At 44.5% G+C, this 266859-nt stretch overlaps 1 protein-coding gene and 2 pseudogenes across 1 annotated transcript; 1 reads left to right on the top strand and 2 right to left on the bottom strand.

Annotated features, from left to right (window-relative positions):
• Window positions 1-85661: 85661 nt before the first annotated feature.
• Window positions 85662-242238, top strand: LOC144376373 (xyloside xylosyltransferase 1-like). Its single transcript, XM_078043912.1, is given in 5 exon segments — window positions 85662-86160; window positions 86163-86245; window positions 111026-111173; window positions 164550-164682; window positions 240718-242238. Coding segments are annotated over 5 exon segments (1185 nt in total). The 5' UTR covers window positions 85662-85736; the 3' UTR covers window positions 241115-242238.
• Window positions 157605-159501, bottom strand: LOC144375594 (SUMO-conjugating enzyme UBC9 pseudogene; annotated as a pseudogene).
• On the bottom strand, window positions 231951-240687 carry LOC144375593 (uncharacterized; annotated as a pseudogene).
• Window positions 242239-266859: the final 24621 nt, after the last annotated feature.

Genomic DNA, 266859 nt, shown 5'->3' with positions numbered 1-266859 from the left:
CCCTGCTCGGGTTCACAAGTGCAGGCGGCTGGTTGGGCAAGGGTGTTTTTTTCATCCTCATCCAGTATCTGAGAAAACAGAGGCCCAGAGTTTTTATGTCCTGCTCCAAGTGACACCAGACAGGTCTTGTCTCTAAAAACCTCGCTCAGAACAGATGACCTGATGTGCTATGGGGCTATGTGCCCTAACCATGGAAACGCCAGGTTGTCCTTGAGATGAGAACCTGTGTGTAGGGCCAAGAGCAGGCAGCCTAGAGGGCTGAGTTGGGGAAGACCTGAGCATTTGGGGGTGATGGAAGTCAGGTCAGATAGACCCTCAACGTCTGTCTCCTCTCCCCTAGGAGTTGGACCACCACTGTGGGTAGGTGAGCAACAGCTTGGGGTATCTGAACATCTGGCTGTTCCTGCTGCTACTTATGTCCCTTTGCCTGTACCTGGGTGCCTTGCTGCTGATGTGCGTCGTCTTCCTTGTGGCCACCGCAGTGATGTCATTATCCTTGGACAAAGCCATGGCTAGCCACACAGTCCCAAGGGCCCACACTGGGAATGGCATTCCTACAGAGTATTTATACATTCACCAATTGAAGGATTGTTCATTGTATCTAGTTTTTCCACAGTGTTTTAGTTTTGTTTTGTTTGTACCAGGGATTGAACCCAGAGGTGCTTAACCACTGAGCTGCATCTCTGATCCATCTTCCCCCTTTATTTTTCTTAAAGGTTTTTTTTTTTTTTTCCTTTTGAGTCAGGGTCTCATTGAATTGCTTAGAACCTTGCTAATTTGCTGAGGCTGGCTTTGAACTTGCAATCCTCCAGTCTTAGCTCCCAAGTGGCTAGAACTTAGGCACGGGCCACTGTGCCTAGCTAGTTTTTCACAGCTATAAAGAAAGCTGCTACAAACATTGGTGTACAGGCATGAGAACCTAAGTTCTCATTTCTGTTGGGTCAATTCTTAGGGGTGGCATTGCTGAGTCATAATGTAACTGTAGGTGGAACTCTGTAGAAAATTGCCAAATTTGTCTTTCAAAATCACTACGCCATTCCTAATTTCTACGAGCAAAGTATGAAAATTCCAGTTGCTACACATCCTCACCAACATTTCACGCTGTCATTTGTTGTTGTTTTGTTTTCTCTTTTTATGGAAGCCTTTCTAATAAATGAGTAGTGGCATCTCATTTAAACTCCAGGTCATGTTTTCCTAATGAGCAATGATGTTGAGCTTATTTTTATGTCTTCTTGCCCATTGGTAGGTCTCTGGCAAAGTGTTGTCTCCAATCTACTTCTCTTTAAAAAAATTTTGTTTTCTTTTTTTAGTAAGTTATAAGAGTTGTGTACACTGGGTTGAGATCTATGTTTTCCAAATATTTTCTTGCAATCTGTGGCTTTTCATTCAATTTTCTTCATAGCATCTTTCGAAGAACAGAAGTTTTTAGTGGTGTTGTTTTTCCAGTTCTGGAGATTGAATTGAGGTGTTCTGCCACTGAGTGTTGTTATTTATTCTACTTGGAAAATCATGTCCTCTGTGAGGAACAGTTTTATTTCCTTCTTTCCAAAATGTATGTTTTTATTTCTTTTTCTTCTTAGTGTTGACTAGGAATGATAGGAGTGGGCATCTCTGCCGTGAGATTCCTTTAGTATGGCATTCGCTTGACTAAAGGCTCTTTCAGGAAGACTGGTGGGCAGCATCAGTGGGGGAGGTGAAGCTGCAGACCCTGAGTCAACTGAAAAGACAGAAGAGCCTGTCTGCTCATCACCTCCCATCCTTTTATTCAGCACCCCACCACTGCCATATGTGGTTCCCTCCCTCCTGTGACTCCTGTGCTTGGCCCTTATTCCTCAGCCCTGTGGTCTGCCTGTCTTCTCCTCTCTCCAGCTTCTAGTATCCTCATTGAGTTTTCCTGGCAGCCTGTTCCCTTCCTCTATCCTGTGGTTCTTCCAGCCCCAGGTCAGACCATAGGCCATAGGCCCTTCCTCCTCTGCTCAGAATGAGGCCCTCCATGTCCAGGATCACTATTCTCAAGGGACCTAAATGTGGTCTGCCCTCTGGGGTTCCCCAGTCAGGGCTCCTTTCCATTATTGGCAGCACGATCTCAGGCAGTGATCCCATGCTCCACCTTCACTCTCTTTCTACTCTGCCCCCTGACTGCAACTCCTCCTGGAGTCCCTTGCTTGGTGGTTGGTGGCAAGGACTCTGGAGCCAGACCTCATAAGTCCAAATCACAGCTCTAGAACTAAGCAGCAGGGAGACCTTGGGTAGCTACTTAGCCCCTGGTCACTCAACTTCCCTATCTGTAAAACAGGGATTGTGGGATAATTCATGTAAACCACATAGAACAGTGGCTGTACCAGAAAGTGCCCTGTGTGTTGAATGTAGACCACAATAAACGTTGATGAGGATGTGGGGGGAAAGGTACACTCATACACTGCTGGTGGGACTGCAAATTGGTGTAACCAATCTGGAAAGCAGTATGGAGATTCCTTAGAAAACTTTGAATGGAACCAGCATTTGACCCAACTATCCCTCTCCAATGACTTAAAATCAGCATATTACAGAGACACAGCCACATCCATGTTTATAGAAGCTCAATTCACAATAACTAAACTGTGGAAACAGCCTGGATGCCCGTGAATAGACGAATGGATAGAGAAACTGTGGTATATATACCTAATGGAATATTACTACTCAGCATTAAAGAAAATAAAATTACGTGCAGGTAAATGAATGGAGTTAGAGAATATCATGCTATGTGAAGTAAGCCAATCCTCAAAAACCAAAGGCTGAATGTTCTCTCTGATAAGGAAAAATGAAGGAACTTTGATGAGGCAAAGGGGAGGCAGAGGTGAGGAGGGTGCATGGGGATAGGAAAGATGGTGGAATGAGATGGACATCATTACTCTAAGTACATGTATGAATGCACATATGGTGTGATGCTACATCGGGTACAAACATCGAAATGTAAAGTTGTGCTACAGTTGTGTACAATGAATTAAAATGTATTGTGCTTTCATATATACCTAATTAAAAACAAAAGAAAACAAAAAAAGAAAACCTAAGGCTAGCATGGTCTGCTCCAAAGCTCAATAGACCCCGTAGTTATGATTCTAGTACCACTCGTGACCTTTTTCCATGACCCAATGCATGTCATACTTTCTTCTTCTGCTAAAACAGAAATCGACATAAAATTTGAAGGTAGACTGTGACTCCAACATCATTGCATTCTCAGTAGAAACACAATTGACCAAGAGAAATCTGAAAAAAATGTTCAACATTACTAATCCTTAGAGAAATGCAAATTAGAATCATAATGAGATACTCTCCCACACCTATTAGAATGGCTATTATCAAAAAGACCAAAGAACCAGTGGCACATGCCTTCATCCCAGTAACTCAGGAGGCTGAGGTGGGAGGATTATAAATTCAAGGTAAACCTCAGCAACTTAGTGAGACCAGATCTCAGAATAAAACTTAAAAAGGTCTGCAGTTGTGTATCGGGGTAATGTACTTCTGGGTTCAACTCGAGTATAAATAAAAGACAAAGAAAGACAAAAGATATTAAGTACTGGTCTGGATGTGGAGAAACTACAATTCTTGTACAATGTTTGGTGGAATTAAAATTAGTCTAGTCATTAGGGAAATCAATATGGGAAGTTTCTTTAAAAATTGAAAATAGAGCTCAGTTGGTAGAGTGCTTGCCATGCATGGACAAGGCCCTGGGTTCAATCCCCAGCACCAAAAAAAAAAAAAAAAAAAAAAAAAAAAAAATTTCCCTACAGTCCAGACATCCAACTACTTGGTATATATCCAAAGGAAATGGCATCAGTGTATTAATAGATATCTGCACCCCATGTTCATTGCAGTAATATTCTCAGAACGTAGAAATGGGAAAAGCTGTGTCTATCAGTGGGTGAGTTGTTACGGAAAATGTAGTTTAGAAATATAAGGGGACACCATTTAGTCTTAAAATAAAATTAGGAAGTCCTGTCATTTGTGGCATTGAATGAGGCCAAACAACATTTTACTGGGGGAAATAAGCCAGGCATAGGACAACTATCACATGATCTCACCTACATGTGGAATCTATAAAAGTTGAACTCATAGAAACAGAGAGCAGAATGGTGACTGCCAGGGGCCCAGGAGTGGCTGGGCTGTGGATGGGGGAGATGCTGGTCCCAGGAGGCCAAATAGCACATAGATGACGGGGATGAGTTTAAGGGATCTATTGTACAATAAGATGACTACAGTTAATAATAACATACAACAGAATGAGTACAGTTGATAATGTTATATACACTGGAAAATGACTCAGAGAGTAGATTTTAAGGGTTCTCAACACAAAAAAGAATATGAAATAATGTATATGTATACATGTTTCAAAATATGTTTTATGCCATAAATATGTACAAATTATTATCATTATGTTATCATCATCATCATCATCAGGGATTGTACTGAGGGTTGCTTAACCATTGAGTCACATCTCCAGCCCATGTTATGTTTTATGTTGAGACAGAAGTATGTCATAAAGCCCACCCTGGAAGTGAGGGAAACTGGGAAGATATTTAGTTGGTAGATTGCTACCTCCTCCCCAAACTGGAGCTCTGTTACAACAAAAAGGAAGAAGTGGAGCTAGGATAAGTGAGGAGCACTGCCTACTTCCATTAGCACTGGGCCTGAAAGGGGGATAACTAACCATCATCAAACTTCTCCCCATAAGCTATATGACATGGTCTCTGTATTAGCTGCTTTCTGTTGCTCTAAAAAAATACACAAGAATTGGTACTTTACAAAGAGATGAGGTTTATTTAGCACAGAATCCAACATTTGGCAGCCCCTGAGACTGACCTTTGGTGAGAGTGATCACAACATGGTGAATGGCATCATGGTGGGAAGACATGCAAGGGGTAGAGACTGAATGGCAAGAAACTGGGGAGGATGAGTCTTGTTCTCTTTATGACACTCCCTCTCACAGGAACTAACAGGGACCCATGAGAAGTTCATTACTCCCTTCCAAGGGCCTCATCCCCAGTGGCCAAATTACCTCCCACTAGGCCCCACCTCTTGCAGGTTCTACCCCCTCAACTGTGCCGCACCCAGGACCTAGCCTCCAGCCTATGTACCTTTGGGGGATAAACTACATCCATCCTCACAAGCTCCAACAAAGCCACATTGTAAGAGCAGGATGTCCCCATCCAGAAGTGTGTATGTGAGGCCAGGGGAAGGTTGATATCAGTGGGGACAGGAAGCAGCCAGAGCCCCCATTCCAGAACTCTCTGATGTCACACTTGTAGTCATGGTACTCTGAGTTCCAAGCCAGGAGAAGGAGCGGTTGGCTCTCATTTGTTTGAGAGCAGGCATCGCAGCAGCATGACTGTACCAAACGATTTATTGTCCCCACCCCGACCCCCAGCCAGATCCTGGCTATTCTCAAGCCTCTGGGCTTGTTTCACAGTGGCAGCCCTGGTGTCTCTAAGTGCTGTCTTCTTTACGTTTCCGTGAGTCTTTGGGCCAGCTGTGGGGTCTCACCAAGAGACAGAAGGGAAATAGATAGTGAGAGTGTAGAGGCAGGGAGATGGAGGGAGGCCGGGAGGGGAAGGGGAGGATATTTAGTGAGAAGCACAGAGATGTGGGGAGCCTGAGGATTTGGGGGGACTATGGGAGGCTGGTAATGCTGGTGACATTTGGTGGAGGGAATGGGGTCTGTCTCTAGCCTGGATATTCAGATCTGTCCTTAAGGTGTATGGGTCTGACCTCTGGTGAGCCGGGCCTCATGGGGGCTCTGGGTTGCCCCCGACTAGAACTGAGTCTGGCTCTGATTTCAGAGGCCTAGCACTGGCGCAAGATGGAGAGTGGGCCTACCCAGTGGTCTCCGGACTTCTCTTCCTCCTGAGTTTATACAGCCTCATTGGCATGAACTTTTCGGACCCAGGAATCTTGCATAGAGGTAAGGCCTCAGACTCCTGGGAGAGGGAGGTGGCACCCCAAGGCTGGTGCCTACAGGGGTGATTTGTAAAGGGCTGACCCCACCTGTGGCCTCAGGATCCCTTCTTACCCTGTCATTATTACTTGGGCCCTGGCACTTCATTTCCCAAACCACTGAAGTGTGAAAAACAGAATCCTGGAGGTTTTCCAGTTGCTTTAGAAGGGAGAACGGGGCAAGAGAGGCAGCAGGCTCTTCCAACCACGCAATTCCCCCTTCCTCCTTCCCATTTCACACCTGACTCCAAGCACTGATCTCTATTCCGCACGGGGAGCTCCATGTAGAGCTCGTGTGCTAGACAGCCCTTCTCTCTGACTTCAGCCCATCTGAGTGGTCAGCTTGCTCAACAGGGACTGGGGTTCCCCTGCCCTCCTCCTCCCCACCTTCTTGATGCCCAGTGATGCTATGGGGCTGCCCCAAGCATCACAGTGATGCAAGGGCCTTCTCCCTGCCAGGCGCCTTCGAGCAGTACCCTGAGACTATATACAATGCACGAGTGAATGGCAGGTTGTACCACATGCCGTGGTGTCCCACATGCTGTTTTCACCGCCCGCCCCGAACCTTCCACTGCAAAAGGTGTAACATCTGTGTGGAGGTGAGTGCTCCTCCTGCCTGTCCACTCACCAACCTATCTCCGTGCACCTGGCCAGGACCAGGAACCTCACATCATGAGTGGGCCAGGTGGGGGTATCAGACCATGTTCCCAGAGTGCTTCAAGTGGCTGTCAGCCACTGTTGGTCACTTGTATATGTCATCACCTCTGTGTCTGCACCTGTCCAGGGAGGCTGGCCTTGCTTGCACAGGTGTGACATACAACGGGCATCCCCTCTGTGCGGGGCCTGGTGGAGTCCGGGGAGGAAAGGCAGTTACTGTGCCCTCCCCTGGCTTGCTGATACTAGATCCCCAGCTCTTCAGGCTGACTGCTGCCCTGTCCTGGGAATCTTTTCCCGTCTTGGTCTGGGTGTCCCAGTTGGAGGGTTTCCTGGGTTCTGAGTGCATTTCTCTGATGTGCCCCCTACTCTGGTTCACAAGTGCAGACAGCCGGTAGTGGAAGGGTATTTTTTTCATCCTTTTCTAGTACTTGAGGAAATGGAGGCCCAGAGTTTTCATGTCCTGGTCCACGTGACACCAGGCAGGTCTTGTCTCTAAAGAGCTCACTCAGGACAGGTGACCTGATGAGCCATGGGGTCCTAACTGTGCTCTCACCATGGAAATGCCAGATTCTCGCTGAGATGGGAACCCTTATGTAAGGTCAAGAGCAGGCAGCCTAGAGAGCTGCGTAGGGAAGGCCTCAGGATTAGGGGGTGATGGAGGCCAATCCAGAAGGACCCTCAGACCTGTCTCCTCTCCCCTAGGAGTTCGACCACCATTGCAGGTGGGTGAATAACTGCGTGGGGCACCGAAACATCCGGCTCTACCTGCTACTCCTCATGTCCCTGTGCCTGTATCTGGGTACCGTGCTGGCCACCTGCGTGGTTTTCATCATACACAGGAGGAACATGGCGTTTTTGGACAAAATCATGACGTATCCACACAGTCCCAAGGGCCCACACTGGGAAGAGCTGGTGTGATGGGGAGGGAGGGGCAAACAGCCCAGTAGGATCAGGGTGGCAGGGGAGGGGCTGATGTGGGTGGGGCTAGAGGGAGAAGTCACTTGGCAAGACCTGTGAGGGACAGGTGGAAGGCCAGTGGAGTCAGGGACATGGGCGGGGTAGGATGCCTGTGGAGTTACGAATCTAGGGGCCCACAGAGTAGGGTAATGAAAGTTGAAAAGGGACAGGTGGGAGGACAGTGTGGTGGAGGGAGGTTTCCCTTGGTTGTACTGGACTAACTGTCCAGTCCAGGGAGGGAGAGCCATGAGCGGTGCTATCTGGGGCAGGAGGGTAGGAGGGAGCAGTGGGGTCCAAAGCGGGGCCAGGGAGGAGCTCTTCCGTGGCTTCCCTTCTTAGCCTGTGCACAGCATCGTAGTGGCTGTACCCGCTGGGGCCCTCCTGGTCCCACTCATCCTGCAATTGTTCATCAAGGCAGTGGCAGTGGGCACCGCCAGGCGACCCTATGAGGAGAAGGTAAGTGGTGAGTGCGTGTGCCCTTGGCTGTGTGGAGGCATCTTGCACCTCTTCAATTAGACACTTTGTGCGCTTTCTCAACTGCCCTTGGCCTTGAGGATGCCTCATGAGTCCTTCCAGACCCACCTCTGAAGATGCAGCTCAGATATTTCTATACCCTGGAGCTTGGGTCCATTCTGCCTCCTGGGTGCATTGCATTGAAAGCCTACTGTGTGCTGGGTGTGCTAGGTGGCGGTTATTGGAGGGATGGGTGTAGGGGTGAGTAAGTACATCATGCACTTGTGTTGATAAGCAACCTGCCATCAGAATAACACCCGGAGACACCAGGAACACTCTGAGCAAGGGGTCAGTCCTGAGTGGTGTAGCCGAATGGAAGAGACTGGGACTTTGGCGAAGCCCATGCTGTAGAGGAGAACATGCCACTCTCTGTGTCCTAGGTGTGCTTTTGGAGAGGCAGATAGGAGGGCATTGACTGTGCGAGGTACAATTTTGTAGAAAGGCAGAGAAATCTGAAAGTAGGGTGTTAACAGAATGATGAAGAAATGGATCCTAGTTCAAACACAAGATGACATGGGCAATGAGGTTGACCCCATGGGGGTCAAGATTAGAAAGGCCCAGAAAGCCAAGCATGGAATTTTGTTTGGAAGAACTGGAAACCTGGGAGCCATGAAAAATTCTGTGAAAATGTCATTCATTGAGGGGTAATTAGAAACAGTAAATTCACCCTTTTTCATCTATAGTTAGGGATTTTGACAAATGACGTTGTGTACTCTCCATCAAGATCAAGGTTAACCAGTTTCACTACCCCAGAAAATCCTTTCATCTCCTGTTGTCATTTTCTCTTCCTGAGTCCTTGTGGTTTTTCTCTTTCCAGAATCATGCATAAATGGTGTTGTGGGCTTTCTAGTCTGGCTTCCTTCACTGAGCAGGATGCATTTGAGATTCGTCTATGTAGTTGCTCACATCAGTAGTTTATTGTCTTTTGTTTCTGTGTAGTATTGTATTTCCCTACAGACTATTTGTACATTCACCAATTGAAGGATTTTTACTTTGCATCTAGGTTTTGGCAGAATTTTTGTTTTCTGTTTGTACCAAAGATTGAACCCAGAGGTGATTAACCACTGAGCGACAATCCCAGCCTCAGCAACTCCAACCCCCAGCACCCTTATGTTTTCTTTTTGAAAAATTTTTAAAATTTTGAGAAAGGGTCTTACTAAGTTGCTTAAGGCTTTCCTAAGTTACTGAGGCTTTGAACTTGTCACCCACTTGCCTTAGCCTCCCAAGCCATTAAAGTCATGGGGAACTGTGCCCAGCCAGTTTTAGGCAGTTATAAATAAAGCTGCTACAACAACCATTGATGCATAGACATGTGGACATAAGTTTTCATTTCTGTTGGGTAAATTGTTAAGGGTGGCATTGCTGAGTCATGAGATAAACATATGGGACGTTTTAGATAACAACTCTACTGTTTTTATTTTGTACCAGCAATGAATGAGAATTCCAGTTGCTCCACATCCTCACTAGCATTTGACACTGTCATTGGTCACTATTCTTTTTTGTTTTCAAATTGTAGCCTGTCTAATAAATGAGTAGTGGTATATCACTAGGGCTCCACTCTGTATTTTCCTAATGACTAATGATGTTGAGCATATTTTCGTGTCTTATAAGCCATGGGTATATTGATGGTGAAGTGTTTGCTCCAAACTTTTCCCCATTTTTAAAAAAAAAACTGTGTTATTTTTTATTGAGTTTTAGGTGTTCTCTATACTGGATTCAGATCAATGTGTTGCAAATCTTTTCTTGCAATTCATGGCTTGATATTTCATTTTCTTCATCGCATCTTCCAAAGAGCAGGAGTCCTTAGTGTTGATGTTTTTCCAGCACTGAGGATTGAACCAGGGGTGCTCGACCACTGAGCTTCTTCCCCAGCATTCGTTGTTGTTCACTCTGAATGGAACTTCATGTCCTGTGGAGCAGTTTCATTGCTTTCTTCCCCATCTATCTTTATTGCTTTTTCTTTGAGCATCCACTAGGAATCATAGGAGTGGGCATCTTTGCCCTGGGATTCCTTTAGTGTGGCAATCACTTGACTAAAGGCTCTTTCAGGAAGATTGGTGGGCAGCATCAGTGGGGGAGGGGAAGCTGCAGACCCAGATAGCAGAACAGACAGAGGAGCCTGTCTGCTCATCACCTCTCATCCTTTTAGTCAGCACCCCACCACTGCCATATGTGGTTCCCTCCCACCTGTGACTCCTGTGCTTGGTCCTTATTCCTCAGCCCTGTGGTCTGCCTGTCTTCTCCTCTCTCCAGCTTCTAGTATCATCATTGAGTTTTCCTGGCAGCCTGTTCCCTTCCTTCATCCTGTGGTTCTTCCATCCCTAGGTCAGGCCATAGTCCATTGCTTTTCTTCCTCTGCTCAGGGTGAGGCCTTCCAAGTCCAGGATCCCCAAGTCTCAAGTGACCTAAATGTGGTCTGCATTCTAAGATTTACCAGACAGGGCTCCTTTCTATTAATGGCAGCACTAATTTCAGGCACTGATCCCATGTTCCAACTTTCACTCCCACCATTCTCCATTCCCTGTCTGAAACTCTTTCTAGACTCACTTGCTTGGTGGTTTGTGGCAAACACTCTGGTGAAGACCACATAAGTTCAAATTGCAGCTCTAGAACTGAGCAGCATGGAGACCTGGGGTATGCTACATAGCCCCTGGTCACTCATTTTCGCTATCTGTAAAACAGGGAATTATGGGTTAATTCATGTAAACCTCATAGAACAGTGGCTGGTACCAGAGAGTGCCATGTGTGCTGCTGTTACATTACTACCATTTCTTCCCATGGTCATCTACACATGTTTGTGCTCAGCTTAAATGTCACACAAGTCCCAGCCTTAACATCCCAGGCCTCCACTCCACCTGTTGTACCTTCTGGGCCTTATTTCCTGAAAGAGTTGACCTTGCTCACTAGCTCCCCCTTCACTTCCTGGCCCAAGTCAGCCCATCCCTTGCTGTCAGGATGATGCTCTCATTAATGGCCAAATTCAGCAGACATCTTCAGACTACTCTTTCTGGTCTAGACACAGCCTCTGAAACCAGAAGTCGCTGTCTCAGCACTTAACTCTCTGGGCTTCTCCTCTGCATGTACCTGGGTGGTGTGAGCTGGGTTGCCTACATGGTTCCCATGATACTCTCTCTGCTCTTCCCTTTCCACTCCCCTTGGTGCACAGGGCCTCAGGTTGCAACAACTGCCCTCACCCACTGAAAGTAGGTTGGCCATGCTGTTTGCAGGGTGCTTTCCATCCCCAGTGCAGTGACGGGGCTTTGTTTCTTTGCTACTCAGTATTGAAGCCAGGGGCACTTTACCACTGAGCTACATTCCCAGTCCCTGCTACTTTTTATTATGAATCAGGGTCTCACTAAGTTGCTGAGGCTGGTCTCAAACCTGCCTTAGTTTCCCAAGTCACTGGGATTACACGTGTGTGCCACCGTGCCTGGTTAGACAGAAGCATTTTTGATGCCCTGAAATATTTCTGATGGGCGTGCATCTCAGTGGTAGAGTGTGTGCTTAGCATGTGCAAGGCCCTGAATTCTTCGATCCCCAGCACACAGAGAAAAGACATCTGAATCAATGAGTGAACCATCAAACAGAAGAATCAACATTTGGGGATAGAAGGAAAGAGGAAAAGAACAGAGAGAAGCCTGGTTCCCTGACCCCCCAGGATAAGGGGAAGAAGTAGAGGCAGCAGGAAGTTGGGCAGAAGATGGGGCAAGAAGAAGATGCCGCTGGATTTTGGTCCTGTGGAGTGTGAGGGTGTTTGAGACACAGAATGGGAGCAGGAGCTCCAAGAGTGGAGCCAGTGAGAGAGGCTGGTCTGGGTGCCTCAGAGCTGTTGGATTCCAGTTGGTGTGTGATAGGGTTGCATGTGGGGGGAGGATGGTATTCACATTTACTGCTCTGTTCTTAGAAATTTACTATCATTCCTTAAACATTTTCTATACTTTATGTACGATATTTTCTACACATGATATATATCTAATCAAATATTCTTTCTCAAAGCTTAAAGATTCTGTAATTTTTTAATGCTCCACTATTAATTAATTTCTTCTAGTACTAGGGATTGAACCCACAGGTGCTTTACCACCAAAGCTGCATCCCTAATCCTTGCTCTATTTTGTTTTGAGATAGGGTGTCACTAAATTGTTGAGGGCCTTGCTAAGTTGTTGAGACTGGCCTTGAACTTGTGATCCTCCAGCCTCAAAATCCCAATTCCCTGGGGTTACAGGTGTGTGCCACTGTACCTGGTGGTATACTCATTTCTTAAGTACTGTGAACACCTTAAAGGAGGCAGAACCTCATAGAGGACATTGATTTGAGTTGCTATTTGGACATATTCCAGAGCTGTTCTGATGTGGAATCGTCTTTCCTTCAGGGGAGGAGAGTGTTGAAGATGAAAGTCTTCATGTGTAGGCCATTGGAGACTTGGGGTGGATAGAGGTGCTGCTGGGCCACTTTCCATTATAACAGAGTATTTGCTACTTAAAGCTCATGAAGTTGGGGTGAAACTCAACCTGTTCTGGAAGGAGGAGTGGTCGAGACTGATGGATGGACTCAGGGGAAAGAGAAAAGTAGATTAAGGGAGAGGAGAAGCCAGTCAGAGTCCTGGGAAGGACATGACCTTTGAGCTTGACTTTTCCTGCTTTGTGTACTGAAGGTCTTCATCTCAGATTTTTTTTGGAAAACCTGATTTTTGACTAGGGAAATATATCTGGGCATCCCCTGCTGCCACTGGTCTCCCAGATAGTGAAACTCAATGAAGGTAGATTTTTAGAAAAATCGAGAGGTAAGACAGTCCAGTGGGAGTGGGGTGGTGACACCATCTTTGGATAGTTGAGCAGAACAGAACGAGACAGACCTTAAAAGGTACCTGGAAGGATGAGGTGAGAGGACAGGTGAGGCCAATGGAGACAGAGCAAGGATCCTGCAAAGGGAAGCACTAGGGAATTAGGAGCCCTGAGAAGGCAGGAGAGGTGGGTGCTGGGTCAGCACTATCTGGGGACAGCTGCTCACAAGTGGGTTGAGGGAGGTCACGCTTCCTGGGAGCCTGGGAAGGCAGGAGGCCCTGGGTCACTCTTGGGCACCCCTGTACCTAGAGCCTGGCCACAGGCCCAGGTTGAGCCCTGGATTGACTGACCAACTTAGCCAGGGTCCCTGGGAGATGGCCGTGCCCAGTCCTGCTGATTCTGAGCTCCTCTTCCCTTCCTCATCTCCCTCCAGTATGACAAGGCATTCAATGTGGGCTGCCCGAGAAATTGTTACATCGCACTCTGTGCACCCTTGGGACCTAAGTAAGTTGGTAAACCAAGGGCTCAAGTGGTGGCGGGAGGGGTGAAGCTGGGTCTAGTTCCCTGGTCCCTGTCCCCAGGTCCCAGCCTTAACACTCTCTGTTCCTTTCCTTTGGGGTTTTCTCCAGGGCACTCTGGGAGTTTCTGGGAATTTCACTCTTCCTTGGTGTTGTAGGTTCTTGCCCCAAGAAATGTGCTCGAGGGGAATGGCAGCCTGGATAAGGCTCCTGGATGAGAGCCCTGGGCTCTGTGCTTTCCCAGCTGAGGGTGAGAGTGGTCAGGGAGACCAGGCCAAGGTGGGTAGTGACTCCTTGCATTTGGCCTGTTGCTTCCCAGGTACATGTCCGAGGCGGTCTGCATTCAGGTGGACCAGGGGACCAACTGGGGGCCAAAAGAACTCCTTAAAGACCTCCTTTGGCCCAGGTGCACCACTCAGGCCCCCCCAAGGAGTGGCAAGGCTGCACCTGTACAGAAGGTAAGGAGTATCGGGTGTGCTTTGAACCATGGGGGTCTGTGGTTGCACATGTGTTGGGAGAAGCCCCGGATGTATGGCTGGCCCTAAAGCTGAAGCACTTGGAGCATAAGGAGTGGGATTATAAACCTGGAGGGTGCAGGGTCCAGGTCACAGGGCTTCAGAGGACACCCAGGTGTCCCTGGATAGAGAAAGAGAAAAGACTGAAACACACTTTCTGGTTGGCTTTGTGCCAGTCCTTACCTTTTTGGTCCCTAGTTTCCTCATCTATTAATGAGGACTGAGACTAGTCCAGTAGTTTATGTTTTAAAGAAAATTCTGTTTCTTTTATATGTGTGTGTGTGTATGTGTGTTGTTTGTGTGTATGTGTGTATGTATGTACATGTATAAATATCAGTTGTAGATGGACACATATATTTATTTTATTTGTTTATTTTTATGTGGTGCCATGGATTGAACCTAGTTCCTCATGCATGCTAGGCAAGCACTCTACCCCAGAGCCACAACCCCAGCACTCCAGATTCTTTATTTATGGAAATTTTTGACATAAATGTGAAACATTTGTGTGGAGCATTAGGTGTACAGTGGGGTGGGTAACCCACAGTGCCCCCCATGGTCCCTTGCTGTGGTGTGGTGCCAGCTCTCTCCCTTGTCCTGCCTCTAGGCATCCAGGGACTTGACTGTGAGCTATGGGTTGGAGGATAGGGAGATCCCTCATGTACTGACTCTGATTTTAGCTTCTCATCAGCCCAATGATGCATTGGGAGGCTTCCAAGGGAGGCTTGGCCTCCTATTCTCCCTTCACACCCAGCAATGCCAGGACAAGCAGCAGAAGTTCATCCCCTTACCCCCATGTGTGGGTCTCTTGTTCTTGAATCCTCACTCCCCTGTTGAGAGTGCCAAGACCCCCATGTCTGTTATATACACATATTTTGTGCTGCTTCCTATGGCAGCTGTGCCTATGTGTCCTAGGTTCAGGGAAGTGTGGGTGGAGGCTCTGAAGGGCTGGGACAGAGCCCTGCTGGAAGGGAAGATCCTTGCTCTCTGGAGACTCAAGTTCATGAACCAAAACTGCCTGACTGTTTGCCCTTGGGCAAGACATTCAGCATGTCTCTCATCCTTAAAATATGGCAAGAGTAATAATCACAGTGACTTACCTGGCTGGCTTCCTGGCAAGGGCTTCAGATGGACAATACCCACCAGCGTGGGTAATACCAAGTGTGCCGGAAAGGACTCCATATAATAGGAAGGGAACTTGTTTATTATGAGTCCTAATAGGGTAGTAGATTACTCAGAAATTACAAAGTTTCAGTTAAACATGAGTAAGTTTTGGGGATATAATGGTCAATAAGGTTGTTCCAGTTAATTTACTGCACACTTGAAAACTGATAATATAGTTGGGTACAGCGGTGCCCATCCATAAGCCCAGCTACTCAAGAAACTGAGGCAGGAGGATCACAAGTCAAGGATCAGTAACTTAAAAGAGAATTATTTTCTGTATCAAAAAAAAAGTTTTGGGGATGTAGGTCAATGGTAACACACCCCTGAATTCAATCCTCAGATGTGGAAAAGGAACGAAAAATTGACCATCAGTTTTGTGGGTTTTCTGTTTGTTTGAGGTGGAGTTCCCAGTATGTTGGCCAGGCTAGTCTTGAACTTCTGAGGTCAAGCAAACCTCCTATGTCAGTGTGCTGAGTCCTGGAAGGCAGGTGTGCACCACTGGACTGGCTAGAAAAGGGATTGTAAACTGGGTTTGGCGGCACATGACTAATTCTAGCAACTCAGGAACTCAGGCACCTTTAGGCCAGCCTCTGCAATTCGCAAGACTGTATCTCAAAATAAGAAGAGCTAGGGAAAAAGCCAAGTGGTAGGATGTTCTTAGGCTCAACCCCCCAGTGCTGGGGGAAAATGTGTGTATACACACACACACACACACACACACACACACACACACACACACAGATATAAAGATATACACACACACACACATATATATATATTTTATTATATAGGAGGATTAGGAGATTTTAGATTTCTGCTTTGGGGCTAGTATGAATAAGCATGAAAACTCATGTCCTTGAGCATGCTAGGCAAGAGCTCTACCATTGAGCCACACCAGAGACCTTACATTTAAATTTGGGTTATTTTCTCACTGTTAGTTATTAGAGTACCCCACTTTTATCTCTTTTTTTCCATTTTTTGGGGGTGAGGGGGCTTCCTCTGATGCTCAGACTGGTCTCAAATTTGTGGGCTGCAGTGACTCTCCTGCTCCTGATTTCTGAGCAGGGGGGATTACAGGTGCATGCCACCATACTTGGCTGTACAATCTCATATTGGTAAGACATTTTACATGGGATAGGAATCCCAGAATAAAAAAGAGCAATTTAAGATGACTGGGCATAGTGACGTCTGCCTATCATCCCAGTAGCTCAGGAGGCTGAGGGAGAAGGATCATAAGTTTGAGACCAGCCTAGGCAGTTTTCGCAAACCCTATCCCAAAGTAAAAAGGGCTGGGAATGTAGCTCAGTGGTATAATGCTCTGGCTTCAATACCTAGTACTTCCAAAAACAATTTAAAGAATAAAAACATTAGGGCTTGGGATGTGGCTCACTGTTACAATGCTTTCCCAGCAGGCATGAAGCCCTGGGTTAGAGCCTTAGCACTATATAAAAATAAATAAAATAAAGGTATTGTGTCCATCTACAACTAATATATTTTTTTAAATAAACATGAAAGCTGGGCTTTGTGGCACATGCCTGTATTTCCAGCTTCTCTGCAGACTGATACATAAAGATCACTTGAGTCCATGAGTTTGAGATAAGCCTGGGGAAAATGGTGAGACTGTAAATCCCGAATAATAATAGTCCTAATGATCATAATAATAATGATAATAACTTGTGTAGCCCTGTATTAATAACTTGTGTACCCCTGTAATCCCAGAGGCTCCACGTAGTGGTAGGATGATCACAGGTTTGATACACATGTTGGGGTCTTAACAAGACTCTTGTCCCAAATTTGCAAAAGGGTAGAGGACTGAGGATGAAGCCCATTGTTAAAGCACCCTTGGATTCAGTCCCCAGTCCAGCAGATGGGGGAGGAAAAAAGCCAATTTGACTCCATAACATTAAGACCTTGGAACTAAAGGTAACTTGTGGTAATGTTTAGCAGGTGCTTACCAGCTTGATGCCCTGGGTTTAATCCCAAATACCAAACAGCAAAAAAAAAAAAAAATTAAATAAAATAAAAGTAAAGTAAATAAAATAGAAACCCTTTATGTGTATATCCCAAATCACAAATGAATATCTTACTTTTTCAAATACATACATTTTGACTCAGAAATGTAATATTTAGCATGTGTGTCCTTGGGGAACCAGAGAGCAGCACATATTATGGGTTTTGTCCCATTATTTAGCTAGCAAAATGTTTTAAAAAATCAACTCAAATATCATTAGTAGTAAATTGGTTAAAAATATGGCATGACCATGTAATGTACTACAAGATTATTTGAAATGAATTTAGGGGAAAAAAACTGTAATGATTTCCTGGGTTCAGTGGAGCATGATTGTAATCCCAGCAGCTTGTGAGACTGATTTAGGAGGTTTGCAAGTCAAAAGCCAGACTCAGCAACTAATCGAGGAACTAAGCAATTTAGTGAGACCCTGTCTCAAAAAATAAAAAGGCTGAGGGTATGGCTGAGTGGTTGAGTATACCTGAATGTAATCCCTGGTACTCTTCCTCCTCCTCACCAAAAAACATCTGAAATAGTAATCACTGTATAAAGTGGGTTCTTGGTTTCAAAACCCTACATTTGTATTCCCTGAATTGCTGAGGTTGGAATGAGCCTGCCATCCTGTGCTCTCTGTCTAAAGCCTAGAGAAGAACCAGACATAAGAAAGGATCCTTCTTTCTGTCTGCTGTCTCCTGACTTTTGCTCTTGGCTTAAGCCTTTTCAATTAGGAGCTACTCTGGTAGGTGAAGAACAAGGGGAAATACAGGTTTGCCACTTCTGTCCCTCTCCCCAAACAAACCCAGCACTCAATTCCCATTCCTCTGTTTGGATCTTTCCTGTTGATTTACAAAATAAACATGGAAAAGTAGAGTATTAGAAAACGAGACCATTTAGATTTTAGTCAAATCTAAAATTATGTTTATGAGTTTGTTTATGTATGGGGATGTTTATCTCTGAAAATGGATAGTATTAGAGCAATTCAAACCACAACTCATGTCTGAATTTCTCTTTGTTAGGGCATGCAAGAGCAGGGGGCTCAGTTGCCACAAACCTTCAGGGTCGTCAAAGGAAGGCCAACGGAGCATCCTCTAGCTGTGCGGGGTGTCAACAAGTATTATAACGCCAGCACCTTGAAGAAGAAAAATGTCAGCTTTCCTCCTACCGGTAAGACCTCAGACAGTGCTAAAAGACTGAATCCCATGGAAACTTGTGAAGCACTGATAGATAAAAAGATCATTTCTGGAAAAATAAAAGGATAAACTTTATTGTTCCTATTTTTCCTACATAAATACCCTTTTTGTCAACTGTCTGGATGGCTCTTGAACATCATCTGGAGATTGAGGATTTCATTGATCTCATAATTTTGTTAGAACTGGAATTGGATCTGTTACATAGTTTTCCATATTTCTTATACATTATAATTCAACATGTTAGTGGGATTCACACTTGTTCCATGTTGTTACATTTACTTGGGTTTCTTTTTCTCCTCACGGGTTTAAATGTTTTTTAGTTGAGAAGGAAAAATTGTTGATTTCTAGACATGTTTATGCTAGAGATATGTTTATTGTCAGTGGCCTAGAAGGAATTTTTGCTTTATAAATGCATAGACCTTGAAATAAAAAGTATTTTCTATTCAAAAATTATAAAAATAAACATCTTACCTCAAAAAATTTATTCTTCAGAATTAGAATCTAAGTGGGTAAGAAGTAAAATATACTGGATTTTTAACAACAGTTTGTGTAAGGCAGCATTGGAATGAAGTCCACGAGGTGCAGTTGGTTGACTGATCCCTGATATGTCTTTGGAGATTTAGTTAGACTCCCCTTCTCCTCGCTGGTTCTGCTGCTTTCTATTCTTTGCACTGAACTTTAAAAGATGCAACATCATTTCTCTCATTTCTCTCTGTGCAGATTTTGCCCATTACAACCCCAAGATATATAATTTTTATTTAATATACTTTCCATCTCTAAAGTCATTATATAGTTTTAAAAATAATCTAAGTATGCAAAAATCATATGTGGTTGGATTAATTGTATTTAATATGTTTACATCATCACAGAGAGAAAGGCTATGTTCAAAATAGAAATAGAATTCTTTGCAACTAATACTGATCTTGACTTTTTCTATAAATAACTTATCTGGTATCCTTAGGAAAAGCTCGTACTTTTACCTAGAACTTCTGAGTCAACTAGTAAGTTGCATTTTACAAAGAAACAAACCATGTCAAAAAGAATTCTTTTCCCAGTTGCCATGTTTGGTGGCTTTATATCCCCTTGCTTCTTGATACTCAAGAATATTTGTCATATCACCTTTAGTGCTTAAGAAAGTATCTTAAACAAGGAATGTATTATTTTAATACAGCTTGGGTGGGTATGGGTTTCATTACACTTTGGTGGCGGCAGGTTACCGGGGGTTGAACCCAGGAGCACTCAACCCCTGAACCACATTCCCAGCTCTATTTTGCATGTTATGTAGAGGCAGGGTCGCATTGAGTTTCTAAGCACCTAGCTAAATTGCTGAGGCTGGCTTTGAACTCAAGATCCTCCTGTCTTTGCCACTTAGGCCGATTGGATTACAGGCATGGAAATACCAGGCCAGGGCTCCATTACATTTTAATAACTTCATTGAAGTATAATTTACATACCATGAAATCCAATCATTTGAAAGATCAATTCAGGTTTTACAAAATGTATTTTTAAGGTTTCCTTGAGATTATAGAGTTAGTAGCTGAGTCTTATTAAATTATTATTTTTGTTATGATTACTGTCATATTTCTAGAGAAGTAATTCTACTTAAAATGAAATCGGTTTTAACACATTTCAGATGCTCCTCATTTATATTATTTATTATATTATAGAAAAGTTTTCTGTGGTACATTGTTAACATTCCTTTCACTTTCACTTTCAGAGAAGGATTCCTTCCCTTCTGGAACACCAACAGTAAGTTGATGATGTATCTCTTATAGTTCTTGCTCTAATTAATGTTTCCAAAAGAAATCTGTTTTTCATTTTTTAAATTTCTAAAATAAGAGGTAGGGCTGGGGTTGTGGCTTAGTGGTAGTGTGCTTGCCTGGCATGCATGAGGCACTGGGTTCCATTCTCAGCACCACATACAAATAAATAAAATAAGGGTTCATCAACACCTTTAAAAAAAATGTTTAAAAAAATAAAATAAGAGGTATAGAAATGTTTAATGTTTCTAAATAGCACTCCAGAATATTTATCATAATGTTTATTTACTTTTCCATATTTCAGAAAATCATCTTTAATTTTAATTGAATATATTGGAACCAGTGAGGATTAATCATTTAAAAATTAGCTATGGAAAAAATAACTTCGTAAAGTTTGTTTAAAAAAAGAGACCTGGTCACCTTTTAATCTTTGACTTTTCCTGGCTTGTCTTCCTTTGCTCCTGAACACAGCTGAACACCAATGGACCAGAAACATCAGCAATACTAATGGAGGCAGATGATGGTGATGGAGAGGTGCAGCCTTTCACTGCCCCACAACATGGCCATACAAGACCAGTGAGTGCCTAATGACCTGGTGTGCACATCTGTACATGTGTGTTTGAAAAACAGCTGTTTGCATTTGACTTTCAGAGATAATTTCAAAAAGGCTTCAACTTTAACATATTTTACTATGAGAAGATTAATTTAAGATTAGAGTTTTTACCTAAAGAGTACTCATCAAAAACCACTTTTTTGAATAATAAAAATCAATGGCTTCTTTTAAAGTTAGAATACTTAACTCACTAGGTTTTTTCTTTCCATGTTTTGCCCCCCTTTCCAGAGAGATCATCTATTGCTATGTTTTTTCTCTGTTTCATAATGTGGGTAACTCTTCTACCTAAAACTTAAATGTTTCTTCTTCCCCATCTTATGTACTGCATTTCTCCTTTTTAGACATTTCTCTCAAAGCATTGATGGCATTCTAAAGACAGTTGAGAGTGAAATTCCTCACCTGCTGAGGAAGAATTTCAGTAGTAATGAGCTCAGGTGGAGCCAGGGACAGAAGTACTAAGGGGGATGGACTGTGATGTGGTGGCTCTGAGGACTGCCATTGGATTCCCATCTCATGACAGATGGCTATGTTTTCTATATTCCTTACACCTGGCTCTTTGAAGTGAAAGGGAGAGTATGCAATATATTTGTGTAAAATGTTATGAGACTGGATTAATGATAAATTATTGTAGTGGAAACTACCACAGTGAAACATAAAGATAGAAATGAAAACAACTTTTAAATGCAATAGCATCAGTGAGCTGTGAGACAGTTTCACGGGTTTTCATGATGTGTAATGAAGTTCTGATAGAATAAACCAACCCAAAAAATCTATCTCCCAAAAGCTCTTATCTGCTTCCTCAAATAAAGTAAAGTCAAAAGCACCTCTACCACCCTGTCTTGTCTCTTATAAAAGTATCTTTAAAAGATAAAACCATTTAACTAAAAATAATAACAGTAAAGGCAGGAGATATGCATATAAAATGACAATAAGAGCTTCCAGGCCAAGAACAAGAACCCTAAGCTTATTGTCCTGTGTGACATGGGGTGTCACATAATGGTGGAGGGTGATCATTCAAAGATGCAAAAATTCAATAATAAGAGGAAGTCTTACCTAATCACTAAGCAGCTTAAGGCCCTGGGTTTAATCCAAAACACCAAACACCAAAAAAAAAAAGAAGAAAGAAAAAAAATTTGTTTAAAAATCCCTTCATGTATCTATCCCAAATCACAAATGAATGTTACTTTCACCTACATACCTTTTGACCCAGAAATGTAATTTTTAGCATGTGTGTCCTAGGGAAACCATAGAACTGCATAGATTATGGATTGTGTCCCATTATTTTGATAGCAAAATGTAGCAAAAAGTCAACTCAAATATCATTAGTAGTAAATTAATTAAAAATCTGGCATGACCATTTAATGTACTACTAGATCATTTCAAATGAATTTAAGGGAAAAAAAAGTGTAATATATTGCTGGGTTCAGTGGAGCATGACTGTAATCGCAGAAGGTAGTGAGGCTGACTTAGGAGGTTTGCAAGTTCAAAGGCAGACTCAGCAATAAGTGAGGAACTAAGCAATTTAGTGAGACCCCTGTCTCAAAAATTAAAAAGGGTGAGGGTATGGCTGAGTGGTTGAGTGCCACCTGAATTCAATCCCTGGTACTCCTCCTCCTCCCCGCCTAAAAAGATCTGAAACAGTAAACGCTGTATAAAGTGGGTTCTTGGTTTCAAATCCCTACTTTTGTATTCCTTGAAGTGCTGAAGTTGGAATGGGCCAGCCGCCCTGTGTTCTCTATCTGTGTAAAGCCTAGAGCAGAACCAGACATAACCAAGCATTCTTCTTCCTGTTTCCTTTCCCTGACTTATGCTCTTGGCTCAATCCTTTTCTATTAGGAGCTACTCTGGTGGATGATAAACAAGTGGAAATACTGGTTTGACACTTCTGTCCCTCTCCCCAAACAAACCCAGCACTCCATTCCCATTCCGCTGTTTGGATCTTTCCTGTTGATTTGCAAAATAAATATGGAAAAGTAGAGTATTAGAAAACGAGACCATTTAGATTTTAGTCATATCTAAAATTATGTGTATGGGTTTGTTTTATGTATGTTGATGTTTATGTCTGAAAATGGATAGTATTAGAGCAATTCAAACCATCAAACCACAACTCATGTCTGAATTTCTCTTTTTTAGGGCATGCCAGAGCAGGGGGCTCAGTTGCCACAAACCTTCAGGGTCCTCAAAGGAAAGCCAACGGAGCATCCTCTAGCTGTGCGAGGTGTCAACAAGTATTATAACGCCAGCACCTTGAAGAAGAAAAATGTCAGATTTCCTCCTACTGGTGAGACCTCATACAGTGGTAAAAGACTGAATCCCATGGAAACTTGTGAAGCACTGATAGATAAAAAGATCATTTCTGGAAAAATAAAAGGATAAACTGTATTATGCCTACTTTCTCCTACATAGATACTGCTTTTTGTCAACTGTCCGGATGGCTCTTGAACATCATCTGGAGATTGAGGATTTCATTGATCTCATAATTTTGTTAGGAATGGAATTGGATCTGTTACATTTTCCCCCATATTTCTTATACATTATAATTCAACATGCTAGTGGGATTCACACTTGTTCCATGTTGTTACATTTACTTGGGTATTTTTTTTCCTCCTCTCGGGTTTAAATGATTTTTAGTTGAGAAGGAAAAATTGTGGATTTCTAGACATGTTTATGCTAGAGATATGTTTATTGTCAGTGGCCTAGAAGGAATTTTTGCTTTATAAATGCATAGACCTTGAAATAAAAAGTATTTTCTATTCAAAAATTACATGCAAATACATAAAAATAAATACCTTACCTCAAAGGATTTATTCCTCAGAATTAGAATCTTAGTGAGTAAGAGTTGAAGTATACTAAATTTTTAAAAACAGTTTGTGTAAAGTAGCATCGGTGGAATGGAGTCCATATGGTGCAGTTGGTTGAGCGATCCCTGGAATGTCTTTGGAGATTTAGTTAGACTCTCCTTCCCCAAGCTGGTTCTCCTGCTTTCTCTTCATTGCACTGTACATTAAAAGATGCAACATCATTTCTCTCATTTCTCTCTGGGTAGATTATGCCCATTACAACCCCAAGATATATAATTTTTATTTAATATGTTTTCCATCTCTAAGTCATATATATAGTTTTTAAAAATAATCTAAGTATGCAAAAATCATATGTGGTTGGATTAATTGTATTTAATATGTTTACATCATCACAGAGAGAAAGGCTATGTTCAAAAAAGAAGTAGAGTTCTTTGCAAGTAATACTGATCTTGACTTTTTGTATAAATAACTTACCTGGTATCCTTAGGAAAAGCTCGTACTTTCACCTAGAACATCTGAGTCAACTAGTAAGTTGCATTTTACAAAGAAACAAACCATGTCAAAAAGAATTCTTTTCCCAGTTGCCATGTTTGGTGGCTTTATATCACCTTGCTCCTTGGTACTCAAGAATATTTGTCATATCACCTTTACTGCTTAAGAAAGTATCTTAAACAAGAAATGTTTTATTTTAATACAGCTTGGGTGGGAATGGTTTTCATTACACTTTGGTGGGGGCAGGCTACCAGGGATTGAACCCAGGAGCACTCAACCTCTGAACCACATCCCCAGCTCTATTTTGTATGTTATGTAGAGGCAGGGTCGAATTGATTTTCTAAGCACCTAGCTAAATTGCTTAGGCTGGCTTTGAACACAATATTCTCCTGTCTCTGCCTCTTGAGCCCTTTGGATTATAGGCATGGAATTACCAGGCTAGTTCTCCATTATATTTTCATAACTTGATTGAAGTATAATTTACATACCATGAAATCCAGTCATTTGAATGATCAATTCAGGTTTTTCAAAATGTATTTTAAGGTTTCATTAAGATTAAAGAGTTAGTAGCTGAGTCTTATACAAATTTTATTTTTAAGTTACTATTACTATCATATATCTAGAGAAGTAATTCTACTTAAAATGAAATCGGTTTTAACACATTTCACTTGCTCTTCTTTTATATTATTTTTCTTTTTGTCATAGAAAAGTTTTCTATGGTAAATTGTTAACATTGCTTTCCCTTTCATTTTCAGAGAAGGATTGCTTCCCTTCTGGAACACCAGCAGTAAGTTGATGATGTATTTCTTATAGTTCTTGTTCTAATTAAGGTTACGAAAACAATTTTTTTTTTTTACATTTCTAAAATATGAGGTAGGGCTGGGGTTGAGGCTCAGTGGTAGTGTGCTTGTCTGGCATGCATGAGGCACTGGGTTCCATTCTCAGCACCACATACAAATAAATAAAATAAGGGTTCATCAACAACTTTTAAAAAATGTTTAAGAAATAAAATAAGAGGTAAAGAAATATTTAATGTTTCTAAATAGCACTCCAGAATATTTATCATATGTTTATTTACCTTTCCATATTTCAGAAAATCATCTTTATTTTTCAATTGAATATATTGTAACCAGTGAGGTTTAATCATTTAAAAATTAGCTATGGAAAAAATAACTTTTTAAAGTTTGTTGAATATAAGGAGACCTGGTCACATTTTAATCTTTGAATTTTCCTGGCTTGTCTTCCTTTGCTCCTGAACACAGCTGAACACCAAGTGGCCGGAAAAATTAGCAATTGTAATGGAGGAAGAGGATGGTGATGGAGAGGAACAACCTTCCACTGCCCCACAACTTGGCCATACAAGACCAGTGAGTGACTAATGGCGTGGTGTGCACATCTGTGCATGTGTGTTCGAAAAACAGCTGTTTGCATTTGACACTCAGAGATAATTTCAAAAAGCTTCAAGTTTAAAATATTTTACTATGAGAAGATTAATTTAAGATTAAATTAAAGTTTTTATCTAAAGAGTACTCAACAAAAACCACTTTTTTGTACAATAAGAATCTATGGCTTCTTTAAAAGTTAGAATACTTAACTCACTGGGTTTTTTTCTTTCCATGTTTTATCCCCTTTTCCAGAGAGATCATCTATTGCTGTGTTTTTTGTCTGTTTCATAATGTGGGTAACTCTTCTTCCTGGAACTTAGATGTTCCTTCTTCCCCAGATTATGTACTTTGTTTCTCCTTTTGACATTTCTCTCAAAGCCTTGATGACATTCTAAAGACAGTTGACGAGCTGGGGATGTGGCTCAAGTGGTAGCATGCTCGCCTGGCATGCATGCGACCTGGGTTCGGTCCTCAGCACCACATACCAACAAAGATGTTTTGTCCGCCGAGAACTAAAAAATAAATATTAAAAATTTTCTCTATTCTCTCTCACTCTCTCTTTAGAAAAAAAAAAAAAAGACAGTTGAGAGTGAAATTCCTCACTAGCTGAGGGAGAATTTCAGCATTAATGAGCTCAGGTGGAGCCAGGGAGAGAAGTACTAAGGGGGCTGGCCTGTGATGTGGTGGCTCTGAGGACCAACATTGATTCCCATCTAATGACAGAAGGCTGTGTTTTCTATATTCCTTACAACTGGCTCTTTGAAGTGAAAGGGAGGATATGCATTATATTTGTATAAAACGTTATGAGGCTGGATTAATGATAGATTATTGTAGTGGAAACTACCACAGTGAAATATAAAGATCCCCGGTTCTTCCCACTGAAAATCCGGTGCCAGGCTGACCTGATCAGATTGCCCATCAGAATGTCGGAGCCCCTTCAGAGTGTGGTGGACCACATGTCCAGCCGTCTCAAGGTTTCCCCAAGCAGGATTTTTTTGCTCTTTGGAGAGACAGAACTGTCTCCTACGGCCACCCCTAGGACTCTGAAGCTTGGAGTGGCTGATATTGACTGTGTGGTGCTAGCAAGTTCTTCAGAGGCCACAGAGACATCCTAGCAGCTCCGTCTCAAGGTGCAGGGCAAAGAGAAACACCAGATTCTGGAGATCTCGTTGTCTCAGGATTTTCCTCTCAAGACCCTCATGTCACACTATGAGGAGGCCATGGGACTCTCTGGACACAAGCTGTCTTTCTTCTTTGATGGGACAAAGCTTTCAGGCAAGGAGCTGCCAGCTGATCTGGGCATGGAATCCGGGGACCTTATTGAGGTCTGGGGCTGAAACCCTATTTGTGTAAAAGGCCCCTCCAGGACTTGGGGACAAAGCTTTTTTGCCCTCTCAGGGTTAGCAGAAGCTAAGTTAGAACCCATCTTTAAGCTGGGCAAAATCAAGGAATGAACTTTGACTCTATCTCCTATTGACCCTGGTCTCCAGCCTAGCTGCTTGGCTAGTTGTGAAGTGGCCGTGGCTGTCCTGGGGGGCCTGTGGCTGCATGACAGGTCCTGCTGAATTGTGCAGCCCCCAGGACATGGAGAAGATGTCTCCCCCCTCATCTCTCACCTTCATCTCCTGTCTCCTCTTCCAAATGTCTGTTCTATGAACTGTTGCTCTTATTCAAAGAGTGACTTGAAGTAAATGAGATAGATCTTTCCTCTTCCCCAGATTATGTACCTTATTTCTCATTTTGACATTTCTCTCACAGCCTTGATGGCATTCTAAAGACAGTTGAGAGTGAAATTCCTCCCCAGCTGAGGAGAATTTCAACAGTAATGGGCTCAGATGGAGCCAGGGAGAGAAGTACTAAGGGGGCTCGACTGTGATGTGGTGGCTCTGAGGACTGCCATTGGATTCTTATCTCATGACAGAAGGCTGTGTTTTCTATATTCCTTACACTTGGCTCTATGAAGTGAAAGGGAGGGTAGGCATTATATTTGTGTAAAATGTTTTGAGACTGGATTAATGATAGATTATTGTAGTGGAAACTATCACAGTGAAATATAAAGAAAGAAATGAAAACAACTTTAAATGCAATAGCATCAGTGAGCTGTGAGACAGTTTCAAGGGTTTTCATGATGTGTAATGAGGTTCTGATATAAAAAATCAACCCAAAAATCTATCTTCCAACAGCTAAATAACACCTTCCTCAAATATAGTAAAGTCAAATATAATTCAAATGCCTGAATAAATAAATTTCTGTCCCTTATAAAAGTATCTTTCAAAGATAAAACCATTTAACTAAAAATAATAACAGTGGAGGCAGGAGATATGCATACATAAAATGACAATGAGAGCATCCAGGCCAAGAACAACCACCCTAAGAATCTTGTCCTGTGTGACATGGTGTGTCATGGGATGGTCGAGTGTGATCATTGAAAGATGCAAACATTCAATAACAAGATGGAGTCTTACCTAATCACTAAGGAAAGAAAGAATAAAACTGTGAAAAATGAGAGATGGAGCAACAGGAATGCTCCTGCATTGCTAGTGGGATGCTCCACTCCAGATTAGGGTTTTTTCAGTTTTCCACAAAGTAAAACATGACCTTACCATCTATGCTAGCAATGTGTTTCCAGGTATTTGCCCCCATGCATTGAGATGTGTCCACACAAAAACCTGTGCAAAATTTTTATAGCGTCTTTATTCATATTTGCTAAATGTATAACAAGATGTGTTTCAAAAAGTGAATGTGAGGACTGTGTGGAGCTCAGTGTTAGAGCACCTGCCTAGCCTGCTGAGACCCTGGGTTCCATTCCCAGCACCACAATATAAACAAAAGAAATCCAATGTATGTGCTACATCCATACAATAGAAATAGGATTCATGGATAAAAAATGAGATATCATAACACCAAAGGGCATGAAAGAATTTTGTGTTATCTATTTATTTATGACAGGAAAATAACTTATATAATTGACTACATGCCTATGGCGTGGGCATATTATTCTCTGAAAGATCTTTTAGAGCATAGTGCTTAGTGGTGCCCTTCCATCTAAAGGGGCTAGATGCTCTTCAATTGCAAGTGTAGCGTGTGGGCTAGAAGTGTTCATCCATGCTAGGGCAGTGTCTAGCATGAATGTTTAGGACATCTCAAGTTTGAGGAGTTTTATAAAATCATTGATTGCAGGGATTCAGAGGTGTGAAGAGGATGAGTAGTAGGTTTTTAGGGCAGTGAATTTATTCAGTATGATATTATAATGATAGATACACAGGACAATATTCATTTTTCAAATCCCATAGAATTATATAATCCAATACAAAGTGTGAACTCTAATGTCTAAAGTGTCAGCTTTGGATTTTTTTTTTATTGATTGTTCAAAACATTACAGAACTCATGATATATCATCTTTCATACATTTGACTCAATTGTGTTTTGAACTCCCATTTTTATTCCAAATACAGATTGCAGAATCACATCTTTTACATACTCACATTTTTACATAATGGCATATTAGTGACTGTTGTATTCTGCTACCTTTCCTATCCCCTACTATCCCCCCTCTCCTCCCCTCTTCTCCCATCTTCCCTCTCTTTCTCCTCTGCTGTTTTTCAATTCTCTCCCTTTTTTTCCCTTTCCCTTGCCCCTCATAACCTCTTATAATTTTGTGTATCATTGAAGGTCTCCTACCATTTCCATATGCTTTCCCTTCTCTCTCCCTTTCTTTCCCCCCATTCGATTTTGTTTACTGTTAGTTTTTTCCTCATGCTCTTCCTTCCTGTTCTGTTCTTAGTTGCTCTCTTTATATCAAAGAAGATATTTGGCATTTGTTTTTTAGGGCTTGGCTAGCTTCACTTAGCATAATCTGCTCTAATGCCATTTATTTCCCTGCAAATTCTATGATTTTGTCATGTCTTCGTGCTGCATAATACTCTATTGTGTCTAGATGCCAAGTTTTTTAATCCATTCATCTATTGAAGGGCATCTAGGTTGGTTCCACAGTCTAGCTATTGTGAATTGTGCCGCTATAATCATTGATGTGGCCGTATCCCTATAGTGCGCTCTTTTAAGGTCCTCAGGGAATAGTCCGAGAAGGGCGATAGCTGGGTCAAATGGTGGATCCATTCCCAGCTTTCCCAGGAATCTCCATACTGCTTTCCAAATTGGCCTCACCATTTTGCAATCCCACCAGCAGTGTACAAGTGTACCCTTTTCCCCACACCCTCGCCAACACTTATTGTTGTTTGACTTCATAATGGCTGCCAATCTTTCTGGAGTGAGATGGTATCTTAGGGTGGTTTTGATTTGCATTTCTCTGATTGCTAGAGATGGTGAGCATTTTTTCATGTAGTTGTTGATTGATTGTATGTCCTCCTCTGAGAAGTGTCTGTTCAGGTCCTTGGCCCATTTGTTGATTGGGTTATTTTTAATCTTATTGTTTAATTTTTTGAGTTCTTTGTACATTCTGGATATTAGGGCTCTATCTGAGGTGTGAGGGGTAAAAATTTGTTCCCAGGATTTAGGCTGTCTATTTACCTCTTTTATTGTTTCTCTTGCTGAGAAAAAACTTTTTAGTTTAAGTAAGTCCCATTTGTTTATTCTTGTTATTAACTCTAGGGTTATGGGCGTCCTATTAAGGAATTTGGGGCCCGACCCCACAATATGTAGATCGTAGCCAACTTTTTCTACTATCAGACGCAGTGTCTCTGATTTGATATCTAGCTCCTTGATCCATTTTGAGTTAAGTTTTGTGGCTGGCGAGAGAAAGGGATTCAATTTCATTTTGTTGCATATGGATTTCCAATTTTCCCAGCACCATTTGTTGAAGATGCTATCTTTCCTCCATTGCATGTTTCTAGCCCCTTTATCAAATATAAGATCATTGTAACTTTGTGGATTAGTCTCTGTGTCCTCTATTCTGTACCATTGGTCCACCTGCCTGTTTTGGTACCTGTACCATGCTGTTTTTGTTACTATTGCTTTGTAGTACAGTTTGAACTCTGGTATCGCTATACCTCTAGATTCACACTTCCTGCTTAGAATTGCTTTTGCTATTGTGGGTCTTTTGTTGTTCCATATGAATTTCAAGATTGCTTTATCTATTTCTACAAAATATGCCGTTGGGATTTTGATTGGCATCGCATTAAACCTGTAGAGAACTTTGGGTAATATCGCCATTTTGATGATGTTAGTTCTGCCTATCCATGAACAGGGTACATTTTTCCATCTTCTGAGATCTTCTTCTATCTCTCTCTTTAGGGTTCTGTAGTTTTCATTGTATAAATCTTTCACCTCTTTTGTTAGGTTGATTCCCAAGTATCTTATTTTCTTTGAGGATATTGTGAATGGAGTGGTTTTCCTTATTTCCATTTCAGAGGTTTTGTTGCTGATATACAGGAATGCCTTTGATTTATGCGTGTTGATTTTATAACCTGCCACTTTGCTGAATTCATTTATTAACTCTAGCAGCTTCTTTGTAGACCCTTTTGGGTCTGTTAAGTATATTATCATGTCATCCGCAAATAGTGATAATTTAATTTCTTCTTTTCCTATTTTTATGCCTTTAATTTCTTTTGTCTGTCTAATTGCTCTGGCTAGTACTTCAAGAACTAAATTGAATAGAAGTGGTGATAGAGGGCATCCCTGTCTTGTTCCAGATTTTAGAGGGAATGCCTTCAGTTTTTCTCCGTTTAGGATGATGCTAGCCTGAGGTTTAGCATATATAGCTTTTAAAACGTTGAGGTAAGTTCCTGTTATCCCTAGTTTTTCTAGTGTTTTGAACATAAAGGGATGCTATACTTTGTCGAATGCTTTTTCTGCATCTATGGAGATGATCATATGGTTCTTGTCTTTAAGTCTATTGATGTGGTGAGTAGCATTTATTGATTTCCGTATATTGAACCAGCCTTGCATCCCAGGGATGAATCCTACTTGATCATGGTGCACAAGTTTTTTGATATTTTTTTGTATTCGATTCGCCAGAATTTTATTGAGAATTTTTGCATGCAAGTTCATTAGAGATATTGGTCTGTAGTTTTCTTTCTTTGAAGTGTCTTTGTCTGGTTTTGGGATCAGAGTGATGTTGGCCTCATAGAATGAATTTGGAAGAGCTCCTTCTTTTTCTATTTCTTGAAATAGCTTGAGAAGTATTGGTATTAATTCTTCTTTGAAGGTTTTGTAGAACTCCGCTGTATACCCATCCAGTCTAGGGCTTTTCTTGGTTGGTAGTCTTTTGATGGCTTCTTCTACTTCTTCCTTTGTTATTGGTCTGTTTAAATTGTGTGTGTCTTCCTGTCTCAATCTGGGCAAGTCATTTGCCTTAAGAAATTTATCGATAACTTCACTATCTTCTATTTTATAGAAATATAGGGTTTCAAAATACTTTCTAATTATCTTCTGTATTTCTGTAGTGTCTGTTGTGATATTGCCTTTTTCATCCCGTATGTTAATAATTTTAGTTCTCTCTCTTTTTCTTTTCGTTACCATGGCTAAGGGCTTGTCTATCTTATTTATTTTTTCAAAGAACCAACTTTTAGTTTTGTCAATTTTTTGAATGGCTTTTTTGTTTCAATTTCGTTGATTTCGGCTCTAATTTTAATGATTTCTTGTCTTCTTCTACATTTGCTGTTGTTTTGCTCTTTCTTTTCTAGGTTTTTGAGGTGTAGTGTGAGTTCATTTATTTGTTGGTTTTTTCTTTTTTTGAGGAAAGAACTCCAAGAAATGAATTTCCCTCTTAAAACTGCTTTCATTGTGTCCCATATATGCCGGTATGTTGTGTCTGTGTTATCATTTGACTCTAAGAAATTTTTCATCTCCTTTTTATGTCTTCTGTAACCCATTGATCATTCAATAATAAATTGTTCATTTTCCAGGTGATGTAGGATTTTTCCTTCCTTCTTTTATCATTGATTTCCAATTTCATTCCATTATGATCAGATATGCTGCATGGTATTATCTCCACGCCTTTATATTTACTACGAGTTGCCTTATGGCATAATATATGGTCTGTCTTTGAGGAGGATCCATGTGCTGCCGAGAAGAACGTGTATCCACTTGATGATGGTTGATATATTCTAAATATGTCGGTTAAGTCTAGGATATTGATTGTGCTGTTGAGTTCTATAGTTTCTTTATTCAGTTTTTGTCTGGAGGATCTGTCTAATGGCGAGAGAGGTGTGTTGAAGTCACCCATAATTATTGTGTTGTGGTCTATTTGACTCTTGAACTTGAGGAGAGTTTGTTTTATGAACGTTGCAGCTCCATTGTTTGGTGCATACAAATTGATAATTGTTATGTCTTGTTGGTAGATGGTTCCTTTTAACAGTATATAGTGTCCTTCTTTATCCTTCTTGATTAACTTAGGTTTGAAGTTGATTTTATTCAATATGAGTTTGGCCACTCCTGCTTGCTTCTGAGGGCCATGTGAGTGGTATGATTTTTCCCAACCTTTTACCTTCAGCCTGTGTATGTCTTTTCCTATCATATGAGTCTCCTGAAGGCAGCATATTGTTGGATTTGTTTTTTTATCCACGTTACTAGCCTATGTCTCTTGATTGGTGAGTTTAGGCCATTAACATTTAAGGTTACAATTGAGATATGATTTGTACTTCCAGTCATGCTTCTTTATTGATTTATTTTAGTTTGGCTGGTTTTACTTTTTGGTTATTTTATTTTCCTCCCCCTTTACTGCGATATCTCCTGCTATTAGTTTTGGGCACTATTTTTCAGTTCTTCTTCTTGTAGTATTTTGCTCAAAATGCTTTGCAGTGCTGGTTTTCTTGATGTGAATTCTTTTAGCTTTTGTTTATCGTGAAAGATTTTAATTTCATTGTCAAATCTGAAGCTCCATTTTTCTGGATACAGTATTCTTGGTCGGAATCCATTATTTTTCAGCGTTCGAAATACATTGTTCCAGGATCTTCTCGCTTTCAAATTCTGTGATGAGAAATCAGTCTTTAACCTAATTGGTTTACCCCTGAATGTAATCTACCTCTTTTCTCTCGTAGCTTTTAATATTCTCTCCTTGTTCTCTACGTTGGCTATCTTCATAATTATATGTCTTGGAGTTGGTCTATTATGGTTTTGAATGTTTGGGGTCCTGTAGGCTTCCAGGATTTAGCAATCCATTCCATCTTTCATCTCTGGGAAGTTTTCTAGAATTATTTCATTTAATATGCTGTCCATTCCTTTTGTTTGAATCTCTGAGCCTTCTTCTATCCTGATGACTCTAAAATTAGTTTTTTTTATGACATCCCATATCTCTTGAATAGATTGCTCATGGGATTTTTAGCATCTTTTCTGTGTTGACTATATTCTTTTCAAGTTGATGAACCTTTTCTTCATTATCTGATGTTCTGACTTCTATTTGATGAAGTCTATTTGTAATATTCTCATTTGAGTTTTTAATTTGGTTTATAGTTTCCTGCAATTCTAGGATTATTGTTTGATTTGTTTTTCAAGATCTCTATCTCCTGGTAGAGCTCGTTCTTTGCCATTTGAATTTGTTTGTTTAATTCATTTTCAAAATATACTTTTATTTCTTGGACTTGCTGTCTCATGTCTTCTCTAATATTCCTTTCCATTCGAGTTAGGTATGCCGAGTTCTTTCCCTATCCCTGCTTCTGATGTTTCTATGTCCTCCTGTAGAATCAAGTTATCTTGCATTGTTTGTACTCCTTTTTTCCCTTGTTTTCTCATGTTGTCCACGTTACTTTCCAGCTCTATTTGATTGTCGTGTTTTTGCTCTCTTTATAGATTTGTTTTGGTTCTGTATTACTCTGATGTCTCTCCTTTGTGTTGTTAAACTATGCCTGCTAACGTGGATTCCGCTGGGAAGGAATTCTGACGTTCGAGCTCCACTGAGGACACTACTCTGCTATGACGGGCCCCCAGGCTCCTTGCCGGAGTGTCTTAATGGGGGTGTGTGACTGGACAGTCTGTTTGGTTTCAGCTCCAGGTTGCAGCAGGCAGGCGGTCTCCAGCCGCCCAGTATCACAGGCCCCGGGTGGGTGGTCGGTCGCCAGAGTTCGGGCATTCTCCTACCGCCCAGTTACGCGGGCAGTTGGTGAACTGTCGCCAGTGGGCCTACGGTTTCCAGCTGCCCAGTCGAGAGGGCCTTGCCTCTAGTCCCTTGGTTTCTCCTGCTCGTCTTGGTTTCTCCTGCTAGACCAGATTTGCCCTGAGTGATGGTTCTCTGCAGTTCAAACTGTACTCTGGGCCTGCCGTTTGTTGGGTGTGCAGGGTGGCAGTTGGGAACCCCGGACCTCTATTGTTTTGTTTCTGTTGTGGGGGATAGAACTGTACCGATTCCTTCCCCCTCTGAAATCCCGTACTCAGCCCGGGGGTCAGTGGGGGCTTGGCTTGCAGGATTCCACTTTTCTCCCTGCTTGCTAATTAATCCCTTCTCTGCAGCTCCATGCCTTCTGTAGCCCCAGGGCAGGCCATGTGACTCAGTCAGCCCCGATCTCCGGGGTCACACAGTTGGCTATTGGGATCCCTGGCACTGTATCCTTTTGATTTTTTCTGCTTGCCCCTCCCCCAGTGCTGGCTAGACAGGTTTCATTTTGGCTGCTGATGGGAGGGGGAATTGAAGGTCAGGTGTCTCTCGTTTTCCCCTAGTCTTTATGCAGGCTCACTCTGATACTCCCTCCCCTGGAAAGCCTAGGAGAGATTTTATGTGAATTCCCTGATTTCTGGGGGATGAGCTGAGTGAAACACACCTGTTTTATTGTTGCAATCTGTTGGAGAGTGGTGGTGGATGCTTCAGCTCTCCAAGATGGTGGCCGCTGATTGCCTTGGTGGAGTGTACCCTGTGGGGGATAGGACTGTACTGCTTCCTTCCCCGTCTGAAATCCCGTACTCAGCCCGGGGGTCAGTGCGGGCTTGGCTGGTGGGATTCCACGGAGTTGAAGCCACTTATCTCGCTGCTTGCTAATTAATCGCTTCTCTGCAGTGCCACACTTTCTGTAGCCGCGGGGCACGCTGCGAGATTCAGTCAGCCTGGATCTCTGGGGTCACACAGTTGGCTATTCTCAGCTTTGGATTAATAGAAGTACATCCGTATTTGTTCATTTGAGGTAGAGTGCTTGCCCGGCATGCTCGAGCGCCATGGTTCAAGCCCCAGCACCTCCAAAAAAACAACAAAAGTGTATTAATATATAGATTTGTATCCACAATAGGTATCATTGTAGTAAGTATACTGCACTGTAATGCAAGATATCAATAAGAAAACGAGGAGCCAACATGGGAACACTTCATGTCATAGGCAACTCAGCCAGGATCTCTATTGTTTGCTCACTTTTTATACCTAAAATTTATACTAAAGAATCCATTAATTAGAAATAATTTCACTTCTAGAAACTGAAACAATTAAAAACAACTGTTTTCCAAACAGCTTATAAAATTTATGGTTGTGACTAAGAGAGGTTTGCAGCAGGTATTAAAATTCTTGTTGTTTAAGTCAATTGTATTCATAAGTAGTCTTCAGGCCTTTGTTGAAAGAACATAAAACGTTTTGCTTCTAAATTATGCACTTTTTGTTTCCTCTCTTTGGCAGCACCCAGTCCCGAACATGGCGAAAGGGCTCACAAGTTAACTCCGCACATCTTGGCAGCCAAGGAGGTTCTCCAGAAAAGCTATGAATGGCATCCTATTCTTTTAATATTCTGGAAAGGAAAATGTTAAAAATTTTAATAATTAAAGTGTTCTTTGTTTTAAAGGACTGGTACCATTAAATTTAGGCCTGTTAAGTAGACAACTCAGAGGCATTAATTACACTCACAATATTGTACAAACTTCTGTTTCCAGCACACTTTTGTCCCTCCAAACAGAAACTCTGCCACCATGTAAGTAAGAACTCCCATTCCTCCTCCTCCACCCCTGGCTGCCACCATTCTGTTTTCTTTTCTTTTATTTGTTCTAATTAGTTATACATGGCAGTAGAAGGCACTTTCACACATCATACACAAATTGAGTATAGCTGCTCATGTTTCTGGTTGTATGTGATATAGAATCACATCAGTCATGTGGTCACACATGCACCTAGGGCAGTAATGTCTACTCTTCCTCCTACCCCATACCTGGCTCACCTCCTTTTCCTCCCCTCTGCCTAATCCAAAGTAACTTCATTCTTCCGTAGCCACACTCCTTATTGTGAATTAGTGTCAAAATATCAGAGAAAACATTTAAACTGTGGTTTTTGGAATTGGCCTATTTTTCTTACTCTGATATTCTTAACTTGCACTCATTTACTGGCATATGTCATCACTTTGTTCTTCTTTAAAACTGAGTAATATTCCATTGTTCATATTGACCACATTTTCTTTAACTGTTCCTCTGTTGAAGTACACGTATGTTGGTTCCATAGTAAAACTCTTGTGAGTTGAGCTACTTTATAGCATTGATGTGGCTGCATCACTGTAGTATGCTGATTTTAAGTCTATTGGAAATAGATTGAGAAGTGGGATAGCTGGGTCAAATGGTGGGTTTCATTCCAAGTTTTCTGAGGAATCTCCATACTGCTTTCCATGATGATTACATCAATTTGCAGTCCCAACAGCAATCTATGAATGTGTCTTTTCCCTCACATCCTCACCAACATTTATTTTTGCATATGCAGTAAGTCAGGAGAAACCTGAATGACCACATTTTAACTTCTCAATCAAACAGCATCATGCTAACTGAATGATCAAAGATCAACATTACATGTACTGGACAACAGATGTTAAGTTTCCCACCCCCTACTCCATGAAATAAGTATCATCTGTCCAATTCTTGTAGAAAATGTTTTGCCTAAGACAGATCATGAGGAGGCAATCAGCAACATTCAAATTCTGCAAAACAACTGTTCAGGACACTTCCACAATGTCAGTGCTGTATAAAAAACAAATGTCAGAAAACCATTATAGATTACAAGATTCTAAAGAAAAATGACAACAAAATGTAACGTGATCCTTGATCATATACTGTATATTTAAAAAATCCAGCTATAATGGATTTAGGAAAATTTGAATATGGACTATATACCTTGATAGTAGTTTCATATCAATATCAACTTTCCTCAAAGTGATATTAGTATGGTGGTACAAGAGACTTTTCCTATACATAGCAAAATATTACAATTGATGAATTTAGCTGAATTCATATAGGTGTCATGCTAATCTCCATTTTTGCTTGACATCATATACATATAGAAAAGTATACAGATTATGGTGTACATCATTTTACTGTTCTTGAAACTTTCCTATAGGATTGAACATTTTAAAATAGCATTTAGTGAACAAAAAAGCAGTGTTCAGAGACAAAGTTCTACATAGTCTGAGTTAGTTGCACATACATGAGCACACAGACTCTAAAACTAACTTTGCTTCTACCAGATGGCTCTTCTACTTGGGGCAGTGCTCTGAGGTCAAGGTAAATTGCTTTGCCTCTTACTAGCCCTTGCCTCAAGCCTCAAAAATCTCTGGGAAGTAAAACAGTGAAATATCACAGGTCCACTATGTCTTGTGGAAGATTTCTACCACAGACAGAATTCTCCATAGCCAAGGAGAAGAGTTACACCTATGATTGTTTACCACATGGAGATTTTCTTAGCCAGGTGTGTGTCCCTCCTGCACCCTACTGCCCTACCTGAGGGACAGGGCTGGCAAATTTGCAGAAGTCAGGGAGCTCAAAAGCAATCCTGATTACTTCCTTTTGAAAATTCACGTGTTGGAAGTTCTCTGGTGGGCTGAGATGACCAAGTGTGGGGTCATCTGGCAGGAAAGCACTCCAAGTAGCTCCTTCCACCTCCCTACAAGCTTTCCTGGAGAGGCCAGGAGAAGCAGCATATGCAGTCAGAAAACAAAAGGAGCCCAGTCTTCCCCAAGTGTGGGCTTCCTGCACTGGTTGGTGTGAAAGACTGAGGGGAATCAGGGGGTCTCCTCAGGCAGGACCCTGTGGGTTTCTTCCTTCCCCTCTTTTGCCAGCACCAAGCTCCTAAAGGCAAAGAGAGCTGGAGAGAATTCTTGGGCAAACCCAGTGGGAAGTCCTGAAGGGAACAACATTTCCCATGAACTTGCCTATGGGGTGGCACAGTGATTAGTTAGAACTTTACAAACAGATGCGGGCATATTTGTCTTCCAAGCTGGTAAAGCAAGTTTTAGTGTAGCAGGGCTCAAAGTCATTTCAAAGTCAAATTTTATCAGTCTATTCCCCATCTGCTAATCATACACCCATGCACTCAGAGCAAGCACATATGTTCAAATGCTCAGTTGCCTGTCTCCCCCCTCTCCCATCTCTCCATGCTTTGCCTTCCTCCCATGTGGACAGGCTGTGGAAGTACTGACTGTGCCCAGTGAAAGACAGGAAGACAAGTCTCAAAGAACCTGGAGCTTGCTCTAATAACTTGGTTTCTCCTTCAAAGAGCCTTCTAAACTCCCTCCACTCCTTTCCTCCCACTCAATGAAGAACAGTAGAGTTCAGATTTTGCATAAAATTCTTGTTCTATTAAAAAAAAATCTGTCCTCTCTTATTCATAAAGCAATCCAAGAGATGGATTATGCATTTGATTGAATTGGTTGGTATTGTATCAGGTCTCTGAGACAGGACAAACATTTTAAGTAAAATCACACATTCAAATTTTGTTTGTATAGGCCAGTTTCACCTGGAAAAGTCAGTATGTTAGTAAGAATATTTTGTTCCATCTTCAAAGTGGTGAAGTATTTGGAGGCCAGTACCCAGGGTTGTTAATTCTTCCCTCAATTTCATTATTTCATTTGAGCTTCTTGATAGCAATGTAAATATATGTATTTCAACAGTCCATCCCAGACAACAGCACACTTGTATAATTTTACTCTTGACAACATCTCTATGGCACCGATTAGAAAGGGTTTATGTTTACCCTGGGAAGAATATCAATTAAAAGTCAAATGTTCTCAAAACTCTTTACACTTATGTTGGAGCTAAATAGCACAAGAACTACCAGAATTCTTCCTGCTACTAATTTCATTGTAAGACCAGGCACAGTATGTAGAAATAAATTTTACTAGCAAAGGTAGGTCCCTCTCTAACAATATATATATATATTTCCACCTAGAAGATAATCCTAGAAGAAGATAATGCCTGCATTCCAGCTATGGGGCTGCCCTGAGCAGCAGAGTGATAGAAGGGGATCTTGTCACTGCCCAAAACTTTTCCCATGCCAGGTTCCATCAAACAGAACCCTGAGGGCAGCATATGTGGCCTGGATGTATCAAAGGACCTTTCAAATGCCCTGGTGCCCACATTGCTCCTCCCACTGCCCACCCAAGACCTTCCACTGTCCCTATTGTAACATCTTTGTGGACATGAGTGTTCCACCTCCCTGTCCACTCACCAACCCATCCCTGGACACCTGGTCAGGACCAGGAAACTCACAGCATAAGTGGGCCACAGGTGGGTATGAGACCATCTTCCCAGTCTGCTAAAAGTGGCTCCCAGCCACTCTTGCTCACTTCCATCTGTTATGCCTCCAGTTCTGCACCTGTCCTGGGAGGCTGGCCTTGCTTGCACAGGTGCTGACATGCAAAGGGCATCCCCTCTGTGCTGAGCCTGGTGGAGTCAGGGGGAGGAAAGGCAGTGACTGTGCCCTCCCCTGGCTTGTTGATACTAGATTCCCAGCCCTTTTTGCTGACTGCTGCCCGGTACTGGGGATCTTTGCCCGTCTTGGTCTGGGTGTCCCAGTTGGAGGGTTTCCTGGGTTCTGAGTGCATTTCTCTGATGTGCCCACCCTGCTCGGGTTCACAAGTGCAGGCGGCTGGTTGGGCAAGGGTGTTTTTTTCATCCTCACCCAGTATCTGAGAAAACAGAGGCCCAGAGTTTTTATGTCCTGCTCCAAGTGACACCAGGCAGGTCTTGTCTCTAAAAACCTCGCTCAGAACAGATGACCTGATGTGCTATGGGGCTAACTGTGCCCTAACCATGGAAACGCCAGGTTGTCCTTGAGATGAGAACCTGTGTGGAGGGCCAAGAGCAGGCAGCCTAGAGGGCTGAGTTGGGGAAGACCTGAGCATTTGGGGGTGATGGAAGTCAGGTCAGATAGACCCTCGAGGTCTGCCTCCTCTCTGGAACTCCCTGTTCCTTTCCTTTGGAGTTTTCTCCAGGGCACTCTGGGAATTTCACTCTTCCTTGGTGTTGTAGGTTCTTGCCCCAAGAAATGTGCTCGAGGGGAATGGCAGCCTGGTTAAGGCTCCTGGATGAGAGCCCTGGGCTCTGTGCTTTCCCAGCTGAGGGTGAGAGTGGTCAGGGAGACCAGGCCAAGGTGGGTAGTGACTCCTTGCATTTGGCCTGTTGCTTCCCAGGTACATGTCCAAGGCGGTCTGCCTTCAGGTGGACCAGGGGACCAACTGAGGGCCAAAAGAACACCTTAAAGACCTCCTTTGGCCCAGGTGCACCACTCAGGCCCCCCCAAGGAGTGGCAAGTCTGCAGTGTGCAGAAGGTAAGGAGTATCGGGTGTGCTTTGAATCATGGGGGTCTGTGGTTGCACATGTGTTGGGGGATGCCCCAGATGTAGGGCTGGCCCTGAAGCTGAAGCACTTGGAGCATAAGGAGTGGGATTATGGACCTGGATGGTCCAGGGTCCAGGTCACAGGGCTTCAGAGCATACCCAGGTGTCCCTGGATATAGACAAAGAGAAAAGAGTGCACTGCTAAGTAGCTGGTTGGCCTGGGACAGTCCCTTACCTTCCTCAGCCATTAATGAGATCTGAGACTAGTCCAGTAGCTTCTAATGTTTTAAAGAGATTCTTTTTTTTTTAATTGGAAATTTTTACTCAGTCATATGTGAAACAGCCTGGAAAATACCAAGCGCACCTCAAACTACTCCACAAAATAGAAATGGAACTTATTTATTATTAGTTCTAATTGTGTGTTCACATGTGTGTATTCTTTAGGATTGTGTGTGTGTGTGTGTGTGTGAGAGAGAGAGAGAGAGAGAGAGAGAAAGAGAGAGAGATTGTGTGTGGTACTGGGGATCATATCAAACCCAGGGCTTTATGCATGGTAGGCAAGTGCTCCAACACTGAGTTACATCCCCAGCCCTTTTTTATTTTCAGACGTGCTCTCACTAAATTGGCCAGGCTGGCTTCCAACTTGTGGTCCCCTGTCTCAGCCTCCCCCATAGCCTCCCAAGTTACAGGAGTTAACTTCCATGACTATCTTAGGGTTTTCTATATGCAAGATCTTTCCACCTGCAAATATATAGTTTTTCTTCTTTCTTTCTCGCCTGGATATTAAATATTTTTCTTGCCTAATTTCTGTGGCTATAAGTTTTAATAAGATTTTTTTATAAATGCCCTTTATAAGGTTGAGGAAATTACCTTTTATCTCTCTTTGTGTGTGTATTAATTATGGAAAGGTATTAGATTTTGCCAAATGGTTTTTCTGCACCAAATGATCATGTATGATATTTTTCCTCCACTATTAATGTTATGTACTACAAATTGACATTTTCTCCAAGTTTTAGTTTTTAATAATTAATAGCTTGACAAACCAAGTCCAAGACACAAAGATACTATGTTCGAGAAACTGGGGGGAAATTACTCTATAAACTATCTACATAGTGTGTGATAAGAATGGGCATTATAATATAAAACCTTTTAACACATAGTAGTTAGCTGAAGGAAACCATTTTTAGCTTAGGAAAATGGTATTCCAAATTTCAGTGTAAACTACTAGCAAACTTCAATTCCTTTGAGTGGCAACTATCTTATTTCTGTTTTCAAACTCTTCCACCCCAGCCTGAGTTATAAGGTCTGGAGTGTTTTTTTCCCGATTACAAGTGTGATTACCAATATTCTTCATTCTTAAAATGATCTGATGAGACACCGTCTGACATGTATCTTGCATTCATTGCAAGAGCACCACCAAGGTGATCCTGCATGATGCTGGAGTCAGTCTTGGCCATCTCCCCAGTTCCCAGTTTGGTGATGATGTCTCAGACTATTTCCTATACATTTTTTTGAGGGGGGGGGCGGGTGTACTAGGGATTTAACGAGGGGATGAATTTTCCCCAGTCCTATTTATTTTTTATTGAGTCAGGGTCTCATTAAGTTGCTGAGGACCTAAGTTGCTGAGCCTGGCCTCAAAATTATGATCTTCCAGTCTCAGCCTCCAGAGTTGCTGGAATTATAGACATGTGCCACCATGCCCAGCTATACTCTATTTTTAAATTTTGAATCATTTTTGCATTTCTGGGATAAATCCCAGTAGCAATGATATATAATATTTTTAATATGCTGATGATTTAGGTTAAATTTTTTAAAAAATATTTTTAGTTGTAGTTGGACACAATACCTTTATTTCATTAATTTATTTTTATGTGGTGCTGAGGATTGAACCCAGGACCTTGCACATGCTAGGCAAGCCCTCTGCTGCTGAGCCACAATCCCAGCCCCAGTTGTTAGGTTTTTTTAAAAAAGATTTTTGTATTTAATACTCATAAAGGGTATTAGTCTTAGTTTTCCCCTGTGATATCTTTGTTTGGCTTTGGTATCAGGGTAATAATATTGGTCCTGTAAAGTATGTTGGGAATTGTTCCCTCCTCTTCTACTTCTTGGTAGAGTTTAAGAAGGAGTGGTATCTATTTAAATTTTGGTAGAATTTACCAGTGAACCCATAGTTTTCTTTAGAAGAGCTACTAGCTTGTCAGTCTTGTTGATTTTCCCCTTTACTACTTTTAGCTGTTTTAGATTCTTTTTAGTTATTGGTTTTTAAGAATTTAAGTGCAATTCTAGTGTAAGTTCTATTGACATTATGAAATACTGCCCCTTGCAAGAATTTCACTTTGTAATAAGTTGTCATTGCAAAAAATATTTTATGTTGCAGCTGAGATTGGTGGGAAAGGAAGATGCTAGTACGTTATTGCTTTGTTTCTTTGTTATTAATATTTTGTATTTTTTATATTTACACTACAGTAGAGTGTATTTTGACATATTATACAAACATGGAGTATAACTCCCCATTCTGGTAGTTGACATGATGTGTAGTTTCACCAGTGGTGTGTTTATATATAAACATCGGAAAGTCATGTCCAGTTCATTCCACAGTCTTTCCTATTCCCATTCTCCCTCCCTTCCCTTCATTTCCCTTTGTGTGTTAGCACAAAGTACAATGAACCTTCTATTCTTCCCTGCCTTACCCCTCTTGTTGTGTGTTAGCATCTGCATATCAGAAGGAACATTCAGCCTTTGGTTTTCTAGATTGGCTTATTTTACTTTTGCTTTCACATAATTTTTTTATATATTTTTAAATTGTAGATGGACACAATACCTTTACTTTATTTATTTATTTTTTTCAGTGATCAAACCCAGTGCCTCACATGTACTAGGCAGTACTCTTTCTTTGGCCAGCCCCTTTCTTTGGTTTTTTTTTTTTTTAGATAGGGTTTCACTATATCACTATACTGTTTTGGCTGGCCTTGAACTTGTGGTCTTCCTGCCTGAGCCACTGAGTAGCTGGGATTACAGGCCTATGCCACCATGCTTGGCTCAAGATGCCAGTTTTAAACGAAAAAAGATGTTTGAGTTCATAAGTGAATATTTTTCTGTTATGGTTTGTATGTGTGTGTGGGGGTAGGTGGTTTAATGTGGTACTGGGGATCCAACCCAGGGCCTGCCTCACATGTGCTAGGTAAGCACTTTACCACTTACGTATGACACCAGTCTTTGTATGGGGTTTTGTTCACTACGTAACATCATAACTCTATGGATTCAGATGATAATAAACAAGAATTCAACAAGCTTTTTGTATTTGAAAACTACAAAAAAAATTCAAAATACATGGTGCTAAAATCAATAGATTAATGAAACTAAATGTCCACCCACAGACTCTAGAGATCAACATGCAGGATGTTTACAGGGAATGATTTGGGAATAAACCTCCCTGGGAGGAAGGGAAGGGGAGGAGAAGATGCAAGACTGAGCAGAGGGGAGTCACCTGAGGTAGGGGTCCAATAAAAGCTCAGCAAACCCAAAGGTCACGTGGCCTTTCAAAATTGTCCTGCTTTGGGGTACAGTGGCTGGTCCTGTATGCCTGTAGTGACCACTCCTTGGATACAATCTGTCCCTGGAAGGAGGGGAGGCAGGACCCAGATTTGGGGCTGTCTCCCACCCACACTCCAGCAGCTGGGCGGGTAAGTTCTTCATTCTGGAGGGGAATCTGGGAGGCACCTCCTAGGGTCCACTCCGCAGATCTGAGTGTATATGAAGAACTCGGTGCCTGTTTAAGTGTTGGTCATGAATCCGGGAAATGAAATCTACTTGATAAGTGATGCTGGAAACATTGATTGTAACCATGGGGAACACACATGGATTAGAGTGTTATCTCATCTTACCCGACATTAATTTCAGATAGACTAAAGAATTGAAAGAAAAAAGAAATTTTATACCTAATACTTACCAGCTTGAAGGAGAGGGAAACGCAAGTAAACTTAGATGATGCCAATAAAATGATTAATAGATTTAATCACATAAAACAAACATGTTGCATTCAAAATTTTACACAAAATTAAAAGGCAAACAAAACTGAGAACATGTTTGCAATAAACACACTGAAAACATTAATATGTATTCATTTATATTTGATTGGTTCTTTATGTCATCCTATCCTTTCCTCCTCCTTTCCTTTATTTTACTCCACCTTCTGCATTTGACAGAAATCATTTGACCTTTGAATTTCTGAGTTTGGAATTTTTCACTTAGCATGATATTCTCCATTACCATCCATTTATTGGCAAATGCCATAATTTTGTTCTTTTTAAAAAGTGATCCTGCAACTAAAAAAGAGAAACCCAATACTTGGGTCAAAACTATAATGAGCTACCACTTCACACCCACTAGGGTGACTATTATCAAACAAACAATCAGCCAACACCAGGAAACAAAAAGTGTTATCAAGTATGTGGAGAAACTGGATCCTCATGCATAGTTGATGGGAATATGAAATGGTACAGCCACTGTGGAAAACACTATGGCAATTTCTCAAAGAATTAAGCAGGTAATTCCCATATGACCCAGCAATTCCACTCCTGCAGATAGATCTGAAAGCATTAAAAGCAATGACTTGAATAGGTGTTTCCATATCAAGGTTAGCAGCAACATTATTTATAGTAGCCAAAATGTAGAAGCAACTGCAATGTTCATTGGCAGGTGAATGGATAACAATATGACATAGAATGGAATATTATTTATTCTATTCATCTATATAGAATGGGCTATAATTCAGCTTTAAAAGAAATGAATTCTAACTTATGTTAGAATATGGACAAACTTGAAAGTACTATTATGCTAATGAAATAAACCGTTCCTAAAAGGATAGCTTGTATGATTTATCCATTTATCTGAGATCCCTAGAATAGTCACACTTACAAAGACAGGAAGTAGAGCCGTAGGGGTAGAGGGAAGGAGGAGGTGATGAATAGGCACAGAGTTTCTCTGTGGGATGATGAAAAAGTTCTGGAGGTGGATGGTGGTGATGGTTACCTAACAAGGGGAAGGTACTTTATGCTGCAGAACCAGACACTTATAAATGGTTAAAATGGTAAATTCTATGTTAGGTAAGTTTACCATGATAAGAAAATCCCAGCACATCCACACCAGAATGTATCCAATCTTGCTTTCAACTTGTGATCCTCCTGTGTCAGCCTCCTTAGTTGCTGGGATTGCAGATGTGCACCACCATGCCTGGCCATTAAAATTTTAAATTTCTTTTTAAAAAAGAAAGGAATAAAAGAAAGAAAAAGAAAAGAAAAAAAAGCCAAAAGTAAAACATTAAAGTATAGTCCAGGAAGAGGATACTGTAGGTGACTGAATTCCTGTGATCCCAGAAGAAAAGCCAGGTTTCACAGGTTCACCATCAGTTACTGGGAGACTGAGCACACTGAAGAACAAGGGGTGAAAGCCAAAGCAAGGTTGAGATAGAAGTAGAAAGCAAGGGCAGCAGACAATGAATGTGCATTTAAGGCTGTTGGTAAAACTCTAATCTATTTTCTGTTCTTTTCTTGCTCTTGGCACACAGGAAAAACGTTTCTTAGCCCCTTGGATTTAGAAGTTGTTATTGCTTCTCCTACTGTGACAAGAGGAAGAAGCCTGGCTTTGAGAAGGTGGGCACGTCAGATTAGAATAGCTTGCAATTCTGGGTCCCTGCACCAAGGACTGTTGCTCTAAGGAGTCACTTTAGTCTGTAGAAGACCTTGCCTAAATTAAGGAAGATTTGGGGCATTTCTGTGCTCAATTTGGGGCTGTTTGTCATAGCAGCATAACCCAGCCTATTCTAACTAATGCAGATGGAGCCTTGCTGAGAGGATCAATAGGATGAGGAGGGGCTTTTTTTTTTTTTTTAACTAACCATGCAAGAATGAAAACAACCTTCCTAGTTATCATTTCTATCTATCCATTTGTTCCTTTTCCCTGAGAGAAGTCACTTGAATGTCACACTCCCTAGAAGAGGCATTCTTAAGTATAGGAAAGGCTTGAAAATTTTCTTGTACTGAGAATGATCCCAAAGAGATGGAGAAGAGGGCTTGCCTGGTCATTCAAATTTAACAGATGACAGCAGGTATGCAATTCCCAACAAAAGAGGAAAGTTTACTTTGCCTTAAGAAGAGAGATACTTCTTTCTTGGTGTCTTGGTCCATTTTGTGCTTCTATAACGGAATATCTGACATGGGTAATTCATAAAGAACAGATATTTGTTACAGTTTTGGAGAATGAAAGTTCAAGGTCCTTATTTTGCTAGGGCCTTCCTGCTGTGCCATCCCACAGTGAACAGTAAAGAAAGTGGGAGAAAAAGATCAAGAGAGAAATAAGGTTGAAGAGAATATACTTCTGTGATACTTGGCCCACTTATGCTATAACGGCTTTAATCCCCTCATCACCTCTTCAAGGTTCCACGTCCCGACACTGCCATATTTGGGATTGATCTTTCAACAGCAGACTTCAGAAGACACATTCAGGCCACAGAACTTGGGTACAAGTGGGAAAGGAGATGAGCAATGGATGAGAGCAAGAGGGGAAGAGAGCTGATAGCTTTTGTTTGTGGTCTTCATTTCCTCTGGAAATAATGGTGCCTGGTGAGAGGCAGGACAAAGTGATGTGACAGGACTTGAGACAAAGGGAAAAGGTTTGGGGAAACTCCCAAGGAGTCAGTCAATGGTGAGCGAAGCAGAGAAGCCTGTTCCAATAGCTCAGCGTTGAATTGTAGGGAATCTGATGTCTGAGAAGCTGTGGTCTGGTGAGCAATAGGTAACCCCCCCCAGCCTGCTGGGAGGAGGGGTGAGCCTTGTCACTGCAGCTGGCGAGGCTGAGCTGGTAGGGCCATTGGCAGGATATGATGAAGGAGATCGATAATCAGATGGGATAAAGGACTTTTAAGATCCCTTCCAACCTTGAGATTTTATGATTCTCTAATTCCATGTGTTGTAAGGAACTTAACAAAATCAAATGACTTCCATCTTATTCAAATTATAGTGGCCTGCCTTTCAGCTTCCCAGAGGGAGTGGATTTAAGGACATTGAGCACTCAGAGTTGATTATGTGGCTGCCACACTCTCATTCCAGGTCAGTTCTCCTAAGTACCAGGGTAATTATGAGGGCACATCTGCTCCTCATCTTGAGGACTGATGAATTAGCTCAGCATTTCTCTCTCCTGTGCAGACGTGACGGAGCAGACTAACAGAACAACATTCTGATGAATATTCTTTTGGTTTGCTGATGACTTTTCAAATTTTCTATTATTATTAAAGTTACATTTTCCTTGTTGACTCTGGGTTGTTAAAGTTTTGTATTCTTTAAATAATTTTATATAGCTCTTATATCTTACAAGCAGCTTTGTAAATTGGGCAGCAAGCAAGATTGGAGATGCCCTGGATGGCCCTCGCTGCAGAGGTCCCACAGTCTCTCCTGATGGCAGGACCCCATCTAGTTACTGTACACCCCATGTGTTCTGGAAAGAGAGAGAGAAAGAAAAACCGTCCTAATGTCATGAGGTTGCTTCATACTGAGACAGAGCTGTGGATGGCCCCAGCCTGGCTCAGAGTAACCTTGCAACAAGGCTCACTTTGGAAGTCACAAGATCACTGGACATTTTGCAATTTTATTCTACTTTTAGTGACCCCCGCCCCTGCCTACTACTTCCATCACTCTAACAACAGTCCACTTGCTGACCAGCAGAAGATGGATTTTTAGAAAAACATGGGAGGCATTGGCTCATTAACAAGCCCTCCAGCCTTATGAGGAGAGGTTTAAGCCCTTTTCTTTCTAAAGTGGCTGGTCACATCCTCCCAACCCCTGACATGTTTCACACAGAACAGGGCCTCCCAAAGCTCTCCAGCATAAGAAATGCCTCCTTCAGTCCTCATCAGAAACCAGGGAATAGCAACAATGCATGAGTCCCTCATCCAGTGGGAGTCAAATGTTCTAGGAGTGCAGGGATTTTTGCCCTGTTGAATATTCAGTGAACTTGGGTACATTATGATAAAGAATGAAAGGGCACAACTGTTCATCAAAACCCCGATCTGCTGAAGTCAGGGCCAAAAAGAGCTCCTCATTTCTGGTGAAGGTCAGCCCCACCAATGTGGCCTAAAGTATTTCATTACACCCTCTTGACCTTCTGTTCCCTCTGAAAACATTGGGATTGAATGAAAATCTCTCTACTGATATCATCCTTGGCTGTTTTGACAATGGATGTTAAATGGCCCAGTAAAAGAGCCACCATCCATATGATTCTTTAACCAGAATAGAAGGAGAACTGAGTAGCAAAATGGGAAGAGAAAGAGATGTATTGGACTTCCAGCCTGACTAGAGGATCCATGACAGCCACTAAAATTAACCTTTCATGTGTTTTTAACTATCTGTGAGATTCTCCACCAGCCTACACCCCTACAGTTCTCATAAGGAATAGTAACTTGTGTTTGTCAAACATGTCCTGGACAGACAGAAGCTAGAGTGGGGATATGAATCGCCATAAGGCTCAGGAAGAAAAAGGACCATGGGAAATGATGGATAACATAAACTCTTCTGCAGCACATACCTGGATAAGACATTACCAGAATTATTAAAAATAAATGGACAAGTGCATGAGCCAGAAAGGAAGAACACCAGCCAGCACCAGAAGCAAGGAGGGAATTGATAGCTGTTGCAGACATGACTGAGATCTGCCTATTCCTGGAGAAGGTGGGAGGAGCTGCTGGGAGAGACTGATGCTGGAGGAGCGTATGGTGGTCATGATATCACAGCTCCTGAACCCAGGGGTAGGGCTTCATACCCACACAGGGCTTCATGCCCACACAGTAGCAGGAGAAGAGGCCTGGGCCCTGTAGAGGGAAGTCAGCTGGAACTAGTCCTTTTAGCTGGTATGCTGGAGGTCACACCCCCAGGGAGAATATAGATTAGGAAAGGTCCTGTGCACTGGTTCAGCTGGGTGACAAGGAAGCATGTCTGTGTCTGCCAGGGCTCAGGGTGAAAAATTATCCCTTGAAAAATCAAAACTCAGGGCCTGTGTGTCATGTAAATTTAAGTTAGGATTTGTTATTTAGAAGTGTGGGAAACTCCAAGCTTTAATATAAGATGGGTCCCGGGCTGCTATTTTCAATTTGCATGGAGAAGTAAACACAGCAAGCTTTGGGGGAACTCTTTCATAAGGTAGGATGAAAGGAGTTTTGCAAAACACACAGCTACATTGAAGCTGAGAACACACACCATGCACAAAAGAATGAGGGCACAGCAAACGGAAGGACAAGAGTTTCAGAAAATCAGGGGAATAGAAAGATAGATGAAGAATACAAGTTTGTCTACAATTAATGAAGAAAGATCTTGTCCTGGTCAAGAAGTGACTATGTACAAGAAGACTACAGTACTATTTGTAAGGGAAAGGAAAAAAAATGGAAACAGCTCACATTCTTCTTTGGAAGACTGATTTAATTAAAAAAAAAAAAAACATGATCCGTCTACACAAAGCACTGTTAAGAATGCTCTGTGTCTGATGCATACCAATGTGAAGAGAGGGGTGTGTTATTAACTGAAAAAAGCAAACAAAGAAAACAGTATATATAGCTAGTCACTTTTTATCTAAGAAAAGGGGGCAGGGAAGCAACAAAAATTTATATCTGTGTCTGAATTTATATTAACACTGAAAAATATAAAACTAATAAATATTATTGTCCATAGAGATTGAGGTATAGATGTTGTGTGAGCAATGTGGCCAGGAGTGAGACTTTTCAACGTTTATGTTTTATGCTATTTTGATTTTTGAACCATGAGAATGAGTTACCTACACAAAACTTAAATTTTATTTTAGGAAGGAAGAAATAAAACTCCAAAATAATAATTAAGCTGTGAAAAATTATAAGCAGATTTGAAAAAAGGAGTAAATATAACTTATGAAAAAGTGTATTTGAATTTTAAAAAACCTACTAGATGAGTTAGAAGATTAAATAAGGTTTAAGAGAAAATTAATGAAGTGGAGGGCAGTTACAAGAAACTTACCAAAATGAAGCACAAGGAGGTTAAAAAGATGGAACTCACAGAGAAACTTTAAGAATTTCAGAGAACAGAAGGAGAAGTGAAATGTATACATTTAGGAGTCCAAAAAAATTATAGAAACAACAAGGGCAATAAAATATTTACAGAGATAATGGCTGCATATTTTTAAGAATTAACAAACCTTACATAAAAGAAACACAGGCGATCCCAGGCAGGATAAATAAAACAAGGTCCACACTTAGAGACATCAAAGGAAACCTCAGGACAGCAAGAACAAAGATAAAATTTTAAAAACAACTTGTGAGAAAGACAGATTGCCTACAAGGGAGAAAAAGAAGGTGGAAGACTTCTGGACATTATCCTAATCATCCAATGGAATAATAGTTCAAGGATGAGGGCAAAATAAAGACATATACAAGGTCTAATAGAAATTTCCACCCAACCTTAAATATTTCAGAAAGAAGGAAAATCAAATGGGAAAAAGGAGAGTAATGCAGGAAACAATGATGAGCAGGAAAAAAATGGTGACCAACAACAGGAAATCTAAACAATGAGTATAAAATAATAGCAAGGATAGAATATTTGGAAAATCAAATGAAGTCAAACTAAAATAGTGGAAAAACTAACATACAACATGGAAACAGAGGTAAAGTTCTAAGGAGGGCTAGAAATAAATGGTGCTTACCTTGGGCCCAAAATGTAAAGGAACATCCAAAAAGTCAAAATTAAGATAAAGGACATTTTAAGGCGATATTTTTAAACCAAAAACTAATACAAAAGTCTATGATGCACAAATATAAAAATTTCAATAAACACAAGATCAATGTGACTGATTGTTTTTCCTTTTGTCTCATATTCCAATATGGCCTGATATGGTTCTGATTCTAAGGTTTTTATTTTTTTCTGGGAAAGGCTAGAGTAATTAATGATCTTTGCACATTGTATATCAAGTATGAGTCTTAAAAAGTTTTAAGTGAAACAAATAGACTAATAGAAACATAATGTAGAAATATTAAGCTGTTAAATAGGTAAATAAAGAAAAATTCACTCCGTTCAATGGAAGCTAGAAAAGGAGGTGGAGAAAAATCTGACAAAAAATAACACCAACAACATGATAGAAAAAAGTAAAATTACCTCAATTAATAGAGTAAACATAAGTGAAATGATCCTAACCAGTAAAAGTCAGAAGCTCTCAAATTGGATTTAAAAATAACTAAAAACCTAAAGGCAGCTATATGCTATTGATCAAAAGCAAACCTAAAACACAATGGCACAGAGAGATTAAAGCAAACAAATGAAAAATACTGCATCAGGTAATTATTACTAAAAAAAAATAGTGAGCTAATAAAACTGATAGCAGATGAAACAGACTTTAAGACATAAAGCATTTTTAGGAATTGTGAGTCAGAAATGGACAATTTACTGGAAAAGAAATAACATTTTTGAACTTGCATGAACCTAATAATAAAGCTCCAAACTGTATAAGTCAAACTTGACAGAATTACAATGAAAAGTTGGCAAAGACACAACCAAAGTTTTTATTTTAAAACATGACCTGAAAATTAACGAGCCAGTATATCATTTAAGAAATCAGCATAAGCATAAAAGAGTACCTAAAGAAAGCAGAAAAAAAGAAATTAATAAAGGGGAGGACATAAATAATAAAACTAAATAAACACAAGAGTGATCTTGTGTTTATTTAATTAATAAAATAGACACGCCTAAGGCGAGACTGTTGAACAATACATGAGAGAAGGCCCAAATAACTCACATCAGGAATGAAAAAGGGGCTGTCACCAAGATGCTGAGATATTGCAAAGATAGCTCAAGGATATTATGAGAACATTTGTGCCAATAAGTTAGACAATTGAAAATAAATAGGAATTCACCCCAAACTTCTGAGGTCTGAGAGATAACAGGCCTGTCAGGCTTTTGAACATGGAGCAGTTTAAGTTACGGGGAGGAGAATGCTTATTCTGGAAACAGAATAAACTTGGATGTGGGAAGAGGCAGGGAAGAGCAGTGGGTAGGGCAGGTCTGGATAGAGCACCTTGGAGGGAGGGATGTGGCACTGGGGACACCACTAGGCACTGGGTCCTGGAGAGAGCTCCATGAGAGGATGAAGGATTTCGGTAGCCATTTTCTTGGGATCTGGGTCACTTTTGCAGTACTTGCCTCCTCTACCCTGAATTGTTGTCCTGCTCTGCTGTCACCTGGCCTACAATCTTAGGAAGCTCCTTCTCCTGTTGGGGTTTCTGGTTTTCTTCTTTGGTCAAGTGAGAAAATTGGGCCAGATTACGTCTGTGGTTCTTTCCAACCCTAGATTCTATGAGTCTGAGTTGTCCTATTTTCTAGTAAGAGATATGAAATATAAAGTGTTTGGTGACATTGCAGGTCCTCCACAAGACCAAGTAGGACTAGAAGTTGGAAGGGACATTGTGCAACTCTCCTGCTTCTAGTTAGGGGCTCCATCTTATGTGCAGAGCCGCCCAGACTATCAGAGGGCTTCATCTGGCAGTCATCTCTGAAGACACATGTCCAGCTGCTGTGCTCCGGGTGGCCTCTTCTGGAGCCTGAGAAACACAACAAGGAAACGACGGTACGGAAAACTGCACTGTGACCCCTGGGACCCTGGATGTGAGATAGCATCAGGAGATGAGCTGGGCACTGAGGCCTGGTGGGCTCAATAATTGGAGCCATCACACAGGCCCAGTTAACTTGGCTCTGCACTGTCCAAGCAGTGCTCTGGGCCAAAGGCACATTTATGAAATGCCCCCATTCATTTCCTGCCAGAGATCCTATCTGAATCAGGGTTCTGGCCTCCTAGAGATTTAGCTGTTCTCACTCCCTCCCACTAAGATGCTGAGGGAGTCTTGGGGAGGAAAAATCCCCATTTGGCAAAGCCAACTCCATTGCGGTATGTTTCCCATATATTTTCTTAAGTATACCTCTTTGCTTGCCTAAACATCTGGAATAAAGTATTGGCCCAATTTCATCCTGCATCATTTCCTATCACATATTTAGGTTGATCTGAGAGATTGGACTTAAAAGTGCTGGAAACGATCTGAGTCACTGTGAATGCTGCTGCCACCAGTCGTAAAAAAAGCAGCTGGATTCTGAAATTGCGGATGTAAAGCTGTCTGAGACGTTTTGCCTCTCTGCTAGGTGCTCTCACTGAGACTGCTAATATTCCTGGAGGTGGAGGCAGGGTAGCGAGTAATGTCTCAGTTTTTGCAAAGCAACCTTGCAGCTAACCACTCATGTCGACCAGCTCACAGAATTGGTTAATAGCGTGTAGTATTGCTCTTGGCCATCTAACCTATAATGACAGAAGGACCAATAAAATCCAGTCATTAAATGGGGTTGGCTAACTAGTCCCTGGCCTGAGCCTGTGGGAAATCCTTCATTGTGTAAATCTGGTAGAAATTCTCCGGATTTAAAGTCGAGAACCAAGGTTCAGAAGTCAGAGCTTTGATTGACAATCCTGCATGACCCCTGAGTTTGAGTGCTGGGATGATCATGTGCTTCCCAGCCTCAGCCTGGGTTGGGCAAGAGCTGGGGGAGACAGATATTCCCCTATTCTGCCCATGGCTTCTCTGAGGCAGCACAAGCAGCAGAGGGACCAGGATTGCAAAGCCAGGGCAATGCCCTGTGGGACTGCCAGGGAGGCTGGGTATCGGAATGGAGGGACAATGAGTGTTTCTGAAATTACAATACTATGTATGGGAAAATAGGCAAAATTAGACAGCCTTTCCCCAAAACAGTACCTCCAAGAAAAGTGAGGTCACCTGCCCAATTCTGCCCTGATCACCATGTAACCTGCAGCTCTTCCCTTTGCTCTGTCTCCCCTTCCTAGGGACTCTATCCGATTCTCTCTGCCTCCACTAGCTGCTCTCACTGTTTACCTTGTGTTAAAGGCCAGGGCCTGGATCTGAGGTTGGAGACAGTTCACCTTCTTGCTGCTCTAGATAAGTACAGAGGGTGAGCTCTCGGTGCCTGAGCTCAGGAGTTGTGCCTGTGCCACCTCTCCTCCATGTCCTCGGCACACAGTAGGGCTCAGTAAAGGGTTGTTAAATCGAGGTTCCAGAAAGTAAGCTCTGAGAACCCTCTGCAATGGCCTTTTGAGTTTGCCCCTGGATCCCTTGCGTGTAGAGAGGATACTTTGTCACTTAGCCTGTGAAGTGGGTGACTCACTTTCCTAAAATCCGGGAGTTTGGCTCTGCACCTGACTGGATTGCTCTTGTGCCACCTCCTGTTTCAATGCCCTCACTTCCCCTCCTAGGCTGATGGAAGGAGGCTCACAGCCACAGCCCCCAGTGGCTAGACCTCAGGCTCCATTCTCTAGGACTCACCCTGAATTCTCACTGAGGTCCCCAGGGAGTGCAGTGGGAAGGAATGGGGGTATGAACAGCAGGCCTTCTCCTGTAAGACCAGGACTCCTTCAACAGGTGACTTTGGCTCTAAGACCCTCTGTTGGGGGTGTGAGCCTCATCCTCCCTCACCAACCCCCTTCACAGGAGATCAGCATGGTGGTCTACAGCCTCCCTTTCCTTTACCCTGCATAGGCCTCTTTCCCGTTAGTCTTTTGTGCCTCTAAACTCGTCATGGCGTCTGCTTCTTGGAGGACCTGAACTAACATCTGTACATTATGGCTTCCTGTGTCTGGTTCTGTGGGGCATCGCCTATTGATGAGACCCACACAAGAGGAGGCAGGAAGCAGGAAGTCACTTGCTTCAGATACAGCTGATGCCCTCTTCCATTTGCTGAGAGAATTGTGGCTTCTGAATCTTCCAGGTCCTCTAGTCCCAAATCTCAGCTGGGGCACAAGTCCCGACAGCATCTCTGACAGACTTAGACTGAACGTTTTCAGCGAGGGGCCACTGTCTCCTCTGTTAATCCACTGGAGTTCACTGAACTAGAACATTCTTTCCTATGTTAGTCCACAAGACGCCTGACCCTCCTCCAGGGGCGTATTTGACAGAAACCATTTGTTCTCTTATCTGTGAGAGGGCCTTACCTGTGTTGCCATCTAGAGGACTTGTGTGCTACCTCACTTCAGGGAGGGGAGGAGCAGACAGGAGATTGACAGTGTCCCAGCCCAGTGCTTTTTTTCTGAACAGCAGGGACTGGCAAAGGTGAGCCTTTGGAGATGGCAAGAGGAAATGAGGAAGGAAGCCAAGTGCCTCCATGAAGACTTCTGCAATGGCTGCCTGAGTGTCCTCCCTGACTCCTTGAAAATAGAACACCCCCCTTCTCTAGAGGGAGAAAAAGGTCTTGTTGATCCCTTGTTCAATGGGCCCAGGTTGATGTCCTAGCCCTAATTCCTAGAAGCACTGTGACCCTGAGTACATCATTCTGACACTCTGCCCCTTGGTTTCCTCTTGTTTGAAATAGGGTAGTAGGAGCTGCCTCCCAGATCTCTTTGAAGACTCAAAATTTGATGTTTGTGGAACATATTTTGTGGAAGGCAACTGTTGGTTACCATGGCACCCAGGCAGCAGCCTGTTCACAGTTAGGAGGTCTCAGCTGGTTCTGGGTGTGAGTTTGGTGTGTGCACTCTAAAAAATTATGTTCGTGTCTTCATTCCTGGAACCTGTGAATGTGACTTTATTTGGAGAGAGGGTCTTTAACGATGTAATTAAATTCAGGATCTGGAAATGAGATCATCCTGGATTATCCAGGTGGGCTGTAATTCAATGAGTGCCATATAATAGACAGAGGGAGAAGATTCTGAGAAGAGAATAAGGTCATGAAAAGACAGAGGCAGGGAGAGAAGAGATATGGACAAAAGCCAAGGAGTGTCTGCAGCCACCATAAATTGAAAGGTGCAAGGAAGGATTCTCCTTAGAGCATTCAGAGGGATCATGGCCTTGCAACACTGTGATTTCAACTTCCAGCTTCAAAAGTCTTGTTGCTCCCTTGTTCAATGGGCCCAGGTTTATGTGAGAGCCACTGTCTTTGTAAGACACTTAGCCTGTGGTAATTTGTTATGATAGCTCTGAGAAACCAAAATAAAAGAAGGGACATGCCTTCTTTTATTAGACTCTAAGGAGCAGCCTTCTTTTAATATTTAGTATGTTTCTTGTCTTTGCTTGCCAGTTTATTAACTTTTTAACATATAATCATATGGCTCTCTTAGAGATAAGAAGTGACTTGTCTTATCTCTAGGGGAGCCATAAAATGGTCACTTTATAAGTGTTATAGGTGAGGTGTTCAGAACTCAGGGAGCTGAGGAAACGAAGTTGGCACAGCAAGCTGCTACCAGAGGCACAGGACTGGCACAGTGGGGCCTGTCTCAGGCTCTGCTTGGATCTTCTCTCCGGAGGGTGTGGGGAGGATGTGGGGAGGATGTGGGGAGGATGATGCTTTCAGAACAATTGAAAGTTCCAGTTGTGCTTTTATGATAATGAGACAACAGGCAAGGCAGGGCCAAGTCAACCCTGAAAAATGAAGAATGGGGCATTCCTGGAGCTGGCTTTGTCACCTGTGAGAGGAGCTGCTCTTCACCCGGAGATGGAAAAGAATCCAGGACTTGGTCCAGGATATTGAGTCTATTGTTAATGCAGAAATTTTCACTAAAAGAAAAGTGAGCAAATTATCTCACATCCAAATTCAACAAGAAAAGCTGTTTCTAAGAAGCAGATTTTCATGTTCTGGTCAACTAAAAATGTCTTAGTGAAAATCGATTTCAGTAATTTCATTCTCTATCCTTCCACCCACAGCATTTTCTCTGCAAAGACCATGGGAGAGGGGTCACCTCTTCTTACATTTGCATCCTCATGTACAATTTGAGCCCCCACTGGACCACAATCAGGTGACCCTGCAGGAGGGAAATATTGGGGACAAGCAGAAGGAACTGTGTAAGAGTCCATCTAGGTTCGGGGCTATTCTTAGCCATTCCATCTTCCTGCCTGCCAGAGCAGATGGCATGAAAGGCCTGCTTGCTTTGGATATTCATGTCTTTGTAACTGGTAAAACCTCATTTTGGAAGCAGAGAGTTGTAAAATGAATGAAATATTATATAACATCTTGTATGTGTGAAGAACCATGACTAATAATTGTTCTGTTGAAATTTGAAAGTTCCAAGTTTTTTTTTCAGAAAAAAAAAACCAACAACAAAAACTACAGTTAGTTTCCAGACAAAATTTCAAAGCTTATGTTGACCTTAACTTATCATTAAATAGAACAGTTTTAGTATTTAACTTCCTCGGTTCTTAAAATTGTGGTGGTTTTGTTAGACAGCTTAAGTCTGTGTTTGTGAATTAATGCATGTACATATACAATATCTACATAGTGCATGCACCCACAATTCTACTTTTGCAGAATTTTGTAACTTCAGAATTTTTAATTTTTATGTGGGGTAGCTAGGTAAATTATGAAGTAAATTTGTGGTTTGGGCAAATGACTTTATGGCTTTTGAAACAGTGTTAAGACTCATAGGACAATAAAGCCATGAAAATGTACTTTGTATTGTAAAGTATGAATGAGGGAAAGATGTTGGCTTTATACCAAAACTTTGTGTCATAGGCAGTTGATTTTTAAATGAACTTCTTACCATTTTATTCTAGTTATTATTTCCTAGATGGGAAAGAAACTGTTCTTTTTTATTTTTTAAAATAACATCTTTTATTTTTATTATGACTTATTTTCTTTCCCTTTATCAGCAAAGATTGATTAAAAAAATAAACTGAGCATGTATATTTTAATTCATCAGCAGAAGCTTCACAAACTTAGCATTGCACAAGTGTCGATTTTTTTAATGCTACAAAATTAGTTTCTTGTGAAGATTTTCATATATTGAAAATATCACACAATTTATAACACTTGAAAAAATATATTCAATCCACATCAATTCTTAAATCCTTTGACTGGAAGATATCATTATTTTGCTCAGTCTACTATTGCTTCTAAGATAGGAAATATCAGATAAAAAAGGTTCTATACCACAGACCAATGTGCTTGACATTGTTGGGGTTCACATTTTAAGTCACCCAGCAGCTGGATAAAATGCCATTTTGATTTTTCTTCTTATGTTGTTTCTGCTTAAATAGGACCCAAAGATATAGACATGACCATGGGAAAAAGATCACTTTAGTTTGCTATCATCAAAACTACAACACGAATGAATGTGCTTGTTTTGCAGACACAGCATGAGATTATCAGTTTGAAAACTTGCTAACATTGATACATAACATAAAAACATATCCATGAGGTGACTGATTTTGGGTTATTTTTCTGGGCCATTAGATGGTTCTTAGTCTTTTTGGGGTACATTTTATCAATAAGGCAGGCATATTGACTATTGCATACATTTTAAAAAAGGATGAAAAATATTAAATTCACCATCTCATCTATTACAGTCTTCACTAGATAATTAAATTCTTTAAGTAGTTAAAATTAATGTTAAACTTTAATTTGAAAGTCAGCAAGGTCTTATTTTATCAGCCTTGACCTTCCTTTATTCCCCAATAATGGCTTTGACTGACCTTTGTTTAAGTTTCTCAAAATCTGTATACTTTTAAAATGATATTCTTTAAAGGTATGGGGCATAATTTATATATCCCACTGTGCATCAGATTGTATAAGATTATATAAATGAAAATATTTCAAAATGTACATTGATCTTGGTCAATTTTTATTATGAAATCAGTGTTCACTACACATTTGTAGAATGAATCAAGAATTTTATAATGAAATGTTTCTTTAAGCTTTTTATTTTTTAAGATTAATGTTATTTTTATTCTTCTTGGCAATATTTTAAAAACACTGTTTCCTTAAACAGGCAGGTATATTTATTCCTAAAACGAGGTGCCAATCAGCATGCCACTGATGAAGAAGGGAAAGATCCTTTGAGCATAGCTGTGGATGCGGCCAATGCTGATATAGTAACTTTGTAAGTATTTCTTTTCTACTTGATTATTTCCCATGTAGTATGTTACTTATACAGGGTGTTAACACAGAGATTCATGCTTTTCTGAATTTTAATTGTGGTTGGTATTTGTTCTGTACCATGTACTTCTCTCAGCACATCAAATGCACAAACTGTTTTGGTTCTCACAACAACCCCTAGTAGTGGGGGTCAAATCCATGTCTTTTCACATGCTAGGCACGCACTTTTCCATTGAGGTATATCGCAGAAATATTACTTTCATTATCTTTACTTTTTCATATGTTTTATTGGTACATTATACCAATATATTTATATATTTTATTGTACATAATGGTGGGATTTGTTGTTTCATATTTATACATGCATACAATATAACAGTATAATTTGGCCAATATCACTCCCTTCCTCTTTCTCTCTCCCTCCTTTCATCCCACTCCATGGTCCCTTTCCTTTATTCTTCTGATCTCCCTTTGATTTTTATGAGATCCCTGCCCCCTTTTCCTTTTTCCTCTCTAGCTTCCACATATGAGAAAGCATGAGACTCATGATGTTCTGAGTTTGTTCGCTTAACACAATGGTCTCTAGTTCTGTTCATTTTTCTGCAAATGACATCATTTTTCTTTATGACTGAATTAAACTCCATTATTTATATATACTACATTATCTTGATCCATTAATATACTGATGAATATCTAGGCTAGTTCCATAGTTTGGCTATTGAAATTGTGCTGGTATAAACAGGGGTCTTCACATATCATCATAACGTGCTGACTTTTAATTCCTTAGGATAAATACCAAGGAGTGGTATAGCTCGGTCATATGGTAGTCTCATGCCTGGTCTTGTGAGGAACCTCCATACTGATTTCCATAGTAGTTGAACTAATTTACAGTTCCACCAACAGTGTAAAATTGCTATTTTTTTCTCCATATCCTCTCCAGCATTTGTTATTCTTTGTATTCTTTTTTTTTATTCTTTGTATTCTTGATGACTGCCATTCTGCCTGGTGTGAGATGAAATCTTAGTGTAGTTTTGATTTGCATTTCCCAAATTGCTAATGATGTTAAACATTTTTTCATATATTTGTTGGCCATTTGTGTTTCTTCTTTTTAGAAGTGTCTGTTTAATTTACTGCCTATTTATTATTTGGGTTATTTATTTTTTGGTGTTTAGTTTTTTTGAGTTCTTTATATAGTAACCCTTTGTCAGAAGAGTAGTTATAGCAAAGATTTTCTTATTATCCTCATAGATAAGGATGCCAAGTTACAGAGAATTTGAGAAATCAGTGAGTGATTTCTGAATTCACTTGAAACCAAGAATTTTGACTCTTAGCTTTTTGCTACAGTGCCTGATCAGTAGAAACCAAACCAGTGACTTCTTTGAAATGTTTTCTTTAAATCTCAGTATAGTACTAGGCTGGAGTTGGGATTGGTAATATAATAGGTAATGATTCTCCTACCTTGAGAATTTGAGGATTATAAGTAGGGAAGGCAGCTCCATTGATGTTAGTGTAACTTGTGAGGTTGCATTGCCTTTGGGTGGTAATATTTAGAAATATGGGGGGGGGGTGCCAAAAATATACATTGGCAAAAAGATGGCCTCTTCTACAAATGGTGCTGGGAAAACTGGAAATCCATATGCAGCAATTTGAAATTAAACCACTGTCTCTCATCTTGCACAAAACTCAAAGTGGATCAAGGACCTAGGAATAAGACAGAGATCCTGTGCCTAATAAAGAGAAAGTAGGTCCATATCTACATCATGTCAGATTAGGTCCTGACTTCCTTAACAAGACTCCTAAAAGGCAAGAAATAAAATCAAGAATTAATAAATGGGATGGATTCAAAGTAAAAAAGCTTCTTCTCAGCAAAGGAAACAATCAACAATGTTAAGAGCAAGCCCACACACTGGGAGAACATCTTTACTACACGTACACCAGATAGAGCACTGATTTCCAAGATACTTAAGAACTCAAAAAACTCAACACCAAAAGAATAAATAACACAGTTAATGAGTGGACGAAGGAAATGAACACACACTTCACAGAAGAAAATATACAATCGATCAACAAATTTATGAAGAAATGTTCAACTTCATTAGTAATTAGAGAAATGTGATCAAAAGTACTCTTAAGATTTCATTTCACTCCACTCAGAATGGTGATTATCAAGAATACAAGCAACAATAAGTGTTGACAAGGATGTGGGGAAAAAGGTACGCTCATGCATTGCTGGTGGGACTATAAATTGGTGCAACCACTCTGGAAAGCAGTATGGAGATTCCTTAAAAAATCTGGAATGGAACCACCATTTGACCCAGCTTTCCTACTCCTTGGTCCATACCCAAAGGACTTAATATCAGCATATTACAGTGATGCAGCCATATCAATGTTCACAGCAGCTCAATTCACAGTAGCTAAACTGTGGAAGCAACCTAGATGCCCTTGAATACATGAATGGATAAAGAAACTGTAGTGTATATATACACAATGGAATATTACTCAGCATTAAAAGAGAATAAAATTATGGCATTTGCAGGAAAATGGATGGAGTTGGAGAACATCATGCTAAGTGAAATAAGCCAGTCCCCCAAACCCAAAGGCCAAATGTTCTCCCTGATAAGTGGATGCTGATCCATAATGGAGGGAGATGGGCATGGGAAGAATGGGGGAACTTTAATTGGGCAAAGTAGTGGGAGGGGCAGAGGGGCCATGGGGATAGGAAAGATGGTGGAATGAGATGTACATCATTACCCTAGGTACATGTATGACTGCACATATGGTGCAACTCTACGTCATATACTACCAGAGAAATGAAAAGCTGTGCTCCATTTGTGTACAATGAACCAAAATGCATTCTGTTGTCATGTATAACTAATTAGAACAAATTAAAAAAAAACACAATTATTTACATGACCTGGGCATGGTGGTACAGACTTGTAATACCAACAATTTGAGAAGCTGGGGCAGGAGAATCACAAGTTCAAGGCCAGCCTTGGCAACTTATTGAGGCCCTAAGCAAATTAATAAGGGCCCATCTTAAAATAAAAAACAAAAAGGGCTGGGGATGTAGTTCAGTGGTAAAGCATACCTAGATTCAATTCCCAGTGTCCCTTTTCTCTCCTCCTCCAAAAATTATTTACATAAACACTTGATTGATTTTTAAGATAAAATACATGTTTTTGAGGATTTGAATAATATTTAATGTGATCTATTAAAGGATTTTGAGGTTTTAGGGCTGAGGTTGTGGCTCAGAGATAGAGCGCTCGCCTAACATGCATGAGGCACTGGGTTTGATCCTCAGCACCACATAAAAATAAAGATATTGCATCCACCTATAACTATAAAATAAATACTTAAAAAAAGAATTTTGAGATTTTAATTTGATTTATATATTAGTTCAAAATATTTTGTTATACTTGGAATCTGGAAATGTGATTGTCACCTATTCTTCATTGCTATATGGATAGCAGAAGTATATTTTATATTAAGTCACTTACTCACTCTACTCTGGACTACATGAAGCTCTAAATTGGTGTTTCCCCTCTCATTAGAGTAGAAGCCCTTTCACATTACTGAATCCCATGACTGCCTTGAGCTCCTGAGCTCCCAAGCTCCCAATGAGGATTCCTAGCTTGCCTTGTGTCACTCTCCCTAACAACTGCCAAATTAGAAAACTCCTCCCACTGGAGGAGTCATTGCTATTGTGGAAACTACTGTAGGAAAATGTAGACCTATTATGATGCCATTCTAGATTTAGAGTAGGAAAAAAAAAATAGTTACTAAAAAGTAAAGATTGAAACAGCATGGAGAAACTTACTCTGGATGTAGCTTCCCAGGCAATTCCTATATATAAAAAAAAAAATCCTATTAAAAAAAAGTTCCCAGGGGTTGGGGATATAGCTCCGTTGGTAGAGTGCTTGCCTCGCATGCACAAGGCCAGCCCTGAGTTCGGTCCCCAGCACCACAAACAAAACAAAACACTCTTCCCTCTCTAAAAATCTACATATTAAAGGAAGATTCATGAAGCTATCATTAATTCCTCTAGGGGTTAAGAGAGGAAAGGAAGGGAATTGTGGAACTTTGATGACAGGCAAAGCACACGTCAGATGGTACAGTTCCTAGAGTGACAGAGGTCTGGGAAAGCAGTAGATGGTGGCCCAGAAGGCCAGGCAAGGAGTGCAAAGGAAAAGAGAGGTACCCAAGAGAAAATTTTACTATTTTAAAATGTTTTTTAAAGTTAGTTTAAAAAAAGCGGGGGGGCGGGTACTTGTCCTCTTCATCCAATGCTATATGTCTTCTGTCAGGAAGAATAATCCCCAAAGAATATAAAGCCAATATGGTAATCTTGGAAGAATTTTCATAACCTATAGTCATTTATTACAGTTTTTGCATGTCAAAACATATGTTCCCATTATTTAGAGGTAACGTGCTATTTATACATTGTAAACTACCTCACTTAAGAGTAAACATTGCTTACATACTCTAGAAGAATAATTTCAACAGTTGGCAGTTATAATTTGATAGTTTGTTGGAGAAGCCAGGAATTCTCTGAAGTCTGGAGATATTGTATCTGAGATAACTAGGTCTTATAAACTAAAAAGTCAATTTGTCTTACTGGCCAATATTGGTAAAGGGGAAAAAATTATATCAGCACACATATTACCTGTTTATATGATTCACACATACCTTCATCTAAAAGATTATTTTATTTAATTTCAGGTTACGTTTAGCAAGAATGAACGAAGAAATGCGGGAATCAGAAGGACTTTATGGACAGCCAGGTCAATATTCCACTAATAACCATACTGAAATGCAGTATAAGAAATGCATTCAGGAATTTATCAGTTTACAATTGGAAGATTCATAGTTCATAGTTCTTTAATGTGATACTATAACATTTTTATAACCTACTTGTAAATTTTGAGTTGTTAGCTATATCTGTACCTTCTGAATTCTTGGGAGGCTGATCCTAGCCCCTTGAGAATCCACAGCTATTTCTATTACAGTGCACATTTGCTGTGTTTCACTTTGGCTGCTGACTTCCTCATCTGCTGTACAGATGTCTTCCACATACATTCCAGTGACCTGAATGGAATGATGAAAATACTTTCTATATACTTACAGCAGCAAATTATTTGATTTCTTTTTGGAATTTTTTTTTTTTTTTTTTTTTTTTTAGTGAATACAACAAAGTTACTTTCTTTCTGTTATTCAGGGAATTTCTATACATTGTGTTCAGGGAAAAAAAAAAGAAAAACAACAAATCACCATACATCTGCATACAAAATATCAGTATGGAAAATAACAAGGAAAGGTTTATCAAAAAGTTTTCTATTCCAATATAAAGATGAGTTGAAGATTTAAAGTAACAATGTACCAATAGGTTAAAATTCTATAATGGGAGTGGAGTTATTTAAAATGTTGAAAAATAAGGTCTCATTTATATCTCTAGCTTTGCCCCAAGTAATTGTAAAATATCTGTTGGATAAGTGGAAGTTTTTAGAACAGCATTTTGTGAACCCAATGACAAAGTAGACATTAGAGAAATTTCAACTCATGATCACCTAAAACTTTGTTCTGAGTAATTTTCAGCAAAGTTGAGATGTCATGGAAAGGAGGGCATTGCTGATCATATTCCTCTTTTATGAACACGTGCTGATTAGACGTTCTTCACAAAGAAAAGAATATTTATTGAATCTTTAGTTTCAAATTCATATACATATTAGTAAAACAATTCATGAATTTATGACTAAAATACTTTAGAATTTTCAGTTTATAATTAGTATATTTTTGATTTAAAAAAAAATGAATATTGGTAACTTCATTTTTAAAGTGACCTGGTAATATAATTTCCTCTTTCTGTTGAAGTGTTTTAAGATTTCTGTACTAGCTTCATCCATTTGCTTTATTTTAACTAGATTCATACATAATGTATCAGTGGGCTGTGGTGAGCCGTTCCTGCGGACTGTGGTCGCCATTACATGATGGCGCTGGCTCCGTTGTGGTCTGTGAAGGACAACTCCATATCAAAGAGAGTTGGCGTGTTCCCAGCTCCTTATCAGAGAAAGTTGGCGTGTCATTTTCTAGCACCCTGTGAGAAGGGTACACGTGGCAGCTTTGCATTGGGGTTCGCGGTGCTTTATTAAGGCTGGGAGGGGCATCCGAAGTTTAGTAGTAGTAGAAGAGTAGTAGAAGAATTATTAGAAGAATATCAAGGGCCTGAATAAACTGCTGAAAGAAGATTCCTGAGTCACGTCTTCCTTGCGGGCAAGGGGGGTCGCGACAAGTGGTGCCGAGACCCGGGAAAAAAGAAACAAAGAAATACCCAGGAACCAGAACTTTCAGCAGTCAGGGAGGTGCACCGGTAAGTCCCAGGTAACGTGGGACCCGCTGTTAAAAAGCGGGAAGCTCCTCTGTAAAGAGAGGGCGCTACATCTTATAGCAATTGCACTCTGAATTTTTGTTCTCCTTCTGTGTATGTTCGTTTTGTTTTTGTGTACTTTCACTTTCGATTTCTGTGTTTTCTTGTGTTGCGTCATGGGTGCCGTGACTTCAAGTCCACTTCTTCTGGCCTTAGATGGCTTTTTACGTTCCAAGGGACTGGAGGTGAAACGCAGTACCTTAGAGAGATTTTTACAGAGGGTAGATACAGCTGCAACGTGGTTTGCATTTTCAGGCAGCCTCACTACACCCAGCTGGGATAAATTAGGCAAAGACCTTGACTTTGCTCATGAGCAGGGCATGCTAGAGGGCGGGGTGATACCCCTCTGAAAGATGGTCCGTAGTTGTCTTACGGATGGCAGATGCCAAGAAGCGCTTGTTAAAGGGCAAGAGGTTTTAGAACAATTGCATGAGGAAAAATCAGAAACAACAGAGAGCGAAGTGTCTCAGGAAGAGGGGAGTGTGCGGGGCGTGGAGAACGGGAGGAGACTGTATCCAGATCTCAGTGTGCTGTGCACGCCCCCATGCAAAAGTGGGTCAGAGGTAGAAGATAATGAAGAGGAGGAGCTGGAGACACTGTCTCGGCAGCTAGGGAGTTTAGGTACAGGGAACAGAGATAAACAAGGACTCACAGCCTCCCGATCCGCCTCCGTATGGCGGGGGTGTTTCAGGACGAAGTTTCCACGCCCAAACAAAGAGGGCTGCCGCTGCTTTCCTCTGTTCCTCAGGGCTGGCATATCATTGCTATTGACATTAAAGACTGTTTATTTTCTATTCCTTTGCATCCTAAAGACTCACAGCGTTTTGCCTTCACCCTTCCCTCTTGTAATCACGAGGAACCAGATCAAAGGTTTGAGTGGGTCGTTTTACCACAGGGAATGTCTGACAGTCCTACGATTTGTCAGATGTATGTAGGGAAGGCACTCGCACCTCTCAGACAACAATATCCTTCCATCAAGATTATTCATTATATGGATGATGTATTATTGGCAGCCAAATTAGAGCAGTCAGTTAATGAGGCCTATAAAGACTTGGTGAAGTTGTTAGCTCAGTATGGATTACATATTGCACCTGAGAAGGTTCAAACAGGGGATTCTATTAAGTATTTGGGAGCAACGATTGGATATGACATATTAAAACCACAAAAGGTTACTATAAGAACTCAAGATCTCCAAACTTTAAATGATTTTCAAAAACTGTTGGGAGATATTAATTGGATAAGAGCTTATTTACATATCCCTAATATCGTGCTCCAGCCTTTGTATGCTATTCTTAAGGGTGATCCAGATCTTACTTCCCCTCGTACCCTCACTAAAGAGGCCAGAGCGGCCCTTATAAAAGTAAAAAAAGCTATACAACATGCTACTCTATGCAGGCTCCAGAGTGATAAACCTTTCCAGTTATGTGTGCTTGCCACTATGCGGCAGCCTACTGGAGTACTGTGGCAAGATGGGCCTTTACTATGGATCCACCCACATGTATCCCCAGGAAAATCTTTAGAATACTATCCTGATGCTGTTGCAGCGTTAGCACTTAGGGGGATTCAACAGAACATTCAATTTTTTGGACAAGCACCTTCTTCTCTTATCATACCCTATTCTAAAGTTCAACTTAATGTTTTGTGTGCTACTCTAGACAACTGGGCCATTCTATGTTGCTCGTTTCAAGGGGATATTGATAATCATTACCCTTCTCATCCATTACTCCATTTTGTTAAAGAGCTTCCTATCATTTTCCCTAAAGTAACTTCACCCACTCCAATTCCGGGGGCTGTTAATATTTTTACTGATGGCTCTAAGTCTGGAATGGGAGCTTATGTGATTAATGACTCTCCCCCTGTCCAGCATCAATTTGCTCCTGAAAATCCACAATGGGTAGAACTACAAATTGTCATTGAAGTTTTTAAACAGTGTTCTTTTCCTTTCAATCTCATTTCAGACTCCATCTATGTGGTACAGGCGCTCAAAATTCTGGAGGCTGTAGGAGCTATTAGTGACACCCATACTGTGTCTGCTTACTTTAATCAGCTTCAACAGCTTATCCGTAGCCGTACTGCCCCTTTCTATCCAATGCACATTCGGGCTCACACCTCTCTTCCTGGCCCGTTATCACAGGGTAATGCCTGTGCTGACTCGGCAACTAGAAGCCAGTTGGTATGCTTGGCCTCCTCCTTAGAAAAAGCTAAATTGTTTCATCACAACTTTCATGTCAATGCTATGACACTGCGTAGACGTTTTTCCATCTCAAGAGCGGATGCTCGTCAGATAGTATTACAATGTCCCCATTGTGTCACATTTCTTCATCCTCCTACTTATGGTGTAAACCCACGAGGATTGAAGCCATTGGTCGTCTGGCAAATGGACGTAACTCATGTGCCTGACTTTGGCAACCTCAAATATGTACATGTTTCTATTGACACATACTCTGGAATTATTCATGCTTCTGCTTTATCGGGAGAAAAGGCACGTAATGTTATTACTCATTGCTTAGAGGCATGGGCAACATGGGGTGCACCTACATCCCTTAAGACTGATAATGGACCTGCTTATACGGGCAGACAGTTTACATCTTTTTGTTCTACTATGGGAGTACAACTTGCTCATGGGTTGCCTTACAATCCTCAAGGGCAAGGCATTGTTGAACGTGCCCACCACACCTTAAAAAAAACCTTAAAAAAACAAAAAGGGGGAATAGGAGTTGACCACACTCCTAAAGAACGCCTGTCCTTAGCTCTTTTTACCATTAATTTTTTGAATTTGGATATTCATGGCCGCTCTGCGGCCGATAGACATGTGTCCCCTCAGCCCTCTGTGACTGGCTATGTTAAGTGGAAAGATGTTCTTACGGGCCAATGGAACGGCCCTGACCCCGTGCTGACATGGGCACGAGGATCTGTATGTGTTTTTCCCCAGGATCGCACGGAGCCGCTGTGGATCCCTGAACGCCTGACAAGAAGAGTCTCGAGATCTACTAACCAGCAGCAGGAGGTGCCACAACAGTCCCATGATGAGGAGCTTCATTCTGATGAGTTCTCTGGCTCTGATGCTGGTGCCAACGGTACAGATGGCACCAATGCAGTGGTGGGCAGTGGCACGGGCATGGCCAATGCCAATGCCAGTTCATAGTAATTCTAGTGTCCTCCCCACTCTTTTTTCTACCTCATGTGAGATGTCTGCTCCTTGTACCTCTCCTAGAGGGGACATGGAAAATATTTTTAATCAGTCTCAAGTTAATCTCACAGGAGTTTTTTGTTTCAGCCTTGGGAACACTAATTGTATTAGCCTTAAGACCAAAAATTTGACTAACTGGGAGGACCCATTGCGGTCCAGTTGAGTCTCAGGGAGTATTCTCAGTGCTGTATTGAGCCAAGTAGTTTCAGGGAAGCAATCAGGCTCAGGGACCCCCGCAACTAGCTCTGTTTTAAACATAACTACTTTAGCTATTATCTCCGAGGTATTAATCCCAATGCCTCCTTCTTCTAATAGTACTTGCAATGCCACTCATTTCAAGGCCTCTCCTTACTGTACCCCTAATTTTGGTTTTCCCCTGACATTTACGCCTTGTCAGGATCATTCTTGGGAGAAACATCAAGTTGCTAAAGGTTTCTCCTTTCCCCCCCTCTAAAGAGATATGTTTATAACTTTAACAACAATGCCAACTCCTCTACAGGAACAGGTTGGTCCTGGTTTCAATGGCTCATTTCCAATGAGAAGGGGGCTTCAGCCGATATTTCCGCATTGGCTCAATTACTAGGGGCCAAAAGTTGGCTGGCTAATGTTTCTGACACTACTAAGGAGAGTAAACGAGGTAATAGGCTTACATCTGTTTCGTTCAACTCTCTGTTACATTATGCCACATTGCCTCCTGCAATGGTCTGTATCCAATCCCCGTTCCTGTTCCTTTTAGCTAATCACACCTCATCGGGGATGCTGGATTGTTCTATTATTACCTGTTTCTTATCTGAGTGTTGGAATGGTTCTTGGACTGTAGCAGTAATTATAAAAATTCCAACTTTTGTCCCAATCCCAGTCACTGCGGATCCAGATAAATTTCCTATTGTAGAGCTACTTAGAGTCCGCAGAGATTTTGGAATCACAGCAGCTATAGTGACAGCCGTGGCGGCATCTGCTGCTGCAGCAGTTACGGCCGCAGTAGCCATGGCCAGTCAAGTACAAACTGCTGCCACCATTAATCAAGTTGTTCAACAAACGTCCACTATACTTAAATCGCAAAATGCGATTAATCAACATATTTTGTCAGGGATTTTAGCTGCCAACCAAAGAATAGATTTTCTTCAAGCTCAGGTATAAGAATTGGCTGACCTCGTACTTTTAGGCTGCATTGACCAACGTGCACATTTATGTATAACCTCTGTCAGATTTAATGATTCCAAAAATGCTTCCCACATCATTGGTGGATATCTGGCCGAAAATTGGTCCATGGAAGCGAAAGACATGATCCAGTCTCAACTAACCCAGATAGCTGTCTTAAATAGTACCCGTGTCGATCCCGTGACTCTGGGTCAATTCACCAATTGGATATCTTCTGCTTTTTCCTTTTTTAAAGAGTGGGTGGGAGTAGGCATTTTTGGTGCACTGTGTTGTTTTGGTATGTTCCTCTGTTTGTGGTTTCTCTGTCGCCTTAAGGCTCGTAGTGCTCAAGATAAGGCTATGATCATACAAGCTCTTGCTGCTTTAGAAACTGGCAACTCGCCACAGGTCTGGCTTGTGCATCTTAAGCACTAAACTTTTGACATGGTCATTGCACCCCCAAGTTCTTATAACATTGCACTGGGATTGACATGTCTTTCCTCGTTATTCTCTTAGTGTCAAAAAGCCCTTGCACTCTGCCGGTCTTGCTACCATTGCACGCAGATGGGTTTCTACACTAGTGCCTTTGACATGGTCGTTGCACCCCAAGTTATTATAACATTGCACTGGGTACGACATGTCCTTCTTTTGTCTTTCTTTTAGTGCTGGAAAGCCCTTGCACTCTGCGGGTCTTGTTGCCATTACACGCAGAAGGGTTTCCACACTGGTCTTTATCTATCACTTTAAAGTCCGTGCCTTTCTTTCAGGGTGCTGCCAACTTGTTTGTAGTTGTACTTCTACATGGCCACAGTTCAACCTCAGCTATTCCCTCTTACTCACCATCGTCACTATACAAGATGCGAGGCAAGGCACTGCACTTGAGTGATCCATTGAGAAGAGGGACCTCAAGGGGAGCATGTCCTATTGCATGCGGGTTTGACGTGTCTCCGCCCCGCCCCACAAAAAAAGGCGTCGACTAATATGGTGTCAGATCTGGGGAAGGAGCCCCCTGGGGCTGGCCCATACTATACAGCCACTTTTGCACTGTGGGATAGGACCTCTACTCTCGCCTGTATTGTCTTAGTGAAACAAAAAGGGGGAGCTGTGGTGAGCCGTTCCTGCGGACTGTGGTCGCCATTACATGATGGCGCTGGCTCCGTTGTGGTCTGTGAAGGACAACTCCATATCAAAGAGAGTTGGCGTGTTCCCAGCTCCTTATCAGAGAAAGTTGGCGTGTCATTTTCTAGCACCCTGTGAGAAGGGTACACGTGGCAGCTTTGCATTGGGGTTCGCGGTGCTTTATTAAGGCTGGGAGGGGCATCCGAAGTTTAGTAGTAGTAGAAGAGTAGTAGAAGAATTATTAGAAGAATATCAAGGGCCTGAATAAACTGCTAAAAAAAGATTCCTGAGTCACGTCTTCCTTGCGGGCAAGGGGGGTCGCGACAGTGGGCCATTCTTTTCTCAGAGGACTGTCTGTTTATTGCTTATTTTTGGCCTGATTTAATGGGGAATAAGTAAGGACTTTGAGAATAGAGGCATTTCAGCTAGATACTTGTAATCTAGGGCGTCCAACTCTAATCCTATGGATCATATGTATTATTTGCTCATGATATTCCAAGATGTAAGAATGCTGATTTGGGTGAAGTTCTAGTGTTAATTCTAGATTTCACCCATTTGTTTTAAACTTGAATGTTGGACTTTACATAAGCTATAATTTTGTAACAGATATACTTAAGTGATAGTATTAATAGGCCATTTTTGAGGCCTATGTGTTTAAGCACTTTAAAATAAAAATTAATCAAATGATATGATCTGATATTTGTGAGATAACAGTGAACTTCAAGATTTTAAGTTCAACAATTTTTTTTCCTGAAATTTTAAACTTTAATGTTTGGTCAGTTGCTCTTTCCTTAAGGTGTTTGCTGATGAAGTTTTCCCAATTGATTAGTCAGAAGGTCAGTGGACGACTCTTCTCTGGAGTTGTAAGCTTGAAAAGACAGAACCTTCAAGTTCTGCTACTACTTCTAGTTCTACCCAAATAGCTTGGGTGGCTATTTCCATCATTTGGGAGCATTCTAATATCTCTTTCACTGTCACTTATGTATAAATTTATATATAAATATGTGAACTTCCCATCATCAGTAAAAAAATTATTTTTCCAATTTATTTTAATGAAAATTTGAAAAAAGGCTGATTTTAAAACAAGCTTTTCTATTATTCCCAAATTTTAGAAGTTAAAAAATAGGTCAGGATTCTGGAAATAGTGTGAATAGTATAAAAGTTATAACTTTTATTCTGGAAATAGTGTGAATCAGAATAAAATGAGACTTTTTTTGGATTGAGGATCATCTCGACAATACTGAGATTTTAACACACTTGCAAGGCCTGTTATTTAAAGCAGAAAAAAAATTATTCTTACAGGTGACATAGTGAAATGGCACAGCAGTTGCTCTCTGGTAACTTTCTTTTCGATTATTAGTTGTAGAGAGAGATATTTGGCTCTAGCAGCAGCTCTTTGGTTTTCTTGTTCTTATCACTATAATTTTTTTTTTCTAAAGAGACTCTGGTTGATTGCTTTATTTGGATTCTTTTTTCTTTTTCTTTTTGGATTGTCTTAGTAATAGAAAACCTCAGAATTCTGTGTAGTTTATAGATACAGGAATTTTCAGTTTTGATAATGAAGATTTCTACCATTTAAAAGACTCAGATACAATGTTTGGCAATCATGGACCTATTTCTAGGAAATCCCATTTGTGAACTTTTTATTTACAAGCCTGAGGACCTGGGACTCCCTACTTTTGCAGGGCACTGTTAAAAGCTCTCTGTTACTGAAGGGAGAATTTGTTCTTCAGCAGTCTCCAGAACTCTTAGGAGGCCTGAGGAAGTGAGGGATATGGCATACCCAGCTTTCTGTTATTGGAAATCAGTTTGGTGGTTCCCAGTTTCTGGCTTGATTGTTGGCAAGTTCTCAGCCAGTTGAGAGTCACTGCTTTAGGGAACAACTGTTGGTTATAAGAGTACTAGCCAGCAGAGTTTGGGAACCACTGATCAAATCAGTTTCAGAAAGAAACTGTTGCTAGCCCAGAAAAGACAGGATCATGGGGGTGGGTCTCCACATGCTGCTGTCCTTTTGAGGGAGTTCATATTATGGGAAAGTCCTGGAGTTTTGAATCATCATAACTGCTGTTGTGATGGATATTTTGAATACCAAAAATTAAAAATGAATTTAAACTATCAGTGGAAACACATGAGTCTACATTAGAAAAACTCAGATCTGCCTGTCCAGACATAGAAAAGCTAATTGTTTGAAAGGAAAAAAAAATGTGGATAAGTAATTTAAAGAATATTCTTAGCTTAGCATTACAAATATTGGGTGATCGGTTGCTCATCCTTTGTAATAAATTATCAAACATACTTCTGGGAACATTCCAGGGCAGGATATTCTGAGTTTTGTTTATATGTTCTAGTGTATACAAATTATATTTGCCTTGGGAAAAATTCCAAGTACTTAAAATTATGTTTAAACTTTGAATAATCACACTGAAGTTCAATTTGTGTTAGCTATATTAAATATCTTAGTCACTTGTTCTTGTAACATTTGCTTTTGACAACACATTTTGAGGTCTAAGAAAGATAGTATATTAACAGTGCATTAATTAATGTTTTGTTAGAAACTAAATGTTAGCAAAAAGTTTCTTTGTGTGTGAAAATGGAACCTTCTTTTGTATTGTATTAACTCTTTTAAACGTATTTAGTCAGTGAAACCAATGATTAATAATATAGCACCAACATTTTTCTTCAAGGAATCATTTAATTCAGTGAATGAAAGGTCTTATAATTTGTTTTGCATGGTACAATGGTTCTACTAAAATGTACTTGTGTAATAGGTACTAGATGATTTAAAAACAAAAACTAGAAAACTGTAAAAAAAAACTTACAGCTTGTTATACAAAATATGCATTGCTAATTGTAGAAGCCATATATTGCCATTGTACTGTTGTAATACTTAAGAATGCTCATCTGGTGCTATTTGTAAACTATTTGGCATTAGCATCTGCTAGGTCTTCTTCCTATTTCTTGAATGTATAATGTGTGCCTTTTAAGTTACTTCTGGTGTTGAATGGTAAAATCAGTGTGGTATTTTTGTATTATAATCTGCACTTTACACTTTCTTGGAAAGTAAAATTCTAGACTATCTAGTTTAAATAGTATTTTAAAAATATTTATAATGTTTACAATAAATATTTTACATATTTTAATTCAACATCTAAAAATAGGAAAAATTTTAAAATATTTTGTATGATTTGTTAATTGCTATTTAAAGTTGCTCTCTTTTCAGTTTATATCTTTTAGAATGGTTAAGAATGGGAATAGATTGTAGTTTGTCTTTTAATGTGGAAGTAAATTTTTAAGTAATCAAGTGTATAATTGGATTGTTTTACCAGTTCTAATATATCAACCTTTAGTTTTTATTGACAATAACATGAGGTCCATGTTACTCTCAGCCAACCCATTACAATTATCTTGTCTCCTCACCCTTTTTCTTTTTAAAGTAGATTGATTAGGTTTAACTGATTGTTTCAAATCATGATTAAATTTCCAGGGTTAAATAAAAACTATACATAGATTTTAATAAATTTCTTTTTACACAGACTAAATATTGAAAGGAACTAAATATTAAAAGTATTAAATTTTTTTATTGAAAATTCTGGGTTATGTCATTAGGTCTTTTTACTAGCTCTTTATCCTCTTTCCCCAACATTTTTCTAATTGTCTAGCTTTTGGTGTGACATCTATTGCTTCACCAATCTCGCATTTTAAAATCGACAAAAGTTAATAGTACTATTAACAACTGTAGCAATGTGTTTGTTATAAGATGGATGCAAGTTATCTTATGGGAATGATTACAAAATCCTGTTGCAGAACTAATCATCTAAAACAATGTTTTATGCTCAAAATCCTGAGAACAATTATGCCATGTATCTGTCTAAGGCTAATGTTTTGCAAGAAGCATTCTTGATGAATGTTTTATCTTGAAAACATCCTTCATCTGAGGGATTAATTTGTATGTGTTTATAGTTCTATAATGTCAATATTTATAATTTCTATTTCTACAAGAATATTTGAATACTCATACACTTATTTCTTTAATTTAACAGATGTCTTTAGTATTCATTCTCATTTTGTCATGCATTCTTGCTTATATGACCTACAGTGAACAAAAAACTTCAGGCAATGTGAAACTATGATTAAATAGTTCTTTTCTAGGCTTATTATAAGCTTAGTAAGTAGTGGATTAGATGTATCAGTTTAAGCATTGAAGTTTGAGTGAAGAATTACATATAAATTTACTTTAAATTTATTCTAATTAAAAGATAATAGGAAGCTTCCCCCCCCCCATTTGATTGTCAGTTTGTCTTGTTAATAACTTGCATCCATCAGAAACATTAGTATTTGGTTTTGACCATTTCTTTTGGCCTTTACCAAAGGAAATATTTATTCCTTCATTAGAATGATCTTTATTTTTCATGTGTTAATAAATGTGTTTCTTTACATTGCTTTAAAACACTTGCATCTATGCTCTTTTCTAACTTTGAGCTTTCCTCTGGCTGCATCTGAGGTGCTTGTTTCAGGTATAGTTTTTTTCCTTTCATTATATACTTTCCTGGCATTATTTTAGTTGGCCTTTTTTCTTCTCCCCAAAATGCTCACCTGAACAATTTTTTAAATGAATTATAGTTATTAGTCATAAAAATGAATATTGTCTTATTAATACTTGTGCATATTTTAAAAGTGTTTTTATTTTACTTTCATGCAGGTGATGAAACTTACCAGGACATTTTTCGTGATTTTTCACAAATGGCATCCAATAATCCAGAGAAACTCAATCGTTTCCAGCAAGATTCACAGAAATTCTGAATTTTTTTAATAAGGAGAAAAATACAAAATCTGGCAACTTTCTAATATGTACAGTTAAAAACTCACAACTTTTTACTGCTTTAATTCTTCCTAATTTTGGTAGATATTGAATGGTTTGGAAAAAATTATCATTCATTCATATTTTTACAAATTAAAACATAGATCCCTCATAGTTGGGAGAAGAATCTACTTTAGGACCTCCTTTATTAAAAAAAAAAAAGCCTGGTGAAAGGGCTATTTTTTTTATAGATAAAAGTTTAATTTAGGGTTAGGACATCTCTAGGTTACAAGATGCTAAGATGTTAGGAAAAAAAATCTTTTTTTTTTTTTTTGGTCAATTGGTGGTAGCATTGAGATACATACATACATACATACATATATATGTTTTTTCCCCAATGCATCATGCCCAGGATCATTCAGTCAAGCATGTCTGCATCAAGTGGAGCCAATTATCCTGCCTGCCTCAAGAATATGCCTTGTCTTTAGATTCCCTGATGATTTTTGGTGGTTCAGAATTAGGTATGAGTGTGGGTGAGTGGGTAGGTTTGGTAGCCTAGTTACCATACATACATCATATGGTTTAGTTACCAGAATTAGAGTATAGGCTTCTTAAAATGCCACTGTGGTTCTTAGGTGATGGGTTATTGTCCAGTATTTTAACATCCGTAATGCCTGTACAAGTAGACCATAGTTTAGTCATTTAGATTTATTCCATAGTCTGAAGCAAAGAAGCTCTTACTATTTTTTTCAACTCTCCCTCCTGCTGAAAAGTTACAGCTCTTCATTGTTGGGTGATGTCGTAAGACCTTGACAAATTTATCAATGTAATAAAACTGTTTCAAAGGTTACGTGATTGTTGCAAAATTATGCTTTCATCAAAAGATAACTTTAAAAGGAAAAGTCAATTTATAAAATGATGTAGGGCTTTTTTTATAGTTGAAATTTGTCCCCCACTTTTTTTTTCTTTTAGGTACCAAGGATTGAACCCAGAGGCACTTGGTCTCTGAGCCACATCCCTAGCCGTATTTTGTATTTTACATACAGACAGGATCTCACTGAGTCATTTAGTGCCTCGTTTTTTGCTGAGGCTGGCTTTGAGCTTGTGATCCTCTTGCCTCAGCCTCTGTAGCTGCTGGGATTATAGGTGTGTGCCACTGAGTCTGGCTGAAATTTGTCCTTTTAAGATACATTTTTGCTGTTGTTTCTGGTGAAAGAAAAATTTCTTTGTATAAAGGAGAAAAAAAGGCCATTTTTCCTCAATTTATATTAAAATATATAGTAGTGAATTTTTAATTTTTTTCCTACATCTATCCTGTGTACTGTAAACAGTATACATTCTTTTAAATTATATCATGTATATAGTTTGAGAGTTTGGACACGTCAATCATAGGCCCTTGAGTGCCAAAATGTTGTGAATATACTAGCTTACCATTCATATGCTACAAATTCATTTGATTCCATCTTTGATTAACATGTCTTAACAGTATTGAATAATTTACCTTATGTTTCCTTACCAACATTGTCAACAATTAAGCCTAATTTTTGAGAAATTATACATTAGTTTTATTATTGAAACTCAGTTTCTAAATAAAAGGGTTTTAAACTTATAAGAGAGAAATTATATTTAATTATATAGATAATTTTTTTTACATTTTCCATTAATAAGAGTCTTATAAATTGATTAAACATCACATCAGAATGTATCTAGGCAGGAATTATATTGAAAAAATTCACATCACAGAAAGAGATTTCATAATTTTGCCGAATTGCAAATATGTAATGCTCATTAATAATTGCCACTATATACTAAATAAGGATTGAAATATATTTTTGAGTTACTCCTGAGGAAATGCTAATTTCCAAATCATTGTGTTTTAATTACAACATAGCAGAAACATTAAATCTTTCATTTAACTTCAGAGTTCCATATCATCTGGTTTTACAAGTACTTTATCTAAAGGCAAGTCTTATTTGTAGCATTTTATTAGAGCAACCTTTGAAATTAATTGTCTTAAAAGCTCAAGGAAGAGATGTGTTAAACAGAAAGAAAAGAAGATGGAGAAGAGAAAAGAAAGCCTCACTTTTCCTTTGCTGAGTCTGCTCTTTGAATTCTAGACTTCATTCCTAAAGCTCCTGACCTTTGGCTGAGGACACTGTCTGCTGGTTCCCTTTGTCTGCAGTCACTGGTGCTTGAGATCACCCTTGGAACCTCTGTGGCTGTGAGGGCAATTCCTTGTGACCCATTACCTCCTTTATGTGGAGTCATGGGTTGTTATTGTGGCAGTAATTAATTTCTACTTACATTTAATGGTTAGAGATGCATTTGAAGTGTACTGAAGATGTTCATGGTTTTGAATATCTTCAGAGAAAGCTAAATCTTTGATATTGCAGGGAGACTGGCAATACTAAAATACATTTCTGCAGCTGAGACTCCATCTGTACTAAATTTGGCATAATAATGGAGTAAACAGCAAGGCTTTAAATTAATAGTTTCAAGGTAGGTTGACTCTTAGGTATTATTTGCTGTGTCTACCATTAGATTTTATATAGTATATAACAAATCTGAATTGTGTTATGCTATGAACTATTCAGTGTATTATGAGAAATTATAGTATAAAAAATGTTAATACTCTTGGGCTTCTTAGTCTTTGTAATTATTCTATTTTTTTCCATAACCAATCTGCTGGTATTAGTTTCTGATTCTTTATAATTATTGTTAGCTTATTATCATTAGCTCATTAACTTAAAAATGGATCAATATCAAATTAGGAATAGCATCAATTGTGCAGAGTTTATAAAAGTACAGTTTAATTTTAGAGCTAAACTAAAGGTAATTGAGCAGTTGTTTGCAAAGCTTCATTTTACATGTGTCAGATTTCTAAAGTTTTAAAAAACTATTTTTTTGTACATTCCTTAGAAATTCAGAAATTTCCTAGAATTTGTTGTATTACAGTGTGTCTAATTATTACTGGTCTTCACTGTAGATTTTAATGAACTTTGGTGTTTACATTTCCAAACAGACTTAATTTATTATGTTCAATTTAATTTTTTACAAATGCATTTTTGTATAAAAAATTAGACCTTCACAGTTTCTGATAATGTTAGCATTATCAGAAATTTTAAATAAATTTTAAAAATTTAATTTTACATGTGTTAAGTATGGTTACAATGAACCAAATTGTGTTTAAGACTAAATTTACTACCCATTTTGAATAATCCGACATTCCCAAATCACTCTTATATTGTCAAATTAACTCCTCTGTTTGATGGCACTTTTGACCATGGACAAGAGCTGGAAAATGATATTTTTTTATAGTCTCGAATGTCTAGAATGACTTCAGAACTGCATGATATGGTGAAAAGAGCATTGGACTAGTAGTCACTGTCCTTTTTGGATTCAGGGCTCCTCAAAAAATAAAATGAATGGGTAAAGTAAGGTGAAAATATAAAAACATCTCTTTGTGTGTGTTTTACTACTTGTAATGTTACTTGGACATTTCTTTATTTCACCTGATTCTCACAGTGGGGACTTCTGAAATCTTAAGAGCTTCAGCATTGTCTGTTTTTTAATCCTAGTTTGCGCCTCTTGTTTTACAGAGGTGGTCACTTGGTTTGATAGTTGGTGGCAGAGCTGACATCATAACCCACATCTGACTGATTACAAGTCAGAGGTGCTTTACTTGTATCATGAAATTATTTGAAATCGCTGTAAAGCAGCAAAATCTGATAATGACTGCCAGCTTTCCTGTTTAATAACAAATGCTTCAAATAATTCTGGAGAAACTTGATACAAAGTTTGAAGGAATAGATTGGGATTTGAAGATATCAGATTGCAGGACATTCCACGTTTTTGTAATAAAAACATTAATGAAGGCAAAACATTAATAAAAGTTAATTTTAATTCACCACTTATCAATTCCTTGATGCTTTCAAATGAAAGGTAACTAAAAGAGGCTTGGTTTCAGTTTAAATACTGACACATATAAAGATGGTTTTTCTGTTTATGTAAATTCATCCACTTAAAATGGAATGTGAGGACAAGGCAGTATTTGATTACATACCATTTTCTCTGTGTGGTTGATTTCACTGTCTCATTTTCTATGTTTTCCTCAAATCCCCTGTCCCTATTTTGTGTGTTAAACAGGGAAAGCTTGCTACATTATAAAGATTGTTGACACCATGTTACACAAAGGCTAAAGGTTAATTTTTGGAAATGATGAGCTACTTTTCTACAAGTGTTTACTTGTGCTTTGTGATATTCTTGGATCATTCCAGTCATAAAAACTTATTACATGTAATATTTCTTGTTACCTGTGAAAAGGTTTATTTTAAAGAATGTATAACCAACACTCCCATTTACCATTTACTGTTTATTACTATGTAGAGGATTTGTATCTAATTCATGAATGTAGTTTTGCTGTAGTTTGTTATTGTAAATGGAGCAAAGTACATTTCTTTATAGTTATTCTAAAATGTACATTATGTAAGAAATGTAAATATACTTGATTAAGTACTTTGTATGCTGAAAAATTACAATAATAAGTCAATAAAAATCTCACCTCTGGCATAGTTTTTTAATGCTTTCTTGAGAACTACACTCTAAACATATCTGTTATATTTAAGGTACTGTATGCTTTTTAACCTTTTCAACTTGATCCATGCTATTTGCAAATTATTTCAGTGAAGAAATCCATTTTAAAGTATTTTCTTCTTTCTGATCACAGAGCTGTTATGCTCCCTAATTTGTTGGCTAGAAACCACAGAAGGATTTTCTTTCTTTTTTTTTTCATTATTTTTAAATTTTTTAAAATTTTTTTTGTGTTCATAATCTTTTTTTTTCTTTTTTTTATTGGTTGTTCACAACATTACAAAGCTCTTGACATATCATATTTCATACATTAGATTTAAGTGGGTTATGAACTCCCAATTTTTACCCCAAATGCAGATTGCAGAATCACGTCGGTTATACATCCACAATTTTACATAATGCCCTATTAGTAATTGTTGTATTCTGCTACCTTTCCTATCCCCTACTATCCCCCCTCCCCTTCCCTCACATCTTCTCTCTCTACCCCATCTACTGTAATTCATTTCTCTCCTTGTTTATTTTCCCATTCCCTTCACAACCTCTTATATGTAATTTTGTATAGCAATGAGGGTCTCCCTTCGAAGGATTTTCTTTCCTAATCTAGGCAATACATTCTTACTCCACCCTTTTAGTAAATAAACAAACAACATATTTATGTATGAATTAGGATTGAAGGAAAGCTGTAAACAGAATGAAGTGAATTGCCTGCTTTTGCCTTTCCTTTTAAAAATTAATTGAAAATAGACACATTCAATTTTACATGTATCTTGCTTTATTCAGCTTTATTTTCAGAAGAATCCTGTGAAGAAAACACATACTGATAGTGAATGTTTTAAACAAAAGCAAAACAGCCTATTTTTTGAGAAAACAATTTTATTTGTAGAAAAGTATTTAAATATCAAGTAATGAAGATGGTCATCCATAATTCTATCATCTACCTGTGCTGTCCAAAATGGAACCCACTAGCCACATGTGGCTGTTTTAAATATTTAAAATTAGACAGTGTTAAGTTCCTCAGTCATAATATCATGTTTTAAGAGCTGAGTATTGGGCTGCTGATGTGGCTCAAGTGGTAGTGTGCTCGCCTGGCATGCGTGTGAGGGGGGGGGTTGGATCCTCAGCACCACATACAAAGATGTGTCCACCGAAAACTAAAAAAAAAAATAAAAAATTCCCTCTCCCCCTCCCCCCTCCCCCTCCCTCTCCCTCAAAAAAAAATCTCCCAATGTGGCTAGTAACTTTTGATTTCAACAGGGCAGATGATAGAACACATATAAGTTCTATACTTCACAGTTGGCTAATATGTCTTGAGTCTTTAAACCTGAAGGGCTTCTCTCAATTTTTTTTTTGGGGGGGGGTACCAGGGATTGAACTCAGGGGCACTAGGCCACTGCGCCACATCCTTAGCCCCATTTTGTATTTTATTTAGAGACAGGGTCTCACTGTAGTGCCTTGCTTTTTTGCTGAGGCTGGCTTTGACCTTTCGATCCTCCTGCCTCAGCCTTGTGAGCTGCTGGGATTACAGGCTTGCACCACTGTGCCTAGCTCAATTTTTTTTTATTTCCACATGTAGTTTGTTGAATTCAACATTTTAAATAACAGTGTTTTAGCCATTTAATTGATGATCATTTTATTCTAATTTTGCTATACTCTTGTGGCTAAATATTTTAGTACATTTTTAATTATTTTCTTAGGATGACTTCCTTGAAGTGAAAATGCTGGTTTGATGGGTGGATGTATGTGTCTGTGTGTGTATGCACACATTATGCATATATATCTTAGGGGTGGATACATATATTTATATGATTTGATTATGTTTGTTGATTTTATATTAATGGAAGGATACATACACATAACATTTTTTTTTTTTTTTTGTATTGGGGGTTGAGCCAGAGGTGCTTTACCACTGAGCCACATCTCCAGTCCTTTTTGAGAGTGGGTCTTAAGTTGCTGAGGCTGGCCTTAAACTTGCCAGTCACTGGGATTACAGGTGTGAATCACGGTGGGTATATTTTGAGGCTTATTAAACAAGTAGAGTCCTGAGTTGTTGGAGATATTGTGATTATAAAAAAGTAGATGATACCTCCTGTTTTCTTGGAATATTTCCTTATTATAGCAGAAAAACTTGGACTAGGATATATATTGAATATATAGTAGTGTAGGTAGCCCTTGTGGAGTCCTTCAGGATAGTACCTAGCTCAGACACTGGATGGGGAGATTTCAAGACCATTCCTGTAGAGAGTGACCTGTAAACCAAGTCTGAAGTGGAAGGAGAGGTTGGATAATCTTCTCAGATCTAAGGATGTGGAGAATACACAACAGGAAAAGCCACTTGCTTAATCTGGTTAGAAATCAGCTTGACCCAAGTCAAAGTTAGAACTGGGTTTGGGGTTTACCAGGTTTTTTCTTCTTTTTTTTTTCATCTTTATTTGTTCTTTGTAGATATGCATGGCAGTAGAGTGTATTTTGACATATTGTACATACATGGAGGGTTTTGTCTACTGACCCTGTTATGATATACCCAGATATATCCTGTGTGTAAGTTAAGAAAGCGGCACATATTGACATATTTTTTTTCTTATTTGTCCTATTTTCTCTAAAAGATATGCTGTAAAAGTGCAGAGATTTTTGTCTTTTCAATACTGTATCCTCACATGCTACTATGATTGGTAAGGTAGCAGGTATATGAATCTTTTGAATACCCTACCGAGTGGCTACCTTGAACCTGTTGTTGTCGTTTCCAGTTAGCAATATAGGAAGGCACAATTTAGGAAGTCACAACATTGATTTTTCTTTATGGGCAAAGAACTGAAAGGTAAAGAAGCTTTCATGAGCTACACCATGGAAAATAAAAATAGGCTCTTTTGAGTATTCTCTTGACTTCCCAGGTAAAATTTACGTGGTCTTGTTATTTATTTTGTATAAATTCCAGGATTGGTGATGTTATAAATATCTGAAAAATAAAGCTTGTTGTATAAATTCTAGCATAAGTGATAGATAAAATTATGGAATTGTGCCTTTGGTTCCCTACCTATATCCAAAACTTATCGATAGTGTAGGTGGTGGACTAAAAGGCACAATTCCAGAATAAGTTCTTCCATAATTTAGAGACTCAATTATTAAGAGATTTGGGGGTTAGTATTTATAAATATCCCAGAAAAGCTATTGTAGCCAAGCTATTGTAGATGATGGATAGAGACTTTTTAAAAAATGAGTTTTATGTCTCTAGTATGATTTATTCTATACTAAGTGTTGGGGACTGTTCTGATTTTTCTTTGTCTTTCATAAATCTATAAGGTGTAGATATTAGCCCCACTGTATATTTGGGTTTAAATGTGGTTCAGAGTGACTCACTAACTTACCTAAAGTCTGACAGCTTGGTGTAGAGGAGATCCAGACTGCATTGTCCACTCCAGAGCTTGTTCTCTTCACTGCTGGTAAAATATACACACCCCAGAGCTTGAATTACTGTTTTTCAAGGAAATTGGCTTAAGTTAAGCTTGGGCTTTGGAAACAGTAGGACTTGTGATGAGATCTTGCCTGCATTACTTTTCAACTAGATTGGGTACTTCTCTAAATCTCAGTTTCCTTGCTAGTAAATCCCTCTATCTCAGGGAGTTGGGAGGATCAAATGACTACTCAGCTGTGGTAATTGTGCTGTGTATTATGTATTGAATTTGCTGCCAGACCTGTTTCAGAGGTCTGATGTTTTCCAGAAGTCTTGCACCAATTGGAAAGGACAAGAGTTAAAACTGTAGTTTTGAGAAAGGTGGATTCCACTCACACTTGCAGAAGTAATGGCACGTGGTAATAAAGTGGCAGAGATCAATTTATGTATGCATCTGCCCATGCACTGTCTTCACCTCTTCCAAATACCTGTATGTGTTTACTTCAGAACTCTCGGTATTTCATCATTTCTTAGAATATTAAAGTAATGAGTTTCTATCTGGTTGGCAGTGTCCAACTGTGTGCCTTGAGCAGTTTCATTAGTATGCCTCAGTTGAGAATTTGCAAAGCTGCCTGGGACATATTAGGCTCTTTATAAAGTGTAAAAGTCTATTTAATAATACAAAGCGAGTTGATACCACAATCTCAGGGTCTCTGAACGACCACAATGTGTTAGGCAGCAAGGTCCCCCTGCTGGCCACTCACGTAGATTACCTCTGGTGTGTCCCAGAGGTGCCAAGTAGGGTGAGATTTCTACCTCGGGTGTCTTTACTCCTTCGGCATGAAAGGGAAAGGAGCTTGTTAAATTCCCTGGTCACAGCTAGTATCAAAGATGTGAAGGGATGTGGGAGTGGATATAAAACCTCCAAAATATTAGGGGGAAAATGTGTAGAGAGAAAATATTTCCCTCTTCTTGCGTCCAGTGTATCTTTATGCAAACCGATGGTCTTGTGTTGGGCGCAGTTCCCTCAAGGCTCACCTTCGCTGTCCAGCGAAGCACAATGCCACTCTTCAGGACAAGGCCGGTATCGCGCTGCGCTCGCTGCTGTCTTGCCAAGTCACCAGTTCGAGGAGCTGGTTCTCACAGACTGTGCAGCTAGCCGGCCTCCTCCACGCCTGGGTCCTCAGTCCACCCCTCCCACTTCGCGTGGTGGACCTAGCCAGTCCTCGCGCTTTGATCCCTCGGAACCTAGGACCCGGCGGCGGTTGGGCACGCCCTGACCCCGCCTCCCGCGCTTCAACGCCCGTCACTGGCTCTGGGTAGCGCGGCCCCGCCCCCGCCATGGCCGCCTCCTGACGCCGGGGTTAGGAGGCTGTAGAATCCCTGGCTCGTGGCTCATGGGCCTCCTCCGAGGCTGGCCCCCATGCGCTCGGGCCATGGCGCGCCTGGGCGCTGTCCGGTCTCACTACTGCGCGTTGCTGCTGGCTGCCGCGCTTGCGGTCTTTGCCTTCTATTACCTAGGCTCGGGCCGCGAGACCTTCTCCAGCGCCACCAAGAGGCTGAAGGAGTCCCGCGCTGGTGTCCCCTCCGCGCCCTCGTCGCCCGCGCCGGAGGTGGCGCGGGGCTCCGTGGCGCCGGGCCCGAGCCCAGGCCCAAAGGCCAAGAGCCTGGAGGGCGGCGGGGTCGGGCCGGTGGACTACCACCTGCTGATGATGTTCACCAAGGCGGAGCACAATGCCGCGCTTCAGGCCAAGGCCCGCGTCGCGCTGCACTCGCTGCTGCCTCTTGCCAAGTTCGAGGCACATGAAGTGCTTAACCTGCACTTGTGAGCGAGGAGGCCAGCCGCGAGGTGGCCAAAGCCCTGCTGCGGGAGCTGCTGCCACCCGCCGCCGGCTTCAAGTGCAAGGTGAGTGGGGTTCCTGGTGGGTATCCCACGCCCATTTGCCGTTAGTGAGCACTCCAGGTGGCTCTCCAGGGCACCGGGCGGAGCTGGGGGCTTCCTGGCACTGCCCACTTGCGACGCCCATACTCTAACTTTCTCTGTCACATTCTGCTGAGGGCTTGTCTGGGGGTGTGTCCTAGAGCCCAATGAGTTCAACTGGTGCAGAAGTGGAGCGGCAGTTTTAACTGATGGTCTGGCTTCCCTCTCCCTGCTTTCATTGCTATCCCCTGGAGAATCAGCAAACCCCGGTTTGCACGCATTGCCAGTTCAATAGTGCTTTCAGAGCCTGCACCTCTTTTATAGGTTCCATCTGAGGGTGGAACTGGTCTTTTGAAGGTAGCAGTAGTCATCTGAGCAGTCGACTCAACAGGTTCTTGGTGAGGCCTCTGGAAGCGTCCCAATTTGAACTGGCGCTTGTCTGTAGTGCTTAAGGTATTTCAGTCATATCTAGTGAAAGCCAGTGTGAATCTTCTCTTGTCCTCCCTGTGCCCCTTTCTTCTCTGCTCTCAAGGGTCATGAACCCATTTAGAGAAATTGCGGGTTCCTCTTTTTGAGGAAGAGAAAGCTCCAAGAGGTACGGATATGATCTGGGGAGCACATCTGGTACGGATATACCCCAGGCTGAGCCAACCTGCTCTGTGGCAGCTCCCACCTCTTCATCCACTTACTTCACCACCTGGGTCTGCCCTTCTGGGATTGTTGTTGCCTTTAGTCTCTGTTGCCTTCATCAACTTGCTTGTCTTATTTTGACCCAATAGTTGTACAGAGGGGCTCCAAAGTCTGATATTTGGATAGGAGTAGTAAGTAGGTGATCTTAGAATGGAGACTGATGTTGGTGGGCGAAGGGGAATGAGGCAAGAGTAGTGTCCCACTACTTTTCCTGTCCAGCTTGGTGACTAAAGGGGGAGCTGCTTCCAGGTTCCTGTAGGGTTCAGGGGTGTGCAGTGGCTTTTTGTTGCCTAAAGTTTCAAGTCCCAGTTTCAAGTCCCAGCTGTCTTTGAACTTGACCAGCCTCTCTGGCTTTCCTTCTACATGCACTTTATATCTTAACAGTATTGAATGTGCCTTTACACAAGCTGTGTCCTTTGCTCAGAATATCCCTTCTTTCTTGGGCTCTTGGCCACTCTTTACTCAGCCTTCACTTTCCCTAGGAATGTCTTTAGACCCTATGGACATGCCAAGCCCAAATCTCCATCTCTCTTCCTTCCTGCATTGAGGTTCTGTCCCCTGCACAGGACAAATTAGCCCATCAGGATATTCACCATGGCCAGGGGAGGGCACCTGGGCTAGGATTTCATGCTGGAGAAGGTCAAGAACCCAGGTCCTGGAGCTCGTGACTGGAGGTATTTTTGGTTCTTACTGTCTAATGCGGGTTTTGGTTTGGAGCCTATCCCAAATTACCTAATTGTATTCTTGTGGTAGGTCAACCTGTCCCATAATGATTCTTAGGACACTAACATTTGAGAAGCCTTGTACTACAGCAGAGGAAAATTCTGTACTAGGACCAGAATGGGCAGATCTGGGATCTGACCAAGTCTATAAACACCACCCTGAAGGCCATCGTTGTCATTTCCACCTGCTGAGTCAGTTCTTTACCTGCCTCATTCGAAGTTCAGCCATGGCTCTTGTTGCACGTACAGCACTTTTTAGCCCTTGTACCTCTGCATGTGTCTTCCCATTTTTGGGGTGCTTTCTCCATTCCAAATATTTTTTTTTTTTTAGTTGTCGATGGATCTTTATTTTACTTATTTGTATGTGGTGCTGAGACTCAAACCCAGTGCTTCACACTTGCTAGGCAAGCGCTCTACCACTGAGTCACAACCCCAGCCCCTCCATTCCAAATCTTGACCATCTTCAGATACACACCCTTCTTGGAGTTATCCAAGGTACCCCAGCTGAATTGTGTGTCTTCTTCTTTTCCTCTAATCATCTGTCTCTGTGTATGATGTCTGGCAGAAATATTGGGACTAGAAATAGCTTTGGAATGCTTCTTTTTACCTTATGAATCACTCACTCCACATATGCCTTTCATTTTGCCTGGAATATTCCCCTCCCCATCATTCACTGATATTGGGCTCTCAGATCACAACTCCAGTGTTCTTTCCTTGGTAAACATTTCCCGAGCCCCCATTACACACTTTTATAGTTCTAACACTTTTCTTTGGTATCAGGGGTCGACTGCCAGCATCTGATTGTGGTGTTCTTCTTTCTGCCCAGGAGAATCCAAGCACTCTAAAACTTAAAAGTCTCAAATTAGTGAATCACAAAACACAAATACTCAGAAATATATTTACAAAAGGCAAAGCCCCTGATAGATCTAATCTATATGGGTTCTGGAACTAGACAAAGAAAATATGGCTCTTGTGGTTTATTTAAGAGGATACATCAAAGGCAGGGATAAGGTTTCAAGGGCGGGGTCTTGCTTCTTGATGTCTTGCAGTCAGCAGGTTGATTGACATCTTGGCAGGTCACATCCATCTCAGGGATCTTTGACAGAACTTCTGGGAAACTTCACCTGCATTAGATGATTAATCTCTGTGGGGGTGCCACGGGAGGTTCCCAATTCCAGACCTATCCCCTCATTAGGCTACTATGCAGTGACCCACATACAACCCATGGACGGCTCCTGACACTTTGCTAATGTTTATTACAGTGATATTTGTATAATTATTAAATTAATTATCTGTGTACCTTGCTAGACTATATACCTCTTTATGGGTATTGACTTTGACATCTCTTAAATGCTATGTTCCCCAGCACTTAACACTATGTTTTACATATATAAGTGACTTTTTATGAAGAGAATTATTTTTTTCAGTATTGATTAGGAAGAAGGAAAGTATAAATCCTTACCAAGCTGTGTCAGAGCTGGACGGGATCTTTAAGAGCATCTAGCACAAAAGGTGAAGAAACTTGCCAAGGCCACCTGGTAAGTTACTGACGCAGATGAGGCTGGAACAGTGGCCTAGGCCAATGTTTTTCTCTTTGTGCCATACTTCAGAAGCACTTTAACACTTGTGTTTTGTAAAATGAGGTCCAGAGAGCAATTTACTCTGAGAGAGAATTGACTTAAAGTGTGCTGGAATACCTTGGGAAGAGGAAGGTAGCTCCTTGGCCACCCAATCATGTGGAGACACCTGGGGGTCTCCTTCTCCCTGAGGGTAGTCTCAGGGTCTCTACCATGTCTGCAAGATGCAGAGAAGGGCTGTGGTGAGCTGGCATAAGATTTGTACCTATACCCAGAGGTCTCTTCTCAGGCCATTTTCAAATGACACAAAAACATTTTTAGCTGATATAGTTGCAGAGATAGATCAGAAAACATTATTAATGACATTATTATTAAATACATTCTGGTTAATTAAATATTAGCTAAAAATCATTCACATACCCCCCAAAACTTGTTTTGACTGTTATTGAAAGCGTTTTAAAAATTGGTTTGTTATCCTTATAACAGGTTAGAAGTATTTGTTAGCAAACACCTGAACCTGCTATGTTCCAAGCACCAGAAAAGGATCTGCTTTACCCTATAGTCCATTTTTAATTGTATCAGAATCACATGGAGGCACCTATTAAAAGTAGAGACCTGGGCCCTGCCTTAGCCTGAAAGTCAGAATTTTCTGGTGGGATCTGAGAATCTCTGTTTGGATGGAGCTATGCAGGCTGGCATGGGAATGCGTGGTATCTCCTGTTGACCCTTCAGAGCTGGCTCAGGCCTCTGACCTCTGCAGCCAGGCCAGGGGAGCACAGATCCTGGCATATAGCAAGCCTTCCATACCATTGGACTGACTGCTTTCTTTTATCTAGGCTTTTTTGGGGAGGGCTGTTACTTCACCTTGCTAAGATACTACTTTTATCCTGGCTCCCTTCCACTCGGATCATTCCAGCATCCTAGAACTCATCCAGCCTTTCATCCCTGACCTGTAGGAAAGTCTGTCCCTGCTTTTGGAGTTTTGCTCACTCTGCTTCTGAGCCATCTGCTGTCTCACGCTGTCAAGTGGAATCTCACATGGTAGAGCCTTAGATCAAGACTTATTCCTTCATGAATCTTCCTTTTCTTAGGTTTGACAGCATACCATGAAAACCCCACATAACGCTGGCTTACACTAGCATAAGATTGTTCCTATTTGAGCTTATTTCTCATCTAACAAAGTCTAGTGGGAGGCATACCTGACTGGCACAGGGGCTCATTCTAGCTCACTTTTCAACATCTCTAGGGAGTATCCCTTGTCTTTTTGATCCAAGATGTCTACCAGAGCTCTAGCCATTACATTTGTTGCTGTAAAAATTTAATCCAGTTTGGCTCAGTACTGCTGTGACTTTGGTTTTGGGTCCAGTCTTATGACATTGTGCTACTCTGCTGACTTGGAGAATAATCATAGTGAGCAGGCCTCCTGTCTGGCACTGACAGGACCCTATGGTCATCTCATCCCTCTTCCCCAATGTGGCCAATCCCTTGTAGGGGCCCTGTGAGGCCCACCCAGCCATTGTTGATACCCTCCCGGGAGTATGGCAGTATTTATCTTTATGGGTAATTCTCCTGCACTGTCACTGATCTGATTTATCCTCTCAGATGTTGACTGTTCATCTTCTGAACCCCTTTTCTAAGACAGTTCTCATGCCAGCCTCCATCTTTCCCATCACCCTGCGCATGTCTTTTGTAGCCATCATTCTTCTGTTCATTCATTCAGCAGGTGTCATTTAGTGCTTACCCTGTGCCAGGAACTCTGCTGGGTACCTATGAACAGCAGGAGCAGAACAATCCCTGCTCTTATGAAGCTTATGTTCTGGGGTCCTGGGAGGGGGGTGTGGGTGATGGAGTCAAGTGGTGGTAAGTTCCATGGGATAAGGGATAGGGAGTGTGTGGGTGTTAAAGGTGGGGAGTTGTTCAGGGAAAGCCCACTGACCAGGTGACATGCCAGCAGGGCCTAAAGGAAGGAAGGCGGAAGCTATGCGGGAGGGGGGATTTCTTCAGAGAACTGCAAGGTAGAGGCCTCAGGTGGGAGTGGTCTCCACATGTTTGAGTACTCCACATGTCCTGTGTACTTCTGTCCAGCCTCCTCCCTACTGGAATATACACTCCATGAAGGCAGAGAACTTCCCAACCTTCTTTATCTACCAGGTTTTAGGAAACCCATAAATGCCATCTCTATTTCTGAGTTGAAAGTGACAGACACAGTGAGCAAGCAGCCCCTAACCTGGAACCAAGAAACAGACAGACTTCTGGAGGGGCAGGTAGCTGTGGACAGCCACCAGCCTCATTGAAGGGATAGGTAGGAGAAGAAGAGAGTTAGGGCCCGGGGCAGAAATGCCACCCAAACCCACCCATCAAAATGAGCTTCTCCTGTTGCCTTAAGGAGTAGTCTGGGTATGGTGGGGAGTGGGGTGTAGGTGGGTACAGGAGGCCAGGGTGTTGGTCTGGTAGGGCCCTCTCCTAGTGGAAGTCTGAAACAATGGAAACAGAGGTGCTGTCTCTCTCCCTAGCACCATTATGATCTCCACTTGGTTCTGGGTACCTTTTGGCTCCCAATAAGTATTGGTAGTGGACTAATTGATGGCCGTGTGGATGAAACCCAAGACATCCTGAAAGGGTTCTCAATGGTCTGCTCTTCTGTCAGAGTTCACCCTTTGTCAGGTCCTGAAACTGGGTAGCACATGTTTGAGGACAAGTTAGGAGAAGACAGCTGAGCTTTCCTCACTTACAAGTGTTTGCTGGATTCCAGGAGGAGGTACTTAGGAGTCACTGAGAATGACCAGAAAAATGTTAGAGCTCTGTTGTGAGGGCACCCCAGGTCTTTTGTTGCAAGAGCAAAACTTGGGTTGGGGGTACAGTTCTGTGGCAGAGCATTTACCTACCATGGGAGGGTCTGGGGCTCCATCCCAACACCGTAAAACAAACCAACCTGTGAATGGCTTGAAAAAGCTCCTAGCTGGGGCTTGAGAAAAGCCCCAAAGTGAGGATCCCCAGTGCTGGCTATGTTGCTGAGGAAGCTGATGACAGGCAGGTGATACTGGGACTGGTGCTGATGACCCAGTAGCAGGTGTCTTACATCTTTGTGTGAAACCTTTTGCTATGTTATGACATTCTGGGAAAGAGGTGATCTTAGAAATGTGTTCTGAAGTAAGAAGCTCTTTGAGACGATGCTGGCATTTTATGCCATTTAGAGAACAGCGTGAGTTTCACCAAGTACATTTATTAGGGATACTCTTTTAAATTTTAATATACTCATGAAAGCAACTGGAGTAGTTTGTATGCCAAGGTACATTTCTCTTGAGAGATTTTATAATCATAGGTCTGTAGGGAATAACTATAATACATTAACTATATATTATTGTATTAAATGCAATAAACTCTAGGTATTTCCACAAGTGTATTGAAATTATAAGGCATATATCACAACATAGACCAGGGATGTCACAGATGAAATGATACAGGGGTGGTTTGTAAATTCTGCTGGACTTTTTTTTTTTTTAAGTTGTCAGTGGACTTTATTTTATTTATTTTTAAGTTGTCAGTGGTGCTGAAAGTCAAACCCAGTGCCTTACACATGCCAGGCAAATGCTCTACTACTGAGCTACAAACCCAGCCCAATTCTGCTGGACTTTAATGCACTGATAGAAATGTTCTCACTTTGAGCATCAGCAGTTCATCGGGACTTCCTGGCTGCTCTCTGTTCCTCCAGGCCATTTTTAAAGAGATAATTTCTTTTTTTGTAAGTAAAGATTGAGATGAAATTCACATACCCAAAATTTTTCCCTTTGAAGTATACGGTTAAGTGGTTTTCAGTATACTCACAAGGTTATAGAGCCATGATCACTCATTCCAGAACATTTCATCATCTCACAGACAAACTGTTCATTAGCAGTCACTTCCCATCCTCCTGCTCCTAGTCTCCAGAAGTCACTAATCTGCTTTGTGTCTATAAATTCATTTAATCTGAATATTTGTTATAAATGGACTCATTCAATATGAAGCCTTTTATGTCTGGCGTCCGTCATAATGTTTTTAAAGTCCACATTGTAGCATGCCATTTCTTCATTCCTTTTAATAGTTGGATAGTATTTCTTTGTGTGGATATACCACATTGTCCATTCTTGAGCTGATGGAATTTTGTGTTGTTCTCACTTGTAGACTATTATGAATAGTGCTGCTATGAACATTTTTTGGTAAGTTTTTGAGTGGACATATGTTTTCAGATATCTTGGGTATGACCTCAGAATAGAATGGCTGGGTTGTATGTTAACTTTTTAACCTTTAATAATTGCTGAACTTTTCCAAAGTACCTGCACTAGTTAACCGTCCCACCAGCAGTGTAAAAGTATTCCAATTTCTCCACACCTTCAGCAGCACTGGTTACTATCTTTTTGATTACAGCCATTCTAGTGGATGTGAAGAAGTATTTTACTTTGGGTTTGATTTGCCTTTCCTTAATGACTAATAATGAGATGATTACATGTTGATAAATACATTTGGATTAATGTATTTGGTATTTTTCATATATACTTAACCAAAATGTGTTTTATAAGAAAAAATACTTTCCTTGCCTACCTGAAAGACATTTTATAATATCTCTGATATTGTACATACTCTCAAGAACACTGGAAAGATGCACAGAGTAATTTGATGCTCCAAATCAATGAGAGGGTACTGCTAATATGAAGACTAGAAGAATAATAACATTTGTTCAGCACTTTGGAGTTGGTGAAAGTGCTTTCACCTACACCTCTGGAGCCCCATCACTGTGACTGGTGATGGAGGGGTGAAAGACCTAGGCTGAGAGGTCTAGACTTCCTGAGCTCAGACTAGGAGGAGCCAGCAGCTCCACACAGGGACTGTGGGTGTGGGTGCTGGTGGTAACCCACGTCGCAATCTGTGTCATCCCGCTACTAAACCACCCCAGGTAAGAGCATCCCTCTGCACAAAAACTGCGCTGTACTGGGAGCCCTCTTACCCGCTCGAGGGGTGCAGAACCCCTGTGGGAGCAGGAAAGGAACTCCGAAGCTCCGGGCGCAGCATCAGGTGCTAAGCTGAAAGCCTAGGCCAGAGAGGGGCAGTGACTTACTCAGTGCCTCATAGCTGGGGTTGGAACCAGTTTGGGCCCTTCCCTCCTCTGTTTTGAGTGTTACCAGCAGTCTGGGGTCCCTTCTGGAAGGTTGGGTCCAGAATCTGCCGCTTCTCTTCACCTGGCCCAAGCAGGTCTCCCTTGCTCCTCTGGATCAGATTCACAGGGGGAGGGGAGGCCCCGCCTGACCAGGAGGCGGAATCCTCCCTGGGGCTAGCTTTCTAGCTGTCCTGTGCTGGAGGACCCGGGAGCTGTGAGCTGGAAACCTCACGGGAGGACCAGGATGGCTACAATCAGTACCTGGCCTCCAGGCCTAGAGGAGGTAGGTAGCTCATGCTGGGCTTGTCCTCCTTGGGGCCCCGGGCAGCGGTAGGGCCGGCGGCGGCCGCTGGAGGGCGCCGTGGCACCGCGTTGGCGCGCTGGGATCCCTGGGCCTGCGAGGTTGTGTTGCCTCTGCCTAGGCTACAGTGGAGCGTGTCTGTTTTCTCCTGAGTCTGTGCCTCTTGGCTTTAGAGAGGAGGACTAGAGAGAGGGAGTCATTGTGGGGACAGTGGGAGGTCTTTTCTTTCCTGTGCCATTATAAACCTGCTTTTATAAGGCCCTTAGAAAAAGGTGGCTGAACAAGCAGCTGGGGTGATTGGATCTGGCCTCACCCGCAGAGGTTGGAGTGGACAGGCGGCCACCTTGCCTTTTATGGTTCCCTTCTTGGGACCGCCCGGAGCTGCCCATGTAGCCTCACAGCTCTTTTGGGGGCCCATCATACCTTCTGACTCCTATGTAGGAAATGCTCCTGTTAGCGCCGCCTGAAGGTGGAGTGGCCTGTGGACCCTGACACCAGTGGGGAGTTGGGTCCAGAGTCTTCAAGAGGCAGGGTGGCACGGTTTGCCTGGTTTCCCTTCAGCTCTGGCAGGTCTGATGGCTTGATAGCTGGAGCTGTGGGTTCCTAGCTGTCATTGGGTTCAGAGTCCCACCTCACTGACTGATCTCCAGTATCCCAGTGCAGGTCTCTTTCTGGCAGAGGGAGGCCCCTGCCCTGGGAGCTTACCTGCTTGAGGGGCCCAGACCCAGGCTTCCTGCTCCTGCCCTCTGGAAGGATTCCCTGCCCTTTCTCATACCTTTCCTGTCCAGGGCTTTTGCCTTTGTTCCCCTGACCACTTCCCCTGGCCTGTGTGTTGTAGAGGATCTGTCCAGAGGAACAGTGGCAGTATCACCTTCCACCCCTCTCCCTGAGCCCACAGGGGCCTTAACCTAGAGGCTCTGACCCCAAGAAACAGCTCTGTACCTGTTTTGAGCAACTAATTCAGACCTTCTCAGCTGGCAGATGCCTGCTGTTAACTTAATGTGTTCTAAATTAAAGCCTTTGTTTTATTTATTTGGGGTGATTACTGTTAAGCAGCCCTGTTAAAGCAATTAAAGCAATCCTCTGCTGTTGGGTTGAAGTGTCCCAGAGTCTGGCCTCTGTCCTCCTGCTGACCTCAAGGCCAGGCCCCAGGTTGGGACTATAGGTGTGCTCTCTCCCCTCCTTTCCTCCCCAGTCCTGTATCTGGGGGCAGAGACACTGCTCCTTACATTTGCTCACTGCCCTTTCTGACTCTGGCAAAGTCTGTCCTTGGTTGGCAAGGGAGATGTCTAGAGTCTGGGTTCAAATCCAGCCTGAGACATTTGGAAACATTGTGGCGCTGGATGTAGGCCCTCTGAGCCTTCATCCTATCACTTGACCTTACAAGGTGGCTGTGAGATGAAGATGTGTTGGCACAGGGCCTGGCACTTGGCAGGCAGCTGGTAAGTGGTACCTGCTACTAGCAGACTCTAGTAGGTGTTCTGGGAGCAGGGAACCTTTTCTCAGCATTTTAGAAGGCACACACTTGTTAATTCAATTGGAGGGCAATGCAGCTTGCAAAACAGCCTTCAGCCCAGGTTTTTTTCAGGGGGGCCTCATATTTTTTTGAGTCTTCTGCAGTTCCCCAAACTACAGTTCTTTCCTCAGACCCTCCCCTGCCTTTAACAACACGTGGTTGTGTCTTCCAGGCACTAACACTGTGCCTTAGTTGACTTTCAGTTTCATCCATGCCTTCTCTTTCCTGCTGGAATGAAGAGCCCCTGATAAGTACCACTCTTCCACTCAGCCCAGTGCTTGCCTGGCTCACCGTCCGCTGTTCAGAGCAGTGCAAGTTTCTTGCCAGGATGGTGAAACTGGAGTCTGTGCTTGTAGTCTTTTGTAGGCAATGTGGAAGGTCTTTGAGTGTGTGTGGGGTGGGGTGGAGTTTTCTTTGTGAATGTTTTTTAATTTCTAGAGGGTTCCAATTCAAACTTGTTTATTGTGACGTTTGATGTTTTGTTTATCTCTCTTGATAGTTTTTGTTTGGTTTTCTTGGTCTGATTGCACACGAATGGCTCAAATTTTTTTTTGGCATTAGTCAAGGGTAAACTACAAATGATTCTCGAAAGGCCAGTCCACTGGGGAGACCTCCACTCTCCACATAGACCACATATCCCAGAGCTTGTTCATGGCCCTGGCTCTTGCCTCATCCCCCTGAACAGGGTGTCAGGCCTCATATCCTGTGGCTCTTACCTCATGGATGTGATGAAGTGGCCCTGCTCTTGTTAGATCATTGTGGCATTCTGGGATATGCGCTCTGTGAGACCTGCCCACATGGTCAGGCTCCTTGGTTCCTGTCAGGTGGGATTCTGGAGGAGTTTCGATGGCTCTGGTAGGTAGACAGGTGGATTGGTTAGGGTTTGAGAAAACCCATACAGGCTCAGGCACAGGCTTTGAGGGTCCGCCCACCTATGGTCTGGAGGGCAGGAAGACACAGGGCAGAGAGTTCCAGGGGTTCCTGGAGCTTTGAGTATGCATTTCTGTGATAGATAGATAGAGCAGGGACAGCCAGGCTGAGGGATTGTACTACTCTCTGGATTGGCAGAATCATAAGGCAGGAGGACTCCAGAGCAGGGACTGCCTACCTTTCCATCTTGGGAGTGCCTGGCTCTCCCGGGGCTCCACAACTAGAGTTGCAGTGTGCCTCTTACCACTTCATACATGTGGGACTGTGCCCAGGTGCCTCCTCCCCCAGAACATGCATCCTCCTTCCTTTCTTTAACTCTTTCACTCCTCAAGAGGAAGCTCTGTGTGTCTTCTGTGGGGGGGATCCACCTCTGACCCCCTCACCCTGGTGACCCTTTGCCTCTGACTCCCATTCTGCTGATACTGGTGCCTCTGCAGGTGGCTGCAGGCCCGAGGCAGTGTCCTGCGTCACTCTGTGTTTCTGGTGGGTAGTGCTGGACAGGACCTTGTGTGGCACAAGACTCAGCACAAGCTTTTTGGGCCGGAGGAGATAGATGCCATTTCAGCTCTGAGTTGTACCTGGAGCTTTCTTACTGGTGTGTGTAAAGTGGGCAGTGAGGTGTAAATGCAAGTATGTGCCGTATCCTGTAGCCACAGGAAATATGAGGTGGGGCTGCTTGGGAGACCCCATTGGTGCTCCTCACATATTCTGTGAGAAGATTCTCAGACTTGTAGGATTTAGAGCCCTTGGCCATACAGAAGGGCCTCGTGATTGTGAAGAAAGCTCCTTTGTACTTCTTGACAAGAGTTCTCTGAGAATGTGTTCAGCCTGAGACCAGCCAGGAAGATTCTGGGGTTTTGGAGATTTCTTCAGAACCATCCCCTTTGCTTAGCTTGAAGAAACACCGATGCTGCTGATGCTGGCCTGGGAGATATGGGAGGGGTCCCGCTCTCTCCCCCACCTTAGACAGCTGGGGAGGTTACCTGATCTGCCCAGAGTCTTCAGCTGGTAAGCAGTGTCTTAATGAGCTTTTCTGCCCCTTCCCCTGGCATACACTTTCAGTTAAATATGTGGGCAGAGCCTGCCTAGGGATTGGTGATCCTGAGTTCTAGGTCTTTCTCCTGTCCTGGTTTCCATGGATAAGGACTTCTAGTGTCTCTGAACCTCAGTTTCTCATCTGTAAGATTGTGTATTCGTCAAGCTGTCTGTTACTGTAATAAATACTTGAGATAATCATAAAGTGAAAAGGTTTATTTTGGCTCTCTTGAGAATTCCAGTCCATGATCAGGTGTGCCCATTGTGTTTAGGCCTTTGGTGGGGGTGCTCAGATGGTAATGGTGGAGCAAACGATTTACTTTATGACTGGGAATAGAAAGAGGGAGAGGAAGGGGCTGGAGTCTCAGTGTTCTCTTCAAGGGCACAATGCCTGTGACCTGAAGACCTCTTAAAGATTCTACTTTCTCCCTATCGTGGACTGGTGACCAAGCCTTTACCACATAGACGTTTGGGGGATACTTATTGAAACAGTAGCAGGTGGGGAGGGACATTTCAGCTCTGAGTTGTACCTGGAGCTTTCTTACTGGTGTGTGTAAAGTGGGTATTAGGAAGCTGCAAAGCACCTGTTCTTCCAGACCTTGTCTTAACAGGAGGTAAGGGATGAGGACCTTGAAGCCATTTTCACCTCTTTTGGGGATAGTCCCTGGAATGGCCCTGACCACGTCCTCCTGGCTGGTATCTCCAGTGAGATACTGTTTAATTTCTTGGCCTCTTCTGGAAGCCAAGGTGATCTTCAGTCCCGAGGAGGATGAGGGATGAGGAGCATAGACTCTCCCAAGCTCTCTCAGCTCTCTGTCATATTTGTCAGTGATAGCAGCAATTGACACCATTGGCTCCTGAGTGGCAGGCACCCTGCTAGATCCTACTTTAGTCCTCTTGTTTAGTCCTCAGAGCAATCTTCCTGGGAGGAGGAAGTATTCTCCTCTGGGAAGAGGTTGCACAGGTGAGGCTCCTGGGCCAGAGCAGGCAAAGTGGCTTGCTCAGAGCTATACAACTGCAAGTGGCCAAGTGGAGGTTGAAACCCAGCCCTCTGACTCTTGAGCACAGTGTCTTAATGCTTGTAATGCCTGCTTATTTTGGTGACTTGTTCTTGTCCCTCTGCAACAGGGAATGCTGTGTGAGAGCTGGGGTGCCTTTATGCTTGCTGGGGCCTTGCACATGTGTCCATGTCCCCTTGTCAGCTGGTCGAGGGCCTCCAGGTGGATTGTGAAGAGCAGGGGTATCCCAGAGCCTGCATGGGACACTCTTCTGGTTCCCCCTCTGGGTTCTGCACTGTGGAGTCAGCTGGGAGCCTCACTTTGGTACGTGTTAGAGGACTGTGATATTTGAACCCCATCCACCTCATTTGGCAGCAGGTCACAGGAGGTCACAGTTGGAAGAAGTCCAGTCCCTTTATGTTACCCTTGGGAAGTTGGAGCCCAAATAGGTCCAACAACTTGCACAGGGCTACAGCCAGACCTGGGGTTCTGGGGTTCCTGTGCCTCACTGTCTTCCTGCCTACTGTCCCTTTTGTTTACTTCTGGGGCTAGTTCTGGGTAGTGCTTGTCTCTGTTTCTCGTACTCTGTTTTTGTTCCTAGCCAGATGCTTATTTTGGATCCCATCCACCTTGGTGCCCTGCAGTTACCTGTGTTTTGTATACACGAATGGCTATGATTTATGCCCCCTGAGTGGTGGTTCCAGAATGAAACTGAAGGGCCACCTGAGATGCAGGCCCAGAGCCATTCTGAATGGCTCCCCTGTCCCTTGCTTTGCCCTTCCCTGCCCACTCTGAGCTTGATACCTGTCTCCTGGTCCTAGGCTTCTCTTGGAACTGACCTTGTGTGGTAGGGAGCTGTGGCAGGGAGCTGTGTGCTGTAGGAAATACTTTGCTGCCTCCTGCTTGGTCCTGTACTCTGCAATGCCAGTCCTGCTGTGTCTGTTGCAAGGATTTCTGGGCCCATTATATAAGCTGGTCTAGAAGACACATGGTAGGTGTTCTAGATGCCTTCTTTTCTGCTGGTTTACTGTCCAGCTCAAAAGTCCCACTTGGAGGATCTGTCTTCTCTGAGGGCCTGCTGTTTTTCTGATGCTGCTGTTTCTTTTTGTTTGTCTGCTGTGTTGGTGAATTTGCCAGACTGGGAGCCTTAGAGAAGAAATCAAGTCTGATTTTTTTCTGCCTCCTCATGTGGCCTCATGACAGAGTGGTGTGTATTTCTTGAATGAGTCTACAGTTGAGCCTGGTTTAGGGTCTGGCTGTTTTTCATTCCACTGCAAGGCAATGATTGGTTATTTACCTTCTTTGAATTACTTCCTTGTCTATACAAGGGACAGAGTAATGTCACCTCCCTCAAAATATTGATGCAATGACAAAAGCAAATGAGTGTGTTTAAAGAACCTGTATGTAAAGGACCCCTAAACTTGGCTGGGTCTTGTGGCCATGCCTGTCCCTGGCACACTGTCACATGGTCCTGTTCCATGGGTCACCACCTGTTATCCTGCGTTGGCTTGGATCCTGGGGCAGGTGCCCATGCCTGAACCTGGGCTGTGTGAGCTCAGGCTCATCTTTATTTGCACAGAAATCCCCCAGTCCACATCCTTTGCTGTGTTCTATGTTGTGTGACAGTGAGATGATGCCTGAGCCCAGGGGCAACTGAGTAAGCATCATACCCTGTAGCTTCAGGTATCTCAGTAGAAGTGGAAGAAGCTCACAGTTCTGGGGAATGGCTCCTGAGAAGATAGTACTTGAGAAATACCTTAGTGAGACGTGGGCCTATGAGGCTGGGAAGTGAGGTGTTTGTTATCTTGGCAGATGGCTTCCTGTTATAAGTGAGCTTCACGTGTTTAGTGTGGACTGGGGCTCTAGTCCTAGGTCCTGGGTATGGCCAGTCACTGCTGACATCTGCATTGTGACTAGAGTCCTGGGTCCCTGACCAGGACAGGGGTGGGTGTGTGGATGTCTTGCTGTTCAAATGGGCTTGTGCAAAGCGGGTCATGGTACAGGCCTACTCAGCCAGGAGGGAGCTAATAGACAGGGTGTATGAAAGACATGCTGTCCAGCCTCAGAGGCACCCACCAACATGTAGAATGCTTTGGATGGTGCTTCCTGGTGTGAAGTTCCTCTCTGGCTTCCCTGGGCTGTATCTGAATACTTTGTTTCCATTTGTTAAGTCTGAAGACTCAACCTGGCCAGGGCCTCCTGTCCTCAGTGAAAAGTGAGCGGTCAAATGGTAAGTTCAGCTGGGTGAGTCTTTGCAGAGCCAGGAGCTTCTGTGTATGGGTTTGTAATGTCTACAGGCTCTGGCCCCTGCCCACCTCTCTGCCTTCCTCTCCTGGTTGCCCACCTCTCTGCCTTCCTCTCCTGGTTGCTATTGCTCCAGCCACACTAGCCTTCTCTACAGCCAGGCGTGGTGCTACCTCACAGCCTTTGCTGTGACATCAGGTAGTTCGGTTTTGTTTCCTTCTCTGTTTTTTTTTTTTTTTTTTTTAAGAGTAATATTTATTTATTTATTTTTAATTATTTATTCTAATTTGTCATACATGATGGCAGAATGCAATTCATTTCATATTATGTATATAGAGCACAATTTCTCAAGTCACTATACACAAAGTATTTTCACACCATTTGTGTCTTCATACATGTACTTAGGGACTAACTCATTGAGTTAGACTCAATGATGTCTAACTCATTCCACCATCATTCCTACCCCCTTGCCCCCTCCCATCCCCTCCCTCCCCTTTGCCCTATCTAAAGTTCCTCCATTCCTCCCATGCTCTCCCCGACCATGGCCATTATGAGTCAGCATCCTCATATCAAAGAAAACATTCATGGCCTTTGGTTTTTTGGGATTGGCTTGCTTCACTTAGCATTATATTCTCCACCTTCATCCATTTACCTGCAAATGACATGATTTTATTCTCTTATAATGCTGAGTAATGTTCCATTGTGTATATATAACAAAGTTTCCCTATCCATTCATCTACTGAAGGGCATCTGGGTTGGCTCCACAATTTAGCTGTTGTAAATTGAGCTGCTGTAAACATTGATATATCTGTGTCCCTGTAATATGCTGTTTTTAAGTCCTTTGGGTATAAACTGAGGAGAGGGATAGCTGGGTCAAATGATGGTTCCATTCCAAGTTTTCCAAGGAATCTCCAAACTGCTTTCCAGATTGGCTGCACCAATTTGAAGTCCCACCAGCAATGTATGAGTGTGCCTTTTCCCCCAGATCCTCACCAACATTTATTGTTGTTTGAATTCTTGATAACTGCCATTCTGACTAGAGTGAGATGAAATCTTAGAGTAGTTTTGATTTGCACTTCTCTAGTTGCTAGAAATGTTGACCATTTTTTCATATGTTTGTTGATTGATTGTATATCCTCTTCTGAGAAGTGTCTATTCAGTTCCTTGGCCCATTTGTTGAGGGTTATTGTTTTTTTCGTGTTAAGGTTTTTGAGTGCTTTATATATCCTAGAGATTAGTGCTCTATCTAATGTGTTTGTGGTAAAGATTTCCTCCCATTCTGTAGGTTCTCTCTTCACCTCACTGATTATTTCTTTTGCTGAAAAGATGGGTTTTAGTTTGAAGCCATCCCATTTATTGATTCTTGGTTTTAATTCTTGCACTATTAAGAAAGTTGTGCTATTAAGGAGTTGTATTAAGAAAGTTGAGGCCTAATTCGATATAATGGAGATTTGGGCCTACTTTTTCTTCCATTAGGTGCAAGATCTCTGGTTTAATTCCTAAGTCCTTGATCCATTTTGAATTGAGTTTTGTGCATGGTGAGAGATAGAGGTTTAATTTCATTTTGTTACATGTGAATTTCCAGTTTTCCCAGAACCATTTGTTGAAGAGGCTATCTTTTCTCCATTGTACGTTTCTGGTGCCTTTGTCTAATATAAGATAATTGTAGTTATGTGGGTTAGACTCTGTGTCCTCTATTCTGTACCATTGTTCTACCAGTATATTTTGGTGCCAATACCATGCTGTTTTTGTTACTTTTGCTCTGTGGTATAGTTTAGTCTAAAGTCTGGTATAGTAATGCTACCAGCTTCACTCTTGTTGCTAAGGATTGCTTTGGCTATTCTGGGTCTCTTATTTTTCCTTCTCTGTTTTTGAGACTCAGCCAGTGGTGTTTGCTCTGAGCAGAAGCATGAGTGACTGAAGTTATTTATTCACTTGGTTCTCTAGGAGAGTGGCAAACTTTTTTAGAGCAAATGCAAAGTAAAATGTTTTGTTTTTAAGGCAGAAGCTTTATCTTAAGTAGCTGGCTCTGGGAAATAAAATGTCACCTTGCTGTTTGACCTGTTGTTTTCTGAAACTGTTGGCTTCTGAGCCCTCTTCTGTGACATGTGTACATCTGGATTTGTTGTAGCTTGAGAATAGGCATCTCACTGGCCCATGACAGTGCTCAGTTTAGAGACACAGCCTGGGCCTGCAGAGGGGAGGGGATTGTGAGAATCTAGAGAAGATGCTTAGGGAAGTGGGCATGAGGGGACCTCTGGAGAGCTTTCTTGACTTGCTTCTGCAAAGGGTCTGACACTAAGTCATGTTCTCACAAACCATCTTCATTTCACCTGTGCCCCCTGAGCTCCTGTCTCTTGTAGGCCTGATTTTGGCATGGCAGGGGAATTCTGTCCACTGTCCACATGTGGTGGTGTAGGGCATAACTTCTTCATATTGCTATCTTGTCTTTTGTTTATTTATTTAGATCTTTTTCTTTTTTTGTTATTGGGGATTGAACTCAGGGGTACTCTAGCACTGAGTTCATCCCCAGCCCTTTTAATGCTTTATTTTGAGACAAGATCTCATGAAGTTGCTAGACTGGCCTCAAACTTGGTGCCCTGCTACCTCAGCCTCTGGAGTTGTTGGGATCACAGGCCAGTCTTATGCTTATTGTTCATGTGACCATAGCCTCAGTTGTTGTCATATTTCTTTTATAAGCTGTTCTGTGAGTCTCTGATTATTTTGTACTACAGATAATGCCACAGATGATATCTTTGTGTGTATGACTTTCTTTTTTTTTTTTTTTTTTTTTTTAATATTCTTGGGATCCCTTCCTTGATTTTTCTCAAGGAATGCTTCATAACCCTATATGATCCTGAACCCACAAGTTAGAACCTGTGAGAATCAGGACCTGGCAGGGTGCTTAATGCTCACTCCCTCAGGTTATCATTACGGAGTTTTCTAGCCAACTTAAATCGTATGATCCTACTTTCCCTCCTCTTATGTAGTATTTTATTTTTTTTTATGAATTAAAATTTTACATTATAAAACAAATCAAAGCAGAAAATTTCACAAAAAATGTAACATGTCTCTGTTCTTCTTATATAGGTTAAAGAAATGCTACCATCTTGCTGTTTTTTTGTTTCAGGTTCTTTTTTTAAAGAAGTACATGTTGTTGGGAGTGTTAATTGGATGGACAGGGAAACCTCACGGAGAAGGTGCTTTGAGCACATTGGGCAAGAAGATGGCAGGAAGCTAGGTACAGGGTGCAGGTGGGGAGGGCCTGGGGAGTACAGCTGGCAGGGAGCGCAGATGGCAGGCTTCTGGTGTTGGCTGAGTGAAAGTTGCAGGATCACTCTGGCCATGTGTGGAGTACAGCATTGAGGAAGTCATTGTCCTGGCTGAACTCCTGGCCTGGGGAGGGAGGTGGAAGCTCGTGGAGGTGGTGAACAGCACAGGGATTCTGGATCTGTCCAGGAAAAGGCTTACATTTAGGTTGGGGGAATGATGAGTTTGTCTACACTGGAGTTTAATGTTAAAGGCAGCGAGAGAGATTTACCTCTTTGGAGGGAGCTTGCAGTACCATGCTCAGTGATAGCCCCACCCATGGTGAGGAAGTAAGAGAGGCCTATTCTCCCACCAGACACCTGTGTGCTCTGACATCATCAAGGCCTAGCGCTCAGTCTGGGTCTCAGCCACCTACCTAGTTTCCTTGGACAAGTGACTTCACCTCTCCAGCCCTGGCTGCCTCCTTCATGAAGGACACAGTTGTTAGAATCAGATGAGCTCATGTTTGTCTTCCTTGCTGCCTGACATATATTTTGTTTCATTTCCTTATGGTCCCATGAAGAGCAGGTGCCAGTGTGTTGTGTGCCCATCTCATGCTGTGTGCCTGTTGTTTGCTATAGCTGAGCCTGTCCTGGAGTAGCTTAGAGAAGTAGCGTGTCCTGGGCACACCCTGGCAGGTGTGACCTCTTGGGTTTAGAGGAGGGGGTTTAGTGGGGGACTTTAGAGTCAGCTGGCTCAGGACTGACATCAGTCGTCGAGACCTAGGAAACATGGGAAAGAAGGGGACTCAGTCACTGGAACCTCCTGGCTGCTAGTACTGTGCACAAACACACCGTCTTGTCCGCAGAAGGAAGTGCTGGACACAAGCAGCGACTGTCCAAAGTTAGGTCATTTAAGTGTTTCCTTCGTGGTTTTTGCCAATATCCTATAACTGCCTGCAGTATTATTATGTACTTAATATATATTTTGACTTACTTTTTTCTCCTTAGTCTCTTCTTAGGCAATATCTGTGAAATCAAAGTACTAAAATGTTTTTGTTTTGTTTATTTTTCTAGTATTTTACATATTTATCAAAATAAATTTGTGAGTATTAACAGGTTGGCCCGTTAGGTTTCCCATTGTGCTCTCTCTACAGGTAGGTGTATGTCTTGGGGAGCACTGGACAGGGACATTCATGATTCTAGGAGAGCAGGTAGCGTCTGCCCTAGGTCTGAGGCCTGAGCTTAGCAGAGTGAGCTCAGGGATTCCTTATGGGGATCCCCATCCCCGAGAGCCAGGAGAACAGTGAGGGGGTCAGTCAGGACTGAGACTCTGCACAGGGATGGCATATGGGAGGGTGGGCAGGACCCCCACCAAGGCCACCTGCCTGCCTGTCTGAAGCAGGAATTGCTCAGGTGCTTCCTTTTGAGTGTCACTTGTAAAACTGCAGTGTTCTTTGGAAGTCATAGGTCATGCATTGAATGATTCTCACACAAAGAAGAACAAATCAAGGAGACTGATGAGGAAGATCCTACAGCTGGACAATCTGGTAACAGATCCTACAGCTGGACAATCTGGTAACAATTGTGTTAGTTAACTTTTTGTTGCTGGAACAAAATGCCTGAGAAAAACAACTTAAAGGAAGAAAGGTTTATTTTGGCTCAGTTTCAAAGGTTTTGGTCCTTGGTCATTGGCTTCATTGCTTTGGGCCTGAGGTGAGGCAGAATATTATGGCTGAAAGGCACAGTAAAAGGAAAGATGCTAAGCAGACCTCAGGCTTTCCTGGGAATCTGGTGTCTTTCTGTGCTCAGTGCCAACTCCTGCCATCTGCTTTCTTGGCTCTGAGAGCGAGTCCATGACCTGGCTCCCAGTGGGGCTCACCAGGTGATAAACGGACCTTCCTCACTGTGAACTAAGGGCTTGGCATTGCCTTAGATGCCCAGTGAATGTTTTGAGGAGCCTTGCTCCTCAGAGCTCTCTGTGCCCGTGAGCACTGGGCCAGGCTGGCTGAGGTGCCCACTTCTGGCTCTGCTGTGGCTGATCACTTGGGCTTCCTGTGTTGGATTTGTCTAGAGTGTGCTGTACATGGTGGGATATGAGGCAGTCTCTTTTTTCCCCTCCTCCCTCTTGAAAACTGCCTTTCCAGAATTCTTTCTAAAGTTACACAGCTTTCTCATTATATACTTTAATTTGAACAACAAAGTATAGTTTGAGGATACTTCAGCCTGAGTGGGGGAAAAAAACTGTAGTCATTACTGAATCTGGATAGTTCTAGAAGTCCCTTGACAGTATTAAAAAGAAAAGAGGCAGAGAAACTTAACATGAACTTAGTTAATTATTTCTGGTGGGAGGCAGACCTCATAATTATAAGTGTGAAGTATTGTTATAAACAAACATTTCAAAGATCACTAATAAAAGGGGGATTACTAAGTGGCTACAAATATATGATTATAGGCTGATGGAAAAGCCAGCTGCCTTGCTGCTGTGAACGTGGCAGTGTGGTGGGTTGGGGTGGCACTTCCAGTACCAACATCCTACAGGGTTCACTGGGGGCCACATCCCATCTTCTGGACACCTAGTGAGGGTGACATGCTCTGGGTGGTCAGCCTCACTCAGGTGGATAAGTATGCTTTTGTTGATGCAAGTGAAGGATTTCAGAAAGAAATTATTTCATAGGCTGGGTGGGAAACTAATGTTTTTAAATAGGATTTTAAATTTTAAGTATGTGTCTATAAATAAATTAATAAAGGTTACGAATGATGATTTGACTACGTCCCTAAAAATTATAAATTTCATTTGATGTACGCCATTGCTGTGCATTGTCTCATTGGCTGATTGCCTTTAGTATGAGAGCCACTTTTTATTCCTGATTTCCTGGGTTTTATGGTAATTCTTTCTATAGCTCCTTAGGGGACTTGAAAGAAGAGGAAGGGAGGGCTGGGGATGTGGCTCAAGTGGTAGCGCGCTCGCCTGGCATGCGTGTGGCCCGGGTTCGGCGCCAGGCCCTGGTCTGGGGGCTCCAGAGTATGCCAGATCCCGATGCCGTCCTCAGGCAGGTCACAGTTGGAGACCTGTCTGTCTTGGGGAGGACTGGGCATTTTGATTCACACTTGCAGTGTCTGTGATTTGCTTCTTGCTGCATAAGTACATTCCCTGGAACATATTAATTTATCTTTAAGTAGATTTATTACATGAAATATTCATTGGAGTAGGCTTCACAGTACAGCTCTTAGAACAAATGTACTGAGTACAGTTTGTCCTCATAAATCTATTAATGCTGATAGATGCAGTTGTCGCCTGGGAAGCTTTAGGGTGATGTGGGGCCGGTGGGGAGGACGCTGGCTGCCAATTCCTCTCTACCTCCCCGAGCTTGGCTGCGGCTGCAGCAGGCCCTGCTCTGGGCACAGTGCACAGCCTTTCTCTCCCTGTTGAATTGACGTAGAGGCTCCTCTTCTGTGAGAGCCCTTTGGTCAGCTTCCAGCTTCTTGTGTCACTGCAGCTCCCAGTGGTGGAGGAGACGGGATGAGGCTCAGAGGAAAAGCTGGCTCAGAGCTGTGACTGGTCTGTGAGGAGTGGGGACTCAGGGGACCAGAGGACAGGCACAGGATGCTAACTAAGGCTTAGGAATAAAAGCAGTGTCACAACCCCTGAGCTGGATGCTTGTTCCAGATAACCCTACGGGCCAGCATAGGAGGTAGTTGTTGTCACTCCCATGTTACCGGTGAAGAAGCCGAGGCAGAGAAGCCTAGTCACTTGCCCTAAGTGCAGTTCTGTAGCAAACTTATGTTGATAGCCTTGCATTTATATGGCCAGGGTCTGGACACAGGGCATGGGGCAGTCACAGCCTCAGACCTCAAGGAGTATCCCCTCTTGCAGATATGGAGACAAAGGACCTGGGGAGCAAGTGCCACAAGAGCGGTGAAGCCCTGTGTGAAATGGGGTGCAGGAAGGCCCTGGTGGATTGTGGGAGGCTATGGGAAGCTGGAGAGGAAGCTTGGAAGACTGGATAGGAGTTTACCAGGCAGATGGGGGCTAGGAGAAGGAGTTCCAGACATGGGAAGAGCAAGGACAGGTGTAGGAGGACATAGGATATAAAGGGGTGGCCACCAGGCGGATGCCCCTTGCCTGGTTTAGTTCTGTTCAATCCCAAAGGGCGGTGTCGGGAGGTAGGCAAGACCACTATTATAGAAGCTCCTAGTCATTGCTGGGAAGTTTGGGCTGCAGCTGAGGGCACCAGGGTGCATGGGAGGCTTTGAGAGCAAGAGAGAGAGATGAATTTTGTCTATTTGGAGAACATTTGCAGAGGTACAGCAAAGGCTGCTTGGAGGGGGTGAAGTAAGCCTGTCAGAGAGGTCACAGACAGGGTATGTCATTTAGGATTTATATTGGGAAATAGCAGGAACTGGTCTCCACTCCCCATCTCAGGCTGAGAGGCCATGGACATGAAAAGGTCAAAGTGAAACAAAGAAACAAAAAACCCAACAGCAGCAATGACAGCAGCAACAAAAAACCCAGAAAAGGGACTCATCTGCCAACTCAACCAGTATCTTAGAAATATCTGGAAACTTCCAAAGGACTTTTATAAAACAATACAAGGTTAAACAAAACAAGTTTTATATAAAACAAGTTTTAGTGAATGATGAGGATGGACCAAGGTGGTATAAATGTTTTTCCAAGTTTGATAGTATTTTAGAAATTTAAGGAGACCTAAGGACAAAAGCAACCATGTGAACTAAGAGAAATATTGGTTAAGGAGAGATATAAGAGAAACAGAAATGAGAGAGATATTTCTGAGAAGACCAAAAATAGAACCTCAATTAGGGAAAAGTAGGTGGAGCAACTTAGCATCATCTCAGGTCTGTGAAGACAACCTAAGGCTTGGGAAGTGCAGGGAGTGCAGGAGGCTCGAAACCAGGGCAGTGGGTGATGGAATGGAGCCCACCAGTCTGAGAACTTCTCAGGCACTGCCCACTGCTGACCTCTATGCTGCTGGTTGGGCCACTGTCAGCATGAACAGGCCAGTCACGTGATCACGTGGCTTCCCCTTTTGCTGCTGGCACCTGTTCAGGTGGATTCTTGGGCTGGGAGTTGGTGTAGTGGTGATGTAGGTGGCACCTAGTAGGCTTGTCCTATCCTGTCAGGTACCAGGGAAGAGGGCAGGAGGAGGGGATCACCAGTAGATATCCTAGAAGGGCAGAGGAAGGAGGGGAAACATCCAGGCTTCTGACTTGAGTGCTTGTTGGGTGTAGAGGAATGACTCAGGTGCTCTGGGGCACCTGGAGCAATGGGAAAAACCTGCAAGACAGATGTGAGCAGAGCACGTGGTATTGTGATCGTACAAGGCTACGGCTGGTGTGGGATGGACTTTCACTTTCTGGAATAGTGTCAGGCAGGAAAACTAACTGAGGGTCCTGTCAGTACTCCTGTCTACCATCATCTTAGGACATGGCATCTCCCTCCCTTGCTGGTCACTGATCAGGAGAGGATGTGTTCATAGAGAAAGGAACCTGGGGCTGATCTGGACACCAGAGTCCTGACTCTGCATTTGTTAGCTATGTGACTGTGGCAGTGGAACCTCTCTGGGCATCTGCTTCCTCATTTGTAATTTGGAAGGTACAACACTGATGCCTGTCTCTCGGAAGTCTTGGGCTATCATGGGGATCAGAGAGCATGTGGGAGAGCAATTTGCAGAGCTGTGGCTGGTGGCACCTCTAAACCTCGAAGTGCTTTGAGGGTTAGTGGCAACTCGTTATTTCTTACACTTCTCATAGTCCCTCAGAGTTTCTGAACACTCAAGAAATGCAGGTTGAGTTGGCAGATAAGTCTGCCTCAGTGCTCAGCATTTTCCTGGTTCCTTTTTCCGGTTGCCAATATTCTCAGTGTTTGCAGTTTTGGACAAGGGAGGTAGAACTGGAGCATCTCATGGGCCTGTGGCACACGTACAGTGGCCACTAGGAGGTGGTGGTGACCAAGCAGTATTAGCCATCCAGCCATGCTGAGGCTGAGAATTCTAGGATCAGGGGCTTTATGGCTTCCTGTCCTTGGACACAGAGCTGGCCTTTGGTGTGACTCAGCTTGAGGTTCAAAAGCAGAGGCAACTGGGAGCTGTTTCCATTCCCTGTCTGCCCTCCCCCATGGTATCCCCGTCCCTTAAGTAGGACAGTCTCTGTGTAACCTCAACTCTAACTCCTCATTGTTCCCCATTTTCTTAGCTCTAAGTTGCCCCCACCCCAATCCCCATCATCATCTTTTCTTGGTCCCTGGAGAGGACTTGTCTGTTTCTGCTTCCTGGGCTGAGACGTGTGTTGGGTGCTTGGAGCCCAGGGTGAGAGTGGATTGGCTGATTGCTGAAGTTTTCTTGCCCCACTACAGGTCATCTTCCACGATGTTGCTGCGTTAACGGACAAGCTCTTCCCTGTGGTGGAGGCCATGCAGAAACACTTCAGTGCTGGCTCAGGGACCTACTACAGTGATGCCATCTTCTTCCTCTCAGTTGCCATGCATCAGATCATGCCCAAAGGTAACGTGGACTGAGGAGCCACAGCCCTGCGTTGTCTGATTCTGTATGCATTTCCCTGGTTCCTGTGTGGCAGGTGCCCTGTCTCAGGTGAAGAGCTCTACTGAGATGTGTGAGAGAGGGCTAGGAGTCAGCCAAGCCCTGTCGGCAATAGGGCTTTTTGCACTTACAATTAAAGGTGGTCCCTGTTTTTTGTGGCTCCTGGGTTCAGGTCATGAAAACATAGTTTGATGGCCTGGTCAACCAGGGACTTAGGAGGTGAGAGTTGAACCTCACCTCCTGTTGTCAGTATCATATTGCAGGGAAAAGCAAGCCCATCTGTTTTGACTGAAACTCCACAGGTGAGTTCTAGTATCAGGGAGGTCTTTGAATGGTCTCTTAGTTATAAGACAAGGACTCAGGGGCACCAAGCAGGTGAAGGAGAAAGGAGGACAGGGTGAACTAGCATTTGTGATCCTTTACAGAAAATGAAGTGAAGCCACCAAATTCTACCCCATTCCTATGAGGTGACAGGTAGGGCTGCCTAAGGATTTGCTTCCCTTGCCTTGGGTTATAGACCCACTTAAGTAGCAGAGCTGGGATTTGAACCCAGGTCTGTCTGGCTTAGAGTCCTGCAAATAGCAGCTACTTCTATCTCATTAGGTGGCCGGTACGAGACCACTGTATCTGCCGGTGCAGGTGCCATGGGCCGCTCAGACTTGGGGAGGCTGGTCTCATCTCTGACCAGTCATGTATGTGCCTTTGGCTGAGCTGCTTTGTCTCTCAGGACCTCAGCTTCCTCACCTGTAGACTGAGGCCTGCACCAGTGAGCTATTGCAGCCTGCATTCTGATCCAGGGCTCATAAAAATCTCCCTAGGGTTTGTGTTGTTCTGGGGAGCTAGGGGAAGACGAGTTTCATCATCACCCGCTCCACTCTGGCACCCCATCTAACTCCTCAGTGTCTTTCTTGACTTGCTTTGTGTGTCAGGGTTTGGCATAGGATTCTGTTTAGTCAAAGAGTTCCATGGGCTGATCAATTTGAAATGGCTCAGCTAGAAGGGTGGTAAGGATCTAGTCTGACCAGTCCTGTCATTCTGCATGTGTGATTGGCCTTGATGCCAGAGGACAACAAGAGGTACAAGAAGAAGCCTGCTGCCCAACTTATGGTACCTCCTTCCCTCCCTCTGTCCACTGCCAGGTCCCTGCCTGCTGGGAGCTGAGCTCTAAGCCAGGTTGTGCTTTGATGTGCCCAGCAGGAGGTGAATGGCAGCTCTCTCCAGTTATGGGGAGAATCAGGTGCTAAATAAAGAAGGGCTAGATGACAAGCTAGAGAGTTGCCTGGCCACCCTGGCTTTATGATGAGAAGTGTTAGCCAGGAAGGCTACTCTGGCCTTCTCCCACTTTGTTAACTTGGTAGCTTGGGCTTGCTTGGGGGCCATGTCTTCAGAGAACAGGCTGTGGTGGGAGCTCTGCCATGGGTCAATAGGTGGTTCATCATGGGGCCCATCATGTGTGGGCTGTGGTCCTCCTGGGGCTGGCATGGGAAGGTGCAGCTAGTTGTTTCAGCCCAAGCACCCAATCTTTTTGGATTTTTTAGCTGAATGATAATGTGCTTCCAGAGATTCATTTTTGCTTATGCCCAAGATCTACTTTTTAAGAAAGGAGACTTTGGGAGTCACTAAAACTTGATAGTCATAAAACAAATGGGCAGCACTGGAGCTTCCTGTGGCGTCTGGGGCATGTTCTGCTAGGAAGTCTGGCTGCCGCTCAAAACTCCATGGAGTTGCCAAGTTCCTACTGGGTAGGTCATTTGGAATTCCTGCAATTTTCAGAAGGACACCGTGTTTTCACATCATTAGTGCTGTCTTGAGATGGTGGAAGTTCTTTATTATATTCTTTTTTTATATTTCTTTTTTAATCTTAGAAATTATTGTTCTGTGCTTTGGTTAATGATTTTGTTCTAGAGTAATTGCTGCATTCATGCTATTTTGGTTGTTTCATTTCTTTTTTCCTTGTTTTTTTTTTTTTGGACTGTGAATGTAACCCAGCAACACTTTACCACTGAACTACATCACCAGACCTTTTTATTTTTTATTTTGAGACAGGGTCTCACTAAGTTACTGAGTGTCTTTCTAACTTGCTGAAGCTGACCTCAAACTTGTGATCCTTCTGTCTCAGCTTCCTGAGTCACAGGTGTGCACCTCCAAGCCCGCTACTATTTTATTTGTTTTCTAGTATTCTTTTTTCCCTTAGGAAAAAAATGAGGATGGGGTGGGTGGGACCTGAGCACCTGGGCCACATCCAGGAAGGTTGGATCTGCTAAGCTGCTGCTCCTCTGAGTTAGGAGTCTGGAGTTTTTGTGTAGGGTTCCTGAAATGCAGGTTCTTTCTGCCTCAACTTCTCTTTTCTTCCCCTCTGTAGAATAAGGGTCACCCTTCTGTATCTAAACTACTTTAAAAATAGATTTATTACTTTTATTCTTTTTTTTTTTTCCTGGTGCAGGGAACCTAAACTAGGACCACTGAACCCACCCCAAGCACCTGTTTACTTACTATTCTATTTTAAAAGTAACATCCATTCATAAAATATCTGAGAACAACATTAAAACAAAAGAAAGCTAGCTGGGTGAGGTGGTACACGACTGTAGTCCCAGCAATTAATATGATCAATATTAATAATTCCTTGATCATCTTCTAGCATTTTCCCCACATGTGCCATTTTTAAAATTTAGGCAAATTTGGAGTTATTCTTTATATTCAGATCATTCTGAGCTTTTTATATGTAGAGCTGTGAAATTGAACTTTCATTTCAACTAAAAGTGAAGGAAATGATACAAGCAAAACTATGTTATCGTTTTTCTAGTTAATGTCACACATCTGTACAGTTATAATTTTCGAAAATTTTTGGAATGGTTCAATGAATGGATGAAATTTGATTCATCCATTTATCATGTCCCTGTTTTCAGCTAGCAGGATGCTTACTGTTTTCTTTCTAATACCATAAATTAAACTGTGATGGTTGTCTACATGCATAAAGATCGTCTTGTTAGGACAAGGGTAGAATTATGAGGCCAGAGGTGATCTTTACAAAGCCAGCACGTGTCAACTCCCCTCTCCCCTTTGTGTTGTCTGTACGGGTAGGTTCTATACAGTTTTCTAGGTCCATTAGGGTCTGACCTCTCCTGGAGTTCAGGTCGCCGCAGGAGTTTCAAGTCAGTTGGCATCCTGCTTGACAGGAGAGGAAAATGGGGAGTTGAGACTTAGGCCACTTTGATAAGTCCTGGAGTGGGCTGGGTCTCCCCCTGGGTTTCCAATCCCTCTGCCCATGCCCATTCTGATGTTCTGACCTAAGGCCCTGTCCCTATCCCTATACCACTGTAGAACTTGGCCTCCACATCTCTCTTCTTGCCCCCTTGCTGCAGCCCTGCACTTGGGACCTGGCTGGGACAGGATTGGGATCAGCAGTCTCATGTGTTGTGTGTGCCCTGACTGCTCCCTTTGGAACAGTACAACCCAAAACCACATTGGCAGAGCTGTACCCCAGGAGGAACAGAGGAGCCCTGCCAGGCGGGACATATGGGTCGGATTTTGGTCAGTGCTTGTCTTTCCATTGCTTGTTTGAAGGGTCATGTGGCTGGCTGGCTGGCTGGTTCTGTCGTTCCCACAGCAGCCTGTCCTCGTGTTCTCCACAGCCTGAAGCCATTCTCTGCTCTTCTCTCACACCCACAGGGCTTTTATCTCCTTCCGTTGGTATTAGCTTTGTCACCAATGGAAGCATTTTATGTTATGGAAAGGAAAACATTTTTGCCCAATTGGAGCTGGAGGGAGCAAAAAGCAGCTCCTTCAGGACTGCCAGCTTTCCTTCCCGTTGTCACACTGCTCTGGGGAGCCGTCGGCTCCAGCCTGGTGACATGAGGGAAAGCTGCCCTGGCAAGCTGGGCCCAGAGGCATGGTCTGTGGTTGTGGTTGGGCCTCCTGGGCAGGGCAGGCAGGTGCCAGACAATCAGCAGTGCCTCAGACCAGCCAGAGTCCCCCAGGAAACTTTTCTGTGGTCCCACATGCACCCTGGAAGGTCGTTGTGTCCTGTGGTCAGCATGAGTTGGTAGACAGCCATGGCCAAGGGTCTGCTACTGGCAAGATGCAGTGCCAGCTGCTCTGGGAGTCTCAGGGAGTCTGTTGGCTTATGTTATAGGGCAGAGTTCAACAATTAGAACAGATGACATGAAGACTGACACAGTGTGGAGGTGGGGGTTCAGATGAGGAAAGGTCATAGGCATCTGACAGGAATGAGGAAGGCTTCATGGAAGAGGTGGCAACCTGAGTTGTGCCTTATAGGGTGATAAACAGGGTAGAGAGTGCTTCAGGCAGACAGAACAGGAAGCTGGGATGGGCAGCTAGGAAAGGCTATGGTGGTGTGTTGGGAAATAGCGTAGTTCCCGTTATTAATGAGTTCATTAGCACTCATGGGAAGTGGAGAGAAGACCAGGAGGAGGGTTGAGACAGCCTCTATGGGCATTTTTGACATGGATGAGGCTGATGGACCTCTGCTTTAGGAAAGCTGATGTGTCTGTGAGGCATAGATGTTGGGTCCAGTTGCAGTTTCCTGAGAGTCTGTGGGTGGGCACTGTGGGCAGCCTGTGAGACTCAGGTAGACTCATGGTCTCAAGCAGCCAGAGAGTGCATCTGCTTCTGTGTACTGAGTTGGTACATACAGACGATGAGGTAAGGGGTATCCCCAGCTGTGTAGTCTCCCTCTCTCCATGAGAGCCCAGTCCTGTAGGGGTCTTTGTTCTGGCTCCACAGGAGCAGTTACTAACTTGCAGGTTTCAGATACTCTGTGGGTTCAGAGCACAAGGAAGTGAGGCCGTTATGAGAGTGGCTGGGGCAGGCAGTCTTCCACTCAGCTCCCATGGGGGCCACAGGTTCCGGTAAAACCAGTGCAAATATTCCTGCCATGGAACCACTTGCCTGTCAGTCCTTTGCACTTTTGTGTGAATTAGCCCCTGAGGTTGCTTTCTTTTGAACATTGAATTGAGATTGATTCCCAAGGGAATGAGAGATATAACTATGTTTGAGGTAGTACGTGGCCTTTGGTACAAGGCCCTTAAAATTCTTTATTTTCCCCCCTTAAGTGAAATTCAGCAGATATAGTAAAAGCCATATTTAGTGTGGATTTCTTTGTTCTATGCCAGCCATGGGAGGGGTTTAGTGTTTTCACTGTTCTTTCCTATCAGCCACGGAAGGCTTTCAGGGCTGGTTTATAGAACTTTATAACTTTGTGCAGTTGTGAACTCAGATCAGGACACTGTTGATATTCACTTATCCACCATGAGACAGACATGTTCTGATGGGATGTGTGTGCGTCCTGGAATCTGAACAAGAGTGGCCTTTTTTCAACCACCACCCCTATCAGCCTCAACACTGGAGAAAGCCAACACAAAGCCACCTAAACTCACTGATCCTGTATGGAAGTGCTGGTTCCCACAGTTAGCCCTGTGGCTGCTGCTTGCTTTCAGGTTGGGTGGCTTGAGGATAGACCAGGTGGTCCCTCTGCCCCCTACTGTTTTGGCTGTCTGATATAGGGAGAGGATAGCCTGCTTCCTCCCTGAGTCCATAGCAAGGCAAGGTAGTTGGCTTCTAGGACCCTTGTCTATTAGTGGGTGCAGTACCTGGGTAGGAGGTCACATGCATGAGTGTGGTTTTCCTTCTTTCTGAAATTTTATTTTGACTCTTGAGGCAGAAATGAGCTAAACCAGGGCTGACCTCAGTGGGACAGGGGCAAGGAGCCCTGTTTCTTCTCTCTTTTCTCCCTTCATACTACCGTGGGCTGGAGGAGAGTGAGATCTTGCTAAGACTTTGGCCTAAGTCACATTTCTTGCTTGTTTTCCCAGAGTTCTGCTTAGCACCCAACTGATAATAAATTGGTGCATGAATTTCTCATCTGCCATTGTTCCTGATGTGTCTAAGTGTCTTAGAAACCTCTTGGAGTCCCTGGGCCATTCCTGACTTCTCTGAGCAAATAATCTAACTTCTCTGAGTGAAAGTTTTTCATGAAGTGGAGACGATGATGGCATGGACAGGGATGTGGGGAGACTGACTGGATGGTGTGTGAAGAATCCTGGTACCTGAAGAATCCTGTGTGAAGAATCCTGCTCTGAAAGTGACAATTTTAGGGCATTTCTTCTTGGAAGGTCAAATGGGTATCAGCAAATCAAAATCTCCCAGAAGTCCTAAGGTTAAAAAACGTCTAAGTTTGTGTAACTCAGCATTATGGTTTAGCTGTGAGGTGTCCCCCAAAAGCTCATGAGTGAGGCAGTGCAAGAAAGTTTAGAGGTAAAATGGTTGGGTTATGAGAGTTTTAACCTAATCAGTGCATTAATCTCCTGATAGGAATTTAACTGGGTGATAACTGTAGGTAGGTAGGGTATGGCTGGAGGAGGTGGGCCATTGTGGGTGTGCGAGAGCTGTCTCTGCTTCTTTATCATCATGTCCTGAGCTACTTTCCTACTCCGTACCCTTCTGGCATGATATTCTGCCTCACCATGGGCCAGAGTAATGGAGTTGGCCATCTATGGACTGTGAGCCCCTCATAAACTTTTTCTACTTGTTGTAGAAAAAGTTGAGTCTTTTGGTCATAGCAATGAAAAAGCTGACTAAAACATTCAGCATTTCTTAAACACAAATGACCACACAGAATGCCTTTTTGAGGAATTCCCATTCCTGTTCTGAGAGGGGGTTGTTCCTCTGAACTCCCTGTAAACAAGACTGCTCTAAAATAAGGATAATAATTAAATTCGTGAATGTGGCTCTGTTGTAGTGTCAGAGAAAAGGCACTTCCTGTCAATCTTCCCTTTCCCTGCAGCATAGCTGATAGCACCTGTAGTTGAGTGTGGCATTTTACTCACCTGGATGTGTCCACCTGGATTACTTTCTGAGGGGATTGGAAGTAGGTTTGGGTATTCCTGGAGTTTGCCTTGGGTCTAGGTGTCAGAAGGTTTTTTCTGGTTGCTGAGTCATGGCAGAGATCATGGGGACAGGCTTGTGTGTTTCTGGTGGCACACTACTGATGGAGCAACCTTGTGGCATTGACCAACCAGGGATTTCAGAGGAGCGTGACCCAGAGGATGACCAAGGGATGGTGATATCAACTCTTGAGGGGACTGGGCCTGAACGTGAGATTCCTTCTCTTCTGGAGGGGTGTCCTGGGAAACAGGAAGCAGATCTCTTCTGAGTGCCTGAAAGCCACCAGGTTACAGCTCCCCAGAGCTTAGGTACCTCTACCTTTCTGTGAGCCATGGGCAAGGCCCTGCTTCTCAGGTGGCAGGCAGATCTTCGCCTGTAGATTGAGGGATTAGGTAAAATCCAGGTGCAGGCTGATGCCACAGACCATGCTCTGTGTGGCCATTTTATTGTCCTCAGGGTGGTTTTTGATCCCTGGGCTCTTGGTTTCTTATTTTGTTCTGCCTGCAATATCCCTTACAGGCATTTGTGTGTGACTCTGGGCCTGACACTCTCTCCATTCCTTGAAGGGGTTCTGGCTTCAGCTCCTGGGTGCTCTTTCATGTACTCTACTGGGCCACAACAGCCCTGCTCCCCCCTGCTCCCCTTGCTGGGACCCCATCCCTGCCACACACAGTGATACCCCTCGGCTCACTCCCTCACCTCCTTCAGACATGGCCCCTCAGGGAGGCCATCTCTCCATCCTGTTTCAGACGTACTTGGCTCCTGGCTTAGCCGAGGATGCCCCTGACTGACAGCGTTCAGCATGGCATGAGCTCGGGAGTTCTCATGTGGAAGAAAGCTGTGGAAGAAACAAATATTCAGGAACTTGCCTGAGTGAAAACATCTGAGTAAATACTGATCAAAGGTTGTAAACATGTGTCCAGTGATTTCAGTGAAAACTATTTTCTGGCAGCTCTTTTAGAGCATATCTGAAGCGTTTGAGTCCTCTTCTTCTGAAGGACAGCTGAGCTCATTTGTCATAATGTGCTAAAAATAGTAACCTGTCATAGGCCATTTTCTACTGATTTAATGCTAGAAGCTCTTTCTTTGCCTATAAAAATAGTTGTCATATTGGTTGAACAGTAACATCTTCAGTTTGACCCCCTACATTAGATTCTGACCTTTTAGGATTCTCTTAAAATTCTTGACCATTAGTCAAAGGTGTCAACTGGCTTTTATTATTGCCACGAGGTTTACCAGCTTGCATTCTAGGCCTCCTCTCACCACGGAAGGGTCTGGCTTCCTCTGCCATGCACTAGGGTAGGTGCACTGTTTTGCCCTATTGGAGAGAGAACCCAAGTGAGTGGATACCCACAGTGCAAGAGGTTGGAGGTCAGTGTAGCAGACTTGGGCTATGTCTGGATTTTGGGAGACCCATGAAGCCGATTTGCATGGAGAATGGACTAGATTGTCAGTTATGTCAGAGTTCAGAGGGGAAGCTTCGAGGGGGATAAGGAGGAATTTGCCAGAGCTTGAGGTTGGGGGTTAAGAGTGGAAGCCAGGCAGTGCAAGCCTGGGCAAGGGGTTTGCTGGGCAGCCTGGGTCTCAGCTGGGCAGTGGCTGCTGCCTCTTTGGATGATGTCAAGTCCCACACACCAGTGCACTTGCCAAGCACCTCTGGGGTTGATGATCCTGTGCGTCTCCTCTTTGTCTCTACTTTAGTGCATTGTCCCCCGGAAGAATACTCAGTTTCCATACTCATCCCATGCAATTGCTGATGACTAGGTCCAGTTGGTTAACCATCTTGGATTGAATCGCAGGCCTGTGTTTCTCTTCTTTTCCAGCCAGTTCCTCTGGCTGTTAGATATCCTTTGAGATGTTGTAGTCCCAGATCCTCTTGACTAGCTTGTGTCCCCATTTGACTTTTTTTTTTGTTTCTGTTTTTGTTTTGTTTTGTTTTTTGTTACTGAGGATTGAACTCAGGGGTGCTTAATAACTGAGAAATATTCCCTCTAAATAAAATATATTTTATTTAGAGACAGGGTCTCACTAAGTTGCTTAGGACCTCACTAAGTGGCTGAAACTGGCTTTGAATTCATGATCCTCCTGCCTCAGCTTCCTGAGCCATTGGGGTTATAGATGTGCACCCCTGTACCTGGCTCAGCTTTGTTTCTTGCTTCCCTCCCACACTCATCCTGGGCTCCATCTGAGTTGGCCATGTTGTATATTTTTCTTGTTTAGCCATGCTGGTGCTTTTTAGACCTGTGTGGCTTCCAAAGCCTGCAGGGGCAGCCTTTCACCCCTCAGTTGTGGCATGCAACACAAGTTTTTAAATTGAATAAGATTGACTCTTCACATTGACTGCAGCTTGCTTTGCTTCACCTAATAACATGATAGATGTTTTTGCTATCAGTGTGTGCAGCTCTATTGCATTGGTGAAATTTACTAATTTCTTGCCTTTTTATTACAAAAAATTGGTTGAAAATTGTTGGCTCATAGTCCAGGAAGTACAAAAGGATGGACCAGAAAATCTCCTTCTCATCCTGACTGCTGCTACAAAGTCTTTAAAACTCTGGAAGGGTTTGCACGTCATTTTTTTCACTTAATAATACATCCTGTTGACAGTTCTGAATCAGTGTACATAGGGATGCCTCATTCTTTTAATAGCTATAAAATGTTTCATTGCACATAATTAATTTATCTAGTCTTTTGTTGAATAAGATGATTTTCATAAATATTATATATGTATAGAATATATATAATTTTAAAATCAGCATATTACAGTGATGCAGCCACATCAATGTTTATAGCAGCTCAAAACTCAATAGCTTAACTATGGAACCAATCTCAGTGCCCTTCAACAGATGTGAATGGATAAAGAAAATGTGGTATATAAATATGATAGAATATTATTCAGCCTTAAAGAAGAATGAAATTATGGCATTTGCCAGTAAATAGATAGAGCTGGAGAATATCATGCTAAGAGAAATGAGCCCCAAACCAAAGGCCAAGTATTTTCTCTGATAATTAAGTGCAAAGAAAACAAAGTGCAGAATGAGAACCAACAAAAACAAGAGACAGCCAGAAGGTACCCCTCAAAGACTTCAGATGTTGGTATTATCAGACACAGATTTTTAAAAAATGTGCACTGACCATGTTGGAAGAAACAAAAGACAAGCTTGAAAATAACTGTAGGAAGCTATAAAAAAAAAGTTGCTAATTCACAATAAGTAGGGGATAGGGAAGAATAGAGTAGGTTAGGTAGAGGGGAGTGAAGGAGAGGAGGGGGTCTGGGGGTAGGAGGGATAGTAGAATGAATAGACATTATTACCCTATGTACATACAGAGCTATACAACTGGTGGGGTTCTACATCATTCACAGCCAAAAGAATGAGAAATTATCCTCCCATCTATGTATGATGTATCAAAGTGCATTCTACTGTCATGTATAACTAATTAGAACAAATAATAATGATAATAATAATTACTTTAGAAAAAATAATATGGTGCTTATTTTCTTGTTCATAAGTAACATTTTATATATTTGATATAGTTACTTGTGAACAGAATAAAACCACCATATTATTTTAGTTACTGTGAATAAGATAATAACCACTATATTTTAAAATATTTATTTATATTATATATTTATAATGTTACTTGTGAACAAGAATACACACACCACATACACACACACACATACACACACACACACACACACACACACACACACACACTTATTTTGTTTTTCAGTATGTTTGTTAGAAAAATTCCTAGAATGAAATTGCTGGGTGACAGGCATGTGCATTTTAAATTTGATGCTGGCAGGTTGCCCTTCATGGGTTGTTGCCCTGTATATGTGTTGTTTATACCTGTTTCTATTTCCCTATACCCTGGATGCTTTTCTTGCCCCCAGTAAAATTTTGCTGTGTTGCTCAGATTGATCTCAAGCTTGTGGGCTCAAGTGATCCTCTTGCTGCATCCTTCTGAATATCTGGAACTACAAAAATTTCAATGAGCTCTGTATTTTATTAAGAAAATAAGCATTTTTGTCCCTGATACACATTGAAAACATTTTTTTTTCAATTGTCTTTCAGCTATCTTTTTTTCTATGAAGTTTTTTTGAAACATTCTGTTGTTAGATGTGTCAATCTTTTGTGACTTTGAGTTTTGTGTCACACCTGTAAAAGCCTCCTTTGTTCCAATTTTATCAAAAAATATCATCTTTTTCTTATCATGGATACTGCATGGTAAAAAAAAAAGATGTTGTTTTTTGATAACATGATGAAGTATATTGCAAACTGTAGAGTATTAGTTAAGAATATCCCTGACCTGCTTTCAATGTGAATTCATCTCAAGTTCCTCCTCTTTTAGGATGACAAGTAGATGTGTTTTCATGGGGAAGGCTGGGGAAGGCTGTGGATTCTAGATCTGACAGTCTTAGGAAATCCTGTTAGCTTGGGCTCGTGGATCCCAAGTGGACAGTGGTCTCAGAACTCTTAGGTTTTCACCTTGGGGAAGTCTATACATATGGGAGCGAAGACTCAAGAAATAAGATAGTTGGTAGGCAGTAGACCAGAATGCTTTAAAGTCCATGGTTATGTCTTTCTCTCCTCTGGTTATGCTTAGACAGCATTTGCTTTTGATATTCTCTTTTTTCTTTTGATTGGTACATTTGGACATTTTTAGATTTGCTAGCATATTCTGTTAGGTTACTGGCAATTTTTGTTGGGCAGGGTCCTACTTAAGGATGACTCTTTAAGATGACTTTGCAATCTATGCCCTATTTTTTTTTTTTTTTTTAATGGTACTAGGGATTGAACTCAGGGCCTCAGGCCTGCCAGGCAAGAAACCTACTACTGAGCTATGTCCCTAGTCTTTCTTCCCCTTTCTGTTTTCTGTTAACTTTAGGATTAGTTCTCAATGTTTTTATTTTATTGTTTGCTTATTTGTTTGTTACTGGAGATTGGACCCAGGGGCACTCGTTTACTGAGCCACATCCCTAGCCCTATTTTGTATTTTATTTAGAGACAGGGTCTCACTGAATTGCTTAGCACCTCACTTTTGCTGAGACTGGCTGTGATCTCATGGTCCTCTTGACTCAACCTCCTGAGCAGCTGGGATTACAGGCATGTGCTGCCACTGCTCATGTTTATAGCTTCTGTTACTATGTTGCTTTTGGAGAGTGTCTCTTTAGTGTGTTGGTGTGTTTGTGTGTGTGTGTGTGTGTGTGTGTGTTGTGGAGTGGGAACTGGGAATGAACCCCAGGGCATTCTATCACTGAACTTCAGCCCTTGCTAATTTGCTCAGGCTGGACTTGATCTTAATGATCCTCCTGCCTCAGCGTCTTGAGTTGCTGGGATTACAGGTATGCACCACTGTGTCAAATGTCCCTCTAGTTCTTTGCTCTAACAAATGGAGCAAAGTAAGTCTGTAGTTGGCTCGGTCAATCTCTTTATGCTCTGTGCTCTTGGTTGCTAGTTGATTCTCAGTTATGTATTTTAATGGAGGGAGAAACAGAGAAGTAGCTATATCTCACTTGGAATTAATTAGAATGCCAAAGCTTTGGGTCCATCAGGCCTCAGGTTATGGTGCCTTTCTTCCTTGGCTGGTCAAGTCCTAAAATATGTGTGTCAGTGCAGCTAGAGGGTCTAGAGGGGCCAGCTAGGACAGAAATTCTACTGATGTAGCTCTAAGAATAAAAAGCCACTGGTGTGAAAACAAGCCTTGTCAAAGAGAAGCCTGACATGCCACTGCAGTTTCTCAGTGCAGGGGGACAGGAGGGGAATGAATCATCCACAAGGAATAACATCAAGACAGGACTTTGGGTAGAGTGAATATGGAATTTGGGTAGAAGGTCTGTGCAGTTGTTGCTTTGTTTCCTGATTTGAGGATGTGGTAGAATGACTTAAAGGGAGGGGCCTGAGAGAGACTCTCAGAGACTAGCTGCTGTAATAGATGCCCCAAAGCAGAGGATTTGAAAGTGTGGGCTGGGGGCTCCCAGGATATATGGAATCTCTCTCTCTGCTGGGCTGAGGCCCTTCCTAACATGTACTCTTGGGCAGTCCTAACCATGTCTAGTCATTGATTTTTGAAAGCCAGTGAGTTTGACTCCTCTTTCCCAGAGGAACCCAGAGCTGATGCTTTGTATAAGATGCTGGAAATTATGCTTATGATCATCAAGCCCAATGAATCTGAAAAAGGAGAGGATCAGAATGAGCCAGGACGGCTTTTCAAATGCTTTGCTTGGGTTCTAGCACTCAGAGACTCTTAAAATAAATTATAGGCACTGAAAGAGATTTTTGACAAAGCAGGTCTGGAGTTGGTCTTCTTGGGTAGGGTTTCAGAAAAGGTGTTCTGGATAAGTCTGGATGTCTTCTGCTGTACATCTCCATAGGAGAATCTTATTTTCTTCTCTCCTAAATTTTACCACCCAGGGAGATTCGGGCCCTGGAAGGTCCTGAGAGGTGGAACAAGAGGGCATGGTGGAGCTTGGAGCTCAGGCGACCCTTGTGGCCCTCAGTTCTTTCTGTTGCCTGTGTCATATTTAAATTGATGAGGCCGAAGAAGCCACAGTGAACAAAGCTGACTGACTCTCTTTTCCCAGCCCAGTGTAGATAGGAGTTTCCAGGTTTGCTGCATGGCATGGGGTAGCCCCAGGTTCCTGTTTTAGGTGTTCAGGAGTTAGCTGTGGGTCACCAAAGGTCTTCCTTGGAAGGAAGCAAATTGTTGACAATGAAAGGCAAGTTCTGTATCCTGTAGCAGATCTTTTGTTAGTACTGGGGAAAGCAATTTCCAACCTTGATTTCAAGGGAGTAATGGAATTTTATCACCATTCTTTCCACTGGTGCTATACTACAAGGGAACCATGCTGTGTGCTCTGATGAATTCTCTCATGTGATTGCCCTTGTGGGAGAGTCCTTTATCCTATTTTACAAACAAGGAAGCATATCAAGAAGCGTGGCTGGGTGGAGCTGGAGTTTGGGTCCAGTATGAATGAGGCCAGCACTTCGTGACCTTCCAGGCTTCTAGAGCTTTGGATTTGTAAGGAGTGGAGCAGTATTTCCTACACTGCATGTTCCAGAGGCCCTTATAAGAAATGTGAAAAGCAGATGGAAAAATATGTGGGAACACAAAGCAGCGACTTCCTTCTTGTAGATTCGTAGCATACACAGTCATACTGGAGATTTTGAGAATGCAGTTAGGAAATTGTTTAACTTTGATTAACCTGTATTTCCCAAATGAACTGGACCCCAGAACATTTCTTTTCTACGTTATCCTAAATGACATATGGGCCTCAAACACCTGTTTGGGAAGTGCCATCATGGTTCATAAGCCCAATGCTGTCATTTTCAATAAACACATAGGACTGAGGGAAGAGCAGGGACTTAATTTAAATAAAACATGAGTCTGCTGCAAGGCTGGAGATCTCTACAGCCTGGAGTTTTCCAGGATACCTACCTTCAAGGGAAAGCCTGGACTCCTGATTGGAAGACAGTATCCTCGTAGGCGTTGTCACTTAGACCTTTACAAGAGTGGCAGGAATATTTGTTGGAAATTATTAATTTTATATGCAGGTATACATAGCCACATGAATTATTTTGAAGATCTTTGGGATCTTTCCCCAGATAATGATAGGTCCCCAAGCCAGTGACCAAGGAAACTGACTGCATTGTTTGGTTTGATTCCTCTTCTATTCCTGCCAGTGGGCCTCACCTGTGGGTCAGACTCACTCCTTCCTAGCCTGCTTTGACTGTCTGAGCCTAAACAGAGCAGCCACAAATCTCCATTTATCCTTGTAGTTTAATTTCAGTCCCTGGTAATGCAGCAGTAAATGATCAAAATTCACTTCCAAGCAGCAAGTCGATATCAGTTGATTTTTATAGAGGTTTGTTCTTTCTAGTGTACTTGGCAAAATGCCTACCAGTATTTCCTAATTAACTTGAGAATTGGTTTTTGAAATACCATCTGAGGACTCTGCATCTTTTGTCTGCATTTTCCATAGTGATAAATGTTTTTAGTGGTGAGGGGAAGGAATATTTTGCTCCCTGTGATGAAAGAGTAACTTCCTGAATTGGCTCCTAAGAACTGTTGATGCTGACATCTTGTGAAAAACTCTGTGACGACAGGGGTGTTTGTGTTTAAAGATTTTGTTAGGTGTTGTATAATGGTTAAATAGTTAAGAGCACTGGGAAAACATTGCTGGGCTTGAAAAGATGGTATCTGACACATAATAATGTGTTTGTCATTATTGCTGTTTCTAATGTGGCTTGGGTTGGGATGTTCCTACATCTCAGCCTTCTAACTTCAGGCCCTTCACTCATTATCTAATAAAGACTCAATAACCTTTCCTTACAATGGCCTAGAAATCCTTCTTTGGGACTTTAGCCTTCCCATGATGAGATGTCAGGGCAATTTTTTTTCCCCCCCAGATCAGCTCTTCTTTGAACGTCACGGAGTGTAGGAAGGGAAGTCCTGTTTTGTGTGATCATTCTCTTTGAGTCTACTTCCTACTTGGAATATCACTCATCCTTTCTATGAATCACCTGTGCTAGTTGTTGTCTCCTGAGTTTGCATCCCTTTTTTCCCCAAGCATACTTCTGGGATGTTTCATCACAGTTGCTCCACAATCAGGAAATGCAATTTAATTTTTGTAATCCAAGCCAGACAGAATTGGGTAAATCTGACATACACCGAATCCCCAAGCTGCAATTGAGTGGTTATTGGGTTATATTTTGTTATGAATTAGTCGCAACTTCTGCTGGTCTGATTTTATGGATAAGGGAAAGCTGAGGGTAAAGCTTATGATTAGCAAGTGACTAGCAAGTTAGCTCTTTTTCCAGCTATTGCTGAAGGTAACTTGTGTGTGGGAGTCAGCATGGGGTGCTCCCTACCCCCATGCCTACAGGGCCTTGGGGGGGAAGACTCTGAATTCTTTCCTTTCTTTAATTTTTAAATCTACATGTAATAGTTGTACATATTTATGGGCTACAGGTGATGTTTTGGTATATTTATAAATTATCCAGTGATCAAATCAGGGTAAATAGTATATATCCATCTCATCATTTTTTTTTTTTTGTAGCAAGAACAGCCAGAAATCTCTTTTTTAGCTTTTTTTGTTTGTTTGTTTTGAATATAAAGCTGGTGCTATGATTTGAAAATGATTTGTCTCCCTAAATTCTTGCAGGATTTAATCCTGAAGTCTTATTTTAGAGGTATTAAGGGATGGAAATTTAATCCAAAACTAGATTGTTTAGAGGTTTGGCCTTTGGGAAGTGATTAGATAAGTTTGATCATTACAGTGAAACTATCATGAAGGGTGACTTATTAAGGGGACAGGGACAGACCATAAGAGTGAGATAAATACACATGCATGCCTTCCATAATAGGATGCAGTCAATGGGGCACCCTCAAGAGCCTGTGCCATGCTGTTTGGACAGGCAACCTCTAAAACTGGGAGCTAAATAATGCTTTTTGTAAGGAAGTTAGCCTGCCACCAGTATTTTTGTTATAATAAAGAAAAGTTAAATAATGTAGGAGCTGAAAGATCTCTACAATAAAAATTATAAAAAATGTGGAAAGAAGTTCAAGAGAACACATATAAGTAGAAAGATATCCCATTTTCATGGATTGGTAGAATTGCTATTGTTAAAATGTCTATTCTACCCAGAGCACTACAGATCCAGTGTATCTCTATCAGAGTGCCAATGACTTCTTCACAAAAGTAGGAAAACAAAATCCTAAAATTTACATGTAATTGCAAAAGACCCTGAATAATCAAATCAGAAAACTGGAGGTATCATACTACATGAATTCCAAGCATACTACAAAGCAATAATAACTAAAGCAACATGACACTGGCATGAAAGCAGACTCAGATACCAATGGAACAGGATAGAGAAGACACCATTTACAGCCATCAAATTTTTCACAAAGGCAGCAAGGACACACATTGAACACACTGGGGAGAAAACAATCTCTTTAAGAAATATTTCTGGGAAAATTGCATAAGAATAAAACTGGCTCCACTTCCCTCCCTAGTTGCAAAAAACCAACTCAAAATGGATTAAAGATTTAAATGTAAGAAATGAAACTGAAAGTACTTAGAAGAAACAGTGACTTTGTTTTCCTGTGAGTTCCTGGTCTGGGGTGGAGGGGTGTGTTGACCATTTTGAGGGAGAGCTATCAGCTGTGTCAAATCCTGGTGATAGTTAAGGGCTGCACTGAGCAATGTGGAGCTCATGGCACATGGGAACAGCAAGGAGTGTGAGCCTGGGTGGAGCAGATATATAAATTGTTCCCCTTTTTAATGACTATAATTTATTTTTTTATGCCTGTGGTTATCTTCAGATATATATTTTCTCTTTCTGAAAACTGTGTCCCAAGAATAAACATCAGAGTAACATTTTAATATCATGTCACTGATATTTGACTCTCTGCCTATCCTTTGAGGATTCCCTAAAACAATTTGAAATAGGCTTGCATTTTTTGTTTTAAATAAATATTCTAGAAAAAAATAGAGACTAGCTGTTATTGCTTTAAGTTAAAAGCTAATTGGGCCATGAAAACTCATTGCCATTTCAGTACCAAGATGTTCAGAACATAATTGTCTTGGTGCATATTGATTTTTTCACTCTGAGATGGTTAGGCTGTGAGATAATTGACCAACACTAGCTTAAAGAAAGAACAAACCAGTTCCCACACAAAAGAGTTTTCCCTCTGCTGACTCCTCTGCCTGTCCTCAAATGTGCTATGGCTTTTTAAAAATGCCCATGAAGTGACAATTAATGACTTGCTTAGCTGACAAATTATAACTCATTTAGTCTTTTTTTTCATGAAACTTCTAAAAATTTCTTATATATGACAGCAGAATGCATTACGATTCATATTACACATATGCAGTACAGTGTTTTATATCTCTGTATATAAAGTATATTCATACCAATTCATGTCTTCATACATGTATTTTGGATAATGATGTCCATCACATTCCACCATCATTTCTAACCCCATGCCCCCTCCCTTCCCCTCCCACCCCTCTGTCCTATCTAGAGCTCATCTATTTCTCCCAACTCCCCGACCCCACTATGAATCAGCCTCCTTATATCAGATAAAACATTCAGCATTATTTTTTGGGGATTGGCTAACTTCACTTAGCATTATCTTCAACTCTGTTTACCTGCAAATGTCATCATGATTTTATGCTCTTCTGTTGCTGAGTAATGTTGCATTGCATATATATGTCACTTTTTTATTAATCCATTCATCTACTGAAGGGCATCTAGGTTGGTTCCACAATTTAGCTATTGTGAATTGTGTTGCTATAAATATTGATGTGGCTGTGTCCCTGTATTATACTGTTTTTAAGTCTTTTGGGTATAGAGTGAGTAGAAGGATAGCTGGGTCAAATTGTGGTTCCATTCCCAGTTTTCCAAGGTATCTCCATACTGCTTTCCAGATTACTGTACCAATTTGCAGTCCCACCAGCAATGTATGGGTTTACCTTTCCCCCCACATCCTCGCCAACACTTATTGTTTTTTGTTTTCATAATAGCTGCCATTCTGACTGGAGTGAGATGAAATCTTGAGAGTACTTTTGATTTGCATTTCTCCTATTGCTAGAGAGGTTGAACATTTTTTTATATTATTGATTGATTGTATATCCTCTTCTGAGAAGTGTCTATTAAGTTCCTTAGCCCATTTATTGATTTTTTTTTGGTGTGTGTGTGTTTACCTTTTTGAGTTCTTTATATACCCAAGAGAATAGTGCTCTATCTAATGTGTGAGGGGTAAAAATTTGCTCCCAAGATGTAGGTTCTCTATTAACCTTACAGATTGTTTCTATTGCTGAGAAGAAGGTTTTTAGTTTGAATCCATCCCATTTATTGATTCTTGATTTTAATTCCTGTGCTATAGGAGTCTTATTAAGGAAGTTGGGGCCTAATCCCACATGCTGGAGATTAGGGCCTACTTTTTCTTCTATTAGACACAGGGTCTCTCATTTAATTCCTAGGTCCTTGATCCACTTTGAGTTGAGTTTTGTGCTTGGTGAGAGATAGGGGTTTAATTTCATTTTGTTCTATATGACTTTCCAGTTTTCCCAGCACCATTTGTTGTAGAGGCCGTCTTTTCTCCAATGTATATTTTTGACACCTTTGTCTAATATAAGATAATTATAATTTTGTGAATTAGTCTCCGTGTTCTCTATTCTGCACCATTGGTCTACCAGTCTATTTTGGTGCCAATACCGTGCTATTGTTTTTTTTTTAAACTATTGCTCTGTAGTATAGTTTAAGGTCTGGTATAGTGATACCACCCACTTCACTCTTCCTGCTAAGGATTGCTTTAGCTGTTCTGGGTCTCTTATTTTTCCAGATGAATTTCATGAGTGTTTTTTCTATTTCTATGAGGAATGTCATTGGGATTTTGATCAGAATTGCATTAAATCTATATATAGTGCTTTTGGCATTATGGTCATTTTGATAATATTAATTCTTCCTATCTAAGAGCAATGTAGATCTTTTCATTTATTTAGTCTTGTCTCATTCAATATTCCTCATTACTTTGACATTTTAGTCTCTAAAAATCACACTTTAATAAACCTCTATTTTCTCATCTGATGTGACCCTTAATTTTAAATTTTGTGCACAGTTGGGCCTTATTTCTTAATGCAGTGGCAAAGTTATAAAAGAAATTTGAACCAAGTTATTAATTCAGAATTAAAAGAGGAGAGAGGCTCCAGAGCATGCCTCCTGCTTTCCTCATACCTGATATTCACTCCAAAGGTGTCTTTCCAATCTGCCACTGTTATACTGTCCCCAAGATCCATTGCTGATTGATGGAAGGAGTAGTTCTCAGTTCTGGGTGTTAGTTATGGGTGCAGAGCAGGGACAGTGTTAGCAGAGGTGGAGAGGAGGCCAGAATCACACATGGAAGCCCACCCGAGTAACAGAGTGAGACCTGCTTAAAAAATAAAAATTAAAAGTCCTGGGAAAGTACCTTAGTTGTAGAGGACTTTTCTGAAACACCAGAGGCCCTGGTGTCAATGGCCAGTTTGTCCAAAAAACACAAAACATAAAATGAAACAAACAAAAGCAGGGCTTGAGTGAATGTGTTCAAACTGAGCCCCTCCCATTATGTGAGGACATAGCAACAAGGCACCTTGTCATGGGGAGAGTGGGAAAGATGTTTGGGTCAGTGCAAGTCCACAATTCAGAGGAGCTTAGGGTTAGCAGTCCAAAAAGCCAGAAGTAACAACCATCTTCACAGACTCTGAACAGAAACAGGCCCAGTGATCAGTGAGGACAAGACCGCAGCCCTGAGAGCTGCCCTGTGTGGGCACCCAGGAAGCCCCATGTAGGTGAACCTGAAGGATCAAGAGAGTTTGCTCCAAGCAAAGAATGGAGAGAAGAAAGTTTGTAGCTGCTGCTGTGACTTTTACTAAATAGAGCTTCAGGACCTGTGACTTGGTCTATAGTTAATGTCATCAGGGATCCAAAATGAGAGGGTAGAGTATGGCCCAGAAAGAAATTAGGGCTCCGTTTTCCAAATGTGGTGAAAGACATGAATCTGTAGACTTAAACAGCTCAGCAAACGTCGGTAGGATAAACTCAAAGAAGTCCATGCCCAGACACATTGAGAACACTTACAAACCAAGGATGAAGGAAAACACTTGAAGTCAACTGGAAGAAAATGATACCCTAACGTCAGACAGGGAACCATTTAAGTGGTTATGGAATTCTTATCAGAAATTAAGTAGTACAGAAGGTAGTGAAGTGACATTTTTAAAGTGCCCAAAGAAAAAACATAGGAAAACCAAATCCCATATACCAAAAGTGTTCTTCGGAAAGGAAGGAAAAATAAATATATCTTCATATAAAGCAAAGCTAAGAGCCAGCAGACTTGTTAGCCAAAATAATCATTGGTCCTTCAGACAGACAGAAAATCATACTGGAAGGAAACTTGGTCATCAGGGATAAAGAGAAAAATAAACAAATAACAAATATACAGGTAAATAGAAGAGGCTATTTTTATCTTTTTAAGCTCTTTAAGATATGTTTTCACAATTAAAAGGAAAAATTGAGAAAATATCTGGAACCAAACAAATTAAAATACATCATATCAAAGTTTGTACAATGCAATGAAAACATTGCTTAGAGTTTCGTAGCATCAAATGCTTACATTAGGCAAGTAGAAGTTCTCAAATCAATAATCTAAACGACCACTTTCAGAAACAGAAAAAGGTGATGAAAATAAACCCAAAACCAGCACAAGGAAAAAAATTAACACGAAGAATATCTTCAATGACACTGTACAAAACCGTACAATGTGGATGAAGTGGAAGTTTTCTGGAGAAGCAGGAGCTACCTGAAGAACATTTAGATGATTGGATGGCCATCAGGGAAATGAAGTTCCTGAAAGGAAAAGTTCCACAAAGGTCTTCAGGTGTAGACCACATCACTGAGAATTCTACCACACCTTTGAAGAAGGGTTATAGGGTTATATACGAGCTGTATATGAACATTTCTAGGAAGTAGAAGCAGAGGGGACAATTCACAGTGTATTTCATGAAGCTGGTATTACCTGGCCACGAAACTAGAAAAGATGGTGCCAGAATAAAACTATGAAAGAAACCAAAATTTACAGACCCAATTCCTTCGTGAATGTAGATACACATGTGCCTCCACAAGGCACTTTGTGGACAAGCTGAGGAAGACATATGATGGTATGGATTGATGTAGAATAACGATGCAGCAAAATTCAACCCCCATTGATAAGAACTCTCAGACAGGTAGGACCAGAGAATGTTATGGAATAAATCATATCCTCCAAAGACGTGCGTAGGTTCAAAACTCCACACCTAAGGATGAAGTATTTTTTTCTGAAGTGCCATTATTATGATGTAATTACATATGATGGGGTCATAAGGGGCTAGGGTATGCTCTTGCTTCAGCCTGGCTTATATCCTTACAAGGAGAGCAGGGTGGACTCTTGTTTTGGTGTGTCCTGCTTCCTTATAAGGAGAGCAGGGCAAGTTTTGATTCAGTATAACTTAAGCCATTCTATGACCATCTTTTCTCCTGTTTAGTTGATTTTTTTGTGGTGAAACACTTTAGTATTTGCACCTCTCACTGGGGTCTGTCCTCTAGGTATTTCTCTGTAGCTCCCTTTCTTTGTGGTTCCATTTAACATGAGAAAGGAACATGACCCTGGTGTGAATCTGCAGCAGGGCAAATTCAGTAGTGTAGAGACTGCTGCTGCTGTGCCTCTCCATCCCACACCCTCAGCTGCTGATGTCACAGTGGTTACCTGTGTAGACACTGTGTGTTCAGTACCATAGAACACAGCTGGTGTTTTCTGCTACACGAACCTCTTACATCTTGTAGAAAACAAAAGTGGCTCTAGTTTTAATTACCATGAATTTGCTTTACCAGAGATGTTTCTGTCTTCATGGAGATCTGAGTTTTTAATTTGGTGTCCTTCGGGTCAACCTGAAAGACTCCCCTCTGACAGGGGACATGTCTGGTGCTGTGGTTGGAATGTGTGTGTCTGTCCAAAATTCCTGTTGACCCTTCAGCCTCAACATGGCAGCATTGAGAGGTGGACCTGGAGGAGGTGGTTAGGCCATGGGCTCCACCCATAGGATGGGATGTGTACCTTAAGAGTGCTTCTCCAGCATGTGCAAGGACCTGGTTCACTTCCAAGCACATCCCCAACACACACACACACACACACACACACACACACACACACACACGCACGTAGTTTTGTCAAGCTGGGAACAGTGGCATATGGTGGTGTTTTAATGAGCTTCTCCATTGCTGTGGACAAGACACCCGACAAGAACAACATAGAGGAGGAAAAGTGTACCTGGGGATCATGGGTCAGAGGTCTGAGAGCACACATGGCCAGCTCCATTGTTCTGAGCCCAAGGTGAGGCAGCCCATCAGGGAAGACAGGCCCAGCCGAGGAGAGCTGCTCACCTGAGGGCACCAAAGAGGCAGAGACAGAAAGAGTTTGGGGTAAGAGTCACAGGGCGTCACAGGCCCAGGGCATGGCCCCAGTGACCTACCTCCTCCAGCCATGCCCCACCCGCCTACAGTGACCAGCCAGTCCTTTCTATGTAGGAGGGACTGATAAAGTTACAGCTCTCCCAATCCCACTTTTTCACCTCTGAGTATTCCTGCACTAGCACAGGAGCCTGTGCAGGGACACCTCACACCCGAACCATAATAGGCTGTAATGCTCTCAACTCAGGACACGAGGCAGGAGGAACACACATTGAAGCCCAACCTGAGGAATGCAGATACAAATTAGTGAGACACTGTATTTAAAAAAATAAATAAATAAAATAAAACCAATAACAAGAAAAAAAAAAAAACACCAGGAAAGTTGGGGGACTAGGGAAGTATTTCATCTGTAGAGCACTTTCCTAACATGCCCGAGGCCCTGGGTTAAATGGCCAGTATGTCCAAAGAACACAAAACACAAAACAAACAGAAAGCAGGACTTGAGAGAATGTGGTCAGCATGTTTGCCCTCCCATCATGTGAGGATACAGCAACAAAGCACCCGACTTGCCAGCCTCCAGAGTGGTGGGAAGTGGATTTCTATTGCTAATAATCTAGTCTAAGGGGTTTTGTTAACAGCAGCCTAAAGGGACCTAGGAGTGTGGGAATGTCTCCATTTCTTCGCCCAATAGGAAGGACACTTGCTGGTTCTAGAATTGTCAGCTGTATTTGATTTCTCATCAGTTTGAACATACCAACCCACAACCTGCTGTGTTCCAGGGGATTCTAGTGAGAAATGTGATGAGAACCTTGTGGGGAAATGATAATGGACGCTCCCTCCCTCTCAACCCCATAGGTGTTAATGCCTAGTTCTAGAGCATCTTAGGGAGCAGAGTGTTTTGTTATAGCATCACGATGTGACTGAAGCACTCCCATCCCTTGGATCCTAATCACTGTGGGTTGGAAGAAAGGGGAATTGAATACTTTTGAGTGTAGATATGATGAGGTCTTTAAAAGCTGAAAGTTATTATGGGTTTTCAGATCCAGATGAACAGACTGTTGAGGCATCATACTGGTTTTCATGTCTAAACAGGTAAATATCAGTCTCCATAACCCACGGAAACAAAAAGCTTCTGGGGTTTTTTCTTCTCATGAAAGTCAGAAAGGTCCAGGAGGCCCCAAGTGAGAGGACCCCTGGGGAATATGCCCAGGTGTGACTGGGTCATTTCTTGCTCTGACCTCACAAGGAGCCACTGTGAGGGAATATAAAAAACCGGGTATATAAGAAAGTGGCCGTGAATGGGTTTTTGTCCATAAACACAGGAAGCTCTTGATGGTGATCTGTCGGACTCCCAGCTAGTTAGTGCGTTTGGTGGTTGATGGTTGGTGTTTGGTGTTTGTGGTGGTTTGCTATTGGTTTTTTGTTTGTTTGTTTGTTTTGTGTTTTGCTTTTTGTTTTTGGTGTTTTGTTGGGGTTATTTATTTATTTATTTTTTAGTTAGCATCCTTAGTTGGTGTTCCGGCATAGGGATGCGCAGAGAGCATAGAGAGAGTAGTGTAGTGGTGCAGGGGTGCAGCTCCTGCTAAGAGAAGGCCCTCACAGACCATTATCAGGTCTTGAGGGCCATTGGACATGAATTTACAGACTAAAATAACTTAGCAAACCTCAATAGGAGAAACTCAATGAAATCCATGCCCAGGCACCTGGAGAGCCCTGACCAACTATGGATTAAAGAAAACACTTGTAGTCATCCAGAAGACCAGGAGAGCTTATTAACAGACATCGAACCATTAAAGTGACTCTGGAATTCTTATCAAAATTATGCAAGACCGAAGACAGTAAAAATAACAATTTTGAAGTGCCCAAAGGAAAAATATAGTAAAAAAATAAAAATTTGTCATTTGGAAAAAATTCTTCAGGAGGATGGAAAGTAAAATAAATATAATTTCATAGAGAGAAAAGCTAGAGGACTAGGAAAAGGTGATAGGACAGATAGATGTATGATTGTTGCATGGATTTGTGTAGAATAATTACAGGACCCAGTTCAACACCCAATGATAAAATTTCTCAGGTGTAGAACAAGGGAGTGTTATGGATTGAATTATTATCCCCAGAAGACAGGTTTAGGCTCAAAACTCCACACCTAAGGACAAGGTTTGGTTTATTTGTTTGTTCCTCCCCCCCCCCCCAGCATTGTCATTATTATGGTGTGATTAAGATAAGGTCCTTAGGTGTTAGGTTGAGTTCAGCCTGGCTTGTGTCTTTTGAAGGAGAGCAAGGCAAGTTTTGATTCAGTGTGAGTTATGTCCTCCTATGACTATCTTATCTTCTGTTCAGTTGATGTTTGTGGTGAAACATTTTAATTCTTGTACCTTTCACTGTGGCTGTGACCTATGAGTATTTCTTTGTGGTCCCACAGGGGGTTCCTTTTAACATGAGAAAGGGTATGATCCTGGTGTCAGTCTGCAGTAGGGCAACTTCAGTAGTATAGAGAATGCTGCTGGTCTTCCTCTTTCCCCACCCCCTCAGCTGCTTCATTAGCTGCCTTCTGCATAATGATACATGTGTAGGCACCCCTCTCAGATAGCAGAGTTGGGTCTTAATAAATTTCTGTTTTGACATATTGGATGATGGACTCAATATTGCAAGCTTATGAATGAATGGATGGATGGATGGTTGAATGAATGAATGAATGAATGAATGAATGTCAGGTTTAAAGAATGGGGAGGAAAACCAAAAAAACCCCAAGAGGGAGGCCTGTGGGCAAGAGCAAGAGCCCAGTCCAACACCTAGATCACTGTGCGTCCCTTTTCTGTTCATGGTGTGTCTTGAGTCAGTGTAGATGGGGACTTACTTGCCTGGAGCCAATGTAGTTGGGGACTTGCTGCCCTTGGCCTAGTATAGGCAGAGATTCTCCCCTTGAGCCACTGTAGACTTGATTCCATTTGAGCCAATTGCTCTGGCCAGAAAGAATCCCTTTCCCAGTCTTCAGGCCCCTCCCTGAGGTGTGTGCTGAGGGTTAGTGGCAGCGGTTGGAGAAGACACCTAGAAAGATATTGGAGATCCCAGAGTGTTCTGGAATATATTCAGGTCTCAGAGTGCTCAGTGAGAACAAATTTGCTGCCCTTGTTTCCACCTGCCTAGGTGCTGTGGACATAGGAATTAGAAAAAGTGATGTTGTGTCTATCTTCACAGAATTTCCATTGAGTGTAGACATTACTCCGATGCCTGAACAGGTGGTTAATTTGTTACAGCTGTGATAAAGGCAATGCCGGGGGCTTTGATAGCCATGGCAAGTATCTGGGACTTTTTCCTGAGGACAGTGGTATTTACAACCCTTGCTGGAGTTTTAACTGTGGAGCAACATGATTTGCATTTTTCATCTGGCTACTTAATGCTTTTTTTTTTTTTTTATTAATTCTCAAAAAATAAAAAGAAATAAAAAAAAAAAAAAAAAAAAAAAAAGAGAGATCATAGAGAGATAGTATTGGAGTACTGTGGTCAGGGAACTAGCATTAGAGGGTTTTGAATAGGGGATTTACCTAGTCCAGGAACAGATCTGTGGTGGCTTTGAAATTCTGGGAAATGTAGTATACAGCAGAAGGCAGCTAATGAAGCAGTTCCAGGCATTGAGGAGCTAAGTGCTTCAGATTTGTTAAGTGATATGGGAGGTTGAACTCGCATGAGAGGTGTCAGAGTGATGGGGAATTGTCCTCTAGTCATTACAGCTCAAGTGCTTAAGGATCAGGTGGTGGTCACACAAGAATGAACAGGTTGTGGATATGAGTCAAAGTGATAGGAAACAGGCAGGAAGAGCCAATAGAGGGACTTCAGAGCTTGCCGTGAAAGGAGGGGGTAGTTCAGGTGTGAGATGGGTATGCAACAAGAACCAGAGCTTACTTTCAAGTACCAGGAAGGGGAGGGGGAGGAACATGAAGATCCTGGCCTATCGTGTCCTCAGTATTGGGAGGCTAAGTGTCCAAGGGCCACTCAGGCCAAGTCAGTGCAGTTCTGTTGACCACATGACCATTGAGTGGACAATTCATATAATTTATAACATTGCACCAAGGTTGGAAGCTGATTTTTTTAAAAGCATAAATTGACCTTATTACCATAGCCATTCAGTAACCACAGAAATCAAGAGGGGGAAGGAACCAGACTCTAAACCCCTCTAGACCATAGCTTTTCCCTGCAACCAGGACCTAGAAATACCATCTGTCCTCATGATGTCGGTTCTGGGGCATGTCCCTTCAGCATCCCCAGTTGCACTCAAATGTGCTCAGAGATTCATGTTTCACTAATCAGATTATCATGATGGAACATTCCCCAACTGAGCTGCTTTTTCCATTCTTTATTCTAAGTTCAAAGACACTGAGCATTCCAAAACCGTGATTATTGTTCTAGTTCCCAGAACAAACCTTTGTCCTCAGTATTGAAGGGCACCCATCCTTTTCTTTTTCTCTTCTTTCCTTTCTCCCATTCTCTGCCACCTTTAATGGAAGTAAGCTCACTTGTTGAGCTGTTGCTGCTCTGCACAGGACAAACATGAGGGATGCCAAGCTGTCCTTGCTCAGAACCTTTGATTTGTACAGTCTGTAGAACATACCATTAAAAAAAAAAAAACAGTCATAAAAACTAGCCTCCATTTGGGAAAGTAAAATTGAAATGATTATTTAAGACACAGTGATAAACTATGAAACTCTTCTTTTTTAATGTACACCGTGTGTGTGTGTGTGTGTGTGTGTGTGTGTGTGTGTAGAATAATATTATATTTTTAGTGAAGGTGAGAAGGCTTTGATCTGAAGAGTAATTTCAGATTTTTTTTCTTAACTGAAGTAAGCATTGCCTTCAGTGTTAGTAAATTCCCTCTGAATATTTACCCAGTCCACAGTGCCTATAATAGATTCAAACACTAGAATTTTTGTAAGCTATGTATAGGTTGGGGAGGGAATTTTGACCTTGTTTCTGGGAAAGAAGACCTAAATTAGAAAGACTTGCAGGGTTTGTGTGTGCACACACGCTTCTCAGGGGTGTTCCTCTGAACCATTTTGAGGGTTTTCTTAAACTGCTAGAATTGAGAGACCATTAAGATGGTCTGAGGTGTGGTGAGAACCAACAAGGGGAGTTGGGATTTAATGTTTTTGGATAAAGACAAAGGTAGTGAAGTCCTGTGTTATTTTCTTGGCCCTTGTTATAAGCTAATGGTGTTTGACAGCTTGAAATCCAAGAAGAAGTCAACTGAGGTATGGAGGGCTCATACATGGTGCCTGCCAAAGGCCTTTACTCATTCCACACTTGTTTTCTAGAAGGTGTTATCTGAAAAATTGTACAATTTTGTGACAGTCTGTACAGTCTGTCATTGCAAAAATGAGGAAATTGATAAACTTGTGTGTTGTTTCTTTGCACTGACACAGGGCTCTGCATAGGTGGTCTTAAGGGAGTATCCTTTGTGCATTCTGCTTTGCTGATTGCCTTTGTTCCTAGTGATCTCAGAGGTTAACAATGGAGAAGAAATGGATTTATGTGGATTGGAAAGTGTTGCACAAACTAGGCCATAAGTTTTTTCTATTTTCTTTTTCTCTAACTCTTTCCTAGATTATAAATCTAGCCTGTCTTTTAATGTTAGGATATTATCTAGAATCTAATCTGGTGTTTTGCTCCCCAAATAAGGTGCCTCACTGTGCCTAGGTCCACCAAGTGGATCACAGTGCACTTTAACTATGGAACATCTTGGTTCTTCAAGTGTTTTCTGGCCATCTACCCCTCACACTAGTTCCCTTCAAGTCATGGAGTTTTGAGGGGTAGAGTCTGAGCTGGTCCCAAATTTCCCCTTTCGTAGGAACCATGGTAGGTAACAGTAATGTTCTGAGTCTTTTGGTAATTTCTTCATATTTGTACCCATAGCTAAGTTTTTTGTTGGTTTGTTTGTTTTTTGTTTTGCTAACCAGGGACTGAATTCATGGCCACTTGTTGCCACTGAGCTACATTCCCAGCCCTTTTAAATTTTTGTTTTGAGATGGGGACTCACTAAGTTGCAGAGGCTGGCCTTGAACTTTCGATCCTTCTACCTTAGCTTCCCAAGTTGCTGGGATTACAGGTGTGCATCACTTCACCTGGATCTGAGCTTTCATCCCAGACTTGAGTCACCTGAATCCTGTAAACTACCTGACTACTTTGGGTTCCTCCAACTGGGCCTTCTTGCTATAGCCACAATAGGTAGAAGCCATTTTTCAGGGAGCCCAAGAGCAGACCAACCTTAGCCTGAGTACCAAGAATTTAGTGGGAAACACAGTAAGTGGAACAAGATGATTGATTTATAGTCCCAAACCTGAACCTAGCTTTACCAATAACTAGATGTGAGAACTCCATCATTTATTTATTCTGTCTGAGCTTTAGTTTCTTGATTTGTAAAATGGGGATAATAATATGTACCTCACAGAGTTTTATAGAAAAAGAAGCAGATGAAGTAGAGAAAACATGATATAAACTATAGTAACATGATTAATTTTTTTCTTTTATAGATTTTGATTTTTTTTCTATCCTTGGTATACACTTTAGCACACCAAAAGACCCTTACTAAATAAATCTGAGTCCAGGGCGTTGTTTGGCAGTCCCACTCTAGAGATTTTAATTCTGACCTTTTATGGGGAGCTAATTATTGTTATTGTCAAAAATAGTTGTTGTCTAAAAAAACAAATTTTACATAAAGGAATGAAAAATATAAGATCTTTTATTGTTCTTTTGTTTAAATTTCCTTCCTTTCACCAGTGACTCTTTGGAGTAAGCTCTTCTCTCTCCTGATGGGAAAAGCAGACCTTGGCTTCTTGCTGGGTTTCCAGGAGTGGGGAGGAGGGTGAAGAGAAGTAGGAGGTTTCTTCCTCTGCAGGGCTGTTTGTAAGCTGTTGGCATGGGGGTGACGCACCATGCTTTCCTGGGATCTGGCTCTGTGGCCCTGAAACTTGCCCACTTGATTTATTTGGAGAAGGGTTTGAGACTTAGAACATTTAGAATGGAAATGCTACATCCCAGTGTTTGTAGTAGCATGTTTTATTGGATCTTGAGGAACCAGGGCTCTTAAGAGCAATACTAAAGCACTTTAAGACCTAGTCTCAGAATTTAGCCTGAGAGCTTAACTTTTGTCTTTGAGTAAATGAGGTGATTTGTGCATCTTCCCTGCCCATCTCCGTGGCTGTGTGGTTGAGGGTGCGAGTGGTGGGGGGCACCCCAACTGGTTCAAACTCTGCTCTGTCAGGTATCACAGTGGGTGCTTACCCTCTGGCCCTAGCCTTCTTTCCCAAAATGAGGGTGATAGTAACACAAGGGAGAGCTTAAGTAGCCCTGCTATGTGGGAGGAGGTGTTCACTGAAATAACCTAAAATTAAACAAATGAGCAGACTGTGGCCTAGGGTTAAATAGATCAGAGAATAGGTCTGGTGGAAAAGACAATAAAGGTATGCACAGGAGCAAAAGACACACTTTTGCCCCATAGCCATCTTCATTATTTACTTGGCCCAGTTAGTAGAGGAAGCAATCAGTCCTCAGAAGAAGCAAAACTTTCCCTATGTGTGCTTCCAGAATAAATCAACACCTCATTTCTCATTTATTGGAGAAAGTGGGCTCTCATTCCAGGCCCCTGACCTGCATGTAGATGGTGCTGTCATGTGGCAATGTCTTTAGAATCTTGCGCCTTGTGCTCTACCCTTAACTCTTTTGTCCAAACTGGCTTCTTTGAAATAATTTGGGCATTTCATATTTTGGTTTAGTCCACCCTCATAAGCTGAGTAGGGATGAGCTCCATCACTTCTTTTGTATATCTAAAGGTCTTTAGTTTGAAATGTCTTAGAAACAAACTCCTGAGAAAGAAGTAATCGGGGTCTGTTTCTCCCAAGGAGTACCTGTGTGACTAAGGAGTACCTGTCGCTCCTGCTAAGCAGAGGTGAGTTGCAGGGCTGGGGTAGTAGTGGAGGACTTTCCAGTCTGCTTTTGGTGTGTAGAGCTGTGGGTTCATGAGTCTGGTCACGTTTGCAGTGGCACCGTGTGCTCTGATCACTGCCACCGCTCTTGGCCAGACAGGCCTTGCTCTGTGAGGGCTGGGAAGGGCCATGAGAGCCTCCGAGGCTGACCCTTATCTGTTTGTTTGCTTATCTCCAGGGCCTACAGAGTCAGGAAGAGGAGTGCAGCCCCATAGAAAGAAAAAGGAACAGGAAATTATTCAAAAGGGATTGATGAGATGACAAGAGCAACAGGAAAGGGCTCTGGACTCGGGGGAGGCTGCAGCCATGGAATTCAGTCTCAAGGACCAGGCAGGCCAGAGGGGCAGTTCATCCTCAAACCTTGGTGACCATGTATTTCTTGGCCCTCCTATGAGCCAGGCCTCCAGGGCAGAAGTGACCTCTCCTGCCAGCGAGGGACTGTTGGTGCCCCTCCTGTCCCTGGTTTCAGTGCAGATATCAGGAGCTTGAGTTAGCAACAGAGTTGTGCAGCTCATCACGGTTGTGCTGCCTCCCCTCCCTGCACCTCTTCTCTGCTCCTCTTCTTCCATGGAGTGTGGTCGGGATGCTGTCTCAGGGCTCCTGCTGCTTAGTGTTAATGAAAGATTCTCCTTTCCATCAGGGGCTCCATCACCCAGTTCACCCAGCCCTGCCTATATATAGGGGAGACAGAATGGGAGGGAAAGGAGCAAATGAAGGCCCTGAAGAGCCATGCTGATGGGGAGTTGCAGGAAGCATCCTCAGATTCCCCTCATAAGCCACACAGCACGTGGGTGCAGATGCAGGGTTCCTGAGGCAGAAGGCCAGTCCTAGGAAATAATTGGTAACCCTGACTTGCTTTTAAATTTGTGCCATGTCTTTACTACTCTAAGTGAAATTTGGGAAATCGCCATTTTCCAGTTCCCTCAGAGGAACAATGAAATTGAGTTTCCAGTTGGAAACTGCTTACTGAGTTGTTCTATTTCTATCCCTGTGGGGATGGATTATGAGTTTATATCCTGGCAGTATCCATCCTGGGGTTTGTTTCTAGTCACTGTGCCTCCAGCCCTCCTGGCCGTCACTTGTATGCTCACACGCATGTGCACACAGGAAACTAGGGTTTGATTGGTTTGAACCTCCTGTGCCCATGTGAAGCTCTAAGAGAACTGACTGGCCAGGATTCAGATTGAGTTCACATACAATGTGACTGAAGACCAGTCCTTAACCCTCATATTCCTTTCTGTTCAGGCTGTTAAGCACTGCAGTTTTTAGCAGAGATGAGGGAGTTGTCGAATTGGTCAGGGAGTTTCAAGACTGGGAAAACTCCAAGGCACCATCCCATCATCACTTCTCAAGTCTCTCCCACAGGATCCCAGAGAGCAGCTTGTCCAGTGACAGGGAGCTGCCGCCACCAGAGGCAGCTTCTTTCATCTTCAGGCATGTTTTGATTTTAGATAATTCTTTCTTATGTTGTCTAAAACCTGCTTTTATCTGTCGATGCTTATTCCAAGTCTTGACCTCAGTGAAGAAGACTTGTTCTTTTGTTTCTGGAATTCAAAGGCAGCTTTCAGTCACAGGAAACAACCCCAGTTTCTTGTGTGTTCTTTCCTGGAAATATTTTAAGACAATGCAATATCCAGATTCCTGCTTTTAGACCTACTGTGGGTTCCTCCGTTTCCCCTACATATAAGGCCTGGCTTATGTTAGTGGTGGACATAGTGAGAGGGACAGATGCACACTGGAGTACAGGGATGGGGGTGTTCTCACCTCTATAATGAGAATACTCCACCCGCCCTTGTAGCTGGTTCCAGCTAGAGAAGCAGTACGTGTGTTACCCTTGGTTTTGGCTATTTCACATACAAGCAGAGACCCTATCCAAGATTTGTTTTGAATTTTGATACCACATGATGGGGATTTCTGGGGAGAGCAGGGCAGCCTTGTCTGAAAATGAGAAAGAACGGAAAGTCGAAATGAGGGTGGCTTGAGGGTTTGATGGTGATTAGGGGTAAGGTTGGGGTGAGGGCTCTATGGGCGCTGGGGTTTGATTGGTTTGAACCTCCTGCTGGAACCAAAGGAAGGAGCATCTAGGTTTCCTTCCCAGCTTGCCCACATGTGGGCAGAAGGGGAAGAGAGAGGGAGAGGGCTTAAACGCTGTAAACAGTTAATTATCCAGAAAATGGAGTCAGAGTTACACCCCTTTTATTTTCTATTGAGATAAAATTTTTACATGCAGAGAAATGCACAGATCTTAAGTATATGGGTCAGTTAGTTTTGACAAATGTATAGACTCCTGTAACCAGTTCCCAAGTCAAGGTAGACACCATTTCTATCTCCTCATTTTTGAAGCTACCACTGAGGCCAGTCTCTTGGCCATGAACCTGAGTGATCAGGTAGCATGCTGTCACGGCAGGGCTTCAGGCTCACCCCCTGTTGAAGGTCACCAAGTTTGGATTGGCCCCTGGATCCTGCTTCCCAGGTTGTTAGAGGCTGACTCCTCACATTCCTTGTTTACTGTCCTGTGTCTCTGCTCATGACCTTGGCAGGCCTAGTAGGTCTGTTTCTTCTAACAAGTGCTTGGTGAACAGTACAAGGCTCAAGATAGAGTCCTGAATTCGTTCAAGGTCATCTTAAAATAGTTCCTGGAATGAAAGATGGGCAAGACTAGCACATGGCTTTGTGGAGCTCACTGTCCCCGGAGTGGAGTGTGAGGGTCAAGTAATTCTATGTGGAAAATCTACAGAGGGTGAGAAGAAGTCTGGCTGGCGGGAGAGTATGTGCTGTAGCCTGACATAGGGACAAAACCTGTGACAGGAGAACCCTGGCTGAGCATGCTGGTGTATAGATGGCATTCTTGACATGCTGGAGAGGGACATCAGCTGTCCTCAGGCCTGGAAATTGGCCCCACTTCTGCAGTGGATTCCATTGGTTTTGTCCTCACCTCCCAACCCATTCCCAGCAGACCCTGGAGGCGTGATCTCTATGAGGTCAGCAGTGTTGCTGTGGAAACAGTGACTTTTGCATCTTCTTATTGAGCTATTCCTATTGTCAGTTCTAACATCAAACTTGTTGGGGGTTGTCAGGTAGGCATAAGGGAGAGAGCTGCCTGTGTTGTGAGATACAAATTAAAGTCACGCTCTGCCCCAGCCCTGCTGCCTCATTGACATTGGAAGAAATGGGGGGTGACAGGGGGATTAATAAACAGGAGAAATTAATCAGATAATACTGGGGTGTATCAGAAGTCAGGGAGGGGCATACTGCTGGTGCACACTGTGGGTTGTGTTTGAGTCTGAGTAATAGATTTGGGATTAGCAGTCAGGATCTGCTTCTTCTCTAATTTCTTACCAGTTATTTTCAGATAAGGATGAGCATACAGATATCAGAATTTCCTGGAGAGGCAATTTCAAACATTTTGTATAGCCCTCTTCCAACCAAGATTATGATATGCATCCTAGAGTCGGCAAGGGTGCCTCTTCCCCCTTTACAGGTCATTACTGAAGGGTGGCTCTTATTTAAAAAACTCATTAAAATTATTCCAACTTTAAGGTGTGTGCTCTCCTTATCCATCTTAGACTTCAGTGGTTCCCCATACACTGGTGACCTCTGTAATAGGAAGTCTAGGCTAGGCTGGGCTGTAACAACAGATCTACTCTGAAATCCCAGCGGCTTAATGTGTATTTTTTTTCCAAGCAAATTTCATTCTGGTGAAGTGACTCTGTAGGCACCTTTCAAGCAATGACCCAGGGAGACAGGCCACTTCCATTTGTGGTCATGCCATCTGGAGCACATGGTCCAGGAGAAGAATGCTTGAACTTCTGCAGTGGATTCTTACTGACAAGATGCAGAAGTTACACCCATCACGTCTGCTTCCAGTCCACTTGCCAGGAACTAATCGTATGGTCACCTAACTGCAAGGACCAGGAGAAAGGGGTGTCAGTGAACACTAGTAACATCTGCTACTACCATGTCTACCTGAACCCTGATTATAATAAGTCCACACCCATATCCTCACTGTCCCTGGGCATCTCCATCTGAGTATCAGATAGGTGTGTCAAAGCCAACTTATCCAACACACAGCTGATTGTCTTCCCTCCCCAACTTACCCTTTCCAAATCTTGGCAAATTGTGGGTGGTCTGAGCTGGAAACAAAGAAATAGTCAGAGATTTCCCTTCATCCTCATTCCCCTGACAGACTGTCACTATCTCACTTGTTCTGCCTTATGCATGTCTCTTGGTGGCTTCTTCTGTCTGTTCCTGTCTAGAGGGCTGGAGCTTAACTGTGCATTGCTACCCTGCTTATAAAAATTTAAAATGCTTTCAATTCTGGTCGGCAGGCTGGCACCCCCACCCCCCAGTGACCCTGGCCAGGGGTGTCCAGGACCTTGCTGTAGTGCCAGGCAGCTTCCTTTTCCACTGGATGGCTTCACTTGTGCTGTCCACCTGCGGGCTCTCTTAGTACTGGAATGGCTTTGTCCCTTATGTTCCCAGGACTCAGGCTGAGGATTGCACCCTGCGTGTGCTTCTCTGGAACCCCTTCCCTGGCAGTGTGTGATAGTCCACCTCCGAGGCTCCCAAGAACACAGTCTGATTGCCTTAAAGCATTTTTTTAAATGATTGCCCCATAACATACTACGTTTCTTAAGTGGGGGTAGCTCCTTACCATGTAGATCTGGTTTTGAAAGAGTCTCATATTTCCTCCAATTTAAAAATAATAGTTGTTGAATGTGCCCGGCACTGGGCTAAGTACAGTTATGTATTGCTTGGTGTTGGGAGTACATTCTGAGAAATATATCATCAGGCAATTTTGCCAGGCAAACATCAGGTGCACCTACACAAACTTCTATGGTGTAGCCGACCACATACCTAGGCTGTGAGTTGCTCTAGGCCACAAACCTGTGCAGCAGGGTACTGCACTGAGTACTGTAGGCAATTGTAGCACAGTCGTAAGTATTTGTGTATCTAAACATACCAAACATGGAAAATACAATACTAGGGGTTAGGAATTTTTTGGCTCATTACAGTCATTTGAGACCACCCTTTGTCCTCCCTTGTTAACGAAACATTGTTACTTGGCATATTCCAAGCCCTGATGGAGTTTATAGTTTCATGGGAAAGGCCAACCATAAATAAACAAGCAAATCAGTGTTTATATCAGCATTTGTGAAAAGTCCTAAAAGAATAAGAATGGAATGGTCTCACAGAAGTCAGGACCAAAGTGCAGGAAGACCCAGTCCCCTAAATAGGAGAGCTCTGTGTCATCTCTCAAGTTGAGCACCATCATCCTGGGGAGCAGAGCCTAGAGAGCCAGAGTGCCCAGTGGGGTCTCCCAGTTGTTCACCTAGTTTGGGAGAAAGGCCAGGAGAGGTGCCAAATCACCAAAGTGGGGGCATCAATCAGCCTGGAAGGCCACCAAACCACTCTTCCTTGCTCCCAGAACCCCTCATTGGGTTGGGTGCTGCTCGCTCTCCAGCCACAGCTTCACTCCTCTGTTCATTGCTCACCCCTGTGCCTCTCTTGCTATTACCCTCCTTATTTTTTTTGCTTGAATATGCTAAATGCATAGTACCCTTTGTGCTCTCTTTCCCCAGATCTTTGCTCTTGTGTCTCCATCATTCAGATCTCAGCTCAGGTGTCACCTTTGGGAAAGCCCTTCCTTCCCTGTCTGCCCAACTTCCCTGTCAGCAGCCCTCACAGTATCGCCCTGCATTCCATTTCATTTTCTCCATAGCACTTGCTGTTCTCTAAAGTCATCTTGTCTAGTCTCTAAGTTGCAGGAAAGCAAGGCCCTTGCCTGTCTCATCCCTGCTTATCTGCAGGGGCATGAACAGTTGCCTGTTGCACAGGAGGATGATAAACATCTGATTGAAAGCATGCAAAGACAGTCATGAGCAGGAAAGGCATTTGGTGTCTTAGAACCATGCAGGCTGTCACTGGCCCTGTGCCCTGTTGTTGAAATGCTCACTCAGAGGATCTGGCTTGGAACTTCCCTTGGATCAGTAGAAAATTTGGGGTTGTAGTGCCCAGCTGTCAGCTTCTTGGTTTCCTTCTGAACAGAATGTTTCTAGCATCTTCTCCTTCTGGGGGTGGTGGTGGGGTATTTCCTTCTGAATAGAACCCTTCTAGCAACTTCTCCTTTCTGTTTTTGTGGCCGCATTGCACACCTGTCATGAGATGCAGAAGTATACAGTTCCAAAGTAGAAAATCACAGCTTGGCCAGAGCTAGTAGTGCTTTTGACAGGCTTTGTTTATATTACAAGAATGGAAGTTACCAAGCATCAATCACAACTGGACTCAGGACTTGAACAGAGGTGACAGTTTTAAACAGAAAACCAAACTCAAACCGGTTTTCACAAAAAAGGAGCACTGCTTTTTCTTTTAATGTATGTCCAGTGTTTATGACAACATGGTCAGCCCGATCTTACCACTGAAATAATTTGGAAATCCCTTTAAGATTTGTTCAGCTCCTCTAGCTGCTGTGGTGGAGGAGAGAAGACGTGGGTCTTGGCACCCCTGTTGCTCAGAGCAGTGTAAGTTTAGAGACAGTCAAGATACCAATACTCAGGACTCCAGCCTGCCAAGAACTGTCATTTATTTCCATAGAAATGGGAGGTTTTTCCTTCATACAGGAATGCAGGATATTAAACCACAAGAAAGGCCAAGTCAGATTTTTTAATCCATCCAAAACAATGAAATTTGAAGTGTGGGTTCATGGTTGGAAAGTAACTGGGTAAAAATAGCAGACTGACTCCACAGATGTGCCTCCCTGGGCTCCCAGAGCATGCGTGCCTGAGAACTCTGCAAATGGAGCTGGTGCCTGGCTATCAGAATCTGCCCTCCTTTGGGAAGACAGGCATTAGCAGGTGAATTCAGGCCCACCTGTGGCATCTCCTTCCCAGATCCTCTGTTCTTCCAGAAGGCTCACCTGTGTCCTTTGGTTTAGCTGGTCTCTGTATTTTTAGTAATCTTCCTTGTCTGTGGTGAGTTTGACAGTCATTGAAGTCTGATGGGAGGAGATTACTTGCCTGGACCACCTCCAGGGACACAGAGGATGACAGAACTTCTTGGTGTCTTTATCTCTCCTCACCTGTCTTTGTGGCTGCCCTCTCTTTGTTAGATCCCTTGGACCTTGTGCTGTGCATCTACAAAGCGGCCTCTGGGAGAAACACTCGTTCCAGTAGACTTGAGGGTTTTCTCAATCTGTTCAGAGCCTCAATGTGTCTGTCATTGCCGCAGTCTTGGCTGGAGGAGAGAGGGCAAAATGGAGCACAAGCACAATTAATGACAGAAATAAATGACAGGAAAAAGAAATCAGGTGGAAGGAACTCCCAGTGTGCTGCTTTTGTTTTCTTTGAAAAATGCATTTGGAAGCCCATTAAACTATTTTGGGTTGAAGCAGGAAGGAGACAGAAGTTTTTAGATGGTCTTGACTGAGGAAAATGATTATAAAAATGGGTAACTCTGGAAACCTGGAGAAGGAATCCTACAGAAAGTTGAGGTCCTGGTAAAGTGCCTTAAATCTGATATATGTGGCTTAAAAATAGGCATTTTCTATGTGGTAATTAACTAATTCTTTTTAAAATATTTTATATTTAAAAGTAGCACATAGCCATTTGGAAAAAAAGCAAAATATTAAAAAATAATTGCACAATTATCACAGTGATGTAGCATATTTTCTTCTAGTCTTATGTGTGTTTATATAGATACACATAAACATGTACATTAACATATTTGACACACTGTTAATCATATATATTACAATATTATAAAGTTTCAGGTATTAATTTATTTCTATGCATTAATTTATTTCTAGGCACCGGGCTCTATTCCCAGAATCCATATGCACAGGTTTATTTATTATGATTATAAAAATGTGTGTGTGTGGTAGAAAACTCAGACAAGTATGAAGAAAAAACTTAAAATAATCTTAAAAAAACTTAAAATAATTCCATTATGGGGCAAGGGTAATCTACAAAGATGACTTCCTAATGAACAATGCCTCCCAGTATTCCACCTTTGTATAGTTCCCTCTCCCTGAATTTGGACTGGCTCTGTGGCTTGTTTTTGACAAATAATATATAGTAGAAGTCACACTGCAGGACTTCCGGGCTTTCAGCCTGTGTCTCTTGGAACACTTGTTCTTGGCAAACTTCCTCTGGAACCCAGCTGCCATGATGGAGGAAGCCCAAACCCCAGGGAGTGCCCACATGAAAGCACTTGGTTGGCAGTGCAGCTGAGCCCCTCCCTGACATCCAGCATCAACTGCTAGTGATGTGCATTGTCATCTTAGATGCCCAGCCTGGATGAGTCTTTCAGTAACTCTAGCCTCAGCTGCATCCACATGAGACTCCACCAGTTAAGCCTGATGATCTGTAGAACCATCAGGGGGACCATGGCTGCTCAGTCATAAGGCAGGCACAGACCCCTGATGGCCATGGGCCACCTTCCACGGCCATGGTCCTCTCTATGCAGCTCTATCGCTCGCCCCATGAGCAGACTCTCCCCATGTTTGCTGGGTGACTTGTGGACAGGCATGCCCCCATCTGGGCCAGAAAAGATTGAAACAGTGTCAGAGAATAGATGATGAAAGTCCTGCAGCATTTGCATTTTGAGACTAGGCAGGATGTCATTCATTCTGAAACTTTGCAGTTGGTGTGGTGCTTGTACACAGTAGGGGCTTCATGGCCCACTTGGCTGTAGAGAAGTCTGGGCATGGGCTGGGGATGTGGCTCAAGCGGTAGCGCGCTCGCCTGGCATGCGTGCGGCCCGAGTTCGATCCTCAGCACCACATACCAACAAAGATGTTGTGTCTGCTGAGAACTAAAAAAATAAAATAAAATATTAAAAGTTCTCTCACTCTCTCTCTCTCCTCTCTCACTCTCTCTTAAAAAAAAAAAAAAAGAAGTCTGGGTACAGGTGAGGTCAGTACAGTGCTGTCTGCTGTGCCAGATATGATCAGTGCTGTTCTGAGAACAGGCAGGGGTTGTTGTGAGCATGGGGGAAAGTCCACCTCTGTTCAGAATTATAGGATGGTGGGCCTGGGAAGGGTTGCCAAGAGCATCTGTTTTCTCTTACTGGTCTGGGACAGTTGATGCCCAGGGGAAGTGGCTTACCCATAGGTGGACGTAAAGCTAGGCCTGTGAGCCAGGGCTCTAACCATACTCTCACTTGTCTAAATTACCAAAGGCCATTTCATTAAATAAGATAGAGCCCCTTGCGTAACTTGTTTAAAAAAATAAGTACGGGGAAAGGAAGTGTTCTGCCTTCTAAGAAGTGGCCCTGATGGACAGTTCTGCCCCACTTAATTATTAGTTGACTTAAGAATAGCCTGGGGTGGCTGGAGACTTTCCAAGAGGGTCATTGGCACCCTGACGACTCAAATGATGGGCACGAGGCCCCGGCATCAGCAACTCTATGCTCCCTCCTTGCCCAATTCCCTTTTAGGCAGCACCAGAACCTCCCAGTCAGGGAATCTTTTGCTTGGTGCAGCCTGCCATAAGGGAGGATCCCTGAAAGCTTTGCTTTACAGTAGGATGCCAGCTCATAAACTTTGGTAGGAACAAAAGCATCTTAAAGTCACCAATAGGCAACCATCCTAGTAATCTTTTATTTTGACAAGAATCATCAATGGACATCAAGGAAGCAGGTAACTTTGTTGAGGAATAGGGTATTGTCATAATCTCAAAGCATTTGCCCACAAAATACTGTTGTTACAAAGAGAAAAATAGTAACAGGAATCAACACTAACATCCTCAGTGTTGTGGCACACTGACAGGGTGTGCCTCCTAAGAAGTAAGGTGGGGTACAGAGAACACTGCATGGCTCCTGTGTCTGTTGCCTTTGCATCTCTGTGACCAAAACACCCATCAAGAACAGCTTAAAGGAGGAAAGGTTTATTTTGGGACTCATGGTTTCAGAGGTCTCAGTCCACAACTTATTTGCTCTGGGTCCGAGGAAGCAGAGAAGGAGAGAGAGAAAGAGAGGTGGGTGGATGGGGAGAGATGTATGTGCACCATAGGGCAGATGCACCCTTTCAGGGCAGCCCCCAGGGACCCACCTCCTCTAGCCATGCCTCACCTCCTCACAGTTACCAGCAGCCAGTCCATTCAAACCAGGATGGTCTCATTATATCAAGCTCCCACAATTCAGTCATTTCACTTCTGAACCTGCATGATCATAGGACTTTTGGGGGACACCTCACATCCAAACACAACAGCTTCTGTAGTTTCCTGATAGATGCCTGACCCAGACCCAGTCATAAGGACACTTTAGGTGAACCCAAATCAAGGGACCTTTTACTTAGTAATTGGCCCTAATTCCTTAAGTTGTCCCAGTTGGCAGAACACTAGGAAAGATTGGGGACTTATTGAGATGTGACAACTATTTGCAATCCTGGACCAGAAATTTTGTTTTTGTTTTTGGACAACTGGCAAAATTTGAATAGGACTAGTGATGAGATACTGGTGTGCATCAGTTTTGGTGTTGTGCTACTGTCATGGAAGGAAGTGTCCTCATTTCTTAGGAAGTGCATGCTGAAATACTTAGGAGTTAAAAGCTTGGTTACTTTCTCTCTTCTGGGGATTAAATCCAGGGGGATTCTACCTCTGAGCTACATCCCCAGCCTTTTCTTTTAAAGTTTTATTTTGAGACTGCAAGTTCAAGGCCAGTTTCAGCAACTTAGCTCACTAAGCTTGCAGTCATCCTGTCTCAGCCTCACAAGTTGCTGGGATGACAGGCATGTGCCGCTGTACCAGGCTTTTTTCCCCTTTGGTTTTCAGCTGCAGTTTTGTCACTTTGACATTATACTTTTAAGTCTTTAATTAAAATCAAAGCAAGTAAGCTTTATTTGATTAAAATAAAAGAAAAACTAAATAAACTTTAAAAGTTTAATTAAAATAAGGAAACGAATTAACTAGTGCTCACATGCAATCTGGTAGACAGAATCTTTTCAGTTGTGAACTGTTATGGGGAAAAGCTGGAAGGAGGTTTCTTGGTGGAAATGAATGGGGAGCATACTTCATAGGAAAGCAACTCATGTGTTGAGTGAAGATGAGAGACTGGGCACCCAGCACAGGGGCCAGGTCCTTGATTTCCTCAATCCTTGTGTTGTTCTCTTCAGACTCCTAACAGGAGGGGCTGCTTGGGCCTCAGTAGACAGGGAGGCTAGCAGTGAAGTGTTGGTGTATCTCCCAGAGAGGAAACTGTGAAATGGGGACATTAAACCCAACCTGAGAAGATTATTTGAGGTAAGATGTAAAAGCATAATGCCTGGCATTGAGGTACTTCATCATTTTATCAATAATGGTAAATAGTTCATCCTTTTTTGAAAATTCACATTAAAATTAATATTATAACATGACATTTTGGCAAAAGACATGGAAACCTGAAGAACTCTTTGACCCCTGACTGGTCAGGGATAGGTATTGCCACTGAATAGATGACCACTGTATTTTTCCTCTTGCTACAAAAGATCTGTGAATGGGTAGTTCTTTGCATTTGAGGTGCAGAGAGGCATGTCCAGGTTCATAAAGTGGAAACTCTGGGTTTTCTCCTTGAAAGTTGCTGATGTGGGTTTTTGAGCACCAGGAATGGTGTGGAGCCCCACTTTTCTGCTGCTTCCATGTGGTCCCAGTCCTTGACAGTGGTTAGGGACCTGCCAGAAGGCAGCTCTCGTCACTGGAAGGATGTCAGTGCTACACACCACTCTCTTGCCTATAGGTCCTGCAACTGTTCTCAGCTGGAGGAGGCAGAAGAGACCTTAACCTTGAGTGTGAAGATTGTGGTGGACTGCAAGACAATTTGGAGGAGGATGTGTCTGCTGGGTGGAAGGAACAGGCAGCTCAATACTAAAATAAAATGGCAAATTCATAGTTTGCACCAAGAAGAACTGCTGCCAAAATATAGAAATATTGGAGATGTAAAAGAGGTCGCCAAGGTGCTAGAACATTGAAAGGCAGCTGTGAGTACTTGCTGAGGTATTTGTAGTTAGAGGTCTATAGATGAGCTTCCATGCACACAACCAGGCAGCTGCAGGAAATGTGTTTTCAGTGTCAGCATGGAATAGGGTCTGCCATCAGAACAGTTTCAGGAGATAGCAGCCATCTTTGAGTGGATGTCCCCAAACAAGGCATCCTGCTCACAGAACTCCTGTGGGCATTGCAGAAACAGTTTGGGGGTTGTGATACTACTGAGGGTCTGCCCAGTTCACTGGGATCTGGCCCTCTCTGACTTGAACCCTCTTACAAATGACCATGCCTAGAGCTCATGAAACACCGTGCAGGGAGCAAGGCAGGGTAAGAAGCATGAGGCAGTGAGGGAGGAAAGGAGCCCTGTGGGGTGAGAGACAGGCTGGCAGGTCTGGATCTCACTGGTGGGCCACCTTGGCATGGGAAGAGCTGAATGGAGGTCCCCAGGGAGACTAAACCAGAAGGAGTCCAGCTCCACCACTGCAAGGGGACTTTGAAAAAGGTACAGGGGTCTGGGTGTAGGTTGGATAGCACAGACTTTGTTCCTATTCTGCCATTATTGATCATGGAATCTCTTTGGACTTCTATTTCTTTATCCGGGAAGTGGGGAGCCGCAGTTGCTGCTCTGTGTCAACTTTCTCCTTTTTTATTTATCAGTGAGTCCCATTTATTTGGGGGCAGCTTTATGCCATAAAATGTCCTTCACAGTTTCCCTTGCAGCTAGGTATGACCATGTGACTGAATTTTGTGTAGCCAGATACAAGAAGACGTGTTGAAGTGCTAAGAGCCATAGCCAAGTAGTAATGATGCATGGCATTTTTGGTTGAAAGGTGACGCCAGCAAGCCATTGAGATGATATGATTATGTTAAGATCTGCATTCAAATGGATATTAGACCCCTGCTGTCCACCTTGGCCTACTACGGATTCCTGGAGAGTTCCCATTGGTTGGGGAAGTGTGGTAGGAGGGAATTCTGGAGGAGGGATTTCCTGTTGGAGTAGTGTGGCCCAGGAGAACACCATGGGTGTGGGTCAGCATATTTCCCGGGAGCATACAGGGCATTGGCGGGAGTTTCAAAAATAAAGTTTGTTCCTGTTTGAGTGGCTTGTGATTTTGTGCCCAGCCAGACTGTGACAGAAGAGTTGCAGAAAGGCAGCTTACAGGGCCTGCCTCGTTGCAGGGCTCAGGCGGAGGTGTCCTTCCTCCTTTCTGTTCCCTAGAATTCAGCCAAGTCTACAGGAGCCCCATGAGGTGACCCAAAGGATGGAAATTGGATCTAGGACAGCCGAAAGGGAAGGCAGAAGGAGCCTGGACCCTTGATACCTGTGGAGCAGCCAGACTTTCCCTGAATGGCTTAGCCACAGTCTTACATGTGTTCAAACCATTGTTACTTTACATGTTGTTCTGTTAAATGCAGCTGAACCCAATACACATGCATACTTCTGTCCCTGGGGTTGTTTTAAGGATCAAATGAGCTGACACTCATTTCCTGAGCTGGGAGTGCACACTGACCAGTGTGCATGAGGACCTGTGAGCATAAGGAGGAAACCTTTGCTAGCTTTCCTAATTTCATACAAATCCATAATGTAGGTGGGCCAGTGTTGGGGAGGGAGTGTTTAGAATGGAAAGAGAGCAGGCCCAGGAGGTTAGAAATGGGAGTCCCATGACTTCAGAGAGAACCTCAAATGGGGAGTTGGGAATTTGACCCCTTACAGTTTGGGCAGGTCAGTGGTATAATCATCTTTAGAGAACATCTGTTAATTCAGCCCAAAGAAGATTGGGTTCTATGGCTTCCTTCTCCAGAAGTCTGAAAGAAAGCTGGCTCCTGAAGACTAACAGCCTACCTCAGGCTAACTGTTCCAAATAGGAAGGGGAACTCCAGGTTTGGGAGACCAAAAAGAAAAAAGTCTCTGGCAGATACCAGAGAGACATGTGAAAAGGCCACCAGGGACCATGGACATCTATAGCATAGAAATGGAAGATTTTCAGATGTAAAATCCCACTTCCCTTGCACAATTGAACTTCATAAATAGGTGTATAAGCTGTAAGTGGAGAGGAAAATTTAGACTGGATGTTATGTGTTGTATGTATATATCCCTTGTTTTCCAGCCAAGATCAAAATAAATGAATAAATGAGTTCCATCCTATCCTAAAGCAGATGATTGCACCTAGTCACTGAAGTTGCCAAGACTGACAAAGGAGACCCACCTTACTCTGCAGCAAAAATTACATCTTTTCATAATAATTTGTTTTATCCACAAAACAGGAGCTGAGAGTTAGCAACAACAGTATGGCTGAGCTATCGCTGACAGTTTCCATGATTTATTCTGAGAGGAGGTGAGCAGGGCTGCAAGAAAGATTTTGTTGTATAGCTAATATATAAAACTGCCTGTGGTCATTAATATCAACCTCCTGGCCCCAAACCTCTTACCAGAACTGCTAACAGGTTGCATAAATCATTCTTATGAGCTTCATTTCCTTTTGCATTCCCCCTCCCTCAGAGGTGTGGGCCAGCTGCTAATGTGGAAAACATAGATTAGCACACTGGAGGCAGGGACTTCCGGGCTGAGTGGAGCCTGTAGAGCTGACTGTTGGCCCGATCCTGGCGTCCAGGGACCCGGAAGGCAGGAGAGCATGGGGTGAAGAGCAAGCACAGGGCTTTGGTACTTTGAGTATGTGTTCTGCTTACCAGCTGTGTCCTTGATTACCACACTTAATTTCTCTGTTTTCTCATTTGGCAAGTAGAAATAATAATTCTAACCTCGCATTGCATTTGGATGATTCTGTGAGTGTGATATATTTATACATGTTGACAGTTGTCATTAAAGATTTCCTTTCAGCTTACATTTGTGGCATTACGCTTTCTTTTCCAGAAGTTTGGTTTTGGCTTCTGTTCAATGAAGGGGAATCCCAGTAGTCTACAAAATCCTTGAGAATGAGGGTCTTGGGAGGGGTGATGGTGGGAATGGGGAACCCTTCTCTGTCCATAGAAGTCTCAGTTAATGCATATTGATGACATGAAGTTTTCTGCTATTTCCACCTTTGATGCAGAAGCTTTTCTTGTTTTTAAAAAAATGGGATTAAAAAATATATGAACAGCTTGCTTATTCTAAACAGCAACACAGACAAATGCCATATAAACACAAAGGAAGGGGTGCAGGTCAAGATGCTGCTGACTTTGGATCAGAGGCGCATTAGCAACAGCCAGGTTCTGAGAGAAGGGTGTGGGAGGGAGGGACAGGGATTTCCACACAGCCCACTGGAAGCTAGGACAGCTCTGAATGGTGAAGCATACCTGCATCCAAGCAAAGGAACTAGCTCCTAGGGGCTTACCCAAGTATAAAAGTTTATAATTTTACAGCAGTTGAAATACTGACATCAATATTAAAATAAAAGCAAGTTTTACATAATAATCAAAAAATACAAAAGACTGAAGGAAGAGACCCTGTATGAAAAACTGAGGCAATTTAGCAAATTGAGAACTGCATGCCAGTGGCGGAAATGGAAGATGTTGCCCGCCCAACCCTCCCAGGGAACCCATAACTGCACAAGCGACTTGAGATTTGCAAAAGGTGTTCTTGCCAAACCAATCCCTTCCTTTTGTGACGCCTCAGGGTCGCTGTCTATGAGGGTGCAAACTTCTTGGCTTGTGCTTGAACCCTTTTCTCATATTCCACTCTGTTTTGGCAGTAAATCATGTAGGCTTCTGCTTGAGTGGGGTCTTGGATATTTAATTCACTTAGAAGTTCCTGTATTCCTAATAAGATCTGCTTCATCCTGATGGCTGTCCTGCAGTCCTTGTCCTCCTCCAGGATGGACAGATAAACTGTAGCGGAAGAGTACACATTCGGGTGAAATAGCAATAGCTCAAATTTACATTTCGGTGGTGAGGATGGATAGTCATCTTTGAAGAGCATCCGCAGCTTGAACAAGCCTCCTTCCCACGGAGTCCCCTTCTTTCCTGGGATGGCACATTCCCAGTTCATCAGGTTCCTCGTGCCATCTGGGTTCTTAGTTGGGACAGCCACAAAGCCAAAGGGATAGTCCTTCCTCCAAGCTTTTCTCTCCTGGGCAAGTCTGCTGAGGGCGATGCTCGACTTGTTCAAAGTCCCTGGGTGGCCACGGCCTGGCACAGTGCAGGGGCAGAGGCTGTGGTGTTCCCTTTGTCTCAGATAATGGGATTTAAATAGGGAGCTTCAGACATGTCTGAGGACTTTTCTCAAAAATTTGTATGTGATGGGTCAAACAGTTGAGTGAGGCACTTTTATGATTGATTTCTTATTGGACCTTCTTAGATAAGTTGCCAAACCTCTCTGAGCCCCAGGTTTCTCCTTTGGAAGTAGGAGGTACTCATATTCCCTAGCATAAGTGCAGGGGAGACTCATTAGCTGAGTCAGTAAACAAGGAGCCCTCAGCAGGGCCCTGGCATACAGACACCCTCTCCCTGCTCCTGGAGAGGAAGTGCTTTTCTGACCAGGCTGGAGGAGCCCCAGGAATCTGTGTCCACAGCCTTGGACTCTTGGTGTCTCTTGCTGTGTTCCTTCAGAGCCGCTCTTCCCATAGTTCACCAGCTGCCCTGCAGCTGGGCCTTCCATTTGAGAGTGAATAGAGAAGGGCACTTTGAGGGCCAGGGCCAGGGCCAGGGCCAGCGCCAGTTGGGAAATCACCCAAGTTTCCTGTTGGATGTGAGAACCACCACAGCCAATTCTAAACACAGATCCCCTTGCAGACACAGCCCAGCCTGTGATCACAGTGGCAGGCCATCCATCCGTCATGTGCTCGGAGCCCCTTGAGGGGTGGGGCCGTCCTGGTGTAGCTGGTGGGGCACACAGGAACCGTGGTTCTCAAAACAGCCTCTCTCGGGTCACGAGCCTCTCATGGGAAGTCTCGGCCTCGTCCACTTGCCCTTTGGCTCCTGCAGGCCAGAGGTGTTGCCAAACAGCAATTAAAACGCTCCAGAGTACAATAAAGCAGGTGGCAAATGGCTGCAGTATTTCAAAGTGGACACTGAGAAAACAGGCCCTTTCTCCCGGCAGCTGCTTCCAGGTCTGCTGTATCAGGACGCCAGAGTCACATAGCTCAGTGTTGTCATCGTTCCCCCTTCTTCTCAAACCCTTTCCCCTCCCATGGAAGCTTGGGCTGCTGTTCTCCAGTGAAAACCCTCTGAAGGGTTATGTAGTTATCCCTGGGAAGCTCTGAAGCGGTTTCAAGATAGAAAGGGAGCAAGCTGCCTGCCTGGGGAACCTGCCTGTTTCCCAGGGTGACCGTCCCACTTGCTCTTCTTCCTTTTCTGAACATGTTGTTCTCTGTGTGTTAAGACGATGTGTCTGCCAGGGATTGTTTCTGGGGAGGGAGGAGAGGGAAAGGAAAGGCGTCTTTTTTCTTTGGGGTTTTTTCCCTTGTTCTGCTCGTATTCCGGTGTCATTGATTACTCACCCCGGGCTGAAGTTCCATGCGTGGTCAGATGACATGCCTTGTGGCTTATTTAATTGGAAGCTGATGAGTTGTCCCAGCCTGTTTCTGGATAGGAATGTGGATTGGGACTCTCCCTGCTTTTATGAATGCCATGAACGTGGCCTTCTGCAGGTCAGTGCCCCCCAGCAGGGCCTGGCGTTACAGGGCCTCAGACACATCCCCTTGTGAAGAAAGGATAGCATTTTCTTATTGATTCTTTTTAGTCATACATGACAGTAGAGGGTATTTTGTCATATCATACATACATGGAGTATAACTTCCCGTTCTTATGGTTGTGCATGATGTGGAGTTATGCTGATCGTGTATCATATATGAACATGGGGAAATTATGTCTGGTTCGTTCCACTGTCTTTCCTACTCCCACCCCCCCTCCATTCTCTTTATTCCTCTTTGTCTAATCCAGTGAATTCTTCCCTCCTCCACCTTATTGTGGGGACCACATTTTCTACTCTGTCCCTTGGAGCTGAAGCACAAGTGGAATTATGTGTCAGACCAGAGAGCCCTGGATCCTTTTCCCCCTTTCAGGTGGCATACTTCAGTGGGTTGCCAGACTGTCATCGGGGGAACTCATGTGGTTCTGTCCTCTTCAGGGCAGGCAGCCAGTGGTAGGCAGCGGAGTTCACCCAAGGAGAATGCTCAGCACAAGTGTGCACCTCCGATGCCAGGGGCCCATGCAGCACTGACCCTGCACGTGGAAAGCTTCCCTCTGGCATGTATTGATGCTTCACTCTTATTGATACGATTTAAGCAAATGCATAAGAAAATTTCTAACCGTGAGGGGCTGGTTAGAAGGTGTAACTAACTGGACGTTGCAGCAAACACTTTTCCAGAAACAAACAGGTCTGACTAGAACAGGGAACCCGGAGGTGGATGACAAGCATCTTTTTCTTGGTGACTGAGGGTCTCTCTCCAGGCACTGAGCCTGTGACTCCTGGGGCCACTCAGTGTCTGCAGCGTCAGATGTGGCCCCTGTCTTCCTTTGAGTTTAACACAACTCAAGGTATGTTCTTAGAGGAGTGTAAAGATTGGTTCATTTCTTAGCATCTCTGCCTGAGGTTGAATGGGGAGAACAACATTCTCTTTCCAGAGAACTGGCTGTGAGATGTGAGCCGTGTAGTCGTCTCACTTCTTTTCTTTTACACTCCTTATTTATCTTCAGGTTGACATTTGTGTGGGCTGATAATGTGGATACCTCATGAGCTGGTTGTGCTGGGCACCTTTGGGCCACAATATTATGTTTTCTGCTGTCCAGGAGTTTATGGCCCATGTTGAAAGGATGGGCTGAAGTCTAATAAGCACAAGAGCATCAGCTGGGGAGTCAGAGACCTGAGTTCTCAGCTCAGCTTTGCCTCTTAACTTGATTGTGTGACCCCTGACAAGCCCCTCTTTTTCTTTGGTCCTCAGTTCCCCACCTGTAAGATGGGTAGATTGCCTTAGTTATTACCAGGCTGTCTGTTCAGATCTGTCATTCTTGATTATTCTGTTTGTACACATCCATGTCCATCCATGTCCTTCCTGGATGCTGGCCATTATTTTGAGTTTTGTAGATGTCTTGTCTGCCTTTCTCAGACATTCTTCCCTGTGCATGATAGATATCATTTCCACCTGGCTTTGGGAACAAGTATCACATTCATTTATTCCTTAAATTTGAGTGGTCCTGCTGCCGTTGTACCAGCTGTCTTTCAACCAGCATCTCCTCTGGGCCATCACTATGACTGTCCCTTCCCTGCAGCAATCTTAATTTGACCTCAGAGCACCTTCATCATTATGAATAAAACTGCCCAGGTATAGTCCTCATGGGGATGGCTTCACCATGGCCAGAGAACAGAGGACAAGTCCCTTTAAGCAGTCTCATGCTAATGAATTGCAGTGTTCCTGGTAAGCATTGCCCTCCTTTCAGCAGTCGACAGTTACAACTTGGCATCTTATTTCATAGTTCATAAAAGGATACCTTCTGGACAGATGCCTGTGTGACAATACAGGCTCTGTGGGAGGCTTCTAGCCTCCCTGAATAAAAGGGAACGATCTCTGTCCCCTGCCTGGGCCTGTCCTTTCACATCAGGGTGAAGGGGTCTCTTTGTGTTGAGCTGTGGCTGCTTTCCTTCCTAGTCAGTTACCTCATTGGGTGAAGCACCCCCCGAATCGGTGCTGACAGCTGCAGAGGCTCCTGGATGGTGCTCTAGGAATGAGGAACTGTAAGTACGGTTAACGCACCTCCGAGTCCTGGGTCCTGAGGCTGCCTGGGACCTTTCAGGATTCGCTTCCAGCCAGTGTGCACAGGGCAGGGAAAGTGCTCGAATTATGGAGAGGTTCATTAAAACATGACAGGAATCTACTGAGATGAGGGAGCAGGGTGTCTTTAGGAAGCATCTAAAGTCTCTAGCTCTGCCCTCCTGGCACATCCCCCTCCTCTGTGCAAGAGTGGTGAGCAGGTGCACAGGGAGCAACAGCTAGGGACAGCAGCCATTCAGGGGCACAAAGAAGAGGTCACAATATGTGACCAGGGCCAACCCAGACAACCCAGGGAAGGAGTCATTCAGGCTGCTGCTTGCAGAATAAATAGGACTCAGGTGGTCTTAAAGGCCCAAGGGTACACATGGTGTGTGGGACACTTCCCATGAAGAGCTTCATTAGGATTAAGTGGACGGAGTCTTCTCCTACCACCAGAGGCTTCTTTAGGTACAGCAACATTGCCATAAAGTCCTTGTGTACTTTCCTGAAAACCCACACTTGACCAGCTTGCTGCCCAGAATTATTCTTGTCTCTCAACATCCCTGGCCCTTTCTGGTAGCCCTGGACCCCTGTGTGGGGTAGCAGAGCCAAAGTGTGTCTCCCTAGCACCTCTCTGAAGGGGAACTGGGATGCACTTGAAGGAGTGTGCTGACTTTCAAGTCAAGCAGACCGAAGCCGCGGCCCCACTCCAACATGGACTTTTTGTGTGATCGTGGGCCATTGTTTTTTCATCTTCGAAAAGGAATAACTCTGCTTAATATATTGGGCAATTATAGGAAATAAGCTGTTTTGCTGGGGCGATGCTGGCCCCCGAGAAACTCCTTGAGAAAAGGATTCTTCTGGGTGGCCATTGCGGCTGTTGCTGGAAGCACTCCCTGGGCCAGGAGGCTGAGGTTCCCCAGCTCTCATAACCCTGTCAACACTGCAGAACTGCCACTGTGATCCTCAAAGCTGCCCCATGTCCTGGCCCAAGGCCTTGATTCCTCACCCTTCTTATCTGCGGAACTGGGACCATGGGATTTCTCTGCGGGGAGGGTGTACTCTCCTGTCCCTGTCTCGTTAGGACTTTCTGTGGCTCGGCTTTTCCATGTGTAAGAGCTGCCTGAAACCTGGGTGTGGGAGCCTGGCGCATGGGATGGACCCAAAGAAAGAAGATAAATGGCTGGAGATGTGTGTGCCACGGGGTATCCCCAGCCCCAGATGGCTGGCCCTTGATGGTCCACCAGTCTACCATGACTTCTTGGTGACTGCAGCTTTCACTCCTGGGCATTCTTTCCCATCCTTTCCTCATGTCCTTCCACTGGGGTCCTTCTCTCTCTGTGCAGGGCCTCCTCAGAGGGCAGCAGGCGCCCCGAGGCTCTGGCCAAGGCTTGTCTCTCCTCCTCCCCCTGTTCAGGGCGGCGTCTCCGAGGCCAGCAGTCACTGCACAGGCTTCCAGACCTCCAGACTCCCAGGCTCTCCCCTGACTCCTTGGTTGTCGCTCTTGTTGTTGTTTTTAGGTCCAGGAAGGAAAACAGCCCTTTCACTCCTCTCCTGTGGGGGCTGCAGTGTGCAGGCAGCAGGATCCACATCTGTCTGCCTGGCGGGCTCCGGCTCCCCTCCCCTGCCCTCTTGTGCGAGGGCCAGAGCAGCCCAGCAGCCTCTTGCTTTCCTCTGGCCTGAGCCTGGATTCTCATCTGCTATAATGTTTTTCTTTTTTCTTTTCTAAAAGAGTCACGTAGAATGTCAGCTAAGGTTTTGATTCTGCGTCACAGAGGAAAATAGAACAAGGAACAAATGAATCAGTTTTTCTTGAATTATAAGCTGTGATTTTTTTTTTGTGTGTGTGTGTGTGTGTGTGAACTAATTTAGAGATTGGCTATTGAATTCCAAAAACACATGTGAATGTTTGCTGAATACCAAACCCTGAACAATGGTTGGAGGCCAGGATGCCAAAGATGTGGTCCCAATCCTCAGAGGGTGGCCTGTCCTCAGAGAGTTGTAATGCTATGACTGGCCAGGCAAGAAAAGGTGGTAGGGAGCAAAAGGGCGAACCCTGATGTTCTAGAGTGGGTGTGGGTTTCACTTAACCTCTTCTTTCCCATGCTTAGGACCCAGCCTAAGTCCTCCTCCAGGAAGTCTTCCTTGATTGCTTCAAGCCTTAGTGAGTCTCCTGCTGTCCAGACTCTGGATTCCTAGAGCCTGTAAGATTTCTCACACCCACCTCATCCTCCAGCTCCCTGTCTCAATGAGATGAGTACTGCCCTCCTGATTTTAATAGATGAAGCAACTGAGGTTCAGAGAGTAAAACTGCCTTCCAAGGGTCACAGGTTTAATGAGCAGCAAAAGTGGAATTTGAGCTCATGTGTTCTGACCCAGGGCCAGTCCTTTTCCTTGGTACAAGTACTTGCTCTCCTGTATCGTTCAGCATCAGGCACCCCTCTAAGGAATCTGCATGGCCCTTCTAGTCCATGCTTCAGCTTTAGCTCCTCTCTGCTTGCAGGCACCTGCCCGTCTGCCCTGGAGGCCAGGGCCCCTGCCCGCCTAGTGTCTGGCCCCCTCCTGACACCAGTGCCACAAACTCCATCAGGCTTGGCTGGTGAAGGACAAGAGAGTGAACTGGCCATGCCTCTGTGCTTCTACCTGGGATCAGCTCTGCTGCCCTCCTCTTCTCACCCTCAAAATATCTGGAGACTGGAAAAGATCTCACTAAATTGCTGAGGCTGGCCTCAAACTTGTGACCCTCCAGTCTCAGCCTCCTGAGTTTCTGGACTTACAGGTGTGCACCACCACACCTGGCCTTATTTTCTTTCTTTTTTTCTTCTTCCTCCAGAGATACAGCGGATCATTCAACTGGACCTCGATCTAAAGTACAAGACCAACATCCGGGAGTTGTTTGAAGAGTTTGACAATTTCCTGCCAGGTGCTATCATTGGCATAGCCAGAGAGATGCAGCCAGTGTACAGGTAGGTAGTGCTGAGACCCCTCCCCACCCTGTCCTCTTTTCTTTCACCCACAGAGATGGTGTTTGCGGTGTGCACTCTTCCCACTCTTGTGGCCTTGGGAACACATTCCTACTTCCTGAGGATAGCCTGGGCAGGCAGTTTGGCCCCTAAGCTGAGATGCTGCCCCGATACTTTGGGTGGCATTGTGACATTTTTCATCTGGAAAGCCCAGTTGTTTCAATTGTTGGTTCTGGTTAAGCTCAGAAGTTTAAGATCTTGAACTTTGCTGGCAGAGGAGGTGTCAGGTTTTAACCTACATTCTGGTGACCAACTGGGCTTTCTTTGCCTTGGAATCGCCATGACCCCTCTCATACGTGACGGGGGTGGGGGGGGGAACTGATGGGTGGCATTATGAGGAGGGAAAGGCAATATCTCCTGGGAACACTGATTGCATGAGCTGGCCTAGGTGAAAGCGCCTTCTGCATGAGGCAGAGTTTGGTTGTCAAGTGCATGTCACAGAAAAACTCCACATCTGGGAGCCAGATGTGTTAAAGAATATTCTCTGTATAGTCCCAAACTAAAAACAGCTTATATGTTTTAGACAACATAATCGCTAAATAAAATGTGTTCATCTAGTTGAATGCTAGATAGCAACAAAATGAGCCAGTGGTGGCTACGGGCGATGATAGCCAGAACTAAGTGGCAGGCTTTGGGGGTGCATAACACGAGTGCTCAAAATTATAAGGAAAACCAAGGAGAGATCCCCAAAGCCAGGGTGGTTGGGGGAGGATAAGAGGGATTGTGCTTTATTTGTCCACCAGGGTAGGTATGTACATGTGGCACCTACCCTTTTGTGTATTGTGTGTGCTCATATACTGTAGTTACGGGTGGGAGGGAGGAAGAGCAGAAGCAGGCATTGTTGAAAACTAAGTCCCATGGCCTTGGTTCCATGTTGCTAACTCATCCTCCAACAGGTAGAGTGACACCTCACCCAGTGCCAGAGCTGCCCAAGGTTTCTCAGAAAGAGCTGGGATTCCTCTGTCCCCTGGGCTTGCAGGCTACTTGTTCTCTGGGTAGCCTCCAGTGACGGCTCCCTGTGGACATCGTTCCTAGAGAGAGGCCCAGTCACTAGAGATCTTCAGGCCCAGGCATCTAGTGACTCAAAGCTCCAGTGACCCCGGAGGAGAGATAGGAGAAGGAGAGACAGTGGAATGAATCTGACATAATTTTCCCATGTACATATATGAAAACAACACAGTGAGTCCCACCATCAGGTACATCCTTAAGAATGGGATCCTAACTAGAATAAGATATATTCCTTGCTTTTATAATTAATCAAAGTATATTTTGCTTTCATGTATACTAAAAAGAACCAATAACTAAATTTAAAAAAAAGAGAGAGAGGAAGGAGAGACAGCCTTCACTTGGTGGTGGCTAGTTGCAAGTCTCAAATCACATAACAGGAAATTCCTGCAAGGCCTCTGAATGAGCTGATAATTCCTGGGGCCTTGTGGGCTGTCCTCCCTTACATAACCCTTTTCCAAGTGCTCCACAGTCACTGGGGGGAGGGTACTCTTGTTCTGCAGTGGAGGGTCAAGGATGGGGTTTAGGCAAATTGCTGCCATCTTAATTTACCTTCAGGTAAATAGTATCTTGTGTTGGGGTTCTAGATTCCATGTAGGGAGGTGATAGGGGCATTAGACATAAAGTCCTAGGTGCTAGTTGCAGCTCTGCCACTGCATGAGGAGTCCGGGTTTCCCCACCGAGCAGAGGAACAGATGAGCTCCAGGACCTCCCTTGTTCAGCTCTGGCATTGGTGGTCTCAGTCCTTCTGACCCTCCTGTCTTCCCCTGTATCCAGAGGCTGCTTATCTGCAGATGAGCTCCCAGGACTTGCTCAGTTTCTCCTGGTCCCCTGACATGTTTAGACTGGGCTGACTGAAGTGCCATGGAGCAGGGAAGCCTGCGAGCTCCTGTTGGGAATCTTCTCATGTAATCCAAGAGAACACCTAGAAACCTCATCACACTTAATTTAGATAATGTTGGCCAGAATTTCTATTTTAGATTTTAGAAACAGTGCAACTTAAATCAACTTAATTATTTGGCCTTCCAAAAAGAAATATCTGAAAGATTTTGGATTTAAAATGAAATTGAGCCAGTTACTATTATGGTGATACCATGAGAACTGGGAGCCCTCCACCATGCAGCGTCCAAGCATGTTTTGTACAGGGCACAGGCTTGCAGAAGGAACAGAAATTCAAACTCCTTTATGTGACCCTTCCTTTGCCCCTCCAAATTGTTTCTAAAGTCCTCTACTAATTAAGGCTGGGAATGACTGTCCTAGACTACTGTCACCTACTGGCTCTGTGGAAGTATCTTTTAAAGTATGCATTGTTACTATTTGCTGAGGCTGGCAGCAGACAAGGAATGGAGTATTTTTGCCTTTTTTCCACAAGAAAACTGGAGTCTCCTGTATCCTAGAAGGCTGGTATCAGTATTTGCAGCTTTGGGATTTTCACCTGGCAGGGGTGGGAGGGAGGATTAGAGGAGAAAGAGGGTGGGAAATGGGGAGAGTAAGCCATGCTTATGCAAGTACAGGTAGAGCAGGGCCCCTCTCTTGCACAGGCAGCCTCAGCCCCACCTCCTGGTCTTGGTCGTCACAGTCTGTGGGACCCGTGCCCTGTCTTCTTTCCTGGTGGGTTCCTGCAGAGGTGGCCACTCACCCCACACCTATATTCTTTGCCCTCCAATGACCCAGGGGTCTCCCGAAGTGGCAAGTGTGGTGTGGACAAATTATTTATTGTACATGGGATCTGCTAGCATCCATGAGGGGAAAGGGAAATTAAAAACAAAACAAACAGCACTGAAGCTCCACTTGACTGGCTCAGGACACGGGCTCTGGTCTGGAAACCCACTGGGCAGGAGCAGACGTGGATCCTGCCAACTATGCCATTTTTATAGTCACTTGTCCCACAGCTACGTACTTCAAAAGGACACATGTCCAGTCATTTTTATGACTTTTTCCTCTCTATTGTGTGCCACAAGTGTTCAAAGCTTAGAGGAAGGTGGGGAGAAGTATTTCCCACTGTCCTTTTGACAGATAGCTTTTTTACAAGTTTTTCCCCAATTGTACATCTAGCTGACTGTTTTCTGGACAATGGAGATTTTAGTCTGTTAGAATAGTGATGGAGGCCAGGCATGGTGGTGTATACCTGTAATCCCAGCAGCTCTGGAGGCTGAGGCAGGAGGATCACAGGTTCAAAGCCAGCCCCAGCAACTTAGCCAGCCCTTGTCTCAAAATAAAAATAAAAAGTTCTGGGGATGTGACTCAATGGGTAAGCACTCCTGTGTTCAATCTCCTCTACAAGGCGGAAAAAAAGTGATGGAGGGTGCTTTCTCTCTTAGGATCTTTTATGGGGTCACACATCCCTTGTCCTTTGTCATCTGAAAACTGGGGTACGTGGTCATCTTCAATGGAATGCTGCACTTCCTGACTATGACTCTTTCTTTGCGTCTTCTTCAAGCGCTAGACCCTGGACGGGTCCTTTGGGGGTGATGTGCTTGATTGGGATAAGTACCCCAAAGGAGAGAAGACTCCAGTGCTTTCTCTGTAATAGAAAAATTATATTTTGCAGATATATGCCATGTGAAGTTGCTTCCTTATGAATGAATTAGAAAAGTCAGGACCCTTTTTTTTTGCAGCCTATAGAAATTATGCAGTTCCACCAGCAGGAAAGCAGCTCGATACAATAGAGATGGTGTGGGGTGTGTGCAGAAGCAAGTTAGACTTTAGTCACTGGATTCTCTGACCTTCTGTTTCTTCATGTGTAAGTGAGAGTAAATGTATCTAATGCACACAATTATTGGAAAACTCAAATGAAATAGTGCACTGAGGAGTTTCTGGTGTGAGAGATCTTCAGCAAAGGTGCTTCCTCCCTCCTGCCTTGACCCTCACAGCTCCATTCTGAGTTTTCTTTACCAAATGATTTGTGCTTCTAGACTCCTGCTACTTCCACCCGCCCCCACCACACAGGGCTGCCCCTTAAGCTGTAGGATACCAGTTGCACTGAACTTCAGATAAAACAGAGTTTTGTGTCATAAGACTGTTCCAAATGTTGTGTGGGCATCTTTATACTAAACAATCATTACGGTTTGTCTGAAATCTAACTTTAATGGGGTATCCTGTTTGTTTGAGTTTCCCTAAATCTGGCAGCCCTACCCCTCTCCAAGTTTTAAAACCTTCCCTTTTTAGCAGGAGCAAGGGATCTGGCTTTCCTACAAGATCCTTGAGTGAGCAGGAACAAACGGTGCAGAGGTGAAGCTGGTGAGGGAAAACAGGGCCAGAGAATGAAGGGCAGGAGGCGGCCCTCAGAGTCTCAATGAGGCCAGGCCTGAGCTGCCTGGCCTGCAGGAGCCAGGAGCCAACTGGCCCAGGTCACTGGGGAGACCTCTGGGGTCAGGAGGGCTGGCATGGCTTAGCTTCAGGTCACAGAATTCCTTGTGACCCTGGAGAGGGGGAGAGAGGAGGAGCCTGGGTTTTTGTCACTCTGTCCTGGAGCTAGCCAGAGGAGCTTCTGAGTGGCAGCTTTGATGAGGGGTGTTGGCTTTGAGGGGTGGCTTTTTGTGTGTGGGGTGGCTTCCGGTTGCTTTCTCCTGGCTCTGCATGCCTGCTGTGCACTGGAGTGAGCCCAGACCCTCACAGAGGGAGCAGCAGGCTAATCCTGTCAGCTGCTGCAAATAAGCCACCAGGCAGGAATTTGCTTTTGTGTCAAGTATTTTAATAGTGTCCACTCTTTCATCTTTTAGGCTACATGGTTTTTAAATTGACAGTGCTATACCAGCCTAGCTTCCTTTCAGAAGCTTGGAATGAAAATGTTCATCCAGCTTCCACAGCTGCCTTATCCCACTCAGAAGTATAGGGGAGAAGGGGGGAAGGATGTGGACTGGCGCCCACTGCTGCCTCTCCATCACTGTGTGACCTTGAGCAAGTCTTTGACCTCTCTGAACATTAGTCTCTTTAGTTGAAAATGGAAATTAAAGCACCGAACAACACGATATAGGGCAGAGTTGATGGGAGATTAAATTAGACGATGTGTTTTCAGTGCCTGATATGGAACAGCACTGGGCAGTGGTAGTGGCAGTGTTATCCAGAGTCCTAGGATGGCAAATTAGCTCTAAGACTCCAGGAAATTGTATAATCATTGAACCTCAGTTTCTATGTTTGTAAAACTAGGGCTACTGGTAACATAACTGGTGCTAATTGTTTGGCTTCTAGGCATCTGAACCCCCTTCTCAGTTTGAGGAAGTCCCTGTCCTATCACCCTCCTCCTACTCTGAAGACCAAAAGGCTGGATGCTGTCTTCCCTAGCTTCTTTGAAGTTAGCAAGGGTGTGGGTACTGTGTTCCCCTCCTTCCCTGCCTCCCCTAAGGAAATTACCTTCATAAATTGAAGGTACTTTTACAATATACCTTAAACAATATAAGGCATTTGCAAAACAGAAACTGACAGTGTTACAAGGAGAAAATAACTAGTCTACAAAAGCAGGGAAATTTTAATGTCCCAAGAGAATATTGAAAACCAAGAGATCAAAGGAGGGGAAGATGTGCACACAGAACTGCAGTACAGTCACAGCAGAGGAGGAAGGGAAGGGAGGAGGGGAGAGGCCGAGAGGGCCAGGGCTGGCAGCCTGCTTCTGCCACTCCTGTGCCGGGGGTGTCTCTGGCTCCTGCTCCCCTGTGCAGAGGGTGAGCTGATGGCCACTGTCTTTGCTTTCTGACTCCAGACTGTGGCCATGGCCATGTTCATCTCATTTTTAAGCCCTACTGTGACCTTTCCCCTTCTCTCCTTAAATTAAAAAAATATATATATGAAAGCAATTATTTAAAAAAATCCTCTAACAGCATTTTGTTTTTTGAGAAATTTTCTACAAGTTTATTGGTGCGTGTATGTAAATCAATTTCTGTTTTATATGCCCTGTGCATTTGTTTTTGGTTCATTTACTGTGTATCTTTTTTTTTAAAAAAAAAACTTTGTTTGTGGTGCTGAATATGGACCCAAGACTTGTGCATGCTGGCAAGCACTCTGTCTCTGCGCTAGCTCCAGCCCTTCACAGCGTGTCTTGACCATCCTTATACCTAACTAATTAAACATTGCTAGATTCTTGAGATCACTCATTTTCTACTTTTTATTATGGAAAACTTTTTTTTTTACTTGTAAATGGACACAGTATCTTTATTTATTGTTTTATGTGGTACTGAGAATCAAACCCAATGTCTCACACATGCCAGGCAAGCGCTCTACCATTGAGCCACAGCCCCAGCCTGATATGGAAAACTTTACAAAAGTAGAAGGAATCATATGACACTCTGGTGCTCTGATGTTGTAATCTCCATGCAGCCTTCATGATGACCAGCCCCGACCCAGTCTTATTTCATCTCTATCCCACTCACTTTTCCTCTTCCCCAGATTATTTCAAAGCAGATCCCTAGTGTCACACCATTTCATGTGTGAATGTCATGTAAGTTTTTTTTTTTTTTTTTTTTTAAACAAACCTGCTATTGCAGGGTGAGGAGCTGTGGGCATTGTGGGAACCCATGGAGTCATTGTGTCTGAAGTTTCCTTAGCATAGATTAGTTGGCATGAGAGAGGAAAATAGACGGGGGCTCCCTTCCTTGCCTAGCCAGCCAGCATTTTCCATCTCTCTCCAGATTGTCTCAAACCAGGATGTGCATGTAACTGGCACATCTGGGAGGCTTTACAGCTGATATAAATTCATTGTTCACTAGGTTTCATCAGAGAGCCCTGCCACCATGCCTTAGGATGCGTAAACTAGGACTTGAAGATAAAAGGTGTTAGATTCTCTTCTATCCTCTAACACCTGAAGATGGATTTCTTGGTCCTGTTCTTGTGTTTGGTTTTTTAAAAAATTATCCAAAATTGAGCCTGTCAGTTTCTGTTAGAGTTGAAACTGAGTAAAGAGGGAAAGCATGCCATCTTTTTCTTTCTTTCTTTCTTTCTTTTTTATTTGTTTTAATTAGTTACGACAGTAGGATACATTTATGCACTTTGATGTATCATACATAGATGGGATATAATTTCTCATTTTTCTGAGTGTACATGTTGCAGAATTATATTGGTCATGTGGTCACATATAAACATACAGTAATAATGTCTGTTTCCTTCTACTATCTTTCCTATCCCCATATCCCCTCCCCTCCCATCAACTCCCTCTACCTAATCTAAGGTAATGTTATTCTTCCCTAGGGCCCCGCTGCCTTATTATGAAATAGCATCCGCATATTAGAGAAAACATTTGACCTTTGGTTTTGTGGGATTGGCTTATTTCACTTAGCATGATATTCTCCAAATATTTACTGGCAAATGCCATAATTTTACTCTTTAAAGCTGAGTAATATTCCATTGAGTATATATACCACATTTTTTTATCCATTCATCTATTGAGGGATACCAAAGTTGGTTCCATATTCTAGCTATTGTGAGTTGAGTTGCTATAAACATTTGATATGGCTGCATCACTATAGTATGCCGATTTTAAGTTCTTTGGGTATAAAATAAGGAGTGGGATATCTGGGTCAAATGGTGGTTCCATTCCCAATTTTCTGAGGAATCTCCAAACTGCTTTCCAGAGTGGTTGCACCAATTTGCAGTGCCACCAGCAATGTATGAGTGTACCTTTTTCACCACATCCTCACAAACATTTATTGTTGCCTGTATTCTTGATGATTGCCATTTTGACAGGAATGAGATGAAATCTTAGAGTATTTTTGAGCTACATTTCTCTACTTGCTAGAGATGTTGAATACTTTTTTATATATATTTGTTGATCGATGTGTTTCTTCTTCTGTGAAGTGTCTGTTCAGTTCCTTAACCCATTTATTGATTGGGTTATTTGTGTTTTTTGATGTTAAGTTTTTTGAGTTCCTTATATATCCTTGAGATTAATGCTTTATTGGAGGTGCTTGTGGTGAAGATTTTCTCCCAATCTGTAGGCTCGCTCCTCATTTTGTTAATTGTTTCCTTTGCTGAGAAGAAGCTTTATAATCTGGATCCATCCCATTTATTAATTCTTGATTTTACTTCTTGCGTGCGCTTTAGGAGTCTTTTAAGGAAGTCAGATCCTAGGTTGATGTGGTGAAGATTTGGGCCTATTATATCTAGAAGATCCAAAAAATTTTACCAGAAAACTTCTAGAACTAATAAATGCATTCAGCAAAGTAGCAGGATATAAAATCAAAACCCATAAGTCAAAAATATTCCTATATATCAGTGATGAATCCACTGAAAGAGAAATTAGGAAAAACTATTCCATTCACAATAGCCTCAAAAAACCCCAAAACAAAACAAAAAACCTTGGAATCAATCTAACAAAAGAGGTGGAAGACCTCTACAATGAAAACTACAGAACACTAGAGAAAGAAATTGAAGAAAACCTCAGAAGATGGAAAGATCTCCCATGCTCCTAGATAGGCAGAATTAATATTGTCAAAATGGCCACACTACCAAAAGTATTATTCAAATTTAATGCAATTCCTATTAAGATCCCAGTGACATTCTTCATAGAAATAGAAAAAAAAATCATGAAATTTATTTCAAAAAATAAGAGACCCAGAATAGCTAAAGCAATCCTTAGCAAGAAAAGTGAAGCAGGAGGCATCATAATACCAGACCTTAAACTATACTACAGAGCTATAGTAATAAAAACAGCATGGTATTGGCACCAAATGTATATGAAGGTACAGAATAGAGGACACAGAGACAAACCCACATAAATATGGTTATGTCATACTAAACAAAGGTGCCAAAAACATTCACTGGAGAAAAGGTAGCCTATTCAATAAATGGTGCTGGAAAAACTGGAAATCCATATGTAGCAAAATGAAATTAAACCTCTGTCTCTCACCCTGCACAAAAATCAACTCAAAGTGGATCAAAGATTTAAGCACTAGAACAGAGACCCTGCGCCTAATACAAGAAAAAATAGGTCCAAATCTGCTCCATATTTTTCAATAGTGCTTTCTTTAAAAACTGGGCTGGTTTAACATAGCCCGCGTGACCTGGAGGCTGTGCTGTGGCCCTGGGGAACCACTTGTAAAGAGGCAGATCTTCCCTCTAAGACATGAAAGTCTATTGTGGGTTGTTATTTTCTAATGACATCCATGAAAATGCATTTTAAAGGGAGAGGAAAAAAGCTATATATGGAAGAATCCAAGTGGGGCTTTGACACCGGTGATGTGGTTGCTGTCTGATGGCTGTCCCCCACCAGCCCCACCCTGGCTGTTGCCATCTGAAGACCTGTGGGGTGTTAGGAGGGCAGCTGCTGAAGATGGACATGTATGGCTGAGATGAGGACCCGGTTAAACATGCAAGAGCCTCCCATGTCTGAAAACCCAACTCCTTTCCCGCCCTCTGCCTGCCTGCACATGATGAGTGTGTCAGCGCTACTGGTTCAGCGAGAAAAGGTTCACCACATTGCACGGACACAGGCGTCCCCTGAAAGAATGAGCAAAGGTTCGAATGAGGGGGCTGTGTGTCCTGCCCCTGCTGTGCAGACTGAGCGCCAGGCATATATGAGGTGTTTGTTGAATAAATAAGAACAGATATTTTATCAGAGGGAGCTCCCTCAGTGGTGGGTTGGCTGGCCATTAAGTGATTCTCTATAGTCCCATCACTGGTCTCCTTATAGAAATTGCTTTCACCTTAGGTTTTTTTATGATTTTTTTTTTAAGACAATCCATGGGAAACATCATTGTTCTCATTTTTATTGGGCTCATTGTATGTGTGAGCCACAGGGTTCAGTGCTTTGAGGAATTATGAAGTAGAAAACAGTGTTCTTGCTTTCAAGGAGATTTTACTGGAGGGATAGGGGAGAGAGGGCAGATAAAATGTAGTAAAGACACAAAGCTCCAATGCTGCAATTGTTTGGATGTGGTTTGTCCCCCAAGGATTGGTCTTGGGTGTGGCAGTGTAAGAGGTGGTGTGGACCTTTAAGAGGTGGAGCCTACTGGGAGTCCTTAGGTCTTTGGGAGTGCTGACTTCAGAAGGAGCTAAGGTAGTTCTTACAGGAACATAGTGAGTTCTCAGGAGAGGGGTATAAAAAGGAAAATGCCTAGTCCCCTCATTCTCTCTAGCTTCCTTATTTTAAAGATGTGATCTCTTCTTCCCACGCCTGTTCTCACCATTGTGATGCGATTTACCATGAGGCCCTTAGAGCCAAACCAATGCTACACTATGCTCTTGAGTCTCCAGAATTGTTAACTAAATAAACTTTTTTCTTTATATATATATATATATATATATATATATATATATATATATATTTTTTTTTTTTTTTTAGATGTTGGTGAACCTTTATTTTTTAAATTCATTTATTTATATGCAGTGCTGAGAATCGAACCCAGTGCCTCACACATACTAGGCAAGCGCCCTGCCACTGAGCCACAACCCAGCCCTAAACTTTTTTTCTTTATAACATTACTCTACCTCAGACATTTCATGATAGCCATGAAAAATGGGTTAATATAGATGCCAATACCAGGTCAGCACTACTGTTTAGAGATACCCCTTGGAGAGGCCATAGAAACACTCTGCTGTAGGACCTGCAAACTCTGCTGACCACTGTGCCCTCAGTTTTATATTCTGCCTTCAAAATGCTAAGAAGTGGGTGACCTTTCCTTCCTCTAAACAATCTCTTGAAAGGGGTGTTTGCATTTGCTTTATGCGTGGAGCCTCTAAGATGTACACTGAGAGTGGGCCGAGCTCAGGGTCCAGTAGAAAACCCAGAGAGGGCTTGGCTGTGCAGTAGAGAAAACCTGAATCCTGACCTGCAGAAGCTTGCAGCTTAGCTGTTGGGACCACCTCTCCAGGTCACCTGTCTGGGAGGCCAGCCTGGGCAGGTGCTATAGCTGAGGTATAGCAAGGGACAGTGGGACCCAAGAGGACCATCCTTTTTCACATTAGTGCAACCTTTTTTTTTTTTTTAAATTAAATAAATATTTCCCTGAAAGAACCTCATCTGAAATCTAAGCAGCAAAGATGACTTATCTGTAAGCATCTTTCCAGAAAAACTGCATTATTGAATCACAGTGGCATGTGTATAAGGGGACCTTCTGTGACAAACAGCATGTGGAAAGGACTGAGTTAAGCAAGACCAGCTGGATGTGAGGGTAATTTCAAAATGCTCTACGGCCATCCCAGGTCATGTTTCAGTGCATGCCTGCATTTCTACAAGTGAAAAAAATGGAATGGATATTCACTTCCCAGCCCTTTGCTTCCAGGTTGGCAACAGAATTGGTTATTGTGGAAATAACAAGCTTTTAAACTAAGCTTGGGTTTGAATTGAACACCTTATCTGCTGCTCCTATACCGGGTGACTTCTTTAAATCAGTCATTTACTATTTATCATGTGAACCCCTGTGATCCTCTGCTTTAGGGTGGCAGAATTGCTCCCTACATCAAGGAGTGTTCATAGGAACCTTTTGATCCAGAACCTGGCCTTCCCTGGTGTCCCTGTCATTGGGATTTTTATATCACTATTTATAGAAGAGGAAGCTTATTTAAAAACCAGAATTGCTTAGTATGTAATGATTTGCCTGGATGTTTGCTGCGTCCCTGCCTCTGCATATGAGCACTCATTGCCAGACAGGCCAATCCTGATGGATTGGAAATGTAAAGTTGTGGAGAACTATTCTCGGGGCCGCATTAACGTCAGTCACTGTGGAGTGAGGTGCTGGTGCATTTGACTGCTTCTCTGCCTCCACGTGGTTCCCCTTGGCCCTGTAAATGAAATGAAGCCCGGTGTCTGCATGGAGAACCTTTCCCTGACTGCCAGGACCATCCTATCCCGATGGGCCAAAGGATCATGAACTTGGAACTATAGAAAAGGCAATATAATCCCAGCACTGTACTAGGGCTGGCAGGGAACAAGACCTTCATTTTCATAATAATGTAATTGCTTCAGAGTGGAAGATAGGGTCTAAGTGAAGTAAAGACATAAAGATGAATCACAGTATTTAGGAGGAACAGTGGAGAGGTGCCCCATTTCTCATGCCTGTTTTCTCCTACCAGGTTGTTAGCAGGGTTTGGGAGGAATATAGAGTGGGACCTTGGTCCTATAGGCCACCTCTCTACACATACTTCACTGATGGCTACTGTCCAAAGTGAAGGGCATTGTACAAGGATCAAGCAATATGCTTTTGCAGACAAGGAGGAGTAGAGTTCTTGAGTCCTTTGGTTGTAAAGGAGACTGAAATGGTCCGGGAGGAGGAACAACATACTGGTTTTTCTTTGTCAGCTAGATCTGTGGATCAAATGGGTTGCATGGGATTAGCTCTAAGTGCAGGTGCCTGCCAGCCACCTGCTCAAACTGGAAAAGAGCCTCAGGCCCCAGTCCACTTAGTGCGTCCCATTAAAGGTAGGATGGAGTGGGTGACTGTTTTTTTTTTTTAATTATGAAATGAGAGAATATCTGATTAGCTCTCGGCAGAAAAAGTGATCATCTAGTGAGTGTAACATGTAACAGGTCCAAGAAGGAAATCATCTGTAATTCAGAGCTCAGGCTACAGCTTGTGGCAGTGTAATTTCAGAATTCCTAGTGCCCCTAGGAAGTAATATAAGTTTTCAAATATTTTTAAATGGACTGCTGAAGAGGGGAAAGAAATTGAACCCATCTATACCCCGTCTCTTGCCTAATATTTCTAGATTTGTTTTGAATATGTGCCCAGAGATGTCACATCTGATTATTTTTCTTTAAAACAGGGTTGGCAGGGTTTGGGAGGAATGTGGTCCTGTAGGCCACCTCTCTACTCTTACTTTAAAACAGGAATCAGAGATCTGCATTGTTAATGTAAAAGCTCTGATTTTTAAATATTGACAATTACACGATCTGCTGACTAATGAAGCACATGGGTGCCCCAGAATCAGTCTAAGAATCTGGTTTAAAGGTTCATTGAGACAAAAACATGGCCAAACCTTTCTTGCTGTTGGCCTGGAACCTCAGACGTCATCAGTGGGTCAGTACTCTCACTGACAGTTTTCAGGTCCTCTCAGACTCTGCTTTTTCCAGATGTTTTCTTCCATTCCTTGAAATAGATGACTTTTTTTTGGATGATTTAAAATTCTATCAAATGCTTTTCTAATTAACTTCAGACTTACCTAATAACAAAACATTAAGCCCCAAGCAAAATTCTTTTCTGGATGCGTAATTTAGGAAGAAAATAAAAAGCTCTTCATACTCATTTTTTATTGGAGCTGGCTCTTGGGTTGGCTTTAATGTGTTTAAGAGCATCTGTGAACTGCTGTCAATGTCCAGAGATGCTTTGGGGGGTTGAAGCCTGGAGGGGAGCGGGGGGAGGGGGAAAGGAATCCAAAGGGAAGGCTGGGGAGAGAGACAGGCTGGAAGTGATACAGGGGCTTCATGTTACTGTGTCTCTGTCACCATCCTGTACAATCAAGTGTTGTCTCACAGAGCCCACAAGGACACAGGCCCCAGACATTCCTGCCTGCCTAGCAGTGGTATTAAGGATGACCTTAGTGTCATCACTGGTTGTTCTCTCCTATGACCCATCTGGAGACTCTTCCCCGGTCTTGGAGTCAGGCATAGTGGCATTTCTCCTTGGTAACTAATTCTTCCTCCTTTTGTACCAGTAACTAGATGTTCTGATTTTCATTTGGTATAGAAGACTTAGAGCAAGCTGGGGTTCTCATAGGGTACATTTCGTATCAGTGATCACAGTGGGACAACAAGTTTAAACCAGGGCTGTCCTGGGCCACCTAAGCCTGATGTGGCGGAGCCAGGGGTGAGAAAAAAAAAGGAAGAAAGACTGGGGGGGCCAAGATGAGGCAAGGGAGGGGCCGTGGAGGGCTGAGGGGTAGAGATGCTGCTGAGGTTGGTGGTGTGTGTTTAAAATAAGGAAATGGTCAGCATGTGGCTTCACGGATCACATGGCTTATTGCTTTTCCAAGAGATTTGTTTTTTTTTTTTTTTTTTTTTGTCTTTCTTTGTGGGGAGAATAATGAGAATGAATCTCCCAGGAATTACACTAACCACATAATAAGTTTCAGAATTATTAAAGTCTAGTTGCTCAGCCAGGATGGAGCGGTCCTCTGGGAAAGTGAAGTCTAGTTATAGTGTGCTGTGTGGCTCTTGTGAGCAGCTCTCCAGAGGGATGGCTTTCACCCCCAGGACATCCCTGAGAGCAAGTAAGGCCCCTGAACACCTGAGGGCTATGCTGGCATTGGCAGGGAGGTTTCTTAGATTAGCTGGAAGGCTGGGAGGGCTTGGCCCATCTCAACCTAAATTCTGTATCTTTAAGAAGTGGCTTACAATGTAGCTTTGTCCCAGTATAAGCTCTGGATTGACACAGGGTAGCCCTGCCAGAGTCCAGGCTCTCTAAGTGACTGTCAAACTCTTAGGCATAAGGTTCATATGCTGTTAAATTTACAATGGGGGTATGCCTGATAAGCTCATAAATTGAACATGTCGTAAGTTGAAAATGCACTGAAGGCACCTGATGGAACCTGCTAGCTTAGCACCATGGTCCACTGTAGAGTTGTTTGCTTCATAATGGGAAAGTGGGACTGCCTGGAAGCTGCGGCTCACTGCCACTGCCCAGCATAACAAGAGAACAGAGTATTGCCTTCCTGGGACATGCAAATTTCAAAGCATGGTTTCTGCTGAATGCATATTGCTTTTGCACTGTTGTAAAATCGAAAAATTTTAAATTGAACTGTTGTAAGTTGGGACCATCTGTGTTTTGCAGTCCAGTAATTGAGATCAGTAGCTCACATATGGGTCTGTAAGATGTGACCTTCTCGAGGGGAGGGGAAAGTTTGCTCCATGTTCTTACCACAGTAAAATATGTCACTCACAAAGCCAACTATGTGAGTGTTTGGAATCACTGCAGAGCTCCATAACACCATGTATGGGGACTGATCATCTGTTGGAACCACTGGGATGGTCCAACAGCATTGGCTGGAATTGGGCATTTACCTGGACTTGCAGGGTGAAAAGTAAAAGTCTCTTGTCTCTATTAATGAATTTTTTTTTTTTCAGTACTGGGGATTGAACCCAGGGGCATTCTACCACTGAGCTATATTCCCAGACCTTTTTATTATTATTATTATTATTTTTGAGACAGGATTTCACTAAGTTGCTGAGGCTGGCCTTGAACTTGTGATTCTTCTGTCTCAATCTCCCGAGTTACTGGGAGTATAGGTATATGCCACTGCCCTCTGCTATAGATGAATCTTACCCAGTTTCATAATTCAGACTGATATAATGAATGACATAGACTGTGTGACTTATGAACACCAAAAATTTGTTTCTCAGTTCTAGAGGCTGAGAAATCCAAGATCAAGAGGCTGACAGATCAGATGCCTAGGGAGGGCCTGCTGCCAGGTTTGCGTGGGTCTTCTTGTAGCCTCCTATGGTGGCAGGCAAGCTGTCTCATCTCTTCATCAGAGTACTAGCCTTTCATGAGGTCTGCACCCTCCTGACCATATTATCTCCCCAAAGTCCCTCCTAACACCATCCCATTGGAGGTTAGGATGTCAGCATATGAATTTGGGGAGACGTACATGCAGTCTGTAACACCAGGCCTGTCCCCACATCTCATGGTGGTCCATATCAACTCCTGAGCTCATGAACTTGAATTTGGTACTGGGTTGAATAGAAAGAATAACTTTATTAGGGGTGCTAACTCTGTAGACTAATTTTCTTATCTTGGGAACTAACCACTGGGATTTGGCCATAATTCCATGCAGAGGAAGTCAAAAGGAAAGGTGGAGGCCGGCATCTGCCTCACAAAGGCGTAAATGCTTTGTTGTCACCATTGATTTTTGGCCAGTCTAAAAATTTCCAAGAATCGCTTTTAGGGCACATTAACTACCCATCAGAATCTCTCTGGGGCTGCACCTCGCAGCCTGCGACTGTGACTGTAAAAGGGTGACTTGCCTGCTTCCCTGTGCTCCAGAGAGCCTGAAGCCACCTTGCAGAGAGGACATCACTTCCACCCAGAGTGTAGGGTTCAGAAGATGTCTGCCTCCTGGATGGGCTGTATCACATTCAGAGCAGACTCTAGAAGCTGGGAGGATCCTCTCCTGGGGCAAGTCAGCAGGGGATGGAGGGAAGAACCAAGCCCTCCCATTCCAGCATTGGGAGGGAATGGAGTAGAAAGAGACTCCCATTGTGGAGCTCACTGATATGGCCTGGTCCCAGCACCACCCAAGAGAAGCTTGGGAAATTCATGTGAGCCTGACCTCAGTGCCAGGAACATCCCAATACATCAGTTTATCCAGACTCACTTGGTGACTGACAGCTTAGCTGTGATGAATGACAGATATTGTCCAGGGACTACTATGATGGCCACAGCCCCTGCCCTCAAACAAATATAGATGACTATCAACCTATGATGGAGTTTCATCCTGATAAACCCATTTTAAGTTGAAGATATCTTAAGGGAAACAGGCATGTAATACACTTAACTTACCAACCATCATGGTTGAGCAGTCCACTGTAGAGTGTTGGCCTAACCTTACAAGTGCATGGCTGACTGGCACATGTAGCCTGCTGCCTTTACCCAGTACATGGAGAGAGTATCAAATTGCATGTCACTATCCAGGGAAAAGATCAAAATTCAAAGCATTGTCTCTATTGAATGTCGAGTGGACTGTCTTCACACTATTGTGGAATCAGGCTCCCTAAATTGAAACATTAGAATTTGGAGTCTAGAGGGCTGGCCCCACACCCACAGCCAAGGGTCTGGGCCTTCTCTAGAGTGTTTGTGTTCCCCTGGGACTTAAGAGATACCTCCAGAAGACCTTCCTTACTGTCTACTCTGACTCTGGGCCCTGGCTTGCTCTCTTGAATGCTTCTTGGACAGACTGTGTACTTGGCTTTCGTTTACATTCATGCTGGACATGGTCTCTTGGATCAGCAAGAGCTCTGTGCTCTGCAGTCATGAGTCAGCCTGTGCCTTCTGTGTCCCCAAACTAACTGATGACTCCCTCTTGCCAACTTTGTTGAGCACCTGCTGTATGCTAGGCAAGCTCCTGCCTCACATTTGGGGACCTCCACAGTTCTGCCCTCCCCCCAGCCCCACCTCCTTCCACCAGCGTGGTTTGTGCCCTTTGTTTCAGCAGTACTGAATGACTGTTGTTTTCCAAACAGGGGCTCATTCATGTCTGTGGCCTTTGTATGGGTGTCCCTCTACCTGGAGTGCTGTTCTTCCATCCTATCTTTCCATTTCATTCTACTCATTCTTTGAGGTTCAGGTGAGATGCCACCAATTCTGTAAAACCTTCCTGAGGGCCAGCATGCCAGCTGTAACTTCTACTCCTCAACACTTAATACCAGTGTTAGATCATTCAACAGTCATGGCTTGGAGGACAGATGCCTCTTGTGAAGGTGCATCTCCCCTTACAAGGTGAAGAACACTTTGAGGTCTGGGTTCTGGACTGACTAATAAAACACTGCCCCACCTCTCTGTTCCCTGTCTCTCAAATCTAGTCTGGGGTGACTGAAACTGATCCCTTCAGTCATTGTCTAGTGCTAAACACATCTGGAGTTTTAAGGTTTAGTTATTATTTTCAATAATGGCATGAAGGGCAGGGAACTAAACTCTAACCATAAGTCACTTAAGTTTTTGGGTAAGCCATATGCTCTTATTGCCCTGGTATAGATAGTCTGGAATGTTGGTAGTTTCTGACCTTGAAGTCAGACAGGACTGGTTTGACTGCTGATTCCACCACTTCCTGGCCATACTCTGAATATCATACTTAAACCTTTTCAAGCTTCAGTTTCCTCAACTGTAAAATGGGAATACACCCAGAGTATTGGTTGTAAATGATATCTTCTTTTCCCTGATTGGCATACTTGGAGATATGTGACTCTCATGTTGCAATGCAGGTAGAAAAGATGTATTTGAAAACACCCTCCTGCCGATACTGATATGCAAGAGTGTGTGCCCTTTCTTTCTTCCTTGTTTGAGATTCACTGTCTAGATCCTTATGAGTGTTCAGTAGACAGTTGAGAATGAACTGATGCCATGGACATGTTATACAGCACGGGCATAGATTAGCCGAATCGGATCCCTCTCCTTTCTCCCTGTCCTACACAACCCATAACTTACTTCACCATAGTCAGTAGTGGGTAATATTTACAGAACAGAGAGCAGTTCCTGTAGAGATAGCACTAGCTTCAAAGCCAGAAGGAATGTATGCTGGATTAGAAAGGGAGCATGCCGGGCAGGAATGAACCACATCCTGCGTTGGGTCAAGCTACTCCTGGCCTTTTCTATTCATGGTCTTTGAGGTTACAGGCTAGTTGCAAGCCCTTGGCCATGATCAAATCTTGGCTTTGATTTCCTTGTCCATGGTGCAGAAGATCAATATGGAAAGTCCAAAGGCAAAGATACAGAAACTGTGGCCAGATTGGAGCTGACCTTGAGTAGCCACCTGTGTTGTTTTATAAATTACAATTGGAAAATAGCTTGCAACAATATGGTATTAAAGATTTTTGAAGCTCCAGTATTCAATTGTCTTAAGTTTCTCCTTGGAATGTGCCCATTCTGTATTGTAGCCTGTCTCTTGTCCCCAAAAGGGTCACTCAGCCACTTGGTCAGCATGAGACCAAGTGCCCTGCTTGTTCTCTGTACATCTGAGGTCTAGTGCAGGACTAGACTCTGCCCTATATTTCCTGAATGAGGAAACAGCAGATTTTTGAAGGGTCTGGCAGCCACCTACAGCCTGGATCACTGAGTTCCCTCTTTGGGGATTTGTAGTATGTACTTGCACATTAAAGATAATCAGTCTCTACATTGAACTATTTAAGAGCACTCCAGCTCCTACCTTGATGTTTGAGCCATGTACATGGCCCTCCTGCCACAGTCCATGGTCATATTTGGAGGAGGCTGGATTTCTGCCCTAACCTTTGTGGATCTCTCCACCAGAACACTTTTTATCACTTTTCTTCACAGCATACTGATGTCCTTGGTGGTGCTGTGATCAGTGTGCAATTAAACAGAGCTGTGCATGGCTGGTCTCAGCCTATTTCATGGGGTTTTAGATCGCTGGAGAATCTTAGTGTGCATTTTTCCTAGTCAGGCTGCCGCAGTCTGGCTGGGCACAATTCAGGAGCCACTTGTCAAAAGAAACTAACTTTATTTTTAGAACTACAAACGCCAAGCAAAACAGCTCCTCAGGAAAAAACCCTCAGAGCCTAACTGCCACCACCAGCTTCCACAAGCTTCTCACCCCCACACCAGCCTCTCAACCTCCCACAATCCTCCTGCTCTTGAGGCTGATTGGCTGGGTTGTGTAGGTGGAGCCAAAGAAGTCCCCCAATGAGCAGCTCCGTGGAGGAGCCAGTCAGCTAGATGTTGCTGGGGCCGCTGTGAGCCAATCATCAGCTGGCAGTCTGAAGGGCAGGGAAACAGCCCAATGAACATCACCACAGAGGATCCAATCAGCTAGATGTTGCTGGGGCCGCTGTGAGCCAATCATCAGCCGGCAGCTGGAAGTTTGCTGGCAGCTGGAAGTTTGCTGGGGCCCCTTTGGCTGTGGCTCTCAACATCAGGCCATGCATAGTTTCTTTATCAGACAGGAAATGTGCTTAGTTATTAGAGGGCATGGGCTTCATTTTTTTATGTCAGCAGTCTAGCTTGGATTAAAATTTCTCTTATCATTATGGATGCATTAGAATATGCCTGCTTGCCTTTCTTCCTTCCATTCTTCCACCCACTCATTTATCCATCCATGAACCCATCCGTCCATCCATCCATCCATCCATCCATCCATCCATCCAGAGTTAAGAAAGACACTTCAGCTTACCTTTCTCATTTTGTAGAGGAGAAATCAAAACAGAAGACTTAACTTGATCCATGGCACCCAAATCTGTCTTTCCCTCCCCTCATCAACCAAAGTCCATCCATTTATCCATCTATCCATGCATCTATCCTTCCATCCATTCAGGGTAATAGGAAGGATTTGCTGTGGGTAGAAACGTCTTTAGTCTGAGTCTTAGATTCCCTTAATTTATAGAAACCTCATTCTGTTACTTATTGCAAAGCAAATTATTTCTACTGTCATGTCTTTTCTGTGGGTGTCAACCTCCTGGTGCTGAGGCCTGGGAGCTGTGTTCAGAGCAAGCCTGGATTCTCCAGGGAGGCGTGGAGGTCCTCAATGTTACTAGCCCTTGACAATTGAAACCACTGGTATTTTGCTTCGCTCTCTTTCAAATCTCTCTGCCACCTCTTTGTTCTTACTGAAATGCCTACTGTTCCTCCTCTTGCTGAATGACTTAGTTTGGTGAAGGAAGGGAAAGATAGCTTTGGGTAGCATGGGTCTCCTCACTTCCTGTTTGCCTTGATTTCAAAACCCTTTGCAAAATGAGAAGAGTGAGCTGAGGTATCTTTCTTATCTGTAACAGACAATGATAGATTTTAAAAAATATGATTATAGAATCTCAGGAATAGGAGATAAATCTGAGGGCATCTGATTTATCAGATTTCAGCTCAGTCACCTCCCACAATGAGGGACCTGCCCACCTCCAAAGAAGCCCATAATTTTATTATTGGACAAGTTTGTGGGAATTCATTTCTGAATATTAAACTTGAAAATTTGCTTCCTGAGGTTCTTACCCAGTGCCCCCTCTTCTGCACTCTGAGGCCACACAGATCATATCTGCATGCTCTTCCTCCCAGAAGTGGTTCAGGTGTTTGGGTTTCCAGAGAAGGCCTCAGTCCCTCTGAGTTGTCTTCTGTCAGGGCTAGTAGCCCTTTTCCATGCGCCTCTTCAGACTGCATTTTCTCAGCACCAGCTAATTGAGAATGTGCACATAAAGCCTCTTGGGTGGTCTTCCAGAGCAGGAAGGAGGCCCCTCTGGAACAGGCTATGCAGACACACGTTTCTTACCCAGGAAGCCAGATCCAAGTTTCAAGCTTCCCTTGCATGAGCACCCCGTGTGTGCACATGAGCAGTGTCCACTCCCCAGCCTTGCCTGAACCCTGCCCTGGGCTGATGTCCCTCAGGGTTATGATGGTCAGCAAAGATCATACTCTTGTTCTGGATACAGAAACAGCAAGGTTTTCAGGATGTCTGGTGCTATCAAGAGGAGAAAGGGACAGAAGAAGGAAGCTTGGAGAGAGGAAGTATGTAGAAGAGACCTTGCGTTAGTTTGGGGTTGGCTAAGATGAGGCTGCTCAGACCACACATTCCCTTGCTTTCCCTTCCTTGCTTGTATTCTTTCTTGTCCATTTGAAGAAAAATCAGAAATATTCTGTGATTCTGTAATTTTTCCTGGTGGGTAGGCTTGGGGGCTTGGCCTCTCAAGCCACAGAACCACAATGAGATGGATATCAGAAGCTTGAAGAAGGGTGCCCCAACTTCTGTGAGCCTTTTCCAAGCTGTCCTGCCCCAAAGAGCTGCCTTTTCTTCTTCCTGCCACCTGGCAGGGACTAGGTGTCATTCTGAGTTTCCTGGCAGGTGTGGGCTATACATTTGAATAGCTGTACCTCTAAGGCCTCTGCACTCTGGAACTTCATGGCAGCTGGATTTGTGGCCATGGGACATTTATCTTAGCTTCATACGATTTCTCTATGGCTGCTCTGAGACCACACTGCCTCTATTGTCACTTAAAATGTTAGCTGAAATTTTATATTGGAATAAAAATGAACTAAAACCCTAGATGTCTCTGGTATGTAACTGGACTAATCTCCAGGGATTTTAAAAGCCTTGAGCTTTGCATGTGTGGAGTTCTGCTGCAGAGTTGTTATTCTGCAGTGATTTTCAGGGCCCTTGGAGAACCTGGCCTGCCAGAGGTTCTGGTAGTAGGGTCCCAGTATTTGCCCAGGGAAAGGGCCCAGGTGTCAGGTTAGAAAGCTGGGCCTCTGCCTTTCTCTTGCCTTAAACTGGAGTGAGGGTGAATTTCTGAGCATAGTCAAAAGATCATAGGCAAAAGTGGGAGTCAGATTGCCTGGGTTTGAATTCCAGCTCTTCCATTCACCTACCTACATGATTCTGTTCTGGCCATTTAGCATCACTATGCCTTGGGTCATAGTCTTGGGTCATTCCTCATGAGGGCAGTATGCTGTGTAAATTATTAAATGAATTAATACTCATCAAATGCTTAGGACAATACCTGTGTGCATATTAGTAAAATAAGGAAGGGAGCTCTGCCCAAGTAACCAGTGCAGCATGGTAAGCAGTCGCATAACATGCACCCGAGAGCATTTGAAACCCCAGAGCGCCTCCCCACAGTTGTTATTTATAGCAGAGGTGATTAAAATTTGAAATGCTTGTCAAGATAGACTGAAGATCTGATTTTCTTGGTGGAAACACCTTCTTTTAAATTCAGTAGATATCTGTCACTTATGGGACAATCTCTCCTGACAGTCTTGATCACGCGTTTGCCTACTGTACTTCCAGAACTCTAGAGGCACCCGTGAGATTCTCCACATTCCTTTCTTCTTATTTGGAAGACAGAGCCCACCCTCTTTTTCCTCCACAGGGCTGGCAGAGCCCTTCACCTGCAGATGATGGCAGCTGTGATGCCAGTGCCATTCAGGAAAAATTAATTTTCCCCTCTCGTCAGGGCTTTAGGGCCCCACAGCCATCTGCTTGCTCAGCGGGAGGGGCACCTCGAGCTTCTGCTACCTTCTAATCACAGTTCCCCTCCCTGCTCTGCCTGATTTCCATCTGCACTGTCCTCCTCCTGCCAGCCTCCTAGCACCTTGTTAGGCCACTACCCGGGCAGGGCTTTTGGGATGAAATCTTTCAAAATTTGGTTCACTAGAATTCAATTACCTGGAAGATTTGGTTTATAGAACATAGCTACTTCTGAACTCGCTAATCAGAAAATCTAGTTTTGATGGAAGGAATTATGCATGACATTAAATAGATCAAATTAAAGTCTTTCCTCCCTTTTTTCATTGGGATACTGAGAATCATATTGTGTGCCTCAGGTGTTTAGAGATCTGTATGTCTTAAAATGCTACATACCTCTGTGAGGGATCATTACTGTTGTTATTATTAATCTTTACACATTCTTCTCCCTGGGGTTTCTGGGATTGTAGGTATCAGTTCCAAATCTCTAAGTAAAGAAAGTGAAAACATAGCATTGCTCCTGGGCTCTTCAGCTCTGACTTGCTGCATGCAGAAAGGCTCACATTGTCATTTCCACAGTGAAGGCTGATGTCATCAGTGCCTCCAAGTACTTTGTTTTCTTCTGGTGGTGACCAGAAATATACTTTGGAGTAATATCCACTCATTTAATAAATGTGTATTATGTGCCAACACTATCCTAGACACTTAGGTATTAAATTTCCCCAACTCTGTGAGGCCAGTACTATTCCTGTCCCCATTTTCCAGGTAAGGAAGCAGAGGAAGAGGAAGGCAAAACATGCCAGGCTGTAATAACCTGTAAATTTAGAGTCTTGCTTTCCCTTCCCCTTCCCTCACCCCCAGTAATGGGAATTGAGCCCAGGGCCTCAAGCATGATAGGTGGGCACTCTACCCCTGGGCCACGTCCCCATCCCAAGCCCTGCTCTTGGTCATTGTGCTCCACTGTCCTCTAGATGTGGAAGGTTGGTCCTAATGGGCCCCATTGGGTTCTTTAGTTCCTTATGAGTGAGATTGTCTTGCCTGCTCTCCTAAGTCTGACTGGATTCCAGAACTTTTGCCTTGGCCCTGATCCTTGCTGACCACCTGCTTGGACTTCTTCCTTCATTGCTGCATCTATTCACTGAAACCCTTAGGGGATAGACAGGAGAGAAGTGTGCCCATTCTACAGAATATGCCCAAAGTTACAGAACTGGAAAATAGAGGGTCTAGTCCTCTGGCATAATCCATTGTTCTTGTTACTTGTTACTATGACATCCTTTGTGGTGAAAGTAGCCTGGATATGCTGGGGTCATTGTTAGTATTCACTGGAGGGATTTGCCACTTCCTTTTGCTCTCTTTCCAGCTCTGTCCTGGCTCTTGGGCAGTCTTCTCAGGAGGAGGTTTCTGATTCTCAGGTTGAGCTGTCTTTGGCAACATGGACTTGTGGCTACAGTGGAGGGCAGAATGGGGAAGGTGTGTAACCCCCAGAGTGGGGCTTTCTGGGAAAAGCTCCTTGCAGTTTCCTGCTGCAGCAGATTCCAAGCCATTCTTTGTTGCTGTATTGCCATGCTGGGGATGGCCAAGTGCGGTTTCTGGTTTGCTTGGGAAAGTCAGCTGCAAAGCCTGTGCCTGCCCTCCTTGCTTGCCAGTGCCGATGAGATCATGGAGCCAGGACTGAAGAGTCTACCTGCCTGAAGACAACTGAGTCAGACCATGCATCCCTTCTCCTTCCTTGTAGGTTGCAGAACAAATCCTCACCTATTTACAGCATGAAAGCCCCTTTTGATTTGGCTTCAGCATCTTCTCCATCTCACTCGCCTCTCTCTTCACACCCTGAAATTATGTGCACAGAGAGCTGTATGTGGGTACCCGCTCATTTGTTCACTCACATGATTGCTGACTCACATCAGGTCCCTTCAGATTGCCTGATGTGCCCCTTCTCTTCCTGCCTGCAAGACCTGGCTCCTGTGGATTCCTTAACATGGCATCCCCTGAATTCTGATAAAGCTGATTATACTCCATCCCTAAGTTGGAATCGCCTCTCCCCTGCTCTCTGTTCCTAAAGCACTTTGCTTATTACTCTGCTAAAGCATTTTTAAAATTTGATTCCACCTGGTGTCTCTGCTGCGTGATCATGAAGTCCTTCAGGGCCAGAAAGTTTCACCCTCATTTCTGAACTTTTGCCCCATGCCCAGCCCTATGTAGCAGTTTCTAAAAGTCCACAGGCTGTGTAGTGTCTTTTGAAAAGAATCACCATTCCTTCAAAAGTGACTCTAGAGTTGCCTCCACAAGTGCTGGTGGGTGTTATTGGAACTGTACCCAGCAGTCTTCAAGAGGGACCACAGGTTTACTGGGAAACCCTAGAGATTGAGTGCATTACACTGAGTAGTTACTGAGCCTGAAGAATGATAGGAGGGATATACAGATGGCCCCAAAAGCTCATGAAAAGTTGTGCATGTAGTCATCGGGAAATGTGAACCAAAACCACGCTGAGATACCAATTCACACCCAGTAGGATGGCTGTAATAGAAAAAAGCAAGAGAGTAACAAGCATTAGTGACAATGTGGAGAAATTGGAACCCTCACTCACTGTAGGTACGAATTCAAAGTGAGATAGTTACAGTCTGGCAGCTCCTCGGAACAAAACATAGAGTCACCATATTACTATCCCTTCCGCTCCTGGGCACAAGTGCCAAGACAACTACAAGTAGATGCCCACACGAAAACTTGCAAGTGAATGTTCACATCAGCATTATTCAATAGTCAAAAGGTAAAAACAACCCAAATGCCTCTCAGCTGACAAACAGATGAACAGAATGTGGTTGATCCGTATAATAGAGTTATTTGGCTATAAAGAGTGAAGAATTGATGCATTCAACATGGATGAATGTAGGAAGCATTATAATGTGTGGAAGAGGAAAACCACAAAAGACCTTATTCTGTGCTTCCATGTATGTGAAATATCCAAAACGGGCTAAAGTGGTTACATGGTACTGGGGTAGGTGACTGAGGAAGTTTGGGGGAGTGATAGCTGCAGGGTATGAGGCTTCTTCTGGAGGTGATGAAAATGCCCTAAAATTGATGGTGTGGTAGGAGTACAACTCTGAATATAATAAAATCCACTGGATTTTATATTTTAAAAGGATGAATTACACAGTAGGTGAATTATATGTCAATAAAGCTATTACCAAAACAGTAATAATAATGGCAGGAGAAGGTATATAGCTTCAGTGTAAATAGAAATGCCAATGAATGTCCTAACCCAGCTTTTCCCAGTAGGAAACATCTTTCAATGGCGCCTCTTTCTGTCTAAGCACACCACCTTTCCCACATACAGTATTTTTTTCAGGATTGAACAAGCTTAAGTGCAGTCAGAGCTGTATAAAGTCATTTTTTAAAGATGAAAAATTTTTATGACTTATCTGCCTTTTACTTTCCAAGAGAATTAAAATGACTCTGCTGGCATTTGGATTACTTTGTTGGCCGCTGGGACCAGACACTTGTACTGGCCCTTCAGTGGCGGTGGATGCATTCACTCATGCGGTCAGGCACTCTGTCACTGCCAGGATTTATTGTGTGCCAAAGTTTTAGGATCTGAAGAGACAGAAATAAAAGTCTCCACCATCAAGGAACTTGGAGAACAAGGGAGGAGGCATTCAAGGAAGAAGTAACACCAGTGCTGAGATGATGTGGGCCCTAAACATAAGGGAGAGGACCTGAACCCCACTAGAGGGAGTCGGGGAGACAGCAGGAAGAGGTGACGTCCTAGAAGGCAAGTAAAAGTGGATCAGGAAGAACGGACATCCTAGGTAAAGGCAACCTTGCGGAGTACAATGACCTGAGTGCTTTGGGGAACCCAGAGTCCAGTCTAGGCACAGATGCGCAGGTCAGAGCCTGGTGGGAGAGTTGGGCATGGAGGACCAGACACCCTGGCTCCTCAGTGGAGATTAGATCAAAAGGGAGTGAATGCTGCCTGCCTGGAGCCCTGGTAAGATTTAAGGAGGAGGTGTGCAGAGGAGGAGGAGTGCGCTCTGGGGTCAAGGATGCACCCTGGCTCCAGGCTTGGACTTCCCGGTAGGGTGTGATACCTGCTTGTGAGATAAGACACCCTGGGGGACAGGCAGGCATTTGTTACTCATTTGCTTCCTGGGAGTCAACACCTGGCTGATTATCCATAAGCAGACCTGAATTATACACTAGAAAGTGAGAGCAGGAGTGTTTCTGAATCCGCTGGCCACCAGCCCTGGGGAGGCCATGTGTTGTCAGCCCTCCCTAGTCCCATCATGACTTAGAGTCCTCAAGTGCCCAGGCATGCCTGGCTCTTCCACTTGTCCCAACTTTGGGTTTCCTAGACAGGAATGAGGGGATGGATGAATAATACCAAAGCTCCCCTACAGATCTGATATTCTGTCATTCTGTGTGATGGGAAGTCACACATTTGCACAATTAACTCTTTTTGATGATTTACATAATCATTTCAGAGACATTTCAGAATTCCCTTTGGATAGCTTTTTACTGTCAAATAATTGCAAAAGCTTTGCTTCAGCTTTGCTGTCCCTCCCTTCCCAAGGCCTCTCTTTCCAAACTTCTGAACATTCAGATTTACTGGGAAGCTATATTGGGGAAGGCTTTTCCTAAAGCAAAGACTTGGGGAATGTGGGTGCTCTCCCAGGCCCCTCATATTCCTCCCACCTCTGCCTCTCAGGACCTCTTCTTTTAATTTCCTAGCCTTGTTCTGAAAATTCACAAAAAGAACATTTTGCAAAATGGACCCAGGTGTTGGTTGCTGCAATTAGTTAAGGGAGAGAACACATGGAGATGGAAGGATTAGTTCTTCCTGCTTCCCTGGGAGGGTTTTGGTCCCTCTGCTTTGTAAAGTCATCATTGCATCAGAGCAGGTGGAGCAGTGTTTCCTTGAAACAGCTAGGGTGGGATTCAGGGCTTTTGGAAGCCTGAGCCTTGGCTCCCACCAGCTGCATGATGACAGGCGTTGTTGTTGAACAGTCTGTTTTCTCCAGGGAGGGGATGATGGGGTCAGACTGAGGGGGAAAAGGAGGAATCCTCTAGACTGTTTTTCTGTAGCTCCCTTTTCTCAAAAGTGAACGTTCTGTTCCTGCATGCTTCCGTCCCCTGGATGATTTTAAATCATTTTGCCCTGTTGGCTCTTTGCCAAGAATGTCACAGAACTGAGGAATGTCAAAGTTGGAAGGTCTCATTCAAATCCATGGGCTCCTTCTTAGAGAACAGGAGTTGAGTCTCCATCACTTTCTTGTCTCCAGCGCTGGGCACAGGCTCAGGTGCACAGCCTCTGTAAACACTTGCTAAGTGAATGAATGAAGGAATGGATGAACCATGTTTGTACAATTACCTTTTTCATGATTTCTGTAATAATTTCAGACATTTGAGAATTCCCTTTGGATAGCTCTTCACTGTTAGATAATTGCAAAAGCTTACACTTCAGCTTTGCAGTGTCTCAGTCACCAACAAGTAGTAACCTCTGACCTACCCTTGCCCAGGGGACCCTGAGTTCCTCGAGGCACAGAAGGTGTGCCTTTCCAAACCTCTGGAGACCTGTACCTGAGGGCCGCCTAGAACCTGAGGTTGGAGGGCATGAGCCCATGCCTGACCCCCTGTCTACCTTGTGTGGCATCTTCAGGCTTGCATCTGGCAGCCTTTCATCAAGGCCTTGTCTAGCCTCGGGTCGCACAGGGTGTGTGGGTTAGGAGTGGAACTCAACTCACTAAAGAAAAAGAAAACTGCTTCAGCTTGCTCCAGAGAAAGTTTAAATAACCTTATGGTATGTGTGTGATGTGGTCATTTGTCACCGTTGACATTTTTCATTTGTTGACTACAAAGCAAGAATTTTTAGATGTGGTTTTGTGGTACTCACAATCTCTTCCTCATTTATTCCAAGGGCTTTCATGAACTTGCTAGAAAGTTGCTTGAATCAAAATTTTAATTCATATGTTTTTATTGATTTATATTTTGTATCTCAAGGCCCATCTACTTGCAAAAATTTTAAGGTGGCATTTAATAAGGGAGATACAAGCAATTGTTTTCTGTTTCGTTTGTGCAGCTGAGAATTGAACCTAGGGCCTTTTACCTGCTAGGTAAGTGCTGTGTCATTGAGCTATACCCCCAAACCTGTAAGCAAACAGCAAAAAACATGTTGAAAGGGAAAGCAGAAAACAGGTATTTTAATTTCTTTGAGAATTTACTTTTACCTTTAGCATCTTTGGAGACCAAGAAAATAAGTGCTGACCCTGAGGGACAAAAAAGAGTTGATAGGCAAGAAAAGTCCTGAAAGAAACAGAGAAGGAATGTTTGAGTTTCTCTTTTTTGGGGCTTCCTTTCTTTCAGCAGATATGATAAACATGTGATATGTTTTGGACAGAAGCTTGGCCCTCATCCCACCTCCGAGTTCAGCTACAGCAGGGAGCAGTCCCATGAGAGTCCAGAGCGGCCCCCAAGGACTTCTCCCATCTGGGAGAGTCCACTTGTGCACAGGTGCCTGGAAATGGGACGGGGAGTGAGCTGTCTCTGAGCAGCTTTGAGCCGTGGGCTGGATATGGTGGTCAGCACTCTGGCCTGGGTCAGTTGGAGGGCACTTCTGGAGCCTGGCTGGACACAACGCCCATGACTACAGCACCAGTCTGGATAACATATTCATGTATTGGCCTTTCCTTTTTTTTAATTTCTTTCTCCCTTTCCCCTCACAGTTTAACTGTCCACATCTAAGCTCTCATCTCAGGCTCCATCCCCTCCAGGTCCTCCCAGTACTTTGATCAGGAACAGGCAGAAGCCAAACAACAGAAGACGGTGAATCCTCAACCTATGAACCAGCCTGGGAAAGACCATGGCTGCCCACTCCTTAAGAACACTGTTTTAGAAGGAGCCCTTCTTTCTTGTGCAGAACCTCGTGTTCCCTGGCCCCAAAATGGGATTTAGTTCTCAAAAACCAATATCATAGTGTCCCTTGCCTACCTGGCCCCTCTTAGATCCTTGTTACCCAGGTTCCTGGGAAGACAGCTGTTTTCCTCTGTCTGTCCTGTTCCTGGTTCTTAGTGTATAAATGCGTGGTGTGCACCACCCTTGGTTTAGCCAGAGGGCTCCAATGTTGGCATTAAACCCTCAAGAAACAGCAGCCTAGCCAGTCACAGTGGCACACGATTATAATTCCAGCAACTTGGGATGCTGAGGCAGGAAGATCACAAGTTCAAGGTCAGCCTCAGCAACTTAGTAAGACCTTGTCTCAGAAAGAACTGGGAATGTAGCTCAGTGGTAGAGCACTCCTGGGTCCAATCCCTAGTACCAAAAAAGAAAAAGGAAAGAAAAGAAAAAAACACTCAGAAAGAGCAGCCTGCTTGCATATTTCCATCTGCAGGCCTCTTTCCCAGCAGGAGCACACAACTCTATTTTCCCTGTCACTTTCAAGGGGAAGAGTCTGAGCTGTGATACAGATTAAAGGACAGGGCTCTTTTGTCTTCTTGCCCACAGTTGCCACCTGCCAGCCTCTTCCCTTGTCAGAGAAGACGATTGCTTGGTCAGGCTCCCAGATGTCCTGGGAGTCGGGTATGTGAGATGGCAGCTCCAGCAGCTTCCTAGGGCTATCCTAACACAGGGGCTCTCAAAACTCTTTTCCCAGATGGTGCCAGCAGGGCCGTTAGTCTGTTCCTGTGTCCTGGCCTGCAGATGGAAATATGCATGGACCTTTCAACTTAGTTCAAGCAAGACTTCAGTTGAAAATCATTGTGGTCTTTGCAGGTGCTGCCAGGGACTGATGGAGCTTAGATTCTGATTGGGTGTCCCTTCCCCCAGGTGGCCAGGAGGATGGTTGTTACAGCTCTCTGCTGCTTATCCTTGGCTAGTACTGTTGTCCTTCCTGCTCCTCAGGCTTATGTGCTCATTTCCAGGCCTCAACTCCCTCCTTCACCCCTCCTGTGAACAGTTCTGGTTAGGAGGTTCCTACAGGTTCCTGGTCCTTCCTAAGGTTAGGAGGGTCAGCCACGGGCTGCTTTTCTAACTCCTGAGCCCTCTGTCTCCAAGAGGAAGGAATAGGGAAAAAGAACCCAGGCCTAGGCCCTCCCTACCTCGTATTTTCAGGACTATTCTGGTGAAGGCTGGTGAGTGGGAAAGGAAGCATCACTGTCAGGCCCCTGACTCAATGTCAGTGCAGCCTTCTATCAGAATCAGGTTCTCTCAGCTATCCTTGGGGAAGCGTTTGGCCTGGACATCTTTAATGTCTGCTCAAGTCATCTTATGCATACCTCTTTTCTTTCATTCTGGGCTGTCAACTTATTGAGGGGGGAATCCAGCCTTTCACATGGTCTTTTTCCTTGTGAGTAACTGCTTAGTAAATGTGCAATAAATGAGTTGGTTTTCAAGAAATCAGATGCTGTTTATACGTATCATTCTTTCCCTCTGTACTTCAGATAACCTTGGCCGTCTTGCACACCCTGCATCCTTGATAGAGAATCAAGTGTGTCCTGCATCCATGAACAGTGGCCCAATTGCTGGCCTAGCCTCCAGTCTCTCTGGAGCCAGCCCCTTTCTAGACTATGGGAGTTCTAGTGGGAGCTGAGGTCCCAGGAGCCTGACTGTTTATATCCCCACAGGGAGAGTGGCCTCACTGTGCCAAGGGATGCATTGGTGTCTTAGCTCCATACGATGCTTGCATATGGAAAAAAGAGGACTCATTTTCAAGATGTCTTAGGTCCTTGGAAGTAGACATTAAAGCACTACCTCATTAATCTGTCAGTCAGCAAATATTTCTGGATCATGTCTGCTGGGCGGCACTGGGCCTGACACTGAAGTATTCATGAACAAGACAGGCATGTTCCTTGCTCCAGGGAGTGCAGTCTAGCAGGAAAAGCATAGATATATTAAGCAAATTATTATCTTGGACAAACATTGCTATTTGGTGCCAGGCTTAAAAGTCTCAGGGATCACTATGCTGTTATTGCAACCCATTTCCCCTCCAGGGGAGTCCTGTGGCTTGGATTCATATCCATAGTTTTCTCAGAGGCTTTCTGGTCCAGATCATCTTGTTAGTACCTGGAGAAAGCTTTGGAATTTGCTTTAAAGCAGGTACCAAGTTCCTGAAACATTGCCATTTAACATTAGGGATGCCACTTGAGATCTGGTTACTGTGTGACCAACCACTCACACCCTCTATATCTTCATCTATATATGAGGTCAGTGGTCTAAGAGCCACACTTAGATAAATTCCATGGAAGGCCAATCCCAGAACATGGCCTGGAGAGGAGTTTCATGATCACATAAGCTTGGGAAACAGTTATCCCCCATCCCACTAAAACTATAGATGTTCAAGTCCCTTATGTAAAATGGCATAGTGTTTGCATATAACCTGTGCGTATACCCCAGGTACTTTATTTATTTTTTTAATACCTTTATCTTATTTTTATGTGGTGCTGAGGGTTGAACCCAGCACCCCGCACATGCTTGGCGAGCACTCTACTGCTGAGCCACAACCCCAGCCCCCCCCACCATGTACTTTAAATCAGTTCTAGATTACTTATGATCACAATGTAAATGCTGTGTAAGTAGTTGTTATACTATATTGTTTAGGGAAGAATGAGAAGAAAAAAATGTGCATCTTCAGTACAAACACAATACTTCCCCTCCACTGTTTTCAGTCTGGTTGGTTGAATTCTTGGACACAGAACCTATGACTATGGAAGTCTGATTATATATTTCCCCTCTTCTAGATACATGGGATGCAGTAAAGAGCCTGGGAATCCCTGATGCACACAGTCTTGTCTAGCTTTGTTGAAATTACCTTTTTTTAAATTTCTGGACTGGCTCCCTCTTGTCACATCACATTATTTTCCTAAGGCTTAAGACCCCGAGGAGCCCAAAGACCAGAGACCTCTGAAGGCCCAGACCTCTGCTGTATTTAGCATTCTGGTTGGTGATGCCTTGGGCTGGGGGACAGTGGCCCTGGGCCTTGCAGCTTCTGGCATCCCTTCTTCTTTGCTGGATCCTGCTGGTGTCCCAGGAGACAGCTGGCTGTGAATTTCCTTGGTATCTTCTGGAGACATTTTAAGACTCTCGTGGATGTGGTGCTGCCTCAGAATCCACACTCATTCTTAATTGGTCTCAGAACCATCAGCTCGCCAAGCCATCTGTCACAGGAAACTTGAGCAGTACTCAGAGTCCCATTAATAATTCAGCTGACGAGCTTCTTCAGACGCAGCCCTCAGCCACAGGACTACTTGTCTTCTGCCTCCAGAGATGTCCCAGGGAGAGTTCTCTGTTATAGCACAGAAGTTAATGACTCAGGCAGTAGGACCCCGCACTCTCCCAGAATCCCCAAAGCCTCCTCAGTGGGAAGAGGGACAATTGATCCAGATTTATCCCGCTCTAATTACCTCAGCCATCTTGGAAAGAGTGGGCTGGCAAGGCTGGGTTGGCGAGCTCTGGGGAGTGCATTGCCCCTGGTGAGCTTCAAGCAAGTCCCTTGTGCTGGGAAGGGAGGCTTGTCCACTGTGATGAGTGAATGGACTCCTCCACTCCTTTCTCACCTGTAGCCTTCACAGCCATTCGGGGGGGAAAAAAAAAAAGACAAGATTTTTTTTTTTTTTTTTAAAGTTAGAGCTTGCACTTTGAAGATGCCTAAAAATACTGGTTGAATTAGTTCTAGCTGATTAGATCTGGTCCTCATTTAGTGGAATGATAGGATGTCACAGCTGAATGGGAACAGAAATCATCTCACGGAGCTCTTTCGTTTTTCAGTGCAGGAGAAAGAGACCAGAGAAGAGTGACTCTCTCAAGGTCACTCAGCTGGTCATTACAGAGCCAGGAGGACGCCCAGGTCCCTTCCACCTGGTCACACCTGCCTCTGAACTCCCCAAGTGCAGCATCACTGCTGGGCTGCAAACAGCCCCAGGCACAGCGATATTGGCTACCAGCTGCTCTTCCTTCCCCAGCCCTATGATGCCAGGAGAGGCATGTGTCCCCCACTGTCATGCTGATGGGGTGATGTTGTATGCTATCAGTAATGTGAAAATAAAAGATTCCTCCCTCCTTCTGGAAGCTTCCCTGCTAATTTGTGGTGCTCAGGGCCACCAGTGGCTTCTTAGGTCCTCTGCCCCTTGCCGTGGAGTTAGTTGAGCCTGGCTGTTCAGCAGAAGGTCCTTGGGAACCAGCCCTTTATGGCCCATTGTAGGCTCTGCTGGGGCCCAGCTGCAGAGTCTCAGGCACAGAGTGCTTTCTATTAGACCCTGGGCTCTCGGTCTGTCTACCTTGCTTGGAGCCCAGAGGGTGGAGATGGGTTGGGGGAGACCAGAGCCTTACTGGGTCCCCATCTGCATCTTAACCTGAGCCCTTTTAAACAGCTGAGGTGTAATAGTTTTGAGTTTATATGTCCTCCCACCCCAAATCTATATGTTGAAATCCTAACTCCCAAGGTGATGGCGTTAGGAGGTGGGGCCCTTGGAGATGATGGGGTTGGAGGATGGAGCTAGACAGCCCTTCCCTGAGCTCCCTGACCCTTCCACCTTGGGAGAACACAGCAAGAAGATAGCTGGCTATGAACTAGGAAGTGGCACTCACCAAACATGCAGGCTTCCAGTGCCTTGATCTTGGACTTCCCGGCCTCCAGGACTGTGAGCGATAAACATCTGTTACTTATAAGCCACCCTGTCTCTGGAGCTTTGCTGTAATATCCTGAACTAAGACAAGGGGTGGGGGATGACAGCCTGGGGCCCTGGAGGCTGGAGTTTCTGGAGGTGCTAGAAGACGCCTGTGGAGGTGACTGGGCCAGCACCCACCGTTTGTAGATGACGATGCCGAGGCCTGGAGAGGGGAGCCCCTGTCCAGGGTCTTGGGGCCAGTTGCTGGCAGAGCCGAGGTGAGCACAGGCTGCCGACTCCCCTCACTTTTTCCTGCCCAGCTGCAGCTATAGGTCCTTGGCCTTTCTAGTTTTGGGTGCCCTTCTTCAGGATAGGACCCGTGTGTCCAGGAGACCCAAATTCCAGGGGCTAGAAAGTACAGGGGAGGTTTGGGGAACAGGGTACTTCAGTGTGGCACCTGGGCTTCGCAGTGGGGTGCAGGGACAGGTGAGTCAGGGCCATGCAGCAAAGGAGCCCTCAACGGCTTTTCAGCAGAACAAGCTGCCCAGAGCAACTGTCTGCAGAGCTCAGCTGCAGGGTGTGAGTAGACCAGAAGGAGCAGGTGAGTCAGGGTCGTGGCGCAGTCTCTACCAGTCCCGGACACAGGACCCAGGCTTCTTCAGTTCCTCTGCATTAGGCGGACCCCCTTCTTTCATGACCTTTCTTTGAATTTCAAGCTGGGGCAGCATTCAGCCACATTTCTGTGCAGAAGCCTTAGGGAGATGTAGCCACACAGGGCCAGGCAGGCCTGAGTGGAGGGAAGACCATACCTTGGGGTGAAAAGGGATATTGGGTGGCTTGATGGCCTGGGAGAACAAGGCCCTCCGTGGCTCAATGAGTCTTCGTGTAAGTGCAGTATTTCTAAGCACAGGTGGCTGGGTGAAGGTGTTCTGGTTCCCAGGCATTTGATTCCAGGAGAAGGGCTCAAGGTAGGCCAAGTGCCACTCAGAGGCCATGTAGCTGAGACCTTGACCCAACACATGCCAGACTTCCTCACAGACCCATGTGGGGGAGTACACAGGCCTGACTACAGCTGAGGGTTCAGGGAAGTCCTGGGACCCCTGAATCCAGGAGGGACAGGCTGTGGTGGCGTGCAGAATCCGTGGCAGGCGGCCCTCCTCCTTCTTCAAGTTCCCAGCACTACAATTGCCTGGAGCTCGCCTTGTCCTCTCCTCCAGGACTCAGAGCCTAGAAACTGAGCACAGGTCAGGGGATCTGGAATGAAGTGAGAAATTGCAGCAGGAACCGGGGGTCACTTTCGTAACTATTGAGCCAAGCTTTTCTCAGAAAAATGCAGAAGGGACAATGGCTTGCTAAAGGAACCTTGGCAATGCGGGAATGCTTGTACTTGTAGAGTATTATTTTTAGTTAGTTAACATTGGAGTGCACCCTGTGTGCCAGGAAGTGTGCTCAGCCTTCATAAGGTGTATCCCTTAATCCTCATGATGACTCTGTAAATATCACCTCCACTTTCCAGATGAGGAAACAGAGGCACAGATTGTTGACACTCAGGCCCAAGGCTTCGGGCCAAGCTTTCCTCTCTGTGGCTGTGCGGGGTGAGCAGAGCAGCAGAGGGGCAGCAAGGCATCCCGGGAGGATGGGGCAGCTGCTGTGCAAGGATCCTCTGAAGGACATTAGGCTTTGCCCTCCTTTGAACAGATCCTCCTGTCCTTGGGGCCTTTGACATAAGCCTTAGAACAAGGGAGAAATCTAAGCTTTTCATTTTCAGAGAAAAGAGACCATGTGAGTTTTGAGTGGAACCTGATCCTGGAGAAGTGCAGCCTGTGCCCCAGTCACCCAGCAGGAACCCTGCAGGCCCAGCGGGAACTTCCCACCCCGGGGAGCCTGGACAGAGCCTGCCCCCACTGCCCAGCCCCTGGTCCCCCCTCCTGCCTGGCCTCTTCCAACCAGGAACCCCTGGCCCTGTTGTTTCAACTGCTCAGGGCAGGCTTACCGGCTATTGTTCTTGGATGGATTTCTGTGATCTTAAGACCTTTGAGAAAAGAGCAAACAGCTAGGAAAACACAGGGTAGTTAAAAAATGTTTGTGATTTTTGTGCTGCATGAAACAATAGAGGCATTTGGGAGACTCAGCATTGTTCTGGGGCAGCAAGGAAGAAACAGGCCTTTGAGGCCCCCTTGCTTTGGTGGGATCCAGCTGCTTGTCAGGGGATGTGGTTGGGGCTGCTTCCCCAGTGCCAGGCACCTCCTCTGCATGGGGGGCTGGGAGCAGATTTATACTTAATCGCCTTTTGTCCTCACATGGTTTCCAGCCCCTTCCAGCCCCAATGGTTTCATGCCATCCACCCAACCCTTACTGGACACCTTTGACTGCCTGTCCTCAGAAGAAATATTAAAGCCATACTTATAAAGCAGTCTATGAAGCACATGATAATCATGTGATTTCTCTCACAGAATCTTTCTGTCAGTTTCTTTATATAGATGTTATCTCCATTTTTTCAAACACCAAACTGAGGCGTAAAGCAGGGAAGGGTTCCCTGGTGTCATGTGGGTAATGATGGACCCTGGACGGAGCATGATTCTTTTAAGACTCCTAAAGAGTCCTCCTCCTAGGAGCTCAATCTTGAAAGCTTGTTTCCTCAACTTCTTAGGAATTCTGAAACATTGTGGACACACTATTGTTTTTATCCATGACAGTGAGTTCTGAGATTGGGGCTTCAAACTGCAAGCCCAGCCCCTCTCCTTTGGACTTGGTAGGGTTTGCACTGACGGAATTGAATTCACTGCAGCTCCTTTCTGCTTTTAGCCCCCAGAGCGTGGACCCAGAGGCCCAGGTCCACGGGGCCTTGGTAAATCTGTAAAGGCACCATCCCCAGCCTCATTCCCCAGCTGGCCCTGTGCCCTGCCACAGCTCAGTGTTGGTGAGGAAGCCTTGATGCTCCTGAGGGTGCAGTCTAGTTGTATCTCCCTGTTCCTCCCCTCACGCCATGTCTCATTTAATTGGCACAGCCTTTCCTGCACACCGTGGTGAAGTGACTGGGGAGGGCCTGTGGCTTTCTGTGTTGTAATGCCAGTGATAGCCAGGAGCTCTCTTCTCTCAGGGGATGTATCTGTTCTGGAGGAGATTGGAAGGGCCTTTAGAAATGCCCTCTCCACCACTGCTTCTCATAGAAGCATGTGTATTCCTTTGGGGATAGGGGGCTCTGCCTGCATCCAGTCAAAATGGCCGTGTCTCCCTGAGGAACTGAGGCTTGACCTGGCCTCAGGAAGTGCCTGGGTGAATGCTGGCTCCAGGGGTGGGACTGGGGCTGTTTAGTTAAGGAGGAGAAAGCTCCTGGGACATACAGTATCTGACTCATTGCTGGTAGCCACCATATAGGACATGGAGCCCACAGCAGAAACCTTCAGCAAGCTCTGTGTAGGGAGAACTCACTAAACTATACTTCTCAGGAAATAGAGATGTTATCCTGAGCTGGGTAAATCTGTTTGCCCTGGAAAATCCCCAGTGTTACTGTGAATGGAGGCTGTGGTGCAGGGGCTGGGGAATGGCTCCTCAAGTGCTGGGTGGGCACAGGATGGTCACCCCCTGGGACACCTGTTGGCCTGTGATTAACATCCTCAACTGTTGCCTTTAGTGACAACTGCCCACAGGAACTGAGCTGGGAAGAGCTTCACAGGAGAGAGAGGGCAGGGGCCCCTATTCTTCTTCGTGTGGGCCCTGCTTTTGGCCTCAGCCTTCACTTCTTCATGTGACCCTGCTGCCGATGGTAGTGGCAGGGCCTGTCTGTGAGTTCTGTAGATGGGAAGAGCAGAGTGGGGGCAGCTGGGCTGTCAGGGCTGTGGAGAAGACACATGACATCTCATTTCTAGATCCACACCTTGCAGGCGGTGGGAGGAGCTGGCTGAGAACAGCGGCCTCGTGCAGGAGGTCTCCCTCCCAGCAGAACTGAGGTGGCAGCATATACTGGGGGGAGGCAGGGACTCGAACCATGACCTTTCCATTTTCATCATCCACCATGCAGCAGTGGTGTGTGTGGGAGTGTGTGTGTGTGTGTGTGTGTGTGTGTGTGTGTGTGTGTGTGTGTGTGACCCCGGGTGAGTCTGACCCTGGGGGAGTCTTGGTGACTCCCTGCTCTTTGAATTTCTCCTCCATGGATCACATGCTGTCCTCTGCCTGTTTTCCTACCAAGTTTGAGAGAGAAAAGTTCTTCTGGGCCAGACAAGCAGGCAAGTGCATCTCCAGCATAGGCTTTACCTGGTCCTGGTGACAGAGTTCAATCACTTTTCCTTCCCTTACCCTTTGGCGTAGTTTTAGGAGTCCACAGGAATGGGAAATTAAGTCATATTTTCCCAAGGGTTTCAGGAGGGAGTAGAACAGCAGAAAATGAAGTTGTGAGTGGATGTGAGGTAGGCCAGTGTTAGTTCTGCCGCTTCTCTGTTGCACACGGCAGGCGCCTTTACCTCTTGCTTCTGTGCATTCTGTCTGTGAACAGGGAACAGACATTTGCAGTGCACCTGTAAATCGTTCACATCTGGACTGATGTGCGTGGAGTCTTGTTGCTCAGTGTGTGATCTGTGGACCAGAAATGCAGTCTCAAGCCCTACCGCAGACTCTTGCGTTTTAATGAGATCCCCGTGTGATTCATATGAACAATGCATTTTGAGAAGCACTGGCTTAAAGCACTCTGATAAGAGGTGTGAGGGAAAAATACATAGAAGAACTATTTGCCCAGAAATTTTGCTTACAATTGTGCATTTTTTTTAGATGTGTCAATAGATTCGACTTGAATTGGATTATATAGTTTATAGTAACACATGTTCTTGGCCCTGGGTCTCAAAATCTCAGTACATGTCACCTGACAGAATACAGCACCCTCTCCTTGACTGACAGGGAATCCTCAGCTTAAGAAAACTCAGTATACCCAGATCCAGCTGGTTCTCCCCATGCCTAAGCCATACAGTCCCACCAAGCCTACACTAATAAATAACCTGTGTCAGCCATTCCAGCTGCACATGTAGTAAAGGCTTGATGCTCCGACTGCCTCCACTTGAAGCTCCCTGCTGCTTGTCTCCCAGGTGGCCCAGCTCTTCACCACTGACACTGGCACTGGCACCTATCTTCACCCATTCTCTCTGGAGGCTACAGACAGCTTCCCATCTTGTTTTCACACTGAGCTCCCCCATCAGACCTCTCACCCTCTGACCCAGCACTAGTAGTTACCTTCCTGGTAACTGAGCTCTGTCCTGGCATTCACCCACCCGGCCTGCACCTACACCTTCCCACCTCAACCTTAGACACAAACATCTCAGCTCTGGGGTGAGAACACATACAGAGGGCCATCCACAAGCTATGCCATGGAGCTACTCACTCTACACTTGACAAAGTGAGACCTCTGCAACTCCTTTAAATAGCATTGCTCCCAGCAACCTTTGCAACATGAGTGATGTAGCCTTTGAGCAGCTTGGTTTATCGGGCATGGTTTATCAACCAGGGGCCAGTGTAGGAAACAGAAACCACTCCAGGTACAGTAAACAGGAGGATTAATATTGGGGATTAGGTGCTTGAAGCTTGTTTGTAGTGTTGAAGGGACAGGTTCCAGGCTAGACATTTTGAATTAGCATTGTACCAAGGCAGCTGCTGCCAGCCCCATAGCTGTTTCTAAACCCTCCAAGAAGTTAAATGAGGAACACCCTAAGTTGAGGTCCAGGGATTACAGAGTTTGAACAAGGAGCTAGCCCTACTTTTCTGATAACCAGGAAGCTGCAGCGTGAGCTCTGGGTTCAGGGTGACTATGACCTTAACCAGCAGTGACAGCCAGAAGCTGCATTTCTACCTTACATATCTCATGCAGCACATCTGATTTCTGATTTGAAGAAACTTGTCTCACACCTAGAGCTCTCTAGCTTCCCCCTTTCTGGTCTCTCACTGGGAGGAACCGGCGGAACCAAGCACACATCTATCTCAGCTAGGTAGGATTTTGACAGGTGGAAATGGGTGGGTGAATTCTGCATCCACATTCCAAAATTCAACCTCCATTCAAGCCAAGAGAGAGTCCCCAGGGCAGACACTGGTCTCTTCCCAAACTTGGCTTCCATGCCTGCTATAGTTGGCAAACCTCTCTGTGGAACAAGGTTCCCTTCTAAACAGACAGTGTTCTGCCTTTCTTCTCTGTTTTTACTTAATTTGACTTGATTCTCCAGTGACAGCCTAATAGATGTGCAGGGCATAGAGCTGTCCTAAATCATGCCAGCTTCAGCATCAGGTGCTGTTTGTTTGGGGTGATTAGGATTCATGTCCCATCCTGGTCTTCTTTATTAAACATGTAAAAGGATGTTTTCCCAGCACTATAATTAGCAGGAGCTTTTTCTTGCTTCTGACATGGTTGTATAACATGACTGCCTGTGGGCTTTGGGGGACAGATGCATCTCAAGTGCTAGGGAAATGACAATGATTTGAGTCTAGTGGGACCCATGAGAGGCGTTTCGGATAGGTGGCCTGGGAGGCTGGATAACAGGTTGGTGTGATTTGGCTTGTGGCTTCAGAACTGGGATGGGTGGGGTGGGTGTTTGATATCTGGTGGCAGGGGGTTAATGGCTGGTTTTGTAATAGGGAGGGAAGTGGAAATTAGTAGGTACCCCATGCCTTGGGTGATGTACTTGTGGGTGCCCCATTCAGAGGTCTCTCTGTGTCCTTCTCGGATCCTGATCAGTACCTTACACAGAGCAGTTGCTCAAAATGACTTATGCTTGTCAGAGCATGTAAAGAACTTAAATGCGGTCCTAATTGTGACTGACTGTCTCCCAGCTCATTAGTCATTGTTCACTCTGGAAGCCCTAGGCCCTCTATCCATCGTGGGGACACCAATGTGACTCTCTTTTGGGGAAAGCAAATCCAGGTATTTGAATTCAGGATTCCCTGAGACAGACAGAGAAGGTGGTGACCCGTGAAGTTTTCCTGGAGAGCACTGGGATTGGGTGCAGTGTTTGCAGGATGGTAAGTTGCCACCATCACAGGGCAGAATCCAGAGATGCTTCCACAGTAAATCTTCAACCTGCTTCTTTAATTGAATCTTGGAATGCGCTTGGAGTTTTAATCCCTAGAACTTGGCACTCAAGGCCTTGGTGGCCTGGCAGAGACTCAGCATGCTTCAGCCAAATTGGATGCTCACTACTCCAGAGGCTGTGCCCAATGATGGCCTTCTTATCTTTGCTTGTGTTGTTCCTGCCCCTGGGGCTTCTCCTCACCCACCTCCTCCCTGTCATCCATGGCCAATTTGGGCATGTCCTGGTATTCCAGGGCCACAGCCTGGGAACTCCCCTTGCCCTATATCACTGCCCTGAACACCTTCAAGTCCTTTCCTACAGGCCAAGCCCTTTGTGCCTCACCATGTGGTCCTGGAGGTACTGTGCAGGTTTCCCTCTCGGGCAAGCTCTATATTCCAGGTCTCTGAGTAGGTGTTTCTGGAGTGAATGACTGAACAGCAAAGCAAAAGGAGGAGTGGGGCATCCCAAAGCAGTTAATAAGAGGGAGGATTCTGGCAATGGCAGCATGGTAATGTGGTCTAGGTCATGGGTGCTGGGTTCACACTGCCTGGGGGTGGGTTGTGGCTTTACCATTTAATGGCTCTGGGACCTTGGCAGGCCACCTAACTTTTGTGCCTTGGTTTCCTCATCTGTTAAGTAGTAATGTGGATAATACCTAGTGACAGGACTGTTGTGAGAGTTAAAATATTTAAAGCTACATGATGTTCTTACAATGCCTGGCACAAAAGTGTTAATGTCCTTTAGTACTCCATCCCCTCCCTCCCAAATAAACTGCCACAGCTTTCTTACTTGCCTGTCAGAAGGCAGAACCAAGTGTTAGGGGTCTTCAGAGCTCCTACTGGATGCTCACCTCACTTTAAATCCCACATTTGTGGCCAAATCTGGTGGAAATTTTTCCCTGAGGAGATTTCATCTTTGCATGGAAGGGAAGAATGCCAGAAAGTTCTGCTGGCTGAGAATGGACTTGGGCCAGGCTGTGTGAGGTTATGCTGTAATTTGGATCTAGATTGTCTCCCAAGGCTCATGTTCTGAAGGCTTGGTTCCCCACCTGTTGGGAGGTGGGGCTTGGGGGTGGAGGTTGGTCCCTTGGGGCATGCATTTGAAGGTATATTTTGTCCCCAGCCCCTGTCTCTCTCTCCCCTTTCCTTACTGGCTGCCATGAAGGGAGCAGCTCGTATCCACCATGTCCTCCCCACTGTGATGTTCTGCCTGGCCAAAGGCTTAAAGTAATGGGGCCAAGTGGCCATGGACTTGAATCTCTGAAACTATAAGCCAAAATAAATCTTCTTCTCCTTTTAAGTTGTTTTTCTCAGGCATTTTGTCACAGTCACAGAGGGCTGACTTACACAGGCTACTCTTAAAATGTTGTTTAATTGCAAAACTAAGCTCAAAGAGGAATAGCCTCTTGCCCCTGGTGACATAGCAATTAGCAGCATGACTGCAACTGAAACCTAGGTCAGACTCCAAAACCCGTGTTCACTTGACTGTGATTGGGACATGCATGTATGAGCTGTCCTGATGGGGTGGCTAGGCTTGGTGGCCCTGCCCTGTGTTGCCTCAGGAATAAGCAGTGTGGATGGGTGTGGACTGATCATCCAGGGCTGGAAACCCCAAAGCATCCAGCATTTATCAAACCCCGTGTTTTCCAGCATTTAGCTGTAATAGTTCACAGAACCCGACCTGGATCCCAGTAGCCTTTGCCAAGACAGAGCTGAGCTGTCAGCAACCTTGCTTCTGTTTTCTAGTTCATGGATCTTCATTAGCAATGGTCTTGTTGTTTTTAAGAATTGTCATTATTATCCTTTCCTCACTTTAACTGGTTTGGTATATGAATTTACTGATAGATATTGCACCCAAATCATTTGATCATTTGCATAGCACTTATACAGCAACAGCAGTGCCAAGTAAACGGTAGAAGAAATGAGTTCCTAAGGCCCTTACAGCCAGTCTTAATGTACACTTTGCATACATAGCAGGCACACTCAATAATCAAGATTGCACAGGGTGAGCAAATGGTGGCTTGCATTTACACCCCCCAACCCACCCCAGAAGCATATAGTGAGACTGCTTTAAATCTTTAAGTTTATATTTTTAAAAATTCTATTCTGTTGTAACTGAGGTAATACAGTCTCAATACTCAATGAGAATGGCATTATTAGAAGCCTTGTTTGTCAATTTTCTTAACTTAAAGGCAGCAGGACTCTCTGAAAAAAGTTCTGAAGTTGGTACCAATGGTGGCAATGTGTGGGCCAGGGATGGCACAGTAATGCTCATACCTGGTCACTGTTAGCACGTCCCTGCATCTATTGCTTACGTGTGTTCACAATAACAGGTGCACCCCTTCACAAGAAATACTGGGTACCATTGCACATGTGCCCTGGAGAACCTTCCTAACCAAGTGGAACGCACACATAAGCCCTCCCCCACAAGCCAACCCCAATCCCCCACCAACACCTCTCTTAGTTATAGGTTGAACTGTGTTCTCCCCAAATTCATGTGTTGAGGTCCTACCTCCGAATCTTATTTAATTAGGGAACAAGGTCATTGCAGATACAGTTAGTTGTGATGAGGTCATTAAGGTGGGCCCTGATCCAATATGCCTGGTTTCCTTATAAAAAGAGGCAGTTTGGACATAGGCACACATAGGGAGAACACCATGTGAAGATGAAGGCAGAGATCAGGTCTTTGCTTCTGCCACACAGGAAAGGGCAAAGATTGCTGCACACTACCAGATGCTAGGGGAGAGGCCTGTAAGACTGTCTCACAACATTCAGAAGGAACCAGTCCTTCAGATGCCTTGATCTCTATCCTCTAGAACTATGGAGTGATAACTTTCAGTAGTCTGAATCATCCAGCTTGCATCCCTTTGTTCTGATAGTCCTAAGAAGAAAATTTATGCCTACCCCAGCTTAGGAGAACCAGACCTGGCATTCCCGCTTGCTCATTGCTGGTAGTGAGGAGCTCAGGTGGTTCTGAGCTGCACATTAATGGTAGCACTACACACATGCCTTCCTTTCAAAATTATGCTCCTGATCAAAGAATGGAGATCTGCAAAATGGATAGAAGAAATCTAATGTAATGTGGAGAGCAAGAGTTTTAGAGGGTAGCTTAGGGATGACTTAAAATCCCAGCTCTGCCACTTTCAAGATTCCACTGCGTGGAACAGTAGTAAATTCTCTTATCTTCTAGTGAGAACTAAAGACAATACAGGTAAAGCTCCGAGCATAGTGCTTGACTCACAAGATGATAGCTGCTTTCATTGTTGTTACCAATAAATGCTTTGTGGGAAGTGATTATCTGTAGCATGTTATAGAAAACAATGTTTGGATTTGCTTTCCTAGGCTGGAGTACTCTAAGTTTGTGTGTGTGTGTGTGTGTGTGTGTGTGTGTGTGTGTGTGTGTGTGTGTGAGAGAGAGAGAGAGAGAGAGAGAGAGAGAGAGAGAGAGAGAGAGGAGAGAGATATTTTGAAATGGAGGTTGAATTATATGTAAGTGTTGTTTTTTTCTTTGTGGTTTGTGAGGTTTCCCATATTGGTGTGGTTCAGCTGTGAGAAGTGCTTTGAACATGTGTTTTACAAACAGGAAGTAGATTTTGTTTTTTGTAAAAAAAAAAAAAAAGAGAGAGAGATATTTTACTAAGTCTCAAATGAGCAAAACAAGAATTAGATTCAGCAGTTTGATAGTAGTCCAATGTTCTTAAAGTTCCAATTATATGCAGGTTTTAGGATTTCTTCATATTTTGCTCAGATTAGATGTTGTCATAAATGTAGTCGTTTGTATTCTATTTACTATTTATGCAGAGAGCTGTTATCATTGTTATGGTTTGGATGTGAGCTGTATCCCCAAAAGCTCATGAGTGAGACAATACAAGAGGCTTTAGAGGTGAAATGATTGGGTTATGAGAGTATTAACCTAATCAGTGCATTAATCCTTCATTGGGGATTAACTAGGCAGGCAGGGTATGGCTGGAGGAGGTGGATCATTGGGGTCATGCCTTTAGAGTATATAGTTTGTCTGGATTGAGGGGAGTCTCTCTACTTTCTGGTGCCATGTCCTGAGCTGTCTTCCTCCACCCTTCCACCAAGGCCCTAAGGAATGGTCTTGGCCATATAATGGCTGAGACCTCTGAAACCATGAGCCCCCAAAAGAATGTTTTCCTACTGCAAAAATTACTCTTATCTGGTCTTTTGGTCACAGAGGGTTTTTTTTTTCTTTTTAAGCTGACTAAAACAGTCATATTTAGTAACAAAATACAAGAATAGATAGAAGAGCCCTATATAACACTGGACTTGCATCCTGTCTACCAAGGGCCCTCTATGGTCACCAGAATCTCCCTTGGCTATAGCTGCAGGTCTCTGAGAGCAACCCAGACCCCATATAGGGAGTGGTGTGAGGAGGCCTGCAAGAGCTGACCTAGTCAGGGGGAGTGTTTTTAGCCTTGTCTCGAGGTGGTGTGGTTCAGCTGTGAGAGGTGCATGGCACTGACGCGTGTTGCCCATCTAGAATGGTTATTTCTTGCATGCAGGGATTCTCCCCAGCACTGGCTGGCACCCACTGCTTGCCAAACTCCATTTTCCTCATTTGAGAAAGGAGGTGGCATCTCCACTGAGGATTACAGATCTTGACTGGGCTTGGAGCTTAGCTTGAAGTGGGAGGCCCAGAGGACTGGTGGGAATACTGATTGTCATTGTCAGTTCTGCCTGTGGCACTTGCAGCCCTTTGGTTTTGAAAGGCAAGTGGAGGCAGCTTATTCAGACTTGCTGAAGTGAAGCTGTAGAAGAAAGTTCATTCAAAAGCCAGGTGCCTGGAGTGGGGGAATTTATTTCCTACTCCTGTTACCAACAGAAGACACTGAGGAGCCTCTGAGTTTTATTATCATCTGGAAGCAGTTTATCTGTTGTCTGTGGGATGCTTGCTAGATGTCCAGGGCTCTAATGTCCTTGCATTCCTGCTCCCCTTCCAGAGGATGGGTTGGAGAATACTTCCTTGGCCTGGGAGGAGGAAGTACTGAGGTCCCTACTCCATCCTGGGGCTCAGGATGAAGGCTGTCCAGCTCCTTGGTCCCTACACAAAGGAGCAGCCTGAGACAGTGGTGAAATAAAGATTCAAAGAATGTGTGGCTCCTGTTGCTGGGATTGGGTCCCTCCCTCCACTCCACCCCAAGCTACTCTGCAGGGAGCCGCCCAGACCTGCCCAGGGCTGAAGACCCTCCTCTTCAACAGAAGCGCTGCAGTTTCACGCCTTGCCAGCAGGGGTCTCACCTGGGTTGCACCAAGTCTTCATGCAAGTCCTAGAACCTTCTTCCCGTTCCTCCTCCACCACAACTGAGAGTCACTGAGCCTTGGAGCCCAGAATGTTCTAGTCTAATGAAACTTAGACACCACCTTGAGGCTCAGAGGGAGGAAAAGGATAATCTCACAAGAGAAATGTGTGTAGGGCCAGAACCTTGGAGTGGGTGAGGATGGGAGTGCAGAATGAATCAAGAGCATTTCTCCTTCCTGAACATTATTAGTGAATGAGGAATGAAGATATATTTTGCTTTTACAAAGAGGTTTTATTGTTTTTCAGAGTGATAATATAAAGTGACTTTATTGATTATTAAATATTTTATTAATAATGACAAGTTGGGGAGTTGGACATATGGAGTCCATGTTTAATTTAAAGCATTCCTTCTCCATGAAAATCGATATTTGTGGCATTCAAATCGATACTTAAATGCTACACATCTGTGAAACCAAATGTAATTAATCAGAAGTCTCACATTTAATAAAACTTAAGCATTCTGGGAAAAGGGAATGCTTTAACCTTAAGTACAAAATAGTGACACTAGTAAGGGAAAATAGGGAAATCGGAAGCAAGCCATCACATGCTGAAGATAGGCGTCACCAAAAAAGGGAGAGATAGGTCCTGCAAAGCTGGGAATGCCTTGGTTGCCTCACACTTCAGCCAGCATTGGCAGAATGGCCACAGGGACGCTGCTATGGCATAGACATCCCTGCTAATCCTCTGACCCCAGTTTATGGCTGCACAGCCTCTGGTTCATTGCTCTGTGGCCAGTGTGTGAATGTGTAGGCATACCCTTGGAGCACTGTGACTTCAGGAGGAGTCAGAGCTACTCACTTGCAAAAAAGCACAATAGAGGAACCCTCCAAAGGTGGCCCTTGCTGCCCAGAGCAGACCTTAGAGCAATGCAGGAACTTAATTTTGTGTTGACTGCTTCTTTTATGAAAAATATAAATGAGCTACTCCTGAGCCAATAACCTTTTAAAGTTGTATGTTGTTAAAGGATAATTTCTTGATATAATTTTCTTCCCATCTAACACATTTAGCTCCTCAAAGTTAACTCACATACCTTTGAATAGAAATTTAGATAAAAGCCTGTTGATTAATTTTGCACATGAGCCTTCCTGCCGTGAAGTTTATGTGGCATTTTGCTATTAGGCTTCCGTCAAATAAAATAATACTGTATAAAGGTTTATAAGTTTGTGCCTCTTAAACTTTGGTAAATATTCTAGGGACGCTTGGACTTGGGGAGTACTTTGGTACTCTACATCACAGGCAAAAAGGCACTGCATTTTCCTGAAGTGTCAGTTTTACTCAAGATTGAATAGGGGAAATTGGTTTGTTGAAACTCGTGGATATATTATAGAGAAGAATATTAAAGTTTCATAAGTCTTTTGGATAAGACACAATTTCATAGATTTGGCACCAGCGTTCACTAAAGTTTTGGAAGTCCTGGTCATGTTTTTTGTGGTATTATTACTTTATTATTCTTAAATTTTATTTTATCATTGTCAACTAGGGCTATAAGACAAAGTAAATGTTTGGTTACTCATGGGAAATACTAACTAGTCAGTGAAAAGCAGAAATGTAAATGAGCCAGGGCCAAGGGCTTCCACATGCAATGCAGCCACATTGTGATCACCCAGGGAGCTCTCAAAATACAGGTCCCAGGCCTCTTCCCCAGAGATCCTGCTGCAGCTGGTCTAGGGCCTCTGAGTCTGCCTTTTGAACATGTACCCAAATGATTCTGTAGCTATACTTGGAAAACAAGGAACCAATCAACTTATTCTAATTGTAGAGATGGGAAAGAGTCTGCGAAATGGTATCTCATGCACCATGCAAAAGAATTTTTTTTTTAAATTGATTTTTAAAAAAAATAAATGACAGCAGAATGCATTATAATTCTTATTATACATATACAATGCAATGTTTCATATCTCTGGTTGTGTATAAAGTATGTTGACACCAATTCGTGTCTTCATACATGTTCTTTGGATAATGATGTCTATCACATTCCACATCCTTGCTAATCCCTGCCCCCTCCCTTCCCTCCTACCCCTCTGCCCTTTGTTTTTTGTTTTTTAATCAACATTTACAATCAAGATATTTCATAACTATTCTTTAAAACTCAGAAGTCAGGACAATACTAGGCCTACCTTCTCTCTAAAACCCACAGTGTCAGCTGAGCAGAGGCTGCTACTTTCAGATGGCCCAGGGTTTCTGGGTTTTTGACATCCCCCACCCTACCTCCCAGTACCTGGCCCTCTGGGAACCTTAGATTTTGATCCCTGCTCAGTGGACGTGTGAGCATGCACAAGGCTCTTTAAATGTAACGCTGAGTACTGGCCCTCTTTTCAACAGGGCAGTAGGAGCCTGCTGCCCCTGCACCCCCTCCCCTTCCCCCAAGGGAACGGCTCACCTTCATTCCTACCTGAAAAGAGAGTCATTCCAAGAGGACTTCATCAGAGGAGGAGACTGGGAGTGATGACTGGGACTCAGACTCAGCTTCTGCTTGTTACCTCTTATCATTAAATCCCTTCCCCCTACTAGTGTTTTCAGAGCCCCATTTTTCTGTCTTGTTACCTACCTGTCATGCCCCCCCACTCTGCCCCCTGCCCCCCGCCACAGACACACTTGTGTGCATGCGTGTGTGAATCCCTCATGGCCACCACATTGAGAGTGCCTAAGCTCCCATGTTCCTCTCACTACAGGTCCCCTTCTGAACTCCAGGCACATGCAGATGTGATGTATAAGAAAGAGCCCAAACAGTGGTAGAAAATAGGTTTTATAGGAAGATAAGTTTGGAATTGCAAAGAATAGATTTGAGCAATGAACTTCTAAAGTATCAAATGCTTCCCTGGGTAGAGAGGCTGTGCATGAGCACATGGTTGAGCAGGACTATGGGGTTCAATTGGCTGGCTCTGTCTCTGCTCATAATCAGAAGCCAGACCCCAGCTCCTGTCTTCTTCAAAGATATGCCAGGGACACTCTTTTATTCTGTACTGCCATCTGGATTGGTCACTGAACAGGATTGCATCATTTCTTTCACCTTTTTTCTAGTTGCCCAAGGCCTGAACCACAGTTTTCCTGCCTGGCCACCTGCTTTCATGGATTCTAGCATACATAGTTGGTGGGAAGGTACACTGATTATGGCAATTGTGGAAAACAGTAAGGAGTTCCTAAAGAAGTTAAAAATAGAGCTACTATATTACCAGTGACCCCTCTTCCGGAGCTATACCCTAAGGAAATGAAATCACCCTGGAAAGAAGTTTGCACTCCCTGTTCATTATGACATCATTCACTATAGCCAAGATAAGGAAGCAGCTTCAGCATCCATGGATGGATGAGTAGATACAGGAAATGTGATGTGTGTAAATACCACATTTATATATGTAAAATGGGGTATTCTTCAACTTCTAAAAAGAAGGATATCCTGCCATTTGCCACAGTGTGGATGAAATGGAGACATTACAAGTGAAATAAGCCAGACAGAAAGAAAAGTACTGCCTGATATTGCATGTGTGTAGAATCTTTAAAAAAACAAACAAAAGTTGAGTACACAGGTATCAAGGGAGGAGCTGGGGTGAGGAAATGGGGAGCTACAGGTCAAAGAATAGAAAGTGGCAGCTATTGTCAGATGAACAAGTCAAAGCTCTAACATATAACATGGGGACAAGAGTCAGCATTATATTGTGTTCAAGACTTTTGCTAAAAGTGTATATTTTAGGTGCTCTTACCTCATACATGGGTAACCATAAATGTTGGATGTTAATTTGCTTGACTGTGTAACCGTTTCACTATCTACATATACGTGAAAGCATCATATTGTAGATTTTAAACATATATAATTGAAAAAAGAAGGCATTCATTATATCCTAGCTATTGGAAAATGTAGAAGCAGACACACAGTCATATTTTCTGACATATAAATTTTATATGTTTTATTAAGATAAAGAACCAGGTGATCTCATTTTTATTCAGGAATATGTTGATCAGAGATACATTTGTAACCACCATACTTGTATCCAAGCCTCACCAAAATGTGTGGTGTATAAATGAAGTATTCCCAGATCTAATCAGTATTTAAAAATATTAACCTAAAGCAGTCAGAGTTATATACATTTCTAGAAAAGGTAATACATGGGGTGGGAATGGTTTTGCAGTACAGGATGTTTTTAGCCATTTCACCATGGTGATGCCCTGAGAGATAAATACCAACCTGCCAGAGAGATTCTGCTTTTTCACAGTGTGATTTATGAGATTTGGTGAAGGCAGTGTTTATTTCTAGGCTGTAAATCAATTAAGTAGATTATGTCCAATATGGTGACGCGCATTTGGGCCCTGGCAAGTGGCTGGCAGGCTCTGAAGAGATCACAGTATTTATTAGTCACAGCCTCACTGTCATGATGTGCTGAGAGATGTTCTGTGGGTTGTCGCAAGGCTGGGGTGTTACTAAGATTGTTTGTTCCAAAGCCCTTCACAGAGATTGGCAGAGGCTGGGCCATTTGTCTGCCAGGTATAACCTGCATGTCTTGGAAATGGTGAGTGTTATCCTTGCTGTTTGCTAGAATAACTCATGTCAGTAGATATGGGTAGTGTCTCTGCCTTGAACCAGGTACTGGGCTAGGCAGCAGGGATTCAAGTATAAAAACACACAGTCTCTGTCTCCAAAGAACTCAATAGGACAGAGAGGCACATAGGATTATTGTAAACACTGCAAGGATGTGACCTCTGGGCTCAGTTTTAATGAAAAGATTTTTTTGGTGGACAGAGGAGAGCAGGACTTGGCAGCCAAGAGGCCTTGGCCAGGGACTTGAGGAACTTTGGCCTGGGTGGAACCCAGGGAGCAAGCCAGAGGCCTGAGGATGAGGGTAGACAGGGGCCAAGCCAGATCAGACAAGTCTCCTGTGTTGAGCTGAGGAGCTGGGGTTAATTTTAGGAAGTAAGGAGCAGGAGCGTGACGTCACTGTGATGACAGGGTAGAAAACTGCAAAGGCCCGCCTTGGGAAAGGGCTGAAACCCTGCCCCTATTCTGGCCATCTGGTGTTCCTGGCAGTCAAAATGCTGCACTGTGACTCATTTCCATTCCCAACAGGTCACACTTTCTAGACAAGATCCTATCCATGCTAGATATGTAAGTACATGAATAGGAAGTCAGAGATGAGCCCTGTCTGTCAGGCCCTCAAAGGGCCACAGGTCGTTGGGGGCTGAGGAGAGGCGGGGGCAGACCTGGCAGGAACACTCCTTGCCGGGAGCAGTCTCCTGTGTGTGCAGCTGTGAACAGCAGAGGTGGAGATTTGTTTCACATCCACTATCTCCAAGGCTGAATGCAGGGGTGGGAATTCCAGATCCCCTAACTTCCACAACCTCTCTTCTTTAGATATTTATTGTACTTTATTTAGTCTGTCTTACTTTTTTTTTAAGACAGGAAGAATTTTTCTCTTCCCTCTTCTATTTATGCCCTGCAAGAAATAGATTCCAAATATTTACCAGAGCTACACACTTAAAATGTAACTTTTTCTTAAGTACCCTTTTACTGAACAAATACAGCATTTAATCCTACATCCAGTAGTTCTGTCTTTGAGATGTCACACAGGGAAAGGGGTTGTGAACAAGTTTATTTTAAATAATGAATTTCACTTCCAGCAGACTTGTCCACACCTGGGCTGTCAGTGCAGGCCCCAGGTAGCCTTGCTGGGTCCCATGGTGCTATGGCGGTACCTGTTGGATGTGTCTCTTAGTTGTGATGCCTGGGTGGCGAAGGACGCAGTCCAAGCACGTCCAGCTGTTACCCCACAGACAGTCCGTGCACCTGCACCAGGTTCTACTTTGTAGAACAGGATTATTTCTTTAGCTTTCAGAGTTTTATTATTTTGATCTCTTGGGAAGGGAGTGGAACGGAGAAAACAGACCCTCTTCCACAGAAAACCGTGTTGTTTGAGAGCTCGCCTCCCTCTCACATGTCCTGGGTGCCTCCAGAACATTCCATGTTGCTCACAGTTTTCCTTCTGGTATCCATGGTAGCTGTAGAGCAGTCACCTGCAGTGGGGAGGCAGCAGGGGGAAGAGCTCCCTCCAGGTGAGGGCAATGTGCCACTGTAGTAGGCTGTTCTTCTGGGGCATGCTGCAGGGACTGAAGGACGGTGGTGACTTGCAGATCAAGATCGAGGGCAAAGAGGCCTGGTGGGAGCCCATGAGCAGGTGGCATTGGGGATAGAGAGTGAGGCTTCCGTTCCAATCCCATTCTGTGATGAGACACAAAGGCTCTGACTGTCAGACCCCAAAGGAAGAACTCAGCAGCAGGGGCCAGTGAAGCAGGCTTCTGGTCTTCTGCCACTATAAAAAAAATAAAAGTGCTCAAATACATATAGCATAGCACTTGCCATTTTAGCCATTTTAAAGTGTGTGGTTACTGGCATTAGTTTCATTCACAGTGTTCTATAACCATCACCATGGCCCATTCCAAAATATTCACTTCACCCCAAACAGAAACTCTGTATCCACTGAGTAACTTCTCTCCGTGTCCTCCGTATCCCTTTCCCCCAGCCCCCAGTAACCTCTAATCTACTTTCTGCCTCTGTGAATACTCTAGTGTCTATTCTAGATATTTCATATTTATGGAATCATATAGTATTTGTCTCCTCTGTCACTGTTTGCTGCCTGTGGGTCCTGGAGTTGTCCCCCACCTCCCACTGGTACTGGGCCTTGGGAACTTCTTGGTGCTTCTTTATTGTCATCACTCAAGTTACACTTTCCAGAGGCCTTTCTTGAGTCTCTTCAACCCGCTCAGTTCTTCTCTCTGAGCAACATTTGGTTGGAAGCTTGCTTTCTGCTCCACTTGATTTCTCTGTGTGTGTGGTTAACTTGTCTTCTCCCCCGACTCCCCTGGCAGACAGGGGGCAATTGTGCCATCTCAGAGGAGAAGCTCAGGTCTGTGTTTTGTATTTGCCCCATGCCCTGAGAGGCAGCAGAGCATGGTATTGTGACAGGAGGCTCTGGCAAGGCTGCTGGGCTGCAATCCAGCCTTCTCCACGGACTAGCCAGGCAGCTTTGACTAATTCTTTACCTGGTAAGCCTTGGTTTCTGTATCTATAAAATGGGGTTATAATAAATAGTTCCCTCCTCACAAGTTTGTAAAGAGTTGAATTTGAGTATGTAAATACTTAGAATAGTGCTTACCATGTGCTGCTGGTACATGGTGCTATAGAGACATTTGGCATAACTATTGCCAGTTTCATAACGTATGTCACAAAGCTTTTGTGAGGACTAAATGAGATAATGCATACAAACTGTTTACAAGGTGGCTGGCATGTAATAAGCATTTAGTAAATGTTAGCTCCCATATGTATGAATGTATATTTGTATGATTACATCAAAATCAGCCCAGCACTGAGACTGGTTTCAGGGCTGCTTCCAACTTAAATATATCACTGGTCCAGTTCAGGGGACTGATGTGGCCCAGGGGCAGATAAAACTAGCCTGCCTGCTTTTCCTGTTCTTTTCTTCAAAACAATGGAGAAATGGGGAGTCTCAGAGGACAGAATCCAAGGGGAGCATTTCTTGTCTGACGAAGTAAAACTCAGAAGGATTTGAATCTGGAGGGGTTGTCTATGTTCACAGCACTGTCTTAGCATTTTCACCTCTATTTTTTTTTTTAAGTTTGAGAACAAATTATACAATTAGATTCTTTCTGACCTCCAGCCAAAGATACTCATATTCCATTGGAATTCAGACTGAGCAGCCTTCCCGATTATATGGGTACCTACAGTTTCAATCAAGATTCTCATTTTTCAGATCCATGGAAGAAAAATTACCTTCTATGAAAACCAGGCTTTACCAAATGGGTCTCAGTGCTCTGATTTCAGTTGCCTGTTAAAATAAACCTCAGCCCTGCTGGTAAATAGTTGTGGAAAATGTTATCAGGGCCAGAGCTAAAGGAATAGCCTCCTCACCAGTTTGTACATCTGTCTGAAGAATGAGGCCTCAGGCTAGATGAGTAGTTGAATTTGTTTCCCAAGGGCAGAGAGAAGCGTGTGTCTGTCTGTCAGTCTCTCTGACCGTTACATGAGTGTGCATGTGTATGCATATCTGTACATCACTGTGTGTGTGTATGTGTGCATGTGTGTGTTTTGGGAGATATGCTGGGATCAGAGCATGTTTTCTGAGGCTCACTTGTCATTTCTCCCCACTTAACCCTCTGTACACTGTGTCTGCTATCACTTAGATGCTTCTTCTCTTCCATGTGACACGTTTCCCTGTCAGAAAGGGTCTGAGACCATATTCTCCAGTCTCCTCTAGGTGATCCTCCAAGTATGTTGCAGTAGCACATTTTCTGATTAAGGTTAAAGATGTTATTTTTGTCTGTGCTTAGGGTGGGGGAGGCTTGGGTTTAGCCTGCCAACGTCAGCTTCATTATCCTCTTTCCTTTGGTGTAGACCCTAGGGGGACACTACTAGAAGAAACATATTAAGCTGGGGTCCCTCAGTCCTTTGCCACTCCCTGGAAATAATCAAGACCTTTTCTGAAGCTGCTTGAGTTTCTGAAGGCCAGGGAAAAGGCAGGGGTGGAGCATTTTGCTAAGTAGATCTTTCCCAGCCAGACCAAGGTAATGTGGCTTCTAAAAGCACCTAGCTCATTTCTGTTGAGTTGCTGATCTTGAGAATCAGATTCATGAAGTGGACATGCAGTGTCCCCCCGTGAAGGCTACCCTCGTGCACACACAGATGCGCAAGAGACAGCAGATCTAGGAACCACGGGCACTTGTGTGGACACTTTCTCTGTGGCGGCTCCCCCCAAGAATTATCAAGCCTCGTTACTCATACTTGGATGCAGTAGTAAGGAAGGCACTTGGATTTCCCACCAGTGTGGTCTAAACAACCCCTTCCCCAGCAAGGCGCACAGGAGTACTCAGAACCAGCTGCAGGCCTCTCCTTCCCTCACCTTCCCCACCTCAGGGGCATGGTTCTGTGCCAGATCCAGTATAGCCACTGGAGGGAAGCCACAGCAGTTTTCCAAGGCACTTATGTACTCCCCAGGAAGAGAACCGAAGCATAAGCAAGAGAAATTGCACTATGAGTGCCCACCAGGTTTCAGAGACTATTTGACCCTCTTGGCCTCCCACAGACCTCATGCTGTGATCTTTGGAGGTATAGTGGTCAGTGCTGGTATTGGTGGGGTAGGACACAGTTTCCCTCACTCAGAGTCCTGGCTCACCACACACAGGTGCAGCCTGGGGACCAGCAGCATTGGCATCATGCCAGAGCTTGTCAGCGGGACAAAATCCTGTGTGTATTTTAACCTGGTCTCCAGACACACTTTTCCTGGGTACAGTGAGATTGGAGAAGCAGTGCTCTTCACCAAGCTGCTCTTCTGTAAGAGAACCTGAGAGGGGAGCAGAGGCCTGCTGGGGTTACTGAGCAAAGCTTCCCAGAGGTGGACTGGAGCTGAGCCTCAGTGTGCAGGGTAAAAGCTACGCCTTCCAGTCAAGATGGCCTCAGTAGGGCCTTCCCAGTCTGCAGACAGGAGCCCCCAGTGCAGATTCAAAGATGAGAAGAATCAATACCTGCAGGGGCCTCGAGAGAAAGGGCCACTGGGAGGAAGGGACTTGTAGCCAGCCTATGGCTCCCTTGGGCGACCTTTGTGGCCTCTAAGGAAGGTCATGAAGGTGAGACCAAAGGGCTTGGTTTCATCATTTTCTGACATTGCATAGGTATCTGGCTCTGTACAGGGTGTGGGGCTGAGGGAGCTGCAGTCTTGTGAGTGCTTGGTCTGAACAGAAGAGGCAGGAGGCCTGGAGCAGCACATCTGGGCCTGCATGGGTACCAGCAGGCATCTGCTTGTCTTGGGCAAGGGGCCAGGCTTCTCAGGAGGGCAAGAGGAGGCCTTGAGGGGAAGGGATATGGAGGATGCTGGCTGGCCTGGGTGTGGATGTAGGTTTCAACATGGCATAGAGGGGCAGGGCTGGCTGGTGACAGGGGGCCTCCTTAGGTCCAGGCCTGGCTGTGCTAGGCACATTGGTGTCTTTCCCTCTTGCCTCCTGTCCACCTCTGGGTTTCTTCATGCTTTTCCTTCAGGCTGAGATCTGTGGGGAAGAGAAGCCAGTGTTGGAAACCCTGCCTTCAAGTTCCGTGGCCTCCCCAGCGAGACAGTCCTACAGTTTCCACAGGGACCTCTGGAGAGCAGCCCAGACTCTGCCCTTGATGGCACCAGGGCGTGTGGCCATGAGGCTTCATGGGGCGGGGGCTGGATGAAGATAAGCTCCTGGCTGGGTTGGATGTGGACAAGTCGGGCCCTTCTTCCTGAGTCAGCAATCCTGCAGCTCGAACAGCTATGGGGAGAAAGGCAGGGAGAGAGGGTGGCCGGCCCTCAAGGAGGAAAAGCTGCCTCCTACACAGGTAGAGAATTCCAGAAGAAAACCTCATGGGGTATCATGCAGCAGAAATGGTGTTTTCGGAGAATTCTCATTATTGTCCTCAGGTAGTGACTTGAACTAGCATCGAATTTTAATGCCATCTTTCATCTGGCTTTTAAAATTCCACTCTTCACCTCCACTCACATCCCTATTGGCTGTTCTGTTCAAGCCCAGGCCCATCATCCATCTGGATAGGACTGAGAAGCATAGGCTGCACACCTCTGCCAGCTCCAGGCAGCCCTAGGCACACTCATGTGTTGCACAACTGTGTGGCACTTGAATAGAGTACAAGTGGGGAGAGGCCTGGAGCGGGTTCACGTTCTCTTCGCCTTCATGGGGAGCACCCCAGGCAAGGCAGAGGTGCAGGAGAATCATTTGTAAGAGACTGAAGCAGCATGGAGCCAAGGGGGCACATTTCCAGTCTAAAGGGGATAAGTATGTCCCTAGAAAGTGCATGCACAGGGAAGGGAGGCAGGAGAGGCCTGGGCCTGTGAACCTGGGGAAGGGTGGCTTGGCTGTGTGAGGAGCAGGGAAGGTGAGTCAGCCTGGGTGGATTGAAGAGCGAGCCGGTAGAGGAGTGGGGCTGCGCAGGCCAGCATCACCAGCGGCCCCTTCCAAGGCTCCCAGCCTGCTCCCACGTTTGGAGAACATGTAAGAGAAGGGAGCTGCCATTGTCCTCCGTGATGGGTGACACAACATTAAGAACCACAGAACCACGGGGAAGGCTAGGGAGCCCCCCTCCTTGCTGTGTAGGTGGAGAACAAGGCCCAGAATCCAGCTGTCAGCGATAAGGGGTAACAGCTGTTGGATCTATCCCAGAGCTGGCATGCTCAAGACAGGAGCCCAGACACAGAGCTCCTGATGCTCCCTCATCCCCAGTACACACCATCCTCAGAGCAGGTCAGGCGCTGCTGAGGATCATTGCCTCTAGCCCTGCAAGTGCCCAGCACAGCCTGAGTGACCCTCATACACAAGTGCCTGTCTTCAAACACCATGTTACCCTGAGCACCAAGACCAGACCTTCCTCAAAGGACCGCCCTGCTCTGGCCCTTCTGAGTGCAGCTCAGCCCGTGCAGCCCACTGGACAGAGTCTGCTCTCAGTTCCAAGGGAGGCTTTGTCACTGCCCATCTCCTGTCCTCACCCACCTGACTCCACTGCAGCATTGGGCCCAGGCCCCACGTCCTCCAGGAAGCCCTCTGACTCCAGACTGGGAGCAGGGCTGTCCTCTGGGGTCTCAGCCTCCACATCTGTGCCATCCCTTCTCTTACAGAATTGTCATTGTTCTAGCTGGTTTGCATGCACCCTGCCCTTGTCACCAGACATTAGCTCTGTGAAGGTAGGAATCACAGTTGTCTTATAGGTATTTTCTTCTAGGGCCTAGAACAGTAGCCAGAACACAGGTGTGTGAACTTCTTGAATGAGTTAAAGTGCCAGGCCCTCCCTCCTCTGGCACTTTCTGTACATTATCTTATGTAAGCTTCTTGAGGACCCTGAAGAAGATATTGTCACCTGAGTTTCATAGGTGACCATGAGTCATAGTTTCCATAATTGGCCACAGTCTTCCTTTAGCAAGGCAATCTTGAGACTTGAACCCAGGTCTCTAGCTTCACAGCCCTGCTTTAACCTGTGTGTTTGTTGGATAGAATTGGTCCAGCTCTACCCCACAGATCTGATGCATCTGCTGAGACGCACTGGCATGCTCAGAGCCTAGGAAGGGCCTCAGTTCCAGGGGCGAGGGATAGGGAGCAGCTGAGACTTAAGGTCTGTTAAGTTGTGTAGTTTCTGAACCAGACAGTTCACCTAAACCTCTAGTAATGTGGCTCCCTGAGCCAGCATGGCTGGGATCTGAGCTGGTCTGTCAGGAGGACATTCTCCTTATCCCCCTTCCCTAAAAAGAAAAAAGAAAAAGGGAGCTGGGGAGAGGAAGAAAAGGCTCTCTACATCCCTCTTCCCTAAAAAGAAAAAGTGAAGCGGGGAGGGAGGGAGCAGTAGAGACAGCATAGCTGAGCTGCAAGGCTTCAGGGCTCAGTGCAGCTAACCATTGGGGACTCCAACAAGTTGGGCAGGCTAGGGGACTGTTGGGCTGGAGGCCAGCTTCAGGCTGCTCAGGTGAGCTCTTTTTATGCAAATAGCATTTAAGCAGCTACTCTCCTGTGCACAGCCCTGGGTAGCCCTTGAATGAGGTGAGTTTAAAAAGTGACAAATAGGAATGGATCTCCTTGCCTCTTGAGTTGACCTCCTCTGGTCGAGGGCAGAGGTGTTGGGGCGGGGGGGGGGGGCTACCTTGAGGCTGGCCCTGGGAAGGTGAAGAGGCTGGCCTTGCAGGTTGCCTTTTCCTGAGTGGAGTACAGGGTTTATGCTCACAGCAGCTAGGCATTGCCACAGCCAGTGACTGAGGATATTAGACCAAACCCTAACCAGTCTCGGGCCTGAGCACAGGAGTAGTCTTGTTGCATCAGTCCTGGACTCAGCTAAGATTGTCACCTACACAGATGGGGTCTCATAACCACCACCACAGCCCATGTCTGTGACTGGATTCTCAGTGGTGTGGGAGCATGTGGAGGTGAGCCTCCGCCACCTCTCGCCCTGGCTGTACTGCATAGTTGGAGCTGGGCAGCAAGGGCTCTAGCACCAGTGCCAGTCTTTATCCCAAAGAGGTAAGAGAGGTCAGAAAGGGGTGCACCCATGAGGCTGGCAGACTCACTCCAAATCCCACAGTCCTTTGAACCATTCTGTGGGGACCTCACAAGGCCTTCTTTGGTCCAGAACATGAACTTTCAAGTAGTGGTTGTTTGTCTTCCTACTGACCTCCTGCAAGATTTAGAATGTGTGACTATTGGAGGTCCCGTGGGGGTTAACTTTGTTTGGGAGAAGGTCACATCCATATAGAAACTCTGCAGCCACTCAGAGGAAGTGCACTTGGAGGTTTCAGCATTTTGAGAGAATCTGGAGTGCTGCCATTCTGGCCTCCCTTTCTCTCAGCTTCTACTTCTACGAGCTGCTCTCCAGGATCCCCTCAGAGAAATTTTCCTGCTGAGAGCCAAGTTGTGCCATCTTTGAGTATTGAGCTCTACTGTCCCATCCAGGGTGGGCTCCACAGGAGTGTCTGTGTGATCCACCTTGGTATCCCTTGCCCTGTGTGTCCTCAGCCCCTGAGGCCTGATTGCACTAATGGGCTACAGTGTTTTACTGTGGCCTGGTTTCAAAGGCTGTGGGGTCCTGTGATTATGGTCATGGTGAGCATTTTGCTGAGGCTATTCTTGGTTGGTTGAAGTCATTAGAATATGGCAAGTGAGGAGCAATCAGCAAGGGCTGACCAGAGTATTTTAGGAAAAGAATTGGAGTTGCCATGACCTTAACAAGAGAATGATTTTCCTCTGAAAAACCTGGAAAACATGAGACAAAACAAGCTGAAGCTGCTGCCTGACTTGTATGAGAAAGGCCACAGGCAGTCTTTGTGGTGAGAGTGCCTGTATGTCTGCGTGTGTGTGCACGTGTGTACGTGGGCATGCCCTGTTGGGTCCTAGCTGGGTGTCCTTGCACAAGTTGCTTCTATTCTCTGTGTTCACAGATGACCTCTGCAGATTTCTTCAGCTGTAAGGTTTGGGATGTAGGGCAGGGCAGGTCCTGGAAGTGGCTTTGTACCTCCACCTGCTCCTGGGACAGAGAGCACACTGGCCACCTGCTGTCCCCCAACCCTGCCACATCCTTCTTGGTGTTGGAACTGTCCTGGTGAAATTTAGATCCATCTCTTGTTTTCTTTTCCACTAGCCAAACTTCCCTGAGAAGAAAAGCCCTCAGTGAAACCATTCTCTGAAGTCATTTCTCACTCCAGCTCTGAACCTAGCAAGAGCTCACCCTGTAGATGCTTTACATTGCTGTGCCCCCTGAAGCAAAATGCCAAGCTGGAGGGCCACTTCTTCCTTCCCTGCAACCTTCCCTCTGGGCCTGGCCTCACGGGAGGGCTGTGTGACCCTGAACATATTACTTAAGCCCTCATCTGTAAGTTGGCAGTAATTCTGGCCATAATGGCGGCCCGGAGGGGTTGAGGTGATGCATTTGAAGTTGAGTACAGGAGCGCAGGCCACTGGTCTCCCGACCTTCCTTGTTTCAGGCACAGGGCTTGGTTCACAACAGGCTGTGAACAAACTTACTTTTGACTTGTGTATCTGGATGGTCTTGACTTGGAGAAGGAGTGAGTAAGGAGAGAGGTCTGTGGTGCTGGGACACCTGAGTAGAGGCCCCAGGGATCATCTCCATGTGGGTGGGAGGGGGGCTGGGCTTCCTAGCTGAGGCCAGTGTCTGTGCCACCCGTGCCACCTGTGACCTGGGGAGGGCAGGTGTCCATAGCTCTGCTGTAAGTAGTAGGACAGTGTGCTCCCTGGCTTAGGACATGTAGGGAGAGGTCTTTCTTTCTCTCTGCTGCTTTGACTTCCACTCCCACAGTGTTGTCTTTTTATGCCAGAATAACAAAGAAGGAAGTTCTGGAGAGACAGGAACCATTCCTAAACTGCCTGTCCCTTCCTCCTGTTCCTGCCCAGCTGCCCAGATAGTGAGGTAAAAATGGCAGGTGTGAGCCACCATCCAACAAGACCTCCAGGGAGAGAAGGATGGAGGTAGAAAACCTGGACCAGTCCACCCTTATTTCCTGAAACCTGTTCCTACAGACACAGTGGACTAAACTTAGGACTCTACAAAAATGAGCCAGTATAGTGACCTCCAGGGTGTTGCCCTGACACACCAGCATGTGGCTGAGGGGCTTATTAAAAACCACATGCACAACACTGGACAAGTATGGGACTTTGTTGACAAAGCAAGTAACTAAAAGCAAAACAAAACATGCCAAAACCTGTATTGTACTTGCATGCTGGTGGCATGCAAAAGAGACCTATCTCTGGAGTTCAGTAATCATTATGTTCCCTTGAAGTTTACCCTGCAAGCTTCATGACTGGCAAACCCTAATCCTGACAGAACCAGAGGATATCAGAACTGAAAAGGATCCTTGAGCCCCTTGAACAGGAACAGCAACTGAAGCCCCTGAGGGGAAGTGATTTGGCCAAAGTCACTTTGCTGGTGGGTGTGCAGGCTGTGCCTGCTGAGAGGGCAAGGTGTGTGTGTGTGTGTGTGTGTATGTGTGTGTGTATGAGATAGCTATTCAAAACTGTTTCTCAATGAATTTGATGCATCTGTGGCTTCCATGATCTCATCCAGATGTGTTGGGCATTTCACCTGCATTACCTCATAAAATCCTCCAGTGACCTTGTATAAACTTTATAGTTGAGAAGCTAGAAGCACAGAGAGTTTTAGTACATTTTCCAGCGTAATAAGCAGAGGATCAGGATGTGAGCCCTGGTCTGGGACCACCTACACCTAGAACCTAAATTCTTTTTTTTTTTTAAAGAGAGAGAGAGAGAGAATTTTTTAATATTAATTTTTTAGTTTTCAGTGGATACAACATCTTTATTTTATTTTTATGTGGTGCTGAGGATAGAACCCAGCGCCCCGCGCATGCCAGGTGAGTGCGTTACTGCTTGAGCCACTTCTCCAGCCCCAGAACCTACATTCTTTTTTTTTTTTTTTTTTTTTTTTTAGAGAGAGAGAGAGAGAGAATTTTTTAATATTTATTTTTTTTAGTTCTTGGCAGACACAACATCTTTGTTTGTATGTGGTGCTGAGAATCGAACCAGGGCCGCACACATGCCAGGCAAGTGTGCTACCGCTTGAGCCACATCCCCAGCCCAAACCTACATTCTTAATGCCTACATCCACAGTACTTTCTTTCCATGCAGTTGGAATCTAACACATACCTTCCTCCTTGCCCTCCCTTCCCCAGCACCCCAGCTGATTGCGGATCTCTGGCAATGGAAGGAGATGATGCTGGGCCCTCCTGGCACTCATGAGCATGCTGCTTTCAGGAAGCATCTCCCCAGGGGCCTGCCCAGGGCTTCACAAAGTGAGAAGGTACAGCAAGCATTAGCATAGAATCAAGCATGAACACGGAATTAGTATAAAATGTGCAAGTTGCTATACTACCTATTTTATGGTCATTTTCAGAATGAAATGATGTCATTGTTAGTCTTGTAATCTTTATCTCTTCATAAAAATGATAAGAGTCTCTTTTTTTGCCTGATAGGGTCCTCGGGTAGTGACCTTGCCATTCCCAGGGAGCTTGTCAGAGATGCAGCTTCTGGACAGGAATTGGCATTTAACAAGACCCCGAGGATCCCACTCATCCATGGCATGTCTAGGAAGGACTGCCCTTGACAGACTCTTGCCAGCAGGACCTGGGTCTGGCCTATCACTCTACCCTGCATTGCTTTGCTCTTGCCTGACAAGTAGGAGATCTTCAGTTTGGGGTCAGCATGACAATTACTCTTTTTACCTTGACTGAGACCACCATGCCACAGATGTTCAGGACAGCAAGTAGAGGCAGCCCAAGGTGGAGTTCTGCTTAGATGGAGTGGAAGGTTGCTCAGATGTTTTTCTGGGCCTGAAAAGCCACACGCTTCGCCACAACCTGCTTGCCCTTGCTTCGGCACCATGCCATCCTGTGCTTTTGTGCCCAGGGAGTCCCACCAGGACACCCCACACCCTTTGGCTCTTGGGTGGAACACCCCCATCTATGAGGGTGAAGGGTGTTGGTGTGGATGAATTGAGTTCAAATGGGGACACAAGGTTAAATTCCACACACCCCTCCCTGACCACCTTTACCGCTCCTGCTGCGTTCTGCTCGCTGTCCCGGAAAACACTCCACCGTGTGTTCCAGGCACTCTCTCCTGTGACCTCTAGTGCCGTGGGGCTGTTGGAAGCAGTGAGCCAGTTCTGAAGGTGACTCTCTGACTTTATCTTCACTCTGACTAGTATCCCTCCCCTTAACCTAAACTCAGGGAAGGACAGGGCCAGGGCACTGAGTTGGGGCCTGCGCCCCAGGCCTGCCCAAGTGCTCACAGGTCTTCACTGCTCCCATCAGAATTGAGCTGCTGCCTGACAGTAACATAAAAGCCCCGGTGGGAGCCGGCTGAGCGTCTTCCGGCTGGTGCCAGGAAGGGTAATGTCCAAAGGGTTAGGCCTGCCTGGGTCAGGTTCCATCTGGGCTTCTTCATGCCTAGTCTCTGTCACACTGAGCATCTGACTATAGACAGGGATTCCAGGGCTCTTGGGGCCAGCTCCTCTGCCTCACCTTCTCTGTCCTCACTTTGTGAGAGGCCAGGCTTCCTCTAGTGAAGACCCCTCATCAGCTCTCCAGACAGACCAGGGGCACGTGCTCCTCTCCCCAAATGCCTTTCTTGTTTCCTTCTTTCCTTCTACCTTTCTTCTTTCTTTCCACCCTTCCTTCTTCCTTTTCTCCTCTCGATGATTTCTTTCTTTCTTAGCTCTGGGCATTGAACCCAGGGATGCTCTACCATTAAGCTATACCCCCAGTCCTATTTATGCATTTATTTAAATTTTGAGACATGTTCTCATTAAGTTTCTCAGGCTGGCCTTGAACTTGTGATCTTTCTGTCTCAGCCTGCCAAGTAGCTGGGATTATAGGTTTGGCTGCCACACTCAGCTCCTTAGCTGCCTTTCTAAATTATTATTCTAGCACTTTCTTCAACATTCTCCTCTTTTATGTTTTTACCCTCTAGTGTTAGAATTTCTAAGTCCTTTGTTCATTCATTCATTAGTCTATCCATTTGAAACCAACAGTTCTAAGGTAACTTTTGTCATTCAGATGCAGTAAAACATAAAGATGAATGAGGGACATTCCAGTTATCAACTCATTACCCCCCACTCATGCCCTCAGTACTCCGGAGAACCCTTTTATTCATTCGTTATTGATTTCTGGTAATATTACCCAGAGACCCTTGCACCTGATTCTCTCTTCCTCAAAGCCTGTTCACACCCCAGCTCATCTTTCACCTCTCACTCTCCTGAGGTCTCACTATCCCTAACTTCAGATGTGCCCCAGGGTACCCCTCTTCTTGGCACCTCCTCTGCCTGGCTCCTCTGCTTTTCCTGATCTTAGAGTTAATGTTTTCTTACTGCCTCAGTTTCCTCACTAGAAGCTAGAGAACATGGGACTGACCTTATTTGGTCATTCAAATATTACAGTTCTTGCAGTTAGGTATTCAAACAGGGCCTGGCATATGATAAGTGTTCACTAAATATTAACCATCACTGTTATCATTCCTGCTCTTTCCCCCAATACGTCTCTGTCTGTCCTTCTCTGGTGTGTACATTCTTTTCTTCCCTCTGACCTCTCTTTACAAAGTGATGCCATCTGCCTTCCCCGTATCTGTTCCCTGCTTTTTATGTGCTCCCAGTACAACATACATGGCCTCTTGGTCTTTACTGGCCACCTCTGCCGAAGGTCACTGTGACCTCCTGCACATTGTCAAGTTTAGCTTCCAGCTTGTGGTGAGGTCCTCAGGCCAGCTAGACCAGAGAGGAAGCCAGGAAGATCCAGGAGCATCTGCTGGTGCAGAAAATAGGAAGAGGTGGGCCCAGTGTCCCAAGGGGTCCATGAGAAGGTTTCAGAGAGTAAGGATGGGGTGTTGCTGACACAGAGAGATCTGTCTTAGCTCCCCATCACTGAAGCAGGATGCCTCTGGGGACAAGATTTATGGAGGGCTCAGTGTATAGCTAAAATGGGGTTTGAAGACCTGTGGCCAAGGTAAGGGAAGGAGCAGAGGTGTCCTTATAGCTGGGGCAGAGGAAGAGGATGTGGATGGTGAGTAGCAATAATGGGCAAGGAGGTGCCACACTATAGCTGCAGGGCTGTGATGGATGGTGGGGAGGCAGCTGTGGACACCTGGAGAGTGGGGTCATGTGCATCCCTGGGGACCAAGGAGACTGCAGCAGGGTTGCTTTCTATTGTGGATGGGGGATTGAGGTCCTTGGTGCTCGCTGATTTGTCATTCTGCACAATCGGAGCTTTTGAATGAGAGGCAGAGTGGGCCATTTACATGCACACATGTGCTCCCTGTCTACGGCTACGTGATGTTCTGCAGCACCTTGGGACTCTCTGCAATAAGGCCATCACCATATGAGGTCCCTAGACCTTATGCCTCTAGAACTGTGAGCCAAAACAAACCATTTTGTTTTTAATTTTAAAATGGGCAACTTGTTTTTTTGGTTTGTTTATTTGTTTTGGAGGAACTGGTTCTTTATTTCAAAAGGACACTCGTCAACATTCAGAATCAAAACACTATTGGTTTCTCTTTCTCCTAACTGTCCCGAAGAGACTACAACAGAGGAGAGTACATTAAACCAGTAAGCTTCAGAATGTGCACCTGCAGGCCTCACAGAAACCTCAGCTCAGAGTGGAGTTGGTGGGGAAAGAAACTTTGAAAGGTCAGCATACCCCAACCCCCAAAAAGCAAAGTTTCAAGTTAATATAAAATTTTAAAATGTTGTACATAAACATTGTACAAACACAATAAGATGGCAGAAAGGGACGGCAGCTTCAGACGCAGACAAGAGTGATGAGATGAGCTTCATACGGCCAAGTCAGTGGCAAAAACAGCCTTTCTTTCAAGACAGCAGAAGAGCAATTTAGCAGTCACCTCCACATTGAGAGGCCCATGATCCCTTCTGTGAGTAGTTGGGAAGAGGGTAGAAATGGGAAAAAAATTTGGTCTGAGATCTAGCTCAGTGGTAGATCCCTTGCCTAATGCATGCCAGACCCTGAGTTCAATTCCCAGCACCACAAAATAAATAAATAAATAAAATTTGAAAAGTGTCAGAAATCTCCCCTTCTTAGTTTATTCATTTCTGATGGAAAAAGTGAAAAATAAAAATAAAGTTTTCCAAAAATACCTTAAAGCCAATTCAAAAACCAAAAAACATACCTGAAGAGTGTAGGTTTTGGTCTTTGGCTAACTTGTCCTGGCCTTTCTGGTTTGGTTGGTATTTCATGCACAGTAATGAGGTTTCCCATAGCAGAGTCTTTCCCTGGGCTGTGTTTGGCCCATACCTTTTCTATCCTATGGAAAGAACAATATGGATTAGGCTGGAAAGTTACCTTCCAAAAATGAGAAAGGAATGAGCTTGCTGCCTCAGAGCTGTGGAATTATTTGGAATGGTTCATAGATGATTGCTATTACAATTTGAAAAATGCAATTACAAAATGTGGACATCACAACATGCTTTTAAAGTCACTTGGCATGGTGCTCATTCCCTTTTTCTGAAGGCTTTTAGCCTCTAGCCCAGCTGGAATCTCTGGGAAAAGGCAGAGACATTTTGGAAAGAGACAAGGGGTTTGGAATAAGAGGACTGCTGAAAAGAGAAAGCAGCCTTCCTGTTGAAGATCAGTCCTCAGTCAAGGTCAGCTTGGGCTGGCTGGTTTCAGGCAGGTCAAGCTCAGAGGCAGGAGCAGCAGGGCCTGGAGCTCTGGCTCTCATTCAGGTCAAGCAGTCTGGCCCAGCGTCCTCTGTGTACAGAGGTCTCCTCTTTGGTGCACTTCGACTTGTCTTCCAAATCATCAGTTGTCTTTTCCAGTTTTCTCAGCAAACTCAGCACAGGTCTCTGCCTCCTTGAGTTTGTCAGTAAGAGTCTTTCTCTGCTCGCACTTGTCTTCCTTTTGAGAGTACTTTCCTTCAGCAGCACTCACACACTTGAGGCTCTGGTCCATCAATCTGATCTGTTCATCTATCTCTGGGTAATGGGACTCTGACAGCTCATCTCATTCCTCCATGTGTTCCAAGTCTCCTTCAGTAATTGCTAAGTAAGAGCCACCTCTTCACACTTCTGTCTGTTTCTCCGTGGTATGCTCAGCCTCTTTGAGTTGGATTTCCAGTGGTTCCATCCTTTCCTCATCTTTGAGGTCCCAGTTTTCACTAACTTTCGGGCCTCTCACTCTCATCAGCAGCTTTTTTGCTTCTCCAGCTTTTGCAGGACGATAGCCAGGCACCTCTGGGCACAGGTCAGCTCCCCTTCAATAAGATGAGCCCTATGGTGCGAGGAGGCTGCCTCAGCCTCAGCCTGTTCCCCAGCCACCTTTATTCCACTGCCTACCTCTCCTCTGTCATTGGCCTGCTGCTGCAGAATCTGGATCTTGTGTCACCACCTACCTTGAGGATGGCGATCCTGTCCACGGTGCTCACCCAGCCAATGACTGGCTTTGGCTTCTGCTTTCTCTGCATGGAATTGCAGCCACTTCTCCAAAATAGGCAATTTGTATCACCAATGCAAGGCTTTCAAAGGCATCATCCAGTAGAGAAGGCCTATAGAAGAACCATTTTGGAAGAGGATGAGGAGTGGGAGAGATAGGCTGGCTAGAGGTACCTCTACCAGGTACCTGGGTCACAGAGCTAGGTGACAAATAGTTGGAATGGGCACACTGGGGCCTGCAGGTCAAGCTGGAAGGTCCATGTGGCCCTGTGGTTCCTCCAGGATCCTCATAGCAGAAAAAGAACCCCAAGCCTGAGTCTGTACCAGCCATGTAGGTTGTCAGTGTAAGGGACAGGTGGGTGGGGTATACCAAGGCCATATATCTTTCTTGGATCCTCTTCTTCCACCTGCTGAATGTCAGAACTCTCCAGAATTCTGTCATATCTGCTTTAAACTCTGCTAGTGACCTGAACTTTTTCATATCACTATTCTTCTTGCTGGCACCAATAGAGACTGAATGGGACATTCCCCTTGCCCCCTGCCCAGACCTCCTCCTCCCAGCCTTTGCTGTTATTAGCTCTGTCCACCTTGAAGGAAGCCACTGCTCTCCATCTCTCCCCAGGTCCTCCCCATGCAGCCCACCCAGAGCCTAGCCCAGCTCGGCACCTCTTTGCACTGCAGCTGTGTGCGAGATTAATGACAGTGAATTCCCCAGGCCCCACAGCTCCCGGGACAGGTGTGGGAAGACATCTGAGTGACCAAGATGCCCAGGCAGGCCAGGCATGGGGAGCTGTGCATGAGGAGACAAGCCTACTCCAAAAGCCTGAAACTTTGGAGGAAGGTGACACCTCCTAAGGGCTGCCGGGAGCAGCAGCTCAGGGCCCTGGCTGGGCCTGGCCCTGGGAAGGCCTGAGGCTGACCAGAGGGCTCTGGAGAAGAGGAGGATCGCTGGTACTTGGAGTGCCGTCTTATAGCAGGTCAGGTCTTCTGTCAGGGCTCTTTGCCCTCCAGGATTCTAGCACCATGGTAGTTTCTATTCCCACAGAGATAGATTGCTCATAGCAGGTGCAGTTTTGGGAACCACAGACAATGTGGGTCACCTTTATCATGCCAGACTCCCAGGGCAGGAAGATATGATGAAACAGAAACCTCCAAACTGGCTGGGTGGACAGAAGCTGGTTGCTGAGGTGCCACCACACCCCGAGAGGAGCCTGGCAGGCAGGCCTGTTTGTAGCATCGGCCCTTCTGTGGCTGAGTACCCACAGTGACAGGCAAGGCCACTCTCCCTATGGGCACAGATAGACATAGTCTGCAGTCCTCTGCTGCTTCTTTTTTTTTTTTAATAACTTCATTTTGTTTATTTATTTTTATGTGGTGCTGAGGATCTAACCCAGTGCCTCACAAGTGAGGGGCAAGCACTCTACCACTGAGTCACAACCCCAGCGCCATGCACTCCTCTGCTTCTAGAGGCCCACTGCTGACCTATGGGGGATATCACCCCATCCCCACCCCCACCCCCATGTTACCTATAGGCCTGGTGGCCCACTCCAGGCTTCTAGGTTCCGGATTGCAGATGTCCCACTGTGGGGAGTTCACTTGGGGCATCTTATCTCCCTGTTTGACTGTCAGCATCTCTGGGGTACAGGGTGTTCTCATGCCTCTATCTGCTGGGCATAGAGGTGCTCTGGTGAATGCTCAGGGGTTGGTAACTGATCCCTCCTTTCCTTGAGGGTCCTCTGGTTGCTCCTGTGTATCTCATAGAACAAGGACCTGTCACCGTGTGGGCTCTGGACATCTGCCTTCTGGCCGTCCCATGCCACTACCTGAGGCCCACATTTCCGAGCTGCTCTGCCTTTTCCTTCTTCAGCCATGGGTGCCTGCCTCCTTCTGACACCCTCCTAGACAGGGCTGCCCAGCCCATCATGACTCATTCTCTCAGCTGGCAGGGAATTTGCCAGCTTTGCACCCCACCAGTGTCCTCCGGTGTGGCAATGAGTTGAAGGTGAGCTGTGATGTTTTTCTCTGTCTTCATTGCTGCCATGTTATGGGTTGACTTGTGTTCCCCAGAATTCTGTATGCTCAGGTTCTGACCCCTGGTACTACAGAAGGAGTAGGGTCATCACAGAAATAATTAAGACAGGTTTATTCTGAAGTAAAGTGGCCTCTAATCCAATGATTGGTGTCTTTATAAAAAGAGGACTGTGGACACAAAGACACCTGCACACAGGGAGCAGCCCTGTGAAGGGGCCAGAGATGCCAGATGCCAGGGCAACCGCAGCAGGTTCCTCCCAGGGCCCCACTATCTTGAATTTGCAGCACCAGAAGCAGGAGGAGGTAAGGGCCTGCCTTTGGAGCTGACTTTGCTTTGGCGCCTGAGCACAATACCCCAGAGAGCTGAGTGGATTTGTGGGTAAAAGGAAGTGCCCACTCTGCTGATGCTGGAGGTGGCTCTCTAGAAAACTCGGCTCTTGAAATAGCTGCACTCCAGTGCCCTGTTCAAATCTCCCTCCCCCAGCCGAAAGCCCTGATGGGACAAAGTTCCAAGACACAGATTTTGGGAAAGCATACAATTGCCTTCCAACCCCTGGGCTGACCGTAGTCGGTTCTGATCCTGTGTGTGGATGGATGTTAATCCTATCAATCAGCAGACAGCACTCACCCTCTCCCTCAGACTTTCTCCAGGTTCTGTCTCTTCCCTGAATCCCCATTCCCAGGCTGGGAAGGTGGCACAGAGATGCCAGGAGTGTGCAGAACAGGGAATCTTGTAGTGCAGAGAGAGGCAGAGAATCTCCAGTGCAGAGAGAGGTCCTGTGGAGGCTGGAATGGAGGCTGTCCTTCTTGAGGGGTGAGAGGGGGTAGGGAGGGCCTAGAGGAAGCTTATGAACCCCTGCAGCTTGTCTGTTGTGTCTCTGTCCTCCAGACTTTCTTTCTTCTCCGGCCAGACCTCCTGGTTTTAACACCAAGCTCCTGGCCCCAGCTCTACCCAGGGGCCCTTCAGCCTGGGAAGCAGAGGGCTTGCTGACCCCTCTGTCTTTCTGTGAGGGATTTTGTAGTTTGGAAACCCAGTTGCTGGCCTGCAAACAGAACTGGTGCTTGCCACCCACATGTCTCTTCCACGGTTCTACAGATAAGGGCATGCACGTGCCCCACCAGCTGTCCTTTCCTTCTGCCACCCCGTGCCAGCTTTGTCATTTGGGCACGCACTCCTTCCAGCTGGGAATGTGTGAGGTGGAGGGGGCCATCCTGCAGGGTGGGAAAGCCTTCTGAGCGCTGCCTCACTTGCCATGGGGCCTGTCTTGAGAGCAAGGAGTGGTGCTGGTGGTGGTAGTGGTTATGGTAGTGGTGTTGGTGTTGTTGATGGTGCTGGTGGAGATGATGGTGATGGTGGTGGTGGTGGTGGTGGTGGTGTTGATAGTGTTGGTGTTGGTGGTTACAGTTGCCTTTTCTGAGTATAGGAAATGTGGACAAGCATAAAGGGTTTGCCTGGGAATATGGGGTCCCTATAGGCAAATCCTTTATGTTTGTCCACAAATGAACTATTGGCAGGGCCATTTAACCTAAATTTCCTTATTTGTTAAATGGGAATGTGAACCAGGCATCTCTTGGTTTCTCCACGCTCAGGTAGATTGTGCTTCTGTGAGGGGTCCCTTGAGTCTTATCACTGAATAGCCCAGTGACTTCAGGAATATTTCTTACCCTCTGTCCAGCAGAATAGGACACCTAAGTCTGCTTCAGGCCCCACTATCAATATATCCTAACACAGGTCAGCTGTGACTCTTTGCCCGAGGGAAATGGACAGCTTTAGGAAGTCCATGTTCTCTCCTGGTTGACATCACAGAGCAGGTTTCTTCATCACAGGGAAGGGTCCATACCTAAGGTTGACTTAGCCTTTACTCAGGAGGACCCAGGAATTAGCCTCTGTCACCTAGCCAGCTAGAAGGGCATCCCGAGGGCATCTGAACCAGTATGCCCAGGTCACAGGACCTGAGGTAGATGGAACATGGGGCAGCCACGGAGCATCACCTTTTACTCCTGGCCTTTCATCTTAAGGACTGGAAAATGGGGGCCTTCCAAGGTAAACAGAGCTAATTGGGCCTGGAAGAGATGTGTGGGCACAGGGAAAATAAGGTTCCCAGTTTCCAGGCTTTGCTGATTAGAGAGCATGCAGGCAGCAAGCTTCCTCCAGGGGAGGGCCAGCCTCCTGCTCCCTAGAGACCTGCACTCAGGGCTGGAAAACCCCTGGGGGGAAGCCCCAGCAAGGCACCGTGCCACATTTGGTGTGGCGCTTGTGCATCTCAGGCCTAACATCGAGTCTTCTTTGCCTATAGTCTGAAGCCAGCCTGAGTCAGCACAGCCTTCTAGAACCTTCCTGTGGACTTTCAGGCAGACTGTTTGGGCTCAGCATGTGTTCCCATTCTTGCTTCTGCCTTCTTGGAAGTGACAGTGGGGGTACTCTTGAGCCTCAGGGTCCAAGAAAGACCACATGAGGAGTAAGTCATGAAAAGTCAGAGGCAAGTGGCCTGTGACTGAGGGTGGTGGGAAACCTGTGCTCTTTCCTGGGGATCATGGGTATTAGATTCTCTGCCCAGGGCCTCTGGTGGGAGCCCTGATCGCAGTGACTGTGATCATCAGGGAAAGATTCAAAGGAGGAAGTGTCTTGCTTTTCAAAATCATTTCAAATACCCTTTCCATAAAGATGGGTTTTCTTCATGAAGGCTGGTTCATTAGTCTTAATGGTCTTTTAAAATGATTATTAGTTAAGATGATTTCCAAGGAGGGAGAGGAATCTTGTCCCTTGTGCTGTGGCTCTTCAGGTGACCATGGAGGATGGGAACAAGCCACAGAGTTTACACTATTAGGGCAAAGTGGCTAGGTCTGGGCATGGGAAGTTAAACAAAGAAATCCTGGCAGCTCCAGGATTCAGAACCAGGTACCCACACTCATACAGAGGTTTCCTGCAGCCTCAGAGTGTGCCACTGGCAGTGCCCATGAATATATGTGGTCAGACCCAGGCCCCTGTGACCTGCCTCGGAGCAGCTCTTGGATCTGCCCCCTGAGCCGTGAAGTGCCAGTGATAGCTGTATCCCCTGATGGTCTCATCCCTAGTGCCCCTAGCCTCAGGCTGTGCCAGCCAAATTCAGAAATGAGATTGAAATCCAAGTGCCGTTCCTTAGAACATTAGCCTGTGGGTTCTGAGGCGGTCAGAAATAAGGGGACCTTGGAGATTAGAATCTCTGGCTCAGACACACCGAGGACCTCTGTTCTCTCTCTGTTCAGTGCAGACAGCAGTGTCTGGGAAGAATGTCAGCGGGCTTTGCTGCCCTCTGACTCTGATGTGAGGAGCTGTGGCAACGCCTTGCAAGGCCAGCGCCCACAGCCCCGTGGCGTAACTGCAGCACTCCTTGCATGAGCTCTGGCCCTTGCCCATCCCCATATCATGTCGTTCTCCCGAGCCTGAGCCAGTGTGGCTCAGGCAGGAGAAGCAGCTGGCATAAAGGACAGAGCACCTGCCATTCCCCAGAGTGCTCCATGCCCTGTGTTCTTGTGGTTCGCTTAGGATGGTTGGAACACTGTGAACCATCATTTTGTACTTCGAGATTCATCAGTTCCTTTTCAGGCTGTTTCTGCTTCGGCAAACACGCTGGGAAATTTGGATTTCCAATTTCCTTTCCCTCCTTTGCTCCTGATAGTTCATAATGTGCTGATGCCCCAGGCCTGGCCCTTTGTTATAAAATGCCTCTTGGTGCTGCCTGTATGGCCACACTGGGCTTCATGTTCCCAGAGAGCCACCAGGGTTGTGGCCTCCACTCAGAGGATGTTCTGTCCTCCTCCCTCAGCCTCTGGCTCCCCTCCTGAGCCCAGCAGGTCACCCTTTAATCACTTCTTCTGCCGGCAGGGAAGGTGTGAGGAGGCTGCCGGTCTTGGCTAGAGGTTGGCAGATGCCCAGGGCTATAGGCGGCCTGCCTGCCCCCAGCTTGGTGAAGGGCTGAAGGCCCTTAGTGCCCTCTCTGTGGGAGATGGAGTGCTCAGTGAAGCCACAGGCTCGGCCGTGGTAAGACCATGTCCTCGTCCTGCTCCCCTGTGCTATCTCACCCACACCTACTTTCCTTTGCCCCTTGTCAGTCACTTTGTCTTTCCTGAGGCCCTGCTGTGCCTGGCCCTGGAGCTGGACCAGCTCTGCCCTCTTCTGGGTCCTCTGGGAGGGAAGAGAGGAGAGGGTAGGGTGGGCGGAAGGAAGGAGGGCGGGACCCGCTTCTTGCTTCCCTGCTTCCTCTCTGGTAGATGCACCTGTCCCGACCCCTTGAAAAGTGAGTGAGCGAGTTGGTGGGGGTGCACCCTGGGTGGAGGGTCCCTCCTCTGCCATGCTGCGGTGGCTTAGATCTGCCTGGGAGAATCCTAGCTTGAGATTAACCGCTTGGAGGAAGTATGGCAAAATGAACAAGCAGTTGCCAGCCTGCATCGCAACACCGGGATCCCGCCACCGCAGGCTCCTGTGGCTGGAAGGACCATGGCATCTCAGTGTGCTCTAACAGCTTATTTTTGCCAGGGTGGCTGTTATCAGCAGGCAGGCGCCAGCGCCCTGCTCCGCTCAGAGACTGATTATGGCTGAGCTCAAACAATGGACTGAGTGTTCCACCTGTGAGTGTCCTGAGGGAAAGCTTTTCCCTCACCAGGATCAAACGCTGGGCTCCCTTTGTGATATGCGAGGCCACAAGGAAGGCTTGTCTCTTCCCCAACACGACAAGTGCTCTGGATCTGGAGAATGGCCCTGCAGCAGGTGCCCTGGGCTGGGCTCTGTTTGATTTCCACCAGGCCTTACACGTCACCACCCAGATCCTGTCCTGCCATTGGTTGGGGTCAGTATCTCTGCAAGAGGCAGAGGGGTGGCATTTGCAGACTGGGGAGCAGGTGGGTGAGGCTTTGATACCTTCCCTACTCTGAGGACCCAGGTCCAGCCCTGCCCCTCGCTGCCCACAGCAGGCCTCCAGCTCTGCTCCTTCATCCAAGGCAGGGCTGTGCTGCTTGGCCTCCGCTCTGTGGCGTGGGCTTGGCTCCCCAGCCCTCTCCTGCCCACTCTTGCAGCACACAAGTCCTTGACACCAAGGAGGCTGGAAACCAGAGTGGCCAGCACTGTAACCATGTCGCTCAAAAGGAGATTTCTAGCTCTTTCTTCCCTCCTACAAAAGGAAGCGTTTGGATGGAGGACGTAGACAGGTCCCTCTGGCTCTAACACACCATGAACCTAGACTGGATTTCTAAATCTGACATGGAGATTGACATTGAAGTGACGTATCCTCCCAATTAGCCAAGGCCCACTTGGCTCTCTATAGCTGCTTTACCCTAACTCATAGGTGTGTGTCCAGAGCGGTCTCAAGTCCCTGGCTCCTGCCCAGCCTCTCAGATATGGTAGACTTTGGATCTCCCTGAATAAGGGTTATTCCAAAGCAGAAAATTGATTTCTTTCAGTCTGAGATTGACTTCCTATATCTTTACAGCTCACCATTCAGGAGCTCTCCTCCTTTCTATCTTCTTCCTCTTTAAGATCACAGACAAATGTAGAAAGTTCTGCCTGAGTCGTTACCATCTGAAGAATATTGACTTTGGAGCCAGAAGATGATAGGATTTAACCCCTAATTCTGCTATTTCCCAGCTGTGTGACTTTGGGAAAGTTATATAACCTCTCTGTGCCTCATTTTCTTCAACTATGAAGTGATGTATCATCTCATAGAGCCCACATCTCTTAGGAGTGTTGTGGGGAGCAAATAAGCTAACGCAGTGCTAAATCTGTACAGGTGTATGGCGAGGACAATGAAGATGATTACGCCAACATCATCATCCTGAGATGGCATAGATGGTAGAACAGCATGAGGCTTAGAGTCGGGGACCTGGGGTCAGACTTGCTCTGCACTCATTGGTGGTGGGAAGTAGATTTCGAGTCTCGAATGCCGCGAGACAGAGCAGGGCTAACAGGCAGGCTCACCTCCATGGGGCTAAGTCTCTCCTTTCCCCTCCACAGGCACACATTCTGGCACTTCCGCCATGAGAACCCCATGACCAGGGTGGGGGGCCCTCCCCCCGATGGGCTCCCTGGCTTCAACAGCGGGGTGATGCTGCTGAGCCTGGAGGCCATGCGCCAGTCCCCACTCTACAGCCGCCTGCTGGAGCCCACGCACGTGCAGCAGCTGGCCAGCAAGTACCACTTCCGCGGCCACCTCGGGGACCAGGACTTCTTTACCATGATCGGCATGGAGCACCCCGAGCTCTTCCATGTGCTGGACTGTACCTGGAACCGGCAGCTGTGCACCTGGTGGAGGGACCATGGCTACAGCGACGTCTTTGACGCTTACTTCCGCTGCGAGGGCCACGTCAAGATCTACCACGGGAACTGCAACACCCCCATCCCGGACGACTAGGGGCATTTGCACCGCCTGCTTCTGCTCTGGGGCCTGCCCCAGGAAAGTATCACCCCCTGGAAAGACTCTGCAGAGACATCCTCCAGGATCATATTGCAGATCTCTCACCTAGCTGGTCACTGTCCTGAGGCCACCCCATGAAGACTGGCCTTTGCATTGCTGGTGCTCAGGACCTTCTTCCTTCAGGGGGACCAGGCATCAAGAAGCATGTACACATAGACATCTTCCTGTAGGCTGGGAACAGCATATGAAGAGAGGGAAGGAAAGAAAATGGTGCCCAGGTTCTCAAGGAGCCAGAATCCTTTGAGAAACTGCCTTTCTTGGACCAAATATGAATTTAAATTGGCAGGCTTCTATTTTATTAGAAAGAATAAATAATACCACTGTGGTTCCCACTGAGCTCTGGATGAATGAGCCAGGGTTTTAACAAGCAGTCCAGAGATGAAGCTTCCGAAGGAGGCCTGACCTTCCATGTCCTGACCTCAGGAGCTGTGTGCTCCCTCAAGACACTCACGTGGCATGGCACAGGCTGCAAGATTGCCACCTTTCTGAGGAAGGCCTCCAGGGCCAGCTGGGGCCCACCTAAAAGTTTCCTTGCTGTACCATTTAAAGCTTTATCCCCCAGTAACATCCCAGAATTCCATTGTCGCCTATCCATCCAAACCAACTCCAGGAGACCTGATTGTACTAGGAAGTCAAGTCCACTATCAAAGTACAGAGACTGGCCACCCCAAGGACATGGCAGTGCAATCGTCAGGCCTGGGAAGACTCATTCCAAAGAATAGCCCAGCAGTTCCCAGGGGCACCTGAGTGGGCTCTGAAGGGGTGTTGCTCATAGGCTTCTAATTATTCTAGTCTCTGTTTAAAAAAAATCACTGTACTTTTCTGTCATGCCACACCAGACCCTGTACCTGAGCAGACATTACAGTGTGGTTGTCTTTCTTCTTGTGAGGGCTTCTACTGTAGGTAAGCTGCAGACATGAAGGCCCTGGGGTCCCATTATGTACTTGAGCTGATGTCCTTGGGCAAGAAATATTGTAGGATTTTCATCTTATTTTAATTTTGTTTACATTTTAATTTTTTTGCATCATGGATGAGAATAGCTAATAAATAATCTTTGAGAACACGGTGGTTCATGTTGTTTGTTCTCCAAACAGTATTCAGCCACATGAAGCTTCTGAAGGAGGAGTGCGATCAATATCATTCAGGTCCCCTCTTCACCTGATTAGGTGTTGCAGCCTCACAGCGGGTCTCTAAGACCAAAGAGAGGGCGTGTCTGAGGGCATCAGGGAGGTAGGTGTCTGTTCGGTTCAAAATGCAGAATGATTTCATTCTAGGTACTGATGGGTCTGTCTGCTCCTGGGAGCAACCCCACCCCCACCCCCAGGACTACCCTCACTCCCTACCCCTGCCTCTAGCTTCCCAGCCCCACCTTCCCCATTCCATTGAGCCCTGAGTGGATAAGGGGAGCATGGCCTCCCCAGCCCTCTGCAGTGGCACAGTCAGTGGTTACTTGATTTCCTATTTATAGCTACCAGTTATTGAGCACCTGCTGTGAGCAAAGCACTGTATGAGGGGGATTTATATATGCTGTTGATTATACTCATGAAAACCTCAGGAAGGTAGTTCTGATTCTGAAATTGACTGTAAGAAAATGTAAGAGACGGGGCCAGAGTGACACACAACATGAAAAAGCCTGGAAGCCACTTAAAATATTGAATAACGAAATAGATAATGTATGCTGTGGTCACATAATGGAAGACTTTATTAAAAATCATATTTGAAGGAATATTTAATGCATCAGGAAATGCTTACAGTGTACTATTGAGTAAAAATAGATGAAAAATATAAGATTTATATGACATGAGCCTTTATTTTGGAAATTACATAAATCTATGTAATTTTTAAAATATCTGTATGAGTTTGTATACATAACAGATATGCACACACATAAAACTCAGTATGTGTAAAAGAGACGAGAGGTCAAGCCTGTTCTGCTGTATTTCATTAGTTGAACTCCTAAAAAGCCATGTGTTTCAAATATCACAATTTAAAAAACAACAACAGAAAAAAAACTTTCAGTGCCGGGAGGAAAGTGGATTAAAGGCTAGAAAATTTTGGAGTAACAATAATCAAGGATTTTTCTGCAGTAATTTCAATAATTAAAGTATTTCTAAAGCTTATGAGTACCTCTTGTTATTGCAAAGAAAATTAATAAACTCATTGTTAAAAATGATCAGAAGCCCAACAGCATCTCCCACTTACTTTTGAGATCCCTCTCCTCTGTCCCCAGTGGCTGTACCACCTGTGGTGAATGACAGAATCACACACCACAGGAAACCCAGCAAAGCCACATTTGACAAATCTTGGAGTGCTGGTTCCTGCACAGGGTCCTGTTGTAACCAGTGTAATGCAAATGTAATTAATTGCACTGTACTTAATTTGTTTCATGAACACTTTCACTATTGAGTGGTTTTCATGAAAAGAACAAAAGTCTGAAAAGAGAATATTTCTGGGTACTAATATTAAGTTACTTTTAATCTTCACCTATATTTTGTGTTTTTATAATGAATATTAATCTAATGCCACACACTTTTATCTACACTCCTCTGCAATTAAGGCAAGTAGTAGTGCTGACCTTTTTTCAGCTTGTGATTGGCTGTGGCTGACATAAGAAAACATAATCTAGGTCAAGAAGGCTCTGAGTCCTCAACTTTCCCAATGGGTGCCCTGTTTCTCTAAATAAAAGTAATCTAATAATAGCAGCTCCAGAGCCTGCTTTCATCTTGCAGATACTGTCATCTTTTGTGTGTACACAAGGTCCACTCCACAAGTGATAATGGCCTTTGGAAAGCTTGTGGGCTGGTTGTTGAGGTTTATTTTTGTGTGTCAAGCCAGGCAGATGACAGCCTCCCCATCGACAGCATTTCCTCAAGCCACAGAATAACATGTTGGTGCAGTGGGCTCCGGACCTAGTGCACACCAGGTGCTGGAGCAGCTGGGGCAGCTGGGGCTTGGTCCCTGCTTTGAATAAAAGCCAAACCTTTGCTAATTTTAAACTCTTACTGGCTGATCTTAGTTTGGGAGGCCCAGAAATTGGGCTAAGTCTGGATTTGGCAGGTCAGACATCTCCAAGCAGGCAGTGTGGTGTAGTGGAGAGAGCCACACTCCTGAGACAGGCACCCATCTCTGAATCCACCCTCTGTTCTCACTAGCTGAGCCATCTTGGACAAGCAAGTTCACGTCGTACCCATTTCTAGACTTAGGTAATAAGCAGGGCGCTGGGGCTCTTCATGGGCTCAAAGGAAGGTTGTAGGAGGAAAAGAGATATATAAGAACTTGGTAAGTGACAAAATAATGCAGAGAAGTAAGAAGAATTCTGATAATTATTACTTAAAATATTCTTTTAAAATAAGAAATGACAGACATCTGGGACTCATACAATGTGCTGGTAGCATCTCCCTAAGCCCAGTGCCTGGCCAGGTACTTGCTTGGAGGCTGTCCACTGTTCTCTTTAGCCACCTCACTCTGCAGAGGTCTGGGGATGCAGAGGTCAAAGGCGACCACAGCTCACCGGTAGCCTATTGAGTGTGTCTTAAGCGGTCAGGGGCTAAGCTGCCTCAGCTCATGGGTAATTTTTCAGGGGGTCCTTGGATAAACGCTTCTCGGCTCTAGGCCTAGGTTTTTCTTTGTAAAACGAAGGTGGTGGGAGTAACTGATTGACCAGGTCTCTGAGCAGCACCTCTACCCCCAGCTCTGTTTGGAGCAGCACAACGGGGTTTATCCATGCTGTAGTAGGGAGTCCAGATCTCAGCAAACCCTGCAGACCTCAGCCCAACATTCACCAACTTGGAGTTTTTGCCCATGCACACTAAAACTCACATGAAATTTATTGTCAATGCCCACAGCGTGCCCCCAAACCCCACAACATTCTGGACAAGCAAAGTGAGGGGTGCAGACTAGCTCTAGAGGGCTATATGGACCCCGCAGATAATGAGCTTCCCTCCAAGGGCCCCAGCCCCTCCACTTATGGTCAGTTGGTAGCTGTGCCAGCTGCAGTCTTGTCTTAGCTTTTGGCCATGTGCCCAACTCTCCGGGCCTCCCAGGCCGAGCTTCTTGGTATACAGACTCACAACCCTTAGGACACACCTGGAGAATGGCTGAGTCCCAAGGCCTTCCCAGAGAGATCAGGGGAGCTGCCCTACAGGACACGCCAAGTAGCACCCAACCAACCATTCTCTGAGTAGCTTGTGCAGGGCAGAAAAACTTTCTAGAGCGAAGTGCAGGCTGCTGGCCATGGGGGTGAGCTCAGCGCCCACAGAATGTCTACTTGTATCCCCATTCTGAGGGGAAGAGGACCCCCCTATGCAGACACTCAGCAGCCAGCTGAAAACCACACAGTGTCAGAGCCAGAGGGGCCTCTGCATGCCTTTGAGGCCAAGCAAGGGTGTTCTAGGGGCTTCAAGGTACTTTCCTAGAGGTACTTGCTGGGAGCGCAGCAAGCCCTGGAGCCAGGTGGGTTCTCAAGTGTGTGCTCCTTTGGCGCACTGAGCTCCTTCCTGAAAGGCAGACATGGCTCCAGCCCCACCCTGAGCCCCACAGGCCTTTGCTGCTGACACTGGGCACTGGCCTGTGTAGGATCACGTGGGCATGGGGCCTGGGAGCCTTTCTGGCCCTCAACAGAAACAAATTAATGGCACACCACTGTCTCCTGTGAGCACCTCCATTGTTATTATTTATTCCCTTTTCTTACTGCATCCCACTCCCAGCCCCCAGCAGACCATCATTCCAATGTGTGACTGTGTACCCTTCTGTGTTCTCAGCGTGGCACTCTTGTTTGGAGTCCTCGTGTTTTGATCTAGGTAATGCCTGAGGCTCCCTCCTTCCCCACTCAAGTACCGCCTGTCAGACCCCCACAGTTCTGCTTCCCCATTCCAACGCCCTCCTCTTCTTCCCCTACCTTGCACAGGTAGATGGACGCCCAAACCTCTGGCCCACGCCCTCACCCCAGCCCCATCATCCTTGTCCTGGCTCTTCATGACCCTGGTGAGAAGTTCTTCATGTTGTAGGAGCAAAACTGCCAGATCACAAGGTAGGTGGATACAGGTGCTTCTATTTTTGAGCTAGGTTTGACCCAGGTGCCAGCTGCTGAGTGGCAGCCCCCTCTCCACCCTCCCCAGCATGAACCACTGCTCTCTCTTTGTGCCTGTGCTCTTGTTCGCCTGTGGGCCATGATCATTGTCCTCCAAAGCATGTGACCCCAGCTAAAACTGCCTCTGTGTGATTGCTATTATGCTCTGTGGGAAGAGGCTGGACGGGAAGGCAAGACTCTCTTCCAGTCCTCAGTCTTCACTGGATGCCCTGGGCCAATGGAACACCCCCTGGGAGAACCCACTTGGCTCCAAGGCTCGCTGTGCTCCCAGGGCTGCTGTGAGTGGAAGGAGGGGTAACCCATATGAAAGCACCTTGGAGCCCCTAGAACACCCTCGCTCCCTCACACCCTGGCTGGTCCCCAGTGCCACAGGCCTCTGATTCCAGAACCTTTGTGAAAGCCCTGTGGTCAGCCAGGGAGTGCCCCAGTCATTGGGCCCCGCCCTGGTGTTCATGCATCAGGGTACCCTGCTCTCACTCAGGGCACCCCTCACCCACATTCAGGCAAAGCCAGGAGGCTCGTCTCCCATCCAGCCCAGCCCAGTCCAGCCCAGATTGTTCCCAGAGCCCAGAATAGCTTTGCACAGGTGTAGAGCTGAGGCCGAGGCTTCCCACTGGACGTATATAGAGGGCCTGGGCTGGCAAGGTGAGCTGCCTGGGCAGCAGGTAGCCCTCTTTGTGCAGGAAGTTCTCTTTGGTGGCTTTCCCCTTCCACCTCTCCTCCCAGCCCTGTCTCCCTCCCCAGGGGCCTCTTGCCACCCCACAAGCTTTGAAATGTTCCAGCTAGGGCTCCCACTGTCTTGCTGGCACCCACCCCACTCCCACCTTCCCCTGCTGGGTTTCTGCTGTTGCCAGTGGGTGGACTCTGAGATGGGGATGCGTGTGCAGGAGTGTCCCAGGAAGTGCTGTGGGAGGGGAGGGAAGCAGGGTCAGGCAGAGAGCTGTGCAGGAGTCCAGCACAGGCCTCAGCCCATCCCACTCAGGGATCTGGGTTAGATTTGCAATGAGGAATGAGGACCTTACCTGAGCTCTGTGGAAATATGAGCTCTGTTTCATCTAGACTGTGGGTACGACTCGGGCTATGAGGATCCTCAAGGCCTTTAACACTTGCCTGTCCAGTCACTGGGCATCCGTTGGCCTCAGGATTTGGGCTTCAGCCAGGATAATCCTTAGGACTTCACTCTGAGCCATCAGCAGCCAACAGTTCAGGGCATCAAGGTCCCATCCTGATGGGGGTCTGGGCAGCACACCACAGTGTCCACTACAGGAGCCCTGCCCCTGCAGACCCGGCTGCCCACAGCCCCCTCTGTATTGTCCTCTTTGGCTTCCCTCTGAACCACTCTCCACTCAAAGGCCTTTAGCCCGGGGCATTTCCTGCTTCTGCTCTGACCTCTTTGGGGCTTCTTAGCAACCCCGCCCCAGAGCGGGAGAGCCCTTACCTGAGCTCCTTGTGTAGGCCTGCCATGTTGACCCTGCCCAGACTGCTACAGCCCAGCATGCCCCATGGTGTCAGGCTGACCCATTGGTAGCCCCAGGGAAGGTCATCTGCTGTTTGCGGGGAACAAGATCCTTCCCTTCTGTCCCTTCACTCAAAAATTGGATTCCTTCCAGAGCCCACAGGTCCACAGTGATTCTGTGATGGTTCTGGACACAAAGACAGGCTATAGGGATGCTGCTCAGCAAGAAGGACAGGGCCTCAGCCCCCTTGGTGGCAGGTGACCTGTGTTCTCCCTGGGCTAAGAGCCCTGCTGTTTCCGGGGATGATGCCAGTGTTGTGAACCTCCTCTTCTCACTGGGGATGGGGGCTGGATTTCATGGAAAGAGCACAGATTTAAAGGGAGAGAATTCAAGTTGGCATCCCAGTTGTGACAGCCCCGAGCATTGGTTGGATTCTGGAGTTATAGTGGTGACGAGTGTGGACCATCTCCATCCTGATGACATGTCCTACATGGCGAGGAGGTCTCACTGCCTGGGCAAGGGCTCTGAGCGGGAGCCAAGTGTCCACTGAAAGGTGTACCCCCGATTCACACTAGGGTGAAGGATGTCTCCTTGAGGACATGATGAGAACCCCCCAAATGTGCCCCTGTGAGAGACAGCATGGTTGTGTGTCCTTGACTTGACCTCTGAGTCTCCCACACCTAGATTCCCAACTCCACACAGGGAGGTACTGTGTTCTGGGAATGAGGAAGTTACCTGAACTCTGTAGATAAATGTGAGCTGTGTTCTGTCCAGGCTCCGGTGGGACTGCAGCCACTAGGATTCTGAAACCTGCCTTGCCAATAACTTGTTGTGAGCAAGTTACTCTCACCTCTGGCCCTTGCTGGCCTCTTCTACAACAGAAAGGAGTTAGTCAGAGCCTGCAGTTCAACACGGGGGGGGGGAAACAAACCTCTAAACACAGTCAGCATCCTCATGTTCCAGGGAATCAGCCCACACAGGCATGGTTTGGGTGAGACAAGATGGGGCCTGGGTGGTGGCCCTGAGTCTTCTCAGGCTGCGGCATCTGGACCAGGAGTTGTAGGTTGTTGGTCCTGCCGGAGGGTTGAAGTCTTGGGATGGGATGTCTTGGTACTAATAGAAAGAACGTGGGAATTGTGTGAAGGGCAGAGAACACCCCCCACCCCCGACTCAGGTCTGTGTGAGCACCTTCACCTCCACCTGTGCAGAGAGCAAGCTCATTCAGACCTAGGCAGTGGCCCTTGAGGATTAAGGAACAACAGCCCAGTCCTTGCACTTCCCAGAGTGCCTTCCCCCAATGTGCCCAGAGCCTCTGCAGCCCGCCCTTCCTGTCTCCACCTCCTTTCCACCGCCTGCTCTTCTGTGGGGCCCCAGCTTGAAGCCTTCAGCTGGTGTTGGGAGTCCCTTTCTGTCCCCTGTGCCACCTTGTGTGTCCCCTTAAGTGTGGTGGAGAATCTCTTCTGTCAAGGATTTCTTGTAAGATAAAACTGTGGGATGATGGACACCTCCTGAGGGAGTGAGAGGCCTGGAACATGGGACTCTGGGACTGGTGGCCAGTACCACCCTATGATCTCTGGCCTGCCGGAGGCCATGAGGCTTGGGAAAAGTGTCGGGGCCTGTTTTAAGAAGAGTCGTGAGTGAGGGTTTGAGCACATGAGAGGCTATAGGAAGAGTGTTGAGGAGAGAACAGGGTGGTGACATTGGTAGCAAGGAGGTGTTCCGTGGGGCCTCCTGGCAAGGAGCACGAGTGGCCCTGACTTACATTCCATCCTGACTGCTGCACTCATGCTGCCGGGAGCCTCCCCAGGCTCCAGGGCCCGGGTTTGTGTGGGCGACACCTAACATGGCCCAGAAGCCCGCGAAATCCGCCGCCCTCAGCCCCACCCCTGCTGCTCAGGGTACTTTTCTGTTGTTGTTCTTTTTAGATACACATGACAGTAGAGGGTATTTTGAGGTATTATACACACACAGAGTACACCTTCCCATTCTTGTGGTTGTACGTGACGTGGGGTTTCACTGGTGGTGTGTTCATACATGAACATGGGAAAGCTATGTCCTACTCATTCCACTGTCCTTCCTATTCCCATTTCCCATCCCTTCCCTTCATTCCCCTTTGTCTAATCCAATGAACTTCTATTCTTCCCACCCCCTTATTATGTGTTAGCATCTGCATATCAGAGAGAACATTTAGCCTTTGGTTTACTTCATTTAGCATGATAATATCCAGTTCCATCAATTTACTGGCAAATGCCATAATTTTATTCTTCTTTATGTTTATAGCTAAATGATGATATTCCATTATATGTATGTATGTATGTGTGTGTGTGTGTGTATATATATATATATATCACATTTTCTTTATCCATTCATCTGTTGAAGGACATCTAGGTTGATTCTATAGCTTAGCTATTATAAATTGAGCTGCTATAAACATTGATGTGGTTGTATCCCTGTAGTATTCTGATTTTAAGTCCTTTGAGTATATACTGGGGAGTGGGCTACCTGGGTCAAGTGGTGGTTCCATTCTAAGTTTTCTAAGGCATCTCCATACTACTTTCCAGAATGGTTGCACCAATTTGCAGTCCTACCAGCAGTGTATGAATGAACCATTTTCCCCACATCCCCCAGGCACTCTTGAAGGCAGGAATGGTGGCATCTCTGTGCTTCCAGCACCAGGCCACACTGCTTGGCACATCATGGGCACTTGTTAACTTTTTGTTTGACTAGTTGAATAAGAGGAGACCATGCCTTGGTATCAGGAGAGAAGGGGTCACAGTAGACTTAGTAGGAGCTGGAGGGAAGAGTGGGGTCAGGCCCAGAATCACCCTCCTCGTAAGATGCCCCAGGAAGGGGCAAGGGAGGGAGGAGTGAGGACCCTGGGCAATTGAGAGAATGTAGCATTTGGGCAAATTTGGGGTGTATGGATGGAGGCCCAGAAACAGACACTGAAGGTAGGAAGGGCGCCCTGTCCCTACTAAGGGATATCTCTGCAGTCACATTTGTCTTCTCATCTAGCTTAATAAATTCCTGGAACTTGATTGTCCCTTAGGTGATTGTTTTGCCCATAAAATTCCCAGTATCTGACTGGAAGGTGCCCTAAAATGTACTGTTATCCCAGATGAGTGGGGCCCAGGTGGGGGATCCTTGGAGTGCAGTTGGCCCTGGAGAAGTGCCCAGGGGCAATTGGAGGTGTGCCACAGAGGCCTCAGGGCCTCCTGAAAGAGGAGCAGAGACGAAGGAGGAGCTCGAGATGCTGCGTCTCTCAGCCCACCTCCCACCCATCCTCTGCATAGCCCATTGGGAAACCTTTACTTCCTGCCCCTGTGACTGTTCAGGCCCCAGCTTCCTGCTCCTCTGTAAATAACTGTGGGAGCAGACGCTGCGAAAGGCTTTCCATCCTCCATCACCCTCTCTTTCCCTAGTCATCTCAGTTCCTATAAAACACACCACAGAAGGCACTCCTGGTACCTCAAAGGCAAACAGGGACACAGAGGCGGGAGGGCTGGTCTGCCTCTGGACTGGTCAGTTCCCAGATGAAACCACACACTTGTGGCTGGGCCACAACCCTGAAAAGGAAGCGTTTAATAAAAGGAGCTTTTGAAAGCGCAATACAATATTCTTTAAAAATTACAGTTGATTCTTACAAAGGAAGAAGATCAATGACCTTAGCAAAATGAACAAGAAACTGTCCTGACCTACCCAGGACATTGACCAGAGTCAGAATGTGCTGTGATTTCTCCTTAAAAAGGCATCCAGAAACACCACAGTCCTCTTGAGGGACAGGCCCCTGCTTCTTGCTGTACACATGGCAGTGCGCCCTTTACTCTGGGGTAAGGTTAGCAACCCCAGCTCCCCTCCTCCTGTCCAGGCCTCTTGGGGTCAGTGGGGGTGACGGCGGTGAGGGAGCAGTGGAAAAAGAGTGGTTCTCCTGACCTCTGTTTGTTCACAGGACTTTACTGCTCAAAACAAGCACTATGGAAGGGTCTCACCTGCATGACTTTGTCTTACCTTACAGCAGCGCCCCCCAACAAAATAGAAGGGAAAAGAACTATTGCCACAGTACATAAAGGGGAAACTGAGGCTTAGAGAGGCAGAGATATTTACGTGGCAAATAACTTACACTAGGGCAAAGGACTTCTAGCCCCAAAGTATTGTATCACTCAAGAAGTGTTTATTGAGTTCCTACTAAGTACCAAACATGGTTCTAGGTACAAGAGATACAGCAATGATCCAGAAGACTTGGTCACAGTTGGGAGTACCTTCACCAAATCACCCACCAGAACAGGTTTACAATTCAGGATTTCTGCCCAGCCACTGAACTGCCTCCTGAAACAACTAGTGTGGACTCTTGTCTCCTGTAAAGATCTGCATTTGCCACAGGGGCCATTTTTTGGAGCTGCCTTGATTCAGTGTGCCACAACTGTAATGCTTTTTCCCCACATGGATGCTATTTCCTTTGACCTGGATATCAATCTGTTTTTAGCTAACAGAGGAAAAGAGTGAGGGGCTCAGAGGAGCTAAGAGAAGAAAGTAGTTCAAGAAGGAGGCAGTACTTAATCGAATCCTGTGGTCCTGGAAAATAAAGTAAGGATTGAAATGATTCTTGGGACATGTTTGCAATACAACTGAAGATGTCATTTTAAACTGTATGCTTTAGACACAGATTAGGCGGCTGTCTCCCCCAGTGTGGATGTACAGGGAGCGACTCTCTAATCACTTGATCACCTCTTCACACCTGCTCAAGTGAAGAACAGCTTCCTGGCTTGTGCCCACATGGACTGTGTACTGGAAATGGCTCATGGTGGCTTGGGAGAGCTGGCTGCTCATTCTCTGGGAATTTTTCAATCTTGTTAAAAACAAGCGCTATTACAAATTGCATTGTATAAATTTTTGAGTAAATAAATTCTCTTAAAAACAAAGGTAATCAATATCCAAGACTCACCGTAGTTACTTTAGTGCATTTTGTTCTCTGTCCTCTTGAAGTTATCTGTTGTGGGAACACTACATGTTCAAGTCCAAGTACACTACCATGCACCTTCTCCCATCTCCATGATGGTGACACCACATTGGTAAATTATATTATACCACAGAAATTGGAAAGTGCCACAAGCCAGGACTTTTGATTCCAGACAGCAGGTGGTTATGTATGTATCAGCAGACCACTGCTTGTACAATTCCTTGCATATTTTTCTTGCATGTACAGATGAGTGAATGGGCAGATGGTTAGTGGATGGATGGATGATTATTTGTATGGTTTTGGGCTTCTTTTTTTAGTCACTGAAGCCTGAAGACTATGTTTCCAGGGCTTGAAATAGCAAACCATGCAAAGGCCTCATCTAGCCTGCCATGGGCCTGTTCTTAGCTAAGAAACATTTTCTATTCATTATCTTTTCCACAAGCACAGAAAGTGAAGAGCTTGCTTTGAGAAGTGGGACTACATCTACTTAACTTGCTAGGATAAATGAAGCATTTCCTAGGCAGGACAGGGATACTCTTCTCTTCTTCATGCCTGTGGGTGGCCTTGGTGCCAAGCTGTCCCATTCATTTCTTTGCCCACACGAAGCCCTGGCACTGCAGGCTGATAGGACCATACCTCCGTGCATACACATGTCCTCATTTCTAGAGCTTCATAGGCAGCGAGGCTGAAGGAGGAGTCATGCACACAACTCAGGGCTTTCAGAGTGGCCGCCATGTAATGGGTGGAGTGGGACCTGTATCCACGGGAGAAACAAGTTGGTCCAACATTTAGTCGCCAGTATCTGCCCCCTCCTATTTCAAAAGCCATCAGGAAACACCCAACACCATTTTCCAGTCCCCTTGAGATGGTAGAGGAATGGGTTCTAACCCCAGCTCCACTCCTAATACCCCACAGAGCCCTAAGTATGATCACTCGCCATACTGGACCTCATTTTTCCTTCTGTAAAGCAATGAGATGAACTTAGATCAGTATCAACAGAAGCTATTTTGGGAGAAAAATTATCTGGTCAAAAAAAAAAATTCTTGGGAACTGTTTAGGAAATCCTGTGCTCACCCTGCAACCCTTCCTTGGAGAATCCCCATGTCCCCCAGGGCATCCAAGACCTGATGAGTCCTTCAGGAAATGACCACATCTGTTTTCAACATCCTAAAACTTACTTCATCACAGAACCTTTAGAGAAAACTGCTGTTCTGGAGTATGAAAACCTCATTGTAGATTCAGGTCAAACATCTTTGGCAAGAATTTTTACAGATGGTGGTGTCTCCTCTGTATCAACCTCAAGGGGCAGGTGACATGAGGTTGTCCCAGCATTAGTGGTTCTGGGTTTAACACCTTGGCTAGGACAGACCAGCTGAATCTAACAGAAAGGGTCCCTTTCCCTTTCATTGGTATACTTTGAGACCATGTGAATATCCTGAACCCAAATATCTCTCTCCTACTGGTCTCAGCAGCTGGTAACATGCCTGATCACTCCTGGGGGTTGACAAGTGGTGATGGGTGAATTCTGTGTTCCTCCTGGCTATCAGCCTGCTTCTGGAGAGAGGCATTGCCCTCTCACCTTTACCTTTTAGCCCAGTAGTCTTAAACCCCAACTGATTTTTACTTCTTTTTCATACTAGGAATTCAACCCATGGGTGCTCTATCCCTGTGCTACATCCCCAGCCCTTTTAATGTTTTATTTTGAGATAGAGTCCTGCTAAATTTTGAGGCTGGCCTTGAACTTCTGATCCTCCTGCCTCAGCCTCCTGAGTAGCTGCGATCACAGGTATGTGGCACATGTCCAGTTCAGGCTGCACATTTTAATTACCTAAGAGCTCTTTTTGCCTGCCCCTCAAAGTCTGATTTTTGGGTGGGGTTCAAGCATGGACCTTTCAAAGCTCCTGGTGATTCTGTAAAGCCAGGTGTTCGGCATTGTTGCTCTGGGTTCTGGGAGCTGAAGAAGGATTTGAGGCACAGGAATGGATGTCCCAGGGAGTTTCCTAAGGTCCCTCTGTCTGTGGGGCTAGGACCAGGAGGCAGCAAGTGAGAACGCTGTTGTGAGCAACCTGCTGAAACACCAGGAAGAGGAAGGATGTTCTGAGGAATAACACTCATGGGTAAAAGGCATTTTGATGCTGCAGTCCCAGGAGCTGTCTCTGAGGAAGTTTATGGGCTGAAGTTAAGAGAAAAAAAAAATGACGAGCAATGCTGTTTGTGCATGGGGCAGGGCTCTGTGCCTAAAGAGTCTTCACATCCCTCAAAACTCACATTTGGGAATGTTGGGGAGGGCAGAGGAGGACTGATAGGTTGGACAGGAGAAGAGGCCAGGGCCAGACAGGGGCCCCCGGTGCATCTGTCCTGAGGTGCCCTACCACTGGGCCACCAGTGTCTGCCTCTCATCTGCAAAGTAACTGAACTTCCAAGAGGGGAAAATGCTCATTTTGAATTATGATTCTCATTAGATTCAGGATTACTCTTGTGGTTGGCTTTATTCTGCTGTTTGTTTAAATAACCTAAATACATAACTGTCAAGAATAGTGGGCAGGTAAGAGCACTGAAAGAGGGTGTTGGCCTAGAGGGAGCCCGTTACCTTCAGGGTGGACTCTGGGGTACCTGTCCACCCCAGCTGGAGTGACTCAGAAAAGCCCATCCAGAGGTGATAGCTCTGGCTTGGCACCTCTTCTTCATGCAATGGGAGTAGAAGGACCTTTACTGGGGGTGTCTAAGGCTTTCCCAAACAGCAGGACTCGTAAGGCAGCTAGAGGCTGACATAGGCACCAGGCCCTGGGCCTCTGCCCTCAGCTCAGCAAAGCCTCAGGAGGCCTGGCCGAGAGCCAGCTGGCTAGACCTCCCCACTCCTTCAGACCCCCAGTCCTTTATCCTGGATTTACAGACCACTGCAAATCTGGGATAAAAGAACATTCCTGGGGCAGGGGATATAGCTCAGTTGGTCGAGTACTTGCCTTGCATGCACAAGGCCCTGGGTTCAATCCCTAGTACCACCAAAAAAAAAAAAAAAAAAACACAAAAAAACAAAAAACAAACAAACAGAAAAAAAGAACATTCCTCGTTCCTCATTGTGAAAGGTAAGATTTCATTTTAACTTTCCTCCATTTGTTCTACATTTCCATCAAAACATAATATTGCCACCCAACCCTGAGGGAATGCAGTGAGGTTTAGTTAACAATAATATTGGCAAAAGAGTCTGCTCAGGAAACTGGATCCCTGCTTAGCTTTCCTGAGGTTCCACATGTTGCCCCATCCTGAGGGACCAAGTGGGAGAATATTTTTGAAACCAACTTTTTGTTAATCTTTGGAACATTGATTTTAGTATACATTTGTGAGAAACAGAAATTTATTAAGAGCCCAGGGAGTTGGTTGCCACTACATGTGCCCTGTGAGAGGAGAGTCTTTCAGGTCAACCTGCAGGACACCGAATTAGGAACTCAGATCTCCATGAAGGCAGAAAGATCTCTGGTAAAGCAAATTTGTGACATTATAAAAACTAGTGCCACTTTTTCTTTTCTACAAGATGGAAGAGAATAGTGTAACAGAAAACCCCAACAGTGTTGTATGGTATTGAACACATAGTGCATCTGCATGTCACATTGTGACATCACCAGCTGAGGGGTGGGGATGGAGAGGCACAGCAGCAGCATTCTCTACACTATTGAAGTTGCCCTGCTGCAGATTTGCATCAGGGTGGTGTTCCTTTCTCCTATTAAATGGAACTCCCAGTGGGAATCACAAGAAATAACTATAGGACATAGCCACAGTGAGAGGTACAAAAATTTAAATGTTTCATCACATGTACCAACTGAACAGAAGAGAAGATAGCCATAGAACAACATAAGTCACACTGAATCAAACCTTGCCCTGCTCTGCTTATAAGAACCCAAGCCAGGCTGAACTCAAGCTAGCCCCTAAGGACCTCATCTTAGGTAATCACACCATAATGATGACAATTCTGGGGGTTGGGGGAGAAACTTGTCCTTAGGTGTGGAGTTTTGAACCTACACCTGTCTTCTGGGGATAGAATTTAATCCATAACACTCCTTGGTCCTATTTACCTGAGAAATTTTATCATTAGGTGTTGAATTTGGTCCTATAATTATTCTGCACCAATCCATACTACAATCATACATCTGACCTATCACCTTTTCCTAGTCCCCTAGCTTTTCTCTCTATGAAATTACATTTATTTTACTATCATTCCAAAGAATTTTTTCCAAATGAAAAGTTTTGATTTTTACTATGTTTTTCCTTTGGGTACTTCAAAAATATTATTTTTACCGCCTTTGGTTTTGCATAAGTTTGGATAAGAATTCCACAGTCACTTCAGTGGTTCCATATCTGTTAATAAGCTATTGTTTTCTTCTGGTTTTCCTTCATCCGTGGTTGGTTAGAGCTCTCCATGTGCCTGGGCATGGAATCATAGAGTTTTTCCTGCTGAGGTTTGCTAAGCTGTTTTAATCTGTAGATTCATGTCTTTCATCACATTTGGAAAATTGAGACATACTTATTTTCTGTGCCATACTCCAAGCTCTCATTTGGTATCTCTGATGACACTAATGCTAGGCCGTCTCATAGGTCACTGAAGCTTTATTTATTAAGAATAACAGCAGCAGCAACAGCAGGAGGAGGAGAAACAACAACACAAAACTTTCTTTTGTTTTTTGCTTTGAGCAAATGCTGCTGATCAGTCTACAGGTTCACTTACTTAGGTCATCCTGGATGACCTAAGCACAATGACTCCCAGGGCCACAGTCTTGCTCTCATTGAGCACACTGAGGCCTACTTCTATTCAGGGTCTGTGAAGATGGTTGCCACATGGTTGCTTCTGGGTTTCTGGACAGCTAACCATGAACTAACTCCTCTGACTTGTGGACATGGCATTGACCCAAACACCCATTCTCTCTTGGCTGCACTTGTCAGCAGCAGGAAAGAAGAAGCTGAGGAAGTGGTGAACAAAGGAAGCCTCAGGGAGAACAGGCATTTGGGGACAATGGTGGGCAAGTGAGTGTTGGCTGTAGGAATGGAGCCCATGGTTTTGGACTACTTGTTGGCATGAAGGGGCTCAGCCTTCACATAACTGTATAATGCAGTAAGTAAAACAGCCATTCTTTTTCCCACCTCTGTTACCATGTGCACCATAAGAAGGAACTCCTTATGGTGCACATGGTAACCATATGGCACCATATGGAACTCCAGTTTCTCCTTGTAGGGGCAACAGAGAGAAAACCTATCAGACAAGTCCCAGCCCTGCCAAGCATCAGGTCTACAAGAAGAGAGACCAGGAAACCCTTCCTTTCCACCTCCCAGACAAAGGCACACAAGGTGCACCAAAGGCATTCCTCCTCTACCCTGCCTCCCTCCCCTCCTCAGACTTCCTGCATATCCACTGCGGCTGTCCTTCTGAGAGCCTGGCCCTGAGCTTCCTCCTTAAGCACACTGCCCCATTCCCCTCATCATGCCTCTCCTGCCTCCCAGAACCTTCAGGCAGCAATTAGACAATCCAGTCCCAAGGGCAAGGCTGGATCCAAACTCTTCCCTTTCCAGGCTGCACACAGTGTGCCCTGCCTCAAGCTGGGAAGGGTATTAACCTTAGGGGCATTTTCCATGCTCTTCTTTTTGCTTAGAAAACTATTCAAAGACTTCACTTTTTAGAAACTTCTAAGCTGCTCATAATGTTACAAGTCTAGAGGCCCTCCTAGGAAATGGCAAACGATTAATAGGACAAATGGCACAAACTTTTCTTGTTTGTTTGTAAGGTATCCATCTCTGCCCACTAAGGGGAAGGGTAGGAAGAAACTGCTAGAGCAGCTCTGCCAGTCCCAGCCCTGTGGAGATGCCAGGGCTTAAAGGTGCACGAAGCCTCCCATCCTGACTGACCTGAGGGTTTCTCTTTGTTGGTGTGCACTTCACTTGACAAAATTCAGAGTCCCTAGAACCCAAAGAGAAGAGCAATTCCATGTGGGTGCACTTGGCTTTGATGTAAGTAGCAACCCTGAGATGGTTTCACATCTCCAGTCCCCAAATCCCGGGTGCTCAAACTCAGGGACCTCTAGCAGTGACCAAGAGGAGACTTGGGCTACAGAGGCTGCATGGCATGTGACAAAGCACCCAGTCACTGCTGCTGGCAGGCCCACCCCTGCCCACTGACCCACCTCTCCCTTGTGTGCAAATGGGAACATGGAGATGATGCTACAGAACACTTTGGAGTCTCCAGTGCCTTGACACATGTGTCTTCTCCAACGGCTGCCACCCACCCTGATGCCCGCAGACAGGATTCTTCACAGCCAAAGCGATCAGCTCAAACAGACTTAAGGCAAGAGAGTCCCCATTTACACTGGCCCAAGGTGTTTGAGTCCCACTGTGCCTTGGCTCAAGGGGCAGGGGTCTCTGTTTACACTGAACAGTCCAGGCCTTGGGCAGCTTGATGGCTGCTGGACTCCTCCCTTGCCCTGAGGCCTCCCTCTTTTTCTCTTCCTCCTCCTACTTTAAACATGTTTTTTAAATAAATCATTGGAACATCAATCTTATCATTCAATTCATGAGAAACAAATTTATTAAGAACCATCTCTGCTATGGCAGAGAAGAGCAGGGCAGGGGGAAGTGTCTGAGGGAAGAGTCTCTGATGTCTCTGGCAGGTGGGGGAGAGGAGAGTCCTGGTGGATCCAGATGTGCTCCTGGCTGGAATCTGCACAGAGAAGCCTGAGCCAGTTGGCGACCTAACTTCTGAAGCTGTTGGAGTCCACTTCCTGACGGTGCTGGCGCCATGAGTCCTGATGCTCCAGCTGGGGGTCTTCTGGCTGTCCATGGGCCTGTCTCACATGGGCATGTTCCCTGGAACCACTCTGTTGTGGAACCTATGGGGTCTGTGTCCTGCGCCCCTCGGAGCCGCTCTGTTGCGGAAGGCGGGCCCACGGAAGCACGGCAGGCAGCAGCACAGTTGTTGCAGGAAGGTGGCCATCGGTCTGGTGATCCCCCCCCCCCGCCTTCAGCCCCTGCTTCTCTCATCAGGATGCTCTGTGGAGCCACCCTTGGAGGCCAGAGGGTCCCCCTGGGAGGCTGGCTTGGAAGGGGGTGTCTTCATGTGGAGAAGGTGGAGAGGACAGACAGACATGCTGGCATATGCAGTGCCCTTCTGCCCGGAGGGTGTGGCTTTGTCAGGCTGCTGCTGCTCACAGGCAAGGGTGGATGCTGGAAGGATCCGCCCCAGGGACCTGACGATGCCCAGCCATCCCATTATGCACAGCCTTGGCCCAGAGCACACTGGCCAGCCCCTGGATTATCTGGTGCTGGAGGAGGAGGTAGGTGGCCATGGCCCCATCTAATTGACAATTTGCCAGGGACAACCGGGCTTTGTATGGGTTGTAACCCATGTTGAGCATTAAGGTCATGATGCTGGGGGGTTGGGCCGCTTGGGGAGTGGCTGGCTGGGAGGGCTGGGAAGGTTGGATGAGGAGTCCTCGCCCTGGATCAGCCACGGGGTGCCCCATTACCTGCTCTAGGGTGGGCTTTCTCCATGGGGTCCACCACCAGGATTTGCTGGATGAGGCTGCGCACTCCTTATTGGTGAGCACCCTGAATAGTCTTTTTTTCTGTCAACATAAAATAAAGAGTGACGTCCAGGCTCCAGACATCTGCTGGGGGACCCTCGAATTCCTTCCCCTGGATGGCAGAGTGCCCCTGAACCCATCCAGCTTCTGCCCAGGCGTGAAGCTGGTGCTCAGGCAAAAGTCGATGAGCTTGGAGTGGCGCACCCTGGAATCCACCATGAAGTTCTCAGGTTTCAAATCAAGGTGCACCATGCCCTTCTGGTGGCAATATTGCAGGATGTGCACCATCTCTCTGAACAGCCTGTGGACCTTCACCTCCCTTATGCCACAAGTCAGGGGGATGTGACTCAGGAGCTCTCCTCTATGTGCAGGCTCCATGACGAGGTACATGTTGTCCATGGTCTCCATGACCTGGAAGAGATGGATCATGCTTGAGTGTTCCAGGACCTTCAACGAATCCCTTTCGCATAGCAGGGACTTGTATTCCTCCTTCTTCCACAGAACGTTCACCGCCACCTCGACCCGAGTCAGGAGATGGAAGGGCCCATCTTCCCTGATGGGCTGCCTCATCTTGGGCTCAGAACAATGGAGCTGGCCATGTGTGCTCTCAGACCTCTGACCCGTGATCCCCAGGTACACTTTTCCTCCTCTATGTTGTTCTTGTTGGGTGTCTTGGCCATAGCAATGGAGAAGCTCATTAAAACACTGCCATATGCCACTGCTCCCAGCTTGACAAAAGTACTTTGTGTGTGTGTGTGTGTGTGTGTGTGTGTGTGTGTGTGTGTGTGTGTTGGGGATGTGCTTGGAAGTGAACCAGGTCCTTGCACATGCTGGAGAAGCACTCTTAAGGTACACATCCCATCCTATGGGTGGAGCCCATGACCTAACCGCCTCCTCCAGGCCCACCTCTCAATGCTGTCATGTTGAGGCTGAAGGGTCAACAGGAATTTTGGACAGACACACACATTCCAACCACAGCAGCAGACAGACAAGAGCTCAGGGAGTTGGTCCCCACCAGATGTCCTCTGAGGGGAGTCTTTCAGGTTGACCCGAAGGACACCAGATTTAAAACTCAGATCTCCAAGAAGACAGAAACATCTCTGATAAAGCAAATTCATGACAATTAAAACTAGTGCCACTTTTGTTTTCTACAAGATGTAAGAGGTTCGTGTAGCAGAAAACACCAGCTGTGTTCTATGGTACTGAACACACAGTGTCTACACAGGTAACCACTGTGACATCAGCAGCTGAGGGTGTGGGATGGAGAGGCACAGCAGCAGCAGTCTCTACACTACTGAATTTGCCCTGCTGCAGATTCACACCAGGGTCATGTCCCTTTCTCATGTTAAATGGAACCACAAAGAAAGGGAGCTACAGAGAAATATCTAGAGGACAGACCCCAGTGAGAGGTGCAAATACTAAAGTGTTTTGCCACAAAAAATCAACTAAACAGGGGAGAAGATGGTCACAGAATGGCTTAAGTGATACTAAATCAAAACTTGCCCTGTTCTCCTTATAAGGAAGAGGCCACTCCGAATCAAGAGTCTACCCTGCTCTCCTTATAAGGACACAAGCCCGGCTGAAGCAAGAGTGTACCCTTAGACCCTTATGACCCCATCATAGGTAATTACATCATAATAATGGCACTTCAGAAAAAAATACTTCATCCTTAGGTGTGGAGTTTTGAACCTACGCATGTCTTTGGGGGATATGATTTATTCCATAACATTCTCTGGTCCTACCTGTCTGAGAGTTCTTATCAATGAGGGTTGAATTTTGCTGCATCATTATTCTACATCAATCCATACCATCATATGTCTTCCTCAGCTTGTCCACAAAGTGCCTTGTGTAGGGACATGTGTATCTACATTCAAGATGGAATTGGGTCTGTAAATTTTGGTTTCCTTCATGGTTTTATCCTGGCACCGTCTTTTCTGGGTTCATGGCCAGGTAATGAAAGGTTAATAATCTTGAGAACTGTTTGCTAATCTTGTTCCCAGAATGTGCTGTCCCCAACTGCCAAACTGCAGAATGTACTCCCTTACCCGGTTGCATGCAAACCGCCCACTCGCCCTGACCCGTCAATGAACTTCCCTCCCTGCCCTCTCCAAGGAAAGTATATAAGCTCTGCTTAAGCTGTTCTCGGGGCTCTTTGCTCTATTCAAATGAGCTCTGAGCCCCAGCGTGCTGGACCCCCAATAAACCCCTTGCTCTTGCATGAGACAGTCTCTTGGTGGTCTCTTCCTCCAACGCTCGCCCGACCTTTCCAGTAATACCAGCTTCATGAAATACACTGCGAATCATCCCCTCTGCTTCTACTTCCTAGAAATGTTCATATACAGCTCGTATTAACCCTTCTTCAAAGGTGTGGCAGAATTCTAAGTGATGTGGTCTACACCTGAAGACCTTTGTGGAGCTTTTCCTTTTAGGAACTTCATTTCCCTGATGGTCACCCAACCATCTAAATGTTCTTGAGGTAGCTCCTACTTCTCCAGAAATCTTCCACTTTGAACATATTGTACGGGTTTGTACAGTGTCATTGAAGTTATTCTTCGTGTTTATTTTTTTCCTTGTGCTGGTTTTGGGTTTATTTTCATCACTTTCTGTTTCTGAAAGTGGTCGTTTAGATTATTGATTTGAGAACTTCTACTTGCCTAATGTAAGCATTTGGTGCTATGAATCTCTAAGCAATGTTTTCATTGCATGCGCAAACTTTGATACGATATATTTTAGTTTTTGTTTGGTTCCAGATATTTTTCTTAATTTTCCCTTTAATAGTGAAAACATATCTTAAAGAGCTTAAAAAGATCTTCTATTTACCTGTATATTTGTTATTTGTTTATTTTTCTCTTTATCCCTGATGACCAAGTTTCCTTCCAGTATGATTTTTCTGTCTGTCTGAAGGACCAATGATTATTTTGGCTAACAAGTCTGCTGGCTCTTAGCTTTACTTTATATGAAGATATATTTATTTTTCCTTCCTGTCTGAAGAACACTTTTGGTATACGGGATTTTGGTTTTCCTTTGTTTTTTTCTTTGGGCACTTTAAAAATGTCACTTCACTGCCTTCTGTCCTACCTAATTTCTGATAAGAATTCCATAACCACTTAAATGGTTCCCTGTCTGACATTAAGGTATCATTTTCTTCCAGTTGACTTCAAGTGTTTTCCTTCATCCTTGGTTTGTAAGTGTTCTCAATGTGTCTGGGCATGGACTTCTTTGGGTTTATCCTACCAAGGTTTTCTGAGCTGTTTAAGTCTACAGATTCATGTCTTTCACCACATTTGGAAAATGGAGCCCTAATTTCTTTCTGGGCCATACTCTACCCTCTCAGTTTGGATCCCTGATGACATTAACCATAGACCAAGTCACAGGTCCTGAAGCTCTATGTAGTAAAAGTCAGAGCAGCAGCTACAAACTTTCTTCTCTCCATTCTTTGTTTGGAGCAAATTCTCTTGATCCTTCAGGTTCACCTACATGGGGCTTCCTGGGTGCCCACACAGGGCAGCTCTCAGGGCTGCGGTCTTGTTCTCACTGATCACTGGGCCTGTTTCTGTTCAGAGTCTGTGAAGATGGTTGTTACTTCTGGCTTTTTGGACTGCTAACCCTAAGCTCCTCTGAATTGTGGACTTGCACTGACCCAAACATCTTTCCCACTCTCCCCATGACAAGGTGCCTTGTTGCTATGTCCTCACATAATGGGAGGGGCTCAGTGTTGAACACATTCACTCAAGCCCTGCTTTTGTTTGTTTCATTTTATGTTTTGTGTTTTTTGGACAAACTGGCCATTGACACCAGGGCCTCTGGTGTTTCAGAAAAGTCCTCTATCACTCCAGCACATTTTATTTTTATTTTTTAAGCAGGTCTCACTCTGTTACTCGGGTGGGCTTCCATGTGTGATTCTGGCCTCCTCTCTACCTCTGCTAACACTGTCCCTGCTCTGCACCCATAACTAACACCCAGAACTGAGAACTACTCCTTCCATCAATCAGCAATGGATCTTGGGGACAGTATAACAGTGGCAGATTGGAAAGACACCATTGAGGTGAATATCAGGTAGGAGGAAAGCATGAGGCATGCTCTGGAGCCTCTCTCCTCTTTTAACTCTGAATTAATAACTTGGTTCAAATGTATTTTATAACTTTGCCACTGCATTAAGAAATAAGGCCCAACTGTGCACAAAATTTTAAATTAAGGGTCACATCAGATGAGAAAATAGAGGTTATTAAAATGTGCTTTTTAGGAACTAAAATGTCAAAGTAATGAGGAATATTGAATGAGACAAGACTAAATGGGCTATAATTGTCAGCTAAGCAAGTCATTAATTGTCACTTCATGGGCATTTTTAAAAAGCCATAGCACATTTGAGGACAGGCAGAGGAGTCAGCAGAGGGAAAACTCTTTTGTGTGGGAACTGGTTTGTTCTTTCTTTAAAGCTAGTGTCGGTCAATTATCTCACAGCCTAACCATCTCAGAGTGAAAAAATCAATATGCACCAAGGCAATTATATTCTGTACATCTTGGTACTGAAATGGCAATGAGTTTTCATGGCCCAATTAGCTTTTAACTTAAAGCAATAACAGTTTCTATTTTTTTCTGGAATATTTATTTACAACAAAAAATGCAAGCTATTTTGAATTGTTTTGGGGAATCCTCAAAGGGTGGGCAGAGAGTCAAATATCAGTGACATGATATTAAAATGTTACTCTGATATTTATTCTTGGGACACAGTTTTCAGAAAGAAAAACTATGTACCTGAAGATAACCACAGGCATCAAAAAAAAAAAAATTACAGTCCTGTAAAAAGGGGAACAATTATATATCTGCTCCACCCAGGCTCACACTCCTTGCTGTTCCCATGTGCCATGAGCTTCACATTGCTAAATGCAGCCCTTACCTATCACCAGGATTTGACACAGCTGATAGCTCTCTCTCCAAAATGGTCAACACACCCCTCCACCCCAGACCAGGAGCTCACAGTAAAACAAAGTCACTGTTTCTTCTAAGTACTTTGTGTTTCTTTTCTTACATTTAAATCTTTAATCCATTTTGAGTTGAAGTGGGGCCAGTTATAGGTCCTGACGCTCTGTTCATTAAAATCACAGCAGCAGCAGCAGCAGCAGCAACAACAACAACAAACATTCTTCTCTCCATTCTTTGTTTGGAGCATACTCTCTTGATCCTTCAGGTTCACCTACATGGGGCTTCCTGGGTGCCCACACAGGGCAGCTCTCAGGGCTGCAGTCTTGTTCTCACTGATCACTGAGGCCTGCTTCTGTTCAAAGTCTGTGAAGATAATTGTTACTTCTGGCTTTTTGGACTGCTAACCCTAAGCTCCTCTGAGTTGTGCACTTGCACTGATCCAAACATCCATCCCACTCTCCTCATGACTGACACGAGGGTTTCTAACTCTTTATTTGGGTGAACTTCCCTTTACACAATTCAGAGTCCCAGAACCTAAATAAAAGAGTGGTTGCACATGGGTGCACTTGGCCATTAGGTTAGTTATCAATCCTGAGCCAGTTTAACATCTTCAGTTCCTAAAGCCCATGTGCTCGCTCCCTGGGACCTCTAGCAGCCACCAGGAGGAGATTCTGGATACAGAGGCTTCATGGCAGGTGGTGAAGCACCCAGCCACTGCTGGTAGCAGGCCCGCCCCTGCCCACTGACCCACCTTTCATTTCCCTGCACACAGGATGGGGCACAGGATGTGGATGAGGCTACAGAACACTCTAGAATTTCCAATGCCTTGACACATGTGTCTTCTCTAACAGCTGCCACCCACCCTGACTCCTCAGGAGGGGCCTGAAGACTGGGAAAGGGAATTGTTTCTAGCTAAAGCTGTTGGTTCAAATGGAATCAAGTCTTCAGTGGCTCAAGGGGAGAATCTCAGCGTACACTAGGTCAAGGGGAGCGAGTCTCTGTCTACATTGGCTCTAGGACCCATCTACCCTGACTCAAGGTGCATGACTATCAACCCTGAACCGGAGAGGGAGGCATAGTGGTCCAGACCTTGGACTGGGCTCCTTGCCCTTCCTCAGAGGACTTTCTCTCTTTTTTTTCCTTCCTCTTTTTCTAAACCTGACCCTCCTTTCTTCCTTCCTTCCTTCCTTCCTTCCTTCCTTCCTTCCTTCCTTCCTTCCTTCCTTCCTTCCTTCCCCTTTGGAACATCAATTTTTGTCATACTGTAAAAATTTCTTTAAAAACAGAAATTTATTAAGAACCATCTCTGCTATGGCAGAGAAGAGCAGGGCAGGGGGAAGTATCTGAGAGAAACGAGCCTGTAATGTCTCTGGCCTGGTGTATCCGGATGTGCTCCTGGCTGGGGTCTGACTAGAGGAGCCTGAGCCAGTGCAGGACATTCACCATCTGCCTGAATACTCTGTGGATGCCACCAGCCTCCGGGACATGCCACTGAAGCTGTCGTCCCCCACCTGCAAGCTCCATGATGAGGTACATGTTGTGGATGGTCTCAATGACCTGGAAGAGCTGGATCATGTTCCAGGGCCATTAAGCTATCCTTTTTGGGTTGGACTGGATGTTCAGCAGACCTTCACTGCCACTCATCCCCATTGAGGAGATGGTGAGGAAGATTGGACTTGTGTCCCCCAGATCTG

Source organism: Ictidomys tridecemlineatus, chromosome 3 (assembly GCF_052094955.1).
Source record: "Ictidomys tridecemlineatus isolate mIctTri1 chromosome 3, mIctTri1.hap1, whole genome shotgun sequence".
Lineage (NCBI taxonomy): Eukaryota > Metazoa > Chordata > Mammalia > Rodentia > Sciuridae > Ictidomys > Ictidomys tridecemlineatus.
The sequence above is the reverse complement of the archived record's forward strand: the minus strand, read 5'-3'. Positions and strand labels throughout refer to the sequence as shown.